Source organism: Peromyscus eremicus, chromosome 4 (assembly GCF_949786415.1).
Source record: "Peromyscus eremicus chromosome 4, PerEre_H2_v1, whole genome shotgun sequence".
NCBI lineage: Eukaryota > Metazoa > Chordata > Mammalia > Rodentia > Cricetidae > Peromyscus > Peromyscus eremicus.
Window position 1 is genome coordinate 152,682,270 of NC_081419.1, and position 258,599 is coordinate 152,940,868.

At 45.3% G+C, this 258,599-nt stretch overlaps 9 protein-coding genes and 1 non-coding gene across 28 annotated transcripts; 6 read left to right on the forward strand and 4 right to left on the reverse strand.

The window, feature by feature from the left end:
• The first annotated feature begins 45,047 nt into the window (after positions 1 to 45,047).
• On the forward strand, positions 45,048 to 47,128 carry Abhd16b (abhydrolase domain containing 16B). Its single transcript, XM_059262151.1, has one exon. The coding sequence runs from the start codon at positions 45,445 to 45,447 to the stop codon at positions 46,867 to 46,869; it is 1,425 nt and encodes a 474-aa protein (XP_059118134.1). The 5' UTR covers positions 45,048 to 45,444; the 3' UTR covers positions 46,870 to 47,128.
• A 2,056-nt stretch (positions 47,129 to 49,184) lies between these two features.
• Tpd52l2 (TPD52 like 2) lies at positions 49,185 to 70,194 on the forward strand. 10 transcript variants are annotated; one of them, XM_059262157.1, is made up of 9 exons: positions 49,185 to 49,599; positions 53,922 to 53,998; positions 56,580 to 56,728; positions 57,571 to 57,630; positions 63,024 to 63,125; positions 65,621 to 65,647; positions 67,046 to 67,087; positions 68,349 to 68,397; positions 69,884 to 70,194. In XM_059262157.1, exons 1-9 carry the CDS (start codon positions 49,581 to 49,583, stop codon positions 69,977 to 69,979), a joined length of 621 nt encoding a protein of 206 aa, XP_059118140.1. In that variant the 5' UTR covers positions 49,185 to 49,580; the 3' UTR covers positions 69,980 to 70,194. The 10 variants fall into 10 exon arrangements, with proteins under 10 accessions (XP_059118140.1, XP_059118138.1, XP_059118141.1 ...); XM_059262152.1 differs by having other exon boundaries at positions 49,191 to 49,599; positions 53,853 to 53,998; XM_059262155.1 differs by lacking the exon at positions 57,571 to 57,630 and having other exon boundaries at positions 49,186 to 49,599; positions 53,853 to 53,998.
• A 4,337-nt stretch (positions 70,195 to 74,531) lies between these two features.
• On the forward strand, positions 74,532 to 105,891 carry Dnajc5 (DnaJ heat shock protein family (Hsp40) member C5). Of its 2 annotated transcripts, XR_009378981.1 has the most exons (6): positions 74,532 to 74,780; positions 102,732 to 102,849; positions 103,780 to 103,993; positions 104,966 to 105,137; positions 105,222 to 105,296; positions 105,571 to 105,683. XR_009378981.1 is itself a non-coding variant. In XM_059262162.1 (5 exons), the coding sequence occupies exons 2-5, from the start codon at positions 102,743 to 102,745 to the stop codon at positions 105,672 to 105,674; spliced, it is 597 nt and encodes a 198-aa protein (XP_059118145.1). In that variant the 5' UTR covers positions 74,535 to 74,780; positions 102,732 to 102,742; the 3' UTR covers positions 105,675 to 105,891. The 2 variants fall into 2 exon arrangements, 1 of the variants encoding a protein (XP_059118145.1); XM_059262162.1 differs by lacking the exon at positions 105,222 to 105,296 and having other exon boundaries at positions 74,535 to 74,780; positions 105,571 to 105,891.
• A 5,266-nt stretch (positions 105,892 to 111,157) lies between these two features.
• Uckl1 (uridine-cytidine kinase 1 like 1) lies at positions 111,158 to 125,747 on the reverse strand. Of its 4 annotated transcripts, none has more exons than XM_059262164.1 (15): positions 125,609 to 125,747; positions 116,952 to 117,139; positions 116,757 to 116,863; positions 116,499 to 116,669; positions 116,349 to 116,420; positions 115,369 to 115,558; positions 115,224 to 115,285; positions 114,604 to 114,620; positions 112,480 to 112,578; positions 112,286 to 112,379; positions 112,121 to 112,183; positions 111,915 to 112,037; positions 111,696 to 111,803; positions 111,467 to 111,623; positions 111,158 to 111,387 (listed from the first exon to the last, which is right to left on the reverse strand). In XM_059262164.1, exons 1-15 carry the CDS (start codon positions 125,719 to 125,721, stop codon positions 111,308 to 111,310), a joined length of 1,644 nt encoding a protein of 547 aa, XP_059118147.1. In that variant the 5' UTR covers positions 125,722 to 125,747; the 3' UTR covers positions 111,158 to 111,307. The 4 variants fall into 4 exon arrangements, with proteins under 4 accessions (XP_059118147.1, XP_059118146.1, XP_059118148.1 ...); XM_059262163.1 differs by having other exon boundaries at positions 116,952 to 117,142; XM_059262166.1 differs by lacking the exon at positions 125,609 to 125,747 and adding an exon at positions 122,089 to 123,240 and having other exon boundaries at positions 111,187 to 111,387; positions 116,952 to 117,142.
• A 137-nt stretch (positions 125,748 to 125,884) lies between these two features.
• On the reverse strand, positions 125,885 to 136,477 carry Znf512b (zinc finger protein 512B). 6 transcript variants are annotated; one of them, XM_059262170.1, is made up of 17 exons: positions 136,154 to 136,336; positions 134,578 to 134,703; positions 134,181 to 134,323; positions 133,759 to 133,887; positions 133,079 to 133,665; positions 132,754 to 132,980; positions 132,583 to 132,654; positions 132,319 to 132,495; positions 132,090 to 132,214; positions 131,903 to 131,995; positions 131,664 to 131,762; positions 131,415 to 131,585; positions 130,889 to 131,083; positions 130,534 to 130,635; positions 130,130 to 130,192; positions 129,486 to 129,584; positions 125,885 to 128,895 (listed from the first exon to the last, which is right to left on the reverse strand). In XM_059262170.1, exons 2-17 carry the CDS (start codon positions 134,699 to 134,701, stop codon positions 128,644 to 128,646), a joined length of 2,658 nt encoding a protein of 885 aa, XP_059118153.1. In that variant the 5' UTR covers positions 134,702 to 134,703; positions 136,154 to 136,336; the 3' UTR covers positions 125,885 to 128,643. The 6 variants fall into 6 exon arrangements, with proteins under 6 accessions (XP_059118153.1, XP_059118154.1, XP_059118151.1 ...); XM_059262171.1 differs by having other exon boundaries at positions 132,349 to 132,495; positions 136,154 to 136,335; XM_059262168.1 differs by lacking the exon at positions 136,154 to 136,336 and adding an exon at positions 136,398 to 136,477 and having other exon boundaries at positions 133,079 to 133,887.
• A 3,147-nt stretch (positions 136,478 to 139,624) lies between these two features.
• Positions 139,625 to 143,008, reverse strand: Samd10 (sterile alpha motif domain containing 10). Its single transcript, XM_059259837.1, has 5 exons — positions 142,797 to 143,008; positions 141,134 to 141,315; positions 140,878 to 141,049; positions 140,384 to 140,524; positions 139,625 to 140,227 (listed from the first exon to the last, which is right to left on the reverse strand). Exons 1-5 carry the CDS (start codon positions 142,885 to 142,887, stop codon positions 140,205 to 140,207), a joined length of 609 nt encoding a protein of 202 aa, XP_059115820.1. The 5' UTR covers positions 142,888 to 143,008; the 3' UTR covers positions 139,625 to 140,204.
• A 1,737-nt stretch (positions 143,009 to 144,745) lies between these two features.
• Prpf6 (pre-mRNA processing factor 6) lies at positions 144,746 to 239,396 on the forward strand. The gene is made up of 21 exons (XM_059262173.1): positions 144,746 to 144,970; positions 147,434 to 147,602; positions 159,326 to 159,444; positions 170,060 to 170,138; positions 171,124 to 171,300; positions 171,509 to 171,664; positions 182,001 to 182,095; positions 182,512 to 182,668; positions 183,578 to 183,740; positions 195,049 to 195,167; positions 195,944 to 196,162; positions 222,338 to 222,460; positions 228,616 to 228,737; positions 230,305 to 230,443; positions 232,424 to 232,543; positions 232,915 to 233,091; positions 233,772 to 233,905; positions 234,791 to 234,882; positions 236,360 to 236,474; positions 238,564 to 238,690; positions 239,143 to 239,396. The coding sequence occupies exons 1-21, from the start codon at positions 144,900 to 144,902 to the stop codon at positions 239,293 to 239,295; spliced, it is 2,826 nt and encodes a 941-aa protein (XP_059118156.1). The 5' UTR covers positions 144,746 to 144,899; the 3' UTR covers positions 239,296 to 239,396.
• A 2,707-nt stretch (positions 239,397 to 242,103) lies between these two features.
• On the forward strand, positions 242,104 to 243,409 carry C4H20orf204 (chromosome 4 C20orf204 homolog). Its single transcript, XM_059258989.1, has 4 exons — positions 242,104 to 242,118; positions 242,582 to 242,857; positions 242,950 to 243,102; positions 243,284 to 243,409. Exons 1-4 carry the CDS (start codon positions 242,104 to 242,106, stop codon positions 243,407 to 243,409), a joined length of 570 nt encoding a protein of 189 aa, XP_059114972.1.
• A 2,903-nt stretch (positions 243,410 to 246,312) lies between these two features.
• Positions 246,313 to 246,419, forward strand: LOC131910220 (U6 spliceosomal RNA). Its single transcript, XR_009379071.1, has one exon. It is a non-coding gene; the product is annotated as a U6 spliceosomal RNA (small nuclear RNA).
• Positions 246,420 to 250,374: 3,955 nt separating this feature from the next.
• On the reverse strand, positions 250,375 to 254,339 carry Sox18 (SRY-box transcription factor 18). The gene is made up of 2 exons (XM_059259838.1): positions 253,872 to 254,339; positions 250,375 to 253,683 (listed from the first exon to the last, which is right to left on the reverse strand). The coding sequence occupies exons 1-2, from the start codon at positions 254,209 to 254,211 to the stop codon at positions 252,890 to 252,892; spliced, it is 1,134 nt and encodes a 377-aa protein (XP_059115821.1). The 5' UTR covers positions 254,212 to 254,339; the 3' UTR covers positions 250,375 to 252,889.
• Between the last annotated feature and the right edge of the window lie 4,260 nt (positions 254,340 to 258,599).

Here is a 258,599-nt window from a genome sequence, read left to right on the forward strand (position 1 = left end):
AAAAAAAGAGAGGGAGATAAGTGAAACCAGCAGAGCAGAATCCTAGGAATCATTGCAGTCGGTGACAGGGACATGTTTTCTAAGTTTGTGTGCATTCAAAAACATCTAAAGCACCAGGTGGTGGCGGCAACTTTAATCCTAGCACTTGGGAGGCAAAAACAGGTGAATTTCTGTGAGTTCGAGGCCAGCCTGGTCTACAGAGCTAGTTTCAGGACAGCCAGAACTACACAAAGAAACCCTGTCTGGAAAAAACAAAACAAAAAGCCAGGCGGAAGTGGCACATGCCTTTAATCCCAGCACCTGGGAGACAGAGCCAGGTGGATCTCTGGGAGTTCAAGGCAGCCTGGTCTGTGGTGGCATTGTGTTCCCCAAAATATTGTGTACCCTAATAAACTTATCTGGGATCAGAGAACAGAAAAGCCACTAGATACTTAGGACAGGCAGTGGTAACACACGCCTTTAATCCTAGCATTCCAGAGGCAGAAATCCATCTGTTCAAGGATACAGCCAAGCATGGTGACTCAGCCTTTAATCCCAGGGAGTGATGGCTGAAAACAGAAAGGTATATAAGGCGTGAGGGCCAGAAACTAGAAGTATTTTGGCTGGTTAAGCTTTCAGGCTTTGAGCAGCACAGTTCAGCTGAGATTCATTCTGGATGAGGACTCAGAGGCATCCAGTCTGAGGAAACAAGACCAGCTGAGAAGTTGGCCAGTTGAGGAAGCTGTGGCTTGTTCTGTCTCTCTGATCTTCCAGTGTTCACCCCAATACTTGGCTCCGGGTTTAATCTTATTAATAAGAACTTTTAAGATTCCTGCTACACTGGTCTACAGAGCAAGATCCAGAAAAGGCACCAAAACTACACGGAGAAACCCTGTCTTGAAAAACCAAAACCAAAACAAGACAACAACAAAAAAGTCTAAAGCTTTAAAATTATATATTTATGCAGGGTGAGCACTATGCCATGGCATGGGTATAGAGGTCAGAGGACAACTTACTGTTGTCCTGGTTCTCTCCTTCCACCATGTGGGATCTGGGAATCAGATCCTCAAGCTTGGAAGCTAGCAACTGTACCAATTCAGTCACCTGGCCAGGCTGTCTGAAGTTATTTTTTAATACAATTAAGGTATAAGCAAATGTCACTTCTACAAAATTGGAAAAGTATGTAATCAAGCAATAATAGCAAATATGTCAGACTCTTTCTAATATGGTACCTGACTTTACGGATGTTTCTATCTTCTAGCCGCCTTATCCCCCTAGAAGACCTACTCATATCTGCAGAAGGACCTACCTTGCTTGGTCCCTCACCTCAAGCCAGGGCCACACTCAAAATGACCCTCAGAGATAGCAACTCCCATCTCTCAGTCCAAGAAGTGTTGCAAGATGAATAGGAGTCCATTTTAGACAATCCACAGTCTCACAGCTGACCATGGCTGCAGTAGGTACCTTGGAATGCCCCCTTGGAATGTTCTTTTTTTTTTTTTTTTTTTTTTTTTTGGTTTTTTGAGACAGGGTTTCTCTGTGTAGCTTTGCACCTTTCCTGGAACTCACTTGGTAGCCCAGGCTGGCCTCGAACTCACAGAGATCCACCTGGCTCTGCCTCCCGAGTGCTGGGATTAAAGGCGTGCGCCACCACCGCCCGGCCGGAATGTTCTTTTTAAATTCTTTATATAGAGTCAGTTCTCTCCTACTTTTGCATGGGTTCCATGAGCACAAGTACCTACATGCCTCCTACAGTTTCAAGGATGGAACTCAGGTTGGCAGACTTGCACAGGAAACATTCCTAACTACTGAGCCATCTCTCCAGTTCCATTCCCTACTCTTTCTTTTTTAAAGACAGTGTAGCTGGGTGGTGGTGGTGCATGCCTTTAATCCCAGGATTTGGGAAGCAGAGACAGGCAGATCTCTGAGTTTCAAGGCCGGCCTGGTCTACAGAACAAGTGCCAGGAAAGCTAGAGCTGTTATACAGAGAAATTCTGTCTCCAAAACCAAACAAAAACCAACACATAGCCTAGGCTAGCCCCAAACTTACTATATAGCTATGGATGATTTCTAATCCTTCTATCTTCATCTCCTAAGAGCTGAGATTATAGGTGTGTGATACCACAACTGGTTTATTGTTTGTTTGGTTTTGTTGTTGTTTTTATTTGAGTTAGGGCCTCACAATTAACTCTCTGGCTGGCCTAGAACTCATTGTGTAGACCACAATGGCCTAGAACTCTCAGAGATCAGCCTGCCTCTGCCTCCCAGGTGCTCAGATTAAAGGCATGTTACAACACTGTACTGGCTGGTTTGTGTGTCAACTTGACACAGCTAGAGTCATCAGAGAGGAAGGAGCCTCAGTTGAGAAAATGTCTTCTTAAGATCTAAATGTAGGGAATTTTCTCATTCAGTGATCAATGGGATATCATCCAGCCCATGGTGGTGGTGCCATCCCTGGGCAGGTGATCCTGGGTTCTATAAGAAGGTAGGCTGAGCAGGCCAGGGAAAGCAAGCCAGTAAGCAGGTCCCCTCCATAGCCTCTGCATCAGCTCCTGCCTCTGAGATCCTGCCCTGGTTTGAGTTCCTGTCCTGAATGCCTTCAGTGATGAACAGCAATGCTGAAATGTAAACCTAATAAACCCTTTCTTCCCCAACTTGCTTTTTGGTCATGGTGTTTCATCACAGCAATAGAAATCGTAACTAAGACAAATATCCAGCCCACCACGACTGGTTTTATGGGGTGTTGGGGATCAAATACAGGTCTTTATGTATATTAGGCAAGTACTTTACCAACTAAGCTATATCTACAACTCTGGAAAGCTCTTTATATCCATCTGTACCTCAAAGCTGAGTGTCAGACCCATCACACAACAAAAATTATTTAACGTTTCTATATTACAAACCAAATCTTTCCAAGTTTCCATAACTATACTTCAGGATTTGCTCCTTGTTTCCAGGGAAAAAATTTAAAATGCCATTTGGGGGCTGGGGGCCCTGTTCAGTCACAGAACACTTGCCTAGCATGTCAAGGCCCTGGGTTTGATCTCTACCATACACATTCCCACAAAACGCTTTTCTGAAAGAGGCTGCAAGGAATTATCTACCACCCAAGGAAGAAAAATAGCCAGGAACCCAATATGACCTGGTGGCAGAGATGGAAACAAATGCGGCAGCACGACAAACATGGGACCCAACCCTGCTTTGGATGGGGACACATGCACAGCCTCAACAGCTCAGCTGCCTCCAGCTGCCTGCCAGTGCTCTGGGCTCCACTTCTACTCATCACATTCAGAATGTCAGTTTCATCCCTCCTTGTTCCTTCCTCTGTTGCATCTCCCTCCAGGGTTCTGTCTCTAAAAGAGACACCCCAATCTGTCTTTACATCATTGCTACCCTCACCACAGTGTCTGGTTCACTGTTCACTGCTAATCCCTTGCTTGCCACAGGCTTGGGGCATGTGCAGGTTTACAGTACATATTAGCTGATTTGCTGCTTACTTGCCATCTCTGTTGTAAATAACAAGACCATCAAGGATATCATGGTTGAGGAAGGTGACAGCTAGTAATGCTTGGAGAGGCCTTGATAAATGCTAGACTGAGCAAAATCTATGTGGGAAAGTGTCAGAGCTGAACAGGTCTGGGATCTCTGACCTCCAGCAGTTTTGTTTTTTTTTTTTTTTTTTTTTTTTTTGGTTTTTCGAGACAGGGTTTCTCTGTGTAGCTTTGCGCCTTTCCTGGGACTCGCTTGGTAGCCCAGGCTGGCCTCGAACTCACAGAGATCCGCCTGCCTCTGCCTCCCGAGTGCTGGGATTAAAGGCGTGCGCCACCACCACCCGGCCTCCAGCAGTTTTAAATGTGACCTCATTTGGAAAAATGGTTTCTGTAGGCATGGTGAAGTTGAGATAAGCTCCTCATACAGTAGAGTAGATCTAAACCACTAAGACGGGTATCCTTGTGCATAGACACACAATGGGAAAAGTCACGTGAAGATGAAGTCAAAGAATGGAGAAATGAGTCTATAAAGGAAGAACAGCTACCAACAACTGATACTGGGAGAAATGAGAACTCTCCTGGGCCACAGTAGAGGGAACTTGATGACACTTTGATCTTGGACTTCTGGCTTCCAAAACACCAGATAGATAGATAGATAGATAGATAGATAGATAGATAGATAGATAAAATTTTAAAAAGTATATGTGAAGTACCTTGTAGTTGCTCTTAAGCAGTACTGAAAGCTAAATGGGCACCCACACACATGGCACCCACACACATGGCACCCACACACATGGCATCCACACACATGGCATCCACACACGTGGCACCCCACCTTCCACAGACTGAGATGGTGTTAACAATCTTCATCTGGGGCCCACACGGCCTCAGCCACCAAGTTCTCATTGAGCAGTTTTGTAGTAAGGCTGGAAAGTACATCCTTATAAAGCTCTGCAAAGAGTCTGGGTTCAGAGATACAGTACAGGTTAACTTCTGACTTCCCCATACACCTGCAAACATGCGCACACACACACACACACACACACACACACACACACACACACACACGTTAAAAAAAAAAAAAGCAATGCTGGCAGTGGTGGTTCACACACCTTTAATCCCAGCACTTGGGAGGCAGAGGCAGGTGGATCTCTATGAATTCAAGGCCAGCCTGGTCTACAGAGTGAGTTCCAGGACAGCCAAAGCTATGCAGAGAAACACTATCTTGGGGGGCGGGGTATTATCTAATTGTTGAGTGTCATTAATCTCAACTCTTTCATTTGTTTCAGGCAGGAGCATTCCTATCATTTAATAAGCACCTGTGTGTTTTAAATATCCTGACTCTCTTAGTTTCCCTTCAGAATCACACAAGTGGATTCAGGGTTAGTAATCCCAGGAAATAGTATCTTCATATTACTCCAAGTTCTCAGAACACAAGACCATGGGGTGGCTTGCCCAAGTCATACTGCCCAGGAAAATCTCTCAGTGAGCACAGCAAGAGCCAAAAACTCTTTAACTTTCTCTCCTGAAAAGTTTCTATGGGAGAAAGTTTCTATACTCAACTCCAATGTACAGAGAATTCTCAGTGCTGTTAACACTGAAGAATAGATGAAGAAAGCTGATCCACTGGAACTGGCACATATGAGAAGTGCTGGGAAGTTGACACCTTTACACAGAGCAGCTGCCATAATAGTTCTGGTAAGTTGAGGCAGCCAGGAAGGAGGGGCACCTCCTGTTGAGCACCTCCCAGCTGCAGTCCAATGTCCTGAAGTAACCCCCAAACATTTGCCAGGGTGCAACCCTTTCCTGTGGGACATAGATCCCAATTGGGAATTTGCTGAAAGCCTTGGAAACATCCCCAGAGCTGACATGTGCAAGTATGAAAAACAAGTCTGAGGGATGTAGTGGCTTCTGAGGCCCAATGAGGAGAATACAGAAGACTAGGTTTACAAGCCTTTGAGTTCTCTGATTGGCCACAGGAGCAGGCTCAGCCATACATCAGGACTGGCAGCTTCTTCATACTCTCATACTGGATTTGAAAATATGTTTTCAGGAACAGCTATCAATCAATGAAGGAAAACAGAATAACACTCACAGCATCCACACTCTGTGTGTACAGTATTCACACACTGCACACACATCTTCAAAATATACACATAGCATCTACATATCCACACAAAGCATCAATATAGCGCACATGAAGTACTTATCCTACTGCACACATAGCTGCCACACACTGCATGCAGAGTACCCATACTCCGAACTCATAGTACTCACACGTTGCATACACAGCACTCACAAAGCATGCATACCACATACCATCCATACAAACACATATAACACTCATACTAACAGTCACATGTAGCACACACACAGCACCCACACTCTGAACTCACATTATCAATACACTGCACACACAGTGCCCACACTCTGAGCTTAAATCACCAAGGCACTGCACACATAGCACTCAATAAACTACCAACAATGAAAATATACTGTATTCATAGTACCTACATGCTACATACACAGTAGCCACAGAAATGCAGCCCACTAAGAGCATCAATACATGAAGAAGGAAAAAGACAGTATTCCAGGACACTTCATCCATGATCATATGTTCCCCATAATACTTTTTTCTTTTCTGTATCTTCCTTTCCTCTGTCCCGGTATCTTTCTGACCTTCGGTGCCTTGGCATTCTAGGCACTTGATCTCTGTGACCACTCTTTTTATGTGGATATGAGGGAATGCTGGCCAAGGAATGGTTACTATGAATGACAAAGTTGTATCTGAAAAAAGAGATCTTGAATGCAGCAGAGGCTTAGGTGACCCAAGGCTTCCTCATGACCAGACACTCAGTATGGAGTATTAGGCAGGTGTTTTGGCTTCCTGGAAGAATACAACCATATACATAAAGTCCAAGCATCAGGATCATCTTGAAGTTGAGCAGGTACCCTTGAAATATAAGAAAATATAAGTATTTAGAAGGTCACGGATTCTGCTTAAAATTGGAAAATGAAGAATGCCAGTTATACAAGCAAATCATTCCCAGTTTGTCCTCATCTTTAAATGAAGATGAGTAATTTCTTCTTTCAGAAATTCCCAAACTGGCTTTGAACTTCCTAAATAAAAGCATACTGCCACTCACAGGCCTCAGCGCTTTAAATGGGATAGAATGAGAACAGAGAGCAAACCTATTTTGAGCACCAAGACTGTGGACCACTTTCTTTTTACAGCTCATTTTCAATGGATATATGGTGGAGACAGTCCAGTATGAAGCCAGACCTGAACCTCCTGGGATGACCATCCTGAGATCTCAGGGACTGGAGGACACTCAGCAACCACAACCCCACTGAAACTGTACACACCAAAGTTTTGTGCAAAAAAACCTTGAGCCTGTTTTGCTGTAAACAATCCAACCCCTCACCTTTGTTCCTCCAAGACTGATGTCCCCACTCTACCAGCTGCACTGATAACGAGAACAGTTTGTCTTCTGGTTCTGTCACTATTGTCTTTACAGCCAGAAAGGCCTCATTCTCCACTCCCCCAGGTGCTGGGGATGAAACCCAAGGCCTCACAAATAGTAGGCAGGTACTCTAGTGCTGAGCTACACCCCCAGTCCTCAACTCCATTTCTATTTTCATGTATTTATTTAGTGTATGAGTGAACACAATAGTACACATGTGGCACTCAAAGGACAGTCTGCAGGAGTCAGTTTTCTTCTCCTACCTTGTGGGTCTGGAGATTTCAACACAAGTGGATGAGATGGGCAGCAAATGCCTTTACCCACTGAACTATTGCATCAACAACTCACTCCATTTCTTAACCTCTACTGAGCAGGTGCCTGTGGTTGACTATCAATTATAGATGATTCTAGAAAATCTGTTGTCTGGCTGTGACCCCACAGCCAGACAATATTAAGAGTAGAAAATATCTGGAGCTGGAAAGATAGCTTAGTGGTTAAGAGCACTTGCTGCCCTTCCTGAAGGCCTGAGTTCAGTTCCCAGCACCCACACTGAGAACAACCACTTCTAACTCCAGCCCCAGGGGATCTGATGCCCTCCTCTGGACACCTCTACTCACATGGCAGACAGGCAGGAAGGAACTCATATTTCTCACTCTTATTTCTCTCTCTCTCTCTCTCTCTCTCTCTCTCTCTCTCTCTCTCTCTCTCTCTCTCTCACACACACACACACACACACACACACACACACACACACACAAATAGATAAATGTAAAACTTTAAAAAAAAAGAATGGACAGTTATCAAAGACTGTAGGTTAAACCTCCAGTTCTCTAAGTGTCCTACACTAAGACAAGTAACCTGTTCACAAGCAAGGGGGCCATGTCACCCAGTGTATCCACTTTTCATAGAGACAGCTCTTAGACATGTTGGGCTAGGGGTTACAGCTCAGTGGTAGAATAAGTAGAAGGCCTTGAGTCAAATACCTAGCACCATCATCACCACCAAAACCAAAACTAAACTAAATCCCACACACTTATCAGTCTTAAACCCTCGGTACACAGTCCAAAATACAAAAGCAACTTTGTCTGAACCTCTAGACACAGGGATAGACTATATATTAGTAAAGAGGAACATTTTGTATTAAGTGCAAGAAATGATACTTTCTTCAGAATTATTAGAGGAGGATATGAATCAATGAAGGAAACAAAAACGACTTACAAATATCTACCTCATGCAAGTAGCAATATTATCTCAACTTTTGCATAAATTAAGTCACACACCTCCTTTTTTTTTTTTTTTCTAAAGAACTATGTAACTCTGGCTAGCCTAGAACTTATGTAAAATATGCTGGCTTCAAACTCACAAAGTTTGCCTGCCTCTGCCTCCTGAGTGCAGGGCTTAAAGGCACATGCCACCATGTCTAACTAAATTAAGATAATTTTTAAATTTTTTTATGTGCATGGGTGTGTTTTCCTGCATGTATGTATGTGCACCACTTTCATGGCCAGAAGAGGAGTTTGATCTCCTGGAACTGGAGTTACAGATGATTGTGAGCCACCATGTGGACCCTGGGAATCAAACCTATCAAGCCTGGGTCCTCTGAAAGAGGCAACAGTGCTCTTAACCACTGAGCCATGAGCCATCTCCCCAGCCCCCTTTAGATATCTTTTTTTTTTTTGTTTTGTTTTGTTTTTGGGGGTTCTCTGTGTAGCTCACTCTGTAGACCAGGCTAACCTCGAACTCACAGAGATCTGCTTGCCTTTGCCTCCAGAGTGTTGGGATTAAAGGCGAGCTCCACCACCACCCAGCAAGATATCTTTTAAAATACATCATTCATGTGAATTTATGCATCTTTCCTATTTTGTAGGCAATTGAAATTACAACCAAAAGTTGGAGAACTACTAGCAGAAAATGTAGAAGAAATTCAGTATACCACCTGGGCATCTGTACACACAGCAGTAAAACAGCTGCCGAACCATGTCCCTGCTTTCAAAAAGCAAAGAGGGGTCTTCCCATCAGACCCACAGGGAGGGGCTGTGTGTAGCATGAATCTTAGAGTCTTATTAATAAAATCAAACCTGAGGCCAGTTATTGGGGTGAACACTGGAAGATCAGAGAGACAGAACAAGCCACAGCTAACTCACCTCACCGGATCCTCAGCTGGTCTTGTTTCCTCAGACTGGAAGCCTCTGTGTCCTCATATCCCAATGGCTCTCAGCTGAACTGTGCTGCTAGAAGCCTAAAAGCTTAACCAGCCAAATGCTTAACCAGGCCAAATGCTTCTAGTTCCTGGTCCTCACGCCTTATATATCTTTCTGCTTTCTGCCTCACTCCCTGGAATTAAAGGCTCGCTTTCTGGGACTAAAGGCATGAGTCACCATGCTTGACTGTATCCTTGAACACATGGATTTCTGCCTCTGGAATGCTAGGATTAAAGGCATGTGCTACCACTGCCTATCCTCTATGTTTAATATTGTGGCTGTTCTGTCTCTGACCCCAGGTAAGTTTATTAGGGTGCACAATAGATCGAGGAACACAACACCACCTCAGCTGTGTGCTGAAGACAAGCTATAAAAGGTACAATATGAACTTAATCATGTCTCATGCCCATCATGACTACCTTTCTGTCCCAGATCTGCCAGCTCTCACCAGCAATCCAATATCCATGAAGCAGAGGAAGTGTTGGCTCTGAATGAATGCTGAAAGCCATTTCCTCCGGTTACCTGTAGAAACTCCAAGGCCGGTCCTCATCTTGCCTATATTCTCTGAGATGCTTCTCACCTGCATTTATTGTCATATCAGTTGTTTCCCCAGACTGACCTAAGGTCTGGTCCATAGCAGGTTCTGAATTTTAAAAACAGTCAAAAGAAACGCTAGGGACAGGCATGATGGTGTATATATCTCTGATCTCAGCATTCAGAATACAGAAGGATCTTGAGTTCCAGACCAGTATGGGCTACATAGCAAGACCATGTCTCAAAAACTGAAGAGAAAAAAAAAAAAAAAAAAAAAGAATGAAGGAAGGAAAGCCAGAATGTCTGCAACACAACTCAGAAAGCACATCTGTCAAAACACAAAAAGCTCAATGTGTGCTGAGCTGAAAAACATACTGATGTGTCCCAGCTTGCTACTCTGATAACTAGGTTAGCAATTTTTTTAATCCAAATTGTTTTTAAAAGACTTAGTTGCTTGGTGGTGGTGGCACATAAATTTAATCCCAATGCTACATAAAGAAACCTTGTTTTTAAAAAATAAATGAATAAAAATGAAATACTTAGTAATTTAAAAATATAAATCAAAGATAAATATCACTGATGAAACTCTGAAATTCAATTAGTCAACATAAAATCTTATATAAGTCATACTTAGGTCAAATTTGACTTACTTTGCTTTCCTTTCAGTCAGTTCATAGAATAACCTGTCAGAAAGTGTTTTCTCTTTCCTACCTACAAGCAATACCATTAGGCACACACTAGTAAACCAAAGCACAGCCTGAGGGAAATAAAAAGGTGGCTAAGCAATTATAGCAGAAAAGCCAAGCTTGATGGTGTACACCTTTGATCTAGAATACACATGATGTAGGAGGCAAAAGGATCAGGAGTTTAAGAGCATCCACAGCTACATAGTAACCCTGTCTCAAAACAAAACAAAAAGGCTAAACAGAAAAGATTGGGTGTGGTGGTACACAGCTGTAATTCTAGCACTTAAAAAACTAAGAGAAGCCGGGCGGTGGTGGCACACGCCTTTAATCCCAGTACTCGGGAGGCAGAGGCAGGTGGATCTCTGTGAGTTCGAGGCCAGCCTGGGCTACCCAGTGAGTTCCAGGAAAGGCGCAAAGCTACACAGAGAAACCCTGTCTGGGGGGGGGGGGGGGGGAGGGGGCGGGGACACTAAGAGAAAGTTGCCTCAAATTTGAGACCAACCTAAGCTACATACAAAGTTTGAAGCCAGCCTGGGATAAAGAGTAAAATCCTACCTAAAAAAAAAAAAAGAGGAGAAAAGAAAAGAGCTAATCCTCTACCAACTCCATATTCTCAGAGCCCAGCTCTCACAAGTTCAAGACCAGAACTGGTCAGGCCGAAGACAGAGCAGCAATAAGATAAGAAAACCATGACTGGAACAAGTTGGCAGTGTTTCAAAGACTTGTCTTTTGGTCTTAATAGAACATTTCCCTTATCTGTTTATTCTTAGGGGTTAGACCATTCAGCAAACTCTAGGAACAAATATTTCTACCCACTCCCAGTCAGGGGACAGAGTCAAAGGCAATTTCTAAATTCTTTGTTTTGTTTTTTTGTTTGTTTGTTTGTTTTTGAAGACAGGGTTTCTTTGTGTACCCCTGGCTGTCCTGGAACTCACTCTGTACACCAGGCTGGCATCAAGCTTAGAGATTCACCTACCTCTGCCTCCCAAGTGCTGGGATTAAAGGCCTGCACCACCACTGTCCCAGCTTCAAAGGGAAATTCTTAACAATACACCCATCACTCCAGAGAATTTAAATAAGAATATGTCTTTAGAGCAGAATAAAAAGCTTACTTTAAAAAAAAATGAGAAGAAAAAACAACTACAAAACATGAAGCTCCTGAAACAGGCTGTAAAGGCAGGTGCGAGGACCCTGTGTGTAAATTAAATGGAGACAGTTGTTTCTAAAATTTTCTTCTCACAGCTAAGAGGGTGTCTAAGCACAGAAAGTGGCTACACTGTGAGGAATTAGCTCAAGTATTTTTCTGCTTTATGCACTTTATGCACGAAATGGGCCTCTTCAGTTCTCAGAGGCTGGTCTAAGACCTCATGGAGTACAGTACAGCAGCTGATCAGTGCCCCAGAAACCAGACCACAGGGACAGAGTGGCCCAATTTTCCTTAATTTGAAAACTCCCATGCAAGGAGAAAGTTGGGAAGTTCACTGTTAAAATATATTTAATTTAGTAGTATTTGTAAATAAGACATCTTCAGCAGTAACAGACTTCTCATGCTTTCAGGCATTTTCTATGAATCTTTGAAGCATTCTCTCCATTTCTTGATATGTATTTCTCGTTTCTCTGTTACTGAGTGACCAGAGAGCATCAGAAGTTATACAGAAGTGGACAGAACTGGCCTGATCCTGGCATAGCTGATGCAGGGTACTGAGTGTCACCAGTGGCCCTGGTAACAGCTGACAAGTAAGAAAGAGATGAGACTGGGGTCTGGACACAGGACAACTTTACATTTACATAAAGCAATGGAACATGAATAGAATTATCTAAGCAAAGCAAAATTTTTACATTCAAGGTAGTGTCAGTGAGAAGCTTAAATGTCCTTGTGAGACTGGATTTTGGATTTCTAGAAACCCAAAGTGAGTTCTTTCTACTATTCTAAAGAGAAAACTGGCAATAACCCCCAACGTGGTTTCCCCTTCAGAAAAAAAAAAAAGAGAGAACAATTACAAGGTTTTCAAAGATGTTAAACTTCTATCTGCAATAACTTCTTCGTAAGAACCACTATCACTTGCTTAATCTTTTCTGCAATAATATGGGAGATGTATTCTAAACACTTCAGTTCAAAGTACCTAATATCACAAAATATACCAAAACGGAGGAATCCTACTATAATAAACTTTGTTTCATTATTCTCATGGAAACCCTTCCATAAATTTCTTTTTGGTGAGCAAACTACTCTCTTGCCGAGTGGAAACACTGCCTTGCACAGGCAAGACAAGGATCAGCAAGAGCGGAATTCGCGAATCTGCACCCAAATGGGAAGTTAGCCTAGAGGATGGATCTAATCCAACGTTCTACAAGCAAGACAATGCACCCACAGGAGTGCTCCGTGCACAGGTGTCAGTGCGGAGACAGTTCACTAAACCCATTTTCTAATTAGCATTTCTTTAAACGTGCTGATAACAATCTTGCCACTGTAACCTTCTCTAAATACACGCTGAGATTGTAGCGTTGAGAGCCGGAGGAAATTCACTGAGAATTTCAGTCAAACTTTCTTCTGTTTATATTTCTTTGGATTAGAAATTATCTGTCCTTAGCTTGTTCCCGGGCTCCCGGATTCAGTTCTATTGTGTATGGCTGGTTCCGCCTACTAATAGTGAAATCGCTAGCCATACCAGGGAATCCCCCAACTAGCCAGAACCCTCTCCACGGTGCAGAAAATTCCGGTTTTACCCTCGGGATTGAGTTGTCTGACACTGACTTTCGCTAACCTGTGAAACTGACAGGTCTATTTACTGGGAAACAAAGACGCGACTCATAGCGGACCGGGTTCCCCTGCGCGCCCCGTGCGCTCTGAGCGCCGCGTCTCTTCTGCGCTCCCTTCTCCACCGCACCAGGAGGGCCCTGCACCCTAGTTCGGCCCATGACTAAAATGGAAATCTAAAACGACCGGCGTCCGGCTTCTAGGGAGACAATGACCCCCAAGACCCCCCAGGGCCCACGTCCCGCAGTTCTGACTCTTGGCAAACTCGGCGCGGGCGGGTCCGGGTGCGGCTCCGCTGCGCAGGCGGGGGACGCACGGGGCGGCGCGGGCGGGGGGCGCAGGGACGCCCCCGGGCTGCCTCCTGGGGCCAGGCGTTGACGCAGCAGAAATTACCAGCTGGAAAATTCCCCTTTCGGAGGTGACGAATAAGGACCCCGGCGGTCGCGGTGGCTGCCGGAGGTGCCAGGGGGCCAAGGGGTCGGGCAGCTCCGCACCGCGGCCGCCTCTGCGATCAGACCCGCGGGGATCTGCCGCGCCGCCCCGCCCACGCCCGTGGGGCCGTGGCCCCACGGGCCTGGGTCTCCGTCCGCGTTGTCCCCGAGCGCCATCGCCCCCAGGAGGGCGCCCCCGCGAGGCGGGACGGGGAGGGGCCGGTGGCAGGGCGGGGGCGCGCCCTGGCTCACAGCAGCCAGGGCTGCAGCTGCCCGGCCCCCGCCCTGGCCCAGGCTCCGGCTCCGGCCAGGGCTTCGGCCCCGGCCCCGGCGTGGTGTGCCAGCCCGGCCGCGCGGACAATGAAGCTGGCGCAGCTTACCTGTGACCCCATGGGGCGCCGGCGCGGGCAGGCGCCGTGGCCGCGGACCGGTGATCGCGCGGCCACCAGCGAGCGCTACGTCCGGGAGGGTCCGAGCTGCGCGCTCGCCCAGGTGGCTCGGTCTGCCCGCCCGTCCGTTCGTCCGTCCGTCAGGCCGGCGCGCGCCCCCGAGCTGCTCCAGCCCCACGGCCCCCGCGCGCCCCGCCCGCGGACCCTGACCCCGCCCCCGGCGCGCGCCCGGACGCCGCTGATTGGCCCACGCTGCGCCCTGGCCTCGGCCACCGCCCCAGCCCCGCCCCCGCCCCCGCCTGCCGGCCCCGCCCCCCGCTCCGGCGGCAGGGCGCAGCGGACTGGCCGGGGCCGAGTAGCCGCCGGTGCTCCGGCGGCCCACCGCCCCCCCCCCCCGCGGGGCCGGACAGCGGAAGTGCGGGCTGGAGCTCGCTGGGCATTGTGGGAAGCCCCCTCCCATGGGCTTGCGAGTGGCAAGGAATGGGGTCCGTGGGTCCGACGCTCCCGCCTTGCGGGATCGCGCAGACGGAGACCACCTGATGGGAGAGGTGGGCTGGACAAGGGCACCGCAGCAGGGTCGGGTTGGCGCACCCCGCGTCGTCTGAGCGCCTGTCCCTGGGGACGCACGAGACCCAGGGTCATGGCTGTCTCCGAACCCCGAGGAGCCGTCGCCGTACGCGCGTCTCCCAAACTTAGCGACTTCCAGGCGCGCCATGGCGGTTCCGCGGGGCTCATGCTGAGCGGAGAAAACGCGCTCTAGGGGCGCGGTGCCCTGAAGGAGCTGGTCACTGTGCACCCCCGCCATCCGGGGACCTGGGCGCTCTCCCAGAGAAGCGCGCGTTGAGAAGCGGGCCACGTGGCGGTGCCTGCAAACGGTACTTATATTTGGCCAACTAGGAGCATTGGCTGCCGCACGTCGGTCTTGTCATCCAGCTGTTGGTGAGGGCGTGGGGCTCAGACAAGTGGCGAGAACCCTGTCTTGGTCAGCAGCTCCCAGCCAGTGATCGCATCTCGATTCCGGTATAGCTAGGGATGGGTCTCTACACCCCGCCCCCAGTGGTGCGGTGCCGCGCGTCTCTTCTTGCCTCCTGTGTCCTCGAGCCTTTGGGGAGCTGGAACGGGTAGCTTACATTCCTGGCTGGCCTGCGCCGGGGTCAGAGGCCACCACGCTCCCTCCTGGGCACAGCGGAGGGGAGGAGGTGAGCCTGTGGCTGGCCAGGGGCGTAGAGGAGTTGAGCCCTGCTGGGCCAACCAATCGCAAGGCGCCCTAGGCTGTCTGCGCCCTGCCTCCTCGAGGGGCCAGCGCCGCGAAATTCCTCTGGAGGTGGGAGGCGCCCGCCCTGATGGAGGATTTCTCATGTTGTGTGAGGAGGCATTCATGGGCGGCAGTGGGAGGGCTGGCAGGAGGAGATTCTCCTTGAGCGAGCAAGGGCGAGCAGAGGTCTGGCAGTCAGAGATGAAAGCCAGGGATATTCCCTGCAGGAGATGGCTGTGCACATGCCCTGCCCACCCCTCGCCAGGCATCTAGGCTGGCACTCATGGCCCAGGTGTCCCTAGTCTCATTCTTTCTGCTGGAGGACTCTCTTGGCACAACTGGTCTGAAGCAAGCCCCACCACCACCACCACACACTCCCCACTCCTGCCCACCTCAGTGTGCCTATCCTTGGAGAAGTAGGACTAGCACAGTTCTGACATACTGCTCCTGACCTCCGGGAGGATCCGAGGGTCAGTCTGGGTACACCTCCCTCTGAGGGGACAAAGAACACTGTCTGTAGATAGTCCTTCAGACCATCCCCTTTCTCAGTTTGGTCTCTGTTTGCAGCCCATGAAGAAAGTGAAGCATGAGGAGACCTCTAAGTTCACTTTCCCTCAGAGAGAGCCCCAGTTTCTCTCAAGGTAACTAGGCACCCAAGACACATTCAAGAAGGATCATGTTGATGTTATGCTGTCTGTTTTCCATGCAGAACTTGGGAGCAATAGAAGAACCTTGCCCATAAACACAATGGAGCTCAGTCATTGCTCAGGAAGCCTATAACAACCACACCTGTGTCTAACACTAACAGGCCCACTCCATATGCCAGAAGGGCTACTCATCTTCATAGGAACTCTTGTTGAGTTCTGAAATGAGCCAGGACAGAGCAGATACCCCCTTTCCACACATACACACTCTTGCACCTCCACCCCAGCAGCACTATCAGTGACTGGACCAAGACCCCTGTATTTTCTGCTCCAAAAGCCAGTACCAGGGTACAAGGCCTGGACATAAAGACAATAACAGTAGCTTGTAGACAGATTGAAGAACAACCCCCTGAGATGAGACAGACCCACCTTATCTCCTCACTATCATTGTTCTGCAAGCTAATAAACCCCATAATTGTTTAAAAACCCAAACAGCAGCAACTGCAACCTTGGCAGATGTGAGGGTAAGGGAAGTCATAGCTGAGTTGGCCCAGATGTCTAAATGTGTCTGCTTTGATGTGTTACCAGAATGGCTCAGGAACTCACAGTTTCTCGCACCAGGTGACCTGCCTTAGAGATGACTCTCAAGGATGGACAGATAGGTTGGCCTCAGTTACACTCTGATCATGGCATTCAGCATCCATAGTGGGAGTCTGGGAAGGTTCCATGAAGATGGGTATGATCCTGGCTATCAACAGTGAGCAGTAGAAAATGTGAACAAACAGACAGATGGTCAGGGTCCTACAGCCACATGGGTCCATGCTATCTGTTGAGACCATTGTATAGTTACCCCCAGGAGCTGGAGAGATGGCTCGGTGTTTAATAATATTGTTTGCTTAATGCTCTTGCATAGAACCCAAGTTTGGTTCTCACTCAGCATCTACATTGGAGTAGCTCATAACTGCCTATAACATCAGCTCCAGGAGATCTAACACCCTCTTCTGGCCTTGATAGGCAGCCAGCTGCACATGTACACACACACACACACACACACACACACACACACACACACACACAAATACAAATAAAAAAAAGTTGAGCCAGGTGTGGTGGCATACACCTTTAATTCCAGTACTTGAGATGCAGAAGCAGATGAATCTGAGTTTAAGGGCAGCCTGGTCTACAAAGTGAGATCCAGGCCATTCTTTAAAACCCTATCTTAAAAAACAACAACAACAACCAAAAACTTACCCCAAGCTACCTGTATGAGCATGTCAGGAGACCATCAAAGAACATACCAAATCCATGAAGGGAATTAGCATCAGGCCACACATTCTGGAGGCCAAAGAAAGGGTGCAGAAGCTGATCAGGCCTTGAGTGTGCTTTCTGATAGAAGGCCCTCAGAATGGGCCCCTTCTATCGCAAGTACCTGGAACACCACCATGATAGCCATTAAGAGTGCCATGTGGCTGGCCAAGCCCAGCATCCTCTGTAAACCCTAGAGGCCCCTATGTGCTTTATTGGTAACTTGCCCTCCACCAACACACCGTGTGGCTTTCAAGGGGCAGAGGAGCAAGAAGGGGCCCAACCTCAGGCAAAGAACTGTGAAACAATAGAGAGATCAGGGACTTACTTGCATTTAGCCTCAGGGTCTGCTTTGAAAGCAATAGCCTGGGAGGAGCTTTGGAAAAGAAAATTCCAGAAGAACAGCAAATATCCCTCCATATCTAGTAGAGGTACCACCCCACCAACCCTGTCATTGCTAGGCATCTTCCCCCCCAAGGCAGCATTTCCTCATCTACCCCCAGCTGGGTTTTCTGTAGCTGTCTTTGTTTCAGTCACTGGTCAGAGAGACTGCCTGTTTATCCTCCAGCCAGTGGTGTTGCTCAGTCGTCCCCATGGCAACAGACCTGAGAGTCCTGCCCACTTCCAGAAACCTGTCCCTGCCCTCTCCAGCACTCTGCTGGAAGTCCCTATCTAGAGAGGCCAAGAGCAGGGAGGGAAGAAAGACTACTGCTGTGGGCTGGGGATACTGGGACCAGCCCACCACACATCATCTTGGCCCCTGTAGTGGAGCTGAATCCTGCCTCAGTCTGCAGCAAAGACCAATCCGTGGCCATGGGAGGGGCTCCTCACCCAGGCTTCTGTAATATGGGCTTCCTGGGCATAGTTTGGCCAGGTCTAGAGCCATCTGGACTTGCCCTCCTGTCCAGGCCTCTGCAAGACTGTCCTCCAGAGCTGCTCCAGGCCAAGGGCTACCTGCCAATCCCATGGCTGCCCCACCCCAACTATCCTCCAGGCTTGTGCTCCTGCCAAGCCCCAACTGCCACTCCAGCTGCTATTGCCAACTGTCGCCCCATCTCCATTCCAAGTGCTCCCTCACCCCAACTGTCCTTCCAAAGTACCATAGCCAACTGGCAGCTCCTTGCTCCCTAATCCTTGCCTCCCACCTACCAGCTATGGGGCCAGGGCTTAGCATTCCAGAGTTCCTGCATTTCCAGCAATATTGAAAGGAGCAAAGCCACACCTGCTATGTTCCTGGCTAACCCTGGACTGGGGGAAGGAGAGGTACTGAGGCTCAAGACCAAGAGAACAGGTTGGGGGCCAGGCCTCAGCAGACCAATGGGAAGAGATGGGGAAAGAACAGAGCAGAAGCAGAGGATCTGTCAGCCAGACGCCTATGCTAGACCTAGCACAGGGGCAGGAAGCAGCCACAGTGCCCAGTCGGAACCAAGTATGCACTTTGGGTAGAGGCAGACCTTACTTGGCTGTGGGGTACAACTGGATCCTGACATAGTGCTTTCCTCTGAGAGTTTCTAAGCAGCTTATCCCAACCACAGGCCCTGGGAAGGCCCCAGCGTAAGTCAGGGACAGTCCTGCTCCCACCATACCCTCAGGTACCCACCAGCCTTCCACACTCTAAAGGCTGGACCCTATTCCTGGGTCTCAGCTGGTGTCCTGAGCCCACTTGGGTTATCTCTTAAGAGTAGATTTTCCACACAAGTTCTAGCCCATTTCTCCAGATCCCAGCTATGGTCTTCTTTCCCCTTCTGCATCCTCCAAGTCTTTTCTCCACCTTTATTCAGTAGTCCCTGTGACAGGTCACTTCTATAAAGGGATACTTGCCTTATCCAAACACACTCAGAAGCCCTGGTAGTCAGTCAGTCTTTCCCTGAACCTACTTGACAGGTTGCAGTCCCGGCTATTCCAGAACACACAGAAGTACCTGGAGTCTTCACTAGGCCTTGGGGGAGAAACTGTTGCCCTCACTGGTATAAGTCTGGGGCTGTAATTCCATCTCAGAACAGGCAATGAGGGCTGGGCCTTAGTCCCAGCTTTAAAGCACTGTTCCCCAGAGGCTACAGCTTCAAGGCTCATATTGCACAGGCTGGTGATAGCTCCCCTCATAGCACCACAGGTGAAAAGGGACACCTGGCTCTATTTGGTATTCCATTTGGGAGTTCTCATGTCTATTAGCCTGAGACATGCTAGGGAAAGAAAAATTGTTGTGTTAAACTAGTCCTAGAAGGAAGGAAAGGCAGCATATTCCCTGAGTACCTACCATGTGCCCAGCATCTCTCCATGTGATGAATTACTTTCCTAGAGTTACCTGGCCCTTCCTCCTGAGCTAGAGCCTCGGATAGAAAGTGAACAGAGTGACTGTGGTCCATAGAGGACTGTGGAATGGTGCTCTGTCCTGCCTTTTGAGATGTAGCCCCTCCCTCCCATCAGGAAAAGCCTTCTGGGGTTCCCCAGAAGAACCAGAAGGGGCCTGGGGAGATAGCTCAGCAGTTAAAAGCATATACTGCTCCTGCAGAGGACCCAAGTTTGGTTCCCAGGATGGATGGCTCACAACTGCCTGTAACTCCAGCCAAGGGAATCCGACACTCCTGGCTTCTGCAGGTACCTGCACTCATATGTACAAACCAAAACACAGATACATATAAACTAAAAACAAAACATTTTTAAAAATAGGACCAGAAGAGGAAAGAATACAAATTTTGTAGAGATTCTTGGTAAGTACCACCTTACCTAAGTGACTCCACCCAGAACTGGGGGGTAATCATGTGGATGTCAGGTGCCTCTAAGGTGATGTGACAAGAGGGCACCTCATCTCTGAGATTTTCTCTAAAACTTATTACCTTAGTCCTCAGAAAGTACACCCCGTAGATCCTACTTGAGGTACTGTCTACTCAGTACCTAATCAGTGAGCCTTAAAACTGAAGCTCATGAGAAACAAAGGAAGCCTGAGAAATTGCCTCAGCCTACAAAAATGTAAAATGTAATATCTCTTAAGTACGATGGTGCCATGGAGGGGACTGGAGAAGAGAGGAGAGCTTTGGGAACTAGGTGGTAAGATCCAAAGAAAGTCTTACTTAGTAGAGAGCTGTGCCGGCAAGGGCTTCCTGATACTCACAAAGGCATGTACCAATGCCAAATGACAGTAGAGAAACTTGGAGCCTGGAAAAGTCACGGGAATTCTGGGCTGTACAACCTGCCACTTTTCTGAAATCTAAAGTTATTACAAAATAAAAGGTTCATTTTTTAAAGGGGGAAAGAGAAGCAAAACCAACCAATAATAAAAACAAAACAACTTCCATGACTTCTAGAGAGCTGAGTAGCCACTCACAGTATATCTCAGCCCAGCTATTTATTTCCACTATTTATTGTTTGTTTGTTTTTTGTTTTTTTGAGACATGGTTTCTCTGTGTAGCCCTGGCTGTCCCAGAACTCGCTCTGAAGACCAAGCTGGCCTTGAACTCAAAGTGATCTCCCTGCCTCTGCATCTCTAAGTGCTGGGATTAAAGGTGTGTGCCACGGGGCTGGAGAGATAGCTCAGAGGTTAAGAGCACTGCTTGTTCTTCCAAAGGTCCTGAGTTCAATTCCCAGCAACCACATGGTGGCTCACAACCATCTGTAATGAGATCTGGTGCCCTCTTCTGGCCTGCAAGCATACATGCAGGCAGAACACTGTATACGTAATAAATAAATTAATTAAAAAAAAAAAAAGGGTGTGTGCCACCACCAAATGGTTTACTTCCACTTTTAATAATTAGCACTTCAGCTGAACAATAGTGGCATATGCCTTTAATCTCAGCACTCAGGAGGCAGGTGGATCTCTGTGAGTTCCAGGCCAGAGTTAGTTCCAGGGCAGCCAGGGCTACACAAAGAAAGAAACCCTGTCTCGAAAAAAAAACGAAACGAAAAGAAAGAATTGGCGCTTCAGTTGGGTGGTGTGGTGGTGTACACCTTTAATCCCAGCACTTGGGAGGCAAAGGCAGGCAGATCTTTGTGAGTTCAAGGCCAGCCTCGTCTTCAAAGTGAGTTCCAGGAGAGAAACCAAAAAACCAACCAGCCAAACAAAGGAATTAGCACTTCAGAATATTCATTACTCAACCCATTCCCCCAAACACTCTCATGGGGTACAAAACCACAGAGTCAGGGATACTGATCTTATATTTCTGAGTGATGTTGTGTGGTGAGCTCTGGGCTCTCAGGCTACACACAAGATGTACTCTCTTGAACACTGTTGAGAGAGCCTGCCACTTTCCATCCTGGCCTCTGTCTACATAGGCACAGCCTTGATGGTGCTCCCATTTGGGGCTAGAGAGATAGTTCAGTTGGTAAAGTGCTTGCTATGCTAGCAGAAGGACCTGAGTTCAATCCTCAGCACTCACATAAAGAGCTAAGGTACAGTGACACTTGTGTGCTGTAATCCCTGTGCTGGAGAGGTAAAGACAGATAGATGCCTGGAGCTAGTTAGTTAGCTAGTATATCTAGCCTATGTTGGCCTAATCAGGAGCCCAGATCCCAATAAGAGACCTTGTCTTAAAAATAGAAGGGTGGACAGCTCTTAAAGAGCTCTTGGCTTCTAAATGGTTCACAACTGTATGTTATTATCAGGTGACAATATATGTTTTGAGATTGTTTTTGTTTTAAAAAAAAATCTCAGTTACAAATATCTGTCTACATGCAAATTTTGTATGAAGACATGCATATATAGGTAGAAAAGAGAGGGCACTGAGGGCCAAACTAATGCCTTGTGCATTAGACGAGCACACTGAGCTACAGTTCTGGGGTATCTGATCTCCGCTTCTGGCCTCTAGTGGCACTGTATGCATGTAGTGCATATATAGACAAGAAGGCACATACACAAATTTAAAAATTAATAATAAATTTTAAAAATTAAAAGATCTCAGCTACATTTTGTAACTTCCACCATGGCATACCATGGCCAGGACCAGAAGGTGCAACCCATTGTACCCTATACAACAGAATATGAGCTCTGGGCTTTGGAACCACATCTTTTTACTTGCAAAATAGATCTCAAATTTAGATGTGGCTGTGTGAGGGTTGTATTATTGGCTTTGGTGATGATATAAGAGATTCATTCTAAAAGTCAAGAAAACAACTGGGCAGGATCATGCTAAAAGGAAATGATATTACTTTGCTTCAAAGTGTTTCCAACTAGAAATGGCCAAGGACAGAAGTTGAGAAGGCAATACAGTATTTTTAAAGGTGTCTTCTGCTGGGCGAGGTAGTGCACACCTGTAGTCCCAGCTACTGGGGATGCAAAAATAGGAGGATCTCTTGAGTCACTGAGTTCTGGGCTGTAGTGCGCTGTACAGATCAGGTGTCTGCATTAAGTTTAGCATCAATATGACGACCTCCCAGGAACTGGGACCACCAGGTTGTCTAAGGAGGGGTGAACCTGCCCAGGTTGGAAATGGAGCACGTCAAAACTCAAGTGCTGATCAGTAATGGGATCTTGCCTATGAATAGCCACTGCACTCCAGACTGGGCAACATAGCAAGGACACAAACTCACAAACACACATACATACTCCATCTCTTTTGGACACTCACCCAGATGCGGGTGTCACACACTTTTAATCCCAGCACTTGGGAGACAGAGGTAGGCAGATCTTTGAGGCCAATGTTGTCTACAGAGTGAGTTACAGGACAGCCAGGGCTATACAGAGAAACCTTTTCTAAATAAATAAATAGATAAATGTGGGGGCGTTTACCCACCACCCCTACAGTTCCCCAGAGTTTTCTTGAGTGTGAGCAGCAGGAAATATTAGAAGGATTTATTGCGGAGAATCTTGCAGAGATAAACAAAAAATAAAGGATAGCCTCGAGAGGGCCTGGAACCTTTTCCAATGGGCCCTGACTGTCTCTGCCCCAGGGTTTTTATAGAGACGCCAAGGGGTAGAGCAAAAGACCTCCTCCCCCAGCACAGCCAAGTGCAGACCATCTCAGACACCTGCTCTCAGGCCCGTGGTCCTAATCATCCTCTATGAGGACCTGCTGGGTAAAGCCACGAGGAACCCGAGAACGGGCTCCCACAGATAGATAAATAAATAAATAAATAAATAAATAAATAAATAAATAAATAAATAAATAAATAAATAAGGTATCTTCTGCTGGGAGTACAGTCTGAAACATTTATTTATATTGTTTTGGTAGCCTATGTGTTATTGGGTGGCAATAAATGCTGTGAGATTTTTTGTTTTGTATTGTTTTTGTTTTTGTTTTTCGAGACAGAATTTCTCTGTGTAGTTTTGGTGCCTGTCCTGGATCTTGCTCTGTAGACCAGGCTGGCCTCGAACCCACAGAGATCCACCTGGTTCTGCCTCCCAAGTGCTGAGATTAAAGGCATGCACCACCACCATCCATCAAGATTGTTTTTGTTAAAAAAAAAAAAAAAAAGAAAGAAATCTCGGGCTAGGGAGATGGCTAGGATGTTGAGAGTACTGGAAGCTCTCCCAGAGAACCAGGGTTCTATTCCCAGCACCCACATGGCAGATCACAGCTGTCTGTAGCTCCAGTTTCAGGGGATCTGGCACCTTCACACAGTTATACATACAGGAAAAACACCAATGCACACATAAATAAATTTTAAAAAATAAAATAAAAAACTCAGCCAGGTGGTGGTGGCACATGCCTTAATCCTAGCACTCAGGAGGCATAGGTAGGTAGATTTCTGTGAGTTTGAGGCCAGCTTGGTCGACAGAGTGAGTTCCAGGACAGTCAAGACTGTTACACAGTGAAATCGTGTCTCAAAAAAACAATAATAATGATATAATAATAATAATATTAATAATAACAAAATAACTCAGTTACAAATATCTCTTTATATACGAATTTACAAATATAGATAGAAAAAGAGGGCATTGAGGGCCAAACTAATGCCTTGTGCATTAGACAAACACACTGAGCTACACTCCCAGCTAATCATAAAAAGCAGTTTGTTAATTTTTAAGAAAAATACAAAACGTCATGGTAATGTACACTTTTAATCTCAGTACTCAGGAGACAGAGGCAGGCAGATTTCTCTGGGTTCCAGGTCAACCAGGGCCACACAAGTGAGAACCTGTTTCAAAAAAAAATTTTTTTAAAGACTTATTTATTATGTATACAGAAGAGTGTGCCAGATCTCATTACAGATGGTTGTGAGCCACCATGTGGGTGCTGGGAACCGAACTCAGGACCTCTGGAAGAGAAGTCAGTGCTCTTAACCTCTCAGCCAGCTCTCCAGCCCCTGTTTCAAAAATTTTAAAAAAAGAAAAAGAAATAAAAAAAAACCCCAAGGTAACACTTCAGCTATTTTATCTATATTGGTATTGATTATGCACAATGTCTCTTTTCCCCGGGCAGTAGTCTGGGTCAACATCAATCTGTCCTGCCATCTTCATTTTATGGGCCTTTACCTGCACCTTTTTGGTTTTTTTTGTTGTTGTTGTTGTTACTGGTTTCTCTCCGAGCACCACCACCACCACGCCCCCCCTCCCCTTTCTCCTCCTCTTCTTCTGGAACAGGATCTTACTGTATAGGCCTATGGTTTGTTTTTTGAGACAGGGTCTCATCTGTAACCTAGGCTGGCTTAGAATTCACCAAGTAGCCCAAGCTGTTCTCTAACTTCCAGCCTCCTGAGTGATTGTTCACAGACGATCATTCCTGATAGGCAATATACACATAGGTGCACTTGCCTGTCTCTATGAACCAAACGCCGAGTCCAATCTGGACCTTGGTCATTCAAATGGTCTTTCCTGGAGGGGCCCCATCCCAATAGGTAAACAAATCCTTGAGCTTAGTCTCAGAACAGCATAACATAACATCTGTAGGGATTTGAGGACTGAGCAACTTTCTGTTAGGCCTGGTTGAATAGATGAATGAGGATTGAGAGCTCTCACCCTCAAACCAAGCAGGGAATTTCTTCAGTGGACTGAGCCACAAGTGAGTACTTGATGGCTGGTGATGAGGTTTCATGGCCCACTAGGACCATGTAGGATGAGCCAGGTTCTAACTATAGCCAAGATGGGGTTTCTGTAGAGTACCAATGAGATTTCTGTACAAGAGATAGACATGATCTAATCATGACTAGTCAGAGGAATTTTTAGGGAGTAGGACTGATGTGGCCTTGAATTGAGAAGAAGTAAGAAATAAAGGGGAAACCAGAGGAGGTGCTTGCCTTTCCACATGGCAGTGAGTGACAGATGACTGCTCTTTGGACTGGAAGCCAAGGAAGTGCAGATGTAGGACCCACAATAGGTGCTACAGGCTACACTTAAAGGAAAGAAACCAGGGCTGCAAGGTCAGCAGGAACAAGTTTAGGAGGAAACAACAGGGAGTGGCACTGACAGTGATCATGGAACTCCCAAGGATTGGGGTCAGAAGAAGCCACATATCAGTTAGGTAACCTATGGTCCTTCTCCCTCTTCCCAACTGGCATTTTCAGAGGTGATTATTCAGGGTATAGAGCAAAGCGATGTCTTTGGGTCACTTTTGCCCTGATTGAGTTTCCACATTCTGCCCCACAGAATGGAACTGTAGGGCCCTGGCCTAGACTGTAACATGACTCAAGACATTGTCCCTCAAGATAATGCTCTTCAGGATCCCTATCAAAATACAACAAAATACCTGGGCATAGTGGTACACATTTTTTTCCTGAGACAGGGTTTCTTTGTGTAGCCCTGATTGTACTAAAACTAGCTCTGTAGACCAGGCTGGCCTCAAACTCAGAGATCCTCCTGCCTCTGCCTCCCAAGTACTGGGATTAAAAGCATGGGCCACCACCTCCCAGCAGTGGTACATCGTTAATCCCAGCATTCAGGAGGCAGAGGCAGGAGGATCTGTGTGAGTTCAGCCAAATCAACCTGGTTTACCTTGCAAGTTCCAGCCGAAACAGAGCCACAGAGTGAGTTCCTGCTTAAAAAATTATTTTTCATTTGTGGCTAGAGAGATAGCCTAGTAGTTATGAACACTTCCTATTTTTCCAGAGGACCAGAGTTCAGTTCCCAGTACCCATATCAGGTGGCTCACAACTGCTTGTAACTCCAGCTCCAGAAGATCCCTTGCTCTCTTCTGGCCTCCCTGGATATCTGAACACATGTGGTAGCAGACATATGTACACATAAATAAAAATAAACTAACAACAACAAAAAATGCTAGCAAGATGACCTCCAGTTGTGGCCTTGTGGGACTAAATTACTTGTCTCATTTCTCTGCTGCATTGTTTTAGACTGAAACTTCAGTATCCAGGTAGTGTCACACATTTCAGGAGGTCCCACAGCTCAGAATCTAGAATCTGTTCCTGGTCAGCACAATCTGAAGGAAGCAGAAAACCTCTGAGATAAAAGTGAAAGACCATTCCTTCCTTGTTCTTGAGTAGAACAACACCTCCCCAGGCTGGCTCAAATGGGCTCACTTCATCCTCCTCACTCCCATTCTTCTGCACTGCAAGGAACATGAATCCTAGCTGGTCAGCCGACTTTGGATGTAAGAAGCTGTCAGGCCATTCTCTGTTTACCAGATCAGCTGTACCCTTTACCAATTGCCCCACCTGCCAGTCCCAACCCCAACCCCTACACTATTTGTAACACCTCTACTATCCCCTCAACCCCAAAGGCCTTTCTTGCTCCTGCCCCTTGGTGACTCCCAGCTGTCCCAGCAAATACTCCAAACTTGGTTCCTAGCCACCACGATAGAGTCCTGCCCAGCTTTCCTTGGTATCTTGTTCATTCCCCTTCCTATTTCCCTTGGTCCCTATGACCTGATGCTCCACAGCCATCCTGGCCAAAGTTGGGGTCACTCCACATGGTGCTAGGCAGTCACAGTCTGTACCTGCAAATCTCATCTTATTAGCATCATTGTCATACGAGAGTCAACAACCATACATTTGAGGTATCTGAGGAGTAGGAGAACTGGGGAGGAGATGCTGAGAATGGGCTGAGATTTGGGAGGGTATTTTCAGTCTTAGATAGCTAACAGACATTTCCTTCCTGTTAAGATTTGGCCTCAAAATCTTCCTGGTTGCTCCTGGGAGGCCTAGAGGCTGTGGGACTTTTGGAGGAGGCTGTATTGCAGACTCAGATTCGCGGTCCTGAAACCTGAATGCTACATCACAGAGAGCAAGATCTGAGGGTTTTGTCCCCTGGGCCTTTGCCATCCTCAAGTCCAACCCAGAATGAGCTCATGTCCTAGGAAAACCTAAGTTGGGGGCTAGAAGGGGCTGGAGCCTTGGTCAAAGCTTTATGAGAGAGTGGAGGTCCTGCCTTTAGTTAAGCAGCACATGCAAGCAGCCACTCTACCTTGTTTGGTCCCCTTTGCTTCACAGCCCCAAACCCAGATGGTCTAGGTGGTCAGAGTTCCCCTTTCCTGGAGCCATATGGAGTGCTGTCCTTCCACTGGAATGGAACACCAAGAACCAGGCTCCCTGACCCCAGCTCCAGGTGGCAGGCTCCATTTCCTCCTCCCCTGGGGATCCTGGTGCCGGGGTGGAGGCTGGAGGCCTTATCAGACCACAGGTTTTCCTGAGGAAGGAAGGCTGGGTGTGTATTCCAGGACAGGCGCCTCTTTGGGTGTGCCTCGGTCAGTAAAGAGGGACATATGCTCTGCCATTCCTCTTTGGAGTGAAGATAGCTTCTCCTTGGGAAACTCTATACCACAAAGACAAACCAGTCCACATTCTGGAGGTCAGAAGCCTGGGGGGGAAGGGCACATATTCCCTGAACTTTCTGGCAATACCAGCATCATCAGGGGAGAGTCCACAACAGCCCCATCAGATCCTCAGAGGGTCTTGTAACCTGTCCAGTTAAATGTGCCCCACAATCATGCATGGTTGGATTCACCAAACCACATATATGACATGAAAAAAATACAGAATAGCACCCTCCTATTATGGGTGCTAAACAAGATGCCTTCAGCTTACGGACATTATCAAGCTATATCCTTGGAATATGCACACTTTCGTGTAGGCATGTGATATATGAGCTACACATGGGGTGGGGGTGGTATCTAAGAAGCCCTCCACAGATCCTTCCAGAGGAAAGAATGTTCCCTGAGGACTGCCTGTCCTGCATTCTGACTAGACTAGCCCCTGAGGCTACATTTCTCTCTTCGGAAAAGTCACAGGACCCTCATAGATGAAATAAACCCAGGGAGGGAAAGGGTGTCCTGGGAGGAGTTGTGGTTTGGAGCAGGGCCTGGCTGGCCTGGCTGACCATCAATGATGTCTCTGCCTTGCTAGGCAAGGCTCATGAGCAGCCCCCTCCTTCACCTCCTCTAGGGTAGAAGGGTTAAGCTGTATGGATGGGGCCAGCAGATGTTGAGCCCACCTCACTAATGTGGGCAAGTGGCCAGGGAGCACTGGCGTGAGACAAGGGAACTGCCTCGCCTCACCCACTAGAGGTTGCCTCCTACCTCCTCCCTCCTGGTCTGATCTCAGCAGCCTCTACCCCTTCCGCTTCCAGAGGCCCAAGGGCTATTTTTAACTTGGCTGAGCTGCCAGAGTAGAAGGTAGACCAAGCCTTGGGGGTAGGGCCCAGGAGAAAGGGCCTAGCAGTTGCTGTCCAGCCCCCACCCTCTAGAGGTCCAAGCATCTTAGGGGCACTGCTCATTCTTAACCTTACAGGAGAAATAGTATTCCACTCACCACCACAGTTACAAAGGAAGGCCGTACAGATCTGAGGTTCAGAAATGCACTTGAGACACACATCAAATGCACACATCTGCTGCACCCAAATTCATATTTATTCTCTCTCTCTTTCTCTCTCTCTCTCTTTGTATGTGTGTGTGACGTGTGCTATATATCACATATACACACACAAATAAACCACAGGAAGACAGACAGAGGCACAAGCACAAGTGCCCAGAGACAACCAGCTGTTGTGGAAAGCAAGGACCAGATGCTGAAGTAAAGGAGGGCACTGCTTGGTCCAATTTGTCCTTCTTCACAAGTACGAGCCCAATAGGGATACTCCAGGATTCATAACACTCCCCTCATACTGGGACCACCTTCTGATTCATTCTTCCACAAGAAACAGGCTACCCAGGAATCTGAGCTGAGCTGAGCTGAGCTGAGCTGAGCTCAAAGGCATCCTCCAGAACCCTTATGCTCAATCCTCACAGAAAGGAAACTCAGGACTGGCTGGAAGGGCAAGGGTAGTTTCTCTCCTTGTTCCCTCCTTTCTCCCTGCTCCTGTCCCTCCCTCCCAGCCTTTGCTTCATAGAACAGCTGTCCCTGACCTAGGGGAGAACTGAAGTCTGATCTGCATGCCAAGGGGCTGGGATGGGGGCCTTATCCACTTCATCAGATCCAAAGGGAAGAGGTAGCAGGAGAAATGGGGGCTCAGGATGTCATGACTCCAGTTCCCCTCCACCATCTCGCCTCATCTCCACTCTTGGGCGGCTTCTGGGAGGAATAAGGGTAGGGAAACGGGGAGGGGGTGGACAGGACATCCTCTTGGCAGGACATAGGACAACAGGCCGGAGGTTCCCAGACCCTGTCAAGGCCATAGGGGAAAAGGTCACTGGGGCTTAGGGCTCACTAGTGGTGCTTCAACGGCCAGGCCAGGGCACTGCGAGTGAGAGGAGAGAATGTCAAAGGGATAACCCAGTTACTGAGCTGTCTCTGGACTCAAGCCAGTTAAGTTGTGGAGCTACCCACATACCCAGAGAAAATACAGTCATCAACATACCCAGGCACCACCACTGAGAGTGGCATCACAGATGTGTGGAAGAAACCAGGGCCTAGCTAGCCATGTCTACCTAACTGGGTTTGTATCTAGTTCTTTCTATTCCAAGCAAGCCCACTGCCCTTGGAAGAAGGTCAGCCAAGTACAATCCAGTGGGAGTTGAAAGCCATGAGGACCTTTCTCCCACACTTGCTCCAGGGGCCAAAACTGGCTACTGTAGTTTGAACCCTAGCCTAGGAGATAGTGGTCCTTGGAGGAGCTAGAGGACATCAGACAGAAACTTTTCTTCACTATACTGGGCCTACCAGGACTTGTGAGAACCCTATTTCCCTACTAGGATCTGAGAAACCAACTTCCCTACCAGGACAAAAGCCCCATCCCTTAAAAGGATCTGTGAGAGTCCCCCTCCCATATCAGAGTCCATGGAAGTTCCTCTCTCCTATTAGCCTCCTAGCTGTTGTTCATGCTTGGCATAGCACCCACCTATTATCTACGAGCACTTCTGTCTCTCTGACTTAACTACTTAACTCTGAGTAGGAAATGGCACCTATGAACACTTTGACATAGAGCTCAAGTCTGGATTTGCCTGTTCTCCTTACTAAGAGGGTCACCATGTGACCCAGGGTCTCTGTTCCTAGGGGTCAATGCATGCTTTACAAGTAGGAAGGAAAACATAGGAAGGAAAAGATCCCTTTGCTAGGAATCTGGTAGGACTGCTCCAAAATTTTGTCTCCACTTCTTTTTTTTTTTTTTTTTTTTTTTTTTTTTTGGTTTTTTGAGACAGGGTTTCTCTGTGTAGCTTTGCGCCTCTCCTGGAACTCACTTGGTAGCCCAGGCTGGCCTCGAACTCACAGAGATCCGCCTGGCTCTGCCTCCCGAGTGCTGGGATTAAAGGCGTGCGCCACCACCGCCTGGCTTGTCTCCACTTCTTACCTTTATGTCTTTCTTCCATTTCTCATGGTACCACTTCCAATTTTTTACATCTCTTAAAAATATTGAGACTGGGGAGATGGTTCTGTGTTTAAGAGTACTGGTTGTGAGTTGGGCAGTGGTGATGCCCACCTTTAATCCCAGCACTCAGGAGGCAGAGGAAGGTGGATCTCTGTGAGTTTGAGGCCAGCCTGGTCTACAGAGTGAGTTCCAGAACAGTCAGGGATACACAGAGAAACGCTGTCTTGAAAAACCAAAAACTGAAACCAAAACAAAGAAACAAACAAAAAACAGAAGAGGAAACACTGGCTGCTCTTCCAGAGGACCAGGGTTCAATTCTCAGCACTTACATGGTGGCTCACAGATGTCTGTAACTCCAGTCCCCAAAGGCTCCAAAGCCCTCTTTTGGCCTCTAAGAGCACTGTATGAATATGATGCATAGAGATGCATGCAGACAAAACATTCAGATACATAAAATAATTTAAAAGAATACTTTAACAACACCAAAAAAGCCAGGTGATGGTGGTGCATGCCTTTGATCCTAGTCCCCAGGAGGCAGAGGCTGATGGATCCCTGAGTTCAAGGCTAGCCTGGTCTACACAGTGAGTTTCAGGACAGCTAAGACTATACAGGGAAACCCTGTCTCAAAAAAGCAATATGTATATTATATATACATATATAATTTTATTTATTTACCTATTTTATGTGTATGTGCCTGAGTATATGTATGCACACTACATGTGTACAGGAGTCCATGGAGGTCAGAAAAAGGTGTTGAATCCTCTGGACAGTTTTGAGCCACCATGTAGGTGCTTGGAACTGAACCCAGCTCCTCTACAAAAGCAATAAGCACTCTTAACTACTGAGACATTTCTCCAGCCCCACCTTCAATTTTCACATCTTTTCAAAAAGTTAATCTCTATTAAAAATCTAATTTGTTGGGGCTGGAGAGATGGCTCAGAGGTTAAGAGCACTGACTGTTCTTCCAGAGGTCCTGAGTTCAAATCCCAGCAGCCACATGATGGTTTACAACCATCTGTAATGAAATCTGGTGCCCTCTTCTGGCCTGCAGGGATGCAGGCAGAACACTGTATGCATAATAAATAAATAAAAATTTTAAAAAATCTAATTTGTACATATGATAGTCACCAATACTAAGCACAGCAAAAATGAATTTTAACAAATTCATGACCATGCCCACTGTCATAGAATGCCACAGTTCTAAGATTTCATGTAAACAAAATCATGCCTTTTGTATGGTAGTGGTGTGTGTGTGTGTGTGTGTGTGTGTGTGTGTGTGTGTGTGTGTGGTGGTGATGGTGGTGGTGGTGGTGGTGGTGGTGGTGGTGGTGGTGGTGTGTGTGTATGTGTGTTGCTTTGTGTAGTATTAGGGATTAAATCTAAGATCTTGTACCCCCTAGGCAAGTGCTCTACCACTGAGCTACATCCTAAACCCTCTTATTATTTCTTTTCTTTTTTTTTCTCTTATTATTTCTTTGAGACAGGATTTCACCTAGTTGACCAAACTATCCTTGAATTCACTGTGTAGCCAAAGCAGACCTTGAACTTTAATCTTTTTGCCTTAGTCTCCTCAGGAATTGGAATTACAGGCTTGTGACACCAGCCTTGGCTCCATATGTGGTCTTTATGCTTCACTTAGCATAAAATCTCTGAGATGCTTCTCTCCTGATTGTATAGAAGCATCCAACTTGTTTATTGGTCACCAGTGGATGGATACTTGGGTTTTCCTAGTTTCAAGACATTATGATTCATGCTATGAACATCTGAGGACAAGTCTATATAAACATGTTTAATTTTTTTTTCCGATAGACTCTTTGGAACAGAAGCTGGGTGTGTTGCTCAGTGGTAGAGTGCTTGTGTAGCATGTTCTAGGTTCTGGCTTCAATATCTAGCACTGCAAAACAACAAAAACAAAAGTAAAAAAGAGTGGGGTTGTTCTGTATCTTGTTTTCTAAATATTTTTATGTTTGTTTTTGGTTTCCCATATCAATTATAGACCCCTAAAGGTAGAGAGCTCACTTCTGTTGCTATGATAAAATACTTACCAAAACCAACTTGGGGAGGAAAGAGTTTATTTCACCATATAGTTTATAGTCCATCATGAAGGAAAGTCAGAGTAGAAACTCAAGGCAGGAACCTGGAGGGGGGGAACTGAAGCAGAGGCCATGGAGGAACACTGCTTCTGGCTTGCTCACTCTCTTCTTTCCTTCCTTCCTTCCTTCCTTCCTTCCTTTCTTTCTTTTTTCTTTCTTTCTTCCTTCCTTCCTTCTTCCTTCCTTCCTTCCTTCCTTCCTTCCTTCCTCCCTCCCTCCCTCTCTCTCTCTCTCTCTCTCTCTCTCTCTCTCTCTCTCTCTCCTTATCTTTCCTTTTTTTTTGAGACAGGGTTTCTCTAGAAACCTGGCTATCCTAGAATTTGTTCTGTCATCAAACTGGCCTCGAACTCGGAGATCTGCCTACCTCTGCCTCCCAAGTACTGGGATTAAAGGTGTGCGCCACCACCACTGCCAACACCACTCACTACCAGCACCAGCACCAGCACCAGCAAGCAGCAGCTTCTTTTCTATTTTTTTTAAGACAATGTCTCACTGTGCAGTCCCTACTGGCCTCAGACTTGCTAAGTAGACCAGGCTGGCTTCAAACTAACAGAAATTCTCCTACCTCTGCCTCCTAAGTGTTGGGGGGGAAATGTACACCACCATGCTCAGTTCACTATGCTTTTTTATACAACCCAAGATCACATGCCCAACAAGTGGCATTTCCTACAGTGGGCTGGCTGCTCCCAAATCAACCACTAATCAAGAAAATGCCCTACAGACTTGCCTACAGGCCAGTTTGATGAAGGCATTTTCTGAATTATAGTTCCCTTTTCCCAGATGACCCTGGCTTGTGTCAAGCTGACAAAAAACTAACCAGCATACTCATTGATAGGAACAGAGAACTGAACTAATTAAAGCATATCTCTTGACCAAAAGAATATTCTTGAATGAATAAATTAATGAATGAACGGTGGGTTTGGGTCATATCAATGGAGATGGAAGCAATAAAAGTGATGTTGATAGTATGAGTGGGGCAGATCAAAATGACAGTGGTCACCTAAGACCACTGGAAAACACAGATACTTTCATTATGATTCATAGCAGTAGCAAAATTAGTTATGAAATAGCAATGAAAATTATTTTATGGTTGGAGTCATCACAGCCTGAGGAACTGTATTAAAGAGTCACAGAATTAGGGAGGTTGAGAACCACTGCCTTAAGAGCTTGATGTTACCAAAATATACACACTCTGAAATAACCATTTCTCCTTTCTCTGTGTCTATCATGTTCACCCCAAGACTGTTAGAGTACACAACTGCTTTCTACAGCTATCCTTCTGTACTTTTTAGCTGCTTTCTCAGCCAGTTTAATTTTGTGGTCCATTATTAAGAGTTACTTCCTGAAAATACCAGAAGCATTTGAATTTCAGTCTTTTTGTAGTGTCCATCTGAGAACTCAAGGGCAACACTTAAGCCACTGCTCATGCTGAGACCTATGAAGCCTGTGGCACCATGGATCATGATACTTTTCCTAAACATTTAGGATTTTGTCTATTTGATTTTTGAAAAAATTTTCTAAACCAGGCACAGTGGTGGTAAACATCTTTAATTCCAATACTTGGGAGGCAGAGGCTGGTGGATCTCTGTGAGTTTGAAGGCAGCCTGGTCTACATAGTGAGTTCCAGGATAGCCAGAGCTACAGAGTAAGGTCTTTCTCAAAACTGACAAACAAAACAAAAATAAGTTTTAAAATTATTTTTATTTTACATGTATTGGTATTTTGTCTGCATGTATACGTTCACCATGTTCATGGTTTGTGCCCAAGGAAGACAGAAAAGGGTATTAGATTCCTCTGGGACTGGAGTTCCTGGTTGTGAGCAGACATGTGGGTGATGGGAATTGATCCTGGGTGCTCTTAACCACTGAGCTATGTCTCCAGTCCTAAATTTGGGAGGGGGGGAGGTGGTTTACAGCTGGGTAGTGGTAGCACATGTCTCTAATCCCAGCACTTGGGAGGCAGAGGCAGGCCAGATCTCTAAGTTTGAGGCCACTTTGGTCTACAGAGTGAGTTCCAGAGCAGCCCGGGCTACACAGAGAAACCCTGTTTTGAAAAAACAAGAAAAAAGGTAGGGCGGTGGTGGCACACGCCTTTGATCCCAGCATTTGGGAGGCAGAGGCAGGCAGATCTCTGAGTTTGAGGCCAGTCTGGTCTACAAAGTGAGTTCCAGGATAGCAAGGACTAAACAGAGAAACCCTGTCTTGAAAAAAAATAAAAAGAAAGAAAAAGAAAAAGAAAGAAAGAAAGAAAAAACAAGAAAAAAGATCAGGCTAGCCTCAAACTTCTGGAGATAACCTTAATTTTTGTATCCTGTCTCTAATTTCCAAGTACTAGGATTAAAGGCATACATCATCTTATTCTGTTCTATGCAGTGCTAAGTATTGAACCCTGGGATTTGTATATGCTTGAAAAACACTGTATCAGTTGAAGGTCATCTCTAATCCAGAATTATGTCTCTTGATTGTCTCATCTTAAAACTTTTCATGACTTTTTGATCCTCTCTCTGTATTAACTATAAGCCCTCCACACTAGATAGAGCTGTGCATTTGTTCCTAGAGCACCAAGAGGGAATGTCCAGGAATTCCATAGGCACCAAAATCAGATGCTCAAATTCCTTGTATAAAATGTAGGCTTTGCATAGAACTTGAACACATCCTTCTAGGTAGGCAAGTACTCTACCACTGAGATACATTCCATAACAGTAGACTTTAATCTTTAGATGACTTATAACACAATATAAATAAATTGCATGCTCAGTTATGGATGCATTCTTCTTCCAAACATTTTGAACCTGTGGTTGGTTAAATCAGACCACTCTGCACATACAGAGAAGGAAGGTCAATTACCTTTGTGAAATACAACGAAGTCTGGTATCTTCACTGATGGTTTCCTTTCAAACGCTTTGCCTCGTGTTTGCAAGTCTCACCCGTCTTCCTACCTCCATCCCAGGTCTCTACAATCCACTGACCTTGTTCTCACATCTACAAAAAACCCAGCTTCCATCAACCTTGGAGCTCTCCAGGTTCAGTCCCTGAAGATTAATTCCTACAGTCAGTCTCAGTTTCTGTTCTCTGTAGTCTTCTTTTGGGTCAAACTCTCACTTGGGCCTTTATTTGCAAACATCTTCTGGTATCTAGGTGCATGCCTGTAATCCCTATTGGGGAAGTAGAAGCAGAAAGATTAGTAGTTCAAGGTCATCTTTGGCTACATATCAAGTTGAGGCAACCTGGACTGCATGAGACCTGTCTCAATAATTAAAATATTAGCTGAATAAACTGTTCTGAGGATGGTGAAGGTAGAAGTAAAGAGGACAGAGAATGAGGCACCAGATTTACCACTACCAGGAGCAAAGAATGACCACAAAAAAAGAACTACCTTCATTTGCCCTGATGGTGTCCATGGCAGAAACCCAGCTAGGCAGGAAAGGAAGTCCACCCTGGCATCTGATGCTTGTGTAAGGGACCCCTGCTGCCCTGCTGGCACTACTCCCATCCAGGTCCACAGGCCCTGCCTGGGACTTTCCAAGGGCAGAGCCAATGACCAGGAGTCTTTGCTAGGGCAGTCAGAGCACCCAGGCATTTCCTGAGAAGCCTCCCTTCCTTTGCTCTTCTTCCACTCTACCTCCCACTCTGGGGAGTTTCCATAAGGCCATGCCCTGCTATTTTCGGTTGAGAGAAGGACCAGTTATTTGACCCACTGCTGCCCCTACAGGAACCTGCAAAAAATAAATTGGGGATGGGATTGGGTCAGGGATGACAGGCAAGTCCTCTTTTCCCTGGTCCTCATACCTAGACACACCTGGGCAGTGTAAGGAGCCTGGCACAGAGGGTAGCTCCAGAGATGGACTCCAAGCCCGTGGGCAAGGTTACTAGCTTTGGGGAGGGTGGACTCAGGGCCTGGGTGGGATGCCACCTTCTTCCTGTAGCCTCATTCTAGCACTTCAAAGACTTCTTGAGGCTTTGTAGTCACTCTGGGATTCTGGGCAGCTGGAGGTGCTGGGCAGGCCCATTCGCCCTCAGGGTTTTTTGTTTCTTTGTTTGTTTTGTTTTGTTTTTGAGACAGGGTTTCTTTATGTAGCCTTGGCTGTCGTGGAACTCAGTCTGTAGCCCAGGCTGGCCTTGAACTTACATAGATCCACCTGCCTCTGCCTCCCGAGTGCTGGGATTAAAGGTCTGTGCCACCACTGTCTGACTGCACACTCAGTTTTGACTCAGCTCAGAGCAGCTTCAAAGAGGTGAGAGTGGTTTGTGCTGATACCTAGAGCTGGGGTGGTGAGCATCAGAGCTTCTCTTCTGCTCCTTCATCCTCTTTGCCTCACTGCCGAGTGGGTTCAGGGCAAAGGTCCAGACACTTTCCTGGCCCACAGATCCAGTCTTGGACCAAGTGCCTCCTGGGGCATGTGATGTGTGTAGGTGTGGGTGCCCTGACCCTGAAATCCCAGATACAGAAGCCACAGGAATCAAGGTGTGGGTACCTTCCAGGCCAATCTCCTTTCTTCTCCTTTGTCCTTTCTTTTCTGTTTCTTCTCTATTCTCCTACCTGCTGTATTTTAAAAATGGCAGGAAGAAGTGGCACCATACAAGTGGGCCCACGTGGGAAGTTTATTGAAGGGAGGAGAGAGAAGGGGGCAGAGACCAGTCCCTGGGGACAAGAGCGAAGGAAGAGAAAAAGAGAGAGAAAGGAGGTGGGCAAGGCCTGCCTTTTATAAGAGAATGTAGCGAGTGTGCACAGAGGGTGCTCTTAGTGGCTGCAGCTGAGGACTATCCTGTCAGGACCCTAAAGGCAGGCCAGTGCAGATGCCTAAATGCTAACACTACCGGTGGCGGGTAGGTCCCAGAGGAGAGAGGAAGAAAGGGGACTGAGAAGAAAGGCCAGTATCTCTGAGCTTGCCCTGAGATTCTGGCCCCTACCATCCAGGCTGTGGTGGGTTTGACTCCACTACAGCTCCCTGGCCTAGGTGGATGGAGTGGAGCCAGTTGTAACCCTGGAGCAGCTGTCCTAGACTGGGGCCAATGCTGAGAACAGAGAGTGCCTGGGGGATGGGGCAAGTTCCAGGGTCCCCTGGGATCAGCTCTGGGACAGTTGCCATTTTTAATCTGTACAACTGACTTAGAAGGAGCCGCGAGGGCCATAACCTAGATCAGCTCAAAGTAAGCTGGGTAGGTGAGCCCCCTCCCCCAACCATGTACCAGAGGGCGGTAGAGGCTCAGGTCACAGTCTTCTCTCTATCATATAGGCCACAGATGTGGGTCTGCGGTAACTCTGCCTATCCAAGGCCTGTCCACATTTCAAGAGGTGCTTGGCTCTGGGCTGGCTCTCTCCTCCTCCCTGGGACTCAGATGGCTATAAGGCCATACATTCCCCAGATTGGGGTCACCCTAGAACTCATAGTCTTGAATGCTTAGGCCTCAGTGGAAGCTAGCTTTCAGTCTACCATCCAGGGAGATTCAAGTTGCAGGCCCAAGGGAGGAAGACACAGGGCAGGCAACTTAGCTAAAAAGCACTTTGCCTCTGTCAACACTACCTGGGTACAGAGTAGATTTGGCTCCAGACCAGACTTCATTTTTCACTCTGAAGCACAGCTTTCATACTTTTCAGTGACTTCCCTGGGTAAGGAGTGACTATACAGCTGTCTAACTTCAATCTCTTTTTGAAGCCCTAGTCCCCACTTCCTATCACTGGAGCTCTCTGGCTGTGACAAGCTTAGTGAGAGGAAAGTGACAGAGTGCTGAGCAAGGTCCTTAGGTCATGCCTTAGTTCTCCACGAGCTTAACATGGACTACCCCTTCTGTAGCAACTTATAGAGCTCCACTACCCTTCAGTTTTCCTATAGTTCCTTTCAAGAAGCCAGGAAAAAGTGGATAACTTTTTCACTGTGGGGATCTTGGTACCCCCCTCATGGAGTTGAGTCTCCTTGCAAGGTCTTTTCTGAGACCCTCTTGACTGGATTCTTTTTCAGCCTCTATTACTGTTTTTCAGGTCCCCACTGGCCAAACAACTAAGGGTCAGTGACCCAGACTGGTGAGATGGCTCAGCTCATAAAGATGCTTGATAATAATCCTGATGACCTGAGTTTAATGCCTGGAACTCACATGGTAAAAGAGAGAACTGACTCCCACAAATTGTCTTTTAATCTACACACACAATCAATCAATCAATCAATCAATCAATCAATGACCCACCTTTCCATCTACTCTCAGCCCAGCTTTATAGCCTCTCTTTTCCAAAACCCAGGACTGATGGTCTCAAGTCCAGACCATAGTTTCTATCTGATCACCAGGAGGGTATCAGAAGTCCTCTGCAGGGGAAGGACTCCCAATGGGCTTCTGACTGATGGGGCAGAATGGCTTCTGCTGCTGTTCTAGTCAATGGTCATGACAGTTTCCATGACATCTATACACACAAGATACACAGTAAAAGTCCAGAGCTGCTCTGGGTGGTGTAGAGCTTTCAAATACAAGTTCTCTTCCAGAGTAGGAAAGACTCACTGGTTGAGAAGGACTTTTGCAAAAGCAATTTGAACAAATCATGTGGCATTAAGAACACACGCTTTAGCCAGGCAGTGGTGGCACATACCTTTGATCCCAGCACTTGGGAGGCAGAGGCAGGCGGATTTCAGTGAGTTTGAGGCCAGCCTGATCTATAAAGTGAGATCCAGGACAGCCAGGACTTCTACACAGAGAAAAAACCCTGTCTCGAAAAAACAACAAACAAACAAACAAGCAAAAAGAACACATCCTTTGATAAAAACAATACTCTTAGGAATCTAATATGTAGAAAAAGCATCTAGAAGAAAGGGTCCTTGGAAAACAATGTGCCTGTACACACTGCAGCCATGTTTGTAGAGGGGAAAGTTCTAGACGACTCTTGTGGATACCTGGCACATTACCAGAATACCCAGGACAGTTTTACAACAGCTTGCCCCAGCAGCAGTGAAGCTCATAATTGTCAAGAAAAGCAAGCTGCAGTATACACTAAACTTATTTCTGTAAACAGAAACAACAAAATAAGAGGCTGTAGATATGGCTCAGTTTTTTGCTTCCTTACCGTGCAGAAAACTCTTGAGTTTGCTCTCCAATGGATAAATAGAGTATAGTGGTATGCATCTATAATCTATAATCTATAATTCCAGCACTTGGGAAGCAGAAGTGGGGCTATTAAAAGTTCAAGGTTATCTTTAGCTACATAGCAAGATCTGGACCAGTCTGGGATACGTGAAATTCTATCAAAAGAGAAAAGGGGTTGGGGCAGGGTTTGTATGTATACATGTTTGTAGGCAAATAGAGAAAAGTGTGAAAGGACAGACCAGGTAACTAACTCAGGATTTCAAGGAGAGGGGTAGAAAGAACACTCCTGTCTCACTGGCTGAATTAGAATGTTAAATTTTGATTAACAATAATAAAATTCACTTTATATAAAACCCTGGATATTTCCATAGTAGAATAACTAAAGCCTCTGCTTCGAGATTCCCAAGCCAGAATTGAGACTGTCCCCGACCATACAATAACCCTTCAAATTGTATCTGGGAATCCAGAGACCAACTCAGGATCATTACCTTGGCTTCAACCCCATGGAGACTGTTTACTCTCACAGTCTGTAGAAAGGGTGCATATTGCACCTTCCCAAGAAAGAGGTGGTGAGCCCAGGGAACTCTGACCATATCTGCTCCCACCCTGAGATCTGTGGGAAGCAGCATGGCCATTCTCCTCACCGCTGTCAAGACTCTGACACTGGTCCATTCCCACTGACCCACTCCCTTGGGTCAGGTATAGGGGGTGCAAACAGCAGTACTGGGTAAGGATTAGTATTTCTTCCCTTCAGGCTCTGATGGGGTTTAGGCTCTCATTACTTTCCTTTTCATGTACAAGATATGTCACCCAAAAGGTGTGTCCTGTGTGTGGTTACAGGCTTTTACTGTGACTGAAGGTTCAGAAGGGATAATTTGTGGCTTTATCACCCTAGGATGGGTGTTAGAGCTCACTGGAGAGGGACAGCTCACCAGGTCCTTCATCCTGGGCCAGGCAGAGACAAAGGAGCAGCTCTTCAAAGAGCCAGGAAGGAGAGGGCTCCCCACCCACCCCACTGTCCTTCAGAGCGATGGATAATTAATTCTCTGTGACTCCAGATGTTCAGCAGCTGTCTTGACCATTTCCGCCCCCCTTTCTTGACCCCTTATCCGCCAGGAAGAGTCCCCTCATGTCCTTGGGCTCCAAATCACCCCCACCTTCCCTGCACCCCATTTCCTGAGCAGAGGCGTTTGTACAAACTCAGCTTCTTTTCCTGAAGGCAGTTTCAGCTTTCCCAAAGCCAGGCTGCTGCCAGTGGTCAGCTAGTGCTGAGCTAAATACCCTCTTCCAAGGGGCTCTGATCCTGGCTCCAGCCCTTCTGGCCTCTGGGACTGGTTTTCTCTCTTTCCTTTCCTTCTCCAAGGTTAGCTTTTCAGACTCAACAGCATAAATCAAGAGCCTCTAGGGAGGTGAACAGAACTGGCCAGAGAGGAAGCACTGCCTCAGTGGGGGAAGGGGGACATCCTGGATTATCAGGACCCAGTGGGGGTGGGGGACAGGGATATGGTGCATACTCAGATGTCTCCTTGGAAGGAATGGGTGGCAATGATTCTTCCACAAACTGATAAGCAGGGCCACGGAGTTCCACCTCCCATCCCCCACCCTGTTACACTGCTTTAAACAGAGGGGGCTGAAGGCAAAAGGATCCTGCTTGCTGCTGCTGCTGCTGCTGCTGCTGCTGCTGCTGCTGCTGTTGGTCCATGCGGGGGGGGGGGGGGGGGGGGGCCGGGGGGGGCGCGGGGGTTCTTCGGTAGAGGACAGCTTCACTCTTGTCATAAGCTTTCCTTTCTGAGCAGAGCTGATGGTTCTAGGGCAGTTGGGCTCCTGTGGACTGGTGGGGTCAAGGACCAGCCCCCCCCCCCCCCCACACACACACACTAAGGCCGGAACCCCTTGGGACTAGTGGCTCCAGTCCACTGACCTCTGCCTCTCAAAATCTGGTCTCTGGTTCTCCCTATCTCTTTTTTCTCTTTACAGGGGCAAGCTAAGGGCATTTGGGCTTGGCTGAAGAATACCCTGTTTCCAAAAGTCTCAGAGCAGATCAAGCTGGGAGATTGCCTCCAGGAATAAACAAAAGGCAGTGTTTCCAAGTACCATGCAGACAGTCTTTCAGGACATTGCCAATGCCACACAGGCTACTCTATCTTCAGAGTCTGCAGCTTCCAAATCCTCAAAGAATTTTCTTCACCAGTTGCTTGTAACTGGGCTGAAGAGGCAGGGACATTCTTTCTTTCTTCTGCAACGCAAGTCACTACTATATCTCACACAAAATAAACCTGATGCTTTGGTCCTCAAGGCAGGTAACATTAGTTTATGAGAAGTTTCTAGAGAGTGAATGTCCCACCTTCCCTAAAGTTTCCACCTTTATCCCCAACCTTCTTTCTTTCCCTACAGAGCTAGACACTTCAGGAGTATAAGAACCACAGATATCTTTAGGACACTGTCAATCCCTTGACCAAAGGTGAGGAGATTGAAGAAACTTAAGATACACCTTAGTCCTCAGACCTGACCACTGAGCAGAGAAGCCTAACTGGTACAAAAACTGGACAGTCAGGAGAATCTGGGACTTGGAGCTGGATGCATATGCATCTGGGGCAGAATTGCCAGATTTAGAAAAACAAACCTGAAAACAGGACATGGCATTAAAATGAACTTCAGAACCTTGTGATTGTGGCACATGCCTTTAATCCCAGCATTCAGAAGCAGGCGAATTTCTGAGTTTGAGGATGGTCTGGTTTATAGAGTCAGTTCCAGGACAGCCAAGGCTACATAGAGAAACTCTGTCTTGAAAAACAAAACAAGCCGGGCGGTGGTGGCGCACGCCTTTAATCCCAGCCTCGGGAGGCAGAGCCAGGCGGATCTCTGTGAGTTCGAGGCCAGCTTGGGCTACCAAGTGAGTCCCAGGAAAGGCGCAAAGCTACACAGAGAAACCCTGTCTCGAAAAACCAAAAAAAAAAAAAAAACAAAAACAAAAACAAAAAAGAACTTCAGATAACTTTAAAACATGGGTATCTTTTGATTTTACATGCTGATAGATACACCATAAGTTCTAAGTATTCTTTTTCTGTTTTCTTTTTTTGAGGGGAGTGATGGCAAGGGTCTCCCTGTATGTTCCTGGCTGGCCTGGAACTTTCAGCAATATTGTCTCAGTCTCCTAAGTCCTGGGATACAGGTGAGCACCACTGTGTGAATTAGAGGCCAGGTCTAAGACTGCCAAGGACTATGTAGTGAGACCTTATTTAAAAAAAAAAAAAATTAATGGTAGCTACAGAGATGGCTCAGCAGATAAGAGCATTTTATCCTCTTGCAGAGGATTCATCATCTACATGGTGGCTGATAACCATCTGTAACTCCAGTTCCAGGGGATCCAATGCCCTCTTCCGACCTCTGTAGGTATCAGGCATGAACATGGTATATGTACATACATACAGGCAAAACATTCATATTAAATAAATAAAATAATTTTTTGTTTGTTTTTCGAGACAAGGTTTCTCTGTGTAGCTTTGGTGCCTGTCCTGGAACTCACTCTGTAGACCAGGCTGGCCTCGAACTCACAGAGATCCACCTGCCTCTGCCTCCCAAGTGCTGGGATTAAAGGTATGTGCCACCACTGCTCGGCTAAAACAAAAAGTTTTATTAAAAAATAATGTACTTAAGGGCTATGAAGACTTATAAGGTACAGGTGCTTGCTGCCAAATTTGACAATCTGCGTTCAATCCCTGGAACCTATATGGTAGAAGGGCACCAACTTCCATAAGTTGTCTTCTGACCTCCACTTGGATGGAGTAGCATGTGCAGCCCAAACACATACACACACACAATAAATCAATTTAATAAAAATATGTTTAATACATCTAACATGCTGAGCACCACAGCATAGTCCAGCCTATTAAATATACTCAGAATACTCATATGAGCCAATAGCTGGGCAAAATCATTGAACAGAAAAATCATTTTTTACAACGAAGTGTTGACTACCTCATGTATTTTAGTAAATACTGTACTAAAAGTGAAAATAGGAGGTTTGTAAAGCTATGCTTCTGTACCACTGTAAAGTCTTGGGGACCACAATTAGAACCCTAGCACTCATACCTGAGACAGAATTGTGAGCTTGAAGCTAGTTTGAATCATAAGGTGAGACTCTGTCTCAAATACACGCACAAACACAGACAGGCCCATACCCACAGAGAGAGACACACAGTTTTGTTGTTTAAGTTCAACTTTAAGTGGATATTAGGCATTTTTATCTGTGTTTGGGATAGGGGTGGGAAATAGCTTCTCAAAATCATGAATTCTGTTGACAGTCCTACTCCTCTGTTCCCTCTATGAACAACAGTATTCCTCAGCTGAGTCCAAATTCTGTGGACTGGTCTGGAACAGCCAGTGTCTTAATTGCAAAGTATAACAGGAAGAACAGAAAGTGGTTGCTGGGGCCTAAAAACCACCATCCTTAAAAGCCTGAGGTCTCTAAAGTAGTTCTGGCCCTTGGGCTCTGGAGATCTGAATTTCCTTGCCTTTTGCATTTGTTTCAGGCTTGGACCACTGCTAAGAGTTCCTGAGTACTGGAATATGCTGTTCCCCTGCTCCATCTGACCCTCAGGTGGGCTGGCCATCTTCAGTGCAGGAGAAAAAGGGGAACTCACCCACGAGAACCCTCTAGAAAAGAGGAAGGTACAGTTTGTGGGTTGGTTCAAGTAGGAGAGATATACTCAACCAGGGGTTGAAAAAGAGGAAGCACAGCTAGGCAGCACCTACCTGGAGATCATGGCTGCTGTTGGCCCAGTGAAAAGAGGATTTAGAAAAGGGGTGTGTGTGTGTGTGTGTGTGAGTGCGTTGTGGGAAGATGTTTCTAGCCCACCCTCATCGTTCTTCCAGGGAAGGTAAGTGTGGAACTGCAGGAGTAAGGCTATGAGCAAACACACCTAACTCCAAAAGCAGCTCTGTTCTAACCTAGATTTTTGCAGGGAAATGTAAACTAGTGAACCTTAAGGTCAAAGGAGGGTCTAAGAGTGTGTTACCCACAACAAGTTTGGCCCAGGTGTGGGAAATCCCCTTTGCCTAATTCTCTCTTCCTCTCAAAAGGAAGAAGTCAAGGCTGTTCTTCTAGCCTCTTTGGTTGCCTATCTTCAGTGGAGGAGGTGGAAGAAACTCAAGGTGCTAGAAACATGGTAGGAAGCTGCTGTGAGGTCCTCAGGTACTGTCCTAGGGTGTGGGACATAACTTGAGATATACCAAGCCTTAGGACCCTTTGTGAGCCCGTTACCCTACTGTCACTTCTCCCAGCAACAATGACTCACAAAACTGAGACTGATAGATACAGCTTTCCCTTGGCCCCACAAGGCACAGGTCACAAAGGCCACTGGGGCCAACCAAGAGGAGTAATGCCATCAGAGAGCTGTGTGTGGCCCCTGACCTTGCAGCTGCCCGCTGGGCCGGGCCTGCATCTCCTGCTGCCATTCCACTACCAGGACTGGGCCTTCTGGCCTTGGGGCTAGCAGGGAACAGCGCAGAGCTTCACTGCCCATGTGTGTCATCTGCTTTGTGAAGGCACTAGTACATGTGTTCAAGATCTACTTGACAGCAAACTACACTTACAACTTCCGCAGCTGGCCAGTGGACTTCCGCTGGGATGATGTGCATGCCTCAGGCACTGGTAGCAGCAGCCATCGTGCCTTGACATGTGCTGCAGCTGCAGCAGGTGTGTGGCTGCTACATGATGCAGCGCTGGGCGGGGACGCACTCACAAGGCCTCCGCGTGGGGCTCGAAGCCAAGCACAGTGCCTCCTCCAGCAGATCCGTGAGCTGCCCAGCCAACTAGCCAGCTATGCACTGGCCCACTCACTGGGCCGCTGGCTTGTATACCCTGGCTCTATGTTCTTGATGACACGCGCGCTACTGCCCCTACTGCAGCAGGGCCAAGAGCGCCTAGTGGAGCGCTACCGTGGGCGGCGTGCCAAGCTGGTGGCTTGCGATGGCAATGAAATTGACACTATGTTCATGGATCGTCGTCAGCATCCAGGCAGCCATGGCCGTGGACTGCGCCTGGTCATATGCTGTGAAGGCAATGCTGGCTTCTACGAGATGGGCTGCCTGTCTGCACCTCTGGAGGCTGGATACTCAGTGCTAGGCTGGAACCACCCTGGTTTTGGGGGCAGCACAGGTGCACCTTTCCCTCAACATGATGCAAACGCAATGGATGTGGTGGTCAAGTATGCACTGCACCGCCTGCACTTCCCGCCAGCACATGTTGTAGTTTATGGCTGGTCTATTGGAGGCTTCACAGCTACCTGGGCCACTATGACTTACCCAGAACTGGGTGCACTGGTGCTAGATGCCACCTTTGATGATCTTGTGCCACTAGCGCTGAAGGTCATGCCTCACAGTTGGAAGGGGCTGGTGGTACGCACTGTACGGGAGCACTTCAATCTCAATGTTGCTGAACAGCTGTGCTGCTACCCAGGCCCAGTACTGTTGCTCAGACGCACGCAAGATGATGTTGTCAGCACCTCGAGCCATATAACTACTCTGCCATCCTGTCAAGAGGAGGGTGATGTGGAAGGTAACCGCGGTAATGAGCTGCTGTTGCGTCTGCTACAGCACAGATACCCTTCTGTGATGGCCCGCGAGGGCCGCACGGTGGTAACCCGCTGGCTACGCACCAGTAACTTGGCTCAAGAAGCTGCATTCTATGGGCGCTACCGCGTCGATGATGAGTGGTGCTTGGCAATGCTGCGTTCTTATCGTGACCGTTGCCAGAAGGAGATGGACGATGCTGAGGCCTGGGGGCCACACGGACCTACATTCCCCTGGCTTGTGGGCCAAGGCTTGAGCCCCCGGCGGCGCCGGCAGCTTGCATTGTTCCTAGCACGCAGGCACCTCAGGAACTTGGAGGCAACACACTGCAGCCCACTGGAGCCTGAGGACTTCCAATTGCCCTGGAAACTGTAGCTATTGTTTATGTGACTCACGAATTTGGGCAGTCATACACCTTTCAGCTCCCCCCTTTCAGCTGTTCCTCTCCTTACACTTCTACAGAAAAGCTGGCCCTACTGGGGATCTTGGTGTCTGGGAGAGTGGGCAAGTATATTTTGGACTGTACTTGCCTTCACTTTCTTTCTGCTCTTCCCTGCTTCTGTCTTTTCTCTTCCTCCCACACATCTGAATGCCTGTGCCTAGTTCTTGAAGGGAATGTAAAGGTGAAACCTGACCCAATTTATGGTAATGTGATGTCTAATCATGGGAGGCCAGGGGAGGCTGTGAGGCTATGGGAGTGCCTTTCTTTCACAAGGCTTGGACCACAGGGTAGCTCCTAAGAAGAGGACATCAATTAAACATTCAAGTCGTTCCTAGTAAAAGGAGAGTACTAGCAGGTCAGTGGTGGCAAATGCTTTTAATAGCAGCACTCAGGAGGCAGAGGCAGGCAGATCTCTGTGCGTTTCAAGGCCAGCCTGATCTAAAGAATGGGTTCCAGGACAGCCAAAGCTAAACAGAGAAATTCTATTTCAAAAAACAAAACAAAACAAAACAAAACAAAAGATAAAAGAGAGTATGGAGAGTACCGATCTCAGCAGCTGCTGCTGTGCAGTACCCTCTTCACATTTCTACATTTTATGAGGGAGATCCACAGACCTAGAGTAACAGTGCACAGGGTGGCCTGGATCCTAGAGACACTAAATGATCACTTGTTACTTGGGCCAGACCTGGGCTAGGGCTGGGCTTTGCTCATGGCCCAAGAATGAAAAACAGAAGATGGGAATGGTGGTACACACCTTTAATCCCAGCACTTGGGAGACAGGGGCAGGAGGATCTCTGTGAGTTTGAGGCCAGCCTGTTCTACAGAGGGAATTCCAGGGCAGCTAGGGCTGTTAATACAGAGAAACCTTGTCTCGACGCCCCCTCAAAAAACAAACAAACAAACAAACAAACAAAAGGCTGCAAAATAGAATGACAAGTCTTCAGCTCACCACTATCAGTACTGTAGTCACTACATGAAGCAGAAACTACTGGCTCTTCTTGTTATTTCCAGCCCTGTGGACAGGGGCTGACCACGTTGGGTTAATCAAGATGGTAAATGGAGAAGATACATTTATGGACAGCCCTGAACAGGATACTGTCATAGTCAATGGAGCATCTAGTCCTGTGCAAGACACCTGTACGGAGAAGGGAAGGGTAGTGGGAAGCTTCCAGGAACTTCCAGAAAGCTTCCAGTACTCATGGGGCCTGGCTGGAAGGGGAAGTTCAATTTTGTAGGAGGGGCAATTCTGAAAGAGAGGTAATATCATTTAAGGATTTTTCTTCCAAGAAAACAAGCGCCAAAAGAAACTGTGAGACTTTTTTTTGGTAGACAGAACCCCAGTAGTCACAACTCCCTCATCTGAAGTCAGGGGAACTCTTGTTCTCCTGTTAGTGTTGACACACTAACACCACAATAACTTCAAAGCTCTGGAGTGATCTTTGAAAATTTACTTTATGCGCAGGAAGGCAGTGGCACACGCCTTTAATCCCAGCATTCGGGAGGCAGAGCCAGGCAGATCTCTGTGAGTTTGAGGCCAGCTTGGTCTATATAGCGAAATCCAAGACAGGCACCAAAACTACACAGACAAACCCTGTCTCAAAAAAAAAAAAAAAAGAAAGAAAAAAAAAAAAAAGAAAGAAAAAAAAGAAAAAAGAAAAAAGAAAAAGAAAAAAGGGAAGAAAAATCGTTTAGCCTCAGTTTGCTCATCTATAAACTGGGAGGAGGCTCCAGTGCTGCGAAAAAGAAATTGAGAAAACTCAGGGCTGGGCTTCAGTTACTGGGATGGTCAACAGGCCCCTGCGGTGTTCAGGGCTCTGTAAACTCTTCCAGTACCAGACTGCGAGCCACCTCTGGCTGGAGAGAGCGGCGCCTGCAGGGCAAGAAGACGAATCACGTATTTTTAGTGCAAGCCCCAGACAATAAAAATGTCTTCATAAAGAGGCTGCAAATACAACTTAATTCGGTAGAGTGCTTGCTTAGCATGCATTAAGTTTGGGATTCTCGATCCCCGATACGGTATAAATCGGCTGTGATAGCTCACTCCTGTAATCCTAGCACTAGGGAGGTGGAGCCCAGAGGATCGTTAAATTCAAGGTCATTCTAGTCTACATAGTCAGCAGTCTCAAAAACCAAAACCAAAATAATTTACCGGAGGCGGGAAGAGGTTGATTGGGGGCTGGAGGGTGCACAGGCCTGAGTTTGACCCGCCGCGGTGCGCGGTCGAGGAGCTCGTGGGCAGTCGAGGGTGTGATGGGAATCAGCGCACTGAGACACAAACCAAACCGTCCCTCGAGCTTCGGCTGCTCTGGCCTTTTCACCCAGGAATCTTACTGGTGGAACCAGCCTGGGGGAATTACTTCCCGCTTCATTGTAGTTTGTAGCTATAAAATTGAACGATTAGTCTTACGTAGGGCCAGAGGACGTTCTCATTGGACACCACTTGAGCGGGGGCCGGGAAGAAGGCGGAGCACAAATCCAAGCGGAAGTAAGGCGTCGCGTCGCTGATTACGTAATACTGCTGCGGCCCGACAGTTCCACTGGCTCGCGTGTACGCGGCTGCCAGCTTCCAGTACTTGGTGCTTGGCTCCTCTAGTGCCTGCGATCTTTGCTCCGAGGCCAGCTACGGCTCAGCTGTCACCTGAATATGGACTCCGCCAGCCAAGGTACCCGCAAATGGTCAGGGGCTGCGTCGCATTCCGGTAGTCGCGACTCTGGCCTCCCAGTCCTCTCAGTCTCTGCCGGTCCGATTCACGTCCTCTCTTCGGTCGACAGGCCCTTGACCTCAAGGCTACTGATGGCCGCGGTGTGTGTTCTGTTACTGCCTTGCCACGGCACCTGGGCCTCCCCTGGGATCGCTCTGAAGCGGCGTTCCTCGGCGCCCTCTCGGTTCCTAGAGTTTCATAACTAGACATTTCTCCTTATGCGGTTCACTATCTATCCGCCACTTGCTGGCTCTGCGGCCCTCTATCTTTCGCTGGGCCCTTGGGAATAAATACCCCATCTGGTGCTGGACTCCAGCCGAGGCATGGTGGGCGGCTCTTTACAAGGAAGGGGCGGTGCAACCATCCTTGTGTTTAGAGCAGCGCCTCTTGGGTGGTAACGCCGCTGTAACCTACTTAGGAGGTTGCCTCATGAGAGAAGGGTAGAGTGAGTCAGGGGCACACCCAGAACAGATCTGTTGCCAAAACAGACACCGGTATGAGGTTGCCACGGAGAAGTGTGGCTCAGGCTCAGGAGATTAAAATCTTGAGACGGTGGTACAAGTGGGAATGCTTACTTAACTACACTAGCTAAACTCAAAAAGCTTTTCTACAGTTTGACCTGCACCAACACATTACCTAAGCATTATAATTTCTGGGTTTTTTTTTGGGGGGGGGGCGTTGAGACAGGGTTTCTCTGTGTTTCCCTGACTGTCCTGGAACTTGCTCTGTAGAGTAGACTGGCCTCAAAATCAGAGATCCACCTGCCTCTGCCTCCCAAGTGCTGGGATTAAAGGCGAGTGCCCCTACCCCCCACCTCCCAGCAGAATTTCTGGGTTCTTACCATTCTGGACATTCTGGATGTTTTTCTACTTTGATGGATATTTGCAAATTCATTGAACTTTGAAAGTTCTCATGTAGAGTGTCCTTTCCAGGAGCCTCAGTTGGTCTAAACCTTTTCCAGGTTTGGCCTGATTTCTGCTTCTTCCAGGCAGCTGTTCTGGTCTCAAGAGTCTTCTTTGCAACCTTTCTCCTCCGAGAGTCTTCTTTGCAGCTCAGTTTCACTTGTCTCTGAGGGACTTTCAGCTTTTATTGTTGATTGTGGCAGGGGGGACCTTAGTGAATCTAGTTAGTTTCAGGGATTTCCTGAAGCTATTTTGAGTGGTTTGCCTTCCTGCTTAAGGAGCTTTCCCTGCAGGATAGAATCTTTCCATTTCAGAGGAAGCTATTTACACAACAGTGATAAAGGCCTTTCCCTAGTAGGTGTGAGGCAATGGTTCTAGCCTGGCACCACAATAAAAGGAAAAGATAGAGAGGAGAGGGGGAGAGGAAGAGAGGACAAATTTGAAGTCACTGGCATCCTTAACAGATAGTAAACACAGCCCATTTCCCAGCCAGGTTCACATAAAACTTGGTTCTTCTGTGTGCTGGCTAGTTTTTATGTCAACCTGACACAAGTTACAGTCATGTGAGAAGAAGGAATCTTTTGGTTTTTGTTTGTTTTTCCAGACAGGATTTCTTTGTGTATCTCTGGCTGTCCTGGAACTAGCTCTGTAACCAGGCTGGCCTCGAACTCACAGAAATCCACCTGCCTCTGCCTCCTAAATGCTGGGATTAAAGGCATGTGCCACCATTGCCTGGTGGGAAGAAGAAATCTTAATTGAGAAATACATTCATAGGATTGACCTGTAGGCAAGTCTGTAGGGCAATTTCTTGATTGATTGATGTAGGAGGACCCAGATTACTGCCATCCCTGTGCAAGTGGTTCTGATAATACCAGAAAGCAGGCTAAGCAAGCCAGTAAAGGCAGTATTCCTCCATAGCCTCTGCATCAGTTCCTGCCTCCAGGATCCTTCCCTGACTTCCTTGATAATGGACTGTGATATGTAAGTAAAGTAACCCTTTCCTCCCAAAGTTGCTTTTGGTCATGGTGTTTTTGGTTTTTTTGAGACGGTTTCTCTGTGTAGTTTTGGTGCCTGTCCTGGATCTCGCTCTGTAGACCAGACTGGCCTTGGACTTACAGAGATCCGCCTGGCTCTCCTTCCCAAGTGCTGGGATTAAAGGTGTGCACCACCACTGCCCGGCAGTCATGGTGTTTTATCACACTAATAGAAATCCTAAATACAATACCCTGGAACAACAGAAAACACTCTCCAGCCCTATAATTGTAGAGATTTTTGAGGTACTTAGTTTGAGTAGATTCAGCACAATGACTACAGATAATGAAATAAACTCTCAGTTAAAAGATCTCAGTTAAGCCGGGCAGTGGTGACACATGCCTTTAATCCCAGCATTTGGGAGGCAGAGGCAGTTCGAGGCCAGCCTGATCTACAGAGCGAGATCCAGGACAGGCACCAAAACTACACAGAGAAACCCTGTTTCGAAAAACCAAAAAAAAAAGAAAAGAAAAGAAAAAAGATCTCAGTTAAAAATTCAAGTCATGAGGAGCTGGAGAGATGGCTCAGCAGTTAAGAGCCTGACTGCTCTTCCAGAGGACTCAAGTTCAGTTCCCAGCACCCACATGGCAGCTCACAATTATATGTAACTCCAGGATCTAACACCCTCACACAGACAGACATACAGGTAAAAACACCAATAAGATAAAATAAAATAAAAATTCAAGTCATGAACTGGCAATATAAAGGTGCTTGCCTGAATTTGATGCCTAGGGTCCACATGGTACCTTGTGTGCCCGGTGCCAGTGGAGGTCAGAAGAGGACATTGGATCCCTGGGAAGTGAAGTGACAGGTGGTTGTGAGCTACTATGTGGGTGCTGGGAATTAAACTAAGGTCTTCTGGAAGAGTAGCAAGTGCTCTTAGCCACTGAGCAATCTCTCCTGTCCCATAAATAAATAAAATTTCAAAAGTTACTTGTATGAAACAAACAAAACAGTTACTTTAAAAGTCAGTTACTTAAAAAAAAAAATGCAATTGGCATGGTGGCCCACTACTTTAATCCCAGCACTAGGGAGGCAGAGGCAGGTGGATCTTTGAGGCCAGTATGGTCTACAAAATGAGTTCCAGGACAGCCAGGGCTACAGAGAAAAACTTTGTCTCAAAAAAACCAAAAGATTTAAAAAAAAAAAAAAAAAAAAAGTCTTTAAAAAGGTGTTTCCAGCTACTGTTGAGTAGAACATCTGGTTTTTTAGTGTTTTCAATTTATATTTAGGAGATTTTAGAATTTGTTTAGTTGACAAACTTTTATGTGATTAAAGATGTTTTCCTTTCTATTTTATGTTTTAGACCAGGCTGGCCTTGAACTCACAGAAGTCTGCCTGCCTCTCTCCCTCCTGAATGCTAGGATTAGAGATGTGAGTCACCATGCTCATAAGAATGGCTTTCTTTTTTTTTTTTTTTTTTTTTGTTTTTTTTTTTTGTTTTGTTTTGGTTTGGTTTTTTGAGACAGGGTTTCTCTGCGTAGCTTTGTGCCTTTCCTGGAGCTCTCTCTGTAGACCGGGCTGGCCTCGAACTCACAAAGATCTGCCTGGCTCTGCCTCCCAAGTGCTGGGATTAAAGGCGTGCTCCACCAACGCCAGGCAAGAATGGCTTTCTTTATGTGGTACCTGCTAAGATATTTGTGCAGATAGGAAGATGTGCCTAATGTGAAGAAAAATTGGTGACTGCAGGAATTTGAAGTGGATCTAGTATTATAGGTGTGTGGAAGAATATACTTCTATCTTTGTACATATGGCAGTCTCTTGTCAGGTTCAGAGGATCAGGAATGGGATTAAAAGTGATTTTTGTTTTGCTGATTTCTTATTGGGGTTTGATGACTAGCATATAATCCATGTAAGTAATCTTTAGCATTCCCTGAGTTGAATGGAAAGTAATGCTTGCTATATTTACTTCCTTCACTCCAAGGGGGGAAAAAAACAAATTAGAAGATTTACTAGATTGGACTGCTTTCTTTGAAGCAGGGTTTCCTGCTTTAGAAGATAATATTTCAAAAGGGAAACCAGAACCTATGGTTTGGCTGCTTTAGCTAGTGTTTCTTGTATTCTAGCAGCACAGGTGGTATTGGGTTTGCATCTCAGGTGCCCAAGAAGTAGCTGTTGCCCACCCAGTGCCCAGATCATCATCATAGGCTTTTGGAGGTATTTCTAGTTTCCAGTGTTTTCCTGCTTCTTTTGGCCACCTATTTCCTTCCATTCTTGCTTCTTTCCTAGTAGAGTTACAAATTACTTGACACTTTTTGACTTCATTTTTGTCTCTGACAGATATCAACTTGAATTCTCCTAACAAAGGTGTGCTGTCTGATTTCCTGACTGATGTCCCTGTTGACCCAGGTGTGGCCCCCCGAACTCCAGCTGTAGAGGGCCTGACAGAGGTGGAGGAAGAAGAGCTTCGGGCTGAGCTTGCTAAGGTGTCTTGGTTTTATTTTCTGTTGTGGAGTAATTGTGAGTCCTTTTGGGTTATACAGAGAGTAGAACACTTTATCCTGTGACAGAGCTGTTGCTGGGGTATTATCTGCCTTCTGTGTCTTCTGGGTTATCTCTTTGTATGTGCCTACTTCTAAAGTGTTGACTTGAATCACCTGTTGGAAGAGGCAGGCCCTGATCTCATCTTACCACCTCTGTCTGGAAATACTAGGTGCCCCATGAAGATGATGTCTACACAATAATGTCTCCAAGTATGCTGTTTGCTGGTATTAACACTTGAAAGTCATTTTTAGGACATCATGAATCTGTGTCCACTGGATCTTTTTAGTTTTAGTTTGTTTTGGGTTGACCTCTACTTCATAATCCTCCTGCTTCTCTCTGTCTTCCAAGTGGCACCATGTTTACTTTTGTTTCTTTTTCCTTTTTCTTTTTCTTTTTTTTTTTTTCTAAGACAGAGTTTTCTGCTTAGCAACTTTGATTGTACTGGAACTCACTCTGTAGACCAGGTTGGCCTGGAACTCACAGAGATCCGACAGCCTCTGCCTCCCTAGTGCTGGGATTAAAGGTATGCACCGCCATCACCCAGCTCTTTTTTCTTTTATCTTTTTGATGAGGAGTCTTGCCCCCATATGGGGTCAAGCAATTGTCTCCTGGGACTATCTATAGGACTGTACTCCCATGCCTGACTGAAAAGGAATTCTTATTCAGTGTAGCTATTTATACTGGGACTAAAAATATTGGGAACACATTCTGTAGTGGGACAGCTTCAAAAATTGTTCTTTCCAGAAGTCACCTTTCTTTTAAAAGTTCAGGTCCTTATTATCAAAGTGGCATACACCTTTAATCCCTCAGCACTTGGGAGGCAGAGACAGGTAGATTTCTTCAGATCTCTGTGAGTTTGAGATGAGCCTGGTCTACAAATTGAATTCCAGGACAGCTAGGACTGTTACACAGAGAAACCCTGTCTCAAACTCTCCCCCATCCCTAAATCTTTCTTTTCTTTCTTTCTTTTTTTTTGTTTTTTGAGACAGGGTTTCTCTGTGTATGTAGCTTTGGAGCTTTTCCTGGAACTCACTTAGTAGCCCAGGCTGGCCTTGAACTCAGAGATCCACTTGGCTCTGCCTCCCGAGTGCTGGGATTAAAGGCGTGCACCACCACCACCCGGCTCAAATCTTTCTTTTAAACTGAAACTGCCATAAGAACAAAGGAGAGGCAGGTGGTGGTGGTGGCACACAACTTTAATCCCAGCACTCAGGAGACAGAGGCAGGTGTATCTCTGAGTTCAAGGCCAGCCTGGACTACAGATTGATTTCTGAAGGCCAGGTCTACACAGTGAAACCCTGTCTCCAAACCAGAAAGAGAGAGAGAGGGGAGAGAGAGAGAGAGAGACAGAGAGAGACAGAGACAGACAGACAGACAGACAGACAAAGAAAGAACTGGCTCTCCCTAAGGCTTGGAGCTGGCCTCTGGAACAACAATAATTGCCATTAGAAATGTTTCTCTCACACCTAGGTCTCTGTTTCTCTGTCAGTTCTGCTTCCTTTTTACTATATAGGGGATTCCTCTGTGGGTCTTTACTTCTAGCAGATTCAGTTGCTATATCTAAGCCAGGCCCAGAACCCATTGGAAGAGGAACTTGTGTCCTAACACTCATGTCCACTCTCATGGAAGAGCTCTGATAGGGCTCACTTGGTTGTCCTGAGACTTAAGGGAAATGGGAGAAGTGATTGGCAGTCCTAGAGAACTACTGACTAGTGCAGGGGTAGTTTTCCAGAAGTTGGGGTGCTGATGCCAGATAAAAGCAGAATAGCTGCCATTGTGGATGCTATTCCCCCCCCCCCCCCCCAGACAGGGTTTCTCTGTGTAGCTTTGCGCCTTTTCCTGGAACTCACTTGGTAGCCCAGGCTGGCCTCGAACTCACAGAGATCCGCCTGGCTCTGCCTCCCGAGTGCTGGGATTAAAGGCGTGTGCCACCACCGCCCGGCGGATGCTATTTTTAAGACAAACTGTTTCTGTAAGTAAAAACTTCTTTAGAAAGTCTCATTATGACATGGGTAAGGATGTTTGTTGGTTACTTCCTGTAGTAGTCATGGCCTCTTGTGGGGGGGGACCAGCTCCCACATCTATTTACTCCAGGGACTCTTGAGGAGTGAGGGATAAGAGATTTAGATAGAAATATAGAGGAGAGAGACAGATAGAAACACAGGATAGCCTCGGGAGGGCCTGGGTCAAAACCCACCAGCCCCTTCTATCTCTACTAAAGGTCTTTTAAAGGAATGCCAAGGGGTGGAGCAAAAGACCTCCCCCCAGCACAGCCAAGTGCAGACCATCCCAAACACTTGGTGACCATGCACGTGGTCAAGCCATCTCTTAATGCAGCCCTGCTGTATAAAGCAAGCTCAGATCTCACTAGAAAACCTTTGTGGGTTCCCACAGCCTCTCATGCCAACTGCATTTTTTTTTATTTTATTTTTTGTGGTGCTGGGGTTCTAATTCAGGGCCTCATATATGCAAGGCAAGTATTCTACCAACTGAGCTATATCCCCAGCCCTGCTTCTTTTACAGGTGGAAGAAGAAATTGTCACTCTACGCCAGGTCCTGGCAGCCAAAGAGAGGCACTGTGGAGAGCTGAAAAGGAGGCTGGGCCTCTCTACTTTAGGGGAGCTGAAGCAGAACCTGTCTAGGAGCTGGCATGATGTGCAGGTCTCTACTGCGTAGGTACCAGTCCCATGGTGGTCCCATATTCCTTTGGCTAAGAAAGTGTTCACTGGGGTATGCCTCTTTCTTATGGATAGAATATAAGAGTGCTGGGGAATGAGATGCTTTGTAACAATCAGTATTAAATGAGCCTGCTGGAAATAGGTAACCAGAAGACTTGAGTTCTTAGGGATTGTGCCTGTGTTTACTCAGAGCATGAAATCTACATGTGTTTGGAAAGGTGGATGGACTTAGCTACGTGTCCAAGTAGAAAGTGTTTCTGCTGGGTCCAAATTGGTCAGAGCACCAATGAAGTCCTTAGAATTGACTTTTCTGGTCTGTAGAAGTGGGTACTAGTCTTACATGTGACTGAGCTGTCAGAATTTGGTTAGAGTTTGCCATGTTTGTGTCCATATTTTTCCTTTGTTACAGCATTCCTTTGGGGGATGTCTCCAGAAGCTTTTTACTAAAGAAACAAAAATTGAATCATATTTTGTAAATTTCACCTATAGAAATCCCATGTTTCTGTACTAGGATGTTGGGGACTTTGAGTCCAGACTCATGGTAAATGTCAGAGCATGAAGGGGCCATGGGCTGTGCCCTTCTCTGGAGCCTTCTATTTAAAGAGCAGATGCTCCTGTGTTGTGTTTGGGAGAGGGCATGGTCATCTCTGTTCTGTGTAGTCCTCCTAGCTAGACCTGGGCCTACACAGGTATGGTAGTGGCACTTGACTGTTTGGGTGGGCTGCAGACCAGAAGTCTTGCCAGGTGGTGTTTCTGTCTTCTCTGGAGTCTTACCTGCAGCCTGAAGCCTGGGTTTAAATCATTCCAGATATTCATCACAGACTTTCTGTTTTTAGCTATGTGAAAACGTCTGAGAAACTTGGAGAGTGGAATGAGAAAGTGACCCAGTCTGACCTGTGAGTGCCCATGCTGTCAGTGTCCTTCCTCACTCTTCTCTCTGTCTCCCTGGGGCAGGGAAGCTGTGCATCCTTGGCACAAACTGTCTTTCAGTGCTTGCTGGCTATCATTCTCTTCCCAACTATAAATAAAAGTATGCTTTAAATACCAGAAGGATAGAGTACAGTAGTTAGAGAAATCCACTCTGTCACCAGATCATGCTTAAAGTCCTCTGCCTGATTATATGTCGTTCCTGAACTGAGTGGGCAGTGTCTCTGAATAGTAAGTACACCCTGACTTGTGACAGTGACATGGTGGTTAATGCCATCTGACCTGTTGTTGGTGGTGGATTTTTGTACTTGATTTCTTCCTGTCCTCTACCCTCAGATTCAGCTCCAGCTGTTGGTGTATGAGAGATTCTTGGGTTGGGGTGAGAATAATGGTGGCACATGTTGGTGGGTTCATGAAGTTCTATGGTCTGGAGGTGCTGCACTGTCAGCCACATAAAATGTCAGTAGAGCATGAATTACTTGTAGATCGTCCTATATGTCTGTCAAAGCTATAATGACTTCTGTTGTCTTGGGATCCTTAATCTGGGTAATGGCATGTCATTTAACCATGTAATAGTCTGATTATAATATCTTTGTCCTCTGCTGGGTTGATGCATGATTTAAGCAGACTTGAGGAGATGGTTTCTGGCAGGATTTGACTGCCAGAGAATAGTCTGCTTTTAGAAGGAAATGCTGACATGGTTACTATAAAGCTTAGGGGAGAAGTCCTCCCATGTGTGGACTGAAGGAAATTCTGCTGAGCTTATTTACCTATTTATCTTAAAGGTATCTGGAGACCACCTTTGTTCCCTGTGCTTGTAGGGCCTTAAGGTCTGGTGTCATATGGGAAGCAGTCAGATATAGAAAGCTCTGGTTTGTTTTGGTTCAACACCTTAGCTTTCCTATGAGCACTTCGGGACTGCACTAGACAATGAGTTTGCTGGAAGTATATATTCCCTAGGTAAAGACACTGTCATCTATGCTGCTAGAGCCCTAGACAGGCTCATAATGCAGATTCAACGTAAAGATAGTTGTAGCCATAAGTTTCTCAGGTCCTGCCCAGCCCTGCAGTCCCAGAGCCACTTATAAAATAATCATTCAGAGGTTTAATAGTAATTACTAATTGCATGGCCTATGGTAGGCTTCTTGCTAGCTAGCTCTTAATAAATTTTTTTTAAAAGTATTTTATTATTATTTGTTCTGCCTGCGTGTATGCCTGCATGCCAGAAGAGGGCATCAGATTTCATTATAGATGTCTGTGAGCCACCATGTGGGTGCTGGGAATTGAACTCAGGACCTCTGGAAGAGCAGCAGCCAGTGCTCTTAACTGCTGAGCCATCTCTCCAGCCCCCTAGCTCTTATAATTTAACCCATTTCTATTAATGAGTTGCCACGTGGTCGTGGCATTACCCGTCTATTGGCATCTTTGCTGGCATCTTGCTGCTCCTTCCATGGTGGCAGCTGGCATCTCTCCTAACTCTGCCTTTCTCTTTCCTGTCTCTCTCCTTGAATTTCCTGCCTGCCTCTAAGTTGCCTTGCCATAGGCCAGAGCAGCTTATTTATTAACCAATGGGAACAACGTATATTCACAGCATACAGAAAAGACATTCCCCCAGCAGATAGTCTTGAGAGAAATGTGTATTCATTGTGTTTGAGAAATTGCCAGACAAAGAGCTGTCTGGGATGCCATCTTGAATATTTTTTCACAGAGGTCTCATGAAATACGTGGGATTCTGCTATCTCCCAGAGAAGTCTATGGCTTTATGTGGAAGTGTAGCTTATGGAACACCCCATTCCAGTAATTCTGTGGCAGAGGCCCTTTTCCGGGGTTTTGTCCCATCTTTTGGGGGAAGAGCTGTCAGCAGTGATTCCTAATCTGGATGCATTCTGCATTGAGAAACCAGGGTAATGGGAATAGGACTGAAGATACCACTTGCTCTGATTCCTCTGCCTGGTTAGTGCCTATCTTGATTAGAATTTAGGAGCTGGACTGCTGGCAGGATTGACTCTGCCTGGCGGTTTCACAGAGGAAGGCCATATGTTCAAGCTTCCTGACCTTCTTGACCCATGTGTTTTAGTTTCCTTTCAACCAGTAGCATGCTGGAGGACTGGAACAACATGGGATTCATTAGGTATGAGTGTCTGCCTGTAGGTAAAAGTTTCTCTCCAGCTTGCCTGTTCCTAAATACCCAGCAACTGCTTACTAAATAATTGACTTGGAGGCTTAATATTACTTATAAATGCGCAGCTGATAGCTCAGGCTTATTACTAACTAGCTGTTACACTTAAATTAACCCATAATTCTTAATCTATGTTTAGCCACGTGCCTTGGTACCTTTTCTCAAAATGGCATTCTCATCTTGCTTCTTCTGCATCTGGCTGCTGACTCCTGACTTCCGCCCTTCCTCTTCCCAGAATTCTCCTAGTTGGGTCACCCTGCCTATCCTTTGTTCCTGGCTACTGGCCAGTCATCATTTTATTAAACCAATTTGAGTAACAAATCTTTACAGTGTACAAGAGAATTATTCCACAGCATTTTATAGTCCTGGGAGTTGTACTGCACTTAACACAGTTGAGATGCTGTGGGGGTGGGGCTTGCTTTCTTTTTTGTGTATAAAGGAGCATCCATGTTCTGTGGGTCATGAAACCCTGTTGCATTCTTTTTTAGGTAGCTATAACTAGAAACAGTAGTGTTGAATGTACCACATAAACTCTGTAGTTACTAGTTGGTTCATGTTTTACTTTGAGTTCTTTGGGCTACAGTTAACAGCAGAATTAGTGTCAATCAGAGTAAGATGACAGAGAAGCCCCTGCTTTTTCTGGGGTTTTTGTTTGTTCGTTTGTTGGTTTGTTTTTCTTCAAGACAGGCTTTCTCTGTGTAGCTTTGCTCCTTTCCTGGAACTCACTCTGTAGTCCAGGCTGGCCTCAAACTCACAGAGATCCGCCTGCTTCTGTCTCCCAGTGCTGGGATTAAAGGCGTGCGCCAGCACGCCTGAAAAGGCCCTGCCTTTAGCTTTGCATACTAACAAGGTTGCCCAAGTGTGGGCATTATGAGAATTAGTTACTGTGGACAGGGAGCTGTATCCTCTGGTAAGCCTAAGAAGAAAGTAAGGTTAGCCTCAAAAGGAAGACTGAAAGGGCAGGGAAAGCATGTCCACAATTGCTGACAGATACCCTGCCTGTTCTAGGTTCTTCTAAGGCAGTGGTTTTCAACCTTCCTAATGCTGGTGACCCCCAACCATAAAATTATTTTTGTTGCTACTTCATAACTATAATTTTGCTACTGTTATGAATTGTAAAATGTGAATATCTGATATGCAGAATATCTGGTATGTGTCTCTTGTGAAAAGGCCCTTGACCTCCAAAGGAGTCTTGACCCACAGGTTGAGAACCACTGTTCTAAGAGGTCTAATTCTCAAAGAGGAGCTGTCTAGGGAAGCACAGCACAGTGCTCCCTAGCTAGCTGTCTGTCTCTGCTTTCCAGCTACCACTTTCTGAGCTTAGCTTCCCCAGTAGTGTCATGTAGTGATTCCCAGGTTGCCATGAGTGTGTTTGTCTGGGTATATGAGGCTGTGACAGTTGGCCTGCAGCACTGGAGCCTATGGACCTGAGTGATGACCTCATGACCTGTCTTCCTTCCTTCTCTTCCTCTCTCATTCACTTCCTTTTTTTTTTGAAATAAGGTCTTGCTATGGAGTTTAGTCTGGCTTCAGACTTTTCATCCTCCTACTTTAGCCTCCCAAGCGCTGGGATTGTAGGCATGTGCTACCATAACTGACTGACTAGAACATGTTTGTTTTTGTTCTCCCCCCGGCCCCCCCCCCCCCCCCCCCGTCTTTTTCCTCTTTTCCTTCTCTTCTCCTTTTTGTAGGTACTAGTTATCTTGAATTTATATTTCTGCAAATAAATGCAGACCTTAGTTACCTTGAACTTGATGTTTTAAAGAAACACTTTGTTTTCAGTGAAGTGTACTTCTTAGTGTACAGTGAAGTGTACTTCTTGGCTTTAGTAGGAAAGTGAGTGCTGTGTACCTTGGGCTTGGGTAGACTCAGGAGGAGGCTGCAGGGCCCTTGTGGGTTACCAGACCTGTCTTTAACCTATGGACTGGCAGGTGCTTTTACTAGACCTCCTATAGGAGGTTGGGGCAGGAAGGGCTTGGAAAGCCAGTTACTGATACCCCACTTAAAGCTTTGCCAGGTGTGTTGGAGAGAAGTGCTTTAGGTTACCATGGTGATACTAAGCAGCCTCATGAGTCTCCATCTATTCCTGGTTCAGCTTCAAGTTCCCCAGCTCCATCCAGTGAGGAGCTATGACCTAAAAGTTTTGAATGAGCCGGGCAGTGGTGGCGCACACCTTTAATCCCAGCACTCGGGAGGCAGAGCCGGGCGGATCTCTGTGAGTTCGAGGCCAGCCTGGGCTACCAAGTGAGTTCCAGGAAAGGAGCAAAGCTACACAGAGAAACCCTGTCTCAAAAAAACCAAAAAAAAAAAAAAAAAAGTTTTGAATGAGGCTTTTGGTTATTTGGTTATGATCTTGGTTGTTTTCAAAACTGCTGCCTTTTTTGTGGTAGCAAAGCCAACAGGGAAGCAAGATTCTTATGATGGACTCCATAGTATCTCTGCCTATTATTATATTCATCCCATTGGTGTTAAGGTTATAGAGCCATAATTTGTTGTAATGTGTATATATGTGGATAAGCAATAGAGGGGATGGGAGGAGATAGGACTGGTGGTCTTTGTTGTGGGCCAACGCTGCCCATGCACTGTAGAGGGAACATGAGAAAGGGATGTTTATGTTCTAGAAGGATATTATCTAGAAAGTGCTGGAAATCAAAGGGCTCTTCAGTGTAATGAAGGCACTGTACAGGTGCTAACCCACATTGGGGACGTCCTTCATGGATGCTCTTCAGCTTGTGCTTTCTTGTCTCAGAAGACTGTCTTATGTGGGAATTGGAAGGAGAAGCTTTGAACTTCAATTGACTTGATCAGAAGCTGAGACCTTTCTTGGCCTTTGCTACTTCGGTATTGCCTGCCCAAGTGTGCTGCCAGACCCAGCATGTCTGTGGTCTGTTTTCTCTGTAGTTAGCAGGTTTTAGCTTCCTGAGCAGTCAGAAGTATCATAAGAAAACAGAAGCATGGTAAAGTCTCAGGTCAGGTTTAGATGAACTGGAAGTTGAGGAACTGGAGTAGATCAGCATTGTAGGGACCTAGGGAGCATGCCACCACCACCTAGTGAGTGTTTACCACCTGCTCAACTCCTCCTTGATTTTCCCATGGGTGCTCTCTATACACTTGGTTTCTTTGGTGATGGACTGCTGCTGCCTTTGCTGTTTAGTTAGTCTAAGTGGTGTGTCTTTTCCCCAGCTACAAGAAGACTCAAGAAACCCTTTCACAGGCAGGACAGAAGACATCTGCTGCCTTGTCCACCATGGGCTCTGCCATCAGTAGGAAACTCGGAGACATGAGGTAAGCAGTTAGAAACCTGTTTCAAGTCAAGGGTTCAGACATATAACATAGAAACACCCACGATAACCTGGACCAATCTACTGTAGACCTTTGTTTGTGAGAATTCCTCTGGCTCCTATTGTCTGTCTTTGGCCATTTATATATTCCTTGGAAAGAAAGGTCACTAGTCTCTTTCCCTGCAGCTCTTTTGCAAAGCAGTGATGTAGCCTAGGAATTGGGAGTCATGATGGGATGGGTGTACATTAAGGCAGGTCACATGTTGTCTTTAGGATCAGCTTGGGGCTTCTTGAACTATGAGGTAATATGTCTAGTGGTGGGTAGTTGCTGATTATGCCACTGGTATCCTGGCCAGCTCCCAGGAACTACCATTGTGTTCTTCCTGAAAAGTAGGTTGCTTGCTCATTACAGGTGTTCTCACTCTGTGTGTGTGTTTGCATTTTTGTTGTCCTTTTACGATAATTTCTTACTCTGCAATCCAAGCTGGTCTTGAACTCCTTTTTTAGTCTGTTCAGAGCATTCTGGGTAGAAATCTGATAGGGTAGGCAGGTGTTGATGGAAATGACTCTGAGCCATCTTTTTTTTTTTTTTTTGAGACAGTCTCACTATGTATAATTAACTGGCCTTGAACTCACTATGTGGATCAGGCTGGTCTCAAATCCACAGAGATCCACCTGCCTCTACCTCCTGAGTATTGGTGTATTGAATGCGTGGATACCATGCCTAGCCTGTTTAGCTATCTTTCTGTTTTTTGTTCTTTTGTGGTAGGTTTTCTTTGTGTAGTCCTGGCTATCCTGGAACTTGCTCTGTAGACCAGGCTGGCCTTGAACTTACAGAGATCTGCCTGCCTCTGCCTCTGGAGTGCTGGGATTAAAGGCACGTAGCACCACCACCTGGCTATGTTTAGCTATCTTGATTGAGCTGTTTTATATGGCCTGCCTTTCTTTGGGAGCATTAGATATGATCCTGTTTCATTTCTTCTCCTTTTTGAAGAAAAAATAAAGTTTCTATTTTCTCCTCAGAGAACTGGGATTTACTATTGACCCCATGGTATGTAGTCTTGGGACTACAGCAGGCAGTTAGCAGGGTCCCTGTGGCAGTGCTGCTGGCATAGCTGTCTGGTCTCACTGCTCTGGCATGTGTGGCCAACCACAGTGCAGGGAGGGCTTTCAGAACAAGGTCAGAGAAACTGGTTCTCTCCAGTTGGGTGCTTGTGCTGGTTGTGTTTACCGTGCCCAAAGGGCTTCCTGTTTACTATGTGTCTTCCCTGGGGAAGAGAGCCTGTCTGTTGGTGTTTGTATTAGTGTTTTGAACTCTGATCTCTCTGGTCCACAACAGAGCCCCATCATCTCATAATCACAGTGGTTTCTGAGGCCCAGGTCCATTATGCTAATAGTTTCTTGAGAATGCCTGTTAGGCTCAGGAAGCTAATAGCATGAGTTTAGGAGGGATAGATGGATGTTGCTGTTTATGGTGGACCAGTCCTAGAGTCATTGGAGCTCCAGGGGCCTCTGATAAACCCTGGACTTGGGATGGGAAGAGGGAAGTAGGCTTGATGACCCTACTTAAACCTAGAGTGGTGAGTGCATTCTTCAGTGGTTTCTTCTGTGTTGGGAGTAGCCTCTGCTCATAGATTGCAGCAATTTAGATGGGGGGGGGACGACTTCATTGTACTGTGGAGGAGTGGCCAGCTATGTTCTATTATGCTCGCAGCTGCCCTTGGACATGCATATTCTAGGTTGGCCTCCATGATACAGCCTTAGTGCTTAGTCCCTAGTATGTTATAGGTCATTTTATGGTGCCTGGGTTACTGTTTAGCTTTCAGAGAATCCAAGGTGCTCCGTGGACATGAAGTGTTGACCCAGCCTGGCTGGCTCACTGTGTCATATCTCAAGTCTTTACTCACTGGGCTACTTATGTCTCAGGTATTTTCTTTAGACCTCTTTTTGCTTTCTCTCCTTTAACCTGTAATTGTTTGTATTGTTATACATGTAACAGTGCTCAGGCCGGCTGGTGGTGGCGCACACCTTTAATCCCAGCACTCGGGAGGCAGAGAAAGGCAGATTTCTGTGAGTTCCAGGCCAACCTGAGCTACAGAGTGAGTTCCAGGAAAGGCGCAAAGCTACACAGAGAAACTCTGTCTAGAAGAAACAAAAATAAAACAAAAACAAACCCCCCCCAAAAAAAGACCAAACAAACAAAAAACCCCAAAAATCAAAAAAACAGTGCTCAGAAATACAATGCCATCAATCACGTGGTTGCCAAATATTTTTTCTTAGCCTTTGTGGATTCAGGATGGGGCTATGTATTCTCTCATTCCTATCAGTTTAAGCACTAAAGAAGCATTCACAGAGCGTTTTTTTCACATGCTAACCCTACTTAATCTTCCAGAATTTGAACAGAGGGCCATAGGGCTTCTGTTTGGGGTCTTATATGGCATTGGCCTCCCTTGCTTTAATAATGCTGTCTTTCTTCTTCTTCCTGCTGCTATCTCTCAGGGCTCATCCGTTCTCACACTCCTTTAGGTAAGGTGAATTTGGACATGACCTATGGACACCTGTATTAGGGCAGGGTGGACTCTGGTATGCCTATGGGAGACTTTGCTGTATAAAAATAGGAAAGCCCCCTTTGCCTCAGGATGGTACCCAGGAGGCAGCTGCTTGCTCACAAGGCATGGTCTATATGACTGTTGGTGATGCACCAGCATTCGTCGGTGGATGCTGCGGGTCGCAGAAGAATCATGAGCCATAGTTACCTTTTTAGAGCTTTATTGGAAGAGACGGAGAGAGAGGGAGAGAGGGAGAGAGGGAGGGAGGGAGGGGGGAGAGAGGGAGAGAGGGAGGGAGGGAGGGGGGAGAGAGAGAGAGAGAGAGAGAGAGAGAGAGAGAGAGAGAGACAGAGAGAGACAGAGAGAGAGGAGAGAGAGGACAGACGGAAGGAGAGAGCGGAAAGAGAAGGGAACACACAGAGGGCCCGCCTGCTTTTTAGGCTGGGATTCCGTCGCAGGCTGGTGATGTAATTAAGGACATAATCCTTACAATGACTATCCCCTTTGAGTGCCTCATCTGGACCTCATTGGATTGCATGTTCCTGAGGCAATAAGTGACTAACATTATATGTCAAATGTCCATACCTAAGTTTATGCCTGAAAATAAGCATTTTTCACATAGGAGGAAATACCAACCCTGTCCCTTGTGTTCTCAATCCTATAATGTGCAGACCCTGTGTTTTTGTTTGTGAGAAGCAATCCTATGCTCCAGACTGAGTTTTGTCTTATTATTTGAGAGCCCTTAGACACTCTTCTCCAGGAGTCTTCATGCTGACATCTGCATATTCTCACATCCTAGTAGTAGGCATTGGGAGGTCTGAAGTCAAATCAGAGCAATCTGTGACTTTAAATATTTTTACTTAACTTACCCTGGATGTTACATTTTTGCCAAAACATCATTCAGCTTGCTGTGGGCCCCTGAGGACTGTGGAACAAATATTCCCAAAAGCCCCAGGCCTAGGTCTCCTTACAGTTTCCCTGTTTTGTTTGTTGTTCGTTTTTTGTTTTGAGACAGAGTTTCACTATGTATTCCTGGTTGGGCTGGAACTTATCTTGAAGACTAGGCTGGAATTGAACTCAGAAATAGCCTGTCTTTGCCTTTCTAGTGGTAGGACTAAAGGTGTACACCACCAGTTTCAGTTTCCCTGTTTTAATACTCTTCTTGGTCAGTGCCACACTGCTCAGCAATGGCAGCATTGGAAACCCTTTGAGCTAGAAGAGGGCACTGTGTGGAAAGGGTCAGTAGCTTACTCTTGATGGTGCTAGTAGAGTTTTGTCTCTTCTTATATGTGAGCTAAGCTGGCAAGTGTGGGCTGATCTGGCACCATGGGCTAATTCTTGCTTCCTTCTCTGCTTTCACCATGCTTCCAAGCAGCAGCTACTCCATCCGTCACTCGATAAGTATGCCGGCCATGAGGTAATGTATGCCTTCTTCCATTGCTCTAGAACTGTCTCTGGGTAGGGGTGGGCAGCAACACCAGTCATAACCTTGTACTTCTGTGTCCCCCAATCCATGTCTTCATTTTCCTGGCAGATTCCTCTCAGCTAAAGACTGTCTGTAGACTGGCAAGAAAGAGCTCATGGGAAGGAAACTTCTTTTTAGGCCTCCAGAGGGAACCATTCTGTGAACCTATGACCCATACTTTACTTTGCAAGCTCTAGCTCTGGATGCCTGTGGCTTTAGCAGGAAGGGTTAGAGAGGCTGGCGCATGGACCTGGGACCTCCACAGATGGATCTCTGGAGACCTGATTCTCAGAGCCCAATAGGACCATCTCTAGTCTGTTGCTTCTCACCTCTTTGGCCAAGCATAGTGCCTCAGCAAAGTCCATCCTTGTTAGGAAGATTGTTGTGTCTTAGTGTGTGAGGACCTTTCTCCTCTGTCTTTCTATCCTCTACTATTCCAAAACTGTCTGATTTCCTGTTTATGTGGTTTGTCTGAAGATATACTTGAAGGGCTACAGGACTTCTCATAATCCCAACATACGCACACACTAAAAACAAAAACCCAGAAGATAATATGATCAAGAGGTTTTTTCGCCGGGCAGTGGTGGCGCATGCCTTTAATCCCAGCATTCGGGAGGCAGAGCCAGGAGGATCTCTGTGAGTTCGAGGCCAGCCTGGGCTACCAAGTGAGTTCCAGGAAAGGCGCAAAGCTACACAGAGAAACCCTGTCTCAAAAAACCAAAAAAAAAAAAAAAAAAAAAAAAAAAGGTGGTTTTCTTAGGGTGATGTTCACTTATACTCTAGGTGTGTTGACTCCAGTGATTTCCTAAAATGTGGGAACTTGACTGCATGATTTGTGATAATGAGGGACCACATTCTCACTCTCCTAGAAGGGGGACACCCAAGGGTGTCTTTTATTTTTTCAAGGCTTGGTGACCCCATTGAGCTACATCTAAGCTTAATCAGGGCTGTCTACTTAGATTGCAGCAAGGATTCCTGCACACTGTAGTCAGGGGTTTACAGTTCACTTAAATGATATCTGGACCCAACCTGGAAAGCACCCAAAAATGACCCTGTGTAGAGTCTGCAGTCATTGTACTCCTTTCTGCTGTGTCACATTTTCATAACGAGAGTCTAGGAGCTGGACATAGTCCTAGCCCTAGGTCCTTCGATGTGAGGAAGGTGAGGTGACAAACCAGTTCTTCATGCCAACATCTCCCTTTTCTCTTTAAAGGAACTCTGCAACCTTCAAGTCATTTGAAGACCGAGTGGGGACCATAAAGGTAACTATCCTTGGGTTGTATGTTTTCTTGAAGCATGGGTATGATCTATTGAATCAACTTCTTTATTATAGAGGACTCAGTTATTATAGAAACTCATATAGAGGTCTTTTGTGCCTCTCATGTTGTTCCTTAAGTAATAATATCTTACAGAACTTGGGTAAAGTCTCTGAACACAAAACAGCCTGTTTATGTTTGTTGTTATTTTTTTCTTTTTGAGACAGGGTCTCATTATGTAGCAGTTCTAGCTGACCTGGAATTCACTCTGTAGACCAGGCTTGCCTTTAACTCAGTTTACCTGCCTCTGCCTCCTGAGTTCTAGGATTATATGTGTATGCCACCAAACCCAGCTAAGTCACTATTCTAATTCATCAGTACCTCTGCGGTCATGCCTATCTTCCTTTTTCCTTTGCCCTGCCAACCCCTAATCTGTTCCTCATCTCTGTTATTTTATCCTTTCAAGAATGTGGATAAAACACTTGCAGCACAAAAGAGTGAGAACTCAAATTCAGTTCTATCTCTTTAAAATTTATTTGGGGGAGGGTGCATATATATATATGCCATGGCACACATGTGGAGATCAGAAGAAAACTTGTCTCTCCTTTTACCATGTGGATCCTAGGGCTCAAACTCAGATGGTCATGCTTGGTGGTAAGAACCTTTACCTGCTGAGGCCATTCTTGATGTCCCAAGGACTGGAACCTAGATCCCTAGCATGAAAAAGTCAGGTAGGTGTGGTAGGCTGCCTATAATCCCACAATATTCTGGAGTTGAAGAGACAGGGTATCTCCAGGGCAAGCTGGCTAGCTAGACTAGCTAAGTTACCGAGCTCAGGGTTCGGTGAGATAATCTGCTTTAGTAAATAATATGAGGAATGATTAAGGAAAATATCTAATGTCAACCTCTTATCTGCACATGCATTCATACATACTATGCACACATAATCAAAATGTTTAATCCCAGCAGTTGGGAGGTAGAGGCAGGTGTATTCTAGGCCAGTCTGGTCTACATAGAGAGTTCCATCTAGGACAGCTATTGATATATAATATACCCTGTCTCAAATTTTTTTTTCTCTACTTTGTGTTTTGCCTGTGAGTATGTATATGCACTGGTCCTGTGGAGGTCAGAAAAAGGCAGTTGTGAGCCACTATGTGGGTATTGGGAACTGAACCTGAATCCTTTCCAAGAGCAACAAGTGCTCTAGATTAACGAGCCATTTCTTCAGCTCCCTTCCCCAGATACATGTTTCTTAATATACAAAATATAATCAATCTAGTGGAACCACACAGTATGAATGCTTTTCTAAATATCACAATGTGTAATTCTTGGGGAACCTATACAGACTGTTGTGTGTCATTGACTCATTTCTTTTCATTGATGACTAGTGTTCATGTTGTGTATACTTGTGTAGGGAGTTGAACATGGTCCCTGGACCTATTCTGTTTTCTGTTGTGTCTTAGGTTTACTTTCTCTGTTTTTTTTTCTATAGTCTAAGGTTGTGGGTAGCAGAGAGAATGGCATCGATAACCTCCCTTCCTCACCTGGAAGTGGTGACCAGCCATTACCGGATCATGCCCCTTTCTAAGCTTGTCATAGCTTATCATCCACAGAATACAGAAGCACACCCTCATCATCACAGCTGCAACTCTGCATGACAGAGCAACCAGCCAGGGCCAGTGAAGAGCTGGTTTTGAAGACAGTCATATCCATCTACATGCAGATGTGGCTGCTACCTTGGCATGAATTAGAGAACAGTCATGTACATAAATGTTTTACACTAAAGCTCATAGATGAAGCAGATCACTGTGCCATCCTTTCCAGGGCCACAGGAAGTGGACAGGGTGGAAGGGCCCAAGGAGTATTGAACAGGAGCCCATGTTCCCTTTGGTGGTCTCACCAGAATGCTGAGGGAAGAATTGTCAGGGGTATTAAGTGACCATTATTTCCTTGCCTGCTCTCCTCCCCCTAGCTCAGAAGGAATACAGTCACCTAGGTCATATTGCATGGTAACAGTTTTTCATATGGATTTGAGGAATGAGAGAGTTCTCTATTTTCTGAGACCCTAGAAAGGAAACATAAACTGCTTCATTCTTAGAGAATAATCTGGCTTTGGCAGAAGCAAATCCACTATTTTTTAAATGTGATGGACTTTTCAAAAATTAAATAGAAAAAAAGTGAGGCAAAACAACTTTAGCCTCGTTATTGAGAAATATTTCTTTGAATTCAAGCCTTACATTGCCTTATGCTTTATTTGTTTATAGTCTTTTATATCCCTATAAATGAGGGTTCTTTAATGGGTTATGAGTACTATGTAGAGTTTTATCTCTGGCCCATCTCATACTCTGCCAGTACCAGTTAGTGCATTTTATTTCTCTAACACTTTCTCCTGGTGTGCAAAACTTGGATCTTTTGAAGAATGGCATTTCCTTGTAGCTTTCCACTCTGGCCCACAAGGCTCTTGTGTTTGTGGGTCAGGAGGGCTGAGAGAAGGAAAGAAGCCTCAATCTTTGGCATCTTAATGGGATGTGCCCTGCACAGTGTTGCTTTACTGACAGTGAGCGGGGCTCTGGTTCATAGTTCCTGCCTGCCTGTCCATTACACAAAGAATAAATGAGAAGCAGAACCAATGCTGCAGGTCAGGTATGTGATGTGGTTTTGGTTCAGCCAGAACTCTGCTGTCATCTTTTCTCAGGAGCTACAAAGATTTCTTTCTAAGTTCCCTTCTCCTGCCTCCAATTGCCACATTCTGCATCCTCTCAACGCTAGGGCCCTGAATGTTGGGAGGCATGGTCTGGAGGGAGGGGCAACACTGTGCCTTAATGGCTCTTAGCAGGGCAAAGACTTTGTCTGTTGTGTGCACATATCTGCACTCCTTGGATGAGGTGGGGTCTGTCCATTTTAGTGTCTGGTTTGATACAGTGTGATATGATATATCCTTTGATTATCAAGTACCTTGAATACTGTACCACACAAAGCAAGGAACAGTGAGGAACTGGGGAACTGAAGAAGAGACATCTTGGTGTTTTTTCTTTCAGAGTTAAAAACAATAGTTGTGTGAGGAGGCAGGCTATATTGTATCTTCCTACAAAGAATAACAGGCAACTTGTCAATAAAGCATTCCTTTGGAGTAAAATCCACATCTATTTGTTTGGTGTGTCTTTTAGGATAATGACAAAAAAGTGGGGAGTAAATGCATGGTTCCTTGCTTTGAATGGCGGCAGGCAGGAGACAGTCATGTACAAATTACAAGTTTTTGGTGTACATATAAAGGGAGGGAATTGTGTAGAAGCTGCATCTCTGGATGAGACCAGGGATGCATGCCAGGCATGCAGTTAAGGGACTTGAAGTCCATTATCAAGATTGGATCCACTGAAGGGGCCTTTTTGTCCCTGTGATCATCAAGCTTTGCTGGTCTTTGCTGTGAGTCTGGGTCATACCCAGCAGCTTACCTGGCAGAAGTGGGCATTGGGAAGACCAGCATCTTAAACCCCACTGAGAGAAGATTGTCACTCCATGGCACAACAACCCTTAGGCGATATAATGATCTTATTCTGCAGATAAGGGGCCATGTGAAATAATGATGAATAAATGAAGAACCTTAAGTACTTAGTGAACAGGGTAAGTTGGAGTTGTTGTCCAGATCAGAAGCGCTGAGTGGGATGGGGAGTCGCCTTCACACTGGACAAGTTCAGACAGCAGGGCAGCTTTATAGCTTCAGTCTTCAGTTGGTTCCAGGTCCATTTTGCTATTTCTTCCAACTGTGGAATCTTTTCACTCATGTTTTCCCTCTCAAATGATCATTATATAGCCCCTACCTCAAATTCAAGAGCCTTCTGTCTCTACTAGGATGACAGGCATGTGTTATTGTACCCGGCTTTCTTTCTCTCTCTCCTCTCTCTCCCTCTCTCTCTCTCTCTATCGACAGGGTTTCTCTGTGTAGCTTTGGAGCCTTTTCTGGAACTCACTCTGTAGCCCAGGCTGGCCTTGAACTCATAGAGATCCACCTGGCTCTGCCCCCCCAGTACTGGGATTAAAGCCGTGTGCCACCACCACCCAGCCTTTCCTTCTCTTGAGTCAATAGATAAACGGTCTTTCTGCTTATTGATTTTTCATAAGCCTTTTTTGTTACTTGGTTGATGTTGTGCAATTTACTGAGTTTCTTGAGCTACCTGCTGCTGACAGTCTGGAACATGTGTCAATTCAAATTCAGCCAAAGTGCAGAAAGGTGTAAGATGAAAGGAGAAGACATCTGATTGGATGAGGTGAACAGACCCTGCTGGAAAAGGTTGGATTTTACTAAGAGCATGATGGGAGGCCTTGAGTGATATTTGCTTTATTTTTGACAGCTGATTTATGGTCACATTAGTTGCACCCATACCTTGGTCATAACTGACAGGTTTCTAGTTGGACTTAAGGCCTGCTCAGCAAGAGGGAAATCATGCCTGATACTGGAAACCTAGCCAACTATCTGGGGCTAGTGAAGTCATGGATCACTTTACTAAACCAGCATATTCCCTAATTACATCCTAAATATTTATCCTTATACCCACAGATATGTGTAGTTTTCACCCTTCATGAAGGAAACCTCTTTCCAACAGATGGTCATTACAGAAAAACTGCAACTGATCAAAATGCAGAGTTGTAGAGTCCAGTCCCAACTGATATATCTACAACACAACTCCTGCACTTAAGGTTCAGGGATCATTGTGGAAGAGGGGAAGGAAAGATTGGAAGAACTGGAAGAATACAAAATTTGCTGTAAGATGGTGTCTCCTAGAAATGTCAGAGAAGCTAGATCCATGAAGTCTAACCAACATGGCTGCCTAACTGTGACCTGAACAAGGACAACATCAGCAGACATGCTAATGTGTAAGGGAGAAAGCCCACAAGGCCTCAGTCCTAAACAAAGAAATACAGGCAACTGCGGAATTCTGAGAGCTGGAGAAACAATCTTCCTGAGGAAAGAGCACAGCAATTGGCTATCCCATACCAAATGGTCAGCCTTGAAAACATATACATCCAAGTATGTATGTTGTGTATATATACACAACAGACTGAAAAGGTGGTATTCATACATCTCGGAATTACATATGTAACAACAAAGAAAAAGGCCATGAATTTGAAACAGAAAGAGTGTGTGTATTGTATCATGAGAGGGTTGGAGAGGGGAAGGGGGAAATGATTTAATTATACTCTAAAAAAAAATTATAATAAAAAATGGTCAGTAGGCAAGGATGAAAGTGAAAGTGTAGGAGCACTGGCCACAAAGACCGTTTTGGTAGCTCTGGGTATCTGCCTAAAAACACAGCACTTGAAATGGTGGGGTTATTTTTTATTTTTTGAGACAGGGTTCTCTGTGTAATAGCTCTGGCTGCTCCGTAACTTGCTTTGTAGACCAGGCTGGCCTCAAACTCACAGATCCACCTGCCTCCACCTTTGTCCCTTGACTGCTGGAACTAAAGGTGTTTGCCACCACGCCCAGTTAAGTGGTAGGATTAATACAAGAGGTAATAGGCAAGGGTGACCAGGTTTCTCCTTAGTAAATGAACAGATGAACAAGGATTGTACGGGACAGTGGGAAGGAAAGTCCTTATCCGTCCCAGCACATGATTGCAGGTGATTCCTAGAGGATCGCTAAGTAATGGCGGTTAGTTTTTAAGTGATTGGAGAGGCAAGCAGGAAAGAAGTTCTCTCTGGGTGGTCTCCAGAGATGAACAAAAACGTTCCACAGCAATGGCTAGAGATGAAGATGAAGGTCTCCCTCTCCCCGCCATCTCCCTCTCTAGATTTTGGTAAGGATTAGTAAATTTTTTGAGGCTTAAGTGAAGCACTGAGCAAACTCAACCGCAAGACAAGGGCGCATTTACTCAGTGGAGTGTTGCTTGTCTGCTTTCCAGGGCATTTGGGTCACCTCTTGTCCAGAGGTGATGGCTCGGCCCTCACGCCTAGGCTCTGTCCCTGCTTGGCGGCGGTCGCGTCCGGCTTAGTAGCTGCAGGCTTCATCCACCACTTTACTCGTCCCATAGATCCTCCGGTAGAATTCGGTAAACCGGTCCACCGCCTTCGAATTCTACCGCAGCTCCCGAGCCTCCGCGCAATACTGCCACGTTGACTCCGCCCATGGGCGGAGCCATTGTGTGGCGCTCTGGGCGCTTGCGCAGCCCGCTCTGACCCGCCGAGCACTCGTCCTTCCGGGGGGCAAGTGCCAGTTCGTGAGCGTGCGCGTTCTCGCTGTCGCCGGTGCTGCTTCCGCCGTCCTCTGCCGCTGCTATCACTGTCGCCGCCCCGGATCCTCAGGCCGAGCTGTAGGACGGCCGGCTGCCCAGCAGCGCCGCGGTACGGAGAGCGGAGCCGCGGAACCGGTGGACAGGCGGGCGGGCCGACAGGTGAGCTCAGTGCCAGATGGCCCTCAAATTAGGTGGAGCCGCGGGAGCCGGGTGAAGGGGAGGGGAGCGGGGCGAGGGTGCCGCAGAACGAGGTAAAGGCTGCCCACAGCCGGAAATGGCGGCCAGCCTTCAGCCGGGCTGGGCTCTGGGCACCGCTAGGCCCCGCTCGACCTTGCGCATGGCGGGGAGGCGCGGGGACTAGGCTTTCCGGGCCAACCCGGGTCCGCACGCGCGGCCGCCTCCGCGGCACCCGGGACGCAGAAACTCTGGTGTAGGGAGGCGGGCAGTGAAGGCTCCGAGGCTTGTTCACAGCCTGGGGCGCGGAAAATTGTCTTATAGTTGTAAATTCCAAAAGCATTTACCTGTAAATAAACATTTCATATGCTTCACAACGATATTTTAAGAGGCGCTTTTGTATACTGCTGTTAGGGAGAGTTATTAGGGACTCATCCGTTTAGACTCCAACTTGTGTTATGTGGCTGGATTAAAAACTTGTTTTTCCTTGTGCTTAGGAGATGATTTCTCCGAATTCTTTAAGTGCGTTTTCGAAAAAAGAATGCAAAAGTAGCTTCGTTTTCAGATTGGACTTAGGGAAAATTGGGTCGCCGTTTGTTGGACATACAGCTGATCATCCTTTTAGGCACAATAACTGAATTGCTAGTGATTTGTCTGTTTAAAAAAAACAAAGCACTATTTGATATCAGGAAGACTATATTGACCTGTCTATTGTCATGGTTACCTAAAGGCAGTACTCTAACGGTTGTAAGGTAATTTTGTTCATTTATTTGCTTTTTTAAAGAAAAGAGCGATCTGTTGGGTGACATTAAAAGGTAGGACTTAAGTGCTTCTGGACAGTTTCAAACCTAATATGTTAGGACCCTGTTACCTGTATCAGTGTCTTCTTTACTCTTTTTTTGTTTGTTTGTTTGTTTGTATGTATGTTTCTCGTTTTTTGAGACAGAGTTTCTCTGTGTAGCCTTGGCTGTCCTGGAACTCGCTCTGTAGACCAAGCTGGCCTTGAGCTCACAGAGATCAGCCTGCCTCTGCCTCCTGCTAGCACTAAAGGCATGTGTCACCACTGCCTGGCTTTTATCAGTGTGTTCATACTTAGGTTGGCCTTGTCTGTGTGGACCCCAAGTGTGGAGCCATTGTGGGCTCTGAATCCAGACCCTTTTGGGAAGAGGTGGCCCCATCAGTCCTTGGAGAGTTTAAGCTCCGTGCCTCACACTCTCCTTGCCCCAGAAGCCTCCTTGCTAGTCTGTGAACAAATTTAAGTGCTTAGTCCTAGATTCTTTCTTGAACATTCATTCCTGTTCTGTGAGACAGTCTTAGATTCTACTACTTATAATTTCAGCTCTCTACTTCCCATTTTTTTTCTTTCTTGCTTAATTTTCACACAGCACTTGACTCTTGCTTAATGTGTTAACATATTTAACATTTTTTCTAGGTAAGGTTTTGTTTTGTTAGAATAGTCGCATGGTATGTACCCCGTAAAGTATTGAATGAATGCAAATAGACTTAGCAGCTGGGCTATGGTCTTTCTCACTAGGAAGTAAGTCAGTGAGAACTGAACACTTCAGAGGCACTGGGTTCCTGGGAGGTGGACAGTGAACCTTGTATTCTTAAGAACAGACCCACCGACTTTGCCCTGCCCATTTACAGAAGTACAGTCATTTAATTTAGAAAGGTATTAGAAGGTGCTTAGGACTTCTCTGTAAATCTCTTTGCAACTTTTGATCAGTGATTATTTGAAAGTTAAAAGCTTTTTAAAAGTCACTGGTTAAAAAGTTAAAAAGCTCTTAGAAATTTTGTCTTCGGTTACTTGTCTCTTGGGACTTGAGGTAACAGTGAGATGAAGTCATCTGATTCTTATTTCTTTTGAAGAAGTGTTTTGTTTTTGTAAACAGGATCTTGCTATATAGCTCAAGCTAACCTGCAACTTGTGATCCGCCTGCTTCAGCCTGGCAAAGGGCTTGAATCATAGGCATTCACCACCATACCTTGCGTAAGAGTGAGCAGCTCCTGATGCCCTCAGCTGGAAGCTAATTATTATCTGGGGTGCTATGACAACCCAGGAGACTTCTTTGTGACTGAAGGACTCCGGAGTCCTTTCTGAGGCCTTTGCCTCCTGCCCATCTAAGCATAGACTATCTAGATTTTCCTGTATTCTTGAGAACAGTTCTGTTAGTGTGTGGTTCAGTGTTGGATGCATGCTGCACAGTTCTACCCACTTTTACCCAGGAGCACTTTGGAGAGCGTGATGCTTCTGGATACAGTTGTAGACCCACCCTGACAACCTGCTATGCTCAAGATGTAACTTAATAAATCAGACTTGAAACTTCAATTGGACTTAATTCTCTAAGCCAGATTCTTCTGTTTGTTGACCAACCATAGCTTACAGTATCCCATATTCTGCCAGAGTTGTGTCTTTAGAGCCCAGGTGCATGATGCTCATGGGTGTTTGTTGAATAAATAACTAAAATGCAGTGAAGCTGGGGCTTGCGATAAGGTGGGATTTTAGAAGCTAGCTTCTGAAAGCGCAGAGTAAGGTAAGCATCAAGTGTGGTCTTTGAAGCCTGTAATACTGTGGGCAAACTATCAGCAAATGAAAGCAGTTTTTTTCTTGTAAGGAAACAAACTCATTAGATTTTAGGGATCTGATCAGGAGCTTTTTGTATGGAAATGATGCATAAACATCAGTCCTAGATGTGAGAACTCTGGTGTTCCTGTGATGGCTCCTAGAAGTTATTAAGCATTTAAAATTGTAGCACTCAGGGCTGAGGGTGCAGATCAGAGGAGAGTGGTTGTCAAGCATATGCTAAGGCCCTGGATTTGAGCTCTACACCTCAAAGAAAAAGTAAAAAGTTGCATTCTTATAATGAGGCTTATTATTCTTCTACTATAGAATCTTCGTGATTCATTCAAGGCCAATAGCCTTTTGTCAGGCAAACTTTCTACTCTTTGCTGTCCTTCCTCCCTCTTCTGTGCATTAGCAGAATGTGCTAGATTATCCTTCTTGAAAGAGGACAAGGCTAGAGCTCACACTACCAGGGTTCCTTCTGCTTCTGAGACTCTGTACTATAAAATGAGGGAGATGGTTCTCACCTCACCTGCCAACTGTTGAAGCAAAGGAAGGATAAGAGGAAGGATATTTTCCTGATGGCTTCCTAAATAGAGGTGACAAAAATTCTAAAAATGGTGATAGCCTTATTTTGTGAAAATACCTATCCCTAAAACATCCTTAATCAAGGAGCCTGAGCTGCTGTGCCAGGCCTACCTCAGGTGAAGGCAATCCTGACAAGGATTAGCAGCTAGTCTGTTAACTGGCAACTAAACAGGAAGATTTAAGGATTAGATTACCCAACAACCTTCGGTGTGGATTTTGCTCCTTCTGACACTTTGTATTAACTTTGAGTATATTTATTAATGAAAAGTGTGTGTTCTTCATTCATGATATTTAATAAGTACGTATTTTTTTTTTACTTTGGTATGTGGGTTGTGTAGGTATGTGGTTTTGGTACACATACACTTGAATGTGTGAATGTGTGTGCCCTCCTGTGTCCAAAATACAGAGACCAGAACAGAATATTGGGTGTCTTTTTCTGTGGATATTATATATTACCTTGAGTCAGGGCCTCCCAATGACCCAGAAACTCCCTCAGTTGTCTGGCTAGTGAGTTTATAGTATCTTCTTGATTCTGCTCCCAGTGCTGGGGTTACAGGTACAAAAAACTATGCCAGACTTTTAAAGTGGGTCCTGGGATTCAAATATGACTTCATGCCTGCAGAGCCCATTCCAGTCCTCAGTATAAGTTCTTACAAATAATTGCTTCAGATTTTTTGTTTCACATTGATATTTTATATCAGAATTATAGATTATAGAAATGAAATTATCTCATTCTTTAAAGAAAGAAATAAAGTGAGGCCAGGTTTGAGAGAGATCACTCAAAATTCTTCCATGATCAGTTTCCTCTCTACTGTTCTGTGTGCAGTTTTATTTCATTCCAGAATTACTGTACATTTTTTACAAGTGACATTTAATTTGTGGCAGAGAACTTTGTCATTTATTTCTAGCCCTTTTTTTTTTTTTTTTTTTTTTTTTTGATTTTTCGAGACAGGGTTTCTCTGTGTAGTTTTGGTGCCTGTCGTGGTTCTTGCTCTGTAGCCCAGGCTGACCTCGAACTCACAGAGATCCTCCTGGCTCTGCCTCCCGAGTGCTGGGATTAAAGGTGTGTGCCACCACCATCCGGCGACATTTTTTTTTTAACTATGTTGGTTGGGGAGGTTTTTCGAGACAGGGTTTCTCTGTGTAGGCCTGCCTCTGCCTCCCGAGTGTTAGGATTACAGGTGTGTATCTCACTTCTCTATCCTTGGCTATTTTTAGACATTTTAAACCCAAGTAATATTCTTAGATTTTTTGATGTATTATGAATGCTCAATGAATGTTTCTTGAATCTGTGTAAGTGAATGTTACCAAGTGCTGGGATTACAAGTGTATGCTACCACTGCCCTACTTTCCTATGGCTTGCTAATAGCTCTGACCCCGGGCAACTTTATTTATTTATTTATTTGTTTGTTTGTTTGTTTATTTATTTATTTATTTATTTATTTATTTATTTTTGGTTTTTCGAGACAGGGTTTCTCTGTGTAGCTTTGCGCCTTTCCTGGGACTCGCTTGGTAGCCCAGGCTGGCCTTGAACTCACAGAGATCCGCCTGGCTCTGCCTCCCGAGTGCTGGGATTAAAGGCGTGCACCACCACCGCCCGGCTAACTTTATTTATTAACATACAAAAAACATTTTAATACAAATAAAACTAGTCTGGTCTGATTTACAGAGTGAGTTCCAGGACAGCCAGAGCTACAAGAGAAATCCTGTCTTAAAAAAAAAAAAAAGACAAAGAAACAAAATCACCCTGAATGAGTATTTTTGTCTGTAAATAGGATAATCCTTTTATCTTTCCTCAGACCTCTAAATTAGATTATTAGGTTATATGGCCAAACTAAGTAGCATTATCATTCTGTAGTCTAAGGATTTGGGAGGCTGAAGCACAAAGATTGTGAGTTCAAAACCAGCCTGGGCTGGATAGTGAGCCTGACTCAAAATATTTATAAATTAGTTATATAGTAGAGGACATTTATTGTGTAAATCACAGTTGCAAAGGTGAAGTTGGCCTCAAAGGTGATATATTAGGATCGTCTCACTTTCTCGTGATTTGTCTTACTTTATGTGTTAGCTTTGCTTCCAAACTGGTAGCAAGAGATTAGTCACATTTTCAGCATCCCATCAAGACAGAGTAACCTCTTAGGTGAAAAGAGGTTACTATCTCTTTCTCAGAAGCTCCAAGCTGATGCTCCTCCTTCCACAAAGAACATTAAAATCATGGCTAACACAAAGGCAGCTATGTCACTGGAAAGCCTACCCTACCGGGGTGATAACTAAGAAGGTGAATCCATGGAGCTCCCTGCATGACTTGTAGACAGCTCCCTACTGTTATGTTTTCAAAGTAAAAAACATGCAATTCTTTCCATGAATGTCCTTAAAAGTAAAATAACATGTTATAGTTCGACAGAGTACTATGGTATATACAACCATCTTTAGATGTCAAAGCTTATTAAAATGGCACATTAAATATCTGATATTGGTTCGTTACACTAATGATACAATGAATAAGAAAATGTGGTTATTTCTATAGTACATAACATTTTCAGTTATCTGGAATTATGAAATTCCACCACTGCTAGATTTTTGCTAATCCCATATAATATCTGAAACACATTAATAGCACAATCATACACATAACTCTGAAGTTTTAGTGTTAATTTGATAGTGCTTCTCATGATTTAATGCATAGAAGAAAGCTAGTAGTATCTTTTTTTTTTTTTTTTAAATTTTGTTTTTTTTGAGACAAGGTCTCTCTATGTAGTCCTGGTTGTCCTGGAATTCATTATGTAGCCCAGGCTATAATTTTATTCTCTTAAAATATAACTACACAGTTTTCTCCCTTTTATTTTCTCCCACCCCTCTCTTTGCCTTGTTCCCTGTAGTCGGAAGGTTTTTCTGTGTCTTGCCTGGCCTGTGGTCAGGACAAATCTTTCCCACTAGCATCCCCCAAGTAAACACACAGAGGCTTATATTAATTAAAACTGAATGGCTATGGCTCAAGCCTTTTGCTAACTAGTTCTTATATCTTAAATTAGTCCATAACTATTAATCTGTGTATCACTACATGTTCTATGGCTTTACCTGCCTCCCATTACACGTTGCTCCTTGGGTGGCTCGCTGGCATCTCCCCCAGCCTTCTTCCTGTCTCTTTCTTTGAATTTCCTGCCTGCCTCTAAGCTGCCTTGTCATAGGCCAAAACTTTATTTATCAACCAATCAGAACAACACATATTCACAGTGTACAGAAAAACATTCCCCCATCACTTCCTTTTCTGATTAATTAAAAAGCAAAGTTTTAACTTTAACATAGTAAAATTATATATAACAAAAGTTATCAAGCAAGAATTATAGTTATAATACCTAGTCTATTGTATTTGGCAAAATTAAAAAAAAACATTCTATCTATCCTATGTTTGTGAGTCTCAAGTTTCATGTCTAATTTATCTTTTATCATAACCAAGGAAAATTACAACTATCTAGTCTTCAACTACATCAGAGACCGCAGAAGGATATAATATTACCTAAGTAAACAGGAAAAGCATTGTAAGCAACTTCCAAAAATCTAGAATGACAGAGACAGCTGCCTGCCCAGACAGTCATCCAAAGTTCCTCTGCAATGTTGGGGCATCCATCTTCAGCCATAAAGGTCTAGAGTCTCTCAGTCTCTTTTTCTCTGTACATCCTGTAGAATGTCTGGCAGTTTCTTCTGTGAAACAGGAACCTGAAGGACCATCTCGCCTTGCAAAGTTCATTGGTCACCTTCCTATAGGTCCTGCATGTGGTTTATACAACATTTTATCAAGCAGTCGACGCAAGAGCACTTTTTTGCCCAGTGGCTAACTTTTTCCACAAAGAAAGCAAACTTCATAGTGAGTTTCTTCAATGCCCATTATCTTCTCTGAAGTAGATTGGTGCTGTCAGGAGTAGACATGTCTCAATGTCCAGAAAGTCAAAGTTCTTAAAACATTTTAAATCCCATATTCTGTAGGTCTTTGAAGTGTTTGAAGATTACCTACCTAATTGAAATATATCTATGTATATCTAGAAAACTTAACTAACATGACTACAGGTTTGATTATCATAGATGATTAACTATTAATCTGTATTTCTTAATTATCCATTACAATTTAAATGAGTTACATAAACACAATACCTTAAACAAGAGTAGAAATATATAAAAGGATAACAAAATAAACTAAAATCCATAGCAGTGTAAAATGTTTTTTAAGAAGTTGCTCTTTAAAAGTAGGTTCATTAATCTACTCTTTCATTCTATCATATCTATACTATCCCCTTCTTTAGAGATTGCATTTTTATAATCAACCTTTTTGTTTTGTTTTGTTTTGTTTTGTTTTTTCGAGACAGGGTTTCTCTGTGTAGCTTTGCGCCTTTCCTGGAACTCGCTTTGGAGACCAGGCTGGCCTCAAACTCACAGAGATCCGCCTGGCTCTGCCTCCCGAGTGCTGGGATTAAAGGCGTGCGCCACCACCGCCCAGCTGTAATCAACCTTTAAATAAAAATAAACCTTCATAAACAATATTTTGGGAATTTGGGTGTAGCTTCTCACACTGCTTCCTGCTGGTAGGGGGCGCTGGTAATCTTATAGGGATAGTGAAAAAATTAAGAATTATGGTCGAGTCCTGACTGAAATAGTCTGCGAGGCTGCATTGTCTGAGCCAGTTGCCTTGAAACCGTTTTGCATGTTGGATCATCTGGGCCATGGTGTCATCAGAGACCTTTCAGGGGGTCTTGGCTGATCAAACCTGATGTATCTTAACCAGGAACAAATCCATAGCCTCTTGCTTCCTGTGGAAACAAAAGCAGAGCCTCCTTTCCAAAGCAACATATCCTTAGATCCAAATTTTGAAGTCAAGATACCTTTAAAATATTGGTTTAGCTGAGCAGCCTTTATAATTAAATGTCTTTCTGCAGGTAAAATTCCCAAAGACAACACAATCCAGATTCTCTGTGTAATATCCATCTTTGTAGCTTTTTTTATATTACTTTAAAAGACTTTATTTTTAAAAACTTTTTATTTATATAACTGTCTACATTCCTGTTCCTCTTCCAAGCCTACGTACATTTTTACACATACTGTAAACCATTTAGAGGTTTATTTAATCTGAATCTGACTTATTGTGTATCTATTGCTTTAAACTGCAGCATTACTAAGATTGAAATTGCAGCTTTGCTGCTGGCTCCACCCATCTCAGCTTCCCAACATGGCAGAACTATGCTTACTGCCAGCTCTGGGAACCATGGTCACCAATTCTGGGAAGCAGTGGGTCTATGCCTCCATCCAGCAGCATGTAGCCCAGAAACCCCCCCCCCCTTTTTTTTTTGTATTAGCAAAAGCTAAATCTGTTACACAGTGCATTGTGAGGCTTGGAGATGCCACTGTGTACTGAGGTAGAAATCTGCCATAAGAATCTTTTTTTTTTTTTTTTTTTTTTTTTTTAAGCTTTCTCAGGTTTTAGGTGGAACCTCTTGCCCCACATGTGGGCGCCATTTGTAGTCATAAGTTTTTCTGTGTCCCGCCGGCCAGCCAGCTGTCAGGACAAATCTCTCCCTCTTGCACCCGTCAAGTAAACACACAGAGGCTTATGTTAATTAAAACTGCTCAGCCGGGCTGGGGAGATGGCTCAGAGGTTAAGAACACTGGCTGCTCTTCCAAAGGTCCTGAGTTCAATTCCCAGCAACCACATGGTGGCTCACAACCATCTGTAATGAGATCTGGCTCCCTCTTCTGGCCTGCAGGGGTACGTGCAAACAATACTGTATATATAATAACTAAATAAATCTTTGAAAAACAAAACAAAACAAAACATATATATAAATACAACCTACTCAGTCTGTTTAGTGTTACTTGTATGTATGTGATTTCAGGCCTGACCACTTAGTATTGGATAACCAGTTAGGGAAGCTCATCCCAGGGGAAGATTATTTCTCCTTGTCTCAACATTCCTTAGTTGCCTGTAGTTCTTTGTCTAGAGATGGAGCCCCATGAGATCTCCTTCTTCTATGTTAGCGTGTCTGTTAGTGTTGTATTTGTTAAGGCAGCCATATTGTTGAGGTATCATGGGTGAAGAAGGTTACCTGTCCTTTCTAAGAGATACACTCACACAACAGATTTCTGATTCTCTGACTCTTGCAATCTTTCTGCTCTCTTTTCCAAGATGTTCTCTGTGTCTTAGGTTCAGGAGTTGTGTAGTAGGTTTATCAGCTGGTCTGGATACCCCATGATCAGTTATTTGTTCTTTGCAATTTTGACCAGTTGTGAATTTTTGTTGTTGTTTGGTTTTGTTTTTATTTTCAGTTAGTCTTCTCTAATGGTCTTTGGTACAAAGAGAGTTTTATATCATTTTTTTTAGACGGGGTCTGTTATAGCCCAGACTGGCCTTGGTTTCTTAGTCTTGCTGCCTCTACCATCCATTGCTGGGATTACAAGTGTTACCACCATGTCCTATATAATAGCTCTTTTTAATAAGAAGTATCTTTTTAAGATGTTCTAAGGGTCCACCTGGGAAATTCTAAAGTTAGTTGAGCAATAAAAAGACTTAATTTAAAATTTGATTTTGAAGTTGGATGTGTGGCACATGCCTACAACCCCAACATGCAAAAGGCTGTAATGGAAGAATTGAATGTTTGAGACCAGCTTGGGCTATATAGCAAGGCCTAGATAGAATCATTTTGAGAAGTAAAAAAACCCAAGAATTTAAAACATTAATCAAAGCAGATCGAAAGTCACTGTGAATAGTCATTATTCATTTAAAGACATCATTAAAGACTAAAAAAAAAAACACCTCATGGTAAAATCGTTTTAGATTTGATTTTGTGTTTAGCAATGTTTTTTCCTGTGTGCATGTATGTGTTCTGTGTGTCTTGGAAAAGGGTGTTGGATCTCCTTGAACTGGAATCATTGATGTTTGTGAGCCACTATGTGGGTAGTTGAAACTGAACCATGGTTCTCTGCAAGAGCAGTACATGCTGTTAACCTCTGAGCTGACTCTTCAGTCCTGAATCCATATGTTTTTAATAACAGTATTGAATTTTATGGAAAACTCAAACAATTTTCTTCTAGTCTTAGCAATTAGCATATCTTTTTAAAATTTATCTTCTACAAATCTCCTACAACTTTGCCATTCATATGGTGGTTTTATTGTATTCATTTTCCCTTTTCAATTTAAAATTACCAGCCATTGTATTTTGGGGCAAAATTATTTTTTCTTTAAATAAATTTTATTTTTTTGGTAATGGTGTTTTGCCCGTACCACATGCATGCTTTGTGCCTTTAGAGGCCAGAAGGAGGGCATCACATTCTCTGGAACTGTAGTTATCAGCACTTGTGAGCTGCCTTGTGAGTGCTGGAAATAGAGCTTGTGTCTTACAAGTGCTTTTTACTCCCTAGCTCCAAAATTACCTTTTCTTTAAACAGTACATTCTTGTACCCTCTTGCTTTTCATTCACCAAAAGTGTATTTTACTTTCCTTTTATATTTGAATGTGGAATTTCCCTCATCATTTCTCTGATTATTGTTGGATCTATTAGAAATCTTACCCTTTTATCCCTTAAGGAACTTAGTTTCCAGTAAACACAAAGAAGGCAGCAGTTATAAATGGCCTGACATATTAGCAGTCTGTAGTTTGGCAAATCTATGAATCCCAACTGGAAGCAGGTGTTTTCTTCTAGTAAAATCTGTCAGTGTGGCACAGAACATAACATATTTGCTAGTTGTCCTAGCTATCTTTAGTCTCTGTGCAGTAAAAAACTGGAGGCAAATATTTATCTTTGTTTGTTTGTTTGGCTATGCCTGAGAATTTGTTGTTTGTGTTGGTTTCCCTCCGTTTCAACTTTAGCCACCCATCTCCATGCTGGGAAACTTAGACTCAGTCTTTGTATTGCAGGGAGGGGTTGGTTAGACAGGCTCTCACTATATAGCCAAGTTAGCCTAGAATTCTTGATCATCCTGCCTCATTCTCCCAAGTATTAGGATTACAGGTATGGTCCCCAAGCCCAGCAATGGAGGAATCCCTTTTTAAAGGCATATACCTGAGGGCTCTAATTGTATACTATTTAATATCTGATGCAATTCAGTAAAAAAATGACTTAAATTAACTTAATGAGCTCAACACAAATTTGTATTGCTTCATTCAAAGAGGGAACTTACCCATGACTCCACTTGCTTTTGGACAGTCATGGACACAGTGATCTTGGTAGGTACCTTTACTTGGCTAGTCAGTGCTGGGACAGAGAGGAGTGGGGTGCTGTTGGAGGAATGTCCACTTGGGAAATTTACTTGAAACCCTACTCCTGACACTAAACCATTAAAACAAAACCATAGACAAACTAGTTTGAATTGATTTTTTTTGGTTTTTCGAGACAGGGTTTCTCTGTAGCTTTGGAGCCTGTCCTGGACTAGCTCTGTAGACCAGGCTAGCCTGGAACTCACAGAGATCCGCCTGGCTCTGCCTCCCCAGTGCTGGGATTAAAGGCGTGCGCCACGACTGCCCAGCTTGATTTTGAGCAAAGAAATGATTCATGAATTCAGAGAAATGATTCTCTGAACCAGTAATGGTGCAGAGAACTCCACCCAGCAACTAGGCATGTGGTATTTATATACAGACAAGAAAGTGTGGCACGCAAAACAGCTTAATTGGTTACAGCTCAATTTCAGCATGTCTGTTTGGAGTATGGTGTGTCTTAATACTTACCTCCTTTGAAATTTGATGTGTCTTTCAGTTTGTCATGTTTCAGTTGTTGTGTCTGATTCTAGGTTACATGCTGGATTTGATATGATTACTTGGTTTCTGACAATAGTGGCAGGGAGGTAGTAACTTTGAATGCATGTTCACTTGCTACTTTAAGATAGTTGTAGCTGGAAGTTTTCCTGTGTCCCACCCGGTCCTGCAGCCACTGGAACCCAATTAAACACACAGAGGCTTATATTACTTGCAAACTGTATGGTCTATGGCAGGCCTCTTGTTAGCTAGCTCTTATCTTAAATTAACCCATTTCTATAAATCTATACTTTGCCACATGGCTTGTGGCTTACCAATACCTTTACATCTTGTTTTTCCTGGCGGCGGTTTGCAACGTCTGCCTTGCCTGTCCTTTCTCTTCCTGTCTATCTGTTTGGATTTCCTGCCTGCCTCTAAGCTGTCTTGCCATAGGCCAAACAGCTTTATTTATCAACCAATCAGAGCAACACATATTCACAGCATACAGAAAGACATCCACAACAGATAGTCCTCAGGTGGAATATACTGGCCAGCTGTTTATCCAACATGAATTTCTCCCAAGAGCAGCCTCAGGCTAGGGTATAAGAGCAGAACACTGTTGCCACTTCTATCAGTTATGTCTCAGAATATATTCCATTAAAACACTCTGTGTCATCTATAGTATTTTAAGAATTCCAACTTATGTATTATGTGTCTTAAGCTTCAGAATGTTTTGGGATCTGCCCTGTTGGTAATTAAGTCTCTTATGCAGTGGGAACTAGACCGTGATCAGGGTGAATGGATCATTCAGTTGACAACATCCCAGAATGAACAAGGGTAAAGGCAGCATTTGCAGTATTCTGAACATGTATCCCAGAATGTTTAAATAGATGTAGTAGTCTACACTGTTCTAGTAGAATTTTTGGTTTGCTATGTTTCCTTGTGTTTTGAGACAGAGTTTTGCTATGTAGCCTAGATTGACCTTGAATTTGGAATTCTACAGCTTTAGCATCTCTTCAGGACTGAGATTACAGTATATATACTACCATGCTAATAGTCATAAGTACTTTTATAGGTGTATATGTTATTTGTAGTTAAAGATTTGAATGTTGTACATCTTAGTTTTGTTTTCTGTTGCTGTGATAAAATACCCAAGCAAAAGCAACTTAAAAGAGAAGGGTTTTATTTAGCACACAATTTGAGGTTACTGTCCATCATTTTTTGGAAATAATGGTGGTAGGAACTTAAAGCAGCTAGTCACATTATATGCACATTTTAGAGTAGAGAGCATGAATTAATGCATGCTGGTATTCAGTTCATTTTTCTCTTTTATATAGCCCAGATCCCATGCCTTAGGGAATGATTCTTGTTTCCATGTAGACAGGTAAGTTCTTAATTTTGTGACCAAGCACAGAGCACATATTACTTGCTGGGTGGCTTTGTTTTATTTGTTTGTTTGTTTTTGTTGTTGTTTGGGGGGAAGTTGAGACAGTATTTCTCTGTGTAGCCCTGAAACTAGCTCTGTAGACCAGACTAGCCTCGAACTCATAGAGGCCTGCCTCTGCCTCCCAAGTGCTGGGATTAAAGGTGTGCTCTACCACTGCAAAGCTGAAATAGGCTGATTTTACTGTGTTCTAAGTTATTGGCTTCCTCATACTCTCATTGGCATCTGACTTTCATTAGTGTTGTTTTGTTTTTTTCCAGACAGGATTTCTCTGTATAGCCCTGGCTGTTCTGGATCTCACTCTGTGGACCAAGCTGGCCTTGAACTCACAGAGATCCACCTGCCTCTGCCTCCCGAGTGCTGGGATCAAAGGCATGTGCCACTACCACCTGGCTAGTGATTTCATTTTTAGCAAAGCTTTTCTTCTACACTATGGGCTGAATGTGCATAAGGTAGAGCAGTAGTAATCTGCTTGTCCACTCTGCTGTATGACCGTCACACTTCATGTAGTTTGTTTGTTTCCTTTGCATCTTTATGTGAAGTCACTTTGTCATATTCCATCAACACTTACCATGCCCTCCTTTCCTCTCTGTGATGAGGTTAATACTGATTGTCAACTAGATAGGATCTAGAATCATTTAGGAGACAGATCTCTGGTCATGTATATAAGGGAGTGGTTTTTAGGTTGAGTTTATTAAGATGGGAAGACCTACCCTAAGTGTGAGCCAGAGCCATTCAATGGGCTATGATCCCAGACTGAATAAAAAGAAGAAAGCAAGCTGGACACCCAAGTACCAGACTTTTGCACTCTCTGCTTTCTGACTATGAATGCAATATGGCTAACTGCTTCTTGCTCCTGCCACTATCATTTCCGAAAAATGATGGACTGTACTTTTAAACTGTGAGTCAAAATACATCTTTCCTTCCATAAATTCCTCTTGTTGGGCATTTTGTCACAACAACAAAAAAGTAACATGTACATCCTTGGCTCTGTTCTCTGTCCTTTTTATGGTAATCCTCCCTCCCTAGGTCTTTTAACAGCCTGTCATCACAATTAGACTTCTGTACCAAGAAACGGAACTTGGTCCTCAGCAAGAGCAGTATGTGCTCTTAACTGTTGAGCTGGAATTAAAGGCATCTATCATGCTAGCTGTGGTGATATTTTATTTGTATGTTAATAAATAAAGTTTGTCTGGAGATCAGAGGATATAGCCAGCCATAAACAAAAGTCAGGCGGGGTAGCACACGCCCTTCATCCGATCACATGGCAGGCTCTGTGTGTTCAAGGATACGGCCAAGCTGGTGATATGCCTTTAATCCCAGTACCAACCATAGAGACCTGGAGGTCTGTACAGACAGGCAGTGATGAGGAAGTGAGGTGGCTGGGCTAAGAGCCAATGAGAAGGCAGAACAGCAAGGCAATAAAAGTGCAGGTTAGACAGGAAGAACCTCGTTCTCTTGGGGAAGCTACAGCAGTGTGGTGAGCTAAGGTTAGCTGGTGGCTATTCCTATTTCTCTAATCTCTACGGCTTTCACCCCTGTATTTGGCTCTGTGTTTCTTTTTTTTTTTTTTTTTTTTTTTTTTTTTTTTTTTTTTGGTTTTTCGAGACAGGGTTTCTCTGTGTAGCTTTGCGCCTTTCCTGGGACTCACTTGGTAGTCCAGGCTGGCCTCGAACTCACAGAGATCCGCCTGGCTCTGCCTCCCGAGTGCTGGGATTAAAGGCGTGCGCCACCACCGCCTGGCTCTGTGTTTCTTATTTAATAAGACTGTTTAGAAATTCGTCTGCAGCTAGCTATATTCTTTGTTTGAATAATTTGCAGATATTTTCTACATCCTCTAAGTGTTCTTTTCATTAAGTTGATTTCCTTTGCTGTGCACAAACAGCTTAGTTTTATAAAAATCTGTTTGGGTTTTGTTTATTTGTTTGTTTTTGAGATAGGATCTCACTGTGTAGTCCTGGGTGGCCTGGAACTCACTGTCTGTTTCATGAGTGCTGGGATCAAAGGCATGTGCCACCACACCTGGCCATTTATTTTTGCTTTTGCTTTTGATGTTTAATCAAAAACGATTGTTTATACAGATTACTATTGCTTAAAAGGGTTTCCTTGTGTGTTTTCTTATACTAGTTGTGTGTGCACACACTCTTTGCAGAAACATGTGGAGACCAAAGGTTGATGTTGGGATGTCCTATTCAATTGTTTCTTCACCTCATTTTTTGAGAATGGGTCTCTCATTGGAGCTACTGTTTGACTAGACTGACTGCTGGGTAAGGTGCCAGGATCCATCTCCACTTTCCAGTGTTGAATTGTGTGCTGCTGAACTAATTTTTATATGGTTGCTGAAGATCTCAACTCAGGTCATGTTTAGACAGCAAGCACTTCACTCATTTAGCTATCTCCCCAGACCTTCTGGTAGTTTCTTAATTATAGACCTTATATTTGATGTTTTGAATTGATTTTTGTATGTGGTGAGAGAATAGGGATTCTTCTATATATTGACATTCCTAGCACAGTTTTTGAGGACTGCCATTTCTCCAGTATGTTTTTGATAACTTCAGTAGTTAATCTTCATTGACAGCTTTCTGGATTTAGAGTCACCATGGAAGCACACTTCTGGATATATCTTTGAGATTGTCTGCAGAAAGATTTAATTAGAGAAGGGAGGTATACCTAAATGTTGATAGCACATTAGGTTGGGTTCTCGGACTGAGTGCAAGGGAGAAAGCTGTACATCAGTATTTATCTTTCTGTTTCCTTATTACAATGTGACTGGCCACCTCATGCCCCACTGCCCACTGCCACACTCTCCTGGTCATGATATACTGTATTCCCTGAAACTAAGCCAAATAAACGTTTTTGTCAAAACCAGTGTGATGTATAGATTTATTTCTATCCTTTCTATTTGTTCCATGATTCGTTCTTTGTGTTGATTTTTATAAAAACCAGTATGTTGCTATTTTGGTTACTCTGGCTTTGTGGGGTGTTGGTTGGTTGGTTGGTTTTTGTTTGGTTTTTGGTTTTTGAGACAGGGTTTCTCTTTGTAGACCAGGCTGGCATGGAGGTGAGTCCTGCCTCTGCCTTCTGAGTGCTGGGATTAAAGGCCACCACCACCCCACTAGTAGTTTGTTTTGAGATTAGATAATGTGGTACTTGTAGGTTTGTTTGTTCTGCTTAAGATTGCTTTGGTTATTCAGGATCTTTTTTAATTCCATGTGAATTTAGAATTGCTTTTTTCTGTTTCTATGATGACTGCTTTTGGGATTGCATCGATTCTGTAGATTACTTTGGGTAGTTATGGACCTTTAAATACTAATTTTTCCAATCCATGAACATAATGTGTTTTTTTTTTTCCATGTTTATGTGTGTCCTCTTTAGTTTCTTTCTTCTATGTAAATGATCTAGAGATCATTTACAGCCTTGTTTCAATTTGTTCATGGTACTGGGAATTGAACCCAAGGCCTGATTTTTTTTTTTTAATTAAGTTACCTACTTTGTTATTAATGTATAAAAGTTCTGTTTTTTAATTAATATAGATTTTTTTGTGTCTTAAAAGTTTAAAGTCATAGCCAGGCGGTGGTGGCGCACGTCTTTAATCCCAGCACTCGGGAGGCAGAGCCAGGCGGATCTCTGTGAGTTCGAGGCCAGCCTGGGCTACCAAGTGAGTTCCAGGAAAGGCGCAAAGCTACACAGAGAAACCCTGTCTCGAAAAACCGGGAAAAAAAAAAAAAAAAAAAGTTTAAAGTCATTTATCACTCCTGACAGTTTTTTGGTGTAATTTTCATTTTTCTGTGCAATAAAGCCAGCTAGATGGCTCAGTGAGTAAAGACACTTGCCAATGACAATCTTGAGTTTGATTTCCAGGATCCATGTGGTAGGAGGAGAGGACCAATTTTTTTTTGGGGGGGGGGGGTTTCGAGACAGGGTTCTCTGTGTAGCTTTGCGCCTTTCCTGGAACTCACTTGGTAGCCCAGGCTGGCCTCGAACTCACAGAGATCCGCCTGCCTCTGCCTCCCAAGTGCTGGGATTAAAGGCGTGCGCCACCACCGCCCGGCTGGACCAATTTTTGAAAGTTGTCCTTTGACTTAAACATGTACTCAGATGATTTTTTTGTTTTGTTTTTAAATCATGCCTCCAGACAGGGACAACATATGTAGAAATTCATACTGGTTGCATTTTTTACCAGCAATTGATATAGCCCATTTACCCCAAAAGGAAAAAAAAAAATCAACTCTTCCATTAGGAAGTCCTACGTGTTTAGTTGGTCCTGTAAAATATTGGAATTGGAATTTGTGAAGTTGTGGTCATTCAAGCATCACAGTGAAACACATATCTTGAATTTGTGATGATGTTGGTGTAAATAAATTTACCACACTTCTCTCACAAGAACATGGAACACACATAATTGTATTCAGTACCTAATACTTGATAATAGCAGTAATTGGCTGCTACTGGCTCATACATTTTTTAGGCTATATTTTTTATTGTTGTCTTACAGTTTATTCCTATATAGGGCCAGCAAGATGGCTTAGCAGGTAGAAAGAGGTTTATGGCACTACAGGTATAATGACCTGAGTTTGTATCTGTGATGTTCTCATGTTGCTAACTGGCACATTTCTCAAAAAAACTAGCCCAGTTGTTTCACAATGAGCAACTGGCTAAGCCTTTCTAGTGGGTGTATAGTACTAATTGTCCTGGTTTTATTTTGAATTATGCCCACTGAGACTGGCTGCTTTGGCTTGGCTCAGAGATAACCAGGGCACTTTGTATGTACTAAACACCCTTGGTTCAGGAATTCAATCCTAGCACCAAGAAGGAAGAAATGAGTGGAGGACAGTGGAAGAGAGGAAGGAATATCAAAAAAATGACAGTAGTCTTAGACTGTAACAGTTCTTAACACAGAAATGATCTTAATGACCTGATATCCACTAGTAACTAATTTTCCTATGCTTTTTCCCCTTTGTTTTTGCTTCTTTTGGGTCCTTTATTATAAAACTGTTGTCTCATAGGTGTGGTGGCATATCCCAACACTCTAGAGGCTAAAGCAGGTGGATTCTGAGTACAAAATTAGCTTGGGCTATACCATCTTTGGAACTTTTATTCCATTTTATAGTTTTTCTCGATTCTAGAATTGAAAATAAAGCTAATTTAAATATTTAAATAATTTCATCATTTTGTTGTTGTTTATTTCTTTTTACATCCCAACCGTAGTTTCCCCTCCGCTTTTTCCTCTCAGTCCCTCTCCCTCTACCTCCCCTTTTCCCTCCACCCATCCACTCCTCCTCTTCAGTTTCTCTTGAGAAAAGGGCAAGCCTCCATGGATATCAACCAATCATGGTATAGCAAGTTGCATTGAGACTAGGCACCTCCTCTCCTGTTAAGATGAGGCAATCTGGTAGGAGGTAAGGGTTCCCAAAGCAGGCAACAGAATCAGAGACAGCCCCTGCTCCCACTGTTAGGAAACCCACAAGAACACCAAACTACACGACAATTAATAAATGGGACTGAAAAACTTCTGTAAGGCAAAGGGCACCATTAAAAGGACAAAATGGTAACCTACAGAATGGGAAAAGATCTTCACCAACCCTACATCTGACAGAGGACTGATATCCAAAATATGTAAAGAACTCAAACTAAACATCAACAAACCAAATAATCCAATTAAAAAATCGGGTAGAGGGGGCTGGAGAGATGGCTCAGCAGTTAAGAGCACTGGCTACTCCTCCAGAAGTCCTGAGTTCAATTCCCAGCAACCACATGGTGGCTTACAACCATCTCTAGTGGGATCTGATGCCCTCCTCTGGCTTAAAGGTGTACATGCAGACAGAGCACTCATACATAAAATAAATACATACATTTTTTAAACAAATGGGGTAGAGATCTAAACAGAGAATTCTCAGCCGAGGAATCTCAAATGGCTGAGAATCATGTTAAGAAATATTCAACGTCCTTAGCTGGCTTCAGGGAAATGCAAATCAAAATGATTTTCTGAGATTCCATCTCACATCTGTCAGAATGGCTAAGATCTAAAACACGAGTGACAGCTCATGCTGTTGAGGATATGGAGTAGAACACTTCTCCATTGCTGGTAGGAGTGCAAACTTGTACAGCCACTATGGAAATCAATATGGTGGTTTCTCAGAAAATTGGGAATTGATCTACTTTGACCCAGCTATACCACTCCTGGGCATATAACCAAAGGATGCTCTATACCACAAGGATACCTGCTCAACTTTGTTCATAGCTTTATTCATAATAGCCAGGAAGTGGAAATATGGTGATAGATTATTGTGTACCCTAATAAACTTTGCCTGAAGATCAGAGGACAGAAGAAGCCATTAGATTAAACAGAGTCCAGCCAGTGGTGGCACACACCTTTAATCCTAGCACTTGAGATCTCATGCCTTTGCTTGGGAAGTCACATACCTTTAATCCTAGCACTAAGAAGGAAATGATATGGTGGGCAGAGAAAGGTATGTAAGGCGTGAGGAGACAAGTACTAAAGGCATTCAACTGAGGAAGCTTTTTGGCAGAAGCATCCCTTTCAGCTAGAGGCTTTTCTGCCTGAGGAGCCCTAGAGGTAAGAGGTGGTATGTTCCTTTGTGTCTCTGATCTTTAAACATTTACCCTAATATCTGGGCCTGGGTTTTTTATTAAAGACGGTTTAGAAATTCTTGTTACATGGAAACAACCTAGATGTCCCTCAAGTGAAGAATAGATAAAGAAAATGTGGTAGGTTTAAATAATGGAGTATTACTCAGCTGTTATGACATAATTTCATCCTTTGACAAGATTTCATTACAAATTGAATTTTATTAACACATAAAGCTATTTAGAGTTTTTTTTGTCTTACCCTTTGTCAGTTTCAGTCAATTCCATTTTTCCATTTATTGGCGTTTGTGATTTCTTGGCAGGAAGTTGATCAGTGGCCTCTTATACCCTCTGCAATGAACTCTTTCCTAGATCTCTTTTGTTCTTCATCAGTCTGTCTGAGGATGTCAGGAAAAAAAGAAAAAGGAAAAAACAAAAACCACTTAGAAGCTGGCCTGGTGGCATACACCTTTAATTCCTGAGATTAAAGGCAGGCTGATCTCTGAGTTTGAAGTCTATCTGGTCCATATGTCGAGTTCCAGGCCGGCTAGGACTACACAGTGAGACCCTGTTTGGGCGGGGGGGGGGGATGACAAAAGACCACACACCCCAAGTAAGCAGCTAGTGCTTTAGGAGACACCAGCTAGGTATCCTGGAACCCCATTCTGTGTCTGCATGGACTTAGTTTTGATATCATAAATGAAGGGCTCAGCTCCCAGCACTGACACACTCAAGCCTTTTGTTTTCTTTTGCTTTTTAGCCAACAAGCTCTAAGTCAGTAGTCCCATAAACTCTGCTATATTGATTACTTTTTTATTGCTTCTAAGAACAAAAACCTTTGTCAGAAAAAGTGGCTCAGGTAGTCTGTCCAGAGACCTTCTCCACTCAATTACCCCAGACTCAATTCTCAGGGTTGCCTCTAGCACTACAGCAGAACACCAGTTGCAGGGTGTCTCTTGCGTGCATGCGCCACCCCCACCATCCCCCTAAGTTCCTGTAGACCATCCCTCCCTGCCTGTCCCTTTCTACCTCATTGTTGTGACCCAACCCCCAACTCCCCATACTTGTCTGCAGGCAACACCTGCCAGAAGACCAGCCTCCAACACCATCAAGCATTCCTCTATGAATATAGCAGCTAAGTAACACTCTGAAATTCTAGAGAGGAAACAGAAACCAAGGAACAAAACTCCCACCCAACCAAGACAAATCCAGAAATCAGTACCTAGAGCTATAATCACCTCAGACCCAAATGCCTACATGCTAGCATAAGAACACAATATCAGCCAGGGAGTATGTCTCCACCAGACCCCAGCTATCATACCACAGCAGGTCTTGAATATTCCAATATAGTTGAAGCACAAGAAAAAGACCTATGAGGATGATAGAGGACCTTAAAGAAATCCAGGAAAACATAAACCATTGGAGGTAATGAATAAATCCCTTAAAGAAAGCCAAGAAAACACAAAACAGTTGAAGGAAACAAAACTATTCAAGACCTAACAATGGAAATAGAAACAATAAAGAGAACACAAGCTGAGAGAATCTTTGAAATGAAAAATTTAGGAATGCAAACAGGAACTACAAAAGCAGGAGTCTTCACCAACATAATATAAGAGATAGAAGAGAGAATCTCAGAAATTCAAGATACCATACAAGAAATGGATACATTGGTACAAGAAAATGTTAAATATAAGAAATTCCTGGCACAAAACATCCAGGAAATCTGGGACACTATGAAAGACCAAACCTATAAATAATAGTAATAGAGGAAGGAGAAGAATACTAGCTCAAAGGCCCAGAAAATATTTTCAACAAAATCATAGATGAAATTTTCCTAACCTAAAGAAGGAAATGCCTATAAAGGTACAAGAAGCATCCAGAACACCAAATAGAGAAGATTGGAAAAGAAAGTCCCGTCACCACATAGTAAAACATGAAATTGCACAGAGCAAAGAAAAAAAATATTAAAAGCTGCAAAGGAAAAAGGCTCAAATAACATAAAGGCAGACCTATTAGAATTACACCTGCTTCTCAGTGGAGAATCTAAAAGCCAGAAAGGCTTAGATGTGCTGCAGACTCTTAAGAGACAAGAAATACCAGCCCAGATTACTATACCCAGCAGAACTTTTCAGTTACCATAAATGGAGAAAATAAAATATTCCTCAACATCAAGGATAGACATTACCTCAGGATAAAGGGTTGAAAGAAGATATTCCAAGCAAATGGACCTAAGAAGCCAGAAATACAGATTGGAAAAAATAAAGCATCTCTTGAAAACCCAAAAGAAAGGGAAAAAAAAGTATCTTCAACTAAAACTCAAGTCCAAGTGGATCAAAGATCTCATAAAACTAGACATGCTAGCAAAGGCAGGCAAATCTCTGAATTCAAGGCTAGCCTGGTCTACAGAGTGAGTTCCAGGACAGCCAGGGCTACACAAAGAAACCCTATTTTAAAGACAAACAAACCAGACATACTGAACCTGATAGAGAAAGTGGGGAGCAGCCTTGAATTCATTGGCACAGGAGACAGCTTTGTGACCATAACACCAATAGTGCAGGCACTAAGATCAATAATTAATGGGACCTCATGACACTAAAAAGCTTCTATAAGGCAACGGGCACCATCATTTGGACAAAGAGGGAGCCAGCAGAATGAGAGAAGATTTTTATAAACTTTACATCTGATAAAGGTCTAATATCCAAAATATGTAAAGAACTCAAGAAACTAGATATTAAAAAATCAAATAATCCAATTAAAATGGAGTACAGCTCTAAATAGAATTCTAAATAGAAGAATCGCAAATGGCTGAGAAACACTTAAAAAGAAATGTTTAATATCCTTAGCCTTCAAGGAAATGCAAATTAAAACTACATTTCAGTCCGAGTGGTGGTGGCACATGCCTTTAATCCCAGCACTCGGGGAGGCAGAGGCAGGCGGATCTCTGTAAGTTCGAGGCCAGCCTGGTCTACAGAGTGAGTTCCAGGACAGGCTCCAAAGCTACAGACTCTTAAGAGACAAGAAATCAAAAAGCAAAAAAAAAAAAAAAAACCAAAAAAAACCTACATTTCAGATTCTATCTTACACACCTGTCAGAATGGCTAAGATCAATAATACAAGTGACAGCCAATGCTGGTAAGGGTGTGGTACAAGGGGAACACTCCTCCATTGTTGGTGGGAGTGTAAACTTATATAGCCACTATCGAATCAATATGGCATTTCCTTAGAAAATTGGGAATTGATCTACCTCAAGACCATCTATATCATTCTTGGGCATATACCCAAACAACACTCCGTCCTACCACAAGGACTCAACTGCCAGAAACTGGAAACAATCTAGATGTCCTTCAACTGAAGACTGGATAAGAAAATGAGATACATTTACACAATGGAGTGGTGGTTTGAGGGTGGTATGGGGGCATCATGAAATTTGCAGGCAAACGGATGCAACTAGAAAAAAATCCTAGTAAGGTAGCCCAGACCCAGAAAGACAAATATGGTATATATCACTTATAAGTGGATATTAACTGTTAGGTAAATGATAACCAAGCTGTAATCCACAGACCCAGACAGGTAAAGAGGATGGCTATAGGGTGAAGCATGGATCTCCTTGGGAAGGGGAAATAGAATAGATTCTATAGGTGGACTTGGGGTGGGAGTGGGAGGGACAGCTGGAATTGGGGGATGCTTGGAGGGTGGTGTGGAAACCTAGTCTTGTAGTAAGTCTTTCTTTGTACTGCCAGCTCCCAAATAATGACACAGAGACTTATTAATTATGAAAACTTGGCCTTAGCTTTGGTTTGTCCCACTAGCTCTTGTAACTAAAATTAATCCATTTATCTTAATCTGTGTTCTGTAGCGTGGCTTGTTACCTCATCTCTCCATAGTACTCATGCTGTTTTCTCCACTCTTTTTTGAGTCCTTCCTGTCCCCAGAAGTCCTGCCTAACCTCTTCCTGCCTAGCTATTGGCCTTTCAACTCTTTATTAAGCCAGTCATAATGACACATCTTCACACAGTGTAAAGGAATGTTCTGCAACACTTCCTAAGATCTATGAAGATGATACTAGAGAGGACTCCTTGTAATGGAGGATACAGAGTGTAAACTGGGCATCTTTTTTCCAGTGGTGGGACTGGGGTTACATTTGGTTGGGTTGTTGACTGAAGAAGTCCAGTGGAGATCTGTAAACAACCCTGGCTGATGCTAGGACAGAAGGTCACTCTCTGAAAACTGGAAGCAAAGTCCCATTGCCAAGGACAACTTCCACACAGCACATTGAATGTAGAGAGGTGAGGCTGATGTGGGCTTTGAGCCTTCACTCTTACATTCTCTTCTGTGTGAGAAGGTACTTTACAGGCTATAAAAAGAAACCTGGCCACCAACCCAACCACTAGAACCTTCAACTACAACCTGTCCTGCCTACAAAATGTCCTGAGGCCATGGTGGCATAGAACTTGGGGAATGGCCAATCAGTATTTGGTTTAACTTGAACTGGAAACTGGATAGCAGAGAGACATAGGGTAGAACCAAACAGACTGAAGAAGAAAAAAAAAAAATCAATGAAGTGTTTCCTAATGATACTCTGATATACTCATAGATTGATGCCTTGTCCAGTTGTTGTCAGAGAGGCTTCCTCCAGTAGCAAATGTGTAGCAGGAATCTTAAAAGTTCTTATTAATAAAATCAAACCTGAGCCAGGTATTGGGGTGAACTGGGAGATCAGAGAACCAGAACAAGCCACAGCTACCTCACCTTGCTGGATCCTCAGTTGGTCTTGTTTCCTCAGACTGGAGGCCTCTGAGTCCTCATCCAGAATGAGTCTCAGCTGAACTGTGTTGCTAGAAGACTGAACGCTTAACCAGCCAAATGCTGCTAGTTTCTGGTCCTCACGCCTTATATACCTTTCTGCTTTCTACCACCACTCCCTGGGATTAAAGGCGTGATGAGTCACCATGCCTGTCCGTATCCTTGAACACATGGATTTCTGCCTCTGGAATACTAGGATTAAAGGCATGTGCTACCACTGCCTTATGTTTAATATTGCGGCTGTTCTGTCTCTGACCCCAGATAAGTTTATTAGCATGCACAATATTTGGGGGAATACAATACGACACAAATGGGAGTAGGTGCAGAGACCCACAGCCAGACATTATTCCGAGGAGTCTAAATTGGAGATCTCCATTGGGTCCCTCCTCTTGGAGATTAGGGAACCCTGAGGAAGAGGGGGTGGAAAGACTTGTAGGAGTCAGAGGGGATGGAAAACACCAGGAGAACATGGCCCACTGAATCAACTAAGCAGGGCTCCAGTGGGCTCCCAGACTGAAACGACGAGCACAAGGCATGCATGGGTCGACACCAGGTCTTGTGTGTGTATGTTATGGCTGTTAGCTTGGTATTTTTGTGAGGTTTCTAACAGCGGGAATGGGTGTATCTCTGACTCTTTTGCATGCTCTTTAGACTCTTTTCCTCCTAATGAGTTGCTTTGATATGAGAGGACTTTTGAGACAATCTTATATATATCCTAATCTTGAACCCTTAATCTTCTTGTCCCCACTTGCTAATTTCAGGGATTATAGGTAGTCTCAGTATGGTGCCTCCAAAAAGATAATTTGGAGGTTACAAATAAGAGGTTATATTAAAAGATGGATAATATTGGGCTGGAGAAAAGGCTCAGTAGTTGAGTTTGTATTGCTCTTGCAGAGGACCCAAGTTGAGTTCCCAGCAGCCCTGTGGGGTGGCTAACAACCATCTGTTATTCCAGCTTTAAGGGATCCACTGCCTCTGTCTAGTCTCCACAGGCATCTGTCTGTACTATGTGCACTTACCTACACATAGATGCACACATACATAATTAAAAATAAAAATATTTTAATGTATAGAGCAAGCTTCTGATTGGTTCCAAGCACAGACACTTGTGTCCCTTCAGTATTTTCTTATTCACCTTCCTGGGAGCCACCTCATATTCTGACCATCTAGTCTGCAGTCTCTCTGGGCCAGTCTTTTTAAGTTTTTAATGAAAGCTTCATTACAATAAGCCTGATAGTAAATCACAAATTGGTCTTTTGCCTGTTCAGACTGGCTGCAGGAACCAAGGATCAAACCCAGTCTCATGCATGCAGGCAAGCTCTTTCCCACTGTATTATATCCCCAAGCTTGTTGACCTGAGTTTGATCCGTTGGTGGAAGAAGAGAATGAACTTCCAAAAGTTGGTCTCTGACCCTTTCACATGTGTTATGGCACGTGCCTGTGCATGTGAACACACACATACACAAATGTTTAAAAAAAAAAATAATAGGCATCAAACCTTGGCTTTTTAAATTTTTCTCTGTTTCTGTTCTACTGCTTTCTGCTTTGTCAATCAGTTTAAACCCAGACACTATGAAAGTAAAAAGGACTTTATTTGGAATCTCAAGAATGGCAGTTCAGGAAACATGGATATAGATGATTCTTTTTTTTGTTTTTGTTTTTTTTTTTTGTTTTTTTGGGGGGGGTTTCTTTTTTTTTTTTTTTTTTTTTTTTTTTTTTTGGTTTTTTTTTTGGAGACAGAGTTTCTCTGTGTAGCTTTGCGCCTTTCCTGGAACTCACTTGGTAGCCCAGGCTGGCCTCGAACTCACAGAGATCCACCTGGTTCTGCCTCCCAAGTGCTGGGATTAAAGGCGTGCGCCACCACCGCCTGGCTATAGATGATTCTTAATCAGTATTCTGAAAATTTATTGCATGGCAAAAAACGTTGTTTAGTTGGGTCGTGGTGGTGCATGTCTTTAATCCCAGTACTTGGGATATAGAGGCAGGTGGATCTCAGAGTTCAGGACAGCCAGGGCTACACAGAGAAACCATGTCTCAAAAAAACAAAAAAAAAACAAAAACAAAAACCACACACACACACACACACACACACACACACACACACACACACGAAGAAACATTCAAACTTCTGAAATTGAGATATTGAGATACAGGGGTCATTTTGCCAGAGAAAACAAAAATGGCCAAGTAACTTCTACATATATATTTTAAGTTTCAGGGTCCAGTTTCCTTATCCATCACAGAGGCCTGGGTTCCAGGTTTCCCTGTTAGCATCTGTTAAGAGTTCTTCTGAAAAGCTAGTTAAATGTTTTATCATGATCAATTCTTTTTTTTTTCCCCTAATTTGGCTTTTTTCCGTTTTTATTTAATTAACTTTTTTTCATTTATTTTACATACCGATGACCATAGTTTCCCCTCCCTCCTCTCCTCCTGTTCCCCCCTCCCATCTACCCCCCTCCCCATCCACTCCTCCTTGCTCTTTTGTTCATATTTTATTATTTCCTTCAGTTTCTTTAAGGGTTTTTTGTTTTGTTTTGTTTTTCAAGACAGGGTTTCTCTGTGTACCTTTGGAGCCTTTCTTGGAACTCCACCTGTAAACCAGGCTGGTCTTGAACTCACAGAGATCCTCCTGGCTCTGCCTCCCTAATGCTAGGATTAAAGGCATGCTCCACCACCACCTGGCTTCTTTAAGGTTTTGTTGTGGGTTTTTAAAGACAGGAGGATGGGGCTGGCCTTGAACTAGACCGTTTTGCCTCATCCTTCCAAATAGCTGGGGTTACAGGTATGTACTACCACATCTAACATGATTTTTTGCTTTTTTCTTTAAATTTTGTAGCTATATACCTCTGTGTGCTGTGTGTATGTGTGGGTGTGGGTATGCTTGGGGTTTTGATTGTTGCCTCATGTGCACACTAGGCAAGTCATCTGCCACTGAGCAGCATGCAGCCCCAGCCCCTCTTTGCATTTTGCTCTAGGGATTACAATATTTAATACATATTCAGTTTTCAGAAACCTGTCCCACATACTTATTTATGGGGTTCAAGGGGGACACATATACCACAGCACACTTAGGAGGTCAGAAGATAACTTTTAGGAGCTATTTTCCCCTTTTATCATTTGAGTTTGGGAACTCAAATTTAACTTGTCTGGCATGACAGCAGTGCCCTTATCCACTGAGCATCTTGCTGGCCTAGGTTTTGAATTTTTCTCCATATTTTCCTTTATCTTCTCTTGTAGATTAATCTAACATGGCTGACCAGAGGCAGCGCTCACTCTCTACCTCCGGGGAATCACTATATCATGTTCTTGGGCTGGACAAGAATGCAACCTCGGATGACATTAAAAAGTCCTATCGGTAAGCAGCTGTGTTCCAAGGAAAAACATAAATCCTCATCTGATTTCTTGTATATTTTACTAAGAACCATGACATTTCTTGGCAGACTCTTTTAACAGTTTCATTTCATCCTCACGTATAGTTTAATCCTAAGACTTAAAACTTACACTGGCCATGTGTGGTGGTGCATGCCTTTAATCCTAGCACTTGAGAAGCAGAGGCAAAAGGGTATCTGTGTTTTGAGGCCAGCCTGGTCTACATATTGAGTTCCAGGACAACCAGAGCTATTTAGAGAGGCCCTTTCTCAAACAAACAAAACCCTGTTACACTGATGTTCTCTAGCGGCACAAAAGTAAACACACTTGGAAGATATTGCCAACTGTCCCCTGACCATAGGGTCAGGGTCTGTACCCTGGGCATAAACAGAACCTTTATAGTGCTGAATGTTGTACTTAACACAATGATGAGGTCTTTTTTATCCTTTCATGACTGACTGGACTTGAAGAATGTAGCTTTTAAGTACAATATTATATACAGTAACCTAGAAAGGGGGCGGGGGACTCTACCTCAGATACTCCTGTGCTCCTCTACTTGTGTTGTACTAGAATGTCATTATTATGCACTTCTGCCATCACCTTATTAGTCAGATATGCAGTTAGCTGGCCAGGACACTGGTGGTTGGCAGTAGGATTTCCCTTTGAAAGTTAGCAGGAGTCATTATGCTGTAAGCTGTGCCCTACCTACCCTTAGTACCTCAGGACTCTCCCATGTGCATGTATCCTAGTGGCGGGGAAGGTTGCCCTAAAGCAGTTACAGAGACGTTTTCACTCTGGTGAGCCAGATCTCTAGAAAATTGAAAATTGAATGGGTAAGCATCTCTTTCCCTGGACTCTGATGGATGAATGTGAAATGAAAGACCAAGGTAGAGCCAGGAAATGGTTTTGGTTACAGGAAGCTGGCCCTGAAATATCACCCTGACAAGAACCCTGATAACCCAGAAGCTGCAGACAAGTTTAAGGAGATTAACAACGCCCACGCCATCCTGACAGATGCCACGAAAAGAAACATTTATGACAAGTACGGCTCGCTGGGGCTCTATGTGGCCGAGCAATTTGGGGAGGAGAACGTCAACACCTACTTCGTACTCTCCAGCTGGTGGGCCAAGGTGAGGATGGGCCGCTGTCAGTGTGAGCTGCCACACTGAAGACATTGAAAATTCTAGTGCCCAGTAGGACTACAGACACTGAAAGATCTGTGCCTCCTTTCTCTTGACATGGCTTCTGGCCTGGAGCTGTTCTCTATATACTGTACAGCTGGCATGCTGGCCCATTCATGGCAGGCATAGTGCACAGTGTACATGGAGCAGAACCATTTTGCATTAACATGGTTTTCTCTGATGCATGGTGCCAAGTTATTAAAAATATTGAGATAGGAAACAATTCTTTCATCATGGTGTGGGCAGGCATTTTGTTATTGGGGAGACTTAAAATCTCACGTTAGAAATGCTTGACCTATGTAGTTTGTTTTATTTTTTTAATTTATTTTAATTTTTGCTTTTCTCATCTGTCAGCCATATACAAAGTCAGAATGATCAATTCCATAGTCCTTAGGTATAGGAAGCCTGATTTTGGCTTTTACTGGTTAGTCCTCAATCTTTATAGTTCTAGAGAAAAATCCATTATAGATTTATCGGTGGGAATTTAAGAGGGCGAGAGCCATGCCATTTGAGTTAGACATGGAGGTCAGCTACATTGCAGACCAGCAGACAGCTGCATTGCAGAAAGTTGGGAGTGAGACTTCAGAGAAAGAGTAAGGAAGCCCAAAGTACCAGAGAAAGCATACTTAGGCACTGGCCAACATCTGAATACCAAAGAAATAGAAGAGAACAAAATGGGAAAGTTAAACCTTTCTGAGTTCAGAAAGGTAGGCAAACTCAATAGAACCTCATGACAGCCTGTGCTCAATCCCATCTTTACAAATTACTTTATTCTATTTTTTCCTGCCTTCACCCTTCTGAAAAATACCCTTAGCATTAGCTGTACATTCTGCAGCTCTTGTCCTGTCTTCTCTAGGGAGGTTCTTGTGTTATGGCCTATGGGCCCTTGAGGCTATACAGTGCTAGTATTCTCTTTCCCAGGCCCTGTTCGTTGTCTGTGGCCTCCTCACCTGCTGCTACTGCTGCTGCTGTTTGTGCTGTTGCTTTAACTGCTGCTGTGGGAAGTGCAAGCCCAAGGCACCTGAGGGTGAAGAGACGGAATTCTACGTATCGCCTGAAGACCTGGAGGCACAGCTGCAGTCTGATGAGAGGGGTAAGTGCCCACCCCAGGACCTTGTGAGTGTGTGGGGTGGAGCCAGCACTGGCCCTGAACGGTGTCAACTGTCTTGTCAAACAGGAGGGCACTGACACTGTGCCGAGAGTGTTTGTGGTGGCATCTGGGACTGTTGAGGTGTGAACGTGGACACTTGAGGTAAAGCAGGTGCAGGGAGCTGTTCCTGCCCGTGAACTGTGGTAGCCGTAGATCTGAGGGACCAAAGGTGGGGAGGGTGACAGGCAGGTGGGGAGGGCCGGGGGCTGGTGTGACCTGAGACCACTGAGGAAAGTGTGTTGGGTGGAGGTCAGCAAGTAGCCTCTCCCCTGAGTGTCTGTCCAGGTGGCCGAATGATGTGATGCAAGGACCATGTCAATGGGCACACAATACGGCTACTGCCCTTGTGCGATGAGGCTACTTGCTTACTTTTCAGAGGCTACAGACACACCGATCGTCATACAGCCAGCATCCGCCACAGAGACCACCCAGCTGACGGCTGACTCCCACCCCAGCTACCACACCGACGGGTTCAACTAAATTCAGGAGAGGCTGTGATTAGAGGATGAATCAGCACCTGGCCACTGCAACCTTAGAATCATGAACTGTAGTCACTGAGATGGGGAGGCAGCCGTCAACCTGACCTGCTGTGGCTGGTCAGGGCCCCTCCCACCTCCTCTAAGCCCAACCATCTGTCAATCCTTGATACACGACGAAGTGCGTAGCATGCAGTATTTAAAGCAGTGTAGCTACGGTCTTCTTATGTTTTATCCTTTTTTTAATAGCATGTATGGGTTATGTTCAATGTCTGTGTTGTGGATGTGCTACAGCTGGGCTGAATTAACTGGATGGTAGTGCTTTCTTGGGTTTTCAGCCATGTGGGTCCAGTGAGGTTCAGCTGTCTCCTTGTGCTTACAGGAGTAAGGTAGGCACCTGGAGCTACATCTCCTTGTTGGCCTCTGTGTCCTGTGACATGGTCTAGTCCATGGCTCTGATCTCATCCTCAAGGCTGCAGACAGGGTTCTGATTTGACCTGCGAAGGAGGGAGCTGGGCCCCATCCTCCCAGGCACCACCAGCATCAGTCGTTTGCACGATGTTCGTGTTGGGAAGCTTTCATAGGGTCTCTGCATCATCTCACTCGGCCTCGTGACAGTTTTCCTGTGTTAGATCTGCTATGGAGAGTGCAGGTATGCCCCTTCTGAAAGTGGGAGCACACTCTGTGTAATATCTCTATCTTGGGTTTCCTGGCCTTGTGGCCTGAGATCTTATCATTGGAGGCATGTCCCTTGCTGGTGTATGGGAAATCATTTGTCTCTGTTCTGCACCTTTCCAGGTCAAAGCTGGATTGACGGGGCCACAGCCTCCTTCCCTCATTCCTGGGTCATCTTCCACATTCCTTCAAGCCAACCTTTTTAATCTTTTCTTTTTCTTTTTTTTTTTTTTTTTTGACTTTAAGAACCACAAATGGTAGCACCTGCCACTTAGTAATAGAAAGTCTTTGAGTCCAGTTGTGGGTGGCATGTAGCTGCTTATAAAGAGTTTGAGTACCCAGGATCCAGAACCTCCTCCCTGTGCTTGCCAGAACTCCATCCACCCCACTTGCCTCCGCTTCCACCTGTCATCATGAATGCCTCTGGCAGAGCTGGAGTGTTGGGTTCCTGGAGTAGGTGACTGGACCCTGGTACCTCTGGCTCAGAAGGGTTGGCTTCTAGGGAAGTTATGGTGACAGTCCCTCGACCTGGGATGCCAGCTGCAGGCTACAGAATTCCTTTGTGAACCTCCAGTCAGTATTCCCGTCTTGGTTACAGGGTACTGTGGTGGGTGGAATTGAAAAATGTGGTTACCAGGGATTTTGAACCACACTACCCTTTTACAGTTAGCTGGATTAGCTGCACCAGACTTCAATGAGCCTGGTTCCTCCAGAACCTTCCTGCTGGCTGCTGCTGACTACCTGCATTTCCAGTACAGATGAAGAAGGAGAAAGCTCATGTGGTGACTCAGTGGCTCAGACAAACCACCATGTGTTTCCGAAGCCCACCCTGTCCACCTGGCCCCAGTTCACCAGGGCCTTCAGGGACCAGATCAGGTTGACAGGAAGTTGCAAGAAGAGGCAGCATTGTGAGGACAAAGCTGGCAGTGATTGAGGGTACCTATCCAGATCCTGGGAGACATTGATTCCAGGGTTCCCAGCTGACCCTACAGGAGAACTCCATGAGCCAGAAGCTGGCTTCAAGATCCTTCCATGGGTTGGTTTGTTTGTTTTGTTCTTTAAAGGATCTTAGGGATTTTCACTAGCATACAACGTTAGAAATAATTTGTGAACATTGGACCTATGGCTAGATGTAGTGGGACATGCCTATAATCCCAGCACTAGGGAGGCTAAGGTAGAAGGAGGACATTGAGTTGTAGGCCAGTCTGGGCTTTACACAGTAAGACTCCGACTCAAACAAATCTAGTAGAAGAATGAGAAATTCATTGCTGGGCCAATTGTTGCAACACAAAAAGAAGAAAGGCCACTGGGCATCTGGGGTGCTGGTCTCAGTACATTAATCTTGGTGCCCTTTTAACATAATGACCAGGAACCAGGTTCAGAGTTGTAGGTAATGAGTAGAGAGCTGCAATCTGGTAGCACATCCCTCCTGCATGTAGCTCTGTGGCCCTTTCCCTTACATCCTAGTGAGCCAGGTCCTGAACTGGGACTTGTGATGCTGTAGGGTAAGAGCACAGAAGTTGAACCTAGTGTCTTTTGGAATTTGTAAAGCTAAATAAATCATGTTGAACTTGAAACCATCAATATGTAGAACAGTTTCAAGGTGATAATAGTGATTGCCAAGGCCAGTTAACTCCCTGACCTATCCCTTCACACAGACTCCCTGCAGGGTTTTACTGTGTTGATCTAAGTTCTCCTTGATTTCATTTGCCCTGACCTAAGCATAACTGGTGAGTCTCAGGATCAGCCTGACTATTCCTGACCAAATACTATTAAATATAAAGACACACACACACACATACACACACACATACACACACACTCCCTAAACTCCTATACTGGTATGCAATGTAGATGGTGTTGTGCTGTTTTGCCAAGGGAGTGCTGGAGTCTGTGCATGGAAGTTCATCGAGAGCAGTGGATACCCCTTCAGGACCAGAAACTGATCACTTCTGACCTACAGAAAGTATTTGGGAGAGATCCTGGAGACCCATCTCACCAAGACTAGAGTGTAGATTTCTGTTTGTGCCCAATGATGTGGTCTTTCCTTGTCTTCCTTTTGACTGTATTTTTAAATTACTTTAGATAATTCTGTGCAATGTTTATAACCCTTCCTAGTCTTCTGATGTTCATTATCATAGCCAGCACCCAATGAGGACCTGTTGGAAAAAGAAATCAGTGCTTACTGTGGTTAGCAGGAAACTTTCCCAAGTTGTTGGTTGCTGGATTTGTTACGGAATCATAAAGCCAGTCTCTTCTCAGATGTTCAGATGCCAGGTTTTACTAACATCAATGCCCACTGTCCTGCTGACCCATGGCTTTTATTCCAGGTGAACCTTGTGCAAAGGAGCTGCCATTGTTGCATCTGGTAGTCTCCAGAGATGGTGACCCAGTCATTCAAGCTGTCCCTGGAGGGTCTAGGTGCTGTGGTACAGAGAACTGGTGGGCCATGACCATCTTCCTGTGGCTTTCAGTGCACCTTTTATTGAGGGATAGCTGTGAACAGTGTAAAACATGACTGATCTCATTCTTTTCCCTGTGTTTTGAGCTGTGAACCCATGTGTCCCAGCACTGACCTGTTCCTTTTATTTTGGTTGAGTTATCCTATGGAAATAACAAAAGCTACATCTTTACTATCCTCACAAGCACGGTATGTGTTGTCACATGCTGTGAGTGTGGGCTATGGTGTGTGTTGGTGTGTGTACATATGTGTATATGTATATATCACGCAGCAGGCCTGTCATGCTGCTGTTTGGTGGCAAAGCAACAAGTACAATAAAAGTCGGCTCCAAAATAGCTTGTGGTTTCTTGGAGTGTTGGGCAGGGGTAGGATCTCTTGGCAAAACACAAAAGGAAACCCTAAGCTTATTGTATACATATAGGTACATGTACCTGAATGCACTGCATAGGCCCTGGCCAGCATTTGGCTTCGGGTATGTATGTTGGGCACAAGGGTGACTATACCAAATATATCCCTGGGGACCATGCCAAGCTCACCTGACCGTCAAATATATGAGGTATAGGACATGACTAGAAGCTTTCCTCTCTTGAAACACTAAAATTTATGAGCACCTGTTAAAATCAGTAACCATGTAAAGGGTAGCCCAGGCAGGGGTTTTCTGTGGCCAAGAAAGGGCCCCAGTCAAGTGCCCCATAAGCTGTGCTGCTGGTAGATAGTTTTCTAGGGAAGTGTCTCATGCTAAGTTGGGGGAAAATATTTTTAAAGTCAATTTTTAAGAGCTGAATGCAAGTGCATGGAAAGCCTGTACTAGTTTTACCCGCTACTGAAATCTGTATACAGCAGAGTACAAGCTGCTGTCAGCCCAGGCTGAATGACTTTGGTGTACTTTCCAAGGGCCAAACTGAAAGTTGTGGTGGTTCCGCATGGTGACCTGTCTAAATGTTGACCTAAAATAAAGATAGCTGTTGTCAAACAAATGTTTTCATTGCAGACCATGTGTGTCTTACTAGTGATTCCTGCCTAATTCTGTTTGTGAATTTGGCACTGAAATGGCACCTGATGTTGGCCCCTGCTGGGTCCCCTATGGAATGAGGCCTCATTTCCTCTTTCCTGGTCTAGCTGTGAACACCCCTGCCCTCAGTTCTGACACCTCATTTCTAAATGCCTTGTCCAGAATGAAGAACCTGTTAGTCCTTCAACCCTGCTAAGGCAGCTGGATTTTGTACATATATGTGTATTGGTTTGATTTGTTCTTAGGAACCAGTCATCCTGGTTGGACTTGGGTAGAACCCTTCTAGGAAGGACCTGGTCCCTACCCAGCTTCTCATAGTTTTTCCCTGACAAGCAGGAAAAAGGCACAAGCCAAGCTTAAATAGGGTTTGAGGGAACCTATTTTAGGTTCCCAGCCTACCCGTCACAGTTCAGAGACCCACAGCTCATATCCAATAGCTGTCCCTATGCATATGTCTGTCACCTCATTGGGATAGAATCAACATGACAGGAGCAAGATGCCTGGTGGTTTCCAGAGAAGCTTCTCTTACCCTCTAGAGTCTAGTAGCAGCAAGGCAGGGCTGGACATGAGACTTTGGTTCTGAAAACCTGAGGCTCTGAACATCTTGGAGCTGGGTCTTCTTCCATGGCTCAGTCCTTGTCATAGCTGCCCACACACCAGCTTTTTATGGATCCTTTGGTAGTATCAGTGTGGTTGGGAGGAAGTGGTCACAAGGGCTGCCTCCTCTCAGAACCCTAGGTAGCCCTGTCTATGGGTCCAGATCAGGTGGGCACGGGGCTGTATGGTTCATTTGGAGGCCCCACTTCCTCCCTTATCTTCATCAGGCAATGAATGAATAAGTTTTCAATTGTAAGGAAAGAATACAGGGAGGAGAATACCTTGTCCTGCTGGATAGAGCTGGACCTTTCACCTCATTCTCAACTTCTGTCTTAGGGTTTCTATTGGCTGTGAAGAGACACCATGACCATGGCAATTTTTAAAAAGGAAAGCATTTCATTGGGGCTAGCTTACAGTTCAGAGGTTTAGTTCCTTATCATCATGGTGAGAAGCATGGCAGCACACAGGCAGACATGGTGCTGGAGAAGAAGCTGAGAGTTCTACATCTTGTTCTGCCAGCAGCAGGAGGAGACTGTACTGGGCGTAGCTTGAGTATGTGAGACCTCAAAGCTCACCCTTACAGTGACACACTTCCTCCAACAAGGCCACACCTACTATTGCCACTCCCTATGGGCCAAGGATTCAAACACATGAGTCTATGGGGGCCATACCTATTCAAACCACTACATACACCTTGGAGACTGCCTCAGCTGAGCCCACCCAGAATACATTCTGGCACACCTTCATTTTCTAAAGCTTTATTTGATTTATAAAATGTGTAAACTGAATGTCTGGTAACATTTTAAATTCAAATAAGTTAATGTGTTGTTTCTACAATCCCAGACCAGGAGACAGGAGGCTTGATAGAAATAAGAGTAGCTCAGACTGGGAACTAGCCCACAGAGGCTGTCTCTTCCTCATCACTGCCGTCAGGAACTGCGTCTGTCCCAAAGTAGCGATCACCAAAATTCCCTGCAAAAAGAAATGGGACCCTTGTGTGACTGGGTCCTCCTAGGTCATCAGCCATGCCCCTGGGCTATGACAGCCTCACCAATGCCTGGGATGATACGGAAAAGGTCATTGACACGCTTGTCCACAGCTGTGGTGATGATTCTTACACGTGGGAATGCATAGGCCACAGAGTGCACACCCATCTCTGCCATGAGCAGGGATAGCAAGAAGATCTTGTCCTCTGGCACATCATGGTCCTGTGCAGCATGGGGACAGGATAAGTTCCAACACCAAGGGAACCTACCTGCAGCCCACCCAGGCACACTTACCAGCAGTACACGTACAGCCATCATGGCTGCAGCACCTGTGGATACTGTGCAGTCCATCAGGATCACATGGTCATCACTAATGTCCTTGGGAAGTCTCAGGTAGTGGAGCTATAATTGATAGTAAGGTTAGAGTAGGGCCCCCACATCAGGCTTGTGAGCCCCCCACTCTCCTCATAGGCTGGGCATCACTGTGACCCCCAGCTCTCCCTGGCTGGACACCTCAGGCTCCCCTGTGAGCTGGTTGGTCTGGATGAGGATAGTGCCGATGCGCACATCCTTACACACAGCACGCAGTGCAGGCTCCATGGTTTCCCCTGCACGAAGAATGGACACTCCGGTGATCTAAGGAAAGGGAGGGTGAGTAAGCTGCAAGCTGGATGCCTCCAACCTATAGCCTCCTACCCCAGCAACTATTGCCATCTCACCTGCTTTCCAGCATAGCACTTTCCCACGTAGTCTTGCCCCTGTGGGGTCTGTACAGTGCAGTTCTGCATAGTGAGAGTTGGGGTATCTATGAGCAGCCAGAGCTGAGCCCCGCATCATAAGCCCAGGATGGCAAGACACCTACCCCTTCTCCCACAAACCCACACCTGGAAGGGTAGGAAGGACAGTGCATGTTCAATAAGCAGCCGCATCAATCTTTTGGAGTAGAAAATGAATTCATCCCGGCTTGTCTCCTTGTCCCTGATGGTGGAATAAACAGGCTTTAGAAAGGGATAGGCCAGAACCTGGGGGTGGAGTGGAGCAGAATTGAGGGTATAGCACTCCATAGGTGGGCCCTTACCTGATGATGGTGTGCATGCCCCGTACCTGTGGTGTACTCTTGAGGACACTCAACGTCTGGGGAAGGGGATGGCACTGGTGAGCTGAGGCCAAAGCGGCCCTAGAGATACAAATTGATTGGCATATCTTATCCAAAAGTCCCTTTCTGCCCCAGAGGACATCTGAACATCACCATGGGGGCAGGGGCACGTGCAGGGTGGAAGCTGTCTGCTGACTAAGTCTACCCATGAAAGATGACTTGTCACCTCAAATGCCAGGCAAAAGTGAGAATGCTCAATTCCGAACACTGAACACAGTCTCAGGAGGATGCTGAGGGGCTGAGGCATGAGGGTCCCTTCCTAGGCTCAGATAAAGAGGTCAGACATAGGTAACAAGGGAGCGTACTGTGGGAACAGATCTCAGCCTCCAAATGGACAGCTTGTTCCCAACTTCTCCTGGGAGAATGTAAGCTGTAGGGTCAAGCTCCACTCAGACCCATACCCCAGGTAATGTGTAGCCCCTCTCGGGAGGGAGGGCAAAGCAAGGAGGGCTCAGTGCCAAAGGCTACCCATTCAAAACCCAAGCCTGGAGAGGGGAGGACCAAGGACTTGTGAGAGGCAGGAGGGAGGGCTGGTTAGGGGGAAGATACAAACAGTGATCGTGGAAGGAGGGGTCACTGAAGCAAAAAGTGCAGGAGCAGTGCAGGGTGTGGGGCAGCACACAGCACAGCACACTCAGAGCTTGCTCTGCTCACATATCCCAACGCAGCTTCCTCTGCTCGACAGGTGAAGAGCGTGTTCAGGGAGGGAACAAGGCAGGAAACAGGTTTATGAAGAGGAAAAGAACAGAGAGAAGAACACTTAGTGGGGAGAGCAGCCAAGTCCGTACAGAAGGTGCCCTGTAGCTACCAGCTGGCTAACGACTTGAGGCAGGAGGCTGGCAGCTGTCTTGGCACTGACACCCTTGGTGCCTGAGGGTGGAGCACCACCTACACCCAGACATTTTTCCCTCCTGTTCACCAGTAACTTCCTGGAGTTGAAGGAGACCAAGTGGGTCAGCCACCACTTCCTTGGCTGACCAGAAAATGGAAAGTGGAGCTGGCTGTGCCTGGAGATTTTTCTCAGAATTGAGGCTTTATAAGGGCCCTGGCACAGGTCCATGGCACCCTGGTCTTGGTGAGGCCAAGCGGAGACTCATGCAAGGACAGGAAGCAGGGCTATTTAGACAGCCCTGGAGGCATTTCCAACACTGGCTCAGAACTCCTAAAGGTGTCCAGGGGGGCCACGAGGATTCCCACAGTGGCTCAACTGGATCTTCCCAACTCTGAGGAAAGCCTAGAAGAAGGGCAGGTCCCTGGTGCTACCTATGGCTCTTGCCTGGGCTTTCATCAGCAATGGATGATAATGGTTCTAACAGCCTACCCCAGCTTCTGTTGCAATGCCAGCATCGTTCCTTCTGTCTGTGTTGTACTGCAGTTTGAAGACTAAGCTAGGACAGGGCAGGGCCTGGGTGGAGAAGGCAGAGCCAAGCCCTTACTCCCCACTCCTCAGGGAGATTCAGCTGAGCCTATGGCCCATGGGATGGTTCACTTTATAAGATATAGTAGCCTAGATGCAGACCCAGGGTTTATGACTGCAGGAACATGTCAGTGTGGATCGTGCATGGCAGCACTAGTCCAGGAGGACAGCTGTGTTCTCTGTGGCTGGACCCCAACATAGGCTGTATGAGGAAAGAGCCTCTGTGAACATTTGGCCAGCACAGGTAAAACATAACCCTGGGAAAGGCCAGGTGGTGGTGGCACGTGACTTTAATCCAGCATTCCTGAGGCAGAAGCAGGCAGATTTCTGAGTTTGAGCCCAGCCTGGTCTATAGATCAAGTTCTAGGACTACACAGAGAAACCTGTCTTGAGAGAAAAACAAAACAAAACAAAACAAAAAAACCAACCAAATAAACAAAAACTCCTGGGAAAATTCCTTAATTTCTCTGTACCTTAGTGTTCTTATCTGCCAGCAAAGGGAATAGCAGCAAAATTGCGCCACTCTACCCCTGTGATATGGACTGTCTGCTTGGCTAGGTGACAGCTGACCCGGAGCTCTATGTAGATGTTGGAAATGCCTCCATCTGTGCAGAGTTGTGGAGTCTTACCTGACGCTGAGTTCACGCTGTGGCAGCAATACAGGGAGACACAAGGGAATGGGTGATGCATCAGTGACCAAGGCAAGCAGCCAGGCTACCCCCAACAGGCTACCCCCAGTGACAGACACTCCACAGCCCATGTGGAAATAGCTCAGGGTCTGCAAACTGCAAGAGGAGGCAAGCTTCTAAGGACCTCTAAAGTGGGGACAAGCTGGGTTGGGACCTGTGGCTCTGGGCTGTAGTAGTAGTGCCTAGGCAGGACTGTAGCCAAACACCACAGCCCAGCCATAAACCGCCTAATTTGGGACCTATAGTGGGAAAATATCACTTGTAGAGTGACCCACTCAGAAAGGGAAGATGGGGGACTCAATGCTGAAATCCACAATCCTAGACTAGTGGATAGTGGATCACCCTGTTACTCTCGGGGTTGGGAGGGAGAGGAGTGCACCCTTCCATGAATGGTCAAGTCCCCTTGCCTATCCTAGAGGGCTGGGCCATTTAAGTAAGGTTAAGGAGCAGGCTCAGTAGAGTCAGTACCTGCAGGGGACAGTGGATGTGTGGGGTTGGATGTGCAGGCTGCTGCGTGGGGACAACAGACAGGGACTTTGGGTGCTATCTGGCTGACTAACCTCTTCCAGCTGGCTGTGGACATGCTGCACAATCAGGTCAATGGCTACTGTATTCCCACTCCCTGGAGGGGGAGAAAGAGAGGATAACTCAGAAGTTGCTGGCCCTTCTGCCCCACTGGCTGGAAGACAAGGCTGACAAGCTCACCTCTGGGCACCACAATATCTGCCAGGCGCATGGTAGGCTGGATGTACTGATCAAAGGCAGGCTTGACAAACTTGTTGTACTGCTTAATGACACCCTCAATGTCCCGGCCTCGCTCACTGATGTCCCGGCGTAGCCGCCGTACCAGTCGGATATCAGAGTCTGTGTCTACGAAGATCTTCATGTCTAGGAGCTGGGTGGGAACAACAATCCAGTTTCACAGGGCTAAGGCAGCCACCAGTGGCACCATTAAATAGAAGCCAGGATCCACAGAGCCAGAGTGGCAACATGATCATTGGGGCCAGCTGCCCACAGGACACTCATTGGCCTAATCATTAGTGCATGTAGGGTGCATTCATAGGAAGTGTGTATTGGGATGCATTGTGGGTATGGGGTACAGAATAGAGACAACTGACAAGTCAGGCAGGAATGGGACTTGGCAGTGTGATGTACATATGACTTCACTCAGACCTCCCATGAATACTGGAGGAGTGGGGCTTTGTGAGCTCAGGGTGTGGCCTCCTCCAGTCAGCATGTGATCCCTGAAGGAGCTATGAGGGGATCAGGGCTGCCACGATAAGGTAAATCATGGTAAGAGTCCTCTTGGCCTGGGCCAGGGTCACACTCTGGAATATCCTGGAGGCCTTGCAGCAAAATCCCTCAAACTCACTGACTTTAAGTCCTTGTTTGTTCCTCAACAAGGAAGAATATCAAGAGCAGGGGAAACAGAAGTACAGCTCTCAACAGGTAGGAGAGGAAACTACTGTCCCCAGAAGCCACACTCCACTGAAGTAGTCAGTTAGCTAATGGTACAGAACAGCTGTCTAGGATACAACAGGTGGGGCTCATCTAGAAGTGCCTGATAGAGAGCAGTCTTCTCAGAGAGCACAGAGCATGGAGGCCATTGGGGATGAGGCAGGATGTTCAAAGGAATTGTGTTTAAGGGGACACCTGTGGAGTGTGTACTCCCAGCAAGCTCTCACCTCCAGCAGTGTCTTGTCAGCAAAGGCCATAATACCCTCAAAGATGATGACATTTGCACCATATAGTGTTTTCTGCAAAGGAACAGGGAGTTTCAATGTTCAGTTCAGACCCCTGCAGCCCCTTCCAGGGCCCTAAGACCATGGGCCTACCCAGTCCTTTTTCCGGCTATGAGTGGTGAAGTCATAGATGGGTACTTGGACGCTCCTGCCCTGCTTTAGTTTCTTGAGGGTGGAAATGATGAGATCAAAGTCGAAGGCATCAGGGTGGTCAAAGTTGAAATTGTTGCAGGCAGCCTGTTCCTGCTGCTGCTGTGTCAGAACCTAGGGGGCATGATGAAGCCCAGTGACCACAGGCCTACATTTGCAGGGGCAAAAGGGTCACAAGGAGGGAGATGAACAGGGCCTTACCTTATAGAAGGAATCCATGGACAGCAGGACCACCCAAGGCACATCTAGTGCTTCAATAATCATTCTGGCCACAGTGGTCTTCCCAGATGCACTGCCACCTCCCAAACCTGTGCGTGGAAGGTTACCTTGCAGTTAGTTGTATCTGGGCTGACCATGCAGCCTGATCCCCAAGGTGCCTTCCCACACTGCTATTACCAATGGCAAAGGCCTCCTTGGACTGTGTGCCATGTTCATTGTACCATGGTGGTCGCCCGGCTGTGTAGATGGTACGTTTGCTGGTACGAAGCAGGGGTGGCTCTGACTTGCACTGGCTGGTGGTGCGCTTCCGGGGTGAGCGCCCAGTACTCACTGGTGGGAGAAGTCTGTCCAAGGACCCTGCATTGCTGCTGTGAAGAAGAATGTGCTAAGCCTCAATCAACAGTTGTCAACCTCCCTGGTCATGCCCAAGTAGGACACAGTATGGGCTCAACTGGGGAGCGTGTGCCCAAGAAATATACCTATAGCTGGTCCATGGAGTAAATGGGGGCACAAGATCTTAGACTACTCACACAGCAAGGACAAGGGACAGCAATTAGTGGCAAGAGGACATAGGAAGGTATACACAATCTCAGAGCTACAATCCTACTCCTCTGTGGACTGTAGTGGGTAGGGCTTCATTCCCAGGGAATGAATATTCAAGGATAAGGAAGATCCCATTAAGGACTGTGCCCCTCTCCCCAACACAGCATATTCTTTGGGTACTCCAGCCACTGCTGTTCTGCAGGATGGTTGTTGCCCTGGGAGGTGAGAGTGCAATGTACTGGCCACATGCCAGTGGCAAGATATATGTTCTGGGGGACTCCCTGGTCTGGCACCTTGTCAAGAAATGTAGGAAAGAGGGGGAATATGGGGGTTGTGGGAGGGAGAGGGAGGTGGAACTGGGGGATGGTATGTAAAATAAAAAAAATTAAAAAAAGAAATGTAGGAAAGAAAGTAAGAAGGGAGGCTAGAAGGCCTATGAAGAACCCACTTCTCAGTATGACTCCTTCCGTATTCCCAAGCCAGACACCTCCAACAGCCTGTAAATGCCACCTGTACGTGTGTGGTGGTAGTTTGAGAAGGTGACCCAAGATAGAGGAGAGACTAACAGAGGGTACAAGAGGGAAATGTAACCCAAAGAAGGTCAGAGTAGATCTGTGTAACTGTGTACACTCATGCTAGGTGGGCAATCAGAACCCTGCTGATACAGCAGTTGTTCTGCATTCCTAAAGGGGTGTCATTACTAGCCATGGCCTTCACATCTGAGAATGAGCAGTGTGGTGGTATGAATAAAAATGGCCCCCATAGGCCCATAGGGAGTGGTACTAATAGGAGATATAGCCTTGTTGAAGAAAGTATGTCACTGGAGGTAGGCTTTGAGGTTTCAGAAGCCCAAACCAGGCCTAATGGCTCACTGTATCTTCCTGCTGCCTGTGGATCCAGATGTAGAACTCTCAGCTACTTCTCCAGCACCATGAATGCCTGCATGCCTCCATGCTTCCTGCCATGACAATAATGGATTAAACCTCTGAACTGTAAGCAAGCCCCAATTAAATGTTTCCCTTTATAAGAGTTGCTGTGCCGGACAGTGATGGCGCATGCCTTTAATCCCAGCACTTGGGAGGCAGAGGCAGGTGGATCTCTGTGAGTTCGAGGCCAGCCTAGTCTACAGAGCGAGATCCCTGTAGATCTCTTTGGGACAGGCCCAAAGCTACACAGAGAAACCCTGTCTCAAAAAAAAAAAAAAAAAAAAAAAAAAAACCAAAAACAAACCAAAAACAAAAACAAACAAACAACAACAAAAAAGAGTTGCTGTGGTCATGATGTCTCTCCACAACAACAGAAACCCTAAGACAGGCAGCTTCTACAGAGGCTCCATGTGCTGCATCCCCTCCCTAATACTTGCCATTTCTTCTGAGGTACAGCCTGATGCAAAAGTGCTAAGAAAGGGTTAAAGAGATGGCTCAGCAGTTAAGAGCACTGACTGTTCTTCCAGAGGACCCAGGTGAAATTCCCAGCAACCACTTGGCTGCTCGCAACACTGTAACTCCAGTTCAAGGGGATCTGACACCCTCACACAGACACACATGCAGGTGAGACACCAATGCACATAAAATAAAAACAAACTTCAAAAAATTAATTTTAAAAGGTGCTAAGAGAATGAGACATACACTTAACAGAGGCATTTTCTGGCCACCGTTGTGGTGGTATTGTGTTCCCCAAAATATTGTGCACCCTAATAAACTTATCTGGGGTCAGAGACAGAACGGCCACTAGATACAAAGGCTAGAAAATGGTGACACTCACACCTTTAATCCTAGCATTCCAGAGGTAGAAATCCCTCTGGATCTCTGTGAGTTCAAGGCCACATTGGAAAGGCCAGGCATGGTGACACACTCCTTTAATCCCAGAAAGCGAGCTTTAATCCCAGGGAGTGGTAGTAGAAAGCAGAAAGGTATATAAGGCGTGAGGACCAGAAACTAGAAGCATTTGGCTGGTTAAGCTTTCAGGCTTCTAGCAGCACAGTTCAGCTGAGAGCCATTTGGATATGAGGACACAGAGGCTTCCAGTCTGAGGAAACATGATCAGCTGAGAAGTTGGCCAGGTGAGGTTAGCTGTGGCTTGTTCTGTCTCTCTGATCTTCCAGTGTTCACCCCAATAACTGGCCTCAGGTTTGATTTTATTAATAAGACCTCCTAAGATTCCTGCTACACACCATCTAAAAGGAAATCTGTGTAGGTCATATGATCCCAGCCTCAGCTTTCAAACTACCCAAGAAGCTCTCAGGTCAGTGGCTTAGCCTGGCATGCTATGGCTCACCCATGTGGGGTCAAATTGACCTGTGGATACTGACGATACAGGATAGTGTCTGATGGGTAGGAGGGCTGCCTATAGAAATGGCAGATGGATGTGTCAGGATAGCTCCTTGTGGGATGCCTCCTACAGTGGCTGGTATAGTTTGGAGTACTGCCAGAGAAAGAACACTGGATGGAATACCAGGTAAGCCTGAGGTGAATGAGGAAGACTGGCAGGTCCAGATCAGAACAAGTATCCCTAGGGCACTCTTGGGTAAAAAAAGTATACTATAATGAAAAATGGTTCAGTTTACATAAAAGCCAATAGATGAAGGACGCTCACTTAGGGACTGAGGACATAGCTTAATAAACAAGTATGGGGCCTGATCCTCAGTATACCCCCAAAACATGCTCACCCAAATGCACATACACACCAATGTCTGTAAGAAAGGTGTGTACTTGCCGGGCGGTGGTGGCGCACGCCTTTAATCCCAGCACTCGGGAGGCAGAGCCAGGCGGATCTCTGTGAGTTCGAGGCCAGCCTGGGCTACCAAGTGAGTTTCAGGACAGGTGCAAAGCTACACAGAGAAACCCTGTCTCGAAAAACCAAAAAAAAAAAAAAAAAAAAAAAAAAAAAAAAAAAAAAAAAAAGAAAGGTGTGTACTCAGAAACCCTGAAAGCAAATATGTCAATATAATAATCAGGATTTCCCTGGAGACCACAATTTGGGACAGGGACTTTTGTCACATTTGAATGATTTACAAGTACAAGCTCTCTCATCAAAACGGAAGCTGGGTTTGTCTGGTAATTTCTATTACTGCTGCCTCACAACTCTCAGTATGATGCTTCATGGGGCTGATGTGGCTCGAGGCAAGCTTTTTTCTACCTCTGGGATAGCCCAGTTTGAGAACAATGATGTTCTCAGCTGGATAATCCTTCCTAGAACCAGAAAGATTGTGGCTGTATGCACATGAGTTGGAGGACAAGCAGTGGAAAGAATGGGTAGAAACTCAACATGTAACTGCTCACACTGGCAGCTCTGAAAGGTACAGGACAACATAGATACAAGTGAGCATCATGAAAAGAGCCCATTTGTATCCAACCAGCAAAACACATTGCATTCATCCTTGGGGACAAAGACAATAGGCCTGCTTGTTTCTGTACCATTCATCCTTACCAGAGCTCAGAGAACGAGCATAGGGAATAATTAGTCAGTCTGTTAAAAGTTCAGCCTTAACTCCACTGCACTGGAGACAAGTGCAGGAGTTGAGAGCATGAGGCTAGGCATAAACAACACAGCTGAATACTGAGAACTGAGTCTGCCAGTCAAGGACCTTAGGGACAGATAGCATGTGAGGGACACAGGTCAAGAAATGATGAGCTTACTGAAGGGGTATCACCGGCATCCCAACTCAGGCCTGCCTGAACGGCTCAGTCAAAAAGGGAGGCAACAACTATAAACACAAACAATGAGATCCCAAGGTCCCCAGACAGAGGGTAACTGGTTGCTCACCCGAGTATACTAATCCATCCACAGTAAACAAATGGATCTGTGAAGCTTATCCACTGGGCTGTCCTTTCCAGTGGGCAAGAGCTGGGGGGCCCCAGCTAGGGGAAAGAACAGAGACTCCCCAGGGTTCCAGACTGGGTCTTGCCTTGGTCCCTAGAGGCAGCATGACCACAGTACGCAGTGTAGCTCTGGGAGGCCACAATAAACAAAAAAACAAATTCAGGTTCTCTGTCTTCCCACCAGGCTTCCTCCGCTTTCCCCAGGGAGCTGCCCTCAGCTTTTGGGAGGAAACTACTCCAATGCAGAACATCTGACTTGCAAGAGGGCCAAACAACCTGATAAAGCCTGCCTGTAGGCTGTGCCCTGGCCACCATTGGTAAACACAAGTACACACAAAGCCATGACACACTCAGACAGAAATTGGACAAAGGAGGCAACAGGCTGGGGCTGTTTTCCTGATCCCCCTGATTCTTACAGTACCAGTTTCCTTGGGGGAATTTAAGTTCCCCATCAGCCACTCTTCTCCACCTTGGTGAAGATCCCTTCTAAGGCTTGTGCTGCTGATGGGAAGAGTGCACAGTTGCAAGTAGATCAGGGAGAACTTTGCCAGAAATCCACCTCATGCTGTGTCTGTACCAAGCCCAGCACCCCTTGTCCTCCTCAAAGTTAATAGCTGTCTCCTGGAGCCAGAGATATGGCATCACCCCATTTTTCACAAAAGGTGCCTCTTGATGGAAAAGTAGCACAAAATACTTCATCTCTTATCCACAGACAGACAAAGGGGCTTCTGGCCTCAATAACAAAAGTTCATTTGTACAAACAGAGTTAAGAGACATTACCATAACCTACCATCCTAAGCCAGGCACTGAGCATTGTTTGGCTCCCAGAAGCACCTGCCGGCTTGTTTGTTTTCAGAGATATCCATTGACACGCATCACACACAAGTCAGGAGTGGTCAGTATCATTGGGAAGCGGGGTTCTCCTCAGCAGGGACTCTGCTGCAACTCACCTGCCTTCTGCTCCAAGAGTCCAGCACCCTGAGATCCTGATGCCAGGGTAAGCTGGGGGGCTGCTCATTGCCAAGGATGCAGGTAGGTACAGAAGGTTCAGAGGTGGGTATCCCTGGACAGTGAGATGACCCAGGTATACGTGGTCTAGGTGCTAGCAGTTAGATTATCACTACCTCTTAGAACTACTGTTGTCCCCAAGGACAGCCTGGGATTTCTGGCCACCTGAACTGATCCTCCATGGATGGAATCACTCCTGTGGGCAGCATAGAAGAGCTAGGCAGGGTTGGACCCCTAGGCTGGCAGCAGTAGCTTACTATATATAGGGGGTGGGACACAGCAGCTAGATGGCCCCAGGAGCCCTACTGCACTAAGGGAACACAATGCTAGTCTCAGAGGCCAAGGCCACATGTATAAGAGGATCACCCAGTTAGGGCTCATGCACCAGATATTAATAGTACTAACTCTGGCCTGCACAATCCCCAGGCCAGTTGTTGTGAAGAATATTTCAGTGTTAGCCAGTATGCTCATTAGCCTGGACTTGCTGAGGACCACTGTACTTTAGTACCTTTCCCCAAATTTCCTGGAAGAAATACAGTTGTGCCCCAAATGCATACACAGCAAGACAAGGAAATCTGAGGACCCTCTAGGCCAGGTGATCTGAATGTCAGTGATGAGCTGGGTGCCTTTCCCCTGGCCCCAAGGTGCCTCCTACAAAGATAAACAAATCTGAAACTCTACCCTAACACATCCAAGAATAACTGTCCTACCCCCACCTTACAGAGGCTCCAGTAAGTCCTATGGCTACCCAGGCCTCATCAGTCAGCAGGGGACACACTCACCTCCCTACCCACAGCATAGAGAGAAAGGGAAGATTTGGTCCCAGTCTCAACTGAAATCCCTTTACTGACTTAAGATCTAATCAGAGAGGTTCTGCTGGCCTTGGGATTCTCTTCCAGGGTGGGTTGGCCTTACAGCAACCTCATTCTATGTGGCTGGCCTCCAGCATGAAGACAGTCTGGCAGGTGATTGGGAAAAAGGAAGCTTCCAAGTGGATTTCACACACCTGAACAGGAGTTACTCTGGGAGCACCTTGGAGGCAGCTCTTCTCACTAGGTAATTTATGGCTGTGTCTACATCCCTACTAGATACCTGGAGCAAGAAGAGCCTATCTGGGGCTGGAGAGATGGCTCAGTGGTTAAGAGCACTGACTGCTCTTCCAGAGGTCCTGAGTTCAATTCCCAGCAACCACATGGTGGCTCACAACCATCTGTAATGAGATCTGGTGCCCTCTTCTGGCCTGCAGACATACATGCTGTATACATAAGAAATAAATAAATTAAAAAAAAAAAAAAAAGAAGAAGAGCCTATCTATGTCTACATGTACATGTGTATGTGTTTATAGAGTTTGTTCCTCTGCCTCCTCACTCAGGTGGTTGGCTGGATATGCCCTAGGATTGCTCTGGGAGGCTAAAGTTGTTCTGGGCAGAGATGCAGAATCAAGAGGTCCTAGGGAATCAGTGCACAAGTTTGGCTGGCTGATCACAACAGAGGGATCCTAACATGTTCTTTGAGTGCTCTATCAGGTCTGTGGGAAGCTAACACTGTGCTGGTCTCAGAAAGGGAAGGCCTAATTCCAGGTTTGTTACTGTTAACATATAGAGCTGCTCCACCTACTGATTCACTAGACTTGGCCCTAGAATATCAGACCCTGAACCCTAAACTTCACCTTAACCTAGGATTTATCAGGCTACCTGGCCAATAACTCCGGCCCCTGAAGTTTCCTCTTTCAGGCTTCCATTTTAGGTCTCAGGGTTGTATGAGGTAGGTGGTGATGGGAGCTGTTACTCAGTCTTTCATTTCCCCCTGCCTATCCACTAGGTGACAGCTCTGTCAACTATAGCTCAGATGCCATCACTCACCAGGGAGTTGCTGCAGACCTTATCCTTATCAAGGAAATAGGGGTTACTGAGGACCTAAGCAGGTGCCTCATTGATAAGGAACCCACATAAGATAAAAATCATGGAAGAAGAGCTGCCCTATAATTTGCATTCCCCTGTATCAGAGAAGACAGAATCAAATGTCTACAGCAGGGTCCAAAGAGAGGAAGGGTCATCACTTGGACCACCAAAAGACTAAGAAAGGTATCAAGGTCCCTCTGCCGTTGCTAGATCTACAGTCAAGCTACTCCTCCTGATGCTTCTATGAAAGGCCTGCAAGAGGCAGGGGATGGTTCAGAGATAGTCACCAAGATCATGTTCACAAGGTAGACACAGGAATGGGAGATTAAAGGCTTCCATGGCCCATTTGCCACACTGTAACTCCTTCACTCACACACCTCCACCTGCATCCCAAGCCTCTGGGTGGGCACCATTAGCTTCTCTCCACTTCTATAATCTCAGCCTAATATCCATTTTGCATATTGACATGAAAGCCACTGGTTGTACCAGTTAAGGTCAGGAGACTGCAAGGAAAAAGCCTCGAGGGCGGCAGATGCTGGACAGGTGCTGGGAAAAGCAATAGGAGAAACCTCACACTGGACATGAAGAGGTCTATCAGCGACTCTCTCTCCTACTGCTTGCTGCAAGTGCCTGAGGCACCAAGGCAGTCTATCTTCTCAGGGTGTTTCCTCAGGAACCTTCGGAAGTATGTGGCCGGCCATGACCTCTTTGCTTCTGGTTATATCAGGACATTCTGAACTAGAAAGCGTCACAAACTCAGCCTTGTTAGACCCAACCAAGTTTTTCAGGCTACCAGTTAGAACGCCTTGGAATGTGTGAACTAGCCTGGATTTGCCTCATCCACCTCCAGCACCTGCCGTCCCAAAGTCGTCCAGGCTCACAGTTCCCCAAGCTGTGCTCTGAGGCCCGTAGAGCTGCAAGACATTTGGCTTTCAACTGGTGCAATCAGACCAGAACAGGTGCCACATGCAGTTCCAAGCACGGTCACCGCCCCCTGGCGGCCGTGGCCCGGAGTTGCTACGCGATGATCAGGCCGAGCCCTCTCCATGCTCCTGAAAGGCTGGAAAGGGCCCCCAAATTCTCGGGCAGGTAGAGATCACCACCTGTCCTACCTTCACAGTTACCACTGGCCGCCAGGTAGGTAGGAGCTGGTGAGATCAAATTCGACGAACTCAGAAGGTCGAGCACGCCCACCACCCACCTGGGAGCCTAGAGCCACTAGGGACAGAAACCCAGGCCACACAGGTCAAACAGGTTTCCACTTTCTGTGCCTCCAAAAGCTAAGGGCTTGGGCCAGTTCCGCCTTCCATCTGCTGGGGCCCTCAAGGCCACCTGTCACCTCCCTCTCCCTGGCAGGGGGTTGCCGACACATGGCCCAGGAGGCCCTAAAGCTCCGGAGAACCGCTGAAACCTGTCCAGGATCTATGCGGCTGTGCAGACAGAGAGGCCCATTTGCAGAGATGCCGCAAAGCCACCCGGGCTTTAGGGAGGGACGCAAGCCGTGCGCTGACCCCTCCCAAGAGGCGAGCACGGCCCCTGCCTTATCCAGGCCGGTGCCTACCGGTCCTCACACGCAGTCTCATTCTGCTCGGCCGAGCGGCCAGGCACGTCTGGGGCCACAGTGGATTGTAGGGGCGAAGGGGCAGCGTCCGCGGAGGCCGGCGGCGCAGCCATGGCGTCCGAACCTGGCTGAGGCCAGGGAGGCGCGCCGGGAGTCTGGCACTCTGCGGACTACAAGCCCCACAAGGCCATGCGGCAAGCCTAAGGAAGGGCCTGCGCCTCAACACAAACTCAGCCGCACAAAAGCCCTTGGGAAAAAAAAAAAAATCAATAAACATTTATTTGATACAGTAATTTTAATACATACAATTGACGGCCCACCACCGCACCACTCTGGGCCAGGGTATGAGGATGGGGACAGATGAACACAAGGCGGGCAGGACCCAAGCGCACCTCAAAAACATCTTGCAAATAAAACACTTTGTAGATAGAATATATATGCATGTATATCTATGGTTACAAGTGATAGCCAGAAATGCACTTGTGTAATGAGAACTGTATTAAAACCAAACCAAGGAACCCAAAGTTTAGGAGGCGCTGCAGTCAGGTATGAGGGGTGACCTGGGAAACCAGGCCTCCAGGGCAAAGGGCCTGGGTTCTATCCAACAGGGGAAGGCAGGAATGACTCTCCCCTCAGAACCACTATAGGGACAGGAAGGCCCCAAAGCCCCCAGGAGGCACCAATATCTGCCTGTGCAGGAACATAAAGTGCACCCTGGTTCTGCATGAAATGTCTGCCCTTGGCACTTTTGTTTTTTAGGGCAGGGCAAGCGCTGAGCCAGAGGTAGATCTGTAGAGACCCTGACTTTTGCATTTTGCCAAGGACCCAGGGTTTGTTTGGGCCTCTAAGTCCAAGCCCACCACCTCCTGGAGATCTGCCATGATGGTCCCTCTGAGGGTCTGTGTAGGCTGGTGGTCACCTTTGGGCCAGAGTAGGAAGGTGGGCAGACTGATGAACCCTGCCCAGGGAGGGCCTTACTACCTTAGAAGAGAGTTTTACAGACTAGCTTGCCAAAACCCCTTACCAGCCACCACCAGCTGGTACCTATCCAACTGCCGCCTTTGATAGCTGCCCCCACACCCACCTCAAAGACAAAGGAGTTAAAGTGCTAAACATCAAGTGACCAGAACCTCAAGTCCCATATCAAGGTTTTGAGGCATGTCCTGGAAACTCAACCCCCAGCAAAACCCAGGTCCTACTTCTTCCTACAAGTGCCAAGTACCTGAGAGGCTGAGGTGGATGGTCACACCCCACAGAGGTGTTGTGAAAGTGCACTTGGGCCCCATTCCCTTCTGCAATTGCACACCACCACCCAAAAGCCCCAGCCTACCCTTTGACCTTTGACACTGGATTTTACCCACCTCTGTGGCCACCCTCTGATCATGTCAAAGGTGTGTAGGAATTGAAGAGTCCATTCAATACCCCCAGCATATCACGCCAGGGTTGCCTAGAGTCAGAGCCTTCCTAGATAGGAGTGTATAAAAGACTCCATCCCAAATCTTCTTGGAACTCCTCCCCCTGAGGTTAGGGGGCAGGTGTCAGTCAGTACTACAGCCCAGCTCTACCTTCGGCACCAGGTAACCCTTAGCACCAAAACATAAAATTGTTGAGTTTTGTATAAAAAAGAAAAACAAACAAACAAGCCAAAAAAAAAAAAAAAAAACCAGAATTTTAAAAAAGGTTGCTACTTGTCACAGCAACAAGACTGCCATCAACAACATCCAGGAGACACACACAGGCAAATATCAAAATTCACATCGTCCAGGATCAGAAGCAGAGGACTCAAGTCCACCCCTACCCACACTGGAAAAAGCCTGTTCTCTTCTCCTCCAGCCTTCTTCCGGTGTGGCTCAGAGTGGTGGGTAGGGTTAGAAAGTAGAACCAGGAAGGAGGCCAGATCTCTCTTCCAGGCCTTGCCCAACCTGCAGACCCTGTTATCCTCAGGGCCCCTAAAGGGGTGGGACCCAGCCTAGAGCCACTACACTGGCTGAGACCCCATCTTTCACTATCCCTTAGTTTCTGTATCAATGACTGACTGCCACTAGATACTGAGAGCAGCTAAAGCAGGGGGAAAAAAAAAGAGAGCTTCCACGGAACTTGGCTTATGGGCCCACCTAGCATGGTAGACATAAGCAGTCTCTCATAGGCGCTACTCCTGGGCTAGAGGCTCCTTCTGGCCAGCCTCTGCTTCACATGGCTGTGGCCCCAGGGAGGCATGCCTCAGGGTGCCAACAAGATCAGAAACTAAAGGCTGGAGGTGGAACATTCTAGTCCTTTGCTCTCGGGTTGGTAGCTATGGGTCTGGGCCTCCCTGAAGGTAGAACACACAGAATTCTTTCCTTGCCTGGAAGGCTACATATTCCACCATGACCACACCAGTCAGTAGGGTGAGGCCTGAAACACAGCAGAAATGACAGAGGAGAGGAGTAGGCCCAGAGAGGTAGAAAACAGAAGCAAGGGGGTCATAAGTGGATGCAAGAGGACAGATGGGTGGGTGGCTGTCAGGGCAGCATGGCAGTAGCTAGACAGGGTCTGTCCTGGGAGGTAGCTGGGAGTTACTGGAGATCCAGTGTTGGGTGGAGGTGAGGCCTAAGTGATGGCAGCCAGGCTGCTCAGGTGCCTCATCAGCCCACAATTATGGGTCACCAGGAATGTCTGAGCCTTGAGGGAGTCAGAGTGAGGACCCTACTGGGCCAGAGGGAGGTGGAGATAGGGGCCATTTGGCTGTTCAAGCACACTTCATGCCCCATGGCACCAAAGCTCTAGATTTTGCCAGGTCCAAGAATGTCCTTGTAGGAATGGCTGGGGCCCCAGCCTATTGCACTTTTGCTGCTGCCCCTGGCACTCCTGGGGAGCCCCACCTAGCCACGTGAGGCAGCCTAAACAGGGGAAGGACCACTTTCAGGGAGATCAGAGTGGTTTGCCAACCCTCTGGACAGATGGGTGTGTGTGTGTGGAGGTGGAGGACAGGTCTGGAACTGGCTCCCCTAATCTGGACAAAGTTGGGCATGGTGGCTAGGCCCTGCCCACTAGGCTCACTTTTCAGGTGCCTTCCCAGTTCCAGCCTTCTTCCCAGTAGAGCCTCGGGCCCCCTTGTCTCTGCCTCCTGGGGGCCAGTCATCCCTGTTAGGTGGCAGCTTAGATGCTGGCTCCTCAGAGGACCGTTCCTTGGGCTTACGGCCCCGCTTCTTTCCTCCTGACAGACTTTTCTTCTTCTCTTTCCTAGGCATCAAGGAGTTCTGGCTCTTGTGTTTGGGAGGTGGGTCAGCTGAGGTCCGGAACCAATTCTAGGGAGAGAAAACTTGCAATCAAGACTGGGGACCTTGATCCAAAGCTACAGACCTAACTTTTTCATTAAATTTTTTTTTTTTAACTTTTATTATTTTTTTTTTGGTGTGTGTGTCTGCATGTAGGTATGTGCATGTGAGTGCAGGTGCCTATGGAGGCCAAGGCCAGGGAGCCGGAGCTATGGACAGTTGTGAGCCTCTTGACATGGTTGTTGGGAAACAAACTCAGATCCTCTGGAAGAGCAGGAAGTACTCTTAACCACTGACACATTTTTCCAACCCATCTAAACTATTTTTTGGTCAGGCATGCAACTGCTAGGAAGTGGCTGAAGACAGGGTTTCCCCTGCCTCAGTAGGCTCCACTCAGTGGCTGGGTACCAAGCTGGGGGAACCCCAGACTATTCTTTTTTCTTTTTCTTTTTTCTTCAAGATGTATCACCCCATGCTCTTGACACTTCAGGAGATATGAACTGTATTTTGAGAAGATAACACCAGATTTTTCAGTGTACACCATCTGAACCACCTGCTCTCCACCACCCATCCCTAAGGCCAGTCTCCAGGTCTGTAAGCCCAGAAGATAACTTTCATACCTCTGCATGGGTCTTAAGGATGTGATACTTGACACCGCTCTCAGAGCTGAACTCTTTGGGACATAGCAGGCAGCGGTACTTCCCCACCAGGTGGTCCCCCTGCAATGCACAGTGGTCCAGTACCCAACCTTCGGAAGATTCAAAGCACCCACATCTGGTCCAAGCCCTTATCCTGCTGCTAAAAGGTTAGGGCTGGGGTCAGCCAGAAAGAAGCTAAACTGTCTTCTAGGATGTGTGTCAATGGTGGGTTTAGGGACTGAAAGACTACCCTGCAATAGAATTATTAAGCCATCCCTGCTATAGTAGGAAATAAGAGAAGGGTAGGATGAGGCAGGTGCTGTAGGGATAGGTCATAGTCTTTTGATGAATGTCCTCATCTCAAGCCAAGTGTGCCCTCTGCTCAGGTCAGGATGAACACTTATATTACATAAGATAAAGAGACTCCAGGGCAGGATTTGGAACCAAACGACTAGTGTAGGGAACAGAGAAGGATTCTGGGCCACCTGTTGAGTACCTACTAGTCTGTGAGATCATATGCAGTGGACAGGGTAGGGGTCTTACACCTATACAGGTAAACCCTTGGCAAGAGAGAGCTGGGAGTGCCCAGTGCCCCACCTAGCCATGGGGATAATCCCAGAACTGACCTTGCTGCAGCTGGCAAGATGGGCCTTGAGGCCGGACACACTGGAGTAGATGGCTTCACAGCACTGCAGGCAGGAGACAGCTGTGGAGGAAGCCCTCCCACAACCCCATACAAGGGGCATCCCACCCTCAACCCCAGAGCACTCTGGGGCTTCTCTGAGGGCAGGTCCCCAGAGCCCTGGATTTGGGCAGAGTGGGTAGATAGGTCCCCAGGTTGAAGTCCCTTTTGTTGATATGGTATCTATAGGAACGCAGGGTCAAAGATAGGCTGGCTACACTAAAGATGGTTACTTCCCAATAGGACACTCACTGTCTTAACCTCTACTGTTACCTGAATGGCCAAACCCAAGCCTTCTATCCTAGAGCCCCAACACCCCACTCCCACTATATGCCAGTCCCAGCTTACATCATTGGGACAGTTCACATGGCCTTTCTCCTTGACTTCATTCTTCCATGCCTCCAGCAGCTGAGGGTTAAGTGTAGGGAGGCCTGGCCGAGTGTAGTTGAGCTGCAAAGCCAGGCACAGCACCAGGTAAACTTCAGGCTGAGGCACATGCTGCTTTGACACAATGCATGTGCTTCTGCAGCAGGCTCATCACCCCTTCACAGATGGGGTTAGTAGATGGCCAAGATCACAAGAACATGGCTGCCACAGGGGAATCAAATGAGGCTTGTCCTGGTCAGAGACCAAGAAGTTGGGGGAGCAATTAGGGAATGACCAAGAGCCAAGATCTTGCCCATCCCTTAGGTGGGCCACTCACCCGTGCAGTCTCAGGCACAAGGTCATCCTTCATGCGCCGTTTGGTCCAGTCACGGGCCAGCTCATCCTCTGCAATCTCCTGTAGATGGAACACGGCAACCTGGGCCGATGTGCGACGGATGCGACCACTTGGGGTCCGTTCTACTCCAAGCAGGTCCTCAGCCTCAGGGATTTTGTCTGTGGGCTCCTCAGGGGGCTAGGTAGCAAGGACACACAGAGGCCAGTATAAGCCATATAGAAGGAAGACATCCAGAGACTAGGAGTTAAAGTTGGCATAAGTTCTAGGCCATTTGTGGTCTCTGCAGGTATTGGGGGACCCAAGATGCATGCAAGTGGTGGGAGATATAGACACAAGAAAAACAAGACACCAGTGCACCAGGCTCCCATCCTTCCTCTTAGGACACACAAGACTTAGGATCACTAAAGGCAGGGATTACACCTATCAGGGAGCACATGAACTCACAAATACATGCAGGACACAACACAGGCCATTAGAGGAAGGACATGGTAAATTATAGGCCACTCACCGGGGCTGTATGCTCTGAACGCACATGATAGTCATGGCCAGCCTTGGATCGGTAAGTCTTGCCACAGTGGGTACAGGGGAAGGAGGGACTGTCTACCTCACATGCTGGCTTCCCACAGCGCCGCTGGTGATACTGATAACCCATGAGGCTGGAGAAGGCGGCTCCGCAGCCCTGGGGATCCAGGTCAGAGACCAGGTAAGCAATCATCCAGCCCAAGTCCTGAACTCCCCCACATGGCTCAACACAGACCTCCTGGGGGCAACGTAGGCGTCCCATCTGCTTCAGCACCTTTCGAAGCCTCTCTCGCTCCTCCTGTTCTCCCCCTTCAGAGGCCTCAGCATCAGTGGGCTGAAGACAGAGCAAGCCTCAGACCTGATGCCAGTCAGGAGTTTAGGGCCACAGATCCAAAATCAAGCATAGAGGAGCAGTAGTGGAATGAGAGGTCAGCAGTCAGGGCTAGGGAGGGAGCTGGGGGTCAGGCAGCATACCTTGGCACTGTGTTCAGCCATGGTGTGGTAATTGAGACCAGCCTTAGACTTGAACTGTTTCCGGCAGTGCTGGCATTTGAGTGCTTCCTGCAACTGTAGACATGGCCTAACTATGAGAAACCCATCAAAGTCAGGGGATCTTCCCTCCCGGTACCTTGGGGGGTAGGGGTGGGGGCAGGAGGCTTACCTTATGACATACTTCCATGTGTTTTTTGAGCCCCACGAGGGTCTTCCGGGTAACCACATTGCAGGTGGGGCAGACAGCCTCCCCCCGTTCATGGATGGCTCGCTGCCACTGCTCCTCAGGGCCACCTGTGAGGCAGGGCCAGGCCTCAGGCTTGTGGGGCTCCTGAATGCCCTGGACTCCAGGGGCAGCCCCCATGCCTTTGCTACAGGATCCAGCCCACCATGGAGACCTGTCCTGGGTCCTGCCAGGCAGCCCCCACCTGGGGCTGGGTGGGCCACAGGAGCTGGTGCCTCCTTGCTGACAGTGACAGGGGTGGCCAGCACCTTCTTCCGCACTTCCTCACAGCCTGATCCTTCTTGTTTCTTGGAGCGATGAACTCGGGCCTTGTCCTCAGCTTTGGCCAGGCCTGAGGATAAGGATAATGTGGATAAGACGTATGGGCTAAATACTGACATACTTAGTCCCAGAGGTCTCCAACTAGCTGGGGTCTTACCTTTGAGCCCAAAGGTCCCTGAGATAGATGGCTGCTCCCCTGTGAATTTCTTGGGTGTTTTCTGTTTCCTTCCTGACTCAGGGGAGAGAAAATGAGTGCAAAGATTCTGGTCACATAACCATTTAAAGGCCAGAGCCCACCATGGCCAGTCTCCCAGTGCTCTTATCTTACTGTGCTTTGTGCGCTCGGGGTCCTCCTCTGGCTGGGATGTCGGGTCTGCAGGCTGAAGTGCCTCTTTGCCCATTAAAGGCCTGCTTCCTGGCAGTAGGGAGCTGTTGCTGGGATCTGTTCCCAGCTGGAAAGTCACACTCTGGCCCATGGTGGATGGGCCATACTCTCCATTCTCTGGCCTTGCCTGCTTGGGCAGGATGGGGCAGGTGTCCAAACTGTCTGCAGCCCTGCAAGTGGCAGGTAAGGTAAGGTCCAGGTGAACCCAGTGGCCCTCTCACCCCCCAGGCACATCTGACAACTTACCACCCAAAATGACTTCCTGTACCTTTTCTTATTGCTGTTCTTGCCTGTAGCACGAGGTGTTTTGTTCTCAGATTTGGTCAGCAATACCATTTTGCAGGGTGGTGTGTGTCTGCTGATGGCAATAGGCCTGCTGACCGGCACTGGCTTGCTGACCACAATGGGCCTGCTGACTGGTACTGGCTTGGTGAGTGGCACAGGTTTTGTAACTGTCACAAGCTTGGTGACCGGCATGTGTTTGGTGATTGGGATGGGCTTGGTGACTGGGATGGGCTTGGTGACTGGCACAGGCCTAGAGACTGGCATGGGCCTGCTGACTGTGACAGGCTTGGTGACTGGCATGGGCCTGCTGACTGTGACTGGCTTACTGATGCCAATGGGTTTGCTGACTCCCACTGGTTTGCCAACAGTAACAGGTTTGCTCACTCCGATGGGCTTGCTGACCCCAACAGGCCGGTGGATGGTGACCGGTCGGCTGACTGGGCCAGGCTTAGGGGCAGGCAGGGGATGGTCCATGTGATTCCAAATCCGGTGCTTCTCCAGCTGGGTCTTGGAGGTGAATGCGGCCTCGCAGAAGGGGCAAGGGAAGGCCAGCCTATCTGAGATAGCACCCTGGGCAGGGAGGGTAGGTGTGGGATGGGGCCCCGGGGGCCTCTGCCCAGACGCACTCCCAGGCCTCCTCTTCCCCGACCCGCAGCCCCTTACCCCTTGGCACCGCTGATAGTGGTATTTGAGCCCGTAGATGCTAGGGAACTCTAGCCAGCACCCTGAGTTTGGACACTTCACCCTTGAGTGTGCCTTGAATTCATCTTTCCACTGGTTCATCAGGGAGAGCTGGACAGAGAAAAAGGCCAAGCTGCTGACCTGCAGCTACCCAGACTCAAAGCTCCCTGAAACCAAATGAGCCCTTTAATCTCAAGAGCAGAGCAAGTATTCAAGCCATGCTGCAGACCTATGCTGTGGACTACCAACATAGCCCACTGGGACCTTATAACAGTCAGATGTGAGGGCCCTAGGCCACATGCTGAAACAAGCTGGCACAGGATGTGTAGAGGGCAAGGAAGGGAAGGGCTGCGGCCTTCACGGGCTGAATAGTATGAGCTCCTCATCCCCCCAAGGGAGCTCACAGGAATATCTCGGAGAGCTTGGTTCTCAGCTTTCGGCCTCCCTTTTTTCTTCCCTTCTGTCCTGTCACTGGCAGTGTTTCCGGGATCAAAGCAGAGTGAGGCCTGGCTAGGGACTGTATGTCCACTGTGGACCACTGGCATACCTGCAGCATAGGAGACAGCAAGGCTCAGTGGCTGCATAACATCACCAACCCCCAAGGGGCAGCAAGCCCAGACCAAGTCTTGCTTTACCCATACCAAGGCCCAGGGGCTATAGTTAACCTAAGACAAAAGCCTAAGCCTCAGGCTGTCTAATAATCTCCACCCCATGAAGGTCCTCAGGATACCCAAAAAAGTAGCCTACTCTACTACTGGCTATCTGTATCTTCTAGAATTGATTTCTGCTCTAGCTCCTCACCCAGCTTTGGTGGGTCCTGCAACATGGGAAGCTGGACCTCCTTCCGGCTGCCACCCTTTCCAGATCCACTTTTGCTGGACCCTTGAAGCCGGCGGCCTCCTCCAACACAGAAGGATTCAGTCATCTCTATAGAGCAAGTGCACAGATCTATGAACTGAATGAGCCTAACCCAGGACTTTCACTGGGACTATCCTAGAGGCCTACAATAGGCCTTCTAGCCCTGGCCTCCTTTATCTATCACATCAAAAAGTAATGGGGACTTCTAACTCAGGGAAGGGGTTTTGCACAGACAAGGTCTCTCCAAATAACCCAGAAGGCATGAACAGTGTGGAAAGAGTTGAAACTCTTGCTACATTTGACACACTCACCTCACCCTCACCTAGACACACAGTACCACAGTGTGCAAAGGATCAGGTGGAGCCTGTGTTCAGAAAAGGCCTATGCAATAGGAAGGAGATTGACACTATCCCTCTTGGGGGACAATTAACGACAGTAATGGTTGCTGGCTCAAAGGCAGCCACACCATGATGCCTCAGGGACACCTTCTCCTCAGGTCCCTGGGCCCTGCCCATCCAGATATCATGTGATACTAATTTACCCAGATGGGCACCCTTGACGACCTCTGTATGGACACAGAAGAAAGCCAATGTGGGTGTTGAAGGCCCACTTCCTCACCACATGCATCCATCTCTTGTGGGCAAAGTTAAGACCCCCTGGAACTCCATTTTGGTCCCCATGCTTGCTGAGCCATCCTACCTGCCTGTCTTCTCAGCCTTCTGGGTAGTCAGGGCCCTCCACCCAGATGGAAGCACTGGTTCAGTCCCTGGGCCACCACAGGCTGGCAGGCCACCATTTCTGCTATTCTCAACTTCTTGGTCCCTTGCCTAGGAACCCACTTCAGCTAAACAAGTTATGGCCAATACTGGCCCAAGCTTCAGAGCCTGCCAGGCTGAAGCCACAGAGCATACTGGGGGTGGGGGTGAGGGCTCCAGGGACCTGTTCTGCTTGGGACATCTCATACCCTGAAAACTGAGGGGGGCTCTGAGCACAGCCATGTAGAGGCCTCTCAGAGGCGCCCAAAACCACAGAAGGGGGCGGTACCAAAGAGCAAGGTTCAAGCCGGTGAGCTTGACAGTTTTTGATCAACTCCAATCAGAGGGGATGTGTAGGGGCTGCTCTATCCAGGAGCACTCAGGTTAGAGGTCAGGACAGTCACTGTCCACTGCCAAGGGCAACACCCCATCCTGGGCCTAGGGGAGGAAGGGTCTTAAATCAGCCAAAGTTCTCTGGGTGTCCTCGCTTTGTAGCTTCAGAAGGAAACGAGTCATCCAGAATCCTGATAACATTTGAGGCCACGCGTAAAGGGCCTGCTACACCCTTTCCAGTGCCTGGGCAGAGATCAGAGTTAGGGGTAAAGCACGGTCGCCAGAGTAGGAGGAAAATCTCTCCACCACCTGGGGTCCCCAGGATCTCGCTTGTAGCCTCCAGGGAAGAGGGCGCCGCCGCGGACTCAGGCCACTCGCCTGGCGTGGCGAGCGCTGCCAAGAGGAGCACCTGAAGGCCCGTGGCCACCCACCTGTCACCTGAGGCCGGACACGGGCTGCAGCCTGGCCCGGAAGCGCCGACCGCGGGGGGGCGAAGGCAGTGAACCAAAATGGCGACTTTTTCTGGAGAAGGAGGAGGCGGGAGGACAGCGCCGGCGCGGGGAGCGGGGCGCGGCGCGGGTCCGGGCGCGGCGGGGAGGCAGGCTGGGCACACAGCTGGTGCGGGGCGCGGGATGGCGCCGGGGCCGCGGTAGGGCGAGCAAGGCCGGCGCTTACCTGTAGCGCCCAACGAGTGCGGCCGGGCCAGGCCGGAGCCGGAGCCGGGGCCGGGCCAGGGCGCGGGGCGCGGGGCGCGGGGTCCGGGCGGCGCACACTGCGCGCCGTGCTGCGCACATGCGCGCTCCCGCCCCTCCCACCTTTGACAGTTTTACTGCGGGGGGGAGGGGGCGAACTCTCGCGGTATTCACGCGGCAGCCGCTGCGGGGAAGGGGCCGGTGGGGCCTGCCTGCTCCTTGAGGCTGTGAGATCAGTATCCTTGGTGGTACTTATCTCCAGGCCTGTCTCGCGTGCCTAGGGCAGGAGTCGCTTTGTGGACAGTCCAGTAAACTGAGGCATGTCAGGAACTCTGGACACGACCCCAAATCCTGTCTCACAGATTAAGCAACCTGACTGGTTGCGCTTGCTGAAGTAGATCCTATGAAGGAAGGCTGCCGTTATAGGACCTCCTATCATAGACTGACAGTCAGGGCGTGCCCCAGCCTCTAACTGTTCCTGTGGCCACCTTAGTCAATCTAGACACTGTAAGACTATTGGGCTTTATGGGAATTACTATTGGATCAACTCCCATCATTATGAACAGTGGTCCTAGCTTCTCTGGCCCAGAGCCTGGGCTGCTAGTGTCAGATGGGGGGGGGGGGGTAATGACGTCCCAACCCACAGGATTTGGGAATAAATGAAGCAGAGAGGAATAAATTCTCTTTTGGCAGACTTGGGAGGAGAAGCTGACTGGTAAGGAGGTAGAGTTGAAGAGCTTGGAGCTCCACAGGAGGCCCAGGGATTGTTCACACCCTCCATCTCCTAGTGAGGAGCTAAACATTTGGGAGGGAAGAGAAGAAAATTGGGCTTTCATTTGGAAACCACTGTCATCCTGGGCCCCTCTCTGTTTTCTGAAACAGGGTCTCACTGTGTAGCCTCTGGCTAGCCTGGGACTCACTTTGTAGACAAGGCTGGCATCAAACTCAGAGAGCTACCTGCTTCTGCCTCCCACATGCTGGGATTAAAGGCGCTTGACACCTCTTTCCATTTCACCAGGGTATGGAACACCAGAATGTTGGCAGGGGTCAGTGTGCAAACTGAGGTACACTCAAGGTCATCAGCTTTCCCTATATAAATCTGAGTGTTCACAAGTGTGATATGCCAGTGCCCACAGGTTGGTGTGTGTCTAAGTGACCATGTGTGTCAGGTGGCAGACATGTGCAGGCATCACAATGTCATGGCATACCTGCATGTCCTGTTCTAGGTAAGATTGATGCTTGCCTGTGTGTCAGTATTCAGTTAACTAGATGTCAGGGTGTGTAGGATGTGTATGATATATTCAGGTTATGCATATCCATGTGTAACTATGTGTCAGGATTTAAAAGGGCTGAGTTTTTAAACGTGTGTGTGTGTGTGTGTGTGTGTGTGTGTGTGTACACGCGCGCTGGAGTTACGGCAGTTGTGAGCTGCCTGAAGTGGGTGCTGGGAACTCTACAAGAGCAGCAGTGCTCTTAACCACTGTATCATCTCTCTAGTCCCACTTCCTGGCAACTGGCTTTTGTGTGTAGACATCTAAGTGTGCAGTGTGCTTATGTGCACCATGTAGTATGCTATGTCTTGTGTTTTTGTCTTAGTGGTGGGGGATTGTGCATTAGTATTTATGTGCTTGGGTAATTATATCTGTGCATATGGGGATGTTGTTATATATCTTTGTAGGTATCATTGTGTCTGGTCAAATATGCAAGTGTGTTTGTATGTATTCAGGCATGTCTGTGTGTTGTGGTATCACTGTGTTTGTGGCTTATGGCCCTGTGTTCCTATTTGTATTTCTGATTGCTATGTTCAGGGTATGTGCTTCATGAGCTATGTATGTCAGGGCCTGGCTGAAAAGTGAGCCCCAACAGATAAATTCCTGAACCTGCAGTGATATTTTATTTGGAAAAAAAGGTCTTTGTAGGTATGACTGAAGTTCTTGAGATCTATCTGGATCACCCAAGTGGACTCTAAATATAAAGGAGATATGTAAGAGCCAGAAGAGAATGATCACAGAAATAGATTAATGATGTAGCTTTGAGCCCAGGAATACACTGGCCACTAGCAATAAAATAGATAAGGATTCTTCTCTACTTTTAGAGGACCTCTGTTTCTGTCTCTGTGCTGAGGATCAAACCTAGTTCTGGGCCACAAACCATGTTCAATATTATTAAGCTACACTCCCAGACCATGAACCAAAGGAATCCATTGTTAGAGCAGCTCCAGAGAGCCTCATTCCATGTACCCAAGCTGCTGTTCTGAGTATGTCAGGGCTGTTGTGTCCCAACTGGGGTAATATCCTCAGGATCTCACCTAAGATATCTTGTTTGCCATGGTGTCCTGGAGTTACCAAGTAGCGTCTCCAGAATGCAACACTACTGCCCTCTAGTGGTTCTACCTGTAGGCATTGTTCTAGAAACCCCTTTGCTCTTCAGAGATCCGACACTGGTGGCATTTGAGAACCAGATTTATTTCTGATTTTTTTTTTTTTCTGGTCAGAGTATAAAAAAGTGACCAAAAACCAAGGAAGACAGGACAGGAGCATAGGGTAGAAAAGACAGAGGAGAGAGAAAGGAGGCAGAGAGAGCCCTCTGGTTGCAGGAACAAGGACTGGGGGACTCTAAAGGCAGGCAGACACAACAAGGTGGTCCTTCCATGGGTAGAGGGCACACAGGATGGGAGATGCCAGGTCAGTGGCCTAAATTAATTGTAATGAGCAACCTTGAATTGAGGCCAGCTTCTGGCACACAGAGGGGACTGGAGGCTGAGCCTCAACTGTCCCTGAGATTTTAGAGTCCCTGGGAAAGTTAGTAGAGGGCAGAGTGCGAGTGAGCTGCCAGGGGCTCCTCACTGTCCTTCCTGGCAGCACCAGCCCCCAAATACCCAAGGGAGGGTTGTTCAGGTATCTGGTGACACATGAGAGGAACAACCCTACACCATTTTCTTGGAAAAATTATAAATAGATTTTCTTGGGAGAGCCGCAGAGGTGTACACACACACACACACACACACACACACACACACACACACACACACTTCTTCAAGATGGTCTCTAAGAGCCAGGGAACAGGGAAGATGCTTAAGAGCAAGACTTCTTCAAAGGTAAGGTTGAGAACATTGCTGAACTGGTGGGCTGTGCATGAGTCACCTGCACAGCACTGGACTCTGTGTTACGCCACATACTGGCTTTGGAGCTTGAGCATCTTGGACTCCTTTCAACATCACTGAGTGAAGCACGTGGCATGATACCTAGCTGGGCTGATGACCATCACTGTGGACAACAGGTTGAACCTGCTGTACTCTGAGAGGGTTAGGGAAGGGATACACCAGAAAGAGAGCCAAGCAAGCTTGTCCCGATGTGTAGCTGACCTGGAGGTGCCTGGGGAAAACAGAATTAAAAGACTTAAGGGGGGACTCATGACTCAGAAGATGGGGGATGGTCACATGTTGGAGGGAGCATAAATAAACAGACTCCCTGGGAGTCTGGGGACATTCAAACCCCACTCTCACTCCAGGCAGCTGCCCTGTTCGCTGCCAGCAGCACCAGGGGGTGGACCTGGGCTTAGATCCCAGAAGAAGGGTCTTCAGGCAGGCAGCAACCTCCCACCCAGCCACAGGGCAGAACCTATAGTGCCTCTCCAGAGGAACCTGGAGGTGGCAGTCCTGCCCCTCCCTGTTCACTGGGCTAGGTTTAGCCACTAGGATCCAAAGGGGCTGTAGGGTCAGCTCTGCCTCATCCTTGGCTGTGGGCTCTGGTCACAGTGTTGGGGTCTGGGGTCCAAGTCTAGGCAGCAGCTAGGACATGTTTCCGAAGGAAGCTGTAGGATGGATAGGAGGGAGAGTTGGATTTTTGCACACCCCAGGATGGTCCTTACCAGATGCCCCCAGCCACTCTTCTATGGTCAGAATAGTCATCTTACACCCTCAGCCTAGTCCCTTCCCCTAACCCGGTACTCTAGGTCCCTGCTACTAACCTTGGCTGAGCAGCTGCAGGCTCCGCCCCTCCTCGCGCACCTGCAGGTGGAGCACCTGCTGCAGCACCTCCTGCCTCTGGGCCTCTTGGGTCAACCCCATTCTCTGCAGCTTATCTGCATTCAGTCGAAGCAGGGCTCGGCCTAGGGAGAGAGAAGGAAGAAGGCAGTGAGGCAAAGTAGATAGGCCACATAATAAGACTCTCCAAAAACAAACAAACAACCCACCAAAGACTAAGAAAGTAGAGCAAGATATTCAGGGATTTTTAAAGGGAGAAAGGCAGAGAAAGACAAGATTGATCAAAAGATAGAGGCCAATCAAAGAAACATCAAAAGACAGAGCAAAGAGACTGGGAAAGGCAGAGAGGGAGAGACACAAACAGCAGAGGTACAGAAAGGAGGCTCACTCGGAGGATACAAATGAAGACAAGGCTGACTGAGTGAGGTGGGGGCTCTCTTGAGCATCCTGGTCCTCCCTAACCCATGACCCACCATACCAGTGATGGCATGCTGGGAGAAGGCCTCGACATAGACGAGGTAGTTGTGAGGACAATGCTTCTTGAGCCACTTGCAAACGTCCTGCTGGCTCCACAAGACCACGGGCCTTGTCAGGCCCCCCAGTGAAGGGCTTGTGTGGTACAAGCCATAGTGATCAGAGTATAGCCGAGCCTGCAGGTAGGGAGGTGAGGTCAGTAGAAGGAAGGTAATAAAAATTGAAGTCAAGGGCTAAGATTAGGCAGGGTAGGTAGGTACCTGGGGGGTCTCTGAGCCTGGCTGCTGAAGGAGCTTGACTGGCCTGCTGCTGGATGCCCTCTGGCTACGGGAGTCATGCCAGGTGAGGCTGGTGCCTGGTGTCCGAGGCAGGTGGCAGGGTATGTTCTCAGCTGACACTGTGTGCTCTAGGAGGGTCTGGCAGAAGCTGAAATGGGCAGTGGCTGTATGCAGGGATTCCTAGTCAGAGTGGTTAGGGGCAGACTCCTCCCTTGTGAACCACTTCCTGACAAGTAAATCTTTTTTCTACCAAAGAGTGGGTAATTTGCAAGAGTTATCTTGAAGACTTCTTTCAGAAGATAAAGTAGACATGCCTTTATCAGCTGATGGCTCACACTCTACCCCCAAGTGTGCTTAGATTGGAAGATGCACCTCCCTATAGTCAGGTCAGGGGAGTAGTCTTCAGGGCTGCCTTGACTTGCTTTGCCCTTGCCTTGGGCTAGCACATAAGCCTCCCATATGTCATTCAAGACCAGAGTGTATACACACATCTATGTCTTCAACAGTCACTAAGTATGACTCATTGACAAAAAGTTTGAACTTGGCCAGGCAGTGGTAGAGCATGCCTTTAATCTCAGCACTCAGGAGGCAGAGGCAAGTGAATCTCTGTGAGTTCGAGGCCAGCCTGGTCTACAAAGCAAATTCCAGGACAGGCTCCAAAGTTACACAGAGAAACCCTGTCTCAAAAGACCAAAAAAAAAAAAAAAATAAATTGAACTTTGGGGAAGCTGACAACAGGAACTTTCCGGACACATGCTTTATTTTCCTTCTGTGTGGCTTCTGCAGGGCCTACCTCAGAACAACCAATGTGAATAGGGTGTCAGGTAGGAATGGACTGGTCAGCACAGATGTACTGGGTACCTTCTTCCCCCACTAATTCATTGCACTTGTTAAGTTAGTTTTAGAGTCATTTACGGGAATTACTGCTGACATGAGTCTGGGGACAACCAATGTCTGGATCCCTAAGGCTTGCCCAGGTCTTGGCACATAGAAAGCACCCATAAGCACTGCATACAGACAGATGACTCTATGTGTGCCTGCAAGCCAAAGAAGAAAGAAGGTGGGCTTAAGAAGTGTGTGGCCACCACTCAGAGGTAGCCTGTAGTACTGTAAGACTGATTCTAAGTGAGGAGCAAGGTCCAGGGAATAGGCACTGTAGTCTGAGGGCTTTGCAGGGCCTTCCCTGGACTAGGGCTAGGATACACCTCATAAGGGGGAAACCAGTCCAGCATCTTAGCTCTAGCCAGTTGCACCTGCTAGGGCTGCCCAGGCCCCGCCTATTTCCTCTGGGCACTGGGCCAGGGTCTGTCTTTCCCAACCCAAACCTCTGAATTATATGCCTCGGCCCCAACGTAAGGGCTTGGGGAGGATTGTCCCTGTGTGAAGTAAAGGGTGATTAGAGTGTGGTGTCAGCTTGGTGAAGAAGCTTCTGCCAGTCATCCCCACCCCAAGCCAAGGCCTGAGACTGACAGCCGCCCTCCTTCCAGCCCTCCTGCCCCATAATGCTGGACAAAGACTTCCCCTCGGTGGCCGCCCCCGGAAACCCTCTCAGTCCAGCCCCAGTACTCTCCTTGGGCCCCCGTACTCCTCCCGCTCCTACCCCACCGCCCACGATATTCCTGCTCCTGGGTCCATCCCAGCTCACCGTCCACATCCGGGCGCTCCCCGAAGCCGGTACGCACAGCCCCGGCGCGAGCTCGCGGGGGGCTCAGCTTTGACCTTAGCTCGGTGAACATGGAGCCCGCCAGTGCGCGGCTTGGGTACACGCCCCTCGCGGCGTACTAGGGGGCCAGTGCGGCCGATGGGCAACGCGCACCGCGTCCCCACCCGCCAGAGCCAGCCGAGCCCAAGCCAGTCCCCGCGGCCCGGGAGTCTGCGCGGCAAAGCACCTGCCGCCCAGCCCTGGGCGCAAGGCGCGCTCCGGGAGCTCGGAGGTGTATCGGCGGCGCGCGGGGCTGCGTATGCTAAGGGTGTCCGCCAGGGCAAAAGGCGTCCTTGCGCACCTGGGTGCGACTCTGCGGACCAGCCTCTCCTGCAACGTACTGGAGGGTCTTTGCAGTTGGCAAGCGAGGAACTGTCGATCCCCTCGGTGTAGTAGTGGTGGGGGTCCTAATCACACCTGTGGCCTTTTACTTACCCTGTCCAGCCAAGGGCCGGATCAATCTCTTCCAAATACCCGTGTGTACTAACTTATTCATCCCCTTTTTAAATTTTATGAATGTTTTACTCGAATGCATACGTCTGTACACCATTCTTGTACCTGGTGCCCAGAAGCGGACATCGGATCCCCTGGCACTGGGGTTAGGGTCAACTGTGAACTGCCATGTGGGTGAACCTGTGTCCTCTGCAAAAAAAATGAGAAGTACTCTTAATCACTGAGCTGTATCTCCAGTCCCACTTGCTCATTCTTTACTGGAGCATTCTCTTATCTCAGACCCACTTCCCAGAGACACTAGCTGACACTTGCCTGCAGGCCACTATGCTTTGAACTCCAGGCAGTACTACGCCTCTCTGTTGAGCCACTGAATCAAGCTCAGTTTCCAAGGGTTCAGTGTTCAGACTCAATCCTGTTCCTCCCTAAAACCTAGTCTGGAGAGCCCAGAACGGTTGTTTGCTTCAATACCCCACGGAAAGGCATCGAACGCACAAGTCTGGTTGCCTGGTCCAGCATAGAGTTTTTCTTGTATGTCCAAGAGCCTGGTGCTCTCCCCAGGTGTGGGTGGTGTAAGAAAAGTGAGGTAGAGAGGCAGACTTTATCTCAACAGGTTGAGACTGCTTTATTGAAACACTGAGCAACCCCAACCTTTCCACCGGTTGAAAGGGGAGTGCATATAGAGGGTCTGGGACACACACACACACACTTAGTAGCTACCAAGAAGTTACAGCTATTTTTGTGATTTAACTGGGAGCAGGGTTGTTTTCCATACCCCTGGCATCTTGTTTCTGCAGGTAGAGCCCACAATCCCCGGGGCTAAGCAATTCTTTATAGCTTAGGGTACAGCCTGACTCATGACCTGAGGCTATTATTACCCAACAGGTGGGACTGGCATTGTTTTGCAGGTAGAGCTGCATACAGGCAGAAAATATCCGCGTAGAGTACAGTGGTGCGCGTCCACTCAAGCCACTGGGCACACAATCATTCCCAAGCTTGTGACGCAGGTCCTCGCACTTGTCAGAAGGCGCACGGGTGTGGGACGGCGCGGAAAGGGGAAGGTCCCGGCTCTGAACACTGAGCGCGCAGAGCAGCAGTTGCAGGGTGCACGCAGTCTCGACTGTCTGTGGCCACACAGTACTGCTAGGCAAGTCGGAAGTCTTGGTCACGTTCGCTGAATCAGTCTTCTAAGGCTAGGGAGGGCTCGCGGCCATGCCTGCACCGGGACGCTTCTGAAAAAGCCTGCTGGGCTTAGGCTGCGAATTGTTTCTGGCACAGCAACAGAATGTATGACCCTTGGCCCCGCCTGCGCGGCCCGCTGCGTTAATGGTTAGTGTTTGCGGGCCCGCACGCATGCTCATCTTCTCACAGAACACCCACCAAGCAGCCGCCACCGGAAGCGCTTTGCAAACCCATATCTTTGACTTCCGCCCGAGGATCTGGGTGGGCGGGGCTTTTCGCGACCTCACTCTCTACTTCCGGGGCGCAGGCGACGTAGTAGCTGCATCTCTTCCAGCTGCGACACCGGGAGGATTTTGCGCCTTCTGCCGCATACCTGTTCTTCTACATTTGTCTGCCTCGGCCAACAACACTGCCATGAACAAGAAGAAGAAGCCGTTCCTGGGCATGCCCGCGCCGCTCGGCTACGTACCCGGGCTGGGTCGGGGGTAAGGCAGTAGGCGAAACTTGTACCAGGATGGGTTCTAGTGCCCTGGAACGCAGTTCGCTCCAGGCCTAGTTGAGAACGATGCTAGTGACCACTAGGGCTACGTAGAGAGACCGCGTCTCGAAACAAAACAAAACAAACGTGCCTGGGGGTAGTGGCGCAGGTCTCTAATCCCATCATTGAGGCGGGGCGCGGTGTGGGTGGTGGGGGTACAGCAGAGGCCTTAGTATCTTTGAGTTAGAGACCAGCCTGATCTACGTAGCGAATCTCAAGACAACCAGGGCTACATAGCAAGTTCCAGGACTGCCAGAGTTACTTAAAGAAACCTTGTCTCAAAACAAAAACAAGATTAACGTTCACCACCACATAGTCCGGGAGGCACTACGTAATTTGGCATAATGCCTGTCAGACACAGCGGCCTTTTTTGTCAGAATAAGCGGGTACATGAGGCCTGACTGCCACCCTGATATGAATCAGATCTCGGGGATTACACAGGGGTTTGAGCCTCAGTGTTTTGGTGTCTGAAGTAATATGCATAAGCAAGTCGGCTGTAAGGAGCAGTTGAGTCTGATGTGTATAGTGGGAGTGTGCTACTCCTTTATTCCCTTAAGCATCTTTTCCTTCTAGGATGTGTGACCGTAGGTCACCTTTTAAAATGCTCAACCCTCTGGACAGGGATGGCCTATGCCTGCCAATCATAAGGTGTTGGGTAAATAAATAGTATTTGTCCTACTTCTTTATGCATTTGATTAGACATAAGTCTCTCTAGAAGGGGGCATTCGTACCCATTGTCAGATGACCTGAATTTACTGGAAGAGGTTTGCTCTTTGTATAAATAACATACAAAGGAGAATAGAAGTCAAGAGATATTCAGCAGTGTAGCAAAGAGGGATTTTGAAATGTCAGATTTGGGAGAAGTAAAGGAAAGTGGAGTTTGTGCCAGGCAGTGGTGGCCCACGCCTTTAATCCCAGGACTCAGAGGCCAGCCTGGTCTACAGAGCAAGTTCCAGGACAGCCAAGACTATACAGAGAAACTCTGTCTCAAAAAACAAACAAACAAAAAAAACCCAAACAAACAGAAAGTGGGATTTGGTGTAGACACATAAAAAGGCAAGTAGGGGACTGTCGAGGTGGCTTGGTGGGTAAAGGCTCTGTCAAGTCTGCGTTTGACCCCCAGAATCCATGTGGTAGAAGAGGAAAACTGAGTCTCTGACCTCTTCTGGTTGTCTTCTGACCTCTATACATGTGTCAGGTCGTACACACTAAATACATAAATAAATAAACAAACAGTGTAAAAGGGCAGCTGGAGGTGTAGCTGAATGTACCGTGCTACAACCCTGAGTTTGAGTCCAGCACCTTGCCCAACCTCTTTAAAAAAGACAAAATGGAGTAGAGAGATGGCTTAGCAATTAGGAGCACTTACTGCTTTTGTAGAGGACTTGAGTTTCATTTCCAGCACCCACATCAGGTGCTTTTAGTTCCAGGGTCTCTGGTATCTTCTGATCTCCACAGGCACATGCATGCATGTGGTGTGTATAAGCACACAGCTTCACACACAAACACATAAGTAAACATAAATGCAAAAGAAAAAGATCAATTCCAGTGAGGCCAGAAAAGAAAGGAATCCAGAATAGAGGGATTTGCTGCAAGAAGAATGGAGCTGGAAGCTATGGGGACCTTAGCTTAGGATAGAGCTCTCATAGTTTATGAGTTACTTTTTTTCTTTTATGTTTGTTTGATTTTGGTTTTTTGAGACAGGGTTTCTTTGTGTACTCCTGGCTGCCCTGGAACTTGTTCTGTAGATCAAGCTGGCCTTGAGCTCACAGAGATCCGCCTGCCTCTGCCTTTTGAATGCTGGTATTAAAGGTATATGCCACCACTGCCTGGCTGAGCTACATTTTTGAAAAGAGTCACTTGGCAGATTGTGGGTTGAAGTAGGAGTAGGTTGGAGGCAGGGATAATAAATGGATTTCCAGCTGTGGCAGGAATTGTGGTCTTGAGCAATTTGTCAGTAGTATTTGGGGACAGACAAGATGAAGAGAACTCAAGGGAGACAAAAATGATTGTATAGTGTCTCTTATGGAATGGCTGTTAATGGCTCATCATTCTGGAACAGCTGCTGAGTACATATAGGAGGAAATGAGTTTGGTCCTGGTTGAAAGTGGAGAGTTCATGCTCAACAGACAATTGAAAATGTGAGACCAGAACTGGAGGAGGAGGGACTTCTAAAGGCCTGACAGTGATGTGGAGGAAAAATGGGGACTCCTTGGGGTGAAGAAAAACTCTCTCTGACCTACTCATTGTAGGTTAAAAGGTTCAGCAAACAAAGAAGACCAGTAATAGATGAAGTACTAGAATCTTTGGAGGTTCCCAGAAGTATGAGAAGTGATGTTACTAAATGATGATCAGAAGAGAGCATAGGATCAGGGTCACTCAAATAATGATGTCTTTGGTCTTCCTTCAGTGCCACTGGCTTCACCACCCGATCAGACATTGGGCCTGCCCGGGATGCAAATGATCCTGTGGATGATCGTCATGCCCCACCAGGGAAGAGAACTGTGGGGGACCAGATGAAGAAAAATCAGGCTGCTGATGATGATGATGAGGATCTGAATGATACCAACTATGATGAGGTGATTTTTTTTTTTTTTAAATGGCTTTCTAAAGATTAATTTTCTTTTCCTTTTTTCTTTTTTGGTTTTTCGAGATAGGGTTTCTTTGTGTAGCCTTGACTGTCCTAAACTAGCTCTGTAGACCAGGCTGGTCTTGAACTCACAGAGATCTACCTGCTTCTGCCTCCCAAGAGCTAGGATTAAAGCATGTGCTACTGTCTCCTCACTATTTTCATTATTTTTAAGTTATATGTATGAGAATGTCTGTGTACATGATTGCATGTGCCTGAGGTGGCCAAAGGCATTGGATTTCCCCTGGAGATGTAGTTAGAGGTGGTTGTGAGCCTTCTGACCCGAGTGCTAGGAACTGAATTAGGGTCCTCTGAAAGAGCAGTGTGTGTGTGTGTGTTGTTGTTGTTGTTGTTGTTTTGTTTCTCAAGGCAGGGTTTCTCTGTTACACAGAGTTCTAGCTGTCCTGGAACTCGCTTTGTAGAGCAGGTTGTCCTTGAACTCACAGAGATCTACCTGCTTCTGCCTCCCTAGTGCTGAGATTAACGCCATGCTCCACTATGCCCAGTGGCAGTATATATTCTTAACTGCTGATCTATCTCTCTAATGCCTAAAAATATTTTTAATTTTTAAAGAAAAAAATCTTTTATTATTTCACAACTTCACAAATGTATACAATGTATTTTGATCATATCTACTCCAGATCTACCCCAATTCTAGTACTTCCTAACAGATCGCCTTCCCATTTTATGTTATTTTTTTGGTAACTTACTGAGTCGAATTAGTGCTGCCTGTTGGAAGGTTGGGTGATCTTGTTAGCTTTATCTTGTGCAGGTAGCAGTAGGTGCAGTGAGTTCATGGTGCAGTGGCCATGTCACATCCAGAAGATGGCATTTCCCAGCACTCCTCCCCACCCCTGCTCTTACTCAAGGGGAATGGTATAGATGTTCTATTTAAGAATGAGCACTTGCTGCAATTTTTTTTTTTTTTTTTTTAGCACTTTGACCATTTGTTACTTTCATTAACTGTTAGTCACTGCAGAAAGATTTTTCTGGTAAAGATTGAGAGTAGCCCTGATCTATGGGTATAAACATAAGTAGAAGGCAGTTTGACAACATACCTATTAGCAAAACAATAGAAGTAGGTTCCTCCCTAGGGCCTGTGAATTCCTAAGCCATAGGATTTTGTGCAGGTTTACAGACCCAGGCATGAATTTATTCCAGTGGAGCAGACCTCAAGCATTTGGTTAGCCCTGTACATTTCATGCCTCTATTGCGTCCATGGGTACATCTTGCTTAAAGGGTCTATATTGGAGCTTTAGCTTTCAAAGTTAACTGCTGGGTAATGTCATTAATGATATTTTTCCCTCAGTGGCCTGCAAAGCAACATGTTCCAGCACTATGAAATCTAGCCAACAGGAAGGAAGTTTCAGATCAATTCCAGCTTGACTGGAATTTCTATGTCCTGCAGCTAAAGTGTGTTGTGGTGTTGTATCTTCAGCAGTAGGGTCTTTCCATCTTGTTATGGTTGACAACCAAGAGCAGTGGCAATAGCTTGTGTTGTTTTGGGGGCCTTTGGGGCTTTCCTGACCAGTAATTCATGGGGAGGCATCCCATATCTGGTACTGAGATTTGTTGCTCAAATTTCAAAATGGTCTTATCATAAAAAACTCTGGGCCACCAGGCGGTAGTGGTGCATGCCTTTAATCCCAGCACTCGGGAGGCAGAGCCAGGTGGATCTCTGTGAGTTCAAGGCCAGCCTGGGCTACAGAGTGAGTTTCAGGAAAGGTGCAAAGCTACACAGAGAAACCCTGTCTCGAAAAACAAACAACAAACCCTGGAGCCAGATATTGGGGTAAATGCTGCAAGATCAGAGAGACAAAGGAAAAAGCCACAGCTACTTCTCACTTGGCCAACTCTACAAATCCTCTGACTGAATGTCTCTGAGTCTTCAGCTGTAAAGGGGTCCAGCCGAAAAAAAGCTTCAGCCGAAAAGGGCTTTAGTTCCTGTCTCCTCACGTCTTATATACCTTTTTCCACCCAGCCATATTACTTCGTTCCTAGTGCTGGGATTAAAGGGGTATGTGCTTCCCAAATACTGGTTGCAGAGGCATGAGATCTCAAGTGCTGGGATTAAAGGTGTGGGCCACCACTGCCTGGCTCTGTTTTTCTCTTAGACTGAATCAATCTCATATAATCCAGGGTAGCTTTGAACTCACAGAGATCCAGATGGATCTTTGCCTCCCAGTGCTAGGATTAAAGGTGTGTGCCACAACTGCCTGGCATCTATGTTTAATCTAGTGGCTTGTTCTGTTCTCTGATCTTCAGGCCAATTTATTAGGGTACACAATATATGACCACAGAGATTTTTAGTTAATGACCCATGTCTGTAGCATGAATCTTAAAAGTTCTTATTAATAAAATCAAACCTGAGCCAGGTATTGGGTTGAACACTGGAAGATCAGAGAGACAGAACAAGCCACAGCTAACCTCACCTGGCCAACTTCTCAGCTGGTCTTGTTTCTTCAGACTGGAAGCTTCTGTGTCCTCATCCCAATGGCTCTCAGCTGAACTGCTGCTCGAAATCCTGAATGCTTAACCAGTCAAATGCTTCTAGTTTCTGGTCCTCACGCCTTATACATCTTTCTGCCTTCTACCACCACTCCCTGGGATTAAAGGCGTGATGAGTCACCATGCCTGGCTGTTTCCAATGGGGCCTTGAACTCACAGAGATCCAGAGGGATTTCTGTCTCTGGAATGCTAGGATTAAAGGCGTGTGCTAACATTTTCTAGCCTAAGTATCTTGTGGCTTTTCTGTTCTCTGACCCCAGATAAGTTTATTAAGGTACACAGTATTTTGGGGAACACAATACCACACATGTCTATCCATATTTATACCTATGTTCAAACTCCTTTTTAAAAAATTATGATCTTACCAGGAGGTAGTGGCACACACCTTTAATCCCAGCACTTGGGAGGCAAAGGCAGGCGGATCTCTGAGTTCAAGGCCAGCCTGGTCTACAGAGCGAGTTCCAGGACATTCAGGGTTACACAGAGAAACCCTGTCTCAAAAAAAAATAAACAAACAAAAATTATGGTGTTTAATTAGCTTACAAAGTAGTGGGTTTCCATAAGAGTTTTTCATATACCTTTACTTTTTGGTTAATCTACCCCTTCTCCCTTTCCCCTACGCCCATATTCCCAATTAAATTTTTTAACTTCGGGCTGGAGAGATGGCTCAGAGGTTAAGAGCACTGTTTGTTCTTCCAAAGGTCCTGAGTTCAATTCCCAGCAACCACATGGTGGCTCACAACCATCTGTAATGAGATCTGGCACCCTCTTCTGGCCTGCAGGGATATGTGCAGACAGAACACTGTATACATAATAAATAAATAAATCTTTAAAAAAAAAAAAAAAAAAAAAAAAAAAATTTTAACTTCTAATATTCCCTGTGCTCCACTTTCACATTGTATTTAAATACTTTACACATACAAATACAACTTTGAAAGTCCCACAATCTTTAAAAAAATCCTGACACTTTTTAAGTTCAATGACTCTTTAATTGTGGGTTCTGTAAAATCAGAAACAAGTTTTGTATTTTTTTTTTTAATTCCAAGAGGGAAGAACTAGGACATAGTTACAATCAGATTAAAGTAAACAAAACCCAATAGTGTATAACCCCTGTAGTTGAGTATCTAAAATCATCTAAAATCACTCATGATATTCTAGGCTCCAAAAGGCTTGGGCAGCTCTACTTCTCCCGTTTTGCCATGTATGGCACACATAGCTTGTCTAGTTAGCTCAGGCTGGCTCTACATCACACATGCCACTATCCTTGGTGGTCATCTCTCCTGGCATCTTCAATCCCAATATCTTGGGATCTCCACTGCAACTGAGGATATACTTTCACAATAACCTCTCCTGGCCTTTCTTCAGAATTTCTTTTTTTTTCCTTTTTTTAAAAAATTTATTTATTAATTATATGTACAGTATTCTGCCTGCATGTATGCCTGCAGACTAGAAGAGGGTGTCAGATCTCATTACTGATGGTTGTGAGCCACCATGTGGTTGCTGGGAATTGAACTCAGGACCTTTGGAAGAGCAGCCAGTGCTCTTAACCCCTGAGCCAACTCCCTGTCTCTCTCTCTCTCTCTCTCTCTCTCTCTCTCTCTCTCCTTTGGTTTTTTGAGACAGAATTTTTCCATGTAGTTTTGGTGCCTGTCCTGGATCTTGCTCTGTAGACCAGGCTGGCCTTGAACTCACAGAGATCCGCCTGGCTCTGCCTCCCGAGTGCTAGGATTAAAGATGTGCGCCACCACTGCCCAGAGTTTTCTTGATGTTTAGTTTCTTGAATTTTTTTGTATATTCTTCCTCTCTGTAGGCTATCTCTTGTAGATGCCTCTCTATAGGCTGTCTCTTGTTAGATGGAGTTTTTCTGTCGGGACCACCAGTTAGTTCTGTCCTGGTAGCCACTCCAAAATAACCACACAAAGACTTCTTATTAATTATAAATGTTTGGTCAATAGCTTAGGCTTGTTACTTACTAGCTCTTACACCTTAAATTAACTCATATTTTTATTGGTGTTCTGCCACGTGGCTCGGTACCTTATCTCAGTATGGCATGTTCACCTCCAGCTTCCTCTGTATCTCTTGGCAACTCTACCTTCTTCTACCGTAAGCCCCACCTAACTTTTTTTCTGCCTAACTATTGGCCAGTCAGCTCTTTATAAACCAGTAAGGGTGATACACATTTATAGTCTACCAAAAGATTGTTCCACAGCAGTCTCTTCATTTGATTGACAGTTTTTTTTCTATATAAAAGATTTTTAATTTCAGGAGGTCCCATTTGTTGATTATTGGCCTTAATTCCTGAGCAAATGGAGTTCTAGTCAGAAAATCCTTACTTATGCCTATATATTAAAATATACATTTTCCTTTAGCAACATGAGAATTTCAGGCCATGTATTAAGATTCTTGATCCATTTAGAGTTGATTTTTTTGCAGGCTGAAAGATAAGGATTTAGTTTCATTCTTCTACATGGAGAAATCTGGTTCTACTAGTAATATTTGTTCAAGATGTCCTTTGCACAGTGCGTGTTTTGGCATCTTTGTAAAGAAATCATGTATCTATAGTTGTGTGGCCTTGTATCTGGGTCTTCCATTCTATTGATCTAGGTGTCTGTGTGCCAGTACAATGCTGTTTTTATCACTATGGCTTTGTAGTATTACTTGGAATCAAGTATGGTGATACCTCCAGCATTGTTCATTTCATTTAGGTTTGTTTTGGCTATCAGGGCACTATTGTGTTTCTATATGATTTTTTTTTTTTTTTTTTTTGGTTTTCGAGACAAGGTTTCTCTGTGTAGCTTTGTGCCTGTCCTGCAACTCACTATGTAGCCCAGGCAGGCTTCAAACTCACAGAGATCCGCCTGCCTCTGCCTCCCGAGTGCTGGGATTAAAGGCATGCGTCACCACCACCTGGCTCTATTTTTTTTTTTTTAAAGAGTCTTCTTATTTGTGTGTGTGTGTGTGTGTGTGTGTGTGTGTGTGTGTAGCAAGAATCTTAAAAGGTCTTATTAATAAAAACAAACCCAGAGCCAGGTATGAGGTGAACGCTGAAAGATCCGAGAAACAGAACAAGCCACATCCAACCTCACCTTGCCAACTTCTCAGCTGATCTTGTTTCCTCAGACTGAAAGCCTCTGAATGGATTTCAGTTGTAATGCTGCTCAAAAGCCTAAAAGCTTAAAAAGACCTCTAGTTCCTGGTCCTCATGCCTTATATACTTTTCTGCTTCCTGCCATCACTTCCTGGGATTGAAGAGTGTATCTTTCCCAAGCAAGACATGAGATCTCAAGTGCTGGGATTAAAGGTGTGTGCCACCACACCTGGCTCTGTTCCTAGTGTGGCCTTTAATTCATAGGGATCCACACAGATCTCTGCCTCCCAAGTGATAGGATTAAAGATATGTGTGCCACCATTTTCTGGCCTCTATATCTGCCTAGTGGCTGTTCTGTTCTCTGACCCCAGATAAGTTTATTAGGGTGCACAATATATTGGGGAACACAATATTACCACATGTGTCTATGCATGTTTGTTTGCAACTTGTGTGCATGTGCCAAAGGAAGGCCAGAAGAGGGTGTCTGATCCTCTGGAGCTGGAGTTACAGGTAGTTGTGAGCTGCTGAACATGGGTGCTAGGAACAGAACCCAGGTCTTCCTCTGAAGAGCAGCAAACACTCTTCAACTGCTGAGTTACCTGTTCAGCCCCTCTCCAGGATTTTTAAGATTTTTTTTCTATTTCCGTGAAGAATGTTAATGGAATTTTGAAGATTTATTTATTTTAATTTTTTATTTGTGTACATATGTGCATGTCCACCAAAGCCAGAAGAGAGTGTCAGATCCCCTGGAGCTGGAGTTATAGGTGGGTGTGAGTAACTGATGTGCGTGCTGGGAACTGAACTTGGGTCCTTTGGAAGAGCATTAAATGCTGTTAACTGCTGAGCCATCTCTTCAGCTGTCACTGGAATTTTGATTAGGGCTGCATTGAATGCTTAGATTGCTTTTTGATACAATAGCCATTTTCACAATGTTTCCAATCCATGAGCATAGGAAGTCTTTCCATCTTCTAGTGTCCTTAGTTTTTTCTTTAGTGTTTTAAAGTTTTCATTATAGAGAGCTTTAATCTAATCCTTGATTAGATTATTTGTGTGTGTGTGTGTGTGTGTGTGTGTGTGTGTGTGTGTTTAGGCTATTGTGAATGGGATTGTTTCCTTGTTTGTTTATGTAGGAAGACAACTGAGTTTTTTATGTTAATTTTTGAACTGTAAAATTCTAATAGTTTTCTGGTGGAATCCTCAGGGCCTCTTATATATAGAAGCATATCATCTGTAAATAGAGATATTTCTTCCTTTCCTATTTGTATTCCCTTTACTTTCTTACTACTATAGTAAAGACTTCTTGTATTTTATATTGAATATGAGTGTTTGTTCCTGATTCCAGTGGAAATGCTTTTGAGTTTTCCCCAGTTTAATATAGTTGTTACAGGTTTGTCGTATATAGCTTTTGTTGAGATGTTCCTTCTATTCCAAGTTTCATTTTGACTTTTAACATGAAGGGTGTTAGATTTTGTTTAAAAAAAAAAAAAAAAAGCCTTTTCTGCATCTAATCAAGATTCCCATGTAACTTTTGTCTGTGAATCTGTTTATTAAATGTATATTTTACTTGTAGCTAGAGTTTTCCTGCCTGGCCCACAGTTGGGACAAATCTCTCTCACCTGCCAGTCCCACAGCTGCTCAGACCCAACCAAGTAAACACAGAGACTTATATTGGTTACAAACTGTATGGCCGTGGCAGGCTTCTTGGTAACTGTTCTTACAGCTTAAATTAATCCATTTCTATAAATCTATACCTTGCCACGTGGCTTGTGGCTTACCGGCATCTTCACATGCTGTTTGTCATCGTGGCGGCTGGCAGTGTCTCTGACTCAGGCTTCCACTTCGCAGCTTTATTCTCCTCCTTGTCCTGCCCACAATTCCTCCTGCCTGACTACTGGCCAATCAGTGTTTTATTTACCAACCAGTCAGAGCAACACATTTGCCACACAGAACATCCCACAGCACTTACTATTTTTAATTCTGTATATGTTTGTGTCAGTGTATGGGTATATATTGGATTTCCTGGAACTGGAGGTACAGGCAGTTGTGAGCTCCCTGATTTGGGTGCTGGGACTCAAACTCCGGTCCTCTGCAAGAGAAGTATACACTCTTACCTCTCCATCTCTCTAGCCCCTATTTTATTTAAATTGTGATGAGCATTTGTACAAGTGCCTGTGGAAGCCAGAAGCTGGTATTGAAGCCCTCTGGAGTTAGAGGCAGTTGTAAGCTGCTTGATATGGGTGCTGATCTGTGTCATGTGCTGATGAGTTTTGCAACTCTGGGTTTGGTGTCCCATATTTCAGCACCAAAAATATAGGTAAATTGGTTGCAAAACATGATTTTTGGAACTCTGTGGGTTTGGTATCCTGTGTTTCGGCACCAAAAATGTAAGTGAATTGGTTGCAACAACTCTGGGTTTGGTCCCAGGTTTTGGCACCAAAATGTGAGTTTTGCAACTCTGGGAAAGATGTCCCGACTACCTGGGGAGTCAGGCACCTTGAGCTGCTTAGGACAGCTCTGGTGGCTGGAGCTGCAAAAGAGACAGTTTAACCCTGGAGAGCGAGGTATCCTGGACACCTCGAGCTGCTCAGAACAACAGCTCTTCCCTGAAGGTGTCCCTGACACCTGGAGCTGTTTAGCACAGCTCTGACTGCTGGAACTGCAAAGAAGCAGCCTAACCCTGGAAGGGAAATTTTTCTGACTTCTCGGGAGAGTCAGGCCTGGAACTGCTTCAGCAGGGAAGGGCATCCTGACTCTTTGGGAAAGTCAAGGTATACCTGGTGTGATGGGGGATGGTCTCCCCACAGGATATAGCAATCCTGCTCCTCTCCTAGAGAGCCACTACAGCTGAGCTTTGCTTAGCCCACCCCTGAGGGGGCTTCCTAGCAGAGCTCTGCTTCTTCCATCTAAGATGTTGCTTCTTTTGCTTCACTCTGTAAAAGGGGAAACCCCTGCAGAAATGTAGCAATTTCCTCTGGCTCTATCTTAGCTTGCTCTATCCACGGAGGGAAGTCTCAGCAAAGATCTTCTGTTCAGCTTCTCCTTGCTCTGCTCTTTCACCTCTCCCTTGTTTTCTCCACTGAGGGACGTCTCAGCAAGGATCTTCTCTGGCCAGTGAATGAAGATCTTCACACCCAAAACTCTCTTTGAGAAACATTTATTTGGGAAGGAGGAGTCCAGGAGAGTAGCTGCCTCTACCATGGTGGAGAGAACACCTTTTTTTTCTAACTGACTAAGCAGGGCGGTTTACACAGGATGTCTTGGGGGTGGAGTCAACCCTGGGCCCAGGGTTCTACTATCTTGCTCTGTGATTGGTTGGTTTCACAAGTCAGTTGGCCAGGGGCAGAGATGGCTCTGATCTGCCTGAGCCAAACAAACTGTGTTTCTTTCTGCCCTGATCTGAGCCATCTTTCCCTAGTTCTGGGCTCTAGGGTCAGGGTGGGTTTCTTTAGCCAGCCCCTCTTTCCTACAATCTGGAAATTGAGAACATTAATATTCAGAGTTCTTGCTGTGTGGTGGTGGAGCACACCTTTAATTCCAGCACTCAGGAGGCAGAGGCAGGCCGATCTCTGTGAGTTCTAGGCTTGCCTGGTCTACAGAGCGAGTTCTAGAACAGTCAAGGCTATACAGAGAGACCGTCTCAAAAAAGCAAAAAAAAAAAAAAAAAAAAAAAAAAAAAATTCAGAGTTCTTATAGAATGATATGTATGGATTCCTGTCATTTTGTTGATTTTGTAGTGTATTTGTTTTCTCTTCCTCTCTTGCTTAACTATAAATAGCAAGGTTTATTCTTTCTTGTGGCCTCATGGGCAATCTAACTGGGGAATATACAAATAAAAACAAAACCATCATAAGACAGAAATGCAAATTAAATAATAGAAAATAAGAAATAAAAAGAATGCTATAGAATGCATTGCTGGCATAGCTGTGTTCTTAATTGAAAGGTAAAGTTCTTGATGAGATGAACTTTACCTTTAATTTCCACAGGAAGGAGCCGACGGGCTACCATAGGAGGGGAACTCAGGTTCATTTTCCGTCTTTAGCAGTAATTGAGAGAGAGAGAACAGTAAAAACACAAAGAACTAGGTACTACTTTTGTCTCTTTCTGTAAGGAGATACACTTGTAGGGTCAGAACACTACATGTTGGTGTTTTTCCTGGGTGTTTTTTAGTGATAGTGCTGATGCTGACTTAACTTCATTGTTGAACTTCTTTGTTGCTTGGTACAGTCAACTGAGGTCTTTCAAGAGTTTTTTTTTTTTTTTTTTTTTTAAAGATTTATTTATTTATTAATACAGTGTTCTGTCTGCATGTATGCCTGCAAGCCAGAAGAGGGCACCAGATCTCATTACAGGCGGTTGTGAGCTACCATGTGGTTGCTGGGAACTGAACTCAGGACCTCTGGAAGAACAGCCAGTGCTCTTAACCACTGAGCCATCTCTCCAGCCCCTTTCAAGAGGTTTTTTTTTTTTTTTTTTTTTTTTTTTGGTGGTTTTTCGAGACAGGGTTTCTCTATGTAGCTTTGCGCCTTCCCTGGAACTCACTTGGTAGCCCAGGCTGGCCTCGAACTCACAGAGATCCGCCTGGCTCTGCCTCCCGAGTGCTGGGATTAAAGGCGTGTGCCACCACCGCCCGGCTCAAGAGTTTTTTAAGCATGTCTAAGGAACATCTTTCCTTTGAGAAAAAACGTTTTGTAGAATGTTAATTTTGAAATAATTTTAAACTTGGAAAAATAGTATCCCTAAAATATTAGAAAAGGAGCTGGAGAAATGGTTCGGTGGTTAAGAGTACTTGCTGCTCGTCCGAAGGACTTTAGTTCAGTTCCCAGCACCAACATCAGGCTGTTCACACTATTTGTAACTCCATTTCCAGGAGATCCAGTGTCGTCTTCTGACCTCTGTGGTTGTCTGAACACGTAGGCCTACGAATACATAAGTGTACGAGTGTGTACACACACACAAAAGTGCTTGAGTACACACATATACACATGCATGCACACACATGTAGATAAAAATAAAACAAAGCAGTTGTGATGCATGCCCTTAATCCCAGTACTTACGCAGCAGGGGCAGGTGGATTTCTGTGAGTTCGAGGCTAGCCTGGTCTGCCTAAAGTATTTCAGGCCAGTCAGGGATGAATAGTGAGAGCCTGTCTTAAAATAAGTAAAATATTTAGAATAAATTAAAGGAATTACTAGGCATAGTGGCCCGTGCCTTTAATTCCAGCACTTGGGAGGTAGAGGCAGGTGGACCTATGTGGATTCAAGACTAGCCTGTTCTGCATAGCAAGTTCCAGGCCAGCCAGAGCTATGTAGTGAGACCCTGTTTCAGGAAAAAAAAAGTTCTTATATACTCTCTCCATTTTGTCTCATCTTATACAATTTTAGTAAATTATAGAAACCTTTTAATCTATTGACACTATATTATTAACTAAGCTACAGATTTTATTTCAGTTTTACAGTGTTTCTATAAATGTCTCTGTCATGAACCTGGTCCAGGATTTCCTGATGTATTTTGTCTTCTTAGTGTGCTGGTTAATTTTAACTGTCAGTTGACATAATCTAGAATTACCTGGGAAGAGAGTCTCAATAAAGAAATTATCAGAATCAGGCTGACCTGTGGGAATGTCTGTTGGGGTTTGTCTTGATTATTGATCAAGGTGGAAAACACACCCTGAATGTAGGTAGCACCATTCCATGGGCTGAGCCCTGAATTGTGTAAGGGTGAAGAAAACTAGCTTAGTAGAAGCAAGTGAGGGTGTGTTTGTTTTTTGCTCTTGACTGGATGTGTGTGATCAACTCCCTCAAAGCCTCTCCCTCCATGATTTTCCTGCAGTGATGGTCTATAACCTGGATTGTATGTCAAATAAACCCTTTCTTCCCCAAGTTGACTTTGTTGTTGTTGTTGTTTTGGTTTTCGCCACAGCGTTGTGTAGCCTTGACTGTTCTGGAACTCACTCTATAGACCATGCTGTTTGTTTTTTTTTTTTTAAGATTTAGTAATTTTTATTTTATGGATATGAGTGTTCTGCTTTCTGTGTTGGTGGGAAAGCTGACCCTTTATATGTATTGTTTGGTTCTTAGTTTAATGGCTATGCGGGGAGCCTCTTCTCGAGTGGGCCCTATGAGAAAGATGATGAGGAAGCAGATGCTATTTATGCAGCTCTGGATAAAAGGATGGATGAAAGAAGAAAAGAAAGAAGGTATGTTATTTCATACTGTGCTTTCAGACAAAATAAATTTCTTTTTGTTGTGTTTTATTTTGGGCTAGGAGGAAAGTTGCAAAAATAGTCTGTATGTCTACTTGACTTCAGAGGCTACTTGGACCTTGGTCTGTAACAGCTGTACCTGCGTAAAGGTTGGGTATATACAGAATAGCCTTAAGGCCTAGAAGCTGCCACAAAAGCAGCAGAATTTGGGGTAATACTTTGACTATGATTAGGGTTACTTAAGCTTGGCTGGCCTAGAACTCACAGAGATCTGTCTGCTTCTGCTTCTGCCTCCTTAGTATTGTACCACCATGTCCAGTAGGGTTGCCTTTTTTTGGGGAGGATGCAGAGGATTAAACCTGAGTTTTTTTTTTTTTTTTTTTTTTCTGGGACAAGGTCTTGCTGTGTAGCTCTGGATGTACTGGAACTCTATGTAGATCAGGCTGATCTTGAACTCATAGAGATCCACCTGCCTTGGTCTCCCAAATGCTGGTACTAAAGGTACAGTGTAGATATAACTGTCTTATTAAATAAGAAGCACAGAGCCAATACAGAGATGAAAGCCAAGAGGTCAGAGCAATAGCTAAGAGCTAAAAACCTTACCCTTCACTGTCACTGTTGTCCTACCTCTCCGAAAGAGACCTACTTCCTGTGTGTTTGTGCTTTTTATTGACTTTCTGTTCTGCCTTCTCATTGGTTGTAAACCCAACCACATGACCTCCTTGTCACTGCCCGTCTGTACAGACCTCCAGGTCTTCTGTGGTTGGTATTGAGATTAAAGGCGTGTGTCTCCATGCTGGCTGTATCCTTGAACACCAGAGATCCGCCTAGCTCTGCCTCCCAAGAGCTGGGATTAAAGGCGTGCGCCACCAACGCCCAGCTCTGCTATGGCTTGCTATTAGCTCTGACCCCCAGGCAACTTTATTTATTAACATACAAATAAAACCACATTTCAGTACAAATAAAATATCACTATAGTACAGGTTTTTTGTTTTGTTTTATTTTGTTCTTTGGAAACCTAGGATCTTTTTTTTTTTTTTTTTCAAGACAGGTGTTTTGGTGCCTGTCCTGGATCTCGCTCTGTAGATCAGGCTGGCCTCAAACTCACAGAGATCTGCCTGGCTCTGCCTCCTGAGTGCTGGGATTAAAGGCGTGTGCTACCACCACCCGCCTAGCCTTTTTTTCTTTTTCCTTCTTTCCTTTGTTCCTTCCTTCCTTCTTTCCCTCTGTCCCTCCTTCCCTCTCTCTCAGTCTCTCTCTCTATCTCTTTTTTTTTTAAATTTTTCTAGACAAGGTTTCTCTGTAGAACACAGATCTGCCTGCTTCTGCCTCCTAAGTGCTGGGATTAAGGGTATATGCCATCATTGCCCTGCTCTTTTTTTTTTTTTTTTAATTATTATTAAATTAAACTTTTGAAAATCTTTCTAAAACTTGCATTTTTTTTCGCCCAAGACAGAGCTTCTCTGTGTAGCTTTGGAGCCTGTCTTGGAACTCACTGTGTAGACCAGGGTGGCCTCAACTCACAGAGATCCACCTGCTCTGCCTCCCAAGTGCTAGGATTAAAGGCATGGGCCATCACTCCCCAGCCATTTTTTTTTTTTTTTTTTTTTTTTTTTGGTACTTGCATTTTTTTTACCTATATGAGTGTTTTGCCTGTGTATATCTATGCAATATATGTGTGGGTGGTACCCTTGAAGGCCAAAAGAAGGCATTAGATGCCCCTGGAATTTGAGTTGCAGATGGTTGTGAATTGCCATGTGGGTGCTGGGAATAGAATCCATTGAAGAGCATCCAGTGCTCTTAAACACTGAGCCATTTCTCTAGCCATCTCTTATTTTAATCTATCTATCTATCTATCTATCTATCTATCTATCTATCAGATTTATTTATTTATTATGTATATAGTGTTCTGCCTGCATGTGTCCTTGCAGGCCAGAAGAGGGCACCAGATCTCATTACAGGTGGTTGTGAGCCACCATATGGTTGCTGGGAATTGAACTCAGGACCTCTGGAAGAGCAGCCAGTACTCTTAACCACTGAGCCATCTCTCCAGCTGTTATTTTGTTTCTTTGAGACTGACTCTGTATACATAGCCATCACTGTCTTGGAACTTAGTATGTAGACCAGACTCTGCCTTCAGACCACAGATATCTTCTTACCTCTTCTTCCTGAGTCCTGGGATTAAAGATTTTAAATTGTGTGTGTGTGTATACACCCTTGGAGGCCAGAGACACAAGTTACAGGAAGTTATGAGCTATTCAATATTGGTGTTGGGAACTGAACTCAGGTCCTCTTCAGAGCAGTATTACCTCTTAACCACTGATTAATTTCTCAGTCCTCTCTTTTTCCTTTTTGGTTTTTGAGGTGATGTTTCATTATGTAGCTCAGGTTGACCTTGAATTCATGGAAATCTCTTTCCTTACGTTTCTGCATTATCAGATTTGTAGGCCTGTGTAGCTGGAGAATTTCTCTTCAGCTCCCGCCAAGCCCTGCCAGTCCCAAAGCCCACTTATAAAATAAACACACAGACGCTTATATTATTTAAACTGTTTGGTCTAATGGCTCAGGCTTCTTGCTAACTGTTCTTATATCTTAAATTAATCCATTTCTATAAATCTATACCTTGCCACATGGCTCGTGGCTTACCGGCGTCTTCACATGCTGCTTGTCATGGCGGAGGCTGGCAGTGTCTCCCTCCGCCTTCCTGTTCTCTCAGTTCTCCTCTCTGTTAGTCCTGCCTATACTTCCTGCCTGGCCACTGGCCAATCAGTGTTTTATTTATTGACCAATCAGAGCAACAGATTTGACATACAGTATATCCCACAGCAGGCCTGTACTGTCATGCTCATCTTAGGGTTGCTATCTTCAATATTTATTTATTTATTTATTTATTTATTTATTTATTTATTTATTTATTTATTTATTTATTTTTATTTATATGAATGTTTCACCTGCATGGATGTATGTGTGTAGTTGGATTTTTTTGTAGGGACCGTCTGCTGTGGAATAATTCTTTTGTATACTGTGAAGATTTGTCAATCGGATTAGTTTAATAAAATACTAATTGGTTGATAGCCAGGCCGGAAGTATAGGTGGGGCAACCAAACTAAGGATTCTGGGATGAAGAAGGGTGGAGTCAGAAGAGTTGCTAGCCAGAGGGAGCAGGAAATGAACATGCCATGTTAATAAAGGTACTGCCATGTGGCAGAGTGTAAATAAGGAATATGGGTTAACTTAAAATGTGAGAGCTAGTTAGTAATAAGCCTGAGCTGTTGGCCGAGCATTTATAATTAATATAAGCCTCAGTGTGTTTATTTGAGAACGGCTGTGTGACAAGAAAACTCTGCCTACAACTATCGACTCCCTAGTAGCCGACACAGAGACTTATTATTAATTATCAAAGCTAGGCAGATAGCTTAGGCTTGTTTCTTTTTTTTTGGGGGGGGGGATAGGGTTTTTCTCTGTTGTTTTGGTGCCTGTCCTGGATCTCACTCTGTAGGCCAGGTTGGCCTCAAATTCACAGAGATCCACCAGGCTCTGGCTCTGCCTCCTGAGTGCTGGGATTAAAGGCATACGCCACCTCTGCTTGCTTAGGCTTGTTTGTAACTAGCTCTTATAACTTAACCCATTTCTATTAATTTTTATTCTGCCTTGTGGCTTTATTACCTTATCTTCTTTCTGCTTGCTCTGTATCTCCTGGCTTCTCTGCCTGCTTCCCAGCATCCTCCCTGCCCAGAAATCCTGCCTAGCTATTGGCTGTTCAGCTTTTTTTAAAACCAATGAGTGACATGTCTTCACAGTGTACAAAAAGATTATTCCACAACATTTCCCCCTTTTTGTCTAAATAAAAAGGAAAGGTTTTAACTCTAACATAGTAAAACTATACACAATAAGAACAATTATCAAGTAAGGGTTACATTCATAATGTCCAGTCCATTTGTATTTGGCATATTCAGAAAAAATACTCTATTATCTATTTTATCTTGATGAATTTAAAGTTTGATACTTAAACCATTTTCTATTATAACTTGTATTACCATCTTAAAACTATTTCTTTAGACCTCAAAACATTTTTTTAGATAAACAATTTAAGCTTTCATGTCTCTCAACTTTATAAAGTTTACATCTGTTATCTACGTTTTTTTCTCAATTTGGTAACAAAGAAAACTGTAAAACTATAACTATTTGGTCTTCAGTCTCCATCAGAGACCCAAAAAGGATAAAATATTACTTGAGTAAACAGGAAGTGCAAAGCAAACAACTTCCAAAACTATAGAAATGACAGAAACAGCTGGCTTCCTGGACAGTCACCCTAGTTTCCTCTGCAACGTTGGGGCATCTGTCTTCAGGCTACAGGCCCAGAATATCTGATATACTTTTCTGTGAAGCAGAAATTTTGAAGGACTGTCATATTTTGTCTTGTCAAAGTTTGGCAGACGCTTTCTTTTGTGTCTTGCTTGTCCAATTTTGACAGTATACTATCAGCAATTGAGGCAAGGACAGTTTATTTGCCCAGTGACTAGCTTTTGCCATAAAGAAAGCAAACTCCGGTTGGGTGGCTGGGTGGCGGTGGCGCATGCCTTTAATCCCAGCACTTGGGAGGCAGAGGCAGGCCTCTGTGAGTTTGAGGGCAGACTGGCCTACAGAGTGAGATCCAGGATAGGCACCAAAAGGACACAGAGAAACCCTGTCTGGGGGAGGGAGGGAGCAAACTCCATATGGAGGTTCTTTGATGATGTCCATCAACTTTTTTTTTTAGGTAGATTGGTACTGTCATGTCTCACTGTCATGAAAAGCATTAAGTTATAACATTTTAAATGCCATAGTCTGTAGGTCTTTGAAGTGTTTGAAGATCACCTATCTATCTAAAATATTCTCTGTATGACCCTGAAAACATACCTAACATAACTATAAGTTTGATTGTTATAGATGACTATTAACCAGTATTTGTTTATTATCCTAAATACCTTTCAAGGACTAAAACTTTATATTACATTTATATTACATTTGAACTGCATAGGTACAATACTTTAAACAAGAAATATAAACATAAAATACAGTATAACAAAAATAACCTTGAATTTGTATCAATATACAAAAATCCATATCAGTGTAAAATATTTGAGACTGGTGGTTGTTCAAAAGTAGACTCAACAACCCACCCTTTTATCCCATCATTCCTCCCCCCACCCTCCCTGGAGCTGAGGACCGAACCCAGGGCCTTGCGCTTGCTAGGCAAGTGCTCTATCACTGAGCTAAATCCCAAACCCCTATCCCATCATTTCTATACTATATCTCCCCTTTTCCCCTTCAGAAAGAGATCCCTGAGTCTAATCTCCTTTGTTCAGCTTTTTTTCTGACCATGACCACTAACAACTTATAACCAACCCCCTAAATGATGACAAACATCCATAACCCACAGAATGACCAAAAACCACCCACCCCACCTCTTGGGAATGTGAATGTCATGTTTTTTAGACTGCTTCCTGCTAAGATAATGGTCAAATCCTGGGAGAGCTAGCTGTTACCTAGTCTTGGTGTGATGGGAAAATGTAGGTCTTATCTGAAGTCTGACTAGATTAGTCTATGAGGCGGGACCATCTCTCCAACAGCCTTAAAGCTGTTCTGGATGTAGAACAACAAGGAAACTGCAGGAGAGGCACTCTGTGAGGCTGGATCACCTGGACCACCTGTTTTCATTGGTGTCTCTTCCCCTTGCTCTGAAAACACACAAATTTTTAAAGATAACATACATATCTGCATTAACACACATGGAATGTGTGGCGTACACAGTTAAAGATGAGTTTTTTGTCCTATGTTTGAGCAGGTAAAAGGCATCTGTCAACTTTGTAAGTCCGTTTGGATTACATGACCAAACTGTAATATAAATCTTTATATATGACATGTGAAAGGATGGCATATAATAATAAGTCATGAGGACTCTGGAGCCAACAAGGTTTATCATGTCTCATTTCATCTTCGAGCTGTTCCCATGCTGAGAGATCAGCTTACACATCACCTATCCTGTAGTCTTTCTTGGCTTCTTCCTCCATGTCAGTAGCCAGGATACTTAGGAAGTCTCCCCTGGTAAAATCTGATCTCTATTAACCTGGAGGGAATTCACAGCCTTTCGTTTCCCATGGAAACAAAAGCATAACCTCTTCTCCAATGTAATGCATTTTTTGACTTCCATTTTAAAGTGAAGGTATTCCTAAAGTATGTAGGTTGGTTTAATTCAGCAGTCCCTTCCACAATCCAATGTCTCTAGCAGCTGTCATCTGTTCATTAGCATTCAAAAAATTCAAAATTAACAAAGCACCAAATAAGGTCCAAACTCCTCGTGTTATATTTCCCATCTTTATGTGACTTACTCTTTTTTTTTATTACTTTCTTTCTTTCTTTAAAGACTTTATTTTTTAAAATTTTTTAATGACTGTATATGTCCTTTTTTTCCCCCTTAAGTCTATGCCATTGTTAAATACATTGTAACCTGTTAGAGGTTTTTTCCATCTAACCTGCTTTATTGCGTATCTGTAACCTTTTCTGTCTGCATGAGCAAAACCTTAAGCTGCCGTGCAGCTTACTTAGCTCATGGTGCACTGGTGGCTCAAGCTACAGGCAGTTGGCCTCGGCCTGTGTGAGAGACTGTGGGATGAGGAAGCCTTGTTTTCCTCCATTTTTGTGTGTTTGGAACCTTTTCTAAAGCTTTTTCAGGTCTTAAGTGGAAATATGTGCCTGTTGGATGCCATTTGTAGTCAGACCTTTTGTTGGGACCTTTGACTCCCCAATAATGACATGGAGATTTATTATTAATTATGAAAGCTGGGCTGATAGCTTAGGCTTGTTTCTAACTGCCTTAAATAACTTAAATAACTCATTTCTATTAATTTACTTTCTGCCTCATGGCTTTATTACCTCATCTCTGTACTGCCCATCATGTTTGCTCTGTATCTCCTGGCATTTCTGCCTTCTTCCCAAGTGTCCTCCCTGCCCAGAAATCCTGCCTAGCTATTGGCTGTTCAGCTTTTTATTAAACCAATTAGAGTGACACATCTTCATGGTGTACATAAAGATTATTCCACAGCATATGTGCACCACAGAGGCCAGAAGAGCATGTTGGATCCTCTGAAACTGGAGTTATAAATGGTTGTGAATGGCCATATGGATACCGTGTTGCATGAATCTTAAAGAGTCTTATTAATAAAATCAAACCTGAGCCAGGTATTGGGGTGAACTGGAAGATCAGAGAACCAGAACAAGCCACAGCTAACCTCACCTGGCCAACTTCTCAGCTGCTCTTGTTTCCTCAGACTGGAAGTCTCTCTGTCCTCATATCCAAATGGCTCTCAGCTGAATTGCTGCTAGAAACCTGAAAGCTTATCCAGCCAAATGCTTAACCAGGCCAAATGCTTCTAGTTCCTGGTCCTCACGCCTTATATACCTCTCTGCTTTCTACCATCACTCCCTGGAATTAAAGGCTCGCTTTTTGGGATTAAAGGCGTGAGTCACCATGCTTGGCTGTATCCTTGAACACATGGATACACATGGATTTCTGCCTCTGGAATGCTAGGATTAAAGGCGTGTGCTACCACTGCCTAACTTCTATGTTTAATATTGTGGCTGCTCTGTCTCTGACCCCAGATAAGTTTATTAGGGTGCACAATATTTTGGGGAACACAATACCACCTCATTACTGGGAACTGAACCCAAGTCCTTTGCAAGACCAGCTAGTGAACTTAGCCTCTGAGACATCTCTTTAGCCCTAGGGTTATCCAGTCTTGAAATGGGCAGTAAGAGTAATTCTTAATCTCTCTCTGTTAAATAATTTGGAAATAGAGTCAGGTGGCAAGTGAAAAATCTAGATCTTGTGGGTTAGAGATAGTGGTTTGGAAGTTCATGCCCCATGTCTCTATTGTGAAATGGGGTAGGTCACACTAGACTGGTGGGTGAAGCAAACTAAGGGCCTGTAGGGAACAAGTTGAGTTGGTCACTGTGGTGGGCACTTGGTGCCATGTTGGTCGAGCTTGGAACTTAGGTGTCCTATTTGAGATGCAAGGCTCTTGTATTTGTTTTGTAGGGCTTCAAGGTGACATCTTGCTTTGAACTCTAATGTGGCAAATCTTGTGTTTATGTTCTCTTAGTATATCACTTTAATATGCCAACTTTCTGAATTCTGTGTTCTAATTTTGGGAAAGTTTATGGGAAGTGAACACAGGATACTGCAAAGCATACTTACGTTGCTTTGTATGTTTTGTTTGTTTGGTTTTATTTTTAAGACAAGGTCTCACTCTAGTGCAAGCTTCCTGGAACTTGCTGTGTAGCCTAGGCTGGCCTTGAACTCAGAGATTTTCCTGCTTCTGCATCCCATGTGCTGGGATTAAAAACATGTTCCATGTACCTAGTAGAAACCATACTTTGAGCCCAGCATAATGATACACATTTTTAATCCCAGTGCTTGGGAGGCAGAGGCAGGTGGACTCTTGGCCAACTTTGTCCACAGAGGGAGTTCTAGGACAGCCAGAACTACACAGAGAAATCATGTCTTGAAAAACAAAAACGAACAACAATAACAAAAAGGAAAAAAAAAATGTACTTTGGATTTTGACTTTTTCCAGAGCTTAGTGATACTGATAAAATAGTTAATTTCTGTACCTGATAATAGGTTTCTCTGCTGACACAGCCAGATCAAGCTGAATTGAAAAAGAAAAGGAACAGGTTTATTTGAGCAAAGCAACTCCCGGGTGAGTCCTCCAGCCCCAGAGATGGGGCTGGAGAGTCACATACCTGAACTAAAGCAGGGAGCTTATATAGCCTGTAGGTGAGGGGTGACGCCACAAGCTGGGTTTGTGTCTATGTATGGTCAAAAGCTGGAATGCTTAGGTGGGAACTTGGGCTGCTGGCAACTTCAGGGGAGGAGGTATCGTAGCCTCCAAGAATTCAGAACTGGGCTTTTTTGGTGCCTTCCCTTTGTTCAGGGATTTGCTGAGAGGATGTGGTTTGGAGAGAGAGACAGGAATGAGACTTTCTGGATCAAGCAAGAGTGAGCTGGTGGTTCCAGCTGAACAATAGTCTCTTGAGTTGTTGGACATTGATAGTGTTGCTATAGCTTCTTGTCAGCCATGTAATCAATGGGAGGAAACAACTGTTAATCCCACCACATGAGAGTAAAGACCAATTACCCCTATTCTTTGGTTAAATTAAAAGAGAAGCTTTATTTTCTGACAAGCCTATCTCCCTAAAGTAGGGTTTGAAATTACAGCATAGAACACAGGAAAGGATAGTGTTTTTATAGTCCAAAAACTGCAAGAGTAAGTGGTTTTCACGGGTTGGGGGATTTCCAGAGGAATTTTGGTTACATAGGAACTTGGCTGAACATTTTATACTTATTTGGCAGAACATCTTATCTTATCAGGGTATCTTCAAGGTGTGAGTCAAACTCCACAGGGTGGAGAACAGCATGTCAAATTCCAGAAACAGGTTAAAACATGGTCAGCTTGAATTTTGCAGCAAACAAATGAACTTGTGATCTTATAACAAAGTGGCTTTAATCCTTAAGGTGGAGTTAGGCTGAACCATCACAACTGACACCACAGGGTACAGTGTTGAAGTGTTGATAGATGTGCAGTTTAGGGGAGTAAAATATGTTTTTCCTTATAATGGATTTTCTTTCTTTCTTTTCTTTTTTTTTGCAGGGGGGTGGGGGGTAGGTAATGGGGGATGGGGGAGTGGGGTGTCGGGGGTGGGGGTGGGGAGACAGGGTCTCTACATAGCCCTGGCTGTCCTGGAACTCACTCACCACATAGATACATAGACCAGGCTGGCCTTGAACTCAGAGCTTTGCCTATTGCTGCCTCCCATTGTTGAGATTAAAGGTGTGTGACTTCATACCTGACTATAATGGATTTATTTTGATGTAAACATATCACTTAAGGAACATCTATGAAAGTAAGATATCTGATTTACTGTTTTCATTTGATAAATAATTGAATGATTTGTGATTATATCTACAGTTGCCTAAAATATATTCTAGTTAACTGTTAAATGTGTGGAATTGTTTTTGGTTGTTTAATTAAGATAGACAACAAACTAACTTCATTTTGCAATGGACATCCAATTTTCTTTTTTTAATGAATTTTATTTTTTAGAACTTATTAATTTTGTATATATGACTGTTTTGCCTGCATGTCTGTATGTATACTAAGTGCATGCCTAGTGCCCATGGATGCCAGAAAAGGGCATTGGATCCCTTAGAGCTGGAGTTGTGGATAGCTGTGAGCCACCATGTGGGGCCTGGGAAATAAACCTGCCTTCTCTTTAAGAAGAAGTGCTATAAGCTTATATCTACTATTTCTCCAAGCCCTACATCTAATATCTCTTTTTTGAAATTTCTATTTATTTTATGTGCATTGGTTTTTTGCCTGCATGTATGTCTGTGTGAGGGTGTCAGGGTGCCCTGGAACTGGAGTTACAGGTAGTTGTAAGCTGCTATGTGGGTGCTGGGAATTGAACCAGGGTCCTCTGGAAGAACAGTCAGTGCTCTTAACTGCTGAGCCATCTCTCCAGCCCCACATCTAATACTTGTAATGCAGGCACATATTTTATTTCCTAGAGAGCAAAGGGAGAAAGAAGAGATTGAGAAATACCGAATGGAGCGTCCCAAAATCCAGCAGCAATTTTCAGATCTCAAGGTGAGCAGATGGGTTGGCATACTGGTTCTCAGGCCCTCATCTAAGCAGTAGACTACTCTGCTTTAGTACTTGAACCTTTACTAACTGCTGTTTACTTAGTTTAGAAGATTAATTGCTTAGGGGAGGTTTGTGCTTCAGTATATTTGATCTTCTGTCCTATGTTCTAAAAAAACAAAAAAAAAATATTTTCTCCTACCTTTTTTTTAAAAAGATTTATTTGTTTATTTTATGTATAAGTGCTCTATCTTCATGTATGCCTTTGTGCTAGAGGAGGGCATCAGATCCCACTAGAGATGATTGTGAGCCACCATATGGTTGCTGGGAATTGAACTCAGGACCTCTGGAAGAGCAGCCAGTGCTCTTTGGAAATACAGTTTTTTATGAAATTTCTCTCCGTTTAGGCATATGCTTTCTAAGCTGCCTATTGAACTCTGACCTAATAATTTACATTTTAGTAAAATAGTACAAACCCAAGTGAATTGATTTCTCTAAATAAAATGGAAAACCAGGATTATCAGGATGGCTCAGCAGGTAAAGGCACTTGCCATCAAGCCTAACAGCCTGAATTTGATTTCCAAGTCCCAGGTGGTGGAAAGCAAGAACCAAATCTTGGCATTTATCCTTGTATGTGTGCATGCTCACATGCATGTACACACATATAATAAATAATAAATACATAAAAATTCTTCTTAATTTCTTTGTGCATTGGTGTTTTGCCTACATGTATGTCTGTGTAAGTGTGTTAGATCTCCTGGAACTGGAGTTACAGATAGTTGTGAGCTGCTTTGTGGGTGCTGGGAATTGAATCCAGGTCCTCTGGAAAAGCAGCCAGTGCTCCTAACTGCTGAGCCATCTTTCTAGCCCCTCCTGTTTTTTTTTTAAATGGAAAACCATTTCTGCATCAATCCTTTCTAAGGCACAGTAGGCCAGAGGCTTGATTAGGGCAAATGTAGATGACTAACATTTGGGATCTGCATATTTCCAGAGGAAGTTGGCAGAGGTCACAGAAGAAGAGTGGCTGAGCATCCCAGAGGTTGGCGATGCCAGAAACAAACGTCAACGGAATCCACGCTATGAGAAGCTGACCCCTGTTCCTGACAGTTTCTTTGCCAAACATTTACAGACTGGAGAGAACCACACTTCTGTGGATCCTCGACAAACTGTGAGTATCTGAACAGAGGCTAATGAGGCTTCTTTAGTCTGGATAAAGGTGTGGTGAGAAGGGTGAATATTGAGTGCTTCTGTAGCTGTGCTGTGGCAAGAGTCTGAGTAGCCGTACCTATTAGGGTATGGGGAATAGAGGCCAGTGTTTAGAGGAGGTGGGGATTTTTAGCATGACAGTGCAAACCAGTGTTTTATCCTCCTCCTAGCAATTTGGAGGTCTGAACACACCCTATCCAGGTGGCCTGAACACTCCGTACCCTGGTGGAATGACACCAGGGCTGATGACACCTGGTACAGGGGAGCTGGACATGAGGAAGATTGGCCAAGCAAGAAATACCCTGATGGACATGAGGCTTAGCCAGGTGAGAATTTGTCATGCATATTTTCTTATAGATGGTACTGAAAGGGGGAGAAAGCAACAAATTTGGGGAATGTAACTCAGTTGGTAGATCACTTGCCTAGCATATGCAAGGCCCTTAGTTTGATCCCCAGCATAAACAAAACAAAACACTCAACAAATTAAAAAGGGAAATGTGTAAAGTTTATTTCTTATGTTTGTCATAAAATGATACTCTGCCCTTGTCATAAAGTGGGTAAGATTCTGTCTACAGGTGAGTATTTGTGTCTCTCTACAGGGCATGTACACTCAGCACAACAAATAAAGGGCCAGCCCTGTGTGACATGCTAGTTTGTCCCTTTGAGGTATGAGGCCATCCTAGGGGATGAGTGCACTCCCAACAAATTTCATATGCTCTATTAGTAAAGTTTAATGTCCTTTTTTAAGCACTGGGAATGAATCCAGGCTCCTACACTTGCTAGGCAAGTGCTCTACCACTGAGCTAAACCCTTTGTAACTGCATTTTTAAAATTTATAATAGCAAATATTTTACAATAAAAAACTAATAGCAGCTGGGCATTGTTGTTCAAATCTTAGATGGTCTTTTAATAAAAAAAAACCCAGAGCCAGATGTAGCAGGAATCTTAAAAGTTCTTATTAATGAAAACAAATCTGGAGCCAGGTATTGGGGTGAATGCTGGAAAATCAGAGAAGCAGAACAAACCACAGCTACCTCACCTTGCCAGTTCCTCAGCTGATCTGTTTCCTCAGACTGGAAGCCTCTGAGTCCTCATCCAAATGGGTCTCAGCTGAACTGCTGCTAGAAGCCTGAAAGCTTAACTAACCAAAAGCTTCTAGTTTCTGGTCCTCACACCTTATATATCTTTCTGTTTTCTGCTATCACTCCTTGGGATTAAAGGCTCACTTTCTGGGATTAAAGGGTGAGTCACCGTGCCTGGCTGTTTCCAATGTGGCCTTGAACTCACAGAGATCCAGAGGGATTTCTGCCTCTGGAATGCTAGGATTAAAGGCGTGTGCTACCACTGCCTGTCCTCTATGTTTAATATTGTGGCTGTTCTCTTCTCTGACCGCAGATAACTTTATTAGGGTGCACAATATTTTGGGGGAACACAATACCACCGCAGCCAGATATCAGGGTGAAAGCTGAAAGATCAGAGAAGCAGAGCAGCCAGCCACTAGTTCTTACCTCTATGAAATCTTCAGCCTAAAGAGAGTGAGTTCCTATTTCCTCAGGCCTTATATACCTTTCTCTGCCCTGTCATATTACTTCCTGGGATTAAAAGCATGTGTGCTTCCCAAGCAAAGGCATGAGATCTCAAGCACTGGGATTAAAGGTCTGTGTGCCATCACTACCTGACCTCTATGTCTAATCTAATGGCTGGCTCTGTCCTCTGATCCTCAGGCAAGTTTATTAGATTACACAATATATCACCACAGGGCATGGTGGTGTACACCTTTAATCTCAGCACTTGGGAGGCAGATACAGGTGAATTTCTGTGAGTTTGATACCAGCCTGGTCTACAAAGCAAGTTCTAGGATAGCCAGGGCTGTTACACAGAGAAACCCTGTCTCAAAACAAAACAAAACAAAAACAAAAATCCCAGTAGCTTATTGATTTTTAAAAAATTTCACTTTTTTTGTTAACATGTGTATGTCTCCTTTACCTTGTAAAATGGAGAGTAGTTTATATGCAGCATGATTTAATCTTCTTTTGTGTGTGGTATTGGAGATGAGACTTATTATATGCTAGGTAAACATTGTATGACTGAGCTGCATCTCCTGTCCCCCCACCCTTTATTTCTTTGTCATTTTCTCTTTTTCTTTCTTTCTTTTCTTTTCTTTTTTTTTTTTTTTTTTTTTTTTTTTTTTGGGACAGTGTTTTGCTGTGTAGCTTAGGCTGGTCTGGAACTTTCTTTTTTTGTTTTTTTTTTTTTGGTTTTTTCGAGACAGGGTTTCTCTGTGTAGCTTTGTGCCTTTCCTGGAACTCACTTGGTAGCCCAGGCTGGCCTCGAACTCACAAAGATCCACCTGCCTCTGCCTCCCAAGTGCTGCGATTAAAGGCGTGTGCCACCACCGCCCGGCTGGTCTGGAACTTTCTATGTAACTAGGCTGGTGTTGAACTCACAGTGATCCTGTCTTTTCTTCCCAAGTTTGTTCTCAAACTTACTATCCTCCTGGTTCAGCCTCTTGTATGCTGGGATCACAGTTGAATGATTCCATGCCTGGTCTCAGTAGTTGATCTTTGGAGAACTTCTGAGTTGTTTTTACTTTCTTTCTTTTTTTTTTTTCTCTCTCTTTTTTAGCTCTATGTTTTGAATTCATAGGCTTCTGTGTAGTACATTTAAGTCAGTATTTCTGTAAAGCCTTTGAAGTGGATTTTTTTTTCCCGCATATTATATTACCTTTCTCATTTTACACTCCTATCCTGGACCTACTGGATGACGTGACATCTCTGGCACCTAGCACTGCTGGATCCTCTTCGTCACTCTGTCTGTCTAAAGCATACTGTACATTTCTGAACCCAGTGGGCTTCCAGTTGGTCAATTTTTTTCTAAAGATTTGTTTATTTTTATTTTAAATGTATGAGTGTTTTGCCTGCATTGTATGTCTTGTATACTGTGTATATGCAGTGTCTATAGAAGCCAGAAGAGCACATTGGATTCCCTGGAACCAGAGTTACAGATGAGCCATCATGTGGATGCTGTGAGTCAAAAATCTGGGTCCTGGGGGCTGGAGAGATGGCTCAGAGGTTAAGAGCACTGACTCTTCTTCCAGAGGTCTTGAGTTCAATTCCCAGCAACCACATGGTGGCTCACAACCATCTGTAATGAGATCTGGTGTCCTCTTCTGGCCTGCAGTCATATATGCTGTATACATAATAAAATAAATCTTAAAAAAAAAAAAAAAATCTGGGTCCTCTGGAAGAGCAGCCTGTAGTCAGAGCCTTTTCTCTGTCCCACTCAGTCCCGAAATCCTGCAGCTGCTTATAAAATAATCCTCAGAGGCTTAATATTAATTGCAAACTGTTTGGTCTATGGCTCAGGCTTATTGCTAGCTAGCTATTACATCTTAAATTAACCTATTTCTATTAATCTATGTATTGCCATGTGTCTTGTGTCTTTACCTATGTTCTATTACATTTTGCTACCCTGGCAGCTGGATGGTATCTGATCTGACTTCTTCTTCTACCTGTATCTCTGCTTAGATTTCCCGTCTGGCTCTTATCCTGCCTTGTCATAAGACAAAGCAGCTTTATTTATTAGTCAATGGTAGCAACACATATTCACAGCATACAGAAAGACATCCCACAGCAGCAGCCAGTGTTCTTTAACTGCTGAGTCATCTCTTCAGCTCCCAGTTAATGATTTAGTTGTGGTACAGTTAAATACCATGAATCTCTCAGGGTCTGAGAAACACCTTTATTGTGGCAGTTTATTTCCCTGTTTTGTATTTATATCAGTGTCACTTTGTTACCTTTGGTTTATTCTTTTTTCTCTTAGCTGTTGTAGAATTAATATTTTCTTGTAAGAGCATTGAGAAGCAATTAATGCCGGTTGTGGTGGCGCACGCCGGTAAGATTTGCTGAAGGAGGCAGAGGCAGGAGGATCACGAGAAGCAATGTTTCTCATTTCTTTTCCTTTTTTTGTGGTGACAGGGATAGAACCCAGGGCCTTCATTGTATTAGGCAGGTGTTCTACTCCTGAGCTATAACCCCAGCTAAGAGTATTTAAAAAAAAAAACAACAAAAAACAAAAGAAAAACATGGGGCTGGAGAGATGGCTCAGAGGTTAAGAGCACTGACTGTTCTTCCAGAGGTCCTGAGTTCGATTCCCAGCAACCACATGGTGGCTCACAACCATCTGTAACGAGATCTGGTGCCCTCTTCTGGCCTGCAGGCATACATGCTGTATACGTAATAAATAAATAAATAAATAAATAAATAAATAAATAAATAAATAAATAAATAAATAAATCTCTGGCCTGCAGGCATACATGCTGTATACGTAATAAATAAATAAATAAATAAATAAATAAATAAATAAATAAATAAATAAATAATCTTTAAAAAAAAAAATGTGCCATGGTAATATTTCATGTTAAAGTGTGTGTGTGTGTGTGTGTGTGTGTGTGTGTGTGTGTGTTAAGCTTTACGTTTTCTTCTTTTTTTAATTTTTATTTTATTTATTTTCTGTGACAGGGTCTCACTATGTAGACCAGGCTGGCCTCTAATTCACAGATTCACCTGTTTCTGCCTCGGGAGTACTGAGACTAAAGGCACATGCCTCTATGTGGGCTTTATCTTTTTTATTTACCTCCCTATCTTTTTAAAAAATAATTGTTAGGGGTAGAACCCAGAGTGTCAAGCATGTTAGATAAGTAGTATACTATTGAGCTATACCCCAGCACCAGAATTTACCATTTTAAACTTTTTGTGTGTGTTTATATCTGAGACAAGGTCTTACTATGACTACATTGCCCAGGCTGGCCTCATACTTCTGCCTAAGTGATCCTCCTCTCCTGCCTGTTAGTACTACAGATAGAATATTATCATCCTGGACATTTTAACCATTTTTATGTGCATGTTTATCAATTTAAGTACTTTCCCGCTATTATGCAGCCATCGCTACCATCCAGTTCTGGGGACTGAACTTGGATCTTCTGGAAGAGAAGAAAGTACTTTTAACTGTTGAGCTGTCTCTTCCAGTTCAACATTTATTTTGTTTTCCTTTGAAAATAGCCATTCTCTTTGTGTGTGTGCATGTGCATGTGTGAATGTGTGTGTACATGAATGAGTGATGTATATACATGTTTATGTGGGTTTGTGCATAGTGCATATGTTAATATACTCATGTATGGAGGCCAGAGGTCAGCACTGGGTACCTTCCTCTAGTCTCTTACTTTATTTGTTCTTTTTTTAAAGGTAGGATTTAGTATTTCTAATTGGCAAGTAATACAGAAGCTAGGACCGTACAAAATAGAATGGTCCTGCATATATTCTTCAGGGTATTATTGTTGTTTTATTTTGAGACAGGATCCAACATGTAATTGGCTGGCCTGAAACTATGTAGACCAGGCTAGTCTTGAACTTGTAGTATTTCCTTGCCTTTGCCTCCCATGTGCTGGAATTACAGATATAAGCTATCATGCCTGGGGTTTTGGAGGAGAGGAAGACAGTCTCATGTGACCTAGCTGATTTCATACTTGCTGTGTAGCCAAGGATGGCCTTGAATTTCTGATCCTTCCTACCACTATCTTTGAAGTGCTGGGATTATAGGCGTGTAGCACCATGCCCAGTTACTAGAAAAAAGAAACACAAGTTCCTCTGTGTAGTTTTGGTGCCTGTCCTGGATCTTACTCTGTAGACCAAGCTGGCCTCGAACTCACAAAGATCTGCTTGGCTCTGCCTCCTGAATGCTGGGAATAAAGGCGTGTGCCACCACTGCCTGGCAGCCCGTCTTTTCTTAAGAGTGTTGTACAGTGTGGAAATATACCTATAAAATCTCAGTACTCAGGAAGCTGAGGCAGGAGCATCACCTTGAGTCTTGAGTCCAACTTGGGTTATAGTATGAGATCTTGTCTTTTAAAAAACTAAAAAAAAGGCAGGCGGATCTCTGTGAGTTCGAGGCCGGCCTGGGCTACCAAGTGAGTCCCAGGAAAGGCGCAAAGCTACACAGAGAAACCCTGTCTCGAAAAACCAAAAAAAACCAAAAAAAAAAAAAAACTAAAAAAAGTCATTGTTTTTCCACCTTGCATTGGGTGAGGAAAGGTCCTGCACCTCTTAGCCCAAAGCAAGCCTTGTCCCTTTCTCTTTGGTTTTGTGAACCGCCCCAGGTCGTTGTAGAGAATACATATACTTGCCTTTCCTACCACAACTAAGGCAGCCCTGTCCCGACCTTTTTTTTTTTAATTTTAAGATTTGTTTCCATTTTATGTGTGAGCACTGGATTTAAAAGCAGGTACTGCTGTGCCCAACTTTCATATGGGTGTTCAGGTCTTCATGCTCTCATGGCAAACACTTTACCAATTGAACCATCTCCCCTGGTTCCCAAAATAGCCATTCTAATGGGTGTGAAGTTGTAATTTTATTTGTATATTCCTAATGATTAGTAATGTTAATCATCCTTTTATGTATTTGCTTTTTAGAGACATAGATTCAAGATGCTTGCTCTTTTGTTTGCTTAGTTTTTGTCCTTTTTATTTTATGTCTATGAGTGTTTTTGCTTGCATGTTTGTATGTGCAACATGTGTGTGCCTTGTACTGTTCAAATTTAGAAGAGGGCATTGGATCCCCTGGAACTGGAGTTTGGAGATGGTTATGAATAACCATGTGGTTGCTAGGAACCAAACCTTGGTCCTCTGCGAGAGCAACAAATGCTCCTAACTACTGAGATATCTCTCCAGCCCTCTTTTTTTTGTTCTTTTGAAACAGGGTTTCATGTAGTTGAGGGTAGTTCAGAACTCATTGTGTAGTGCAGGATGACCCTGAATTTTGGATCCTCCTGTCTCCATCTCTTCAATACTGAGATTATATCTTGGTTTATATAATGCTAGGGATCAAACCCAGAGTTATGTTTGTGGTAGGCAAGTACTCTACTGTTTGAGATACATTTGTTGTCATACCCCTCTTTATTTTTTGATTTTGTTTTTTGAGACAGGGTTTCTCTGTGTAGCCCTGGCTGTGCTGGAACTCATTTGTAGACCCACCTGGCCTTGAACTCAGAGATTTGCATTAAAGGAATGTGCCACCACCGCCTGCCTCTTTTTTTTTTTTGGAGATAGGTCTCATTGGCTGTTAGCCCAGACTGGCTTTGGGCTATGTAGTACAGGTGGTCTTGAACTCATGGTCATCTTGCATTAGCCTTGTAAGTGTTGATTATTAGAGGCATGAGCCACAGTGTCCTTCCTGCTTTCCCTTTTTTTCTGGTGCTAAGGATTAAACCCATGCTTTCTATATACTAGGCAAACATTTTCCTGCCAAACTAATCCTTGACCCTGCCCATTTAAAAAATAAAATTATATTTATTTATATATTTTTTTTCTCCTTTTTTTTTTTTTTTTTTTTTTGGTTTTTCGAGACAGGGTTTCTCTGTGTAGCTTTGCGCCTTTTCCTGGAACTCACTTGGTAGCCCAGGCTGGCCTTGAACTCACAGAGATCCACCTGGCTCTGCCTCCCGAGTGCTGGGATTAAAGGCGTGCGCCACCACCGCCCGGCTTATTTATATTTTTATTGTTGCTTGTCATAGGTTTTTTGTTTGTTTTTTCTTTCAGTACTAGAGATCAAACCCAGGGCCATGCATATATATGTTAGTTGAGCAGATATTTTACTCCTGAGCTACCCAACTTTGTGTGTCTGTGTGTGTATGTCTACATGTGCCACATACTGGTACAGCTAGAGTAGGAAACCAGAAGAAGATGTTAGTTGTCCTGCTCTATCACCTAACACCTGAAGAGATCTCTCAGTTGAATCTGAAACTCTGTTTTCAATAGGCTGGTTGGCCAGTGAACTCCCAAGATCCCTGCCAATGCTGGGGTTATAGGTACACATTACCTATAATGGTAATGGGGTAATAGGTAATAGGTACACATGTGTGTGTGTGTGTGTGTGTGTGTGTGTGTGTGTGTGTATTTTTTCTTTTTTAACTTGAGTGCTGGGGATTTTAATTTTGGCCCTCGTGCTTACTATGATCCATCTCACAAAATCCCCCCCCCCAAAAAAAAAATCACAAAAGGCCTTTTTTTACTTTTTTTTTTTTTGTAAAAAGTCAGGGTCTTACTACTTTACTGATCTACTGGATATGTAGACCAGTGCTCAATAAAAACTTGGGAGTCAGATATTGGGGTAAGAACCTGAATGACCAGAGAAGCAGTAGAGAAGCAACTAGTGACCCTCTCTCTCCTCTCTCTCTCTCTCTCTCTCTCTCTCTCTCTCTGTCTCTCTCTCCTTGTTCCTTGATCCAAAAGGCCGAAATGTCTCTGAGCCCCATCCTACTACTTCCTGTGTCCTTGGTCTTCCAAAATCTCTATGGCTAATTTTGGTCACCTACCTCTGCCCTCTGATTCAAAGCACACTTTAATGGCAGTCTCGGGAGCATCAGAATGCAATCAAAATATACCACAGCCTCCTGAGTGCTGATTTTACAGGTAAATGCCCATGCTGGCTGTTTCTAGGTTGTGGTTTTTGTTGTTGTTTTTAGACAGGGTTGCCCTGGCTGTCCTGGAACTCACTTTGTAGACCAGGCTGACCTCTCAAACTTAGAGATCCACCTGCCTCTGCCTCCAGAGTACTGGGATTAAAGGCATGTGCCACCATGCCTGGCTAATTTTTAGTTTTTAATTTTGGAATTGATATCAGTAAGTTGTGTTGGCTGGCCTTGAAGTCACTATGTAGCTAGGTAGACCTTGAACTTTGGTTCTTTCTGCCTCAGCTGTCTAAGTAGTAGCTGGGATTATAGGCATGTGCTATCAGACCTGGCTTATCATGGCAGTTTAAACACTCACAATTATAATAGTAGAATGAACTGCTGTATTGAAATAAAAAAAATAATTGAAATTACCAATCTTTTACTTTATGAGTGTCTTGGTTTAAGTCAGTCTTGGAATGTAGATGGATTTTTCTTTGGGCCAACAGCTCAGAAAAAAACTACACGAAGATTTATTATTAATTATTGGCCTTAGCTTATGCTTGTTCCTAAATAGTTCTTATAATTTAAATTAACCCATATCTTTTAGTCTATGTTCTTTTATGTGGCTCGATTACCTTTACTCTGTACTGCCTATCCTGCTTCCTCTGCATCTGGCTAGTGATTCCGCCTTTCTTCTCCTGAGACCTCTCTGTCCCCAGAAGTCCCGCCTAACCTATTTTCCTGCCTAACAGTTCCATTCTGCTCTTTATTAAACCAATCACAAGGCGCTTTGGTAAAAACACAGCTTTACAGTGTATAAAAATATTATTCCACAACATTGGAAAGACATTTTTTTTTTCTATGTCTACTTGAGTTTTTTTCCTGGGATTTTGGGATCTCTTTGTGTCTTGGTTACTTTTCTATTGGTGTGCTAAAACATCATGGCCAAGGCAACCTACAAAAGAAAGCATTTAATTTGACTAGTGGTTTCAGAGTTTGTAACAGACATTCTTTTGGGCCACCAACCAGCTCCCAAATCATGATATGGAGACTTATTATTAGTTATGAAAGCTTGGCCTTATCTTAGCTTTGTTTTTATCTGTTTATCTACATTTGCCTCAGGGCCTTTTATCTTTCATTCTGTATATCTTACTTTGCTGTTTCCTCCATGTCTCTCTTGCTGGCTTCTGGACCCAGGCCTGTCCCTCTCTTTCTCCCTCGTTCTCTCCTCCTTCTCTCTCAAGCCCAGATTTCTCCTCCTACTTATTCTTTCTGCCTGCCAGTCCCGCCTGACCTTCTTCTGCCTAGTTATTGGTCATTCAGCTTTTTTATTAGACCAGTCAGGTGCCTTAGGCAGGCAAGGTAAAATAGCAACACATCTTTACATAATCAAATGCAGCATAAACAAATGTAACACATCTTTGCCTAGTTAAAGTAATATTCCACAGCATAACAAATGTAACACATCTTTGCCTAGTTAAAGTAATATTCCACAGCATAACAAATGTAACACATCTTTACATAGTTTAAAGTAATATTCCACAACAAGAGTGTTAAGAGTCCATGATGATGGAGTGAAGGGACAGTTGAGAGCTCAGATCTTAATCCACAACCACATGCCAGAGAGAGGCATACTGAGACTGGCGCAAGTTTTTTGGTTTTTTTTTTTTTTTGTTCTTTTTTTGTTGTTGTTTGGTTTTTCGAGACAGGGTTTCTCTGTTATGTAGCTTTGGCTGTCTTGGAACTTACTCTGTAGACCAGGCTGGCCTTGAACTCACAGAGATCTACCTGCCTCTGCCTTCCAAGTGCTGAGATTAAAGGTGTACACCACCGTCTGGCTGGCACAAATCTTTTGAAACCTCAAAACCCACCTCCAGTGGCCTTCCAACAAGACCATACCCCCTAATCCTTTCCAAATAGTTTCACTGACTGGGGACCAAGTATTCATTCACACATGAGCCTGTGGGAACCATTCTCCTTCAACCCTATCCCCCACCCCAAATATTAATCCTTGTGGAAGATTTCTACACTTTCCCTGTAGATTGTACTTTCCTAATCACCAACTGTTGTCTGAGTTACAATAAGATGGTTTTCCTCTTGACTACTTATTCTTGGATAGATTTGTTGGGAGGGTCTCCAGGGTTCTTGGTAAGGAATTCTTTGTTTTAGACATCACTGGTCCTGTCTAGTTGATTCTTACCTTTACCTATCTCACAGGTATCTGACTCAGTGAGTGGGCAAACTGTTGTGGACCCCAAAGGCTATCTGACAGATCTAAATTCTATGATCCCAACCCACGGAGGGGATATAAAGTGAGTATGTTGCAGAATTGGTGGGTTGAAATGGGAACTCTAATTGCCTAGTCTGTTGTGAAGTTTTTTGTTTTTTTTTTTAATATACAGTCAAAATATGACATGGATGTTCTGAGAAATGTAGAAATATATTTATATCCATTTACTGTGTGTGTTAAATATTTACAAATAATATCTTAAGGTAATGCTTGTGATACGCCAGAAAGCAGCTGTACTAATTGTCTCATGTTTCCTGTCTGGAAATTCAGGTCGTAGTTTGTTTGCTCCGTGTCCCCACAGAGCTGTTTTGGATTTTGTGTCTTCAGCATGTTGTCCTTAGCAATTTATGCCTTGTGTCTGAGGGGGTGCCTTCTCCCTGGCTCTTGTCACATCTCTGGTAGTGTGACCTGATGTTTTGTGGCTTCTCATTCTTACAGTGACATTAAGAAGGCACGGCTACTTCTCAAATCTGTTCGAGAAACAAACCCTCATCACCCACCAGCTTGGATTGCATCAGCTCGCCTGGAAGAAGTCACTGGAAAGCTACAAGTGGCTCGTAACCTTATTATGAAAGGGACAGAGATGTGTCCCAAGGTGAAGCCTTTAGCACATTTCTCTTGACACCTACATGATTTCTGGCTCCCAGAAAACCCTCTGTGTCTGCTAGGCATGGTACCTATACTGGAGAAATGGAGCTAGAGCAAGGTTTTAAGTAGAGGGAAAGGAGTTTCTTGCTTGCTTTTGTATGAAGCAGAGACTGACCCACCATTATAACGGCGGGTAAGCTTCACTGAAAGTGATGAACTGGGCAGCTTGTCAGGCCACAGAATAAAAAAACCTTGAGGTTGAAGCAGGAGAGATTGCTTAGCAGTCGAAGCATTGGCTGCTCTTCTAGAGGACCTGAGTTTGATTTCCAGAAGCCACATGGCAGTTCACAACTGTCTATAACTCCAGTTCCAGGAGATCTGATGCTCTCTTCTAGATATCCAGGCAAAACACCCATATACATAAAATAAAAATAAGTAAATCGGGGAAAAAAAGACAGGTTAGTGCTAGCTCTTAGTATATTCCAGCATTTGTGTTTTGGGAGGTGGGATGATTAGACAATTTTAAAAAATACTATGAAACCAATTCAAAGTCATATGCTCTGTGTGGACTAGATATTTCTGATAGTGAAAGAAACCCTCTGTGGAATTCTCTGAACTTTAGGCATAAATCTGAACTTCCCAGGCAGACATAGGGTCTTTGTTTTTTCCATAGACTTTGCCTACAGTAAATTGTATTCTTTTTGTTTGTGAAGGATTGTATGTGTCTTTCATTTCGACATGGTAGCCACATTTCTGAGCTTTGTCATTACAAGGTGAACTCTCATATGTATGTATTTTATGGCCAAGTTGATTCTTATAGAATCTGGAGGCCCCAGAGGTACCCACTTCTCCCTTATGGTTTCCAGGCTGTTCTTACTGCGCCCCCCCCCCCCTTTTTTTTTTTTTTTTGCTCCAGAGTGAAGATGTCTGGCTAGAAGCAGCCAGGTTACAGCCTGGGGACACAGCCAAGGCTGTGGTGGCACAAGCTGTCCGTCATCTCCCACAGTCTGTTAGGATTTACATTAGAGCAGCAGAGCTAGAAACAGACATTCGAGCCAAGAAGCGTGTTCTTCGGAAAGGTAAGCTCCCTTGGAGATACTCCCTCAGACTGCACCTTGAATGTGTTTTTCTTGCTTTCTGGTGTTTTGTTTTCTTGGAGAGCAGCTTTGCTTCTCCTTTGCTCAGGCTTTTTGTGAGAGTAGTTAAGAAGCTGGTGATGTTGTCTAGGCCTTTTTCCTGGGCTGGTTGCCTCTGCCCTTGACCCTTCTGTAAGGGTGACTCTAGTAGGGGAGTTCTCACACTGATTGGAGGTCACATTCCTACCTTTCTGTAGTATGTGAGTCACTGTCCTCCCAGTTTTCCTTATTCATAATACAGGGACAGCTTGGATTCCAGCCTGCTGCTGCGGCTCTGGAGGCTAGATAAGATGGCCATAGGAAGAAGTGTACTCAGCCAGGCCCTTTGACATGATCTAAGGTGTGTCTACAGGGTAGTATACCCATTGGTGTAAGTCTGAGCTCACTGATGGTCACACCTGAGTATGTGGTCATTGAATTTCTTCTTGTACTGATTGGACTGCACCTCACAACACCTGTAAGACAATAATACATGCTATCCATTCATGGTCAACTAAAACACAGTTTTGTTTTGTTTTTTAAAGATTTCCAGGCAGTGGTAGCACATGCTTTAATCCCAGCATTCAGGAGGCAGAGACAGGTGGATCTCTGAGTTCGAGGCTAGCCTGGTCTAGTCTACAGAGCAAGTTCCAGGACAGTCAGGGCTACACAGAGAAACCCTGTATCAGAAACAAAAAAAAAAAAAAAAAAAATTTGTGTGTGTGTGTGTGTGTGTGTGTGTGTGTGTGTGTGTGTGTATATGTGCACATATGTATACAAGAGTCCCCAGAGGCCAGAAAAGGGCATCAGATCCCCTGGAGCTGGAGTTATAGGCAGTTGAGAGCCACCTTACAGGGGTACTGGGAACTGAACTTGGGTCCTCTGGAAGAGTAGCAAGCACTGTTTGAGTCATCTCAAAGAAGATAGAGCATTTATAGGCAGTTTGTGTATTGTTTGTTACCATAATTCATAAAAGTGTTGTTTTTTCTGTACCAGATCTTGTTGTAAGTGCTGCTTTTGAACATGGCTTCAGAACAGAAGCTGGTCAGAGGGGTGTTGTACAAAAAATTGTGCAGGTGGTATATTTGGCATGAGCACCCTGGTCTGACTCAGTCAGATCTGTTTGTAGAGTCAAAGCATTTATAGCAAGAGCTTTCCACTCTTCTTTTTCAGTATGTGTTTGAGTAGAGATAGAGTGTATAAGCTAAGTCTCATAGGCTGATAGGGCTGTGGGCTCTTGAGTTGAACACAGGTTCTCTTTGCTTGTTACCTGCTCTTTGGTTCCTCTGATCAGGTGATCTTGCATGCCTGATGTGTTTTCTCTGCCAGATCAGGTTTTCTGCATGTAGGTCAACTACCCATTCAATGCTCAGAACCAGTCCCTTATAATGCAAATAGGAGCAGAAAGTTAGCACCTGTCTTGATTTGTATAATAGGAATCAGTACTTTACTTCTTTCAGCCCAGAAAATAGTTCTTTAATGAAAGGCACACTGAGCTTTGGCTAATTGGCATTACTAATTTAGGGAAGCACTGCTTAAACCCCCCTGCCACAGTGTGATAAATGGTCTTGAGTGTTTTTGTGGCCACTCCCTGTTCACCACCACATTGTCTGGGGTTCATTTCCAGTTGACTTGGATTCTGGGGAGTGTGATCATGGATCATGGGGAGTGGTAGCCTGGCTGTGCAGGGTGGAGGGATTATTTCTAAGGCTCTTCAGGCCTGTCAGGGAGAGGCCTCCTGCTTTGTTCTCCATCAGAGATAATGCTAAGATGATTGCTATTGCTTCCTGATTCTAGGTCTGACCTGTCCTTCCCTTAGAGAGTTTCTAGAAACAGCATTCTTTTTTCTGGGTGTCTGGGGCAGAGCCTGGAGCTGCTGCACTGAGTAGTTGGTAAGCACTTGGAAGACAGGCGCTGCTGGAAGATCCTGGCTTTCAGATGGAGATAGCAGTTACTTCCTCCAGTGCCTTAGGCTTCCTGGGGCTTGACAGGTTATATTTCTAGAAGTTGTGGGTCACATTTGGGCAGAACTGACAGCCTCTTTCTTGTTTAGAGAAATGAAATTTTAGTGCTGTTCTGAAACCAGAGGAAGTAGAGTGACTTAGGGCTTGACCTCTGAGGTCTTCAGTATCTTCGCTGTAGAAGGGAAAAGGGATCTCATGACTAGGGAGGTGATTTGTCTGTAAGCCTGCAGGTTAGGTGGTGTCTCCAGTGACTAGAACACCCTGGAGAACTCAGGCCATCATAGGCTGTTTGCTCTCAGCTTTCCTTATAATAATTTGATTATGTACTTAGAGTACTTTGTCACTTTGCTATTAACATGGACATTTGAAAATGGGAGTTATTTTTTGACATTGGCACTAAATGCTTTGGCCTTTAAAGTATAGCAGTCTCCAGTGGTCATCCCTAACATGTCTGAGAGCACAGGGACTCAGGGTACCAGTTTTCTCTCTTCAGGATCCATGGCCACAGGGAGAGTCCATCTGCTGGATAGACTTGTCTTCCTTTTAGCTATATCAGTGCTCAGCATTTTTAGGCTTGTGTTGGCTCCTTGGGCTGCCTGTGCTGTGAGTTGGATTCAACACTTATTGGCTACCAGTAGTACCAATTGAGTGGACCCTGGGGATCCTGCCCTTCCTTTCTTTCTTTTTTCTTTTTTCAAAACATGGTCTGTGTAGCCTTGGCTGTCTTGGAACTCACTCTGTAGACCAGGCTGGCCTCAACTCACAGAGATTCGCCTGCCTCTGCCTTCCAAGTGCTGGGATTAAAGGCCTGTACCACTACTGCCCAGCATGATCCTACTCTTCTTGTGTGAGGTTGGTGACTCTGTAAGTATAGTCCCACCCAGGTAGCCTGTGTTCCAGAAATGGAATTTTGAGGTACACAATGGTACAGGAAGAAATAGTACCATCACTACCACTACTACTATGTGTACACAGAGAGCAAATGCTAACTATGTCCCATACTGGAGATAGGATTTTTTTTTTTTCTCTCTCTGTTGTGCAGGTATCTAGGATAAGCTCTTTACCTGGATGAGTGATTCAGTGACCTAGACTAGACCCTTTAAGGACTGGATCTCCAGCTGGTGGTTTTGCTTCTTTTGACTGTAGTCTCATTAACTTATGTTTTAAGGCAGGGACATGTAGCCAAAGCTGGTCTCAAATGCATGATCTTTTTGTTTTTGCCTTCTAGGTTCTGCATACAGGTATGTGGTATCATGCCAGCCTCTCCTGTTAGCTTTATACTTGCAAATAAAAGCACTAAATTAAGACTCAAGACCCTCTGACCTATAAAATGGTTTCCCCAGAGTATAGTGGCAACTTGATTGTCCCATGGGAGTCAGGGTTGGTCTCACAACTTGATTGAATTGTTCTGCCTTTGGATTAGGCCTCTTGATGGCAAGGTTTGGAGAAGTAAAAGTAGGACATAAAGCCTTTGAGATCTGCTCAGACAGTACTGCACATTTAGAGACCCATGTGTTCTGCTGTATAGGTTTGTATATATACATGGTGATGCTTCATGGAAGGTTGAGGCCTTGGGTTATAAGGGCCTTTTGTCTTTTGGTACTCTTTTTTTTTTTTTTTTGTTTTTGTTTTTGTTTTTTGAGACAGGATTTCTATGTGTAGCTTTGCACCTTTCCTGGAACTCACTCTGTAGCCCAGGCTGGCCTCGAACTCACAGAGATCTCCTGTCTCTGCCTCCCGAGTGCTGGGATTAAAGGTGTGTGCCACCACCGCCCGGTGTCTTTTGGTACTCTTAAGAGCTTGGGAAATATCTACCTATTCTGCCAGGCCACTGTGTGGACTAAAGTGAGGAATAGAAGGCTTGTCCTGCATGAATATGTGTTTCTTTATTTTCTGATTATCAGTTAACTCAAGTGAATTTAATCTTAGGTCAAGGCTTTTTCCTTATCAGTCAGTCCTGTGGTCCTAAGGCTTTTCTAGAGCTGTGAATGTGCTCCTAGGGTAGCAGGCAAGTCATTAGCCTCTAGTTGTGGGAAGTTTCTGCCTGTGGTTTACTGGTATCTATGCTGTACCTGCCTTTGCTCCACTCCATCTTTTCTGTGCTATTTCCAACTTGATGAAGCCACTGTATCTGCCTCCTCTTGAGGCATGGTTAGGTAATGCTCAGTTCATGGAGAAGCAGGCTGTTTGAGGTCTTAGCTGGTGCTGGTTCACTGCGGGGATCATCTTCCTCAGTAGGAGAGCAGATATGGCAGGAGAGCACACCTTTCTTCTGTAAGGTTGGGCTAGTACAGTCTGAAAGCCTTCCTGAGGATTGGCACACTTTGTTTTGGTGGTGTTGGGTCTGTGGGGTCAGAAGAACCTAGACCTGATGCTGAGTTGTATGTTCCTTTAGATTTTACTATGCAGCAAAACCTAGCAGGCAGGAGGGTGCCCCTGGGAGTCCAGGTGCTGAGATTAGATATTAACTTCCAGTAGGTACTATAAGAGCAGCATTAATTTGTTGTGGAAATTCACTTTGCCAATGACCTTGGAGTATCTGGCCCAGTGGAGGTGTGGAGCTCTCTCTCTCTCTCTCACTCTTGTGTGCTTCTCCCCATGATCAGAGACCAGACGGACAAAACAGAAGGACTTCTGCAACTAAATCTACCTTATCCTGTATCTGTGAGTCTGTTTTCCCATAGCACTCATTAATAAATTGATATATATTCATATATACACCCTTTTAGTTCTTTTTTCATTGGTTTCATCATGGAAGGGAAGTTCCAATGTGTCCCAGACTGTGGGACCCTGTAAGATTCCCCCAAGGGTGGGCCCTTTGGGTTTGTAAGGAATGTCTTCCATTTTTCTGGCCTGTATATCTCAAGTATGTGATGCTCCTGCTTACAAGTTCCAGTCAGCATAGTGATGTCCACCAAAGGTTTGGTCTGTATGCAATGGAGCAGCTGGTCCTGCTTGGCTCTATGAGAAGGAAAAAAAAACATTACAGAGTCTGTTTGCCCTGCTGGGGGAACAAAGCCCTCACACACAGGAGGTTAGTTCTGCCACTGTTGAGTAGGCTGAGCTACTCAACAGGCCACACTGGTTTTGTGTAGCTCCCCCAGATAGTATATCTTGTGCCAATTTCATGTGAGTTTTTTGGGTCTGCATGTTCTACAACATTAATCCTTGGGTCTATTTTCAGCAAAGTTGACCTGTGCGCTTACAGGAAATCAGATCCTATGGGGACTGTTTGGGAATCACTGTAGTGTCTCAAGAATAGAGTTTTATTCCATTTTGTCAGTTCCAAGCAGTCATCATCAACCCCATAGGAAGCTGACTAGAGGCTTGGTTTTGACCTAATTGCCAAGTTCCTGAGGCCCCCTGTACCCTCATACTACAGATCTCTGGGTCATCTGCTCTGTTTTTTGCTTTTTGGTGAACCAGGGTCTGAAGAAAGGATCCTGATGCTCAAAACAAGCCTGGGAGCACCTGGGCTGCATGATGTTACAGCTCTCCTGAGTTGTCTCCCTTCCCTAAAGTTATTCCAACTTTTTTTGAGGATGAGCTGAAGTGTGGCAAAGCCATGCAGTGTGCTTTGTTAACATTCATCCTGCCAGCTGCACAGAGCAGTTGCTATTTTCTTTTCCATGATTTCTTTTTACTCTCATAGCCTGCTCAGTAGGTCCTTCCTTCGAGTAATTACTTCTTGAATGCAGCTTGAGTTCTGTTTTTTAGGGTTTTTTTTTTACATTTATTTATTTTTTTAATGTGTGTGTGTGTGTGTGTGTGTGTGTGTGTGTGAGAGAGAGAGAGAGAGAGAGAGAGAGAGAGAGAGAGAGAGAGAGAGAGAGAGGAGGGAGAGGAAGAGAGTTGGGGGGGGGAGGGAGAGAGAGGAGAGAGAGATAGTGGTTTACTGACTGAGCTAGCCAGGCTGGTTTGTTTCAACATATCCTGAAATCTAAGTCTGGATAATAAGAGTCCTTCCCTTAACACCATTTCAGAGTTGTTTTTTTTTAATGGTTGATTGACTGGTGAACTGGTAGCCAATGAACTGATAGTTACAGCCTCAGAGGGACGGCTTATGAACACTGACCATTTTTGAGAAAACACTCAGGCAAAACACAAGGTCATTTTCAATATCGGTTTACAAAGTATTAGGAGGTACTTGAGAACATCTCAGGGAGATGGTGTTACAGTAGTCGAATAGTGCTTAGTCCATGAAGTCCATCTGTGAGATGAGCTCGGATCCATTTTTTCTCCCCATGGACCATACTGGGATTGGTCAGCAGACTGCAGTGATGACCTTAGATTGTGACAGCTCTCTTCAGAGACTTAGCAGGGCCTGTTGCTTAGGCCTCCTTATCACCGTTCATCTGGCCTCTGTTTCGTGATACCATAGGCTCTAATCCCTTAAGACTGTGAGACGATGCCGTTTTCATCTTGAGAGAAAGCATAGCCATGGAGCAGGTTCTGTTGTAGGGACTCAGAGTGATACAGATTGACATGGTCCTTCTTAAAGATATTTTTGAGCCGCTGTGCCCTCTCCATGTCACGGCCTGGCTAGCTCAGTCAGTAGAGAAATGAGACTCTTAATCTCAGGGTCATGGGTTTGAGGCCCATGTTGGGCACTAGATATTGTAGATAATCCACAGATTATTGATAAAGGAACTATTTATTAAAAAACTATTTATTAAAAAATTATCTTGAGGAGAACAACTCACTAATCAGGATAAGGCAAATCCATCACAGAGTCCTGGAAAGGTTGATGGATGGTCCCATGCTGCTTCTGCCACCTGAGTCAGTCCCCACTGTCCAAGCCCATGAGGGAGAGAACAGAAGGCTTATGTATGTATGTGTCCCTCAGGTCTGTATGTATGTGTCCCTCAGGTCTTCAGCTAGTGCAGAGGCCATGCCCCAGGGGCTAGTACCTCAAGGCCATAGGTGGAACAGGTACCCACTACATGGTGGTATGATGGCATGCATTTGGAGATCAGAAGACAAATTGCAGGAGTTGGTTCTTTCTTTCTGCCTTGTGAGTCCCTGGAATCGAACTCAGGTTTTCAGGATTGGTGGGACACACACTTACCCACTGAGCCATCTTGCTAGCTCCTGTAGCTTGTTTGTTAACGCTAATTTCCAAATGTTCAGGAAAGACAGATGATATATATTGCTCATTTCAGCTTCTGCTTCAACAGGTATAGCTACTATCTCCACCCACTTTCAACCCCTGTAAAGCAATCCCATGCTTCTCATGCTGTTTTTTGTTTTGTTTGTTTGTTTGTCTTTTAAGACATACCCCTGGCCATCCTGGAACTTGCCTTGTAGACCAAGTTAGCCTTGAACTTAGAGATCTGCCTGTCTCTGCCTCCCAAGTGCTGGGATTATAAGTGTGCATCACCACTGACTGGCTCCCTCATTCTGTACTTAACATGTTTCTTTAAATGTACAGACATTTTTTTCCCTTTTTTCTTTCTATTTGTGGCCTTAGAAAATTATATGTGTGTGTGGTGTGTGTGTGTGTGTGTGTGTGTGTGTGTGTGTGTGTGTGTGTACCACACTGTACATGTGGAGGTTAGAGGACAACTTGCAGGAGTTGATTCTCTCTTAATTATCCATCCCAGGGATTGAACTCGTTTTCAGGCTTGGTGGCAGGTACCTTTACTTGTTAAGCAGCACTTTTGTGGCTCTTTGAGACAGGGTCTCACTGTCTATCCCTAGCTGGCCTGGAACTTACTGTATAGCTCAGAGTAGCCTTGTACTTAAGGTGATCCTTTTGTCTCTACCTTCTGAGTGCTGAGATTACAGGAGCACAACTCTACTGGCTTTGTGGACACAGGTGGCTTTTTGTTTTTGTTTCTTGTTTCCCTGCCACATCTAAATAAATAATTATTTAACAATAGTGTCTTAACTGTTAGAGGTCTATAGTGTTCACATATAGTTTTCTCAGTTGTCATTTCAGCATACCATATATACATATCTGTATATGCATGCACGGTCAGTGTACATTAAGGTTAAACAGAGTTTGATATGTTGCCATTTGGTTATTTTATCATTAAGGTTCTTGAAGGAGGTAGGTTAATTCTGTTTCGGTTCCATGCACTGTTGTCATGAAGTCCTCTGTTTCCTAAGTTGTTTTATAATTGGAAGGTGTATCTGGAGGCTCTGTTAGAATCAAGTGGGGTTTTTTTGTTTTGTTTTTAAAAATTAAAAAAATATGTGTATGAGTGTTTTGCCCACATGTATATCTCTGTATCATGTGTATGCCTGGTGCCCACAGAGGCCAGAAGAGGATGATCCCCTGGGGCTAGAGTTAGAGAAGGTTGTCCAGCTGCCATGTGGGTGCTGGGAACCAAAACCTGGTCCTGTCAAAGAGCAGTCAATGCTCTTTACTTATTTTTATTTTATGTGTATGGGTGTTTAACCTGCATGTGTGTTTATGTACCACATGTATGCCTGGTGCCTTTGGAGGCTATAAGAGGGAGTTGGATCCCCTGAAACTGGAATTACAAATGATTGTGAGCCACCATACCAATGCTGGGAATTGAACCCAAGGTCTCTGGAAGTAGGACAAATACTCAGTACTCTTTTTTTGTTTGTTTGTTTGTTTGTTTTTGTTTTCCGAGACAGCGTTTCTCTGTGTAGCTCCACACCTTTCCTGGAACTCGAACTCCCTGTTCTCCTCCTGCCTCTGCCTCCTGAGTGCTGAGATTAAAGGAGCCCAGAAAGGGACAAGTACGCTTAACCTCTAAGCCATCTCTCCATCCCCCGAAGTCAGTGCTCTTAATCACTGAGCCATCTTTCTAGCCCCAAAGATTTATTTTTATTTATTTACTTTTATTTTACTGTATGTATGTCTATGTGCCACATGCATGCAGTATCCTCAGAAGCCAGAGGAGAGCATCAGATGCCCCTAGAACTGGAGTTAAAAGACAGTTGTGAGCCACCTTGTAGGTGCTGGGAACTGTATCTGTATCCTCTGCAAGAGCAGCAAGTGCTCTTAACTACTGAGCCATTTTCCGGCTCTTTATATTTGCTTTTTGAGACAGAGTCTCACTACATAGCCCTGGTAATTTCGTTATAAACCAAGTTGGCCTTGAACTCACAGAGATCCCCTCTGCCTCTCAAGTGCTAGGATTAAAGTTATATATCATCATGACCAGCTTTTTTCTTTTTTCTTTGTGTGTGTGTGTGTGTGTGTGTGTGTGTGTGTGTGTGTGTGTGTGTGAGAGAGAGAGAGAGAGAGAGAGAGAGAGAGAGAGAGAGAGAGAGAGAGAGAGCGCTGAGCGCGTGTGCTCTCTCTGCTCTCCATTGTAAGGTGAGATTCAGCAGTGGCTGAAGGGCCTTTGTGGAATTCTATCTGGAGCAGAAGTAGGTGCCCCCCACCCCCAATCATTGGGAGTGATATTTGTGGTGTTACAATTCTGTTACTCTTTCTGTTGTTCTTACCAGTATTATTTTAAAGAGAACTTTCTTATATCAAAATTTAGTTACTTTGATTTTCAGTAAGTACTTGATTTATTATGTTTTTTTTCCTGCTTCCAGAATAACAAGCTGCTCTCCAGCATTAATGAGATTTATTTACTTAAGATTGACTTTTTTTCATAATGCTAGGTATTAAATCCGGGATCTCATATGTGTTAGTCAAGTACTTTGCTACTGAGCTACAGCCATCTCCAACTTTTAACATTTTAAATCTTTTTTAAAGAGGCATTGTCTCACTTAGCCAGGTTAATCTCAATTCTGTTATTTGGTTTAATCTAGAATCTTCCTGTCTCAGCTTCACAAGTAGCTAGGTCTATGGGTGTTCATCACTGTACCTGGCTCATGTATGTTTGAACACATTTGTGTGTGGGTGGGTGGGGGTGGGGGTGGGGGTGGGGGTGGGGGTGATACTGGTGTTGATTCCAAGGTTTCAAATATGTGAGCAAATACTTTATCCATGAGCTACATTGTAGTTTTTTTAGTGGTCTCCTTCATCCACAGTTTCACTTGAGTTTCAGTTTCCCACATTCAACCACTACATGAAAACTAATAGAAAATTGTAGAAATAATTAGGGTATGGGGACACATCCCATCCTGTGAAAGGTAGAGACAAGAGGATCAGGAGTTTAAGGTAGCTAGAGTTTTCCTGCCTTGCCCACAGTCAGGACAAATCTCTGTCACCCGCCAGTCCCACAGCCGCTCAGACCCAACCAAGTAAACACAGAGACTTATATTGCTTACAAACTGTATGGCCGTGGCAGGCTTCTTGCTAACTGTTCTTATAGCTTAAATTAATCCTTTTCCATAAATCTATACCTTGCCACGTGGCTTGTGGCTTACCAGCGTCTTCACATGCTACTTGTCATGGCGGCAGCTGGCCTCCGCCTTCCTGTTTTCTCTGCTCTCCTCTCTGTTAGTCCCGCCTATACTTCCTGCCTGGCCACTGGCCAATCAGTGTTTTATTTATTGACCAATCAGAGCAATTTGACATACAGACCATCCCACAGCAATCCTTGACTGCATATAGACATTGTTGGTTATACAGTCAAGTTTGAGGGTATATGAGGTCCTGGGGCTTGCAGGAGTAAGCTCACACACCAAAAACTTGCAGACTGCAGAAATAAGTCATTCACAAGTTTAAGTCACATTTATATTCTGGGAATATGGTGAAACTGCCAACCTGCCAAGAACCTGGACTGTCTCTGTGGAGTGTCAATACTACCTGTGATGCATCTGGCCAATGAATGAGTCTCAGTTATCTAATGATAAAACATATATATGCACACATTCATAGATTCTAGTACTCTACAGAGTATCCCATCATTGTTCTGTAGGAGTCCCTTCCAAGTTTGCTTGTGACTTTTTCTTCTTTTTTGAAGTTTCAGGTATTCTTAAGGAAAAACATAATCAGGAGGTCTTTTTGACACTGGCCATTTAGAATATATTTTTAGTAAACTATATATGGATTTTAGGTATACAGTTTGATTGATGTCTTAATGAGTACATGCCTCTGTAACCCATGTAACATTGCCTTCAACCTAGATAACTTGTCATTCCCCTTATATGGCCTGTTCTCTTGCAGTTGTTCTGACTTCTTTAAGACTAGTTCATCTTGTTCTCAAATTTCAGTAGAGCCATATAGTATTATTGATGTGACAAGTCCTACTGATACAACTTCAGTGACCTTTGACTGTTCCTTTCTTTCTGTCTTTCTGTCTGCCACAACATCAAAGGACCCAGAAAATGGGCATGTTTGTAGCCCTTGATTATCACTGTGGGGGCTTATCTTACCCAACTGGCAGTGTCCTCCTGACACAAATCTCTTGTTATTTGATCTTTCCCAGCCCTTGAGCATGTTCCAAACTCTGTTCGATTGTGGAAAGCAGCCGTTGAGCTCGAAGAGCCTGAAGATGCTAGAATCATGTTGAGCCGAGCAGTGGAGTGCTGTCCCACCAGCGTGGAGGTGAGTCTGCCAGGCTCAGACCCACCACCCCATTGTAAGCCAAGTCCAGTGCCTGAGACTGCTATATGTATGCTGCTTACTTAAGCTACCATTCCTGGCATTAGAGGGCCTTGTGAAACCCAGAATGGTATTCTACAATAGTTGCTAAGTAAGGTAACAGGTGGCTTCAGTTAGTCAGGGTTTCTCTGTGTAGCTTTGGAGCCTGTCCTGGAACTCACTCTGTAGACCAAAGCTGGCCTCGTACTCACAGAGATCCACATGCCTCTGCCTCCCAAGTGTGGAATTAAATGCTAGGACTCTTTTTTTTTCTTAATGCTAGGACTCTTAATCAGAGGTTCTAAGCACTGTGCCAGACTTGATGGCAGGTGCTAGGGTAAAAGGTGAGCAGGATGGGTTCACAGACAGTTGTGTGATGATGCTTAGCCCTCTGGAATTCTTATGCCCCCAAACTACTGACTACAACATTCCACCCTTAAAATGTGCAGACTATTTTAGTTTCAATGTGAATGTGTGCCCACTCCCCACCCCCCCAAAAAGGAGTCCCATCAACCTTTTGTGATAACCAGTGTCAGAAGCACAACTGAACAGTTGGTGTAGTGAAAAGGGCTCCTGAGAACGATCATAGGCTCTGTTTAAGCTTGGGAACTTTCTCAAAGCACTTTGTAGAAGTGCTGTAGGTCAGTGACACTGGCTTGCCATCCAGCCTGGAAGATACCAGTTGGTGCCACCAGTGTTCAACACACTTCTCCTTTTTTTCTTATGTCTTTTTTGTGTAGCTTTGGCTTGCTTTGGCAAGGCTGGAAACTTATGAAAATGCTCGCAAGGTCTTAAATAAAGCACGTGAGAACATTCCTACAGACCGGCACATCTGGATCACAGCTGCCAAGCTTGAGGAGGCCAATGGGAACACTCAGATGGTGGAGAAGATCATTGACCGAGCCATCACCTCCCTGCGGGCCAATGGTGTGGAGATCAACCGGGAACAGTGGATCCAGGCAAGCTGTTGCTCAGTGTTCTAAATACAGAGTCAGTTAGGCTTTGGTGTTGCATACATGTACCAGCACTCAGGAAGCTAAGGCAGGAGGATTGCAAGTTTAAGGACAGCCTGAGTAGGCTACGTGGCAGGGCTCTGTCTTGAATGAGTGATAAGTAAATATAATTTTTTTTCATTTTTATTTTATGTATATAGATGTTTGACTGCATGCATATCTGTGCTCCAAAAGAGGAGCTAGATAAGCTGCTGTGTAGGTGCTAGGAAATGAAATCAGATCCTCTAAAAGAGGAGCCGGTTCCTTTTTTTTTTTTGAGACAGGGTTTCTCTGTGTAGTTTTGGAACTTTTCCTGGAACTCACCCTGTAGCCCAGGCTGGCCTTGAACTCACAGAGATCTGACTGCCTCTGCCTTCCATGTGCTGGGATTAAAGGTGTGCGCCACCACCACTTGGCTCAGAGGAGTCAGTTCTTAACCACTGACCATCTCTCCCTCTCTTACAGATGATTTTTGTGTGTTGAGATCTCACATAAGATATAGGGTGTCACTGGAGCTTCCCCACACTGGTAGAAGAAACAGGATTGTTGTGACTTTTCTCCATATGCTGTCACTTTTGATGGACCCAATACCCTGAGTTGTCTTGGGGTGAATGCAGATATAGATGACTAGCATTTTTTTGCTAGTTGTCTTAAGAGTTACTATTGCTGTGATAAAACACCATGACCAAAAGACCTTGGAGGAAGGTTTTATTTAATTTACACTTCCACATCATTGTTCATCATCAAAAGAAGTCAGGGAACTCAGATAAGGCAGGAGCTGATGCCAAGGCCATGAAGGGTTTCTGGGTTGCTTACTGTCTTGTTCCTTAGGGTTTGCTCAGCCTGATTTCTTATAGAACCCAGAACCACCAGTCCAGGGATGACTGGGCTGGGTCTTCCCCTATAAATCACTAATTAAGAAAATGCCTTACAGGCCTGCCTACAACCCAGTCTTACGGAGGCATTTTTTTTTCTTTTTCTTTCTTTTTTGCTTCTTTTCTGAGAAGTCCTGGCTGTCCTGGATCTCACTCTGTAGACCAGGCTGGCCTCAACTCACAGAGATCCGCCTGCTTTCGACTCTCAAGTGCTGGGATTAAAAGCGTGTACCACCACCACTGCCCAGCTAGAAACCTTTTCTTTTCTCTTTTCTTCCTTCCTTCCATCCTTCCTTCCTCTTTCCTGGAACTTACTCACAGAGATCTACCTGCCTCTGCCTCCCAAGTGCTGGGATTAAAGGTGTGCACCACCATCACCACCACCACCACCAGGCTAGAAGCATTTTCTTAACTGAGGTTCCCTCCTCCCAGATGACTTTAGCTTGGTCGTAAAACTAGCCAGCACACTAGGAAACAAAATGTGACTTCCTGGGTCCAGCCTCTCATGTCTTTTGTTTATTAAACTGTGTTGTCATTTTTGTTAATCTGTTGACCACTGTGTTTGAGGTTTTTAATATCTGTGTTTCCCCTTCTACCTTGAAGATTTTCTATAACTGTGTGTGTGTGTGTGTGTGTATGTCCATTTGCTACTTTTTTAAGCTTTTTTTGTGACTAGAAAACCTTTATTTTACCAGGCATGGTGGTTTAGGAAGCAAGAGTACCTGATTTAGGCCACTTTACCCTATATAGTGAGTTCTAGGCCAGCCAGGGCTACCTAGTAAGACCTTTTCTCAAAAAAAAATTTTTTTTTTAATTTTGATTTTCTTTCTGTCTTATAAAGAAATGTGTGCGTGCTGGGCGGTGGTGGCACACGCCTTTAATCCCAGCACTTGGGAGGCAAAGCCAGGTGGATCTCTGTGAGGTCAAGGCCAGCCTGGTCTACAGAACGAGATCTAGGACAGGCACCAAAACTACACAGAAAAACCCTGTCTTGAAAACACCCAAAAAAAAAAAGTATGCACGCACGTGTGTGTGTGTGTGTGTGTGTGTGTGTGTGTGTGTGTGTGCACGCGCGCGCCAGTGCTTGGGTGACAGCCCTTACCTTTGACCTTGGAAAGGTCTCATTGTTTGCCCCTGCACTGTGTAATCTAGGCAGCTAGCCTTTGAACTTTTTGAAGATTGTCCCCTCTTTGCCTCCTCTTTGGGTACAGTAGTGATGAGATTACAGATATATGTTTGCCGGATATAAAATCCTAGGTTGATGCTGTTTTCTTCTAGTACTTCCAATACACACATACCACTGCCTTCTCACATCTGCACTACTCTGTCAATACTGTTGTCTTTTGTCGAGTCCGCCTTGACCAGCAAGGAAGACGCGACGCCAGGCTCTTCTCTAAGCAGTTTATTCAGGAACCTTGAACAATCTTCTGACCCCGGGGAAAGCCATCTTCTCTCGCGCGCTCTCGCTCTCTCTCTCTCTCTCTCTCTCTCACAGCCACTCCCTGGGAAAGTCAGCCCACGCCTTTATAGCCACTGGGCAATCAACCCCGTGGTGCCACGTGGACAATGCCGCTAGGGTCAGACATAGGCAAGCAAGCCAGATTAGGTCCAGGTGTGCAGAAGCAAGCCAGATCCTAGCCTTAGCCAAATAAGGAGCATCTGCCATCGGGAAGGCAGAAACCAGACGCCGCGCCATCTTTGAGGCACGGCCGTGCACGGCTCTCTACAGCTCCCCCTTTATTGTTTTAAGCAGCAGGCAAGAGCAGAGGTCTAATCTCTGCCAAAATACAACTTGGACATTGTACTGGTGTTAGTCCAGGTGTCATCCACCCAGAGAACACTTGACCCGTCCGATACCCTTTTTTGCAGAAGTGGGAATTAGGGCATCAACCCACATGCAATTAGACTTGCTCTTCTTGGGTTTTGCAATACAGCTAGACCCAAGTGCAGTGCACTAGCCTCGCATCCTGTGTGATCAAGCTTTTTTTTTTTTTTTTTTTTTTTTGGTTTTTCGAGACAGGGTTTCTCTGTGTAGCTTTGCGCCTCTCCTGGAACTCACTTGGTAGCCCAGGCTGGCCTCGAACTCACAGAGATCCGCCTGGCTCTGCCTCCCGAGTGCTGGGATTAAAGGCGTGCGCCACTACCGCCCGGCTGCGATCAAGCTTTTAGTGCGGCCAGCCAGGCCTGGGGAGACTGTCCAGCTTCTATGGCTGTAAAGGCTTGGATAATCGTGGCTGCATTGCGTTGCTGAGAAACCCTTAAATGAACAATGCACCACAGGCACATCAGGGAGACAAGTACCAGTAGGCCTGCCAGGGCACCTAATCCCGCCCACTCCTTTAAAAAGGTGATAGGCCAGGTGCACATGGGTGGAGTTGACCGCAATGATCTCATTGCGCAGGATCTGGGTTCTGCTCCTGCAGCAAGTCAACTCAAAAATAAAGCAATACACTAGAATATGATGTTATGGGTAAAGAGTATGGCCAGGCTTTTATAAGAGCCCAGAGTAGTCGATCATCAGCTGCTCCCGCTGGCACGCTGGTCAGAATCAGGGCTATCAGGATCAGGCACATCAGCTTCCGGGGTGTCATCACGTCTCTCCGTCTGAGGGGCCTGTCGCACCAATCGTTCAGGTACCCAGATAGGGTCTAGCCGGTCCTGTGGGAAAACACAAACAGAACCTCCCGCCCATGTCAGCACGGGATCGGGGCCATGCCGGCTACCCGTGAGAATATCTTTCCACTTCACCATGCCCTTCATAGGGCTGTATGGATTAAGACCTCTTATGGTGGTGGAGGATCTTCCTATCAATAAACCCACCGTGCCTGGCTTCAATCGCTGTTAGCTCAGGTTTTTCTGTGTTGCATTGATTTTCCACAGATCTCAGCTGCGGAGGCCTTGTTGTACTGGTTCTGGCATCCACCATTCTTAGTTTCTTAGCGGCTTTTGGAGCTTTTGAAAACCGCTCAGACTGCCTGCTTTGCAATCTCCTAGGACACTAACTCTGTATCTCAGGCTCTTTCACCACATACATTAAGCTTAGATTCACAATCAACATTTACACCTTTTGAAACTATAGAACTACTTTAGCAAATATATTTCTTATTACTTCTTATATACTTCTTATCTTATTTCTTATTTAAATTTTCACTTACAACTAACATCTTTACTTCTTACAAGCTTATTACTACATGTCTTAAGACTACCTTAGATACTTCTTGCAAGCTTATATTCTTAAAGGAACTCTATCACATATAACATTAACATCTATTTATCTATGCTTCTTAAGGAAACTGTAGAACTACATTAGCATATATTTCTTATTCACTTATATTCATCTTATATTCATTCTATCTTCTTACTTAAACTTGCATTTACAACTAGCATCTTTACTTCTTACAAGCTTGTTCTTTTATATATCTATTACATTTATATTATACTTATTTACTTACAGCTCTATTTTCACACTTATATTCATAATAACTATTAAGCAAACTCTACAGGGCTACCATTAGCATGTATCTAACTTTGAAAGATTTTTAACAAGACAGAATTTTTCATCTTTTTCTACTTCTTACTCTTAATTATTATCACTATCTCTATTAGATTCTCTTAACTAGACAGGAAGTACGTACATCATTTCTAAAGTTTGGAGTTTATAGTCAGCTTTGTTATAAAGCACTGGGATTTAGTGAGTGTTGTTAATAGAATTGTGATAGTTGTTGCTAGGGGACTGTAACATTCTTGGGATGACACCACACTCCAAAGTTGCCAGTTCTCTCAGCCGTTCTGGACGGCATCGATGCACTGTCAGCGGTAAACGGTTTTTAACTAGAGGCTGTCCCTTCACCCAAATTCATAGTAGTTCCCCTAAGTGCTTGAATTCAGACAAACGTTTCTATTACAACAGTACTTTTGGTTTGCTCTACCAAAAAACTTCACGCTGAGGGTGAAATTACCGTATTTAGCTGCTGTAAGCTCTTCACCAAATACCGCACAGCTATTAGGTGATATAAAGTATTTTTCCAAAGGAGCTAGTAAAGCCAAAAGCGGCACAGCTCCGAACTCTATTTCCTCACTGTTTGCATTAACCAGTGACAAAACCTCAGAAACATTGATCAAGCCACTTTCCTTCTGGTTTCTTTATAGAAACGTCATTGGAGCTAACCTTTCTTAGTTCCACGCTCCTTACCAGACGCTCCGGTAAACACCGAGCTTCATTCTCCTCTTGTGAAAAAACACAAACATGTCCTCAACCCCATATTAACACAGGATCGGGACCCTTCCATAATCCCGAGCAGGGATCTTTCCATTTCGCATTACCCTCAGCTAAAGGACCAGGAAGATTGGAGTGAGCTCTAATATGGCCCACAAAGCATGGCAGCTTTCTTTTGTGAAATAGCGTCTTTAATTTGTTGAAACATTTTGACTTGGTTGTTGTTAGTTCCAATATTTTCACCAAAACTTGCTATTCAAAGGAGTCAAGAACATAGATGTTCTTTCATGAAAGATATCCTTCATTAGCTTACTCTGAGAAAAAGCATTTTCAGGATTTAGTATTTATTTCATTAGCTTTAACTGCTGATGTTATTAGCAGCTGTGATATTTAGCATTGATTTTTTTATAAGGAACTTTCAGGTGAAGCAACTCTTTTGTAAGACAGCTAGATTTTCTGAAGTTTGTTTCCCATCTATAAAGCAGTCATTTCTTTTTGAATGCCTGTTTCTTATCCTCTTAATTAGATTTGCAAAGGAATCACTCATTGCAGGCTGTTTGTTCAAGAGGTAAATAATTTTTAATTTCAACATAATTTTTTTCATATCTAAGACAACGTTCAGTGTATAAACTGCTTTCCCTTGTTTTAAGGATTTTAAAGTGGCTTGTTTGCTCTTAAAGGTAGCTTTTTGTCATCCAACTACCGTAAAAAGTTTGCACATCTATTAGGGTAAATAAGGCATTTTACCAAGGAGCCCCAAACCGCGAAGCACCTAGTTCCGTATCCTTTCAATTTTTCATTGGAACTGACACTTAAACTTAGACGATTTTCCTCCTTATTCTTTTAAAAGCTGTATTTTAAGTTTACCATGAACGTATTTTCGAGCTGACAAGTGTTTCAGGGCAATGTCGCCATCTTTAGCAGAAAAACTACCTTTCCCAGAATGCATTTCCCTTATATCAGTCCATAATATCAGTCCCTCAAATCATTTCCCTTATATCAGTCATTTCCCATAGTTCTTTTCGGGTCTGAGAGTCAACTGGTTCTCTTTTACCAGACTTGCTTACACATTCTTGCCCGGGAGGTTTGAACAAAGTTTTTTGCTTTTGCAATGGGAGATTTAAACAAGCATTTTACATTTTCAATTATGGCACATTGGGAGGTTTCTGGTCTCTCAGCTGGCTTCAACAGGTGTCTCTCCTTCATTTGACTCGGCCCCCGAATCAGAACTGCACCTGCCTCATTAGCGTGCGTTGAGGTGGGCAATTTCTGATAGCAACTTTCCTTGGGGCTTGTGTTTGTTTTAGCCAGTCAGTGAAAAACAAGATTATTTACAACAGCTTTTCCATAGCTCTTTCAGAGAGATTTTCTCCCACGGATCTATCTCATTTTGCTTGTTCCTTCCCCCCCAGATGCAGAGCTTCAGGTATCTGTCTGCGGCTCTGTACCTCTGCTAGCTGCCTTTGGAAGTAGGGGTTCCCCCCCCCTCCCAATCTGCCTCAAATTCTAGCAGCTTTTTCAGGTCATATTTTTCTGGGGAGGATTATGTCCCTTTTCTGTTTCTTCAGAGTCTTTCTCCTAGACAGTTCCCAGTTTGGTCTCAGTTTATCCTCTCTACCCCAGAAACAGTTTCTGATACTACAGTGGCGGCTTTCCCTGCTACTGAAGGTAGGGCTTTTTGTGTTTTCCGGGTCTGTGTGGTTTGCGTACAGACTGAAAATCTAACAAGGGAGGTTTTTTGCCATTTCTAAACTCCCAGTAGGACAGGTGTTTTGCCTTATCAGACCTTCACCTGGCCCAGTCCCCCAGTGGGTTGCATTTGCTTGTCTGGGTGCTCAAGGACAGAGCTTATGCCAGAGGCAATCACCCTTCAGGGCTACACTCCCTCGTCTCATGGGAGTCAGTTGAAACAAAGCTTTTTTCTCTAAGAGATGCTTTCTGACTTTTACTCCTGGATAGTTCTGTTCTGCCCTGGCTGGGCTCTCTGACTCAGCAGCACAACTGCTTCAGACACAGTTCGGCTTTACTGTTTTCCCAGAAAGGTCCTTACTCTGATAGGAAAGCTTTTCTCAGATTTCTTTTTGCAGCTGTGAACCTATCAACCCGGGACTTGTAGGAAAGTGGACAACTGTGCCGTTCCCACTGGCTTTAGTTTTGTTCATTGGCAATCTTCCCCTGGGTCCTGCATCTTCCTGCCTCAGCTCTGTGCTCCAGGAAGTTTACCACTGCAGGAACCCTAGTATCCCCGAAATGCACTCCAACTCAGAGACGCTGGCCAGTTGCCTCTGGGTTTTTGGTCAGAAGCAAGGATACAATGCTAACAGTTTGCATGCTTCAAGGGATCTTTGCATTAGGACGATTAGGAGCACCTTTTCATTCTGAAATGCTCACTCAAACAAAAACCCTTGATGCCTCAGCTCGGCTGTAACTGAAAAGCTTGGCTTTTTTGCTTTTCTCAGGTAAAGTTTCCGGCCCTTTTGGGCTCTCTGTAGCTCTTTACCCACACTCTCCCAAGCGTTTCCCTCAGGGTACTCTGACCCACTGTCTTTTATTAGCTTGAAGAGACACAGCTTACAAGAGGTTTTTAGGAACTTGTCCCTGTCTCCTGCATTGCAGGGAGGATTTTTAAAGCTTAAAAGAGAACTTGGAGAGGTTTTGCCATCTTAAGAGGTTTGTTGTTTTCCCTTAGAGCTAATCACAGGTGGTCCCCATACTAATCTTCAGGTGATTCTAATTTTTGTCCTTCTGAGATAGTGAGTTCTGAAAGGCTTTAGTTTTTAAGTTTAAGAGAGCTTTTGAGAAAGATTAAGGCTTTTTAGAGAGATTTTTCCCCCAAATTTTCCAAGAAAAGCTTTATAGTTTAAGAGAAAGATTTTTTTTCCCCAAGAGAGAAAGACCAACTTTTCCCAAAACTTCACAACTTTAAACTTTGACTTCTTACACCCCCATTTTTGCCTCAGGGAGAAGTTACTTTCTCCTGCCGCTTGGACTTAGCATTTCAGCTGTCCCCAGGACAAAAGCTTCCATAGGAAACTTTTTCTTCCCCATAAGCTCAAAGAGCTTTTTTACTACCTGTAAAGCCCAAAGAAAGATTTTTTCTTTTTTTTTCCAGTTTGCATTCAGAGCCCCCAAAGTTAGAAAATTGAAGAGATTTTCTGTCTAGTTGCCTTACTTATTTTTCCTACACAATCTTACACTTCTAAGTTTTTCCTACACTATATTACTACCCTATGCCTTATTTTTATTTTTCCCGTCTGCTTTTGTCGCAGCTCTACTTAATTTTCCCGTCTGCTTTTGTCGCAGCTCTACTTAATTTTCCTGTCCGCTTTGGTCGCGGCTCTACGTTTCCTTTTCCTGTCCGCTTTGGTCGCGGCTCTACGTTTCCTTTTTCTCCTGTCCGCTTTTGTCGCGGCTCTACGTTTCCCGCTTTTATCGCGGATCCCTGCCTTACCTGGGGACTTACCAGTGCACTGCCCTGACTGCGAAGAGTTCTGAGCCTTAAAAGGGTCCCCGTACGGGCCACCACCTGTCGCGTCCGCCTCGACCAGCAAGGAAGACGCGACGCCAGGCTCTTCTCTAAGCAGTTTATTCAGGAACCTTGAACAATCTTCTGACCCCGGGGAAAGCCATCTTCTTCTTCTTCTCTCTCACTCTCACTCACTCTCTCTCTCTCTTTCTCACAGTCACACTCTCACAGTCACTCTCACAGTCACTCCCTGGGAAAGTCAGCCCACGCCCTTTATAGCCACTGGGCAATCAACCCCGTGGTGCCACGTGGACAATGCCGCTAGGGTCAGACATAGGCAAGCAAGCCAGATTAGGTCCAGGTGTGCAGAAGCAAGCCAGATCCTAGCCTTAGCCAAATAAGGAGCATCTGCCATCGGGAAGGCAGAAACCAGACGCCGCGCCATCTTTGAGGCACGGCCATGCACGGCTCTCTACAGTCTTTAAAAAAAAAAAAAAAAATCTGGCAAAGAGCTTACTGTACACCCCTAGCTGGCCTTCAACACTCAATCTTCCTGCCTCAGCTTAAGTACTGTTTTGTTTTTATCAAAATCTCAGTTGTTTGATTTTACCAATAAAGATTCTGGAGCCAGATGCTGGGGTGAAAGCCTGCTAGCTCAGAGAGGCAGAGAAAGCACCCAGCTGACCTTCCTTCTCTACTGATGTCACAGAAAAGACCTCTCCTAATCTGTCTCAAACAAAGCTCCTCCAACTCATTGACCTTCCCTTCTACTTCCTGTGCATCTTTCTCTCCATGTTCCTGCCTCCCTCTTACTCTCTCGTTTTTTTTCTTCTTCACTTCTTGTCAACTGGCTGCTTGCCCTTTACCTGTCATTGACTTAGTTTAATCTTCTTTACAATAAGCAGAAAGCTCTTGGATTAGGGCTGAGCCACACAACAACTAAAAACAGTTTTTTCCAGTAAATAACGCAATCTCAGGGCTCACAGTGTGATCAAATATCCTGCAACAGTGCTGGGATTGCAGACATGTGCCGCGGAACCTCTGGCAGTTGTTTTGTTTTTCATCATTTTTTTCCCTTTGTTTTGCTTTTTTTTTGTTTTTAAATATTTTATTGCTTTATGTGTATAAGTATGCTTTCATGTATGTCTGTGCATCATATACATGCCTAATGCATCAGATCCAGAAGAAGACATCAGATATCCTGGACCTAGAGTTATAGACAGTTGTGGGCTGCCATGTGGTTGCTGGGAATTGAATCTGGGTCCTCTGGAAGAACAGTCAGTGCTCTTAACTACGGAGCTATCTTTCCAGCCTTTTATTATTGTTGTTGTTATCATTAGTGTTATTTCTTTGCCTTATTTGTTTTGAGATAAGGTCTCATTATGCAGCCCTGGTTGGCCTGGAGCTCACTGTGTAGATTCATTCACAGATCTGCCTGCCTCTGCCTTCCTACGGGATTAAATGCATGTGTTCATTGTCATCATTGATTTTAGTGATAAGCCTTGGTATAATGTTTCCTATGTTTGGAGTTTACTGCTCTTCTTCTTTTGTTGTTGTTGTTTGTGTGTGTGTGTTACAGATTCATATGTGTGACACACTTAGATGCTGGAAGAAGACATTGAGTTTCCCTGCTCTAGCATGTGGGGGTGGGGGTGCTTTTTTAGACAGGGTTTCTCTGTGTAGCTCTGCCTGTCCTGGAACTCACTCTGTAGACTAGGCTGGCCTTGAACTCAGAGAACTGCCTGCCTCTGCCTCTGCCTCTGGAGTGCTGAGATTAAAGGCGTGCATTTTCACACCTGGTCATGACCAGCTTTTTATGTGGGTGTTTGGAAGGAATTTGAACTCAGGTCCTCATACTTACATAACATTCTTACCCTCTTGCCATCTCCGCAGCTCCTCAGTAGGCTTCTTTGGAAAATTTTTGTTCACTGTGTCTTCAGATATCACTTCCCCTGTTGAAGGGAGGCATTGTTCACAGAACCTTGATGTACTATTAATTTTAAAATTAGAGTTTCTTTTTTAATTATATCTATTATGGGTGTGCCCGCAGTGTACATGTGGATGTCAGAGGATAGCTGTGAGAGTTGGCTCTCTGCTTCTACTGTGTGAATCTTGGGGATTGAACTCAAGTTGTCAGGCTTGGTGGTGGCATGTATCTTTACCCACTCAGCCATTTCACCAGTCCTAGAATTTAATTTTGATAGTTTATTAAATTATAAATAATGTTATAGGACTGGAGATAAAGCCTATTTTACATTTATCTAGTGTGTGAGGCCCAGAGTTGAATCTCCAGTATTACATATACACAGGAAATACTATAAAATTCATCTTTATCTGTGTGTGATGTTGGAGATTGAATCCAGGCCTCATGTATGTTAGGAAAGTACTCTACCACTGAGCTATGTGCCCTGTAGAATATAGGTGAGCCCTATCTGAAACTATATACAAGGATTCAAAAGGAACCATAGAACTAAATATAAAAGTCAGAAACTCTAGAGATCATAGGACTAAAAGCTTACATCTGATCCATAAACATGAGGCAGAGAGCAAGCTAACTGGGAATGATATGGGCTTTTGAAATCTCAAAGCCTGCCCCCAGTGACACACCTCCTCCAACAGAACCACACCTCCTAATCCTTTCCACATAGTTATACCAACTGGAAACCAAGCATTCAAATATGAGCCTGTGGGGGGCCATCCTCATTCAGACCACCACAGTCACTGATCTGGAGCTTGATGAGTTTATCTAAATTTTTCTATTATGAGTAAAAACTTGGGAGTCAAATATTGGGATAAGAGAAGTGGTGGAAAAGTGACCATTGACCTCCTTCTCAATCCTTAATCCAAAAGGGCCTGCAAATCTTTCTAAGCCCCTCCCTACTACTTCCTGTGTCTCTCTATATGTATCCTGGGTCCTCCAAAACCTCTGTGGCTAATTCTGGTCAGCTAGTCTCTAACTCCACTTCATGATTCAAGGTTAAACTTTATTAACAGTCTCAGAGTGTCAGTGCAAACATATCCCACAATGTTTGCCCCTTTTTGTCTAAATAAAAAGGAAAGGTTTTACCTCTAACACATAAAACTATATACGCCCGGCGGTGGTGGCGCACGCCTTTAATCCCAGCACTCGGGAGGCAGAGCCAGGCGGATCTCTGTGAGTTCGAGGCCAGCCTGGACTACCAAGTGAGTTCCAGGAAAGGTGCAAAGCTACACAGAGAAACCCTGTCTCGAAAAACCAAAAAAAAAAAAAAAAAAAAAAAAAAAAAAAAAATATATATATATATATATATATATATACACACACAATAAGAACAATTATCAAGTATTGCTTAGATATAAAGGAAAGGTTTTAACTTTAAAAAAGTAAAACTCTCACAGATCCAGGGAGACTACCTAGCAGGGGTGACCCTAGGATGACTGTGGCTTATAGTAAGTTTTGGTTTTGCCCAATCACTGGGCAAGCTTTAGTGAAACATTTCACTATAAGGATAAGAATTTGTACTGTATCAAGCTGATGAAAGAAAATGCTGGCCATACTTTCAGTAGGGGAGGCTAAAATCTTTTTAGATTATAAATTAGCCTATAGAAAAATGTCTTCTGTAAATCAAAACAGTGAAGGGGAAGATGAATAGGAATTTCACTTATACAACTTAAGTAAAACATAGCTCTGAACAGATGAAGATTGGTTTCTTCTGTATCCCAGAATCTAATCAATATTTATATGTATAATTCAGCTATCATTTGGCTTAAAAGGGCTTGTTGGGAAATGTTATTATTTTTACTATTTTCTACAGAGAAAGTATTTTACTGTTTAAAATAACCCTGGACTTTTGAATTATAACCTGTTTCTTTTCTTTTCTTTTCTTTTCTTTTTTTTTTTTTTTTTTTGGTTTTTCGAGACAGGGTTTCTCTGTAGCTTTGGAGCCTGTCCAGACTAGCTCTGTAGACCAGGCTGGCCTCGAACTCACAGAGATCCTCCTGCCTCTGCCTCCCGAGTGCTGATAACCTGTTTCTATGTTCAAGCTATCTGTGTATTATTTCTCCTGCAGTTGTACATAAAATGTTTTTACATTAAAAAAAGGACAAATACTATAGAATTGTATTACATGAAATATATAGAATATACAACTTTATAGAGAAAGAAAGATTAGATGTTATCTCAAGATGGAGAAGAAAGGAATATAGAACAATGATGTCCTAAGTACAGAACCTCTGTTTTGAGTGATGAAAAAGTCCCATAAATGAACAGTAGTATCAGGACATAATATCATGGATGTAATAAATCAGTACAATTAATAAATATAATCATTGAATGAATACTGTGAATGTAATCAATGAATACCACAAATGTAATTAATGTCATGAGTATAATTAATGAAGATCATGAGTGTAATTTAACTAATTAGTTAATTTAAAAAAAAAATAAAAAAGTAAAACTATATACAGTAAGAACAATTACCAAGTAAGAATTACATTCATGGGCTGGAGAGATGGCTCAGAGGTTAAGAGCACTGACTGCTCTTCCAGAGGTCCTGAGTTCAATTCCCAGCAACCACATGGTGGCTCACAACCATCTCTAATGAGATCTAGCACCCTCTTCTGTATACATAATAAATAAATAAATCTTTTAAAAAAAAAAAAAAGAATTACATTCATAATGTCCAGTCCATTTGTATTTGGCAAATTTGGAGAAAATACTCCTATTATTTATCCTATCTTGGTGAGTTCAAAGTTTTGTACCTAATTAATTCACTTTCTATCATAACTTGTATTACCAATCTAGAAATACCTTTTTAGACCTTAATACATTTTTTTAAAGATAAACAACTTAAGCTTTTATATCTCTCAACCTTACACACTTTACATCTCTTGTGAATTTTTTTCTGAATTTGGTAATTAGGAAAACTGTAACTATAACTATCTATCTAGTCTTTAACCCCATCAGAGACCTGAGAAGGATATATTACCTGAGTAAACAGGAAGTACAGAACAAACAATTTCCAAAACTGTAGAAACAACAGAAACAGCTTACTGCATGGACAGTCACCCAAGGTTCCTCTGCAATGTTAGGGTTTCCTTTGGCCTATAGGCTTAGAATATCTGACAGACATTTCTGTGAAGCAGGAATTTTGAAGGTTTGTCCTGCCTTGTCTTGGCAGAGTTCGGCAGTTGCTGCCTTTTGTGTCCTGCTTGTCCAATTTGGACAGCATTACTGTCAGTAGTTGATGTAAGGGCAGATTCTTGCCCAGTGGCTAATTTTGCCACAATGAAAGCAGACTCCATATGGAGGTTCTTTGATGCCCATCATCTTCTCTGAAGTAGATTGGTACTGCCAGAAGCAGACATGTCTCACTGCCATGAAAAGCCTTACATTATTAAAATATCTTAAATGCCATAATCCGTAGGTCTCTGAAGTGTTTGAAAACCATCTACCTATCTAAACTATATCTGTTTGACCTCGAAAACATACCTGACATGGCCACAAATAATCTTAAATTTACATTAATATAAAAAAATCCATACCAATGTACAATATTTGAGACTAGTAGTTTTTTGGTTTTTGGTTTTTGTTTTTTTTTTAGTTTAAAAGTAGATTCAATAATCTATCCTTTTATCCTGTCATTCCTATATCCTCCCCCTTTTTATTTTCAGAACAAGATCCCTGAATCTAATCTCCTTTGCTTAATTTCTCTCTGCATAAGAATTCCTGTAGGAGGGCTGGAGAGATGGCTCAGAGGTTAAGAGCACCATCTGCTCTTCCAGAGGTCATGAATTCAATTCCCAGCAACCACATGGTAGCTCAAAACCACTTATAATGAGATCTGGCTCCCTCTTCTGGCCTGCAGGCAGAACATTGTATACATAATAAACAAATAAATCTTTAAAAAAAAAAAAAAGAATTCCTGTAGGAGGGCCAGGCGGTGGTGGCGGCACTGGGGAGGCAGAGGCAGGCGGATCTCTGTGAGTTCGAGGCCAGCCTGAACTACAGAGCGAGATCCAGGACAGGCACCAAAACTACACAGAGAAACCCTGTCTCGAAAACCTCCTCTCCCCGAAAAAAAAGAATGCCTGTAGGAGAATGAGTAGAACATAAAATAACCAGAACACAATCAAGCTCTGGATCCAACTAATCCACATGTGCATCCTATAATTTCTTTTCTACCAAAGCCAATTCTCTATCAGCCTTAACTGATAATTTTTTTGGAGTTTGTAAGTCCTTATCACCTTGTAAGGCTTGAAATAAATTACTTAGTTCTTGAGTTGTTAATCCGATTGTGGGCTATAGCCAGTTAATATCTGCCAGCCGTTTTTGAAAATCATTGAGGTCGTAATTGATCTCTTCTGATTTGTACTTTCTATGTTTGAATTTTCTGTAAACCTATCTTATATCCTAGGTAATTAATAGAATTTCCTCTTTGTATTTTTTCAGGAGCAATTTGTAATTCCCAACAAGGCATTTTTTTTTTTTACTTCAAATATTTTCTCTAAGGTATCTATGTCTGAATCAGCTACTAAGATATCATCCATATAATGGTAAATAATAGATTGAAGAAACTGTTTATGAATTTTTTCTAATGGCTGTTTTACAAAATACTGACACAAGGTGGGGCTATTTAACATTCCTTGTGGAAGAATTTTTATGGACTCTCCTGAAAATTTTCTTTATCTGTTGAACTGTTTTGTCATCCAGAGCAATGTGGTTTTTAACAGCAGTCAAGTCTTTTAATTGCTCTGTGGATGAGTTTTTTCAATGCTGATAGGAAATGATTGAACCAAATTTGACATTGGGGCCTGTGAGAGGCCCCCTAAGGCATTTCCCTGTGGCAAAGGGTTACCTTACCTGTTTCTTGTTGATCTGCATTTAGTAGTCCAATGTAGGCCTTTGTTACCCCTTTTGTATACTCCAGAAGGCTAGGGCCTTCAGTTTGGATTATCTCTAGAAAAAAACATTGTTTTTAGGAACATGTTACCTACAGTTTCTTTTTAGATGACCTTATTTATTACAGTTAAAACATTTGACCTTTTGGTTTTTCTTTTTTTAATTTATTTTATTAAATTTTCTATTCATTTTATATACCAACCACAGATTCCCCCTCTCCTCCCTCCTCCTGCCCCCCCAGCCTTTCCGCCCAACCCACCTCCTCCAAGGCAAGGTCTCCCATGGGGAGTCAGCAGAGCCTGGTACATTCAGGTGAGGCAGGTCCAAGCCTCTCCTCCTTGCACCAAGACTGTGAAAGATGTCCCATCATGGGCATTGGGCTCCAAAAAGCCGGCTCATGCACCAGGGATGGATCCTGATCCCACTGCCTGGGGGCCCCCTAAACAGTTCAAGCCAAACAACTGTCTCGCCCATCTAGAGGGCCTAGTCCATTCCCATGGGGGGCTTCACAGCTATTGGTCCACAGTTCATGCATTTCCACTAGTTTGGCTGGCCATCTCTGTACGTTTTCCCATCATGATCCCCATGTCCTTTGCTCATAGAATCCCTCCTCTCCCTCATCAATTGGACTCCTGGAGCTCAGCCTGGCACCCAGCCGTGGATCTCTGCATCTGCTTCCATCAGTCACTGGGTGAAGGCTCTATGATGACAGTTAGGGTACTCACCCATCTGATCATCAGAGTAGACCAGTTCAGGCACCCTCTCGACTATTGCCAGTAGTCTAAGATGGGGTCATCCTTGTGGATTCCTGGGAACTTCCCTAGCACTCTGTTTCTCTCTATTCCCATGATGTCTTCATTTATCATGGTATCTCTTTCCTTGCTCTCCCATTCTGTCCCTGTTCCAGCTTGCAACTCCCATTCCCCTATGTTCTCATCCCCCATCTCTTGCCCTCCATTACCCCCCGCCCCCCAGTTTGCTCATGTAGATCTCATCTATTTCTCCTTCGCTGGGTGATCCAAGTGTCCCTTCTAGGGACCTCCTTGCTTGTTAGTCTCCCTAGAGCTGTGGGTTGCAGTCTGGTTATCTTTTGATTTTTCTTAAAATTTTTAGAAATCACTTTTCCTATCAAAGTAATGTCATAGGAGTGAGATCCAATATCAGCTGTATTTCTAATCCATTCATCTACTGGTGCTGATCCTGCCTTTAAAGGCTTATTCACCAGCCAGGCAGTGGTGGCGCACGCCTTTAATCACAGCACTCGGGAGGCAGAGCCAGGCAGATCTCTGTGAGTTTGAGGCCAGCCTGGGCTACAGAGTGAGTTCCAGGAAAGGTGCTAAAGCTACACAGAGAAACCCTGTCTTGAAAAACCAAAAAAACCAACCAACCAAACAAACAAAAGCTATTTACCCTTTTGAATTCTGAATTAGTATTTTTAAAAGCCAAAGATTTAATCTTTGTCTAACTTTTGGATCTGATATTTTATTTACAGCTGAAGTTAATCTTTGCAAAAAGTCTGAAGGCTCTTTTTTTTTTGGCCTTGTATAATTTTAGTAAATAACTCAGTTGTCTTTCCTGATTCTTTTTTTTTTTTTTTTTTTTTTTTTTTGGTTTTTCGAGACAGGGTTTCTCTGTGTAGCTTTGCGCCTTTCCTGGGACTCGCTTGGTAGCCCAGGCTGGCCTCGAACTCACAGAGATCCACCTGGCTCTGCCTTCCGAGTGCTGGGATTAAAGGCGTGCGCCACCACCGCCCGGCCTTTCCTGATTCTTTAACCTTGTCCCCAAGCATTCAAAGCTGTTATTTGACATACGGCCAAGGTGTGATCATCAAATTCAAACTGTCTTTGTAAATTTCCGTATTGGCCTTCACCGAGAAGCAGGTCTGGGGACACATCAATACCTCTATCTGTTCTATGACTCTAGCTTTCACTTTTTACTATGTTTTTCATAGTAAATGAGGACCAGCTTCTAATATTGTTGTAGCTAAATCTTTCTAGTTCTGGAGGTATGATTCTGAGTTGCCCTTGAATTTAACATCTGTTTTAGGTAGGGTGAATATGAAACAACTGTTTCCTTCAGTCTGCTTAAATCTAACATTTTTACAGGATTTTAGATAACTTTTGTATAGCTTTGGGAGTGTCTATCTGTCATCTGGTGGTCGTTCTTGTATGGTAACTGGAGAAATTAAGTTTGGGTTTCTAATAACTTTGGGTTGCTTTTCTTCAGTTTCATCAAGTAATGGTGCGGTAGGTTTTGTTCTAGATTCCTCTGTGTGTGAATATTTTTTTTTAGTTTTATTAGTAGTTCTTTTTAAAGTTTGTATCTTATCAATTTTTTATATTTGGCACAGATACCAAACCACTTTTAAGGATAAATTATTACCAAATTGATAATAATTATAATCGACATTATGTCAATTCTAGCTAAGTTTGTTATCCCTTTAATTTTTCTCATTTTTAAACCATCTATTGTAGAACTATACAGTGTCCTAACTCCCTGCGTCATAATATTCCCTTTTTTTTTTTTTTTTTTTTTTTTGGTTTTTTGAGACAGGGTTTCTCTGTGTAGCTTTGCGCCTTTCCTGGGACTCACTTGGTAGCCCAGGCTGGCCTCGAACTCACAGAGATCCGCCTGGCTCTGCCTCCCAAGTGCTGGGATTAAAGGCGTGCGCCACCACTGCCCGGCTATTATTCCCCATTTTTAATGTGGGAAAGGGATATGTGTGTGTAACTGTGTAACCTAATTCCCTCCTTAAGAATTTCTAGGTGTCTCATCAGATCTGATGACTTTTTAGTTTGTCCATAGCAGCAGTAAGGTGACAGCATAGATGAGGGGTAGCCAGCTGCTGTGGGGGCACTCAGCTGTGGGGCGGGGGTGTGGGAGACCAGCTTCCACATTTATTTACCCCAGGGACTCTTGAGGAGTGAGGGATAAGAGATTTAGATAGAAATATAGAAGAGAGAGACAGAAACACAGGATAGCTCTGGAGGGCCTGGGTCAAAACCCATCAGCCCCTTCTGTCTCTGGTAAAGGGCTTTTAAGGAATGCCAAGGGGTGGAGCAAAAGACCTTCCCCCAGCACAGCCAAGTACAGACCATCCCAGACACCTGATGACCATGCCCATGGTCAAGCCATCCCCCAATCTCACTAGGAAGCTTTTATGGGCTCCCACGGGGGGGGGGGGGTCTAGGCAGCCAGGCTAGCATGGTGGGCTTCGGGGTCACACTGGGCTGCCACTGTGGTGCATGGGCCATGCTGAGGATACCTATAGCTGCTCGCATGTAGTTGGGGGCTGAGGGTGTGCAGTGGTAGCGGTGGCAGCAGCAGCAGAAGCCTGAGCAGTGCAAATGAGTGTTGAGGCCCATGGAAGGGGTTTAGCCCGAAACCCATGGGGAGAGGGAGCGAGCTGCCTGAAAAGTGGAAGCAAGGGCAGGAGAAACCCTCCGGGTGGGAGGTTATGGCACTGTGACTCAGGTAGCTGCAAAGCTGGTGGCTAGCGACTGCCTTGTATTCTCATGCCCCACACTGGGCACCAGATGATGAGTTTATCTAAATTTTTCTATTATTAATAAAAACCTGGGAGTCAAATATTGGGATAAGAACCTGATTGATCAGAGAAGTGGTAGTGAAGCAACCTGTGACCTCCTCTCTCTCCTTCCTCAATCCAAAAGGGCCCACAAATCTTTATAAGCCCCTCCTACTACTTACTGTGTCTTCCTATATGTATCCTGAGTCCTCCAAAACCTCTATGGCTAATTCTAGTCTGCTAGCCACTAACTCTGCTCCCTGATTCAAGGTTAAACTTTATTGATAGTCTCAGAGTGTCAGTGCAAACAAATATCTTGCAACAGGAGCTTGCAGTTTTGGCTAGACTGGCTGGCCAGTGAGCCTCTAGGAGCTCAAAGTCCTGGGGTTACAGGTGTATGCTCTCAAACCCAGCCTTTTATGTGGATGCTGGGGATCCAAACTCAGGTTCTCCTGCTTGTTCAACAAGCATTTTAGGGCTGGAGAGATAGATGGCTCAGTGGTTAAGAGCACCAACTGCTCTTCCAGAGGTCCTGAGTTCAATTCCCAGCAACCACATGGTGCCTCACAACCACCTATAATGAGATCTGGTGCCCTCTTCTGGCCTGCAGGGACACATACAGGCAGATACTGTGTACACAACACATAAATAAATCTTTTTTTTAAAAAAAAAAAAAAGAAGCATTTTACCTGCTGAACTATTTCCTGACCACCACCCCACCCTCCACCCCCGACCCCGCTTTATATTCTAAAGAACTTGTCATGGTTCCTAGCTGACCTTGCACTCTGGATTCCCTGTCTCTACCTCCCTGCTGGTACAATTGTAGGTATACACCACCACACGTTTGGTTCTTTACCTTTTTTTTTTTTGGAAATAACATCTTGTCTTATGGTATGTGTCTTATCTCACAGTGTGACACCCTGGATGGCCTGGAACTCACTATATGGCATCTGTTTCTGCCTCCAAATGCTAGAATTAAAGGCATGTGCCATCACACCCAACTTTTCTTTTTCCTTCCTCATAGCATTAGGGATTGAGCCCAGGGCTGATCTTTTCCCCCAGCCTTTCTGTATTTATGATATTGAGATAGAGTCTTTTTAAGTGGCTCAAGCTGGCCTTGAGGTTGGCAATCCTCCTGTCTCAGACTCCTAGGGAGCTAGGATTACAAACCTGTACCACTAGAATCCAGCTTATTTTATTTTATTATCATTTTTTGATGCTGTTGCAAGTGGATTTAATTTTGTTACTTTAACATTGTTGAAAAATTGATTTTGTGTTTTTGTTGACCTCCTTATATTCTAATAGTTTTTAATTGATTCCTTGGAGTTTTCTCCATACAAAATCATGTCATTTGCAAATATAGTTTTGTCTTTCTTCCAAGATATTTATTATTTCTTGTTTAATTGCCCTGAGTAGAAACTCTAGCACTAGTCGTGTGGTAGTGGTATGAGAACTAACTTTTAATTTTGGGTTCCTGATCTTAGGGAAGTGTCTCATCTTTTTCTCAGATAGCTAGCCCACTTACACTTTTCATTTGTTAAGTTTTCTTTTTTCCATGTTTCATTTTGGGTAGTTACTTTTGCTTTATCTTATGTTGAACTAACATGCTGTTTATTTCGCCTAGTACATTTTTCACCTTTGATTTTTTAGTATTAATTTCTAGAAATTTAGTTTTGGCCCTTTCCCTTATGTGTCTTACTTTATATTTTATTTTTTTTTGTGTGTGCGTACCTACATGAGTGCCTACAGAAGAGGGCATCGGATCTCCTGGAGTTGGAGTTACAGGTGGTTCTGGGAACTGAACTCTGTCCTCTTAACCTCTAGCCATCTCTCCAGCTCCCTCATGTCTCCAACTTTTAAACATATGGAATATTATTATTTGTTCATTTATTCACAGTGCTAGGATCAAATCCCAGATTTGGCATCTAGGCAACTCTCTGCTACTGATCTACTTCCCAGTCTTTGAATAATTATTTTAATGTCTTTGTCTGCTGGTTCTCTCATCTGTGTCACTTTTTATAGATTTTTTTTTTCCTATTTGCATGCCTGGCTTATCACCATACACTGTGAATTTTACCTTTTTGGGTGCTAACTGTAAGTATTCTAGAACTTACTGTTGGAATGCAGCCAAGTCATATGGATACACCTGATCCTTTGGATTTTGCTTTTCTGCATCAAAAGGCAATACCCAAGCAATATTCTTTGGTTTTGTTTTGAGGCAGGGTCTTTCTACTATGTGGATCTGGCTGTCCTGGAACTTGCTATATAGACCAGGCTGACCTCAAATTCACAGAGTCACCTGCCTCTGCCTTCCTAAACGCATGCACCACCTCACCTAGGCCCCAAGCAGTGTTCTGCTGGGCAGAATTCCTCTGTGCCTTTTGCCCTGTGTTTATAACTATTAGGGGTTTCCGGGTTGTCTGGTGTTTTATTTCTTATCTAGTTACTTACAGGGTTATTCCAGCTGATTGTTTTCATTGGCTTCACCCTTACCAGGTTCAGTTACGACTCCTAGGAACTCCACACAAGGTGCATCTGGGGTTCTGTTTCTGTGTTGCATCTTCTGCATCTTCTATTCTACTTAGTCCTGTGTGTGCATCTAGGCAACTCTACTACTGACCTACTTCCCTTTGACTATAGTTATAATATTATTTTAATGTCCTTGTCTGTTCAGTCTCCTTGACATCTCTACTATCTCTACACCCATAGACCCCCCCTTGCCTCCCACAGTGATCTAGAATACTAAGTGGCACCTCTTGATTTTCCTCTGTAGTCTTCATGTTGTTACAGTGCCAAGTTTTTATATTTATATTGTGTAAAAGATACCTGGATGTTTGAAGAAAAGTTCTGGTTAGCAGTGCCAGTGTTTTCTAGCTTTTAAGAGCCTGATGTCCTCACAGAAAGCCCTAGTGTCAGCTAGGAGAGAGATATATATATCTACAGTGCTCCTATCTGGGTGCACTTCTTTGGCCTGTAGTGAATCCTACTTGCTCTGGTAGCCTGTTTTCCATTTGTTCAAGACAAATGCTGTAAGAGATACCTACGCCCTGGTACTGAGTCTACCTTTTGGGGGGGGGGGGAAGGGGTCCTTTTCAAGACAGAGTTTCTCTGTGTAACCCTGGCTGTCCTGGAACTTGCTCTGTAGTCCAGGCTGGCTTTGAACTCACAGAGATCTGCCTGCCTCTGCCTCCTGAGTGCTGGTTGCACCATCACCGCCTGGAACCTTTTTGGGGTTTTTTTTTTTTTTTTAAAGATTTATTTATTTATTTATTATGTATACAGTGTTCTGTCTGCACGTATCCCTGCAGGCCAGAAGAGGGCACCAGATCTCATTACAGATGGTTGTGAGCCATCATGTGGTTGACTGGGAATTGAACTCAGGACCTTTGGAAGAGCAAGCAGCGCTCTTAACCTCTGAGCCATCTCTCCAGCCCCACCTTTTTGGTTTTTTGAGGCAAAGTTTCTCTACATAGCTCTGGCTGTTCTGAAACTTGGTATATAGACTAAGCCTCAAACTCACAGAGATCCTATTGTCTCTGCCTTTAGAGTACTGGAATTAAAAGGGTGTGCCACCATGCCTGGCTCAGTCTACCTTCTTGCAGACTCCATCAGGGAGGCAGGTTGAGGCTGTTGCTGAAGTATAGAGAAATTTGGCATGAGCTCAGATTATGTTGTTTTATGCTTTTCTCAGCCTGTCTTCTACTTTTACTGGAATGTGATTAAGAGACTGAATATACATCATTTTGTGTTGTTTTTACATTCAGGTATGCTGAATCTTTAACAGTCACCATTTGTTTAGATCCTACAGTGTTACAAATGATCTCTAAGGACTTGTATATGTTATAGTGTTCAACCCTTATCTTTTCCATTTTCTCACTGTTATTTTTTAGAATCCACTCAGCTGAAGCTTTGATCCCAGCACTCTACCAGAATCCTTAGAAATGTTTCTTAAGACCTTTGCCTCATCAAGTCTAGGGGTCTCAATTCCCTAACAACCCTATACTCTTTCATTTTCCTTATTTTGATTCCCTTTCCTCTATCCCATTTGCTGGTTTTCTTTTTCTACTTATTTTATTTATGTGTATGAATGTTTTACCTGCATGTATGTGTAATAAGTGCTGACATGGAGCCAGAAGAGGGCATCTGAATTTTTGGGACTGGAGTTACACAGTTAAGAGCCACCATGTGGTGGCACATGTCTTTAATCCCAGCACTTGGGAGGCAGAGGCAGGTGGATCTCTGTGAGTTTGAGGCCAGCCTGGTCTACAAAGAACCCTGTCTCGAAAAACAAAAAAACAAACAAAAAAGAGCCACCACGTGGGTACTGGGAGTTGAACCTGGATCCTCTGGAAGAGTAGTAGCCAGTGCTCTTAACCACTAAACCATCCTTTTTGCCCGTGGTTTTCTTTTCTAAATAATTGCTGACAGTTTTTGTTCTTAGCCCTTTTCCTAGACTTCTCTGTGATTACCCATTGATTGGAATGTTGTTTAGGTGCCAGGAGCCATGGGCTCTTTCCACAACCCTGAGAGCATATGTGCTGCTCTATTCCCTGGCACATGTGATGGCACTATTACCTAGTGGCTTCAAAACACCTACAAAACTGACAGATTCCTCAGTTCAACTTTTGGGCAACACCCAGTTCATTCCTTAGGAGTTGTTGCTGACTCCTTTCATACCCATGCACAAAGGGATTGCGTTTACCCTTGCACATAGTCTAGGTCCACCTCTATGAAAACTGAGCGACTATATTACTGTCTTAGATTATCTGTCCTTCCCCAGCACGTAGTATCACCTTTAGTCTCAGCATGCCCACTTAGAATTCCCAGAGCCTTCTTGCTTTGTAGACTAGATACCTGTGCCCTCACTATGGATTACAGACCCTGGGTTTGGGGTGATCACCCCATTGTTACATTACTAACTGCTGTCCTTTCCAACATACATACCAGTGTGTCTTCATTTAAGATCTCTGACCTTGGCTCTGATCTCAGATGCTTTTCTGATGCCTGCAGGGTCCTGAGTGCTTCAGAAAAGGATAAAGTTCTTATCCTTCCTTGCTTGCTCTTTCTTATCTTGTTCCCCTAGGTCAGAGCCTGCAGTGTGCCTTGACCATCTCATTGGTATGTGTGCCCTGCACATGTTGCTGTGGATGGCTTATTAGTAGCTTTTACATTTGCTTCAAAAGTATTTTGGTACATACATAGTTTTGCATACATGGGAATATTATTGTAAGATGAGTTCCAGAAGGTGGATTTCTGGTGCATACATTGTTTTGATGGGGGAAGTAAAGTTGCCTTCTGTAGAGGTCAGTGTATAGTCCTCAGCTTTGTATAATCCATGCCCTCCTTTAAAAAGCATGTGAATCAGCCCACTTGCTGCTGCTCATCTAAAAATGGCACAGAAAACAGTTTAGAATCTTACAGACAAGAATAGCTTAGAGTTTTGTTGGGGTCCACAGAGGTTTCCTAGTGAGATCTGAGCCTTCTTTACATAGCAGGGCTGCATTAGGGGATGGCTTGACCATGTGCATGGTCACCAGGTGTCTGGGATGGTCTGCACTTGGCTGTGCTGGTGGAGGTCTTTTGCTCCACCCCTTGGCATTTCTTTAAAAGCCCTTTGGCAGAAACAGCCAGGGCCTGATGGATTAGGATCCAGGCCGTCCCGAAGCTATCCTGTGTTTTCTGTCTCTTTCTAGCTATCTTTCTATCTAATATTTCGAGCTCCTGCTCAAGAGTACTCTGGGGAAAAGTGGGGGTGGGATGCCTCCCCCCCCCCAGTGTTTCTTATCAGATGTTTAAATTTGTAGTAGATATACTGCAAATGCTCTTTGCAACATTTGTCTGTTGGATCAGTTGTTTGTTTCCTAATTGATGTACAGGGTTTTTGTTTTTGTTTTTAGAGACAGGGATTTTTATGTAGCTCTGGCTGTCCTGGAATTCTCTCTGTAGTCCAGACTGGCCTCAAACTCAGAGATTTGCCTGCTTCTGCCTCCCAAGTTCTAGGACTAAAGGTGTGCACCACCACTGCTCGACCTATCCTCAGCTTTTAGTAACACATTCCTGTGTCTCATAATGTAGAACTTTCTCTTTTTTTGGCATGGGGGGGGGGGGGACAGGATTTGGATATGGATATGGCTTTTCTCTATGTGTCCCAAATCTGCTTTCCTAAAATTGGAAGTACATTGCTACATGTTGGCCTGCCCAGTGGACTGCTCCTGTGATTGGTCATCTGCTGTGACCTGCCCCCCAAGTTTTCATCCAATCTCCTTTACAGCTAGGGTTCCCATCAGTACTTCTTCTTGTCTAGGTCAGAGTATTCCTCTTTTTGCTAATTTAAATTGTGAGTTCTAGTCCTAAGAGTACAAATACTTTTGAACCTGTTTTTTATTTCCACTCCTTTCAGAGTTTCTTTAGTGTAAGGCATGTGCCACTGTGCGTTGCTACAGTCTTATTTTTAGTGTGTGTAGGTGCACATGCTACAGTGTGAGTGTAGAAATCAGAAGACAACTTTTTGGAGTTGGCTCTCTCCTCCTAGGGATTAAATTCAGGTTATCAAGCTTTCACAGTAAATGCCTTTGCTCTTTACTATCTCACCAGCGCCCCCACCGTCTTAATTCTTCCCAGTTTCAGGGATTGAACCCTGAGCCTTGAGTACTCTAGGCAAATGCTGTATCACTGGACTATTATTATATTATCTCCAGTCCCCTTTTCATTAATTTTGAGACAAAGTCTTACTCAGTGTTTTAGGCTACCTTTGAACCATGGTCTTTCTGCTTCTGCGTTACAAGTAGCTGGTATTACAAGTGTGTACCACCACACCTGCCTTTTTATTTTGAAATAAAATAATTTCAGATACCCAGGAATGTCGCAAAACTAGAATTTTTAGATGTTCTTTAGTGTAACAGCTTAATATAACCTCTATATGCAGCAGGATCTTGCTTAAAATATATTGTATGAATAAATGTGGTTTCATTCAGTCACAGTTTTAATTGAGGATGTAAATGCAGGGTAGTTAGGACAGAAGCATCAATGAACAGAACAACATGGCAGATACCCTGTTTAGGGTTGCCAGGTTATATGCCCGCGACAGTAGGTTCCTTATTAATCACTGTTCAGGAAGAGCAGTCACTTTACAGCTCTAACTAAAAAATCCAAACAAAATGTCTGTGTTTTCTCTTTTAGGATGCTGAAGAATGTGACAGGGCAGGGAGTGTGGCCACTTGCCAGGCAGTCATGCGTGCAGTAATTGGTATTGGGATCGAGGAGGAGGACCGCAAGCATACCTGGATGGAAGATGCCGACAGTGTAAGCTTACCTGCCTGCTCCCCGTCTGTGGCCTTGCCAGGAGTGGTGCCTACATGAGTCGGCTGCTTTCCGTGTCTTCCCCTTCTCTTCTGTCTCCTCAAAAATCTTTCTGATGTGCTTGATTTTATTTTCATTTTTGTCTGTTTCTGAGACAGGGCCTCACTGACTTTAGACTGGAGATCTTCCTGCCTTAGCCTCCTCGTTTCTGGGATTACAGGAGCATGCATTACATCTAGCTCTAATACACTTATTTTAGATGGAGTTGCAGTCATAAGGGTAGCAGACTTCTACAAACCTGAGTTTAAGTTTGAGTGCCTACTAGATGGAGAAAGTAGCTATCACAGGGGTGTGCCTGCTGGCAGCTGTGTGTAGCTTTGTTACAACTTTCTTAGCTAGGTGGCAGAGAACCTTCAGGGCATCAGGTTTTCTCCCACTTCCTAGTTCCCACTACATACTTCATTTCAGGAACATTTTGCATAGAGTTGCTCCCTCTTTGAGATTATTTCTTCAGAATAGTTTTCCAAAGGTAAAACCATAGGGCTAGGTTGATAAACATGTTTAAGATCTTAAAACAGGATGCACACCTTTAATCTCAGCACTCAGAAGGCAGAGGCAGGTGGATCTTGAATTCAAGGCCAGACTGTTCTACAGAGTGAGTTCAGGACAGCCAGGGCTACATAGAGAAACCTTGTCTCCAAAAAAAGATTTTTTTTTCATCTATTTTGTGTTTATGTATGTGTGTGGGTATATGCATCCTATTGCATGAAAAGTAGAAGCCACAGAACCAGCTGTAGAGGTCAGTTCTCTCCTTCCATCATTGCAGGTCCTGGGGATCAAGTTCAGGTCATTAGGCCCTGGCGGTAGACACTCTTATTTACCCTCTGAGTTGGCCCTCGGTGTTGTAGTAGTAAAATTAAACAGTAACAAAACCATATTCTCTTTAGATGCTTGCAGGATCATAGCCTCAGGTCAACCTGAGAAGGTGCCTTAACAGGGCTTAAGTCTGTCTTTGTTTCATCAATCTTATTATTATTTATTTGGTTGGTTGGTTATGTGGTGCTAGGGTGGAACCAGGGGCCTGGGCATGTTGGGCAAGTGCTCTACCGTTAAGCCATTATCTCCTACCTAAGTCTGAATTTTTGAGTACTAGAGGCCAGCGGTTTTACAGACTACATTTTGACCTGGCTATCTGTTATATTTGCTTGTGGCTTGGTTGAGGTTTGTCTTTGGCAGTGTAAGGTGTCAAATCTTCCTTCATACACAAATATATATACCTGTTGAGTTCTGATCGTGATATGTTCTACAGAGGTACAAATTTTTTTTGTTTTTGTTTTTGTTTGTTGTTATTGGTATTTTACTCTTATGTGTGTGTGGGGGGGGGGGGGCATTGCCCAGCTCCCAAATAAATCACACATGGAGGCTTATTCTTATTTATGAATGACCAGCCTTAGCTTGGCTTATTTACTTAACTTTAAATTTTAAATTAGCCCTGTGTACCTTTTGCCTCTGGGCTTTTTCCATTCTCTTACTCTGTAAATCTTACTCTTACTCGGTTGCTGGTTGTGTCGCTGGATGGCTGACCCCTGGAGTCCTCCTTCTTCTCTGGCTCCTCCTTTCCCTTCTCTCAGATTTCTCCCTCTGTATATTCTCTCTGCCTGCCAGCCCTGCCTATCCTTTCTCCTGCCTTCCTATTGGCCAGTTCTTTATTAGACCATCAGGTGTCTTACACAGGGACAGTAACACAGCTTCACAGAGTTAAACAAAACAAAAACAAAAACAAAAGTAACACACCTTAAAATAATATTCCCCAACACTTGTTCACTCTGACTAGCTGTCCCAGGTAGCAGCTGTTAGGACTTTATTGCATTCTTACTGTTGTTTCCTTTGTGATTAGCAGGCATTTTTGAGAAAGCATTTTGAAATTATGTTGGTATTCTCCAAACATCAACTTACTAGTTCGAGGGTCTGTTAATAATGGTTGGTTTTGTTGTTCTTGTTGTTTGCTCATAATTTTTTTATTTCTTTGGTTATTTATTTATTTATTTATTTATTTATTTATTTATTTATTTATTTATTTATTTATTTATTTAAAGACAGTCTTACTATACAGCATAGGCTGACCTCAAACGAACAACAATCCTTCCTTAGTCTCCCAAGTACACAGTTTACAGACAAGATCCTCTGAGCCAAAGTAATGAACAATGTTTTTCACTGAAATGGTTGTTTCTATGGTATATGCCAAGTGGTGGTTTTCTGTTTTGATTTGGTTTTTGGCTTTTTAAAACATTATTATTTATTTATGTGTATGAGTGGTTTGGCTTCATGTGCACCACATGTGTATCTGGTACTCACAGAGGCCAGAAGAGGGCATCAAATCCCTGGAACTGGAGTTACAGAAGGTTGTGCTGAGTCCTCTGGAAAGGCAGCCAGTGCTTCTAGCTGCTGAGCCATTTCTTCGGGCCCTGCTTTTATTTTTTTGAGATAACATCTCTTGTGGACAAGCCTTACACTTCTTGGGTACCTGAGGGTGATCCTATTACCTTCATCTTCCAAGTACAAGAATTATAGGTGTGAACCAATATGCCTGGTTTATGTGGTGCTAGAGACTGAACTCAAGACCTTATAAATGGCAGGCCAGGAAGCATTCTACCAATGAAGCTATATCCCCAGTCTTTGCTTTTGGTTTTCTGAGAAAAGATCTTGCTGTGTAGCCTAGGCTGGTCTCAAACTTGTGATCATCTTGCCTCAGCCTTCTGTTCAGCTCAGATGTTTTTAGTTTACATATTATTTTTGGTACCAAGAATTAGACCCAGAGGCTAGTACATGTTAGGTGAATGCTGTACTATGGACCTATATCCCCAGCCCTTTAAAAAACATTTTGTGAGTTGATACTGCCTAGTAATGAAGAACATTCCTGTTCCTTTTCCTCTGGGTAGAACAATGATTCATCCTTTAGTTGTGCTGTCTCTGTGTGAATCTCTTGAGACTAGTATGTGCATTATGACAAAAAACTCAGGTACTGGCTTTGCAGCCTGTGGATGGCCTTATGTATGCTAATGCAAGCTTTACTCTTTGAGTCTAGAGGTAGGTCAAAAGGGTTTCATTATGTTGGGGCTGGAAGTATCACTCAGTGGTAGAGCATATGCCTAGCACACACAAAATATCACATTCAACTTGCAGTACTAAAATATGTATATAAAATATATATATAGAGAGAGAACAGTAAACACATGTTCTCTGTGTTGAATGAAAATTCCCTTGTATCTAAAAGAACCTAACACTTGGTTGTGACAACTTCTTTATTCTGAACACAGAATGACATGCTTTGCATCTCTCTCCTATATTGCTTTTAATAAATTTGGAGCCTTTATTAGACACCACTCTGAAGATAACAAAAATGTGAGAAGTCCAAGAATGATTTTAGTTTTTTCATTCTTCCTTTCTTTTCTTTGTTTGCTTTTGATGTAGCCTAGGTTGGCCTGAACTCAGAATCCTCTTACCTCTCTCTGCTTCTGGAGTGCTGGGATTCCAGGCATGTACTGTCATGCCCAGCTTTTCTCATTGTTTATTGTCACTTAACCGCGTTTACTCAGTAACCATAGCTGTTTTTCTTTTTCATGCAGGAATGAGAAGCAATGTTTCTATTGTGCTTAAAACATGGGGTGCTCTCCTAGTGTTCCTTCCTACTGCGGGCTCTGGGCACTATTACTTGATACTATAGGCAGTTAAAGCAATAGAGGTTCTAAAAATCGTTGCAACTGAACTCATTGCTTTGGCCAGCAGCCACACAGAAGAGTATAGACCAGGTTTGTCCTGTCTAGAGTCTGACCCCTCTAGATACTCCTAGTCAGGATATAACACCTAAGAAAAGACCCTTCTTGATTTCTCTGGTGGTTGAGCCAGAGTCAGGCCAAGGATTGGGTCTGATCAAAATCTTGTCATACCTCTGTACCTTCTACACCTGTTTCAACATATATTGTGGGTCTTGGGCACTCACAGGCCCATTGGTATCTCTGTCTATGAAGATATCTGACCATTGGAGGGGTTTTGGATGACCAGATAACTTCCCTATGGTGTATATATAGCTGTGAGGACAGCTCCACCTGGGCTTTTTTTTTTTTTTTTTTTTTTTTTTAAAAGAGAATTTTACTGTGTAGGTCTTTCTCACTTGGAGCTTACTGTGTAGGTCAGGCTGGCCTCAAACTCACAGAGCTCCTCCTGCCTCAGCCTCCTAAGTACTGGGATTAAAGGTGTATGCCACCACATCCAGCTCCACTTGGGCAGTTTTGTCATTTACAGTTGTAATAGTTTATCCCTAGTGGACATTACATTAACGTGTTCCCAGATTCATACCCCCTTTTTTGTTGTTGTTTGTTTGTTTTTTTAAGACAGGGTTCTCTGTATGGCCCTGGCTGTCCTGGAATTTGCTCTGTAGATCAGGCTGGCCTCAAATTCAGAGATCTTCCTGCCTCTGCCTCCTGAGTGCTATCTGCAGAACATAGAAGAAAGTGATTTCTTCCAGAGGGGGAGACCTTAGTCATCTATGAACCTAAAAACAAGTGTCTGAACCTGTCCAGTTTGTTGTTGGGTCTCATGGTCACCATGAAGATCAGTTAAACTATCTCTCATTGGAGTTGTCATTGCATTTGGTGACTGGCTTTGTTACTTGATATTATCTATCACTAAAAAATTTTTTGAACGTGTACACATGCTGCAGCATATATGCAAAAGTCAGAAGACAAACTTGCATGAGACCTGATTCATTCTTTCTACTGTGTGAGTCCTGGAAATTGTACTCAGCTTGTCAGACTTGGTGCTAAGTGCTTTAACCCACTGAGCCATCTTGCTGGTCCATTACCTGTCACTTTTTCTTTCTTTTTTGTTTTATTTTATGCGTATGGATATTTTGCTTGCATGTATGTCTGTACATTGTGTGTGTTCAGTGCTCAAGGAGGCCAGAAATGAGTGCTGGATCCCATGGGAGTGGAGTTACAGATGACTGTTGTAAGTCACCATGTGAGTGCTGGCAGTCAAAGGCCCATGGAGGAGCAACCAGTGCTTTTAACTGCTGAGCCATTTCTCCAGCCCCTGCCTATCACTTTATGTAAATTAATGTTTGTTTGTTTTTTTAAAGACTTATTTTTATTTTTGTGCATGTGTATATGTGTATGTGTACATGTGCCATGTGTCTGAAAAAACCTATAGAGGCCAGAAGAGGGTGTCATATCCCCTGGAGCTAGAGTTATGGGTGAACAACCTGATTTGTTGTGCTGGGAACCAAACTTGGATCCTCTGTAAGAATAGCAAGTGCTCTTAACCACTGAGTCATCTTTCCAACCCCTAAAATCACTTGAATATAAAAACAACAAACAAACAGGCAAACAAACAAAACCCTAGAGGACCCAGGCCTGATGGTACAGGTTGTAACCACAGCTGTTCAGAAAGCTAAGATAAGACTGTGGATTCAAGGCCAGTCTGGGAACTGAGTGAGACTGTTGCAAAATAACAAATAGAAAAGGGTGAAGAATGTAACTCAATGGTAGAATGCTTGTTTGTCATTACAAGACCCTGGCCTTGGATTCAGTCCCTGGTATTGGAGGATGAGGTGGGGGTAGGGAAACTTAAAGGAAGCAGAGCCTAATGGTGTCTGCTGTGTTCTACTAGATGGGTAGGCTTCTCATCCTCTTTGGGTTGATTTGTCTGGTATAGGTTTTGAATGGCTTAATCCTTTTAATGGAAAATACATAGTACTCCTAATTAAAATGCAGCTTATGATCACACACACACACACACACACACACACACACACACACACACACACAGGCACGCACGCACGCACACACAATTGCCTTAGCTCTAGCCCTACATATGTGCATATTTGTGTGCATTTGTTATATTGCAAGTAAAAACTGGTACTCCTCTTACCAGCTCTTCTTGCAAGCCAGGGGGCCAGATGGGTGCCTTCTGGACTTTTTTTTTTTAGCATTTGTGTCCCCATTCTCAGGTGTCCTTGTCTTAGATTATAGTTTAATTATATCAGTGCCACAGCACATTTGTTACCAGATGTCATTACTTAGATTGCAAGAGGCTTGAAAAAGTATTATCTGCCCTGTGCAGTCCTAAACTGCCTTCCTCACAGTATCTTCCTGCTCTAGTGTGTGGCTCACAGTGCCCTGGAGTGTGCACGGGCCATCTATGCCTACGCCCTGCAAGTCTTCCCCAGCAAGAAGAGTGTGTGGTTACGAGCTGCGTACTTTGAGAAGAACCATGGTACCAGGTATGTGATCAGCTTCTACTTCCTATCTTCATGGTGCTGGACTAAAACCTCACTTTCCTGAAGATAGGGGTCTGTCCCTCTGTGATCATGAGCAGGTTGCAATGAAAGTAGACACTTTTGTGGCCCTTGGGACTCTGAAACTGCCTCATTCTTTATAGCCCTTCTATGATAGATTGTCACTATTTTATAGTTGAGAAACGAAGGCATCAAGGAAAGTCTGTCCGTTACTAGTGCCCCATGGGTCTAGGAGTGTCTAATGCAGGCTGTTAGTGATTGGGCACCGTCTTCAGCAGTGGGCGGTACAATGTCAGGGCCCATGCAGTCTGTTTTTCATTTAAGCTGCACTGACTTTCTGGGGTTTGGCTGGTTTTTGTACACAGAAGGAGGTCCCTGACAATTTTCTTTAATTGTACTCTTTAATTGGAAAAACCTTTGAGTCTGCCTTATTGGCTGTAAATGCTGATTAAATTAGGCATTGTAGTTTCTTGTTTTAAATGTGTAGCTCCCTAGGGTATTGGGCTCATGTTCCTGAGCACCCTATGTCATTCTCTTCTGGGTCCTCAGCTCTTGCCTAAGTTGGGTGGGCACAGACCTTGCTGGTTTCACCAGCGTTGCAGCTGGGACTTTGAGCTCTTGTTTCTTTTCTGGTGTTAGTTAATGTTAGTTTCTACAGGGCCTCTTCTTACCCTGCCAGCTGGCCTGGTATTTCAGAGTTAACTCCTTAGGGAACTTGAGGACTTTCTAAAACAATCCTGATGACCCAACTTGTAGAATGTCACTTGGTACAGTTTTAAGTGCTGACTTGCATGGGATCCTATCATGTCAGGTGTGGGTTGAAACCTCATAACTCATAGCTTAAATGTAAACTGCTATCCACTCAAGTGTTTCATTGGTTAGTTTCCTCCTACTAACCTATATTTTTCTTTGCTGCTAGCTTCCAGGCTGATGAGGAAAGTCATCAATACTTGGGCCCAGGTCTCTGGGGAACATGGTGTTGCTTCTGTAGGCACTTTCTGTGTGATATAGTTTTGTGTGTTCTTTGACTTGCTACTGAACACATGAGGCCCATAGGGGTCATCAGTGAAGGTGGTGTGATCAAGAGATGGTGGACCATAGATAATCCAGAGATTTCATACATAGTATCCAAGGCTGACAAGTATTCTTACTCAGTAGTGTCCTAAAATCACTCTCAGTAAGACCTTTTTTTGAGTGGGGCAGGGTTGGGTGCCAGAGACCTTAATCTTTATCAACAAATCCAGGGTCCTCTGTGCTTCAAGATAAAAGGGCCTTCACTGTCACCAGACTGCCGTGTTATCACTGCCCCCAGAATACGTGGCTATAAAAGGCTCTGCTGTTTAAACAATGCTTTGCTTTATAGAGCCCTCTTCAGTAGTTGATTTTAGATTCTTTATGGGAAAGAAAGATTTCCCCACACTCTCCCCATCGTAAAATCTTGTAAATCATTAATAGTGCCGAACTTTGGAGTGGTAACTGTCTTTTCAGCATCCCGATGGCTGTGTGCCCTGTTTATGGCCCTGACCTAGTGACTGTGGCCTTTATCTTGCAGGGAGTCTCTGGAAGCACTCCTGCAAAGGGCTGTGGCCCACTGCCCCAAGGCAGAGGTGCTGTGGCTCATGGGTGCCAAATCCAAGTGGCTGGCAGGGGATGTGCCTGCAGCAAGGAGCATCTTGGCCCTGGCCTTCCAGGTAGGTGAGGGATGCCTGTGCTGGGAGGGAACATGAACACAAACTCAGCTATGGTGCTACTGTGGCCTTAGAAATTATCCTGTGCATATTCCCTTGGGATCTGCCATGGTCTAGTCTAGAGACACTGGATTCTGTAGGTGGCCTTGTCTATGGGGCCAAAGCATGAGGAACATCCTAACCAGCAACATGGACCTCTTAGTCCCTTCTCCTTCGTATGACTATGGGCCAGGTATTCCAGAGTACAAGACTATGATGTAAGCTGCCTGGATGCTTTAGTACCTTTGTGAGAGTGGAGCCCTATTAAAACAGTTACACTTACCTGGCCTAACTAGGCCTAGCTGTTATAACACATATAGTATTGTATGTGTGGTAGTGATGGTCAGAAGTGTGTGTGTGTGTGTGTGTAAGCCTGAGGTCAACCTAGGATGTCTTCCTATATCACTTCCCACTCCCCCCCCCCGCCCCCCCAAGACAGGGTTTCTCTGTGTCCTGGCCACCCTGTATCTCACTCTATAGACTGGCTGATCTCGAACTCACAGAGATCCCCTTGCCTCTGCCTCCTGAGTGGTGCCTCACCCTATTTTTTTTTTTTTTTTTTTTTTTTTAAGGACAGGATCTTTCAATGAACTAGAGCTTAGAGCTCACCATTTTGATTCAACTGGATACCAATTAGTCTTGAGAATTCATCTGTCTATACCCTCTAGTACCGGAGTTATGGACATGCATTGCCTGACTTTTATGTCGGTGCCCAGCAAGCACTTTACCCGCTGAGCCATCTCCCTAACCCCCATGTAACATCTAAAACATATTTTCACCACAAAAAAATAATTCTTATAGTTTATGATAACATGTTAAATTTTTTTTTGATAAGTTGTAGTGTTATATAAATGTCAGTCTGGTATCATAACCTAGGGTAACAGTAAAGTTTGTCTGTTGTGAGTAAACACCAGAAGAGCTAACTTGGGTCAGTATTTTGCTCCAGCTGTTACCTGGAGAAACTACAGGAATTGGTGATAGTGCTGTGCGGGATATTTGATGTCTTTTCCACATACAGTTTTCTCCTCTAGTTGTGTGTCAGAATTCTAAGGTGGTTCTTTTCCCATAACTATAGACACCATGGCCATGTTGCAGAAGTCTCTAAGGAGGGTGGGTACAAGTTTTGAGGGCACTACTTTTAGTCCCCTGAGCTCTGAGTTTGTGTAGCTTGGTCCATGCCTGTGGGAGCCCTTAACACTTCATTATCTGCATGTTGATCTACCCTGACCACATGGGCATACTGGTACGGCTAGCTGAGGGGAAGGGATGAAGTTAGATATAGCAGGACCTGACACAAAGACATGAGTGATCCCCTCAGTCTGAGAGGCCATGCAGAATTTAGACGGACCCTGGAGAGGGCGGCATGAGTGATGCAGTCAGTTTGAGAGGCCATGCAGAATTTAGACGGACCCTGGAGAGGGCGGCATGAGTAATGCAGTCAGTTTGAGAGGCCATGCAGAATTTAGACGGACCCTGGAGAGGGCGGCATGAGTGATGCAGTCAGTTTGAGAGGCCATGCAGAATTTAGATGGACCCTGGAGAGGGCAGCATGAGTGATGCAGTCAGTTTGAGAGGCCATGCAGAATTTAGACGGACCCTGGAGAGGGCGGCATGAGTAATGCAGTCAGTTTGAGAGGCCATGCAGAATTTAGACGGACCCTGGAGAGGGCGGCTCTGCAACACCAGCATCGTCACTTCAGTGCCGTGGAGGCTTCATCTGTACAAGAGTAAAACAGATGTGGTTTTCTTTTTTCTTTTTTTCCTCCCAGGTAAGCTTGGGTCCTGGATGGGGTGCACATCCCCTCACTTGTGCAGGAACGTACTAGTCCTGCATCAGTATGAGGCCCAGTTCAGTTCTCAGACTGCCTGTTCTTGATTAAGTGTGATCTAGCCCTGGTCACTTCTGTGCTGAGCCTTTTTGATGCAGCTGTGCTTGTTCTTCAGGCCAATCCCAACAGCGAAGAGATCTGGCTGGCGGCTGTGAAGCTGGAGTCAGAGAACAATGAATACGAGCGAGCCCGGAGGCTGCTGGCCAAGGCACGGAGCAGCGCACCCACTGCCCGTGTGAGTGGTGACTGGTGGGTGGGGCGGGGTTGGCAGGGTGCCTCTTGGCTCATACATGGCTTTGGGAAGGAGTAAGATGAGTAGGACAGCCCATGCGACAGCCCAGTCCTGTTATTGGGCTTTAAAATACATTTCTTTAGCTGGGCGGTAGTGGCATATACCTTTAGTCCCAGCATTTGGGAGGCAGGGGCAGGTGGATCTCTGTAAGTTCAAGGCCAGCCTGATGTACAGAGCAAAAGCATTCCTTTCGTATACACAAAAGAGCTACGTACAACAGCTTATGAGGCACAGGACAGATGTGTATGATGTGAAGGTGGCATCCAAATAAATGGTGGAAGTATTCTGTGTGACGGTGCTTGTCTACTTTGCAGGTGTTTATGAAGTCTGTGAAGCTGGAGTGGGTGTTGGGGAACATCACTGCTGCCCAGGAACTGTGTGAGGAGGCTCTGAGGCACTATGAAGACTTCCCCAAGCTGTGGATGATGAAGGGGCAAATTGAAGAGCAGGGGGAACTGATGGAGAATGCACGGGAGGCCTATAATCAGGGGGTGAGCCTCTGTCAAGATGTCTCAGGGGCCAGGAGATGGTGGCACACACCTTTAATCCCAGTACTCAGGAGGCAGAGGCAGGCGGATCTCTGTGAGTTCTAGTCCAGCCTGGGCTACAGAATGAATTGTTCAGGAGAGCTGGGGCTACACAGAGAAACTTTGTCTGGGGGGGAAGAAAAAGATGTCTCAGGGAACTCAGCAGCATGACATTGGTCAATTTCCCGCACCTCTGAAAGAAGTGTAGGGCCAATGGTCTGTGATAGAACTTTGTACTTTGGACTGAACCTTTGTCCTTCCTTTTGCTATGGGTACTATCTTTTTCTTTCTACAAAGCTGCACACCATATGTTTGGAATATATGGGGTTTGGTACATCAAAAGTAGTATAATGTACACTCAATGTATGCTTGTGTATGCACAAGTGCACATCCTGTATACACAGGTGCATGACACACACAAAGTCCTACAGACATCCTTTGTGTACATGTGCACAATACAACTACAGTAAACTGCTACACACCTGTTTGCATGTGCACACTACAGAGCCATGTCTGTAAACCCACATGGAGAGTTTGAAGTACATGCCTAACAGCCTTGAAGTGTTCTTGGAAGCTGACTACAATTCTCACAATTTTGTGGATGCTTTCTGAGCTCTTATTTTGCTCTATTTTTTTGGTCACAGCTGAAGAAATGTCCTCACTCCACACCACTGTGGCTCTTACTCTCCCGGCTAGAGGAAAAGATTGGGCAGCTAACTCGTGCTCGGGCCATTTTGGAGAAGTCTCGTCTAAAAAACCCAAAGAATCCTGGGCTATGGTGAGTCCTTGGTAATTGGCTCAGCTCCCCCCTTTAGAGCCTGTCCTCTCTCAGCTCCTTTTTCATTTCAGCCCAGGCTGCTGGGGACACAACAGTAAGTGACAGCTTCTATGAGGCATCACAGTCCCTTCCTTGGGAGAGCTGGGTCTAGATGGTGAGTGGGCTTCTGGTGAAGGGCTCTAAGATGTCAGGGAATGAAACTGAAAAAGTGGACTATAGAAGAGGTACCATAGGCAAGACCTTGAGGAACATGAAGAAACTTGCCAGAGGCAGCAGAGTATGGTGGTGTGCACCTGCAATCCTAGTTACCTGGGAGGTTGAAACAAGAGGGTAGTGAGTTATGCCAGCTTGGACCACGTTGCATTACAGGTAATGGATGCAGAGTCCAGCTAGGGGTTAGGCTGGAATGAGAGGACACTGCTGAGGAGGTAGTTCTTAGGTGCCTCTCATGTGATGATGGTCTGGGTTTATTCTAATGTCTTCACTTATATTTGGATCCTGTGGGTTCTGGAATCTCAGATGGCGCTGCTGCCTTAGTACCAGGCTGTGGATACCAGTGCTGCTATATCTGAACAGTATGGATTTCCAGCCACTTTCAAAGAGACAAGAGCCTTCCTTTGCTGGCAAGAGGTTCAGTGGCAAGAATGCTTGCTGAGCAAGCCTGGCAATCTATGGAACCCACTGGGAGCAGTGGTGGGAGCAGTTTCCAAAAGTGGTCCTCTGTCTTCCACATGTATGTGGTGGCACATGTACACATGCATGACAACAATAATAACGTAAAAATTTTAAAAGACTTTTAAAAGGGTCTCTGGCAGAAGGCCAACTGGAGTAGTTGGTTGTGCTATGATAGGTGGGGCTGGGACATCCCTGGGCCTGTCTTCCTAGGTTGGAGTCAGTGCGGCTGGAGTACCGTGCAGGGCTGAAGAACATTGCCAACACACTCATGGCCAAGGCACTGCAGGAGTGCCCCAATTCTGGTAAGGGCTTCTGGTTGTCTGGTATAGCTAGAGGCAATCTGTGGGATGAGATTGACTGACTCCTAAAGACTCCTTTAAGACGCAATCTGTGTGTCCCATTTTAGTCTAGCTTCACTGATTTGGTTACAAAGGACTTCAGACTAAATGCTCAGTCTCAGGATGGGAGAGTTTGATTTCATGTTATGAAGCACTATCATTTCTTTTTTCTTTCTTTCTTTTTTTTTTTTTTTTTTTTTTTTGGCCAAGTTTGAACTTTTATTGTTTACTTACGTGCCGTATATAAGAAATGTAGCTGGGTGGTAGTGGTGCATGCCTTTAATCCCAGCACTCAGGAGGCAAAGGCAGGTAGATCTCTGTGTTTGAGGCCAGCCCCATCTACAAAGCGAGTTTCAGGACAGCCAGGGATACACAGAGGAACTCTGTCTCTTTTTAAAAAAAATAAATAAACAAATTAATAATAATAATAATAATAATAATAATAATAAAATGTATATGTCACTTGAAAAAATTTGAAGTTTAAGAGGAGGAAATAGAGTCCCTCTAACCTACTACTCAGGAATCTCTTCTCTTAGCGTTTGTAGTATTTTATGTTATTATACAGAACTGAATTAAAGTTACACTAGGTATTTGATGCTTTTTTTTTTTTTTTTTTTTTTTTTTTTTTTTTGCAGGGGGCAAGGTTTTATGTAGCCCATTATAGTCTCAGACTCACTATGCAATAAAGGCTGGCCTTGATGAATTCCTTTCTCTTCTGATTCCAAGTGTTAAGATTACAAGCCTATGTTATCATGCCTGGCTGAGGTTTTTTTGTTGTGGTGCTAGCAGTGGTAGTTTTTTTGTTTGTTTTTGCTAGACTCTTACTTTGTAGCTTAGGTTGGCTTCTAAATCATGATCATTCTGCTTCAGCTCTTGGCTTCTCAAATTCTGGTATTACAGGCATGTGTTACATGCCTGGTTATTGTCCTTTTGTTTGTTTGTTTGTTTGTTTGTTTATTTATTTTTTGAGGCAGGAATTCTCTGTGTAACCCTACTGTCCTGGAGGCTATTATCTTTTTTTCAAGACAGAGTTTCTCTGTGTAGTTTTGGTGCCTGTTCTGGATCTCGCTCTGTAGACCAGGCTGGCCTCGAACTCACAGAGATCCACCTGGCTCTGCCTCCTGAGCGCTGGGATTAAAGGCATGCACCACTGCTGCCCAGCTGCTATTGTCTATTTTTAACAGCAGTATGTGATAGCGCTTTCAGATTACCATTGCCCGTTGCCTGCGTGCTGACTTGGTAAGAATGAAAACTTGCAGCTATCATCCAGAACACTGTCTAGTCTGTTCTGGCAAGGCTGCTGTAATTCAGGAGGTTAGTTTGTAGGTAGATACTTGAGGCCCTTGTGGTTGCCTTCAGTACACTCTTTTGGGGCAGCCTGAGGGAGAGGGTGCATTTCTGAAGCCAGAAGTGAGGGCAGATTTTTGCTTCTGAATTTCAGGTATCCTGTGGTCTGAAGCTGTCTTCCTTGAGGCAAGGCCCCAGAGAAAAACCAAGAGTGTGGATGCCCTGAAGAAATGTGAACATGATCCCCATGTGCTTTTAGCTGTGGCTAAGTGAGTAGTAGTTCTTTTGTGGTTGCTTATCCTTGGTGTCCTGGTGTCCTTTTGCCAGTATCTTTGCCTGGCTATGCTGACTTTGTCTACAGGATGAGAGGCTTGGGCCTCAGCTGCCAGAACTCCTGCTTCAGTCTTCTGGGCAGCATTCTGTTGGTAGAGGCCTTGAGGTACTGTCTAGACATCTGTCTGGTTATCCCCCTTTTCTCAGGCCTCCTGGGTTTTTTGGCTTTTTCTCAGCCCCAGGCTTCTGATGGGGCTGTTCTCTTTGTTTCAGTACCAAATGGGTCCTGGCATACATGCTGGACAGATTTGTTGATATTGACCCACCCAGAATTTAAGTATTAAGCAAAGCCCCTTTGAAGGGGCTTCAACCAAGTTTTTACTTTGATTGTGTTAGCAGAACTCAGACCCTTTTTCAGCTGGTGCTGGGAGTAACCCTGACTGTAATCCATTGTCTTGGAGTGTAGAAGTGATTAGCCATGGGTCATCTACAATGTCATCAAGTGATCTCCTATCACCTCCCAGCACAGGATTGTGCCACTGGTGGTGGTGATGGAGGCAGAGCCTTAGAACCGGTTTGGTTCTGTTTGAGTGGCATTGAGTGCTCAGGGTCTGGTGCAGCTGCCTTCACATTGCTACCTGGGCATCTGTGGCCCTAGAGATGAGGGAGGCATTAGGCCCAGTCTTCCTACCCTGGGCTTCCTTTTCCCAGAGTAAATTCTACATGCCCTCAGACAGAGCAGCCATAAACCTCACAAAAGGCTTTGTTAAAGTAAATAAGTCACTCCTTGCTGTTCCAAAGCTGATGATCCATGTGCCCACTATCTTGAGTTTATGCTCTTTAAGTCACAGTTTATCTAACACCAAGCAATTAAGAGCACTACATGGCTTAAAAAACAATCAAGTTATCAGCATGAAATTACTCCATTTGGTACCTGAGAACGATCCAGACAGCTGCCTGCAGTGGAAAGGTTAGCTGTGCACCAGCTGCCTCACTAAGGGAAGGAGGGTGAATACAGCCCAAGTCCTGGGCCTGCCAAAGCGTTCCCCACAGCATGTGATACCATCTTTCCCATTGTTCATCCTGCTATCCTACACTAACTACCAGTTGGGGAGAGTGCCCATGGAGACCCTAAGTTGGTTCCTGTCCTTCATTTCCTTTCCTTCCTTTCTTAATTTTGGTTTCTTGAGATAGGGTTTTTCTTTTTAGCCCTGGTTGTCCTAGAACTCTCTCTCTCTGTAGACTAGGCTAGCCTCGAATTCAGGATCTGCCTGCCTCTGCCTTCCAAGTGCTGAGATTAAAGGCATGTGCTACCACACCCTACTTCTAAAGTTGGTTTCTAACAGTCCAGTTTCTTGACTTCCTGCATGGCTTCTCTTCAGCCTGCTTTTCATGTGTGAGTATCAGGTACAACAGTCATATGTGCTGTGGTCTGAGTGCCATGGAGCTGCAACTCCAGTGGGCTCAGGTCCCCAGAGCTGACCTTTGGAGACCTGTCTTTGTGTTTGCTTCTGTTTCTACAAGGGGCTAGACAAAGCAGGACAATCCAGGGTTGGTATGTTATTGAGGAGCAGTCTGAAATTTCTGGTTTTTATAATCAGCTTTAATGTTTGTCAGAGTTAGTTTCATACTGTATTTGATCCAGGGGGGAAAAAATAGTTTTAAGAAGTTAAGATCTTAGCCAGGAGGTGGTAGCACATGCCTTTAATCCCAACATTTGGGAGGCAGAGGCAGGTGGATCTCAGTGAGTTCTAGGCCAGCCTGCTCTACAAAGTGAGTTCCAGGACTGCCAGGACTGTTACGCAGAGAAACCCTGTCTTGAAAAACCAGAAAAAAAAAAAAAGAAGAAGAAGTTAAAATCTTGCTGTGTGTGTGTAAATGTTAGAAAAAGCAGTGGGGGGTCAGTGAAGGATCTGGAACGACCTCCAGGTATCCCTGCACCATGACTCAGACCTGTAACACATGCCTAGGCTTGCTGGTCTCACCAGGAGCAAGATAGAGCTGATGACCCCCACAGAACAGTGACTCCCAAGCCCAGCAGGCACTATCTTATGCCCCTTGCTCTAAGTACTTGTTCCATAACAGGCTGTTCTGGAGTGAACGAAAGATCACCAAGGCACGGGAGTGGTTCCATCGAACTGTGAAGATTGACTCAGATCTGGGAGATGCCTGGGCCTTCTTCTACAAATTTGAACTTCAACATGGCACTGAGGTGAGGCTACACTAGAATACCAGTGAGCAGTAATATCCTGCCTGTTCCCTAGCCACTTCTGAGACAATAGAAAGCTCCATCCAGCCCATGGGGAAGGGGATTAGGAAGTGGCCAGGACCAGCAGCCCATTCCCAGTTGAGGTTTGTTGGAGCCATGCTCATAAGGCAAGGGTGTCCAGGGTGTCCTGGGGTCCTCATTGGAAGTAGTAGCCAGACCATGTTGAATCCAGGAAGTTCCTAGTTCAGAGATGGTGCACCTGGTAACTTGTGGGAACCAGAGGTAGAGAGTCTGACACAGGTCAACACACTGATTCACTCACTGACTTGGATGCCATGTTCCCAAGAGGAGGGGATGGCTTGAAATCTGCCGGGGCCAGATCTGCAAGGGGACAGGCAAGGTTCAGGGTGTACCTAACAAGAAACCCTACCTACAGTACCCTTTGGTCTCCCCAGGAGCAACAGGAAGAGGTGAGGAAGCGCTGTGAGAATGCAGAGCCCCGGCATGGAGAGCTGTGGTGTGCTGTGTCCAAGGATATCACCAACTGGCAGAGAAAGATTGGGGAAATACTAGTGCTGGTAGCCGCCCGTATTAAAAACACCTTCTGATAGCTGCGATGGAGGACAGGGCACTTTGGGGCAGCACATGGACAATGAACACAAAGCCTACACTGTGTATTTTTCATTCATTAAAGATTTTTATAGAGTTATGTTGGGGTAGGGTGTCTTTTTTTTTCACTCTCTCTCTCCTTCCTTCTTTCCTTCCTTCCTTCCTTCCTTCCTTCCTTCCTTCCTTCTTTCTTTCTTTCTTCCTTCCTTCCTTTCTTTCGTTTTGTCTTTGGCTCCTATTCCCTTGAGTGGTGGTCATGGCCAGTCTGGTTTGGATGTAGCCTCCTGCAAGTGCTTGTATGCTCCAGAAGAAGCATAGTCGGGCTACCAAGGGCTTGTGAAGATTTTATGAAGAAGGTCTTGGGACTACAGGCTATATATATAGAATGGGGGCTCTGTCATAGGTCTATGATACAAGAGGCTGAAGGTCACATGGGAACCAAGCTGTAAAAGATTGAAAGGCTTATAGAAGCCCCGATTGTTCTGTAGGCATCTGAGGTGTAAAAAAAAAAAAAAAAAAAAAGCTCAGCAGGCATCTTTGCTTGCCTTGGAAGGTATGAGTTCACTTTTCCTGTGGCTCTAGGAACCTTAATAGTCAAGAGGACAGGAGGAAGACTTGCTGATTGGTTGATACTTGACAGTCACTTAGGTGCTGGCTTGGAGAAGTACTTCCTGCTCCTGTCCTGAGGAATATCTAGAACTCCTTGGATATTTCCATAGAGAAATCCGTGGGATTCCCTATGATGAGGGACCATACCCCGTGGTTCCATTACAGATGGAAAGGGAAAGGACTTGACTACAGCACCAGGCTGTTGGTAGTTTCTGCTCCTTTGAACTGTTCCCATCTCTTAAACTGAGTGCAGTGGGCCAGTTACAGAAGTGTATACCTGGATAAGGTTTCCTATAGGGCTGTGGAAAAGTCTGGTGAGCCTGTAATATCCTAGTTAATTTTTCTTCTCTGTGGAAATGGAGGTTTTTTTTGTTGTTGTTGTTGACCACCTCAGCAACTCCTTATGTATCACATTATTTATTGGGTGAACATATGCCACAGCATACTTGTGGAGGTCAGAGGACAACTTATATTATATTGGCCCCGGGACCAAACTCAGGTTGTCAAGACTTGGCAGCAAGTACCTTAACCTGCTGGGCCATCTCACCAGCCCACACCATTATTGCTTTTCTTCAGCTGGAAGTTGAGCTTTGCTTAGCAGGAGATTAACTTGTGCTAGAGCAAAACATCAACCCTGGGACTGGGCCTCCTATTCCTGGATGACCCAAGGTCTGGAGGGATGAAGTGGGGCCAGCAGTAGAAGTCTGGGAAGTCCCAAGTTCCAGACCTGCTGAGACAGGTCTGTCTGGATATGGATTGGGGACTGGTGGCTGGCCCACCTATCAGGAGAGACTATGCTCTCTACCCATTGAGGCAGAGCCGGGGGGTCTCCATGGGGCTGGAGACTCAATCCAAGACCCAGAGCAGCCCTGGATCTGCTGCAACAGGCAGCTGCTGTGCTCCAGGGTCAAGTTAATTGAAGTGACTAGAGGAAAGGGTGGGGAGGGGTTAGGGGCAGGGCTGACTTACTGGACTTTCCTTCCCTCCCGTGTGGCTCCCTCCCTTCATAGCTGGAGGAGCCAACTTCAAACGCCTCTCCACCTGTCCCCCAGCTCTCACCAGGGAGGCCCCATCAGCCGATAGAGAACCTGGTGTGACTGCCAATTGACTACTTCATTGGCAACCCAAAGACCCAGAGGACCCAGGATCATGTGTGTGGCCTGCTAGAGGGAATAAGGGAAGGCCAGACCTTGAGAGGCCTATGGTAAGCAGTTGGGGCCTGGGGGAGGGGGCTGGCCTGGGCCAAGAATCTGTGCATGACCACAACCCAGGGGAGACACTTTCCCTATGCCTCATAGAAACCCCAGATGTTTATGACGGTACCCAGTAAAATGACCATTGTTGGTGCTGGACTTCCCAGAACCCTTTCCTCTCATGCTGGGTTAAGCCTGAGTTGTAGGGACTCCCTGGCAGCCAACTTGTTCCATATTGGTGCTGGATGTCCTTCTAGCAGTCTCATTGGCTGAATTAGCTCTTGTTCTTAATGTGGTTTGATGGGTTATTCTTGGCACCCTTTCCAAATGTTGTTCCAAATGACTTTCAAGACTTTTCAAGAGTGCTACTACATTTGTTCTTCAGTTATTGGTGCTGGTATCCCAGGCAGGAGCCCCTACCCCCACCCACTTCTATGTGGGAGTTTGTGGTATGCTCAGTTCAGCTCTCGTGCCAGGGCTGGGAAGCTGAGTCCTGTCATTTCGCTGGGTTCACAAGATTAATTTTTGAGCCCAAGTAAGCTGGGGACCTAGAGGCAGGTTTGGAAACTGCTCCATTTGGAGGAGCTGGGGTCTGAGGACCTTAGCTGTCTCCCTAATGTGTGAGCTTTTCCCCAGCACCAGTCCTTTCCACTTGGGGTGGGAGGAAGCTTGTTGGCAGGCTTTGCTTGAGGCTTTGCTTCTGCTGTCTCTAGGCCTTCCCTCCAGCCTTCCCCTTCCATTGGGGGTCTTGGAGCTCTGAGCCAGTGTTTCTGCCATAGTTGGGTTTGTTGTTGTTGTTTGTTTTGGTTTTTTTGGGGGGTAGGGGTTGGTTCCTGTGGCTGGTTGTAGCAGAACTATTGAGGGAGAGATTGGAGTTCCCATACTGCATGAGAGCACAGTGGTTCTACCCCCAGATCCCATCTTGCTCACCCAAAGAGCATGAGATGTATGTGTGAGAGAGAACATCCAATGTCAGAGGATGGGGGTGGGCTATGACTAGTAGGTATGGGTCTGAGCATGGTCAGGGGTGAGGCTGTACTGAGGCTGTACTCACTTCTTGCTGTACCCCCTCCCTATCCACTCCCTGTACAAGGCCAGTGAGCCCTTGCACATCCATTGTACTCTAGGTGCTAACTTTTCTGCCTTTCCAATGTAGACCATAGTGCCACCCCTTGTCTATGGTACCTGTTCTCTGTCTCCTTCCTAGTCCTTCAAGGGCTCAGTGAAAGTACTTCCCCATGCCCCAATACATACCCCACAAATGTTCACAGAACATGGTACTGTTTGGTATTTAAGTCTCTTTTCCCTTCTCTAGGACTGCCAGGGCTTATCATAAGCCATACCCAGAGTCTGATGAAATTTTTGATCCTACCATCTCACAGATGAGGGGGCACCCTTTGTGGTGACTCCAAGTGTCTGTGGGGCTACTCCTTGTGCTGCTGGGAGGCTTAGGTTCTCAACCCCAACTTGATGTCCTCTCCAGGTGCCCCTCAAGCCCACTCTCTACGTATTACCACTGCTGCTGGCATTTCTTGTGTCTACTCTGGGCTGGGCCGGGTCTCAGTCCTGCAGTGTCCAGGAGGTACTCCGCCATTACCAAGCTGTCATCTTCCAGGACTTGCAGGCTGCCATGCAGTGGGCTGGGCTGGGAGCCCAGCATACAGAGCCTGGGTCCCGACACCACCACTTCGTTCAGAAAAACCTGACTGGAGCTGGTGGAGGTCAGGGACAACCAGGGGCCTCCTGTGATGCCCAGAAGGTATGGGGAGGTACCCCCACCTAGACCTATCTGTTCCCTCCTCAGGTCCCACCCCCACCCCCTGTCCTGGCTTTCCTCCCTTTCTATCTCAGGAGCGTAGCATCCTACTGTCTATCGAGTCCCTGGGTCAGACCCTTCTTGGGAGCATGGCCGGAGTTCCCCACAGTGCGTTAGAGAAAGCGGCATGGACAGTGGCGGTGCGCACCAAGGCCGTGATGCGCAGACACTGCCGGACATCCACCAGGGTATGTGTCCTCAGTCACCCTTCCCGAAGGGCTGCAGCACCAGTGGCCTGAGGCTTTGGGCTCAAGTAGGGCCAGTTGGCCTGGCTGCCACCTGCTTCCTACAGGGCTAAGCATGAGCTGTGAGACAAGGGCAAGGGTGAAGATCTGTATGCACTCACTCATAGCTGGTCCCCACTAGCAGATCCTGCAGCCCAAGAAGCGTCCAGTGCAGCAGCGGAGGCGGCTCCTGCTACGTGCCTTATACGCTGTCGCCACCTGCTGGGAGAAGCTCTTTGCGCTGAGTGCCATGACCACCAGAGAATTCTAGCACTGCCCCTGTTCTTACTCCTACCTCTCACAGAAGACTGGAAGTAAACTTTGGTTCATGTTTTGACAGTGCCCCCTCTCTCAGCTCAGACTTCCTGCACTCAAAGGCCCAGGATGTGGAGAAGAGAGCACCTTCCTTCATGACACCCAGTGAGGCCCCAATAAATGGAGCTAGTGATATGGCCTGATTCTTCTACCTTTGCCTGACTGGTTATGGGCCCTGGACCACCCAGGGATTTCCTCCTTGGGACCTCACACCTGAGCAACAGGCAGTAGTTGTAGTTCCCAGCCTCATACAGCAGGGGGTGTGGGTGGGACATTGGACCTGTCCTCAAGTAGTGTCCAAGGCAGAGAAGCCCCCTACCCCCACCCCACAACCTGGTTAGGGATTTTAAAACGTCATGCATCCGTCCTGCCCAACTCTGGACCGGAGGAGAGGGTGGAAATGGAGAGGAGGGGAAGGCTGAGCTTGGTGGATTCAGAGCAAAACAACCGGATAAAGGAAACAGGACTTAGAGGAAGCCAACCTTGCTGCCCTGGCCACAAACTAGACCAGGCCATTTCCTGCTGCCCCTGGGGGATGGGCAGGGTAGGGTGGGGGACAACTCCACAGACTGCCTCAGACTTGTCTGTTGAACTAACTAGACTGGCCCCAGTACCTACATAAGCCTAGGTGTCTGCTCTTCAATGATTCTAGCCCTGAACAGAAAAGAAGCAATGTCCCCCAGGCTCCTTGCCTCATAATAGAATGTGGAGCCCAAGAGCCTCAAGAATACCTTGCTCTGTGTCTGTCAGACAGGCAAACAAGAGACCAAAAAGGCAGTGGTAGGTACAAGAGCAAGAAATAGCCCAGAAGTTCTTCGTGCCTCCATTCCTTGGTGCACATGCGGTCTGCCCAATGGGACCTTTTGTTTCTTCTCACAGTTGAGGAAGCTGAGACATGGAGAGGATATAGGACCTTCCTTAATTACACAGTCAAGTACTAGAAGAACTGGGATCAGATTTGGACCCAGAGTATGATGTGTAGAAGGGAAATGGAACTTTCTAGATATCAGTATGCATTTAAATAATCTATGATTCAGATTTCTAATGGTCTCACAAGCCACCTTGGAGCACAAATAGGACATTTTGGTTCTCCATGGGGTAGGAGGCAGTATGGAAAAGTACAAGGTGGGGGTGTGTGCCAGAGAGGGCCTAAGTACACAGACCTTCAGCAAAGCCAGGCCTAAAATGATTCTCATTCTCTCTCTCTCTTCTCTCCTCTTCTCTCTCTCTCTCTCTCTCTCTCTCTCTCTCTCTCTCTCTCTGTATGTATGTATATATGTATGTGTGACGGCTAGTGTGAGAGGATGAGGGGAAGCCTGGGTCATTGCAAGATCCTGGCCCTAGGGCCTGGATGGGTAGTCATCTTGTACCAGGAAATACCGATGGAGGAGAGAGGTGGATGGCTATGGACCTGGACTGATGACTTATATTGGTGAGCTCTATTGGGCATGCTAGGGTATAGTCAATGTCCCAGTGCAGAGAAAAAGGTCCAATTTTGTTGAAATATAAGCCATAGGGCAGCAGTACTTGATTAAAGAGTGATCAAGTGAGATCTGGAGAAAGTAACAGTCTGGGCACAGAGGTGAAAGAGGGCAGTATGGACAGCCCACCTTGGAGATACCCATGGACCCATTTTGCAAAGCAATCTGTACTTACACTTGTCCCAACTTTAGATCCTACTGGGAAATCACTTGAGACCCAGTGAGCATCCCACAAATACTGCCCATTTTGCTGTCCTGTCCTACTGTTTAGAGCAATCAGGCTGGGGAGGTAGGCAACAGAGTGTCCTGATTCTCAATTTCTTCTCTTCAACTGAGGAAAGATCAAACAAACCACAGCCTCCTGGGACTGGAGGTGAAGTAGAAGCCTCAAGAGTTTCAGGGAATATATGTTGATGCTTAAGCCCTGTATCAGATTATACTTTTAAAGACCACCTGAATTCTGCACCCATGGCTCTGCAGGAGCCCTGGGAACTCAGCCTGTGGTTATCAACCCACTAGAATGACTGTCCTCTTGCAGGACAAGGACAGGTACAGAGCCCTCAGTATCAGAGTGGAAGGATCCTAGGTCCTTTACACTTAGCCCAGGGACCTAAATGGAGGTTCCCAGGGCTTCTTTGTAGTCGAGGACAGGGCATATCCTCATGCACACCTAACATAGCTCAGCACAGGTACTGTCCCACAGTTGCTGGCTGCTGAGCAGCTAGAACAGACCTTGGAGATGCTGAGGCTGAGACATGGAGCTGGAGACTATTGGTATTGTCTTATCCCACACAAGCCTTTTCAGGGCTTGACTTTGCAGGGAGGTGGGGCTCTGGCACAGAAGAAAGGACTATGAGGATCACAGATGGGACACACACACACACACACACACACACACACACACACACACACACACGCCTGCCCCAAGGCACTGGCCAGGCCTGTGCAATTTCCTGCAGCCCAGGAACCAGGCCTCCACATGTAATCCTGGAAGACAGACTGGCAGGCTTTGAAGGGAGACTGGGTACCACGGCCTCCCACGACTAGGAGCCTTTGAAAGAACATCTGGAACTTGGGCAACAGCTATGGATGACAAACTAGTCCTTTGGTTTGCAAATCCCAAAGTTAATCTTGACTTTGCTACTTATGTGTTAACAACCCTGCTCCACCTCCCATGATGCAATCAGAGAGTGAGGGCTGTAGCCTCTTCTGTGTTAGGACAGCACTTCCCTATCCTGCCACCTCCCACACTAGCCTAGGAGTGTGGGAGAGCTAAGTAAAGGGAGCAATAGGAATAGGCATGTCTTTTTTGTGCCCTGTGAGCACAGAGCCACAGTTAAGCATACAGAGCTCTGAACTCAGCTACATTCCTGAAGTTGGGCTCACTTCAGCAGCACATATGCTAAAAGTGGAATGATACAGAGAAGATTAGCATGACCACTGTGCAAGGATGGCACACAGATTCGTGAAGTGTTCCATATTTTCTCTAGTTAACAGCTCTGTATCACACACAAACCTTGAATGGGAGACAGTGAGTAGGCCCAGGCTTGGTTCAAGTTCATCTTTCTTAGGCCAATCCATTGGTGGATATCACACCAGCACTGTGAAATCCTATAGTAGATGTAAAGGGAGGTTCAGCTAAACTAAACTAAAAATTAAATAAAAACAAATAAACAACTGGGTTCCTAGGAAGGCTTGGGCAGCGCTATGGACAGCTGTGGAGGAGAAGGAAATATCTGCTCCCAGACCTGCAGAGTACCTGGCCTTGTGGGCTTGTGGGCACTAGGCCCTTGCAAGACCTGCAGGTGTGCAAGAAGGCTGCTTGCTTCAGCTGTGGCTAACTGGAAATAAACAAGGCCCTCTACTCCAGGAAGCACATATTACTGGGAAGCCGGTGGGGGTCGGGAGAAGAGTGAGGCAGGTGTTGAGGCCTATTGTCCCTGCCAGAGGCCTTCAGGACCCTGGGGGTGGGGGGAAAGGGACAGTCCCCATCCTGCCCCCTCCTCGGGAAGACAGCTTTGTAAACACAGAAAACACGCACACGCACACACAGCATACCCTGCTCCACTAGAATCTGGAATAACCAGCAAAGAGGTAACACCTGCTATGGGAAGTGAGTTCTTGCTTGAGTGGAAATGAGAAGGTCAGGCCCTTGGCAGCAGTGCAGTGCCTGTTGTGGGGGAAGCGAGACATTTTGGGGTACTAGCTCATGGGTCCCTTGCTGTGTTGATATTTCTGCTGCTGTCTGTGGAGGAGACATCAGGCTGATGTACCCTGGGAAGCACTAGCTAGGCCTTGTTGCATACCAGTCCAGTTGTGACAGTTTGTGGCTCAAGAGAGAGGCAGCCAGGGCTCACCAGGTGAGCAGGCTCTGTCCTTGGACTGCCCCTGGCGCCCCCTACCCGGCACAAGGCCAGGGGTCAGGGCTGCAGAGCAAGATAAGCCCAGCTTCCTGCACTTACTCCCAGAGCTGTGACTCCCAACACTTCCTGTTTTTTGGAGGGCAGACAGGGGTGTGGGAGATTGGGCAAGGTGGTGGGGGCTGGGGTCATGAGACAGAGGGTGGGGTTACAGGGAAGGGGGCTATAGGAGAGGGGATGAAGTCATGGAGGGCAGGGCATGGATACAGAGTGAGGTAGAAGAGTGGGAGCAGATTCTTGGGAGATTGGGTAAAGTTATAGAGGCCAGGATTATGGGTGGCATGTCCCTAGAGGCAATAGTGGGAGCCTGAGTTGGGCACAAAGTGGAGCTGTGGGTAGCCAAAACCAAAAGGAGTGAAGCCATGAGTTGGGGTTCTGGGAAACCTGTGAGTTCTTGGGGAAAGATCCCTGGGAACAGGAGCCAAGGGGCCAGAAGAGCACTGGTTAAGAGCACTTACTGCTCTTCCAAATGGACCTAGTATGCACTTCGACCCTGCCTGTCCCAGATCCTCAGAGACAACTACCCTCTATGAACACTCTTCTCTCCTTGGTTAATTCCCTTCCAATCTTGGAGCAGAAGTTTTGTAGGCTTGGTAGTAGTTGACAAAGCCCTGCATAATCTTAGTTTGGAGCCAGGCATGGTGGTACATGCTCTTAATCCCATCACTTGGGAGACAGACACTGGCAGATCTTTGTGAGTTTGAGGTCTACTTGGTCTATACAGGATGTTCCAAAACAGCCAGGGTGGCAGGGAGACACTGTCTCAAAACAAACAAACAAATTTGAAAAGAAAAAAAAGAATCAGGAGCAGCTGCTATAGCACATGGGTGTGTGGTTCTTAACCTATTGTTCAGACATTGTCGTTAGAAATATAAATTTAAGAAATTTTATATTGTCTTCACTTGTCTTGTTGACCTGTAAATAACTGAAACCTCAAAAAGTGAATCTGAGGGCTGGAGAGCTGGTTCAGTGGTTAAGAGCATTTACTGCTCTTCCAAAGGACTCAAGTTTGATTCCAAATACTCATTTTAGGTGGCTCATTGCCTGTTACTCCAGTTCCAGGGGATCTGACATGTCTGGCCTCTGTGGACACCCACATACATGTGGTATATATTCATACACACACACACGGCATGGTGATGCACACCTTTAATCACAGCACTCAGGAGGGAGAGATAGATCACTGAGATTGAGACTGCCTAGTCTGTATAGCCAGTTTCAGGCCAGCCAGGGATAGTTTCAAAGCAAGCAAGCAAACACTCCCACCCCAAAGACTATTAATATCTTTGACCTGTATCTATAACTGTTAGATAGTTAAGATGTGTTTTGGATAAAGCTTCTAGTTTTAATTTGAAATATAATTATTAAAAAGAAATTATTGAAAAGAAAGTGTTTTCTAAATTTGTATTTATAACAATAGTTATAATAAGACATTAAAGAATCATCAAGTGGGGGCTGGAGAGATGGCTCAGAGGTTAAGAACACTGGCTGTTCTTCAGAGGTCCTAAATTCAATTCCCAGCATCCACATAGTGGCTCAAAACCATCTGTAATGAGATCTGGCTCCCTCTTCTGGCCTGCAGGGACACATGCAAACAGAACACTGTATACATAATAAATAAATAAATCTTAAAAAAAAAAAAAAGAATCATTAAGTGAAAAAAAAAGAGATATAAAGGTTATAGGTATGAAATGTATTTTTGGTAAAAGAAGACTAAAGAGAAGCACTGCCTTTGGATACAAAAGGATTTTGAATGGTAAGGTAAAGACTGTTCTAAAATGAAAATAGACAAGAACAAAGTTAGAAGATTAAAGTATGTTGTAGAATGACTGTGAGAACTAAACTTAAAGAATTTGGATATGGCTACAACTACGTTAAGAATGAAGTTATTAAAAATTTTCAAGGCAAAAATTCAATTCCCTGAGATAAAATTAATGCTGGATCCTCTGTTTACAACAATAAAAGTTTTTAACACTATTAATCTATTCTTTGTAAGTTTTACCAAAACAAACAAAAACTGGCTTAGGAGGCTAGAGAGATGGCTCAGTGGTTAAGAATGTATAATGCTCTTGTAGAAGATCAGAGTTCAGATCCCAGAACCCACACTGAATGGCTGACAACTGCCTGTAAGTCCAGCTCCAGGAGGATCTGATGCTTCTGGCTTTTGTGGGTGCATGCACTCATGTGTACATACCCACCCCCAACATGTACACAAAATTAAAAATGAGGCCGGGCGGTGGTGGCGCACGCCTTTAATCCCAGCACTCGGGAGGCAGAGGCAGGCGGATCTTTGTGAGTTCGAGGCCAGCCTGGGTTACCAAGTGAGTTCCAGGAAAGGCGCAAAGCTACACAGAGAAACCCTGTCTCGAAAAACCAAAACAAAAAAAAACAAAACAAAACAAAACAAAATTAAAAATGAATAAAAATAACTGGTTTAGAAAAGCAAGGACTTTGCTTTATTATTTTTTAAACAAGACATTAAAAACCTAATTTAAAAATAGGCAAATTCAGCTGGGCACATGCCTTTAATCCCAGCACTCAGGAGGCAGAGGCAGGCAGATCTCTGTGAGTTTGAGGCTAGCCTGGTCTACAGAGAAATTTCTAGTACAGTGAAGGCTACACAGAGAAATCCTGTCTCAAAAAAAAAAATCTTTTTGAGTGTTTTGTCTACATATATGTTTTCTTTTTGAGTGTTTTGTCTACATATATGTTTGTGTGCCACATGCATGCAGTGCCAGTGAAGCCCAGAAGATAGGATCAGACCCAATGAAACTGTACTTAAAGACAGTACCACCATGTGGGCACTGGGAACTGTACCTGAGTCCTCTGCAGGAAGAGCTCTCGCCTGGTGGTGGTGGCTGATGGTGGAGGCCTTTAATCCCAACACTCAGGAGGCACAGGCAGGAGGATCTCTGTGAGTTCGAGGCCAGCCTGGTCTACAAAGCGAGTTACACAGAGAAACCTTGTCTCAAAAAAACAAACAACAGTAATAATAGTAATAATAATAATGGACAAATTCATAAGATAGAAAAGAGTTTATTGTTTCTTAGGGGCAGAGAAGTAATGGGTTTTTATGGAGGTGATGAAAAAGCTCTGAAGTTACATGGTAGTAATGTTTCCCAACTCGAGTGAGTATTCTCAAACCACTGAACTGTGTACTGAAGGTTTTGTGTAGGATAGAGCAGAGTGCTTCCTAGTGGCAACTAGTCATTTCCTCTTAGTGTGAGAGCAGAAAGCAAGTGAGACCCTGTTTGGAACAAGTTCAAGTTGGAGCAAATTCTGGGCAGAGCAGAAGCTAGTATTAGGTTTTCTAGAGTGCAGCTGAGTTGGGAACAGGGGAGGCTGAGACCTCAAGTAGGCATGCTCACCCCTCTGCCTGCCGCATCTTGACCTTGTGGAGCAGGAGTCTCTGTGTGGTGTGTGACCACTAGTTTCCTCAAGAATATTCGAAGTGATGATTATATATCCTGAGGAGACCCCTACCTGTTCTCAGACCCTCTTCTCTGGGGATTACTTCACATGTCATCCAGGCTATTCTAGGGACAGACTGTTCAAGGGCTGAAAAGGGTGGATGATTGAAGCTTAGACCTTTTGGGCAAGAGAGAGATAGGATGAGGAGTTAGGAGTATGGCCTTAGTCTGTGGTTCTACCTGGGAGGGTGGGGTTCATCCTTGGAGGAGTGAGAAAGGTCTCCTCAAGTAGATGATAGGAACTCCCCCCCCCGCCCCCCGGCCCAGCACTGATCCACTGCTGTCTTTGGTGGTATGATCCTACTCATGTCCCTTTCTGATCTTGCTCTGGGGTATTTTTCTGCCCTTTGAAACTTGTAAACTTGAACTTGCTCCAAACTGGACCCTTACTAGCCTTCTTCCCGACAGATGGAAAAAGGGTATTTAGGGAACATCCTGCTCTATCTTCTCTCTGCAGAGACAGTGGGACCACACCAGCACCCTTTGGACCTCCACCCTACTAACCAAGGGAAGAGGGTCCTCTGCAGGAATAAAAGTATAGAACCTAGAACTAGGGAAGTGCCTTGGACCTAGGAATGTTGCTTTGGTCTGCCTGCTGTCTGTCCTGTACTTCTTGGTATGTCCATAGGTTGATGGGAAAATGCCCCATTCCAAGTAGATAAACGCTTGGGGACTGCTCCCATGGATTCAGGCAGCAGGACTCGTCAGGCCTATCTCTTCTATCTCTGCTTGGAGCTTGTCTTTGTCCCTTTTATGTATCTCTGTCCTCTGTCACTGTATGCTAATTATAGAGGATAAGACCCCAAGTGCAGCTCCCCTTACACCATTATTTGAGGTAATGTAATTCATACTGGTCAATGTAGAGATGATACCATCTTGCTTCAGATGCAAAATACTCCTAAGAAATCCTCACATCTTGTGTACTCCTCCCTAAACATTCTGGGAAGCTGGATCCCTGTGCATGGACCCACATGAACATCTAGCCCCAGGCTTGTTGCTGGTAAGTCACAAATGGCCACCCTCATTGAAAGCCATATGGTTACAGCTTCATAGTCATGCTAGGCATTTCACACTCCATGTGGGTGAATCTTGGAATCAGCTGATATTGCAGGATATATGGGAATGCAGGGTAGGGCAGGCCTCTCCTCCAAGAGTGGGAGCTTCTGACTAAGAAGACTTACTAGATTTGAAGTATTTATGTATGTGTGCAGGGACCACCTCCAGGGTGATTGTTCCATCCCTCTCTGGACGAATGTGCTTGTCCAGTAAGGGACTTTGAAAAGGAGATGGTCTGAAAAGAGGCCCCCAGTCCTCCTGAAAGGAGCCCAAGCATGGCTAGTGAGCTGGGAGGCTTAAGGTACACGGTTTGAGCACTGCCTTGGTCACTAAACTTATGTCTGAGCCAGGTCCCCTGGGGGAGCAGAGCAAGTATAGCATGGTGCTGCCCCTCTTAGGAAATATTTTTGAGATCTAGTAATGTATCTGCACAACCCTGCAATTCTGCCCAAGTGAAGAATGCTGTCCTTGGCAGTGCTTAGGCTTGTAGAAGGAAAATGCAATCCAGGCTAGGAGCTGATGATATCTGAGAGCCCAACTGGAAGGGTAGAGGGCAGCTGTGTGGCTAACCGGAAAAGTCAAGTAATCTCTGTGGTCAATGTTTATGGGAAACACTGTTGTTCCTTATGCATGGATGCTAGTGCTCACTGAAACCCTTTGAAAGAAGAAAGTTTAATTAAAAATTAAATATAGTGTGTTATATATGTATATATATAAAAGCAAAGTAAAAAATACAGTCTCATTCTAGAAAATACATAGCAGAAAAGAATTAGATGGTTCAAAATCTTAACCTTGACAGAGGCAGCTAGCACATCCAGGGCCTGGGCTTCCTAGGGAAGGCCAGCACACAGGAGCCCCCAAAAGGAGGTACATGAATGGCAGAGCGGCACCCTTAGGCCACCAGCTCTAAAGGCTGCTGCATAGTCTAACATACATCTGCGAAAGGAAGGGAGCGACAGGGTCCTGACACTTGGCCACATGCTGAAGCGCTGAAGGGTAGGGAGAGTGCCTAGCCTGAGATACAGGCGCTGTAATAGACTGCGCTGCTGGCGTCAGACAGCGCAGAAATGAGGCTACTCTCCTCTGGACAGGACATGGCACGCGGACCCAGTTTGGCCAGCGCCATGTGGTAGGGAAGTGTAGTGGCATCCGGTCGAGTCCGGCCGCAGTTGAGATACTGGTCGAATTCGGTGAGGTCCACATCAGCCCAAAGGTCGGCGGTAGGCTCCAGTTGCTCTGTTCCCTCAAGAGGCGCGGCCTCAGGTGGTGGTGACAGAGGACTGGGGTATGGGCCTGGCGTGCCCAGGGTGCCGTAGTAGAGGCCCGCGAGCGGCGCGGCAGGCGGCGCGGTCCTGAGCGCCTCAGCCAGGGGCGCCCCGTAGCAGAAGCTCGGGTCCCGTGCCAGCTCGGGGGCATAGGGCGCCCGGAAAGCCCGCACAGCGCAGTCCTCGGGCGCCAAAGGCGGTGGGAAAAAGGAGGCCTCGCCAGGCTCCAGGCCGTCCAGAGGCGAGCGCTCGGGCGTGGGTAGCCCCAAGCCATCGAACTCGGCGCCCAGCGTGGGCAGCTCCCGGAAGGAGCGGGCCGCGCCTGAAGCTGCAGGGAAGGGCTCGGGCGGCGCAGACGGCTGCACGAGGCCCGGGAGCAAGAGGCCGGGCTCCAGCCTCCGGGCCTTGCGCGCCTGTTTTTTGCGGCGAGGACGGTACTTGTAGTTGGGATGGTCGCGCAAGTGCTGTACACGCAGCCGTTCGGCCTCTTCCACGAAGGGCCGCTTCTCCGCTGTGTTCAGCTCTTTCCACGCTTTGCCTGTGGACAGCGGGAGCCTGTTAGTGGACCGCCGTCGGGCGCACGACCTGCCAACCCTGCGTGCGACCTGGGCGCTCGGCGCGAATATGGAATAGAACCCTGAGCCCGACCCTGGAGCCCCAGATCCCTACACCCCCTCCCGCCAAGTTCCCTCCCTCACTGCCCTTCTCTGTGCTCTCGACTCTCACCTAGCATCTTGCTCAGTACTGCGTTGTGCAGATCCGGGTTTTGCTGCGCCAGTCGCTTACGCTCGTCCTTCGCCCACACCATGAAAGCGTTCATGGGCCGCCGGATGCGCAACTCGTCGGCCGTTTGGCGCTCTCCGCGGCCGAAGCCATAGCGCCCTGACTCGGGGCTGCGCGGTGGGCTCCGCGGAAGGCTGGACGGCGAGGCGGGCTCGGCGGGCGAGACGTTGGTGACAGGGAGGCCGCGCGGCTCAGCAGCGGCCCCGAGTCCCGGGGCCCATGCACAGTCGCGGCGGGAGGGCGGGTCGTCCTGTGCGCCGTAGCCGGGCGGCGATCTCTGCATTCCAGCTGGGCAAGGCCTGGGCGGAACGCAGCGCGGGAGCGCAGAAGACAGTGGCGGGCACTGCGAAGCCAAGTTCGGAGGGCTGATGGACGTCGGGTGGAGACAGTGGGGATGTGGTAGCTTGGTGCCAGGAAGGCATCCCAGATATAGAGACACCGGGCCAATCCGCAGCGGAGCGGGCGGGCCGGGGCGGGGCTGCCCCCTCTGCGGTGGCTCCCTTTTTTCTTCCTGGCAGGATCCAGCCGAGGCCCCCCAGCGCAAAGCACCGCCCCCCCCCTCGCGCAGTGTCTCTGAAGAAGAGACCCCCGAGTAGCAGAGGGCTGCTGTTGTGGGCTGAGGCTCAAAAGGAGGGGTTCCCCAGAGTTGTCAGTTTTCAGAGTGGAGCTGTCACCCCACCCACAGAGACAGACCCCCGGGCAGTATTGAGGGGAGAGGGCAGCGGCATTAGATTGGATGAAGGAAGATTTATTTTAGAACCAAGTTCTTGGGAGGTCACTTTCATCGTGCACCTCGGGAAAGGGGATGGGATTTTGGAGATGTTCTTGCCTCTTCCTGTCGGTTGACCCTCCCAGATGCTGAGCTCAGCTGGGTAGTTTGAATGCCTCTCCCAAGTTCTGCCCCTGAGGCTGGGGAAAAAGTGGACCTTTTTATCCCTCTCTCATACCCAAATTCTGGGACAAGGCAAAACATGGACCTGGTCCACAAGGAAAAGGTAGACTGGTAGGCACAGGACACAGCCAGTCCCTGCTTCTGTGTGTGGGCTGCTGTAAGCTGGTTTCCTTACCCAGGCCAAACAGCTGTCTCAGGAAGAGACAGGGGCCTGGGCAGGTGAGACAGGAAAACTGGGTGTTTTCCAAAAGAGCCTTCATTCATTTTCTTTTTCTATCTTTCCAACCACTCCACCAGGAAGAGATCTGGCCTCTAGAAACGGCTTTCTCCTTGTCCATTGCCATGTATAACTTCATAGAGGAAAAGCCAACGTTCTTGACAGCCGTTTGTGACAGGTGACTAACTCCACTTACATGTACCCTGGACACTCGGCAGCCTTCCCTATCCTGTTCATATGAGTCCTACAGCACTCTGTGCTGTTCCTGAGTGGTCCCTTTCTTTCTGAGCACTCTTGCCATGGGGAGATGCCAGAGTTCCCTATAATCCCTCAGACTAATGATGATGAATATGATATTTTGTGATCTGATATTTTGTCATGTAGAGATGGTAATAAAGGGTCCACTATAGGTCCTGCACCTGCTGCAGGGGCATGAACTTTGAGTAGGGTGGGACTACTGGGGCAACTCAGTACTTTCTCAGAAGGCAGGCAGTGGTGTGGACACCAAGGTGAAAATGCTTACAGGACCTTGCCAATGGTCAGTTCTCTTTTGGCAGGTCTAGGTGGGTGGGTAGACTGAACAGGTGGTACAGGAGGATGGTGAGTGAGGACATGAAGAGCTATGTGAAGATTTTCGTTTTGAGAATAGGCACAAAGAACTACAGGGGGAGGTGGAGCATGGGTCAGTGGTAGAGTGCTTGCCCAGCATGCAAAAGGTCCTAGTTCCATCTCTAGTACCACAAACAAACAAAACAAAGGACAAGAGCTACCCCTCACTTCCATCAGTTTTTGTCAGAAATTACCCTTACTCCATAGCTGTGGATACAGGTTAGAGTCCCCCAGAGCCTGACTCAGCCAGGACAACAGCTATTTTGAGATGATGTTCACTGGGGCTCTAGGAAAGGATCCCCGGATTCTTTTGATACAGCCTCATATGTTGAGGGGGACTTGGAGTTCTGTGATAGCTCAGAATCAGCCTCATGTTGAACAGGGTATCCAGCATAACCTCATTGTTCCCTAGCCCTCTAGCACCCACCTCTCCTGGCACCAGCCAATGACCCTCCTCACAGCCAAGTTGTGGCTCAAATGTCAGCCTGTCATATCCTGTGAGCTGGGCTGGGAAGGAGCCTGCGGGGTGCTCCTTTTCTCTGTAGGGTCAGGCTACCCTCCCTGCTCACTCTTGGCAGTGGGCAGCTTCCACCCTCTCTCCAGATGGGGCAATGGGGGAGGTAACTTCAGTCTGCCAGCAGGGTGGCCCTGACCCTGGAGCCCCAGGGCTGGAGGGACTCCCCAAGGCTGTACAGGGCTGCTGTGGGTGTGGCCAGCTATGCTAGGAGAGGGACATTCCATGTGAATGTCTGTGTGTCTGTGTGTGGTCTACATGTGTGCCTCTCTGTCAAGTTCCCAGGGTATGGGGAGAGGTAGACCCTAGTGCTAGAGACTGCCCAAGTCCTTGGGAGTCAGACATGATGGACTCTCTTATAAGGGAATAGGAACTCAGATGTTGAGGACTGGAAGTCCTACTCAGGAAAACATGTACTCAGCACCCTAAGAAGGGACCCCCCCCCCCAAGGCTTCTTTGTTAGATGAGCTGCTGCCCTAGATCTGGCCGAAGAGAGAAGGGAAAATCTGCATTGGAACTCCACTTCAGTCTAGCTTGGCTTAGATGGGCACTTACCTATGGCAAGGCCATTGTCTATAGCCCCAGCCCCTAGAAAGTTGGAATGGTAGGGCAAATCTTTTCTGCCAGTATGGGGCTGGCCTGGGTGTCAAGTGGACCCTATTCCCCTTTCCTTCTTCTTCTTTCTTACACCTACTGTCCTTCCTCAGCTTCTCTGGACCCCAGGCTTCCGTGAGGCCTGAAAAGGATGCTGGGTAGTTCCCCTTGGTGCCTATAGTGGGGGATTGCCTTGGCTCTGCTCTGCCTGGGGGTGGTGAGACCTCCCAAGCACTGCCTGGGCACAGACCTCCCAGGCTCCCACCAGACAGCTCTGGCTGCTGTACAGCAGTGAGGCTGGGACCAATTACATAGTCCTTTAGGGCTTGGGCCCTCCCACTCCCAAAGGGTGGGATGGGGTCCCTGTCTGAGGGCAACAGAGCTCCAGGTGGATGAGTCTGTTTTGCAGCTAGCCTTCCAGTTCAGACCTTTCTTCTGACATACCACTCTCGGCTCCAAACCTTGCTGGCCTCCCAGGCTCTGGTGGCTGGAGCTGGGGGAATATGAAGCTAGGACCAACCTTTACTTCTTTCCTGGAGTCAGAGCCTTTGGCAGTCTGATGCCTTAAAACAGAGAGGGATAGGTCTGGTTTAGATGAGCTAGGCCCTAGCCTAAAAGATCCTTCAGCTTATGTGTATGAGTGGGTAGAAGTACTTTCAAATGTTGGGTTCTTGGTAAAGTTCACAGGTTCAGTTCCCAATCATAGCATGGTGGAAGTGGGAGTGTTGGAATGAGTGGGTGTTGGACTAGTGGAGGGGCACCAGTGTTAGTTGTTTTAGGTAAAGAATGATGCTCAACAGGTGGTGGTGGCACACGCCTTTAACTCCAGCACTCGGGAGGCAGAGGCAGGCAGATCTCTGTGAGTTTGAGGACAGTCTGGTCCACAGAGTGTTCCAGGACAGCCAAGGCTACAGAGAAACCTTGTCTCAAAAAACAAGCAAGCAAGCCAACAAGTAAACAAACAAACAAAAAGAATGATGTTCAGGGTGTTGTGTAGAGATGGCTTGGCTCTCATCCACTCTGTGCCCTCTGGCCAGCAGGACTGGGTGGGAACAGTAGGGATGGGAGAAGCAAATGCAACTTATTACTGCAAGGTCACCATGGATAATGGCAGACCAGAGTGCTATGGACATATGAGAGTAAGCCACATGCAACAGAGTGGCTTCTGTGGGTGGACCAGGGATCAGACATGTTTTGAAGGATGTTCCAGAGTTTTCAGTTATTATACTGTGGTGGGCATGTGGGTGCTCAGGGTGTTATCACAGGCATTGTCTACTTTTTAGGGTCACTAGATGAGAGCTAGGTGGGCTGTCAGGTGAGCTGTATGAGAGAAGGCTGGGGCTGCTGTGCAACATTTTGGGGTGTTCTGGTTCAGGGTGGCTGCATGGCCAACTTGTGTCCTCCAATGTAGCCGCCTACTATGTATGGGCCTCTGAGCAGCACTGCTGCTCCTGCTCTGCAGGGGCTCCATGGGAACCTGGCTGGGGAGCCCGGCTACTCATGGGTTTCCGTGGCGACAACAGGGCGGAGCCAGGAAACAGCCGTTCAGGAAGGAAGGCTGGCCTTCAGGCCAGAAAGAACCCACTGGGCTGAGGAGGCGCCAGACATTCTGTCCAGTTTCCCCAACCCCTGCTGGCCGGTGCTCTCGCCCATTCCGTTGGCCTCACCCTCGCCCCGCCCCCACACCTCAGAACTGTGGGTCTTTACATAAATAGTTACTTTTATTCTCAGCTCGGTGCATGACCTGGGTCTGTGGATGTTGCTGTCTCTGTTCTCATGAGTGGGCCTTTGCCTTTAAGGTGGGCTAATTGCAGGCATACTCGAGTATCTTAGGCTTCTGGGAGG

What these genes read in the sequence shown, in the direction of transcription:
- Abhd16b (XM_059262151.1), top strand. Translation starts at nt 45,445, where the DNA reads ATGTGTGTCATCTGCTTTGTGAAGGCACTAGTACATGTGTTCAAGATC.
- Tpd52l2 (XM_059262152.1), top strand. An exon ending in CCGTTCTCACACTCCTTTAG is followed by an intron (nt 65,648 to 67,045) that starts GTAAGGTGAATT and finishes GCTTCCAAGCAG; the next exon opens with CAGCTACTCCATCCGTCACT. An exon ending in ACCGAGTGGGGACCATAAAG is followed by an intron (nt 68,398 to 69,883) that starts GTAACTATCCTT and finishes TTTTTTCTATAG; the next exon opens with TCTAAGGTTGTGGGTAGCAG.
- Dnajc5 (XM_059262162.1), top strand. Translation starts at nt 102,743, where the DNA reads ATGGCTGACCAGAGGCAGCGCTCACTCTCTACCTCCGGGGAATCACTA. An exon ending in GACATTAAAAAGTCCTATCG is followed by an intron (nt 102,850 to 103,779) that starts GTAAGCAGCTGT and finishes TTTTGGTTACAG; the next exon opens with GAAGCTGGCCCTGAAATATC. An exon ending in TCTCCAGCTGGTGGGCCAAG is followed by an intron (nt 103,994 to 104,965) that starts GTGAGGATGGGC and finishes TCTCTTTCCCAG; the next exon opens with GCCCTGTTCGTTGTCTGTGG.
- Uckl1 (XM_059262163.1), bottom strand. Translation starts at nt 125,721, where the DNA reads ATGGCTGCGCCGCCGGCCTCCGCGGACGCTGCCCCTTCGCCCCTACAA. An exon ending in CCATGGATTCCTTCTATAAG is followed by an intron (nt 116,670 to 116,756) that starts GTAAGGCCCTGT and finishes CATGCCCCCTAG; the next exon opens with GTTCTGACACAGCAGCAGCA. An exon ending in CCGTATCATCCCAGGCATTG is followed by an intron (nt 111,388 to 111,466) that starts GTGAGGCTGTCA and finishes TTCTTTTTGCAG; the next exon opens with GGAATTTTGGTGATCGCTAC.
- Znf512b (XM_059262168.1), bottom strand. Translation starts at nt 134,701, where the DNA reads ATGACTGAATCCTTCTGTGTTGGAGGAGGCCGCCGGCTTCAAGGGTCC. An exon ending in AAGCTCTCCGAGATATTCCT is followed by an intron (nt 133,888 to 134,180) that starts GTGAGCTCCCTT and finishes TTCTCTGTCCAG; the next exon opens with CTCTCCCTGATGAACCAGTG. An exon ending in AGGGACCTTTGGGCTCAAAG is followed by an intron (nt 132,496 to 132,582) that starts GTAAGACCCCAG and finishes CCTTATCCTCAG; the next exon opens with GCCTGGCCAAAGCTGAGGAC.
- Samd10 (XM_059259837.1), bottom strand. Translation starts at nt 142,887, where the DNA reads ATGTTCACCGAGCTAAGGTCAAAGCTGAGCCCCCCGCGAGCTCGCGCC. An exon ending in CTCCCAGCATGCCATCACTG is followed by an intron (nt 140,525 to 140,877) that starts GTATGGTGGGTC and finishes CTCTCTCCCTAG; the next exon opens with GCCGAGCCCTGCTTCGACTG. An exon ending in CCTGCAGCTGCTCAGCCAAG is followed by an intron (nt 140,228 to 140,383) that starts GTTAGTAGCAGG and finishes TCCATCCTACAG; the next exon opens with CTTCCTTCGGAAACATGTCC.
- Prpf6 (XM_059262173.1), top strand. Translation starts at nt 144,900, where the DNA reads ATGAACAAGAAGAAGAAGCCGTTCCTGGGCATGCCCGCGCCGCTCGGC. An exon ending in GTGCTTTTAGCTGTGGCTAA is followed by an intron (nt 236,475 to 238,563) that starts GTGAGTAGTAGT and finishes GTTCCATAACAG; the next exon opens with GCTGTTCTGGAGTGAACGAA. An exon ending in AACTTCAACATGGCACTGAG is followed by an intron (nt 238,691 to 239,142) that starts GTGAGGCTACAC and finishes TGGTCTCCCCAG; the next exon opens with GAGCAACAGGAAGAGGTGAG.
- C4H20orf204 (XM_059258989.1), top strand. An exon ending in CCTCCTGTGATGCCCAGAAG is followed by an intron (nt 242,858 to 242,949) that starts GTATGGGGAGGT and finishes TTTCTATCTCAG; the next exon opens with GAGCGTAGCATCCTACTGTC. An exon ending in ACTGCCGGACATCCACCAGG is followed by an intron (nt 243,103 to 243,283) that starts GTATGTGTCCTC and finishes CCCCACTAGCAG; the next exon opens with ATCCTGCAGCCCAAGAAGCG.
- Sox18 (XM_059259838.1), bottom strand. Translation starts at nt 254,211, where the DNA reads ATGCAGAGATCGCCGCCCGGCTACGGCGCACAGGACGACCCGCCCTCC. An exon ending in AGTACTGAGCAAGATGCTAG is followed by an intron (nt 253,684 to 253,871) that starts GTGAGAGTCGAG and finishes CGCTGTCCACAG; the next exon opens with GCAAAGCGTGGAAAGAGCTG.